The following is a 288,358-nucleotide window of genomic DNA, read 5'->3' on the forward strand; positions in this document are numbered from 1 at the left end:
GAAATTTTTGAAGGATTTTATCTTTTCTTCAGAATTATATTCAAAAAATGCCTTTCTCGCTCATCGAAGTAGCAGAAAAGGCTTATGATTTTTCTATTCTCATATGAGAATAATGAAAATTAATAAATAATAAAGTAAAATATTTGGTTTTCTTTTCTGTAGAAATTTTTGTTCTATTTTTCATGCAGTTATTACTACTGATTTCCACATAGCTTTCAAAATCTGATTTTTTTTATACGATATAATTTAATGCCACAACTGAATCACAAGATGAAAACACTTGTTTAGTAACCTCTTTTGAGGAGTCCAATTTGTATAATTTGTATTTGTCAATCTCTTCTTTTTTCGGTAGTTACTGCTACAGATTTCACAATTTCTTTCTCTTTTTTTAATGTGATGATGAATTACAAAATGCGAAAAACGAAATAATTGGTGTGTTATCTTCCTAAAAAATGTGAGAATATCGTCCATAATATTAGAATTAAAAAAATATTACATTGGCAATTTTTAAAATAAAAAAAAACTCCAATTTATTTATTTATCTTTGAACTTAACGCTTCTGTTACTTTAAATTAGTAATTTGTATATTTGTTATTTTTAAGTATCTTGCAGAAAGATGTTAGCATAATTACAATTTATAAACACTTACTTGCTTTATAAGCACTTTAATAGCTGCAAGGTTTTCTTTGATCTGTTTATTTTTTCTGTAAAACAGTTATCTTCATATTTAATTTTTAATAAATGATTATTCAAACTGCAAGTAGGTTGTCTTATTGATTCTTTATCACTATACTTAAATAACTCTGCATCTAGTCCAAGAGAATTTTCCATATTTTACAATCAACTGGTGATTTCTGGATTCATCTCTCTCCCTCCAGAATCGAGCTGAAGGTATCTCGAATTCCGCTAAATGGGTGTACAGACTTAAAATTGCCCTCAAAAAAATAATTTTGTTATCCTTTTTTGCTTTTTTCTGTGCTGATGATGCCAATCCATTACTGTTGTGCCTCTTGAAAACCGATGGTATTAGTGAACCGCTTCATTTGTAGATCAATTCAGTGATGCTTGAACTTGGGGATTATTTGCTAATCAAATATTTCATCTGGTTAAGGGCAATCAACAACAAAGCCACAATACACATAATAAATTTCCCAGTTTTGTAATTTTTAAAAGATCTTTCTGATTGTATTGAATTATCATTTAATTAATGAAACTTTAATTGGGTGCCATTCTATTATTTACATATGTAATGCGATTTTATATATGTGTTCCTTTTCTGCTAAATTTGCCTTATCATAAATAAGTGTAAAGGTAAAATGAAAAACCGATTTTTGGAATAAGACGAACATTCATAGGTTATTTTTTTTCCTGATATTTTGCTGAGTTTTTTCTGTGTTTAGATGCTGAGTGCTTTGATTTTAAATCCTGTAAGTATAAAACCTTAATTTGTAACTAACAGATTTAATTTTATTCTAGCTGTTTCCTTCTCACTATGGAGGGTGATAGCATTGAAGGTATCTATGACACTTTGAAAAAGTGTGCTTTAATATCTAAATCTGCTGGAGGCATTGGAGTAAATGTACACTGTATTAGAGCTACTGGAAGCTACATTGCTGGTGTAAGTTTTTGCTATCTTTTATGTTATAATATAATATTATCTTTTATGTGTCAGCATTGAATCTTAAACTTATTTGCTTCTTTTTTATTAAAAATTCAATTAATTAGAAATATTGTCCTATTTTGAATAACCATGAGGAAAGCTTTGTAAAATAAATGTTGTGTTAAGTGTACTTATTAGTTTGCTGAAATAGTTTTTAGCTAAAAGGGCTAAAAAATTAGAACTGTAACATGCATTAAACTTACATGAACTTGTATAATTGTAAGATTTAAACAAAAACTTCCAGGCTTAAATCTTTAGTTAAATCTTTTTTTCAATTGTAAGATACTGACATCGGACATGATTCTCAGTATTTTCTTGATTTGATTTAATAATAAGTTGTCAACCAATTCTGGAATTTCAAAAATCTAACATCTCGAATTGTATAAAACCAATTTTTACCAATAATAATAACCAATTTTAAATTTACAAAATTAATCATGCATAATAAAGTTTTTAATGAAATCTAGATTTGCTTCGAAATAATGTTCCTGAGTAATTTTAGAGAGGAAAAAAAAATTTTAAAAGATTATTAAATGACAAATAGGCATTGAAGGACACTTTACAAATAGACATAGTTATTGAAGGACATTTCAATTTATTCTATGGAAAATGAATGTTATTTGTTCAATGTATGGTTTGAAATATTATCTAAAATAATTATTTTTAATAACTCTTTAAACCTATGAAATCTTATCTGAAGAATTGGCATGTACTTGAATATATTCATTAAAATTATCATTTTACGCATGTTTATCATTAAAATTTATTCTCTTGTTATTATTCCCTCACTTTAATAGACTCATAATTTTTTTTTAAATATTATGTATGGCTGCTGTGTTATGTTGTCTCCCATATCTTATAACAAAAAAAATCAAATTTCTGACCCATTTTTTTACAACTCATAACTCCAAAGCTTTTTAAACTGTAATTAAGGGATGTTTGGTTCACGCATTGTGGTTTAGACACTCCAGATGGTGGAAATATTTTTTCTTAATTAAGGACTGATGTGCATGAACAGCCGCTAATCATAAGAATAAGTTATTTTGTGATTATTTAAGTAAAGTGTATCTTAATTTATTTTTTAAAATGAATCTATTGCTTTTTGAATACAATGTTTTATAATTTGTGTGTTTATTTCCTTTATAGACTAATGGAACTTCAAATGGTCTTGTACCTATGTTAAGAGTTTTTAACAATACAGCTCGCTATGTAGATCAAGGAGGAAATAAGGTAATTATTTACTTATTTTTTTCATGTAAACATATCTCTTTTAATCCTACTTGGCCTTTAGTTTAAATATTCATATGTATTAACTTTCCTCTTTCAAAAATCTGAACAAATACATTAAGGGATTCAATAATTTTATAGTCTAATTTATTTGCTTTTTTTTCCTCCGTGCTTATAAAATATGCATATTGTATTTTTATAAATTGCTGTCAAAAAAAGTAAGATTTTTAATTTGCCACCTATTTTATGGAAATGCTCAAAATGTGCCCATTTTTAGAGGCCTGGAGCTTTTGCTATTTACTTAGAGCCTTGGCATGCGGATATTTTTGACTTCCTTGATTTGAAAAAGAACACTGGCAAAGAGGAACAACGTGCAAGAGATTTGTTTTATGCATTGTGGATACCTGATTTATTTATGCAGAGGGTTGAAAAGGATGAAATGTGGAGTCTTATGTGCCCTGATGAATCACCTGGACTCCATGATTGCTGGGGTGAAGAATTTGAACAGCTTTATTTAAAGTAATCTTACATTTTTTGCACTATTTCTAATTTCTATCATTTCTTTAGCAACAATTGATTTTTGAAAGAATTGTTTAGCTTGATTGATTTAGCCTATTTAATTGAAATTAAATTACATTGACTTTTTATTTTTTTGTTGATATTAGATATAAGGTACTAAGTTGTTTCAAGTTATTTAATTATGTTCTCAATTGAAAGAAATCTTATATGGAGCAGATTTCTTTAGCAACGATTAACTTCTGTATGAATTATTTAGCTTGATTGATTTAGCCTTATAGAAAAAGTCCTTCTTAAGGTAATCAAAAAAAAAAAACTCTTTGTTTGTTTTTCTTTTATCTTTGCTTGCCATTTCTTTGTTTTTTACTCTCTTCTAATGCTTTCTTCTTCCCTGTGGGCTTAAGTTTTCTACCATTTTTCTCTCATTGCCTATTTTAACTACCTGATAAAGGAAAATTTATTCTTCCTGCCGAAACACATTGTTACATGTTTCTACACATATATAGTCTCTTAAAAAGTCTTATTAAAAATTAATGAATGTCTAAAATATTAATAGAATTTTATTATTTCTATGTCGGCATTCAGTATGTTAATGAAAAATGTTGACATTGAAGTGTAATTTAACGATATTTAGCTAAGTAATTATGTAAATTTTTATATGCATTCTCCAGATTTGGAACTTTTGTGGAATCTGTAACATTTATTATGGAAAAATTTTATTAAAGTTATTTTTCCACTTTATGTTTGTTACTAGGTATGAAAAGGAAGGAAAATTCAGAAAACAAGTTCGGGCTCATGAGGTCTGGTATGCAATTATTGAATCACAAACGGAGACAGGAACTCCTTACATGTTGTACAAAGACGCTTGCAACAGAAAATCTAACCAACAAAACCTAGGTACAATTAAATGCAGCAACTTGTGCACTGAAGTTGTTGAATATAGCTCTCCAGATGAGGTAAATTTCTTTCAGAACATTTTTATATAATAATGCCAAGTAAAAATTGTGCAAGTTTTGTAGAAAACATTCAGTCATTAAAAGTTTAGTGCAAATAAGACTCAATTTACTTTGGCTTCTCTTAATATAATTGCTGAAAATGTTAAATTTATTACAAATTTTATGTTTATTAAGATATGCTTCAAAGTGTGTAAAGATAGATGAAGGGAGAGAAAAAAAATTTCATGCATGTGATCAAGACTCATATAATTTTAGTTTATAAATTTGAGTCTGGGCTTTATTCTTAAAAGGGGTCTGTTAACGGACCCTTCACAAGAGACACTCGATAGACATGTGTATTGTAGATGGGCAGAAAACATTTACTGATGCTGAGTGTTCAACTATTATAGTTATTTTCAAATCTACTGGTAATCGACGTATATTGCTCTAATATTTTGTTAATCATGTTTTTCTGCTTTAATTCTATCTCATTTCATTTATATTATGTACCTTAACCTCTTTGAAGTCAAAAAGCATTTATAAATTCCAAATGTAGTATTCTAAGAAAGTATTTCTATTTCTACAAACATTGTGTGTACATTCTTATTGATATTTAATGATATTTTTTTGTAAATAAATAATTGAGCAATATGTTACTCATAAAATTAATTGATAAAATATTGTATAAATGAAAATTAACTTATGTCAATTTTTTAGAAAAAATATTATAAATTTAAGAATTGTTTAAGTTTACTTAATGCATAACACATTAGAAGTGATACATAACTAAGTTGTGTTATTTAAAATATGTCAAATGAAATTATTAAAAATGTGTGAGATTTTGCTTCCACATTATTTGTCGAAATGAATACTCTGTGTAGTGCAGTATAGGCTAAATATCAAATATTTGTATGTTGCATCTCTGATTTAGTAGCAACAATAGCTGTTTATTTTTGAAAATTTTATTTATTTATCTTTTTTTTTTCATTATAATTATACAATTGAGCATAATCTAGTATCCATTTACAATTTAAAAACTCCTTGACAGGACTTTTTCCAATGACAGGGCCCTATTTGAGCCAATTCACAGAACAGCACCCTGGTTGAAAGAATGTGACTTAACGCTTATTTTATATTCGCAAATTACGAGATTTTTTCACAATTTTACAAAAACCGGATCTTTCACAAAATGCCTGGGCAGACCCCTGCTTAATCTGTAAAATGCATAATGTACCCAATATTCACATTCTTTTTGAAGCGGTACATTTGATAACGTTATTTTAAATCTTTAAGCCAGTTTTAATATAAAACACTGAAATAAACTGTTTTTTTCCCTAGCTGGATATAATACTTTAAAATAACCCTTATTTTATTTATTTTAGGTTGCAGTATGCAATTTAGCCTCCATTGCTCTTAATAGATATGTGAAAGATGGAGAATTTGATTTTAGCAAGCTGAAAGAAGTGACCAAAGTTATCACTGTTAACCTAAACAAAATCATAGATGTAAATTATTATCCTGTTCCGCAGGTAACCTAATTTGTTATTATTTAATTCATTTTTTATACAGGATGCCATTTTTTTATACTGTTGTATTAGACATGAAACAGGAATGATACAACTGCTACAAAGTGTGCCAAAATGTACTCGCATTATTTAGCATCAAACACCCGTATTTTGTGTTTTTCTGCGACATTTTGCAACAAAAACGTGTAACAAAATTTTAACTAATTTCAAAATTCTGAAGAATACACATGATGATTCTATTACGTGATTTGATCCCTTTTATTATATAAATCTTAAGAAAAATGGTAGGGATGGTTGTACGAAAATTCTGTAATTTCTGCGAGAAGGAGTTTTTTCTGCCTTTTACATTTATAAGAACAAATAAAATTTCAGCTTTTTTTCATACTTTTCCAATCCATTTGGAAGATTATTGCTTGTTAACTTTATTTCATTAATATGCACCTATAGGTCAATCATGCCCATAAAAACAGATACTACTCAAAAGAGAAACAGAGAAAATAAAAATATGTCTTAATTTTTTAAGAAACGAAAAACATTTTAAATCTGAACATCTCTGTTTTCAAGTAACCATATTTTCGAAAAGAAGTGAAGAAATAGAAACCTTCTTAATTACCATGTCACAGTAAAAAAGTTGATAAAAACTTTTTTTTAAAGCTAGATAGAAACCAAAACAATAATCCACGTCTTCATTTTTGAGTTAAACTAAAAATCTCAATTTAACTTTATCACATTGCTGCATTTTTAGAAAAACTTGACCATAAAAGAATAACTTTTAATGGAAACACTGTTTTAAAGAATGTTGTGTCATTATAAAAACGCTGTTTAAAAGAAAAGTTAGCAAAGAAAAACAAGAAAAAATTTTTTCTTAGTTCTTCATTTAAATGATGTGTTGTAATAAAAATAGAAACAGGTAGGGGGGAAAAACATTCTCAATTCTCTAAACAAAGTGCTATAAATATGGCAATATTCATTTGCCTAAATATAATTTTTAAAAATTCAGCTGTACAAAACGCTAAGTTTTGCATAAAGTAATCTAATTTCAATTCTTTAAATTTTGCTTCATTTATCTTTCAGAACATAAATTTGCAGATTTTAGACCTTAAAAAATATGTGTAAATACTATTTCTAATAATGTATAGTAAAAAGTATGATTTTGGAGCAATCTTTATTTATTTATTTTTTTTAAATAAAAAAAAAATTGCTGAACATCCGGCAAATGTTCGTTTCATCCCTAGCTTATTTATGTGTATAAATTATACCTATGGCTGGCTAAAACTCCTTGCTGATTAAAGCTACATTTTTACTTAGGTTAAGTGAAACATATCCACTCTTTTATCTGAGACAAAATACCATTTCTGCTGAGATAATTTCTTATTTAGCTGTATAGTGCGGCTTTGAGGAGAACTCCTCCAGACTGAAAATCTGGTGCTGTCTGCTGCTATGGTAACAAGCGAGAGCACATTTCTAATGGGGGTGAAATGAGGGAAAGAGTTGTCCATTGGCTTACTCGCGACCTACGCTATGATTAAGACGAAACTATTCATTCCACACCCCTATTTGAAGTGACCTTTCCTCGTAACCATAGTACCCACCACAACGCAAGACGAGTGTCTGGAGAAGTTCTTCTGAAAGCCGCACTATACCATATCTGCATAAAATTAGATTTAATATTCATTTCATTTCCTTAATTCTAACTAAATTTCTGTAAAAATAAATTGCCTTTTTTTTCCAAAAAATTTTATTACTTATAGAATTTGTTTTTTAAAATCTATCCATGGGATAAGAGTTTAAGTGTTTTCCTTTTTAGTTAAATTTTTAAAAAAATTTCTCTGAAACTTAGCTTGTAATTTTTTGTTTGCTATTATATGTTTAATCTAAAAAATTGGATTTAAGAGCTATCTAATTTATATTTTTTTCTCTCGTTTACTCAGGCGGAAAAATCAAATAAACGTCATAGGCCCATTGGAATAGGAGTTCAAGGCTTAGCGGACGCTTTTATTCTGATGAGATATCCATTTGATAGTGAAGAAGCTCAAAAGCTAAATGCAGACATTTTTGAAACCATTTATTTTGCCGCTTTAGAGGCAAGCTGTGAACTAGCCGAAAAGTACGGAACATACGAGACATATGAAGGTTGTCCAGTTTCTAAAGGAGTAAGCTAATCCCCTTTCCCTATATACACTCATGTATTATTCCCTTTCAACATTTTAAATATATTTTTCATTTTCATACCATTTCAGATTCTCCAACATGATATGTGGGGTGTGACACCATCAGATAGATGGAATTGGGCTGAGCTTAGAGAAAAAATTGCAAAGTAATTTTGTGCTAGCTTATACCATTTTTCTGTCATCACTTAAAACTAATTCTTAGTCTAAGATATGATAATCTTGATTTGTAATACAAAATAAATAAAAGATAACAAGCATAATATGCTATTAAAGAGCTTGGTGTAAAAAATTCTAAGTAACCGTTTATTTAATTTAGAAAACATAGCAACAGCGGAAAGCTACTTATCAAACAAGTTCTTCCATTAAAACTGCCTTTTTAATGACCTGTCAGGAAGAAAAAAATGGAATTTCATGAATACAGTTTAGGATATGTTTCTAAATTCAAAATTCTGTGCTTGTTCAGAATTTAAATTTGAGCTTTCTACTAAGCTGCTAGGGAGAAAACTACAGAACTAAGAAGTTCCCTTCCAAATTCGTTTGGATTGAAATTATAAAAGTTGATAAAAATAAAAAAAAATTTCTTTAAATATGGTAAATTATAAGATAATTATTTTAAAAAAAAAAGCATTGAGCGTCTTTTAATAAAACTTTTTGTCTGTTGCAATGTAATATTTTATGTAAATCTGAAAGCATGTAGAAATTCTGCGGAATATTACCACTTTAAGAAAGCAAATTATACTGATTTGTTTTTCTTTCTTTTTTTTCCATCAAAGGGGTAAAAAAAATTTGCAGCGAAACAATATTGAATATTATGACTTCTAAACTGTTTAGAGTAATTATGCTGCATAAAACTATCTAAAAATTAGAAGAATTGTAACAAAATTAAACATTAAAATATATGTATTAATTTACAATGTTGGCAAATTGCCTTTTTACTTTCAGCAAACATTAAAATACTATTTATTTATTTTAATATATCTATAAAACAATAACATTTATAATTTGTACAATTTTAATTGTGTACTTTCAAATAATTCAATGCAAAGTTTAAGCATTTATTTTCTTGTCCACGATAGGTACTATGAATTAATTGTTCCAAACTAAAATATTAGATGTATACAATTGTAAAAAAAAGTGCTTTGGTATAAGATTATTAATAAAATATTCAATAAGACTAAGAAAAAACTTTTTTGATCTGGACCATTTAGGAAAATTCGGTAACAAATTTAAAAGATTTGAAAATCATTTTAGCTGGTTTATAAATGATTTTCTAATTTTCTCCCCCCAGAAATTTATGTCTAAATGTTTATGCTTGTTTTATTTTTAGGCATGGTGTTAGAAATAGTTTGTTATTAGCGCCTATGCCAACTGCATCAACAGCTCAGATTCTTGGAAATAATGAATCAATTGAACCTTACACAAGTAATATCTACACTAGAAGAGTCTTATCTGGTGAATTCCAGGTTAGAATGATGATCTTTGTATGTATTGACATTTAACATGTTAAAATAATTTGATGTGATAAATAATTTTTATTTCCTTTTAGGTAGTTAATCATCATCTGTTAAAAGATTTAACGGATCTTAATCTTTGGGATGAAAACATGAAAAATAGACTTATTGCAAGCAATGGTTCAATTCAAGTAAGCTATATGGAACATAATTTGTTAGTCTAATATGTCTGAGTGTATATTTTTAACTTATTTAAATTTGGTTTCCATCATTAAATTATTAACCAGAAATTTTTTTATATTAATAATCATTGTTTGAGATATAATTTTGTTACATGTGATAAAAAAATATAAAGCTTCATTTTATATTTTAGGTGTTACTACAAAAAGTTTTATTTTTCTCTTCAAATAATTCAATTAGCTAATTTATCTTAAATTTTATTATTACTTTGTTTTTAATTATGGTGCCAGTGGTTAAGGCACTAAGCTGTCATTGTGGTGAACCAGTGTTCCTTGAAAAAGGGGCAGCTTGAAGCTCACTTACCTTTAGATTGATGGAGACCGGCTATTTTGGGAAATAAAGGTGGCAGAGGCACAATGTTGACCAAATTTCCACTGATAATCATGAAATTGTGTAGCCTTAACCTTTAAAAGACCCCCTTGGACAACAACTAGCTGTTGCAAGAATGCTTTACTTTTTATTTTTAATGCCTTGTCAAATATTTTATTTAAATTACGTAGTTTGTAAAATTTGTAATAATATAACAGGGAAAAACATTGAATGATTTTCTTGAAATATGTAATAATTTTTGTCATATTTATAATAAATTTTACATTTCCATGGTAGAAAATTGATGGCATTCCGGAAGATTTGAAAAAGCTGTACCGTACTGTCTGGGAAATTCCTCAGAAAAATATATTGAAAATGGCTGCTGATAGAGGAGCTTACATTGATCAAAGCCAGTCCTTGAATGTGCATATTGCTGAACCTAATTATGGAAAGATCACAAGCATGCATTTCTACGGCTGGCATCTGGTAACTAATAGTTTCATAAAGCTTATAAAACAATAATTATCAGCTTGTAAAAAATGCTGTGTAATTAATAGCGTCATTGCAGAACTGCTGGGACAAATCTGTCCTCTTAAAATGCGTTTTTCAACAACCCTGAGATGCACAGGTTAATTTTCTTGATTCTAGTTTAATGGTTCATATCTGTCGCTTCTGAAATTAAACTCAACGTTCAACTGGGCAAATTTGTATATGTTCGTGAGTAATGTTACTTCATTAACTAAATTTATAAAATAAAAAAAAATTAGAAAAAAAAACTGGTTTAGTGGATGAAAAAGAAGTTTGCACCATTCTTAAATTAAGTTTAGGGTGATGCTTAGCAGATTTTTTAAAAAATTATTTCACTGTGATTCAACAACAATAAAATCTACCACATATGGTAAAGAATAATAAAAAAAAGCTACACGAAACTTAGTTGTTGGAAAATGTTGACTTTATTTTCTGGTAATTGTTTGTATCATTTTGAGAGATTAAATTTTTTTTAAACAGTAATAATCTTTGAAACTTATTATATTTGTATCAAAACAATTTACCATAATTCCTTTGATAGTTAAGTTATTTTTATGAAATTATGTAAGTAAAATGCCAGTAAAAAGGAGGTGGCAAAATGTATTAAAAAAATTGCATCAGTATTTCTCGTCAAACTTTTTAAAATAAGTCTTGTTTCAGATACGAAGAATTCTCATAATTCTTTTGGCGTGCATGTCATGCTAGGCCAAAATGGATTAATAAAATGATCATTGAAAATCACCTTATTAATTATTATCAAAATAATTCAATGTATTTTTTATTATATATAAATGTCCACTGCTGCTAATAAATTTTATTAATATATTTGGAGTTACACCAATAGATGGTTGCTCATTTAGGATTCTGTAGTCATAAAAAATTGAGAACCGTTGGTCTAAAGCAGGGGTTTCCAACTGGCGGCCCGCAAAGCCTTTTTTTGTGGCCCGCGAACTAAAATATATTACTTGATATTTTTTTTAGGACAATTTTCGTAAAAAGTCTATATGGATTTTAAATACTTTTCTCATTAATAAAAATCTAATTTCTTCGTTTCTGTGAAACTTAACATATTAATGGTGCAAATAAATTTATTTTTCAGGTTTTGCATCCAAGAAAATATTTATTTAATTACAAAAATAATCTTCTATGTTGCTCTTTTTTATTTCAGTTTTTTGTATTTTGTGAATATAATTTAGCATGTGCGTATCAGAAATTTTCTCGAAGAAATTCTCCAATTTAACTTTTTGAAACCACTCATTTTGGACGAAAATATTTACTCGCACATTTGTAAATTTTACATTTAAATAAATATCTATTCTCTGGTGATTGCAGCAGACAAACCACAATTTTCTCATTGAATATTTTGTGTGCTACTATGTAAGTTTTAATACTAACCTTTTTAAAGCTTTATATATTAACAATTAGATATCTGTTGCACATTAATTGTTTAATACATAGGTGCACATGAAAATTATTGTAGCCCGAATTTTTTAATATGCATTTAAATCTTTTTAAAAATCTACTTCTAATCTTTAATTTGTAATTCAATACTTTTGTTTTGTACAACTTGGTAAAAATCTGACAGTAATATTTAATGTTCCTTCAAACATAAAAGAGTCCTACATAAAATTTTGATAAAGTTGCGACCCGCCATTTGTTTTGTGATTTTAATTGTGGCCCCTGGCCTCGTGTAAGTTGGAAACCCCTGGTCTAAAGGGTAATGTTTGTCTTTCTATTATTTTATAGGTTAACTCTAAAAGATTTTTTTTTTTTAACTTGAATTTCACTTTTAACTGTGTGCAATATTATCAAATGAAAACTAAACAAAAAAAATTTTACTTGTTTTTTAAAAAGTTTCATGTTAAGTATTTTATTTTCAGGGCTTGAAAACTGGAATGTATTATTTGCGTACTAAGCCTGCTGTTAATGCCATTCAGTTCACTGTTGATAAGAAAGCCCTTAAAGCAAATGGAGTATCGTCTCCTACCTCCAATATGAAGAAAAAACAGATAGCTGACATGGTCTGTTCATTACAAAACAAAGAAGCCTGTCTCAGTTGTAGCGGCTGATCTTCTTGCATTTCTAAGGATTTTTTAATCATCCCAAATTCTTTTCTACCTGTATCTGAAACAACAACAAAAAATTATCGCCGATTCCAAAGATATTGATTGTGAGTTTTATAATTAAGCATCAATAATGTTAATAATAATGTTAATTTAATTGCTTTGTAAATATATTTAATGATTCAGTCTGGAAGGAACGAAGCCTGTGATTGATGTTAGGTGTCAAGATCTGATTAGGAATTTTATTGTGTAAGTTAAGGCTTTTACGAAAAGCATTGATTGTGTTATTATGAATTTACTAATTTTAAAATTCTTAAAAAATGCTGTCCTTTTTTAGATGCTAAAAGCTTTTACCAATCAGTATTTATTATAATTATGTTCTAAGGATTTTTGTGTGAAATTTTTACTGTTCTAGCAAATATGTGAAAAAAATTGTTTTGCCAGAAAAATTAATTTATTATGCTTGATGCATTTTTAATTTTCTGATTTTGTAAAATTTGCATAGTATCTTTTAAGATTGTCTGTGCCTTATGTGTTTTGTATCACTTTTAAGTATGACAAATAAAATAATTAGACATGTTCATAATTTTGTTTCAGTGTTTTTATGATAGTTTTAATTACAAGGCTAACAAAGATAAAAATTACGATATTTGAAACAATAAGAATACTTTTATTTTATATTATTTTAAGATTGCTCATTCATTTAATACAAATTTTTTAATTTATAAATAAAAATCATTGAGCTCATTTACTTCAAATTTATTGAATTGACATTTTATTAAATTACCCAATGACCTCTGTAACTTTGGCATCAGAAAATGCAAAAAAAAATTACTAATAATAGAACTATAATGTGAAATAAATGTACAATTATATTTTATTCTTTTAAATTTTACAGGTAAATTAAGTGGTGGTTAAGTCTACGAATTACATGATTAACTTACAAATACATACACTACCCTACTATAATGAAAGAGACACTTTAAAAAATTTTTGAATTTCTCAAAAAATACTTCGAAGAATATTTCATAATTTTAAAACTATTTAGTTCATATGATTTTTCATACTTTACAATAAAGTTTACAGCTTTCAGAAGTTACTGGTTACCGAGAAAGATTACGGAAGAAAACAAATATTTTTGAACACCTTATGCCAGAAAATCAAGTAGTAAGCTTATAACTTGCATCTATTACTTTGGTTGTTATTTGCAATAACTGAATAAAATTTTGTAAAATCTTAAATATTTATGAAGATGTAAACATTTTTATCTAAAACTTATTTTTGTCTTGAGTTTTTTTTTCCTATAACTTTAAAAATATTCAATAAAATTTATAAAAAAAACTATTGGAACAATTTGAAATAAGTACAAAATTATTGTTAAGAAATGTGCAAGATATGAGTATTTAAGTTAGTTGTTTCTTTGTATTGCGCGGAAAAAGTTTTAAATTATTTTTTCATAGTGAATCATATTTGGCAACTAATAGAAGAAATTTGATTTAAATTATCTTAAGAAAGTCAAAAATTTCAAGCAACTTTCTTAGTAGTATTTGTACTTGTTAAAACGAAAGCTCAAAATAATAAAGGTTTTCCATGTATTTAGTTTTGTTCTTGCTGTCCTGTTAATTGTAAATTAGTGTAATTTGCAATGCTACATAATAAAATTTCAGGAAAACCCCTGATTATTTTGAGCTTTCTTTTGAAAAATGCAAGAACTACTTAGAAAATTGCAAGATATTTAAATCAAGTTTTAAAACATTAATTTTGTAGTCAATTTTAAATTTATCCAAAAGTTTTGTTTCATTTTACTGATTATTTTTAAAGTTATAGCGAAACACCATTAGACAAAGAAATGAGTTTTTTATAAAATTTTTATATTTCCATAAATATTTAAGCTAGATTTACAAAATTTAAACTGTTATTGGAAATAATAATCAAAGTAATCTATACAAGTTGTTAGCTTATTGCTTGATTTTCTGGCATAGGGTGTTCAAAAATACTTGTTTTCTTTCCTAATTTGTTGTCTTCCTCAAACCACTGAAAGCTTTAAAATTTATTGCATAGTATGAAAAATCGCATGAACTAAACAATTATAAAATTTCATAATAGTCCTCTTAAGTATTTCTTGAGAAATTTAGAAAAAATTTAAAAACTGAAAGTGTTCCATTACTGTAGGCAGGGATGAGATTCTTCCGCGGATTTCCGCTTTTTTTCAGATTTTTCCCGCTAATTTCCGCTGAAATTTTTTTTTTGCCCAAGTTAAAATGTTTTATGAGGAATTTAATTTTCCGCGGAGGGAAATTGTTGAAGTCCCTTTTCCTCCCTCTGAAGTTTCTCTAAAAATCATTTCCTTGGGATAAAACTGGTTGACCTTTATACAGGGATGAGATTTTTTTTGTCTCTCGAATTTCAGCCTTTTTATCAAAAACTCCGATTCTCTAAAAGTTTCGTTTTTTTTTAAATAAATATCCCGTTTTTTTAAATTCAGTCATTGAAGTAAAATAATTATATTTACGATTTTCAAAGATAAACAGAAAATTCAATCTACGCCCTAGCTGCTAACCCTTCCGCATTTTTACTTATTTTAGCTATTTTCTCCGATTTCACTCACAGAAAATAAGATTTTCCGTATTTTTTATCCGTCGGCTGGATAGCTCGTATTTTCGTAATTCAGATCTCGATTTTTATTCACGCGATTTTAATATTAATCATCGATTTTCGTATTTACCTGATTTAAAAGTTGCACATTGCGATTCTTATTTACGCTATTTAAATATCGTATATTATGATTCTTATTTACGACATTTAAAAATCCAATATCGTGTTTTGTATTTATGCATTTTTAAAATCTCGATTTTATTATCAAATCTCGATTTTCGTATTTACCTGATTTAAAAGTTGAACGTTGCGATTCTTATTCAGGCGATTTAAATATTGTACAGTGCGATTCTTACTTACGAGATTTAAAAAATCAATATCGCGATTTGTATTTACGAGCTTTTAAAGCCCTATGTAGCAATTCGTATTCACTTGAGCTTAAAATCCAATATCATGATTCGTTTTTGTGGTTGTAATATCGCGCGATTTAAAAATTATGCATCGTGATCAAAAAATTAAAAAATCATGATTTGTATTTTCGCATTTTTTAAATTCGATGTAGAGTTTCATATTTACGTGATTTAAAAGTCTCATATCGGGATTTATATTCACATGGTTTACAAGTTTAAAAATCGCACTTTTTTGTCAAATTTTTGTTTATATATATATATATATATATATATATATATATATAGTATTTCCTTTTTTTTTCATTCTTTTTTTTTTTTTTTGGATTTCATCTTTTTTACTTTCTGACTACTCTCATCCCTGTGTAGGGTAGTTCATTATTAGGGATATGGTTCGCTACATCTACCCGACCAAAGTTTAAACTTGGTGCTTAACGTTTTTAAAAAGTCCTTAAAGGTGCTTTTTACATTGCGTGTTTTTAAAAAGTGTTTAATTTTCCCTTTTCAAAAATGAAATTTTTTCGTTACCATGTACATTTTCGCCACGTATTATCCAAAAGCGTGCTTTTCACATTGTTCTATTCAACGTTCTCATTCATTTCGGTGTACCATCGGTCCATAGCGTTTGAAAGCGCCAATCATATTACACGTTTGATGAAATACTTGCGAGTCTGTATGTGCATCTACTGAGTTGGGTTCGGTGAGATTGTTGCTATCTCATGTGCAACTCGACTGCAGTTAGCAAGATATTCTGTATTTCGGACTCCATTTTGCACCCTCTGATATCGAACCGAAAAATCTCTTGATTTTTTTTTATGATGGGTAATAGAATCAAGGAAAGAGTTCTTTGCCAGAAACTAGTTATTTTCTCATGATCATCTAAAGTCTTTGAAAATTATTTTGCATTTTGTTGATGTCTATAGTGATTAAAAATATTTTTTGAGTGCTTAAAAGGTGCTTATTTTTTGTTGAAAGATTTGGCTACGCACCCTGTATCAGTTTGACAATTTTTCAGTCTTTTTTTTTTTTTTTTACTATGTTTATAATGTGGTATTACGACGGACGAATTTGGATTATCAGTTCACTTCTTGACTATTCCATCGTAATTTAACGTCCATGGATGATAGTTTTTTTTTCTTCTTTTAACTTATCCTTTTCCCATGGTTTTTCATCCCGCAGTGAACTGATCGCAAAGACGCAGTTCCCAGGAGAGCGCAGAAATCTGCCTGCGGTCAGAAAGTGGGTGGTGACCACTTTGATCAGCCTACGTAGGGACCGAGAGTGTGTGCGGGATCGGCCCTCGTTAAACAATTCTACCGTAAACTGCTGGACTTCTCGCATGCTGTATGGCTACCAAAGCGGAGGAGTCCTCCCCACTGCAGAGGATCAAAATTCTGATGGCATGTCTTCGGACCATTCTCGGGTATTCCCATAGTGTCGGCAATAGCCCATTGTGCAGCTCTATCGCGACATAAATAAAATACCTACCTTCCACTCGTGACGATTCCGTCGTTTTATCGTCCGTTTCTACTTATTATTTCCTTATTCTCTTTTGAAAATAAAAATAAACTATTAAAAAGGAAACTTTCTACTATTTTAGAATGTATTCAAATGAATACGTTGCCGATCCTAATGTGTCGCCAGGGTTTTAAATATTTTCAGATTACTACAAGTATTATTACTAATACTTTGAAATCGAAAATTTGCACAAAATATTGTTTTCTTTTTAGATGTTGATTATCTTTACGCTCGAGCCACAAGTTAGCAACAATTGCTCAAATAATTGTTTTATGATACGTCCGTGAAGTGCTACAGCCCGAAGTCGTTCCTTTCCTTCAAGGCATCCCTGGAGCTATCTTTCAGCAGGATAATGCACGCCCACATGTTGCGCGGACTGTTAGAGACTTCTGTTCAGCACAACGCATGCAACTTCTTCCTTGGCCTGCTTATTCGCCGGATATGTCGCCTATTGAGCACGTGTGGGATATGGTTGGTCGGCGTCTCACTCGTGATCCGCGTCCTGCAGTTTCCAAAGACGAACTTTGGTTGCGCATACAAGCGATATGGAATTCTCTTCCTCAAGCAGATATTCAACATCTGTTTGACTCCATGCCACGTCGTATAGCAGCACTTATTGCAGCGCGTGGTGGCTGCACCAAATACTGATTTCGGACGCTTAATTTGTTTCTTTTTTTTTGAAAATTTCATCATTTATTTGTATCAGTACAAGTCGTTTCTGCATTAAATTTCATTTGATTCTGATGATTCTTTCATGGTGTTGCATTTTCTACAAACAGCAGTTTATGTACTGAAATAATACATAACAACACATGGTGGCAGCGGTGGGATTCAGTACATATTAAATAAATGAGCAGGATCTAGCATCTCGCAAACACATTTAATAACAACTTAACGAGATACACAAACACAAACTGAAAACTAAACATAAATACAAACTGAAACTAAAACTAAACAGTTAACACACAGTTACAGTTAATCTGGCTGATGCCACATCTCCCCCCTTTAAAGATTTAGTCTATTCGGAGCTTTCACAATTCTTCCAGAGCGAGTCACAACAGTTTTTGAAGATACATCCTTCTTCTGAGTTAACATTGTAGGATCTGGATCCGTTATTTCTGGTAAGCTCCTTCTGTTATCTCTTTCTGAAAGAGCTTCCTCTAAATCATCGTTTAGCGGTGGAATCTGTAGTTTAGATCCTGGAATCAAATGTTTCCTATTCCGTCGAAGCACTTGTTTGCCTTCTTTAACAAAGTATGACCTTGGTGATTCAGCTGTTCTCTGTACAGTTCCAACAGCCTTCCTATCAGTTATCCATATCTTGTCACCCGGATGTATTGGTTTCAGTTCATGAGCATTGTGCCTCCGATCATAATCCTTTTTCTGTCTTTCTATTCTTTTCTCTTCTTTTTCTTCCAATATCTCCTTCTCTATTAGCTTAGGTTGAAGTAGTGAAATTGCTAAAGGTAAGGTTGATTGTAGTCGACGCCCCATCAACAATTCAGCAGGACTGTAGCCGTTCTTTAAAGGTGTTGTCCGATAACTCAATAAAGCCAAGTAAGGATCTTTAGACTTTTTTATCTTAATTTAATTATCTTCACTGCTGCTTCAACAAAACCGTTGCTTTGAGGATATCTTGGACTTGAAGTAATGTGCTTAAAACCGTATACTTTTGCAAAGTTTTGAAACTCTGCTGTTCTAGTAACTTCAAACTGTGGTTCATTATCTGATCTTACAGCATTTGGAATTCCATGTCTGGCAAAAATCGATTTGCAGCGTAAAATTACTTCTTTTGATGTTAAACTATCCAGTTTTGCCACTTCTGGATAACGTGAGTAAAAATCTGTAACTAATAAATACCATTCTGCATGGAGTTTAAATAAGTCCATAGCTACAATTTCCCATGGTCTCTGAGGAAAACTAGTCGGTTTCAAAGGTTCAGAACAGTTTTTAGCTTCCTGTATACATGAAGGACAGTCCCGAACTAATTCCTCTATTTGTTTACTAATGCCAGGCCAGTATACTGCTGAATTCGCTAAAGCTCGACATTTATTAATTCCCATGTGTCCTTCATGGATTTTGCCCAATATTTCTTGTCGTAGCCTATTTGGCACGATTATTCGGTTTCCTCTCATTAACAAGCCATTCTGTATGGAGATTTCATATCTTAGAGGCCAAAAGGGTAAACAGGATGGTACTATCTGGTTTTTCTCCGGCCAACCTTGAGAAGCGTAATTGATCAACATATTACATGTTGAGTCAGTCTCTTGTTCTAGTTTTATCTGGGAAAGTCTCTCTGAAGACATCGGAACAGATTCTAAAACTTGATTGATAAAAGCTTCAACTTCCTCTTCCAATTCCAGATTTGGAGTTTCTTGTTGATGTGGTGCTCTAGATAGTGCATCTGCTACGCAAAGATTTTTCCCAGGAATGTGGAAAACATCAAAAGAATATCTCATGAGCCTCATTTTGAGACGTTGTAGGCGAGGTGTTAAATCATCCAAAGATTTTCTAGTAAGTATTGGGACAAGAGGTTTATGATCTGTCTCCAAAAGAAACTTGGTACCCATTAGATAATTGGAAAATTTTTCGCATGCCCATGTAAGTGCAAGGGCTTCTTTTTCTATCTGAGCGTAACGTTGTTCAGTAGGAGTTAGAGTTCTGGATGCATAAGCTACCACCTTGATTGCAGAATCATGCTTCTGACACAGTGTGGCTCCTAATCCATAAGAAGAAGCATCGGCTGTAACAATTGATTGTTTGTTTGGGTCATAGATGGTAAGTATAGGTTCAGATAACAACATGTCTTTTAACTTTCTTAGTGCGGTTTCCTGAGGAGAGTTCCAAACAAATTTATTCTTTGTGGATAACATAGAAATCAAAGGTGCCATAATATCTGAAAATCGTGGAATAAATCTTGCTAAATAATTTGCCATTCCAAGTAGCTGTTTCAGTTCAGTTTTGTTTGTTGGGCTTCTGAAATTTTGTATAGCTTTTACTTTGTCCTGATCTGGGTGTATTCCTGAGTCATCAATGACATGACCAAGATATTTTATAGATTTAACAGAGAAACAGCATTTTTGTTTATTAAGAGTGATTCCCGTTTCTTTCAGACGGATTAAAGTAGATGTTAGACGTTCATAATGCTCTTTTTGATTTGAACCCCAGACGAGTATATCATCCATGTGACATATAATACCAGGAAGACCTTCTAAAGCTTGTGACATTCTACGTTGAAAATGTTCTGGAGCAGATGATATTCCGAATGGTAGACGTAAGAAACGAAATCTGCCAAAGGGTGTGATGAATGTTGTGAGATATGAAGATTCTTCATCAAGAGGAATTTGCCAAAACCCAGAGTTTGCATCTAATTTCGAAAAGATTTTCGCCCCAGCCAAAAGTGATAAATTGTATTCTGTTGTTGGCAATGGGTGCCATTCTCTTTTGATGCTTCTGTTGAGTGTCGTTAAGTCAACACATATTCGCACACTTCCATCTTTTTTTCGTACTACCACTGCAGGAGAACACCAATCAGTAGGTTTTTCTACCTTCTGAATAACATTTAATTCTTGCATTCTCTGTATTTCTAGTTTAGTTTTCTCCAGAAGTGGTATTGGAATTCGGCGTGGAGAAGTTAGGGCATATGGTTTAACATCACTATTTAGTTCAACATGGTAACTTCCTTTCAGTAAGCCAAGTCCTTGAAATAACGAAGGAAATTCATGAAAAGGATTAAAACTTGTAACGTTGAGCACAGATTGAGATTGGATATTGGGACCAAGACCAAAAAATTTTATGGCAGGTTTTCCTAATAAACATGTTTGGAGTCCTTCTATAACATAAATTTCTTCTAAGCACTTTTTTCCATTATATTCAACATTTTCAAGTAGTTTTCCCATTAACTTCAAGGGTGTTTTATCGGGGCCAAAAATCACTTTATCTGTACTTTTTAGTTCTGTATGTTTGAGTACTGTAGAGGCAATACTGCTTGGAATAACAGAGTAGTCTGCACCACTATCAATTTTAAATTGGATGCATTTTCCTAGTATTTTAACAGGAACAACCCACTCATCTGTGTTTTGTGTACTTCCCACTAGTCCTACAAAACCAGCATCACAAAGTTCATTGACTCTTTTAATAGTAGATAAACAAACATTATCCCAATGTCCTCTTTTCTTGCATTTTCTGCAATTTGAGTCCTTTGCTGGGCAGTTTCTTTTTTCATGTGGCTGTTTACCGCACCATTTGCAATTTTTTCGCTGATAATTAGTTTTCGAATCTTGATATTTACTTTTCGAATCTTGAAAATTACTTTTGTCTGCATTAGTTGTTTTATTATATTTCTTCTTTTGATTAATAGCATTAACTGTAGAATTTTCAACTAGTAGTGATTGTTGTTTCTTAACTGATTCCGAAAGACGTACTTTGTCCATTGCAGTTTGCAGGGTAAGTTCAGAATCAAGTTGTAATTTTTCGCTTAAAGTTTGATCTTTAATACCAACAACTATACGGTCACGAAGCAATTCGTCATGTAAATTACCATATTCACACTTGTCAGCAAGAGCATATAAAGCAGTAATAAAATCGTTGACAGACTCACCTTCTTTTTGAATTCGCCGATTGAACTGAGCTCGTTCGAATATTATGTTTCGTTTAACAACAAAGTGAGTGTCGAAACTATTCAAAACCTCCTGGAATTTCTTTTTATCCTCTTCCGATATACTGAGCGAAAGAAATATGTCCTCGGCTTTATCACCCATGACGTATATGAGAGCATCCACTTGTTCCTCATCTGTTTTTGTTATTAGACCAGAAGCAGTTCGGAAACGTAAAAATCTTTGTTTCCATTTAGGCCATTCCGAGGGAATCGAAAAAGGAAATGATTCTGGCGGCGTTATGTGATATGCAGGAGCTGATGTCATGATGCAATTTTGGAATATCGAAGGAGAGTCAAAACTTACTGCGTTAATTTGTTTTCTTTTACCGCTGCCACCATGTGTTGTTATGTATTATTTCAGTACATATTAAATAAATGAGCAGGATCTAGCATGGAGGATTTTTACCCTGGAAAGGATTTTTACCCTGATATAGCATTATTCCGAAGCCTAATTTACTTATTCAGCCAACGAAATTTGATCATTCCGCTGCAAGTAATTCAAAACTTAAAGGCGTTTTAAGGGCTTATAATATTGTTTTGTTTATTCGTTGTTTATTTTTATTGTTCTGTTTATTAGGTGTTATTTCAGCACCTGACGCTGATTCCCCTAAAATTCATGTTGAAAAGGTCCCAAAACGACTTCATGATTAGGGATTGACCATCAATACCAGAAAATGCATGTACAGTTGCAAAAAAAACCTATTATAAATGGTTAGCTTTATATATATATATATATACAGGGTGGTCCCGAATTCATGGTACAAACTTTAATGGTAGGTACAGGACATTGTAACAATGATTTATTGTATAGGAATGTATAGTCGCAAGTGACGCGGTGAGGCGTAAACAGGGGAAATAAAGGGAAAGAGAAATGGAGTGATCGGTTGGTATCATTGCCGGTAGAGGGCAGTAGATGTCTAGTCGCCGTTGAAAATGATGCATCGCAGCAGGGAAAAGCGCCATTCACAATTGTGCTGCCGTAGACGATGGGTGACTTTACGTATGCAGGAAAAGCAGACATGCATTACATGTACGGCCGTGCAAATGGTAACGGCAGAGCTGCGTTACGAATGTATCGCGCGGAGTATCCTGATCGACAAATGCCGGATCATAGAATTTTTCAACGGTTACATCGTCAACTTTGTGAAACAGGTGCGTTCGACGTCAACAGACATGACGCTGGTCGATTAAGAGCTGTACGCACTCCAAGGCTGGAAGAACATTGTGGCTGATAGACCCAAGTCAAGCACAAGAACTTTTGCGCGTGACGTAGGTGTGAGTCATCAGACTGTATGCAGAGTGTTAAACGAAAATCGCTTACACCCCTTCCATTTTCAGAAAGTACAAGCGTTGAATCCGGCAGATTATCCTCTCCGCGTGAACTTCTGACTGTGGGTGATGCAGCAATGTGCGTTGCAGCCGGATTTCGTAGGTGATGTGCTGTTTACAGATGAAGCGACATTTTCACGCGAGGGTGTCTTTAATGCGCACAATTCTCATGTGTGGGCAACCGATAATCCGCATACAACGCGTCCACATGCGTTTCAACAACGTTTCTGTATTAATGTGTGGGCTGGTATTGTGAACGACTTTTTGATTGGCCCATACTTACTACCCACGCGACTCAGTGGCGGAAGCTATCTTATTTTTCTGAAAGAAGTGTTACCACAACTGCTGCATGATGTTCCGATCGCCATTCGTAACCGCATGTGGTTTCAGCACGATGGGGCGCCAGCACACTTCAGCATTGATGTGCGGAATTACTTGAATGCCACGTTTGGTGCTCGATGGATTGGGCGTGGTGGACCAATCCCTTGGCCACCCCGATCTCTCGATTTATCGAGCCTCGATTACTTTTTATGGGGACATCTAAAGCATCTTGTTTATGAGACTCCAGTTGACTCAGATGAGGATCTCGTCGCTCGCATATCTGTAGCTGCTGCAGGTGTGCGTGAAATACCAGGCATCTTTGAACGTGTACGCCAATCGCTCCACCGACGCTGTCAAGCATGTATCGCTTCTGGTGGACGCAATTTTGAACACTTACTGTAAACATGACACTTGTCAACAACGCTTTCAATAAAATCTTTGTTTTTCCTTTCGGCCGTTATTTCGCCTGTTTACGCCTCACCGCGTCACTTGCGACTATACATTCCTATACAATAAATCATTGTTACAATGTCCTGTACCTACTATTAAAGTTTGTACCATGAATTCGGGACCACCCTGTATATATATATATATATATATATATATATATATATATATATATATATATATATATATATATATATATATATATATATATATATATATATATATATATATATATATATATATATATATAAACCACTGATGAACGACCGACCCGATTTTTTTTATACAATTACCTGTATTCAACTCCGTAGCCTTGTAGTTTTGAACCCAATCCAGAAGACAAGAGAACTCTTAGATGATCAAAAAGAATGAGAAATTTGCCTTTGTGGAAGATTTTTTAGTGAAACTATCCCGCATTTGCGTTACGTGGAGAGGAAAATTTCCCATGGTTAGCCAGACGGTAAGGGGATTCTGATCCATGATCCTTTTGCCACTGAGGATATTTTACGTTAACACTGTGGTCAGTGCGAGGCCACTACGGAATTGGTATCGACCAACCATTACTGGGATTCAAACCCGGGTTGTCTTATTGGGAGGCCCAAGCTCTATTTACTGAGTCACCACGGCTCCTTAGGCGGTTTGCTTGTAAATAAAGATGGTATTTTAATTCCTTCTGTCTTGAAATTCTATCGGAAGCTCCTTCCTCAAGTCAAGTAGATCTTGCCTTAATGTTGGAAGAAAGTAATTTTGTATTAGGTGCATATAAGTAACCCAAATCGGCTTCACGCCATTAAGATTTTTCTCCAAAAGTAAACTTCAGCCAAAATTAAGTTGAGTGCACAGTTAAGTATTTAGGAATATGTTTGAAGGACTAACACTTGTACTGTGCACTGGCCATAAACCTTTATTGTATACTTTTAAACAAAAGTAAGATAATGCTAGTCCACGACAGCTCAGTTACGTCATTTAAATTTAATTTCTAAATTCACTACAGACATTAGATATCTTCTAAGTGTAGAGAATGCTCCCGCTGATGCATTTTATTGCAAAGTTACCATAGTTTAATTATGAGGAATATAGACAGGAGCAAGAGGTAGATGATGAATTGACAGTTCTAGTTTCATTAGATCATGCTATTCAGCTAAAAAAGTTGCGAATGCCTGAAAATTTCCTTTCATGTTTCTGCAGGTACAATACGTCAAGACATACTAGTGAAGCGACGTGACATCACTCATCATATTCTGCCTTAATTGTTTTTATAATTATTCATGAATTTTAAGTTTGTTTTAACAACAACTTTAATTCTTACATTTTAGAATTGGGTATACTACAGCCTACGTCATAGGTCGTGTTATTCCTACTAAATTTAACCCATGAACGGCATCTTCTGCAAGCCTAACTTCAAGCCACAAATAAACAAACGAAGTGTTCGATCGTTTAAATAGCTGCTCGCCAGATTTTATTGCATTATAAAGAAAAGTTATTGAAATTAAATACAACTAAATATACAACAACAACTAAAAAAAATAACAACAACTACTAATAACAACAACTAAATAAACAACAACTAAATTCCATTCGTTTAGCATTGCGTCATATGCTACTAAGTGGAAGTAGTTTGTTTTTCTTATATTATACCCAATTGTTTTTTAATGTTGCACTATTATTTGATTTTCGCATCTTAAATATTTGATGCCGCATTTAACCTAAACTAGTCATGTATAAATTTTAAATAAATGTAAATAGTAATTATTTAAAGTGTTTATTCTTCAAACCATTCATTACGCTTCACTAGTGATTTTCGGACGTGATTTTGATAACTCTGGAGATACAGAGCTCGATAATCCAAGTACTTCTAAACATATTGAAGGCATCTCAGTAAAGCCTCCTCCGTTTTGGAATGAAACTCCGAAATTATGGTTTGCGCATATTGTAGAATTCAAAAATTCTACATGTTTTATTTACCTTTAACTTTTTAAATTTTTTTTATTTTTGGTAAACTTTATTATTTTTACTTATAAGAGTTCAGTTTTTTTTAGGTATTTAATTTAATTTAAATTTTAGACTAATAACTTTTTCTTTTTAAAGATTTATTTAACTGTTTCTTTGAATAATAGTGAACAGGTTTGTTTTTTTTAAAACATTTGTTCAGTTAGTTTCTTTTTTAGCAGACAGGTGGCAGCATCAATCATGACTTAACTTCAGTTTATTCAGTTGAAGTTTTTTTTTTTTTCTTCTGCTGATTTGATATGTTTGTATAATTAAATTTTTAAATTTGGTTAAATAGTTAAATGATTAAGTTATTTCACAACATATGCAAGGTATTTTTATTTTGTAATTATCTTTCAATTTTTGTTAAAATAATTTTATTTTTGAAAAATTATTTCTGTTTGTGAGTTTTGAGGTGTTGGCAATGGTGGCGTTTTTGGAAAGTATATAAAAGGAAGTGTGCGCGGTGTGCAAAAAAAAGCTTGCTCTCTCTCGCTCTCCTACCTGATAGACGTCGTGCTCCACGAGGTTTTGGCTGAAGAAAGAAAGCCATGTGGAATTGGAAAGAAACGCGTGCCATGCGGCACAGAAGCGTACATGCAGATTAGTATGAAAGGAAGATGAAATGGTGATCAAGATCTTGTTCATTTAACTCCATGAGGAAGTGCCAGCAAGTCCGTGCCAGGGGGCACGTGGTATGATTTCGTTTCCTTTTTAATTGCAATAGTAATAGTGTGAATGCAGTTATTTTCCATCTAATGAACTTTTAGTTTAACAAATTGTAAACCTTGCCAACTACCCTTCTTTTTAAAACCTTAAAACCTAAAATTATATTTTATAATCCTGATAATATATCCTGATAACCATGCTATTATAATAAATAATTTTTTTTTTATCTTAATGATTGGAGTCATTTCTCAACAAAATATTGGTTTTCCTTTTTTCCCAATTTATTTAAACATGTTTTAGGTAATAAAGAAAAGGGGGGGGGGGTATTTTTTGTTTCAGCATGTGTATTTTAAAGCTTTAGGTAAGTGATTTTTTTTATAAATAAATCTTTTTTTTGATTCGAACCTTTCGGCAAATTTAGGTTAATTTGTTATTTTTTTGGTGTACTAATGTTAATTTTGTTAAAACTATACAATCTTTATGTTTTTTTTTTTGTTGTTTCGGCCTAAACTCTAACTAATTGTACCAAAATTTTTACTCACGGTACAAAATTGGTGCCGTGACTTTTCTTTTTTTAAAATTTACTTTCAGACTTTGATATACACATGTATTTTTATTGAGAAGTGACTCAATTTGTGAGGGGTGACCAGGTTATGCCAGGTTAATTTTATTGTATTTATATTGTTTTTATTGTATTATATTATTGTTTTGAATCATGGATTCTGATGAGAATACTGACTCGCCTGGTCTTCCAAACGTAATTGCCAATATCATCCCAGCGGCTTTAACTGCTTCATCGCTTATGTCATTGCCAATTTTTAGGGGTGGGAACAGTGGTATGAAAATTAAGGAATTTTTGGCACGTTTGGAGGATTATGCAGTTCAGTTCAACTGGTCAGAAAGTGACAAATTGTTTGCATTAAGAGATCGATTATTCGATGAAGCCAGAGAGCTCAGTGAGGAAATTAGAGAATCAGTTAAATCATATAAAGATTTAAAAACAGCTCTTTTGAAAGCTTTTGGGGAGAAAATCTCTCCCTCTCAAGCATTGTTTGACTTTATGGCATTTAAACATGATATTAATACTCCTGTTGACAGATTTATTGCCCAGGCATTTGAGAAAGTTAAAAAATTAGATTTAGGATGTGACCCTGCTATGGCAAAAATCCAACAGGAAAAGATGCTGATTAATATGTTAAAAACAAATCTTCATCCCCAAATTTTAAGAGGGGTCCTTTCAAAAAATCCCCTAACTTTAGAGGAGGTTAAGTCAGCTGCCAGGATTGAGGAACAAGCCTTTTTGGCTATAAAAAATGTGCACAACCCATTTGCAGCCCCTTTAACTGAGGTATACAGGGCTGAGGCCACTCCGGCTCCTGCGACTCCTACAAATGAGCTAGTTGCAACTGCTAAAGTCAGCAAATTAGAATCTGATGCAAATAGAAGCTCTACCTCTAGGAGAAACATAAAATGTTTCCGCTGCGGAAGAATGGGCCACATTAGAAAATTCTGTCGGGTTAGAATTGATGATCCTCAACCAGCTGCTTTAAACTAGTAGGGGGGGGCCTGTCCTGTTGTGCAGACTCAGGTGAAAACACCCCAAAAGGCACAAATTTTCTTGTCTGAATTTAGTATTTTACCTAAAATTAAAATTGAGGTCCTCGGACAACATGCTTTGGCTTTATGTGATTCAGGTGCTTCTGTAAATATAATAGAGGAATCTCTTTTACCGAAAGAGGTTAAGACTTTTCCATGCTGTACTGAACTTAAAACTTTAAGTAATACTATTAAAATTTCGAAACAAGTTAAACTTAAAATCATTATAGGGAAAATTAAATGTAATTTACAATTTTTGATTTCACCTACTACTATTTCTAAAAATTTTAATGTCATTTTGGGTCATCAATTTTTTATTGACAATAAAGCAAATCTTGATTATGGGGAGAGGGTTTTATGTATTAAGGGTGAAAAAATAGATTGGGTTAATGTAAATAACGAATGTAAACAAAAAGCATCAGATATGGCTGAAGTTAAAGGATATTTGAATAAAAAGACTCAGTTACCACCTCTGTCACAAAAACTTGTTTTTGTAAATATTAGAGGAAATTTCCAACCCGGTTTGTTCTTAGCCGAACCTGTTACAAGAGAATTTAATTTTTTTATTGCTCGTTCAGTTGTAAATTTAAAAGATAGAAATAAGATTCCTGTTTTGTTAATGAATACAAATAATTTTGATGTAAATGTAAATAAAAATTGTAATTTAGTTAATTTTACCAGTGCTATTTCTTCAAATGATTGCAATAAGGAACTTTTTAATGTTAATGAAGAGGAAATAGGTGATTTAGAGGAGGTAGAGTTAGAATTTAAACAGAATTTCAAAATTGATCATTTAGAGGAACCAACTAAAGATAAACTTTTAAAATTTTTAGAAGAGAATAAGGCTGTTTTTGCAAAATCTGTTAAAGATTTGCCCGGCTGTACTACTTTAATGCATAAAATTCCTCTTAGGGATGATATCCCTGTTCGTAAGAGACCCTATAAGGTACCTTACCATTTAAGGCAAGAAATGAATGACCAATTAAATATTTTGTTAGAAGCTGGAATTTTAGAGCCCTCAACTTCTCCATATAGCTCTCCAGTTATGTTAGTTAAGAAAAGTAATGGTGAATATAGATTTGTGACAGATTTTCGAGCATTAAATACTAAGGTTATACCTGATGCCTATCCTATCCCAAACATAACTGAAGCCGTTGATAACTTGTCGAGTGGAAAAATCTTCTCGTCTATTGATTTAACTAGTGGTTTTCATCAAATGTGTGTGGATCCGGCAGATCGCCATAAGCTAGCAATTACTACTCACCAGGGGTTATATCAATATACCAGAACACCTTTTGGGCTTCGCACTAGTGCCAATTCTTTTCAACGACTCATGAACATTGTTTTGTCAGGGTTAGAACCACTTAATGTAGGTATTTATATTGATGACATAATTGTTTCAAGTCAAACAATAGATGACCATTTTCCTAAGTTAAAGGCTGTGTTCCAAAGGTTGTTACAGCATAATTTAAAAATTAAACCTTCAAAATGTAAATTTCTTACTGAGACTATTAATTATTTAGGATTTGTCATTAATAAAGGTAAAGTTTTTCCTGATCAACGTAACATTGATATAATTAATAATTTTCCTATACCAAAAAATAGAGTTGATGTTCAAAAATTTTTAGGCTCAATTAATTATTATCGTAAATTTATTTCTAATATTAGTAACCGTTCTTTACACTTAACAAATTTAACTAAGAAGAAATCTGTCTTCAAGTGGTCAGTTGAAGCTCAGAATGAATTTGATGATTTAAAAAAGTCTTTGAAAAGTGACCCTTTTTTACTTCTCCCTGACATGGAAAAGGAATTTGTACTGTATACTGATGCTAGCTCAGTTGCCATAGGTGCGGTTTTATGCCAAATGCAAGATAATTTCCCTCGACCTGTTGCATTCGGCAGTAGAAAACTGACGTCTCCCGAAACCAGATATTCAGTGACAGAAAGAGAAGCTCTTTCCATAGTGTATTTCACTAATTATTTTCGACAATATTTATTGGGTAAAAAATTCAAAATTTTTACTGACCATGCTCCTCTCACTGGATCTTTAAAATTAAAGGACTCATTTTGTAGGATTGCTAGATGGGCTTTATCCTTATCTCAATTTAACTATGAAATTTTTTATCTCCCAGGAAAAGCCAATGGAATCGCTGATTTTTTATCTAGAAATATTTCTGAGGCTCAAACAGTTAAAACTAATTTATTTATGACAGAAACAGTTACCATTTTACCAGATATTTCTTTCGAAGAGCTTTTAGAAAAGCAGAATGAGGATAGTTTTTGCAAACAAATTAAAGAAGATTTAAAAGCCAGTAATTCTAATTCAAAAAGATATAAATTTTATTTAAATCAAGGTATACTAATGTGTAAATTTAAAGATAGTAATGAACAAGATGAAAGTAAATTTGTTATTCCAAAATCCTTAATTAATAATGTTTTAGAAATTCACCATGATAGTGCAGCAGTTTGCCACCAGGGCATTCATAAATCAATTAAGAGAATTAAAAAATCCTTTTTCTGGCCAAAAATGGTTAAACATATAACTAATTGGGTTAAATCTTGTGAGAGTTGCTTGGGTCGAAGAGCACACCAACCTAAACACCCTGTTCCATTTCAAAGTGTGCAAATGCCTAATGGTCCTTTTGAACATATATATTTTGATGTTGTTGGTCCCTTGCCAATTACAGAGTCAGGCAATAGATATATACTAGTAACTTTTACTGACAATTTTACAAAATGGTTGGAGGCTTTCCCTGTGCCTTCTGTCGAGAGTGAGACCATAGCTCGGGTTCTAATGGAATTTATTTGTAGATATGGTACACCCACTAAATTGTTTTCAGATAGGGGATCTAACTTAATTAGTCAAGGGATGGCAAAAATTTATTCGGCTTTAGGGGTTAAGAAAATTAATATTACTGCCTTCAGACCACAAAGTAACGTAGTTGAGAGAACACATAAAACAATAGCTAACTTTCTTACACACTTAGTTAATTCTTCACACACCGATTGGGATAGTAAGTTACCTTATGCTCTACTTGCTTATCGTACTTCTACTCATGATACTACTAATTTTTCACCAGCACTTTTAACTTTTGGTAGGGAATTTAATTTACCACGACAATTACTCAATACACCAGTTAAATTTTCTTATTCTGACACTATTAATTACACTGACGACTTATTGAATAAATTTAAGGTAATTTATAAGGAGGCAAAAATTAAATTTGAGCAGGCTTCTCTCGACAGACGGAACAGGAGATTGAAAGTTGCTAGGGATCCAAATCTTAAGGTTAATGACAGGGTTTTCTGGTTCAATCTTTCCATTAAAAGGAATCAATGCAAAAAATTTGCAAAACTTAATGAAGGTCCTTTTGTTATTACTAAATTTTTTTCACCTGTGTCTGTACAAATTAAACATGAGACAAGGCAAGATTGTACTAGAATAGTACATATTGAAGATTTAAATAAAATTAGTGACAGAATTCAACACGATACAAGTGACAGTAGGGAACTAATTGCTGATCAGGTAGATTCAGGTAATGATAAGGTTGAGGATAGTCCAGTTAATGAAAATATTGAAGGCATTCCTGACGAGGATATCCTTTTAAGGCAGGTTCTGGATTCTTTGGAAGTCCAGGGGACTGTAACTTTCCCTCCACCTTACAATTTAAGACCCAGACATAATGGGCGAGTGCAGCGATAATTTTTTTCCCTCTAATTTAAAAATTAAAGAATAAATTTTTTTTGTTGCTTATAGGAATTACCATTTAGTTCAAAATTTTGTTCCCGATTTCCCGGATATGTCTAATGAGTTACATTTTCTTGTAAATTAAGTGAACCAATATGTAATTCATAATTATTTGAAATTTTTATTTCACTCAAAATTTTTTGTTAATGATAGCTATCAGAAAAATGTGCACTTTTGTTTATATTATGTTGTTTGTATTGTTCAATATGTATTCCAGGAATTGATATATAATTGTTACATGAGAATCCAGCCATTATGGATCTTTTTTTTTGCCAAATTTGAATGTATTTGCTTTAGAGGTTACGTTCAATTTTCCTTTCTTGTTGAGGAATATGAAAGTTGTATTTCTTTTTATTTTTAGTATCACAATACTGTGTTAAGGTATAACTTTTGATCAAAATTTGTGTTTAACTTCTGAGTAAATGGTTTTATATTATGTCAATTTTGGGGGGAGGATATATACTTATTTTACTTTTTTTTGTTTTATATGAATAACTTTATTAAAAAGGAAAGGAAGAAAGAGAAAAAGAAAAATATTTTTTTTTTCTTTGTTTTTTCCCTTTTGTGGCATACCTGGCACCCCTTTTCCAAATTTGTCCAATTTCAATTTTGTAAGCTGCCATTATGTTTCATGCTTCACTAGATTACCTTAAGTTAATCGTTGGCTATAAACGTTTCTATTTTTTTTTACTTTGCTTTCATTCAGGAACTTTCGTTTGATAGGTTTGCGCGCACCTAACAAACTTGGTTTTTTTTTTTTTTTTAAGAGTAGTTAGTTAAATGATTTGAGTTTAAGAGAGGTTTTAATTTTTCTTGTGTGGTGCTTAGATTATTGATTAACTTAATTTTTTTTTACAAAAAAAAAATTTTTGTCAAATTTTTTTTTAAATTTTAAGGGAGGGGTATTGTAGAATTCAAAAATTCTACATGTTTTATTTACCTTTTAACTTTTTAAATTTTTTTTATTTTTGGTAAACTTTATTATTTTTACTTATAAGAGTTCAGTTTTTTTTAGGTATTTAATTTAATTTAAATTTTAGACTAATAACTTTTTCTTTTTAAAGATTTATTTAACTGTTTCTTTGAATAATAGTGAACAGGTTTGTTTTTTTTAAAACATTTGTTCAGTTAGTTTCTTTTTTAGCAGACAGGTGGCAGCATCAATCATGACTTAACTTCAGTTTATTCAGTTGAAGTTTTTTTTTTTTTTCTTCTGCTGATTTGATATGTTTGTATAATTAAATTTTTAAATTTGGTTAAATAGTTAAATGATTAAGTTATTTCACAACATATGCAAGGTATTTTTATTTTGTAATTATCTTTCAATTTTTGTTAAAATAATTTTATTTTTGAAAAATTATTTCTGTTTGTGAGTTTTGAGGTGTTGGCAATGGTGGCGTTTTTGGAAAGTATATAAAAGGAAGTGTGCGCGGTGTGCAAAAAAAAGCTTGCTCTCTCTCGCTCTCCTACCTGATAGAACACATAAGATGTCGTGCTCCACGAGGTTTTGGCTGAAGAAAGAAAGCCATGTGGAATTGGAAAGAAACGCGTGCCATGCGGCACAGAAGCGTACATGCAGATTAGTATGAAAGGAAGATGAAATGGTGATCAAGATCTTGTTCATTTAACTCCATGAGGAAGTGCCAGCAAGTCCGTGCCAGGGGGCACGTGGTATGATTTCGTTTCCTTTTTAATTGCAATAGTAATAGTGTGAATGCAGCTACCGGACAGTTATTTTCCATCTAATGAACTTTTAGTTTAACAAATTGTAAACTTTGCCAACTACCCTTCATTTTAAAACCTTAAAACCTAAAATTATATTTTATAATCCTGATAACCATGCTATTATAATAAATAATTTTTTTTTATCTTAATGATTGGAGTCATTTCTCAACAAAATATTGGTTTTCCTTTTTTCCCATTGTATTTAAACATGTTTTAGGTAATGAAGAAAAGGGGGGGGGGGTATTTTTTGTTTCAGCATGTGTATTTTAAAGCTTTAGGTAAGTGATTTTTTTTTATAAATAAATCTTTTTTTTGATTCGAACCTTTCGGCAAATTTAGGTTAATTTGTTATTTTTTTGGTGTACTAATGTTAATTTTGTTAAAACTATACGATCTTTATGTTTTTTTTTTGTTGTTTCGGCCTAAACTCTAACTAATTGTACCAAAATTTTTACTCACGGTACAATATTGAAGCTCAATTTAAGAACTGTCAAGTTTCGGCTGAAATCACTAAGTAAAACATTACCGTTGCTGTCTTAGAACAGAAAATTTTGAATACGGAAGGGGATGTAGTTTTGTCACCTCCCGAAGAAAATCAATATACCGCATTAAAGGAAGCACTTATTGCTCGTTTGAGTAATTCCGAAAGTGTTCAACTAAAAAAACTCTTCTCCGAACTAGATCTTGGCAATAAGCACCCTGGTCAATTGCTACGCGAAATGCGGAATTTGGCGATGGGTAAAGTAAATGACAATGTCTTAAAACCACATATGGTTACATTAATTGCCGCAGCAAGTTCAAGCCATTTTAGCTGTCAGCACTGAAGCTCTTAATAAACTTGCTGAAATGGGTGATAAAATTTTGGAAACTTGCGGCAGGTACCAGTGCGTTGGCGAATTTTCTGCCAATGGAAATTCAGAAGCGACTACATCAGAAAGTCTAAATTTATCAACAATATTAGACAAAATTAATGAACTTTCTAAAGAAGTTAGTGAGTTGCGAAGATCACGCAGTACCTCTAGAAATTGGAATAATTTTAATCGCCAAAGTTCCAATTATAGAAACCGATCAAAATCTAGAGAAGGTATTTGTTGGTACCAAGGTCGTTTTGGTAAAAAGTCAGCCAAATGCACCAAACCCTGCTCATTTGTTGCTGATTTCGAAAAATCGGAAAACTAATTAGGCCATCGTTGGCGGCGCAAGACGATGGTAGCTAGAATTCAAGTCGCCTTTTTATTTATGATCACTCAAGTAAACGAAATTTTCTTATCGATACTGGAGCAGATGTATCTGTTTTACCCGTTTCTTCAAAACAGAAAAGTCCCGCAGTGGACTGATCGTTAAGACACGGTTCCCAGCAGATCACCGAAGTCAAGCACCACTGGCTGCGGTCAGTGTGCGGGAGGGTGACCACTTGGATCAGTCTGCATAGGGAGCGAGAGTGCGCGGTATTGGTCTTCGATAAACTGTTCTACCGAAAAGTGTTCGACTTCGCGTGCAGGTCGTCGGGCTACCGAAGCGGGGGTGCCATCCCCTCTGCAGAGGATCAAAATTGTAAATGAACTACAACAACAACAACTATATTATTATTATTATTATTGTTATTATTAATTTACGTCGCACTAGAGCTGCACAATGGGCTATTGGCGACGGTCTGGGAAACATCCCGGAGGATGATCCGAAGACATGCCAACACAATTTTGATCCTCTGCGGAGGGGATGGCACTCCCGCTTCGGTAGCTCGACGACCTGCGTGCAAAGTCGAGCACTTTACGGTAGCACAGTTTAACGAGGACCAATACCGCGCACCCTCGGTCCCTACGCAGACTGATCCAAGTGGTCACCCACCCGCACACTGACCGCAGCCAGTGATGCTCGACTTCGGTGATCTGCTGGGAACCGTGTCTTAACGATCAGTCCACTGCGGGACACAACAACTCTAAGACCTGTGATCTGTACGGTTCCGCAGTGGACTCATCTAATGAAGCGGTTACTAGTAAAACACCGAAGTCTAACATCATTGGCTGCGATCAGTAAGTGGATGGGTGACCAATTTGACCAGTCTGCGTAGGGACCGAGGGTGAGCGGTATTGGTCCGGTCCTCGTTGAACTGTTCTACCATAAAATGTTTGACGTCGTTAGTAGATCAAAGGACTACCAAAACGGGGTAGCCATTTCCTCTGCCGAGGATCAAAATTGTGATGGTATTCTCATCATCCTCAAGGATGTTTCTTAGACTGTCACCAACTGTCCATTATTTAATTAAAGTACCTGCCTTCCTAAAAGCTGATCATTATTATGAATGAAATCCAGATCGTCACAGGTACTGTATGCAAAAATTTCGCAGATGCAAATTAGAGTCTGATTGCTTAAATATATTTACCTTCAATAAATCCGCTAATCGCTTAAATATATTTACCTTCAATAAATCCGCTAATCAGATTCACGCTTGCTTGTCTGAAATTGCATCCGCGATTTCTTTGACAGGCAGTGATAATAGCCTTGTAGTAAGAATTTATGAAAATTTTCCATGAACATATTGTGGAACATTTTGATTACAAATGCAGGCCGTCGGAAGCGCTTGTGATCAAAAACTCCACTCATCACATAATAAATTAAACAAAGAATAAAATTCATTTGAATTTTCTTTATAAATTAAAATAACTATAATCATGCCCTTTATGGGAATTTTATTTAAACTCGTTTGAGATTTAATATTTATTATAACCTTTTTGGGTATGTATATTAATATAAAATAATAATTTTTCATTTAAAATTGTTTATCAGTAAAATAAAATATTTTGGAAGTGAAACTGATTTTAGAATTTTGTGAAGAAAGATAAATATATAAATACTTTGGTTTTCAGCATTTAAATGTCTTAATTTCATAAAATTTGGTATATTTTGCCGACGAGATAGGACAACTCTGTTCATTGAACTCCATGTTTTAATGATGTTTATAATACATGATAATATGTGTTCTGATAAATCGATTTCCAAATTGTTTTTTAATTAATGACCCAAAATATTTGAGTTTGGAACGAGTAAATTAAATGAAATTAAAAATGCTTAAGTTTTATAAATGAGTGTTTTTATTAATATTATTAATTTATTCCTTTTAAAGTTAGTGCTAAAGGAAACATGATTTCGTAGAACTTGTTAAACAAAATACAAAGTTAATCTGAATAACATCAGTTATATTTTAATAGAATGTTATTGGATGAACTTTAAACTTAAAATATACTAACAATGTTATTAACTTCAGAATAAAAATTGTTTTGGCGCCAAAGCTAATGATCGCTCAAGCGTTTCGAAGTTATTAAAATTATTTTTGCATCTTGTGCTAAGCGCTTAATGCATTTTATTTATTTATTTTTGTCTAATGTCTAAACAACATAGTTTTTAAATGCATTTTAAAATTTTTAATTTCGTTTTCTGTGAATAGATTATTTTTATAATAAGCACATTTCTGGAATATTTATTTTAAATCTTAAATCACAGTTTATTTTATTAGTTTATTTTTATTTAGATGCTTCATATATTTCGTTATTAAATATGTTCATTGCATAACTATGTAAAACCTTTTAATGATCACTTTTTTATATTTATCTCATAACTAAGATCTTGATGCTAATAATTAAGGGGATAATTCTGTATCGTGATCTGCTGCTCCAACTACAATAGCTAAGTTGCTAAACAGAAAAGAAAAACATGTTTCCTCGGGGGTGGTTTCCAATGACGTTTCGAGCTGTTCCCTTTATGTGATGTTTTTTTTAAATTTCTCAAGGGCTGCTTCCCGGAAGCTGCCAAGACTTTGCAATTATTATGCCACAGATCACGATATGGAAATCTCCCCATAATTAAGTACAGAATTTTATATTATTAACCATGTTATGTATAAAGCACATTTTTAGAATTTTTTTATGCATTTTTTTTAATCTAACAGCAGCTAACTTTTTTAGTTTGTGTTATTAACTTATTTTTATCTGCATGCTTCATTTCTTTAGTTACAAAATTTAGTTCTTTACTGCATAATGAAATACATCTATTTACATGAAACCTGTTTAGTTGACCACCTTTTCTTATTGATCACCTTTCTCAGATATTCTTAACTAAGTGAATAATTGACAAAGAATATTTAAATTGCTCTGTTATTTGTCGATCAAGTGTCTAGATGAAGACTATCATCTATGAATTGTTGTCCCACAAATGGTTAACTTACACATAGGTTTCATTGTATTTGTTAACAAGCATTTTTCTTACAAGTGAGAGTTTTTCTTTATGTATTAAAAGTGAGTAAAATCTGAAAACCGTGCTGGTCTACTCATTGGTAAAACCTGACCATTCGCATAGGATTGTCCCAAAACAAAAACAGTCAGAATTTTATAAATCTGGGAAAAAGAGAGAATTTAATTAAAGTATAAAAAAAAATATTGAAAAAGACATCTAAGCAGATAAAATTACCCAAATTAAAATTAGTTTAAAGCACATAAAATGACATAAAGCACATAACTTTTTGTCAAATTTCTATTTCTTTCTTTTTTTTTTTTGTAATAAGACACAAGAGAAGGTACTATACAACACATGAAAACCGAGTACGCACTTTAGGAGCTTATGCATTACAAACTTAAAATTAACGAATCTTCTATAGTGCCCATTAGTTTGCATAATCATCGATTAAATCAACTTCTTAGTATCATCTAGTTCCATAAGAACAGAACCATCTGATATTGATAAATTTTTTTTTTTGCTTATCAAATTTAGGATCGTTGGATATCAGAATCAAAACTACTCAGTCACTCTACAAAATTTTTAACTCAACAATTTTACTATAAGTAAGATGAAGACTTAAGAGTTGGGTGGTCATAAATGCCCAGCAAAATATTTTACATCAGTTTTCCAAGAAAATATCTGTTCTCTGATGTTGAATAGCTAGTTCTTTTTCATATTCACTTTAATGACTAATTATTTTTCAATATCCTTGTGGAGTGATAAGGTTTTGAATTTGTTTGAATGTGGAAATGTCAGGTACAGAGGGAAGGGAAAAGTGCTTAATTTGTTTAAATCCCTGGCAAACGGCTAAAGTATTCTTTCATTATTGCAGCCATTAAGAGAATCAGCTTTAATTTATGTATCTCTAACCTTATTAACATTACATTTAAATAGTTACACTATCATTAATTAAGATTTTTAATTTATTATTAAACTTAATAAATGTACGATAAGAAATCCTATTGTGTTTTTATACTTGCAATACTGAGAAAAACTGAAAAAATATTATTTTATTTCTAATGTAAAGCAGATATTCAGTTAATAAAGTTAGCCATTTATTGAAATCAAAACCTTGAATTACAGATGCGATCACATTTAACAGTGGGCCCTATATTGTGAAATTCCATAACGTTCTACTAAAAGTTTGTTTTTTCCCATTAAAAGTGGTTTTGATTATTGCTTGATTTTGTTTATTGTATTTTAAATATTTGATTTAAATAAGTAAATTTGATTTGTTGTACTTTAAATAACTGATACTTATTATAATTGATTTATTCATTTTTATTTAGAGGAACAGTTAAAATTGTAGAAAAAGAAGAAAAAAACATGAAAATATTTTCCTGGCCAAAAGGGCTTCATACAGTTTTGCAGTGACTATTTTTTGATCCATTTTTAATTTTTCTGTACATTATGACGTTCAATATAATTTCACTGTATAAAAAGACATGGCCCGGAAACAAATTTGGAGTGTCCTTTTTACATGATTCAATTCACTGTGAACATTGTTTGAAGGGTAAAATTCACATTTCACGGCAACTCAAGAATCAGACCCAAATCCAAGGTTATAATCCTCCTAGTGTTGAAGATCTCACAAAAAGTTGTTTTTATCAAAGTCATTTGAAATCATTTGCCGAGATCAAGCACAATAGCATTCCAGAAAGTTCTTTTTCGACTCTTGGTCTGAAAGTAACTAAATCGGTAGCAGCTAAATTAAATCAACGTTCTGTTGAAAAAGACATTAAAAGTCCTTTAGTAAATCACTGTCATAAACGAAGTGTTCTTAAATCTATAAAATGTCCACGCAAATCTAACGATTGTGAAAACAAAAATGTAAAAAAATCTTCAAAAGCTGAAAACCAAGAACCTGTTCATGAAGGCTTACATAACAATTATTTCCCTCCATCAAAAGTTCCTTTAGTAAAAGAAAATAAAGGTGTGAAAAAACAGAAGATTCTTAACAGCAAGCCAATATCGTCTTCAAAATTGATAGAAAGTAAGTTATTAAATTTTTTATCTGTCGTATTGAATAAAATTTGAATATTTAATGTAATTTTATGCTTTTTAATTTTATGTTATAAAAATAATTTTTTCAGGTGTAAAATGTACATAATTTGCATCATTTTAAAAATAAAAATTTGTAAAATACATCAAAAATTTAAAATTTATATTTTGTAAAAAATTCATCCTTAATATTTAAAAAGTATTTTTTCAATTAATTTTGTTTATAGGTATGAGATACTACATGTTCTCTTCATTGTCTAAATAAGAGACCATTCTTACTGCATCCAGATTGGTTGATGCAACTTTTTTACATCAACTACACCAATCTTACTGCACGCTCATCAGTAGATGCAACTACTTTTCACTAATTACACCATTTTGACTACACCCAGATCGGTTAATATAAAGTTGCAAAAACAGCATTGTATATAATGCTAAAAATTAACTGGCAAAGTATGAAATGAATAAATATTTTACCCATTGCCTTAAGATTGTATACGATTCCAAATGACAAACTAGTAAAGTATGAAACATGATTAATTTATACATTTACTGCAGAGCTGAAATATAACGATGGTTTATTGGTCCAAGATCACTGTAATTTGACTTGTACTGCCATAAAATAATTATCAGGGATTTCTCGTACCAGCAATCAGTGTAAAAGAATAATATGCTGTTTGGGTATTTTAATTTTCTGTTTTTGCGTTTTGGTCTATGTCATAGTCACAACAGGGGTCTGTCTAGGTTTTTCTTAAAAGTACCTATTTTGTGAAAATTTTGACATAATTTGTGAAAAATTAAAAATTATATTAAAAAGTCAACACTAAAACATGGTAAAAATATAGATTTATCGTTTATTAAGGGAGACAAAAAAAAAATTTTAAGAAAAGTATTTTGTGAAAAGTACCATTTTTCCTAAAGTTGAATTTGTGAAACTACCGTTTTACCTAAAATTGAATTTGTGAAGGTACCGCTAAACGGTAGTAAATTCAGCCTGGACAGACCCCTGCACAAACTAGCAATTTTCATCAAAATTTAGAACATTACTCATTTTTTTATATTGTAATTTTTCATCTAATAGAAACCAGTGAAAATGTGTAGGAAATAATAATACCTTTTAGTCCTTGGTCCACGGACAAGTAATTTCTTGTTGCAACAAACAGTCAATATTTTGTTTTATTTTAATTTTAGTTAGAAGGACATAAATTTGAAGTAACCACTGTATTATTAATAATAGCCAGATTAACTGGTATAATCATAACTTGATAGGAAAGTGTTGGCCATGATCTGCTTCCATTCGTAGTCTTTCTTAAATAATTTTTTTTTAAAAATGTGTTCAATTTTTTGTTACAGGAGATAGTCTAGACATGTGCATTTTCTAACTGTGGGTAAATTATTTATTAGTATTTTATTTGTTTATTATTATCTTTAGCTGTTAAAGAGCCTACCAAAGGGACCTTGAAGAGGAAAAGGTGGACTCTACAAAAATTGAAGCAAAGTAATCTAAATTATGAAGATGATCTTTTTGAAAATCAGAAGTTTTGTAGTTTCGAAAGCATAGTTGAGGTACTTTGCTATTGAAATGTTTTAGATTTTTGTATTTATTTTTAGTGTCTTAATTTAGTTTGATATAACCTCTCTGTAAAATTATTAATAGTTCTAAAAACATGAAATATCTGACTTTTAGCTCACTTAATTTGTTAGGCTTATTGGAATTACCCTTTTAGGAACTTTGTAAAGTATTGTTTGTAAAGAGCCGGATTCCTGTATTGTTTGCTCTATCTCCTATTCAATTATAATTCAAACCAGAACTAAAAACAGGATTGGTCAGTTTAAACCCATGTGATTTAAACCAAAAGTTTTTATTATTTTTTAAAAATGTAACTCTTGGCTTTTTTTTTTTAAGAAAAAATCTTTTTATAAATTTCCTTTTATATTACTTATATAAATACTTAAAGTTTAAATGCAACCAAATGTGAAAATAAATTTTTCCTTAAAACTCTTTTCAATGTGAGGTCTAGATTGCACTTGTGCATGCAAATAAGAGTGATGTAATTATCAGGAGAGTGGGGGTGGAGTTAAAAGTGATGCTCATATGCAAAATTATAATCTGCTTATTTTAAGCTTGATTGCCAGATATAAATTTGCTTGGAAATTCACTACACCGATATTTTAAAAGTTAAAGAACTGCTTAATTTTTTTTTTATTCAGCTATACAGTGCAGATAAATTAAGAATGCTCAAATTAATTTTGAAGTGATGCACAATACATTTGGCATTTTTTGTGTAAAACTAATATTAATTAGAGGCATTTTGTTTTGAATGGAAATTAAATAATTTTTTTGTAAAAAGATTTAATGTCACTGTAGAATTAATTTTTTTTGTTGTGCATTTGTTAAAATGAGGATTAAAAATGATATAAATTCAAGATATTTTGAAAAAAAGAAATGAGATACACATTTATACATAAATTGATACTATTTCATAGTAAAATAATAAAAACTGATTTTTTTGCTATAAAATTATAATATTTGTAAAAGGTTATTCAAAATGTAAAAAAAAAGAGTAATTTCTATTTTGCATACTAACATGATGGCTGAAAATTTACAAATTTTGTTTTTTAAAAATGATTTTGAAAAGATGGACTTTAAATTATCTATCCATTTATTTAAAAAAAGAAATATACATTTTCAAATTTAAAAAAAAAAGTTGATAAAGCTTTATAATCTATCTATTATGAATTGAAAGTTATGAAAAACTAATGGATGGATGATTTAAGGTGCATCTTTGAGTACAAATTGAAATAGTAGACTTTACTTATAACTTTAACTAAATAATAAAAAAAAAGTGGCATCTGAATAACAATATTTTACGCAACCTAAAAATTAAAAAGTTGATTGGCAAAATGCAGCTACACTTGGAGAAATCATAATATTGCATACAGTTCTTGCAGTACTATTCTTTCACGACGGGTTGTGGTAGATCTTTATTCACTAACTGCAACGGTTTTAATGTTTAGAAGCAATTTTCATTTCTAAGCTGCAAAAATTGTTATTGTTATTTTCTTATTAAGTCTGATTGTTTTTCAGGATAATAGTGATACTGAAAAATATGAAGGTATGAGAACACCGCAGATCAATTTATCTCCTGTTAGAGATGGTAGCAATACTCCAACATGCAATGATTGCTACAGTCCTGGTGAACTGTTTAGTCATAGGTATTTATATTTATAAATAGCTTGCCAAGCATTTTAATTAAAATGTGATTGTTTCTGAAACTTCTCATATTTAAGATCTGTGTGGTGAATGTTAATTTTATTTTCCCAGTCATTAAATTTCACACGATAGCCACAGAAGAGGGAAAGACCGGGGAATTTAAAACTAAACTTAAATTTAACTAAAGAAAACAAAAATTCAGGAGAACTTTATTAGTTGGAATTTCTATTAATTCAATATATATTTTTTTTAAATAATTAATACCTGCTCTATTAGCAAAGATAAAAGTTTTTCCCAAATGTCTTTATGTTTAAGAATAAGGCATCACTGAAAAATAAATTAAAAAATTTGATAAAATCAGATACATTTATCTATGAGTCAGTGGCCACTTGTTTTCAAAATTTTTTAATCATTGTACACAGTATATATAAAAAAAAGAAACACTCTGAATAATTTTTCATTTAATGATGAGATTTTCAAGAACCAGGACTTGAAGAGTGACTCAAATATGATAATTTGTGCAAGTGATATATTAAGTTGCAAAATCTGACATAAAAACATACTTTCTCTGAAAAAACCTATCTTTTTTGTTTGTTTGTCAGATTCAACAAAATATAAGGGGTTGTCGCAATCTGGCAAATAAGGTCCGAAGATAGTGGTCAGGAGAAAATTAACATTAAGGGTTCCAAACACTTTGGGCAGCTGTCCTGACCAATCTATTGGGACCATATCTTCTAGATTACAATTATCCCATTCATTTTAGGGGTTAGAGATCCATATCTTTTGAAAAAGGTATGTTTATTCAGAGTAAAATTTTTGTGTTTGATTTCATAACTTAAATATCATCTGCACTAATTAATTAGCATATTTGAGGTCATTCTTTCAAACCATTAAGGTTAAGTACATGAAAGTCTGAGCATTAGTTCAAAAGTTATTCAGTCCCCCCCCCCCCCCGCTCTGTATAGTAAAACCTGTCTTAGTTGACCACTTGAGGTTTATTGCTTTAATACTCAACTTATAGGGGGAAAATTTGTCAAAATGCCGAATTTACTAATGAAGAATAAACTAAAAAGCAGGTTAACAACCACCTATACCTGGAATGTTTTATTATCATTATAAATTGATGCTATTAAAAATATTTTTGCTCATAGATGGCAGTACTACAATTTATTAGGTTTTGATATCAAGTGCTACAGTCATTAATTTATTAATATAAATAAATTTTACACTTATCAGGATTTTGTTATGTAACTTTCGTTTGTAGCTTTTCTTTTCTAAGTTAGTTTTATAACAAATGATTTTTTCACTTTCCAGTCTTCAGTATTATCTGGTATAGGAGTTATGTCCAAAATACTCTTTGAAACAAAAGAGCAATGTTTTTTTTTTTCGTTTTGTAGATTCGCCATTTTGTTTTGTTTTCCATTTGTTTTTTTTTTTTTGTGCATTGGTTATTTATATACTATTAAATACATATTACACACAGGATATATTTTGTCAATTATTTCATGGATTATGCACTGAAATCACTTATTCTTTTTTGTCATTTTTTTTTTGTTCGAAAATTTCACTGATAAATTCGGGGGTGTCATACCATTATAAGCATTACATATTTCTAATTTTTTTTTTAAAATTTAATTCAATTCCTAAAATTTATAAGGATATTTAATTATTGCTAATTTCTTTCTCAATGAATAAAATCTATTGAAATCTCTAAATATGAATACAAACACCAAACTAAAATTCTATATACTATTTTTTAAATCTTCCTATCTATAACAGCTAATCATTTATATCAATGCAAGTGAATAACCTATTATTTTTCAATGACACAACAACACGATATATTAAAAATATTAAGAATATACATGGAGAAATATTGTTTTTTTGTAAATATTAATTATGGTAGTTCAGATAGATCTTTTTTTAAATATATGATTTTATCAGAAAATAATCTAAGTGAGCCTCAGGGATTTTAAAAATCTAGATTAGCAGTTATCCTTGGTTTATTATTAGAAATATAAATGTGATGTATGTTATAAATTGAATGAAATTTATAAATCTCTATTTCTAGTTATCTTTCTTCTTTTAACTAGATATTTTATCTATTTTTTATGTAGTAAAACACTTTTAATTAATTTCAGGAAAGAAGCAGAAGAGTACATTTTCAGAAGAGAAAAACGAAGAAAAATGAAACTTCAAGATGAAGTATGTTCTACATTTTCAGATTTAAAAATTTTCCAGATAGGAGTTAGAGTTTAATTATTTTTATTTAAATTTCTCTGTTATTGTTTTAAGTGTTTTTTTCCTTCCCAAAATTTTTTTTCTCCTAAGATATTTGCAGGGACAAAATAATGCGTAATGTTTTACCAAGAAAAGCAAACTGTTGTATATAATTTTTTTTTAAAATTTAATTCCTAATAAAGAAAAATAATTTAATATATTATTAGTGAAAATATTGATTGTTCATTAAAATAAATTATAACTAATTAAATGTTATTTTATAAATTTGGATGGGGTTTTGCCACAAAAATGCCCCCAAGTTCTTCAATCCAAATTTGTTTTTTACGAAGTTTTTTTTTTTTTTTTTGATTGTAAGATAATTTTGTAAATCATAATAATTTTGACTAAATATTATATAAGATTTTTTTATTGATATTTTCTGAAAATTTAGCATATTTTTCTTTGTTTTACATAGTTTTTTTTTTCAGTTGTTTTAGAATCTTTTTACTATTATTCACTTTTTACTTCCAGAGAAGTAGTAGCGAACCTTCACCAGAAAAACCTATCAACACAGATGCTTATACTATAGATATATTGGAAAACGCAAGCAAAATTCTTAATAAAATATTTAAGGCAAAGGAATGTGAGAAAGAATCAGATGAAGATGAATATTTTACAGATGTTTCAGATAACTCTGATTAATATTGTAAAATAGATAAGTTTATTTATGTACATACGGCATTGTATTATGTTAGTTCATAATGTTTATTCATGAAATTTTCATAGTGTTTATTCACTGACTGTTCCATTTTATTTATTGATTTTAATTAAACATAAATATTTTACTCGGAATTTGTAAATAATACTTGATGATTCTTAAATGATGTATTTTACGACATCGATAAACCTATTTTTGAAATAAAAGAATTAAGAAGAATATAACCTTAATCTTGGCATTAACAATATAATATTCAGTTTTATTTATTGATTTTAATCGACATTAATATATTTTACAATTAAAGAAACTTACAAGTTTTTATCATAGTAATTTAATAAATACAGTTTTTGTAAATAAACATTTTATAATATTTTTACCTTCAATAGCATGTATTTATTTTTGGAATAAAATTTTAAAGTTATTCAGTAGTCTTATTTAAGTAGAATACATTCATTTTTTACAGTATTACATTTAAAGGAAAACAATTGGGACTGACTCTCAATATAACGACTCCTGTCATCTAGGCAAAAGCTGAATAACCGGAGCGCACAAAAATACTTTGGTATTTTTTAGCTATGAGTAAAATATCTTCACTTGAAGGACTGGTTCAATGTTGGTGACCTAGCATCACTATTTTTAAATTACTTAGACAGATTGCTGTGGTTCACGAAGTGCACCTCCAATGGATTCCTTCGCATGTGGGGATTCACGGAAATGAGGTCGTTGACGACTTTGGCAAAGCAGGGCTCGGTTGAGCCATTGTATTCAGTTGCCTCATTGACTTTTGACGAGCTTTACTCCATCAGGAAAAACAATGACTCCATGGTCCCTCCATCCCATAATTGGTATTGGCGGAGATGACCTGGGGGCTGCATTGGCCTTTCCTGCGATAGAGCCGACCAGACGACGCTATCGAGATTTGCCAGAGGCCACCTGAGGAGTGGCTTCTTTTGCAATGGCAACAGGGTTTTCCCGGTTTGTGCGGAGTGGACAGTGCATCCCCGGAGCACATTCTGGCTTGTCTTCACATTTCTAAGGAGACTTTCGCTACGGACCCTTTGCTTGCCCTGGATTTTTTGAGAGTGTATTAGTCACACACATATCTTCACTAATTTTTGCAAAGCTTTGTTTTATTTTAATAAAAATTGGTTAACTAACAAAATGAAAACTATTAATAATATAACTATCAAGTAATATTATCAAAATAATATTAATGAAGTTTGTTTTGTGTTGACATATAAAGCAACTTTAAATGGGAAAAATAATATGCTGGTTTAGGGCAGCCAATTAAAAAAAATAATGTGTGCGAAGATAACTACAAAGACTGTATATTTTTATTCACAAATAAACCACTCTAGAGGACAAATTTCACTGAAACAAGAAAAGTATGATTGATAATGAAAAGAAATTCAAAGATAGTGAATGGCATTGCATACAGGACTTATTTCTATAAGGTGATGCAATACAACTTTTTGATTACTGTGATCTGTAATTCACTAATTATTTGATCGTAGATCACAACCACTAAAATACAACTAAGGGGTTTTGTTTCTTTCCCTTCATTTCAAAATTATACAAAAGGAATAATGTTTCAATTCAGTGGTTCTTGAGTTGTTAGTTTCCAAGTTATAGCATCCTTATAAGTTTTGTTTCATTGCATCCTTGTTATAAAAGTATTTGACTGCGGTTTAATATTTATTGTATACATGAAACGCATTACTTAAGTAAAACTTCATTAGCTTCAAAAATATGCACCCATTCTCAAGACTTGCCAGTTGTAAATCCGACTTTGATCAGATTTGATACTGCTTAAATAAATAAATCAGTTTTTCAATTTTATACATAGTGAATGCAAATATTTCTGTACCCAATAAATATATAATAATATATATAATGGCTAACTTTTTTTATTCAATTGAATCGTGTAATAATTTATCACTCAAAGTAATAATTTATTATAAAATGTGCATAAAATTTTTTTTAATCTTTCTTTAAGCTGATACATTTTAAGAAGGATTAAAAATAATTAATTTAAATAACAGACATTTAAAAGCTAGGAAATATGTAATAACTATAATGGCATGATAGATGTATGAGGTAACAAAAGAGATTAGAACACTCGTAGCCAGGGGCGGATCTACTTAAGGGCTTTTTGGGCTGCAGCCCAGGGCCCCGTGGATACAAAGGGCCCCAGTCCCCACTGAAAACAATCGGTGATATATTGAATTAAAAAAAAATATCTAATATTTAAAAAAAAAGCTGTTTTAAGTTTGGCAACCCTGAGATCAATCAACCCATGCATGTGCGCGTCTATCGAACGGAACGGGGAATCACCAGTCGCTTGTTTTTGGTCAGTGTATTTTTTCGCGTTCAATACGGGCGACTTCCCGCAGCGCCGCTTAACGCCCGACGTAATTTTTTCCCCCGCACTTCTGTTTTCGTCGTCAAAATGACAAACTTGTTTAGTTTACTAATAACTGTCTTGACTACCAGCAACCCTCTCATCCCACTGAAAACTATATTGGCGTTCAGCAATAGGACGGTAATACCGAGGCGAAGAAATTTAGAGAATATTAAGTTTGAGTTTGAGAAATATGTTGAAGTGGGCTTGTGGCCAGAATTGCTAAATAATGATTTTATTAATGACATACTCTCCCATGAAATGACTGACTTTCAAAATAAATATCCAAAAAATATATATTCAGCTTCAATAAAGAAATACAAAGAACAAAACAGAACATTTTCAAATAGGTATTTCATTAAGAAAATGAAAAATGGTCAGTCACTGGAAAGATCTTGGTTATGTTATTCAACCAGGGTTGGTACTATTTTTTGTTTGACTTGCAAACTTTTTTCTAAAATCCCTTCTCAATACAAAACCGGATTTTCTGACTGGAAACACAGGAATTTGTTTAGAAAATCATGAAAATTCTAATGAACATAAGAAATCAATGTTAGTGTGGTTGACACGTGAAGGCAACAAGTTAATTGTGTCATTAAAAGACTTCGTGAACAACATAAGGCACCAATCAGATCAGAAGCTAAAGGAATATGAAGAGAAAGCTTAAAAATTAAGTACTAGTGTGGGAATAGACTACAATGACATCAACAAGAGACGCATTACTCCAAAATTTTCAGATAAGTCTACAGATAAATTCCCAGTATACGGCGCAGAAAAATTTAAAAGAGGCACGCTAAACGTTGCGTTGGATAAGTTGATTATGGATTTAAATAAAAGGAGCCAAGTCTATGAGATGTATAGCACGAAAATCAAATTTTTAATCGAATTGCAAGACAAAAATATGGAAAACATAGATCTGGAAAGTGTACGTAATATTGTTGATTATTATCCAGATGACGTAGACGAGCATTTAGTGAATGAGTGCATTAAGTTCAGTCTAAGCCAGAATTCTTACACCTCTTGCAGTGAAATTTTTATGCTAATTTATGAAGAGAAATTTGCTGATGTTTTCTAATACTCTATCATTCTATGATGTTTCTATGCTACACTATATTAAGGATTTTTTTAACTTTGCCAATCACTAGCTGTGAAGCTGAGCGCTCTTTCTTCAGGATGTCATATATAGAAAATAAATATAGGACAACAATATCGAACCATCAATTAAATCATTTATCAGTTCTTTCCATAAATTGTGATTTAACGAAGGACTTATAATGTGATGAACAAATAAAAGAATTTGCAGCACAAAAATGCAGAAAGGTTGCTTTATAATTTATGTAACATAACTACACTTAACCTGTCAATTTCTTTTGCAATAATGTTGATCAGTTGCTGCTTGTATAGACAAATAAAAATAAATAAATAAAAAAAATTAATGAAATTATTTTATTGTCCTATTTTTTTCTATATACTTATCTACATCACTATAGAAAACAGTTTTTTTGACAAAATGGCTATTAGGGCCCCAAAGTAGTTTCAGCCCAGGGCCCCACAAATTCTCGATCCGCCCATGCTCGTAGCTCATGTTTTACATCAATCATAAACTCCATATTAACTTGAAATAATGACAGTACAGCACCCTCCATTCACTGTGTGGCACTCTTTATTATTTTTTTTCACCCTTAATAAAAGTTTTAAACCTTTTACTACCACTTATATATGTAGGCAAAATAATTCAATCTAAATTTATATATGATTACAAATAAAAAAATTTTCTTAGATGAAAAAAATATTATAATTGTATAGGATATATGTGTTTCAGCAAACAAAAATAATTTTTCAGACAATTTTAAATTTACACAAAAAATACCTATTTTTTTATATTTCACTAACTAAATGTAAATCACAAGAAAACATTAACGCAATTCATGTGTAGAAGATAGTACTTCCTTTTATAATGGAACATAAATTGGAACTTTGAATAAAGACCTGTCTGGCAATGCACATCCTCGTGTTTTTAAAAACACATTAAAAGCATGAATTCCAGTTTTAATGCAAACTTCTATGGTATTACCCAAAGCATATTGAACTAAAAATCCTAAAATAAATAATTAGAATTAAATTCTATAATGTATAAAAATGTATAGTATTTTGATTCCTTTGCTAAAGTTTATTTCAAATTCTATATGCTTTTGTTACTATTTCACAGAACATAGCAGAGGGGGGGATTTGCTGCTGATGGCCATGCTGTAAAATGTCAATTAAAAAATAGAAAAAAAAAGTACATACATATCGATTAATACATTCGACAAGATTTTATTAAATTGTGTTGTGCGAGCCGCGATGGCTCAGGGGATAGAGCGTTCGAACCAGATTCGAATTCCGCATCCGGCTTGCATCGACCACAGTGCTGACGTGAAATATCCTCAGTGGTAGACGGATCATGGGTTAGAGTCCCCTTGCTGTCAGGCTAACCGTGGAAGGTTCTCGTGGTCTTCCTCTCCATGTAACGCAAATGCGGGTTAGCTCCATCAAAAAGTCCTCCACGAAGGCACATTGCCTTCGTGGAGGACTTTTTGATGGATAACTTGTTACCCAATACTCGATCCAGGAGTTCCCTTGTCTTCTGAATTGGGTTCAAAATTACAAGACTACGGAGTTGAACATTAGTAGTCGTAAACCCATAAAATTGGGACGGCTGTTCAAGGACGGTTATAAAAAAAAAATTAAATTGTGTTGTGCATTCAAAGTTTTGATTTGTACTTGTATTATTGTCCAAAAGCAAGATCTAAATATTTGAACATACATTTTATCCAGAGATGGCAAATTTCTTTCAGAGTTGAAACTCCGACCCCAGAAGAAATAGATTTCCTTCAATCCAAGAGAAAAAAAACTTTTTTTTTTCAAAAGAAATGTCAATTATAAAAACCTTTGTAACAAGTTATAATTGCAATCTATCTAGTTTAAATAATATTTAATTCAAATTGACTTAATACATAATTTTCAAATTAGTGAAAACTAAAAAACCATAATGTGGAATAAAAATAATTTTAATGATTTTCTTAAAAAAATTACAACTGTAGTTTTAGTATTTTATGTAGTGAAGTAAATAAAACTTCATTTATTATGAACGGTTTATATAAGAGTCAAACTTTTTTAATAGAAATAAATTAACAAATCACATAAAAAACGTATGCACTAGTGCCAATTTGTAAAATTTATTTAAATTTGAACTATTTTGATGATACATATTTCTAAGCAATTCTAGGGGTCACTTTTAGTTATTTTGGGTTTTTCGCAGTTTCTAGACGAATTTCCAACCCTGCTTTTAGCCATGCAAATGACAACACAGCATGGATACTGATGGCTAGCTGACACTTAGAAATCAGTTATTTCATTTCTACCTACATGTCTTTTCGTTATTACACACTTTTATGTAGATACACATTATAAAACTAGTCATTAATAGCCAAAAATTGAATGGGAGAGGTTTCTGTTGCTTGTTGGGAGAATGAGTATTTCAAATTAGTTGAAATAAATTAGTCGGTCCGATTTTCTTTGAAAAAGCAATCTTCAATTCATTAAACAATAACAGGGTGTGTAGCCAAATTATTCAACAAAAAATAAGCACCTTTCAAGCATTCAAAAAATATTTTTAAACACTTTAAAAAAATATCATAAATAGGCAAGGGTGGAAAGTTTTTGAAAATTGACGGTTTTATCTTGTTCGAACCGTCATGACGGGAAAAAAAACTTTTGGCATAGTATTTGACAATTGTCGAAAATCATTAAATTTTGATTCACGTAACACGAATGGCGTTTCCATACGCTACGGACAGACAGTACATTGAAGTAGATTGATTGGGTTTGAATTAATTGTGAAAACGTTGAATGGAACAATGTGAACAGTGTCTGTTTTGCATAATTAGTAACGAAATTCAACATGGTAAAGAAAAAAATCTCATTTTGAAAAAAAAAAATTAAAATTAAGAACTTTTTAAAAACACCCAATGAAAAAAGCACCTTTAAGGACTTTTAAAAAACGGAAATCGAAAATAAGCACCTTTAAGCTCTTTTTAAAAACGCTACGCAACCTGAATAATATACCTTACCTGAGAATTTTATTCTTTTCTGTTGAAAGTTTAACAAATAATTTTTTAACACAAGTAAAGAACAAAGGAATTGCATAAGAGAAGACAAGGTTTGCTTAATAAACTGCTTTAATAAGAAAGGAAATAAGAGTCAGAGAAAAGAATCTTTCTATTTTGATCCATTAAAAAAAAAGAAAAAGGTTCAGAGCTGTTACATAACATGTAGGTAAAATGAATGAAGAAAAAAAAATTTTTTTTTCACTCTAAAATATTTTAAACTTATTATTTTTTTCAAGAAATGTTTTTAACAAATTCTTCAAACTGTACTAATTTCAGTAGAAAAAATATTGTTAGATGCAATCGGTTTTGATTCGATTAACAAATAACGTAACATACCTAATAATGTTCACGGGGTTTTTTGAGGTAAATTATTTTTCCTAACGAAAATCAGAATTTTATCCCCCCCCCCAATTCTTACAAAATGACGCTTTAAATAAGTAATTCTAAGTGAGAGTTACCAATTCAAAGATGTCATTCAATTTTCCTTTTTAAAACTTCGTATCCTTTTAAGACTGCTTATTTTTGGTTTGAAAAGTATAGTAAGAGCCCTATCATAGTTTATCTGATTTAAAATTTTTATCAAATTATAGAAATAACGTTTATAACTCTTAGTAACGTATTTTTTTCCTGAAAAAGGACACACAACACTTTATTATGTTATTTAATGAGAAAGCAATGTATGAGGAAATTTCATTACTTCTTCTTCTAGGGACTCAACATTTGCAGGGTTATTGCCCAAGAATTGCAAGCTAGTCAGCTTTGTGATTAGATGTAAGTAGTTATTATACGACAGCTTCACATTAAACCTACTTTGAAATGTTTATCTTTTCAAAAACATTTAAAGTTTTTTTTCTTAAGTACCTGCATTTTTTTAAAAATTTTTGTAACACCTTATTATATAGGATGACTTGCATGTTTTTTCTCTATGATGATGATAACCAAAAAAATTCTATTATATTATTTCTACACAACGTAAAAACAATGGTCTAAAACCACTTCTCATTGTTGTCACATTCTTATTGGCAGCAATCACACAGTATGTTTCCTTAATTCACAAAAAACATTTAAATTTCACCAGTTGTCATCGGCATAAAATTAAAAAAAATTACAAGGTTATTTTTTACCTGTAAATTATTTATTTAATCCTTCAATTTTTTTCGTCTTTCATTATTGGTATTATTGTCTGCTATTATTAAATTTTTAATTATTATAGCAAATTTAAGGCTTATAGTGGGGTACTAATATTGGTGCTTAATAATGTAGTATTTACATTTAATTTAATATTAACTTATAATGCAACATTTTATGATTAACATATAAGCTATACATAACTTATTTATCGAAGAATCATGAAAATTGATAAGTTATATTTATTTTTATAATAAGCATTCTGTAAAGCTGTGTCCAGTCTATATATGCTAAGAAAAGAATGAATCCAAAATTGTTAAACATTTGGAATTAATTTTCCACAGTTAATAAATAATTTATTTAATTATTATAGCAAATTAAAGGCTAATAGTGGGGTTAAGAATGTCGGTGCTTAATAGCGTTGTACCTACTAAAGAAATTTCTTCATGTTAACTTATTTACTGAAAAATCATAACAATCAATAAGTTATATTTATTTTCATAATAAGCATTCTGTAAAGCTGTGTCCAGTCAATGTATGCTAAGAAAATAATTAATCCAAATTTGTAAGACATTAGGAATTAATTTTCCGCACAGTTAATAAATAATCTATTTTATGAAAAACAACTAAAATTTTTTTATAGTACTCAAAAATTTAACAAAGGAATTTAAGAAAAAAAATAAAGGCAAGGGTAAGCAAAAAAAATAAATAAATAAAAATAAAATAAATAATTATATTAAAATTTTATCCCAATAGAATTGGGAATTAACTGTGTTAATGCAATAAAAAATGCTGCGATATTTTAATTGATTATTTTTTAAATTTGATGCATCAAGCTCTTTACAATTGAGAAACAAAATTGATTGTGTATCACAGGGTTTGGTGCGCACCCTTAATAAAACTTAAAAGGAATGTAGGATTTTTTTGTGTTGCAACATAAGAATGTTTGACAAATTTAATAAAAAGTCTTCAAAAGTCTATATTTTATTAAAATAATCTAGATTGTACAAAACTGGTAGAGGGTTCCATACATATATATTTAATCTCTAATGGAATTAATCTCAGTTTAGCATGGAATATGATTTAACCCAATTAAATAATCACAATTTAAAATTTGGCTTATCAGGCATTGTACATCCAGATAGTTTTATACATTCAGTAGCAGCATATATTCCACATTTTATGCAAACATCTAAGGCATTACCCAGAACATATTGTGCTAAAAAGCCTATAATAAATAAAATAATAAAGATGTATTTACATAAATCAATTATTTCATTAATTTTTATCAATTATTTTCATTAATTAGAATCTAAAACAGGAAACATGTGTCAATTAAATCATAATATGCATTTGAGGAAAAAAAAAAACTTTTTTTTAAAAAACAATTATTATTATTATTATTATTTTTTTTTACAATAGGCCAGTTCCCTAACATGGAGCTTTTGAAGTTTGCTCTAAATTGTTCTCATGATACTGTTCGAAAACAAAGTAAAAAATTTAAATGGTTTTCATCTTAAGAGAAAACTGGAGTTATTTTGTTACAAATAAAAATTCCTATAAAAAATATATCAAATATTTGATTGGTGCAATTCAAATAGAACGATCAAACCATGTTCAGTTCATGAATTGTATTTTATTATTCTTTAAGAGTTTACATTTTTACTGTGATTTAATTTTCTGATAAAAACATTATAAAATACTGATAAAAGAATTATAATTAAATAAAGAATAACATCACCTTATTATGAATTGAATCAATCAAAAGATATAACAGTCAAAAGATTAACAACCAAGATTAAAAATTAACGATCAACTTCTCAAAATTGAAATGGGCTCCAAAAGTTCCATGTCGAGGAAGAGACCCGATAAAAAGGTATCAAATTTACTGTTACCATCACCAATAATAGTTAACATAACAGAATTTGCAAAAAATTAACATTATTTTGTAATAAATGAATGTCAGCAACAAAGTTTTAATGAAATAGCGATAGAGAAAAAAATTAATTTATAAATAAAGAAAAGGCTAACACAGTTGCAGGAAAAGTCAGCTCCTTCTGAGTGGCAACAATAATGAAATGATCACATTAAACATCTAAAGAAGTATGTTACACTGTAATAGACAAACAAATGAAGTTCAAAAATCAGATAGTAAAGTGACAGTATAAGTTACTTTTGTTAAATTTTATGATTTTGTAGAATGAGGGTGATGTAGTTTTTGATTTAATTGTGCTGCATGGTCTCCTGGACTTGGTTTAGTTTTTCTAAGCCAGGGGGCAATAAGCAACAACATAACTTACTTTCATTCCTTTAAAAAAAAAAAAAAAAAGATAACAGATAATAAAATGAAATGCTTTGGCAATTTTTTTTAAATTTATTAAAATATATCTAGATTTGCAAACTTTTGTTTTCATTTAAACAACCAATCAAAATAAAGATGATTGAAATAGGGGCTTACCACTTGAAATAATCATTTTATAACTTATAAATTTGATGTTTGAATTTAGAAAACACAATTAGTAAATGCCAGTTATCAGAGTCAAATAATTAATTTTCATTTATTTATAGACAAACATGCAGGCTTTAGAAACATACTGTGCTAATTTTTGATACATACTATGAGTCAGTTTTAAGAATGTAACAGTAAGTTAACAGTTAAATTTTTTGTGTAACTCTTTTTACATGAAGGTTAAATATCGAATTTTGTTTTAACCATTCTGTGCATTACTTCTTTCAGTAAGTTAAATCCTATAAGTATGAAATTTGAGCACGCTAAAAATGCCAGACAGTCTTGGAGCATGTACAAGCATTTGCTTAAACAAGAAAGATATTTCAGCATCTGGAAAGTGAGAAAGTGATCTAAAAAGAAGAGTTAGAACAGAGACAGCAAGCAAGGGGTGAGAGATTCCTTACATTAATATAAAAAACTGCAATAAAAAAAACTGAAAGTAGGATTCTCAGCTTATTTGACAAAACATGTATTTTAACAAAAATTAATCAATAAAACAAATCTCTGATAAATCACATTAAAAAATCAAACATGCTAGCACTTGCACTTAAACTGTAATAATTGATGAATTTAGAGATAATTTCAATTCGTTTTAATACAATTTGAAAAGTGCACAATAGAAATTTTTCGACATTCTTAGGAATATAACAAAAAAATCAGAAAATGATTAAAAAATGAGAAAAAACAATAAAAAAACACAAAAAATTGTGAATTCCAGAAGTGTTCACTATTCGAGATAATCAGGGTACAAGAATATAGAAATGTATTACATTAAAAGTAAGATGGATGAGGTTATTTTTTTGTTTTAAAATTATTAACAGTTTTTTGTCTTGCTATACTGACAGGAAATGTAATTCCTATGCAACAGGAAAGTAATTCCTATTATCAGCTTTAATTCTCTTAACTTTAACATTTCATAAATAAAAAAATAAATAAAAAAAAATATATTGCTGAGTATCTTACTGAATTGAATATCAAAGTGAAAACTAGGTTTGCTATATAAAAAAGTACCCAGATTACAAATCAAATTTAATTTTGAAATAACAAATAAGAGTTAAAATTTTTAAACAGTTATAAAAGTTATCTGCGTGTCACTTACCACCAACAAAAGCATCCCCAGCTCCATTAGTGTCAACAATTTCTTCTGGTATAATGTTAATCACTGGGTATTCTGTAGTAACTTTATCTGAAATCATACACAGAAACATTTTATATTAATTTAACAATAAATTTTTGAATTAGGATACATTCTCATCAGAAAACTAATTTTGTTATTTCCCATAGATAATAGTTTTTATTTTTATACAGGGTATATCTACAGGGTTTTTTCTTACTTACAGGAAAAAAAAAATTCCTGACTTTTCCAGGTATATCAGGAAAATTTCACTGAAAATCCAAACCATATTTTATCTATACCATGCTGTTTTTCACCAGACAACTTTGATTTTTTACTTGTTATGTCAATTATTACATTTTGTGAGCAAAGGAATATAATTGAATAACGATAGAAGAATGGAAGTTTCACTAAAATTTGATAAGTTCACAACAAATAATTGTAATGATGTTAGAACTATTTAACTTGAATCTCAATAACTGACTACTGTTACTGACAATGTTAACTGGTTATGAATGTTTACTGGCAATAAGACTGGTTACTTTCCAGATATGATGTAGGAGTTATCCAGGTTTTTTCTTTAAAAAATTGCCATTTCCCCCTGACTATTCCCTGTTTGTTAGAGGCAAAATAAAATTCCCAGACAGTTCCAAGTTTTATCAGTTTTCCATGGCCCGTGTGAGTATATATACATATGAAATTGAATGAGGATGGAAACATTGGAATATTTCATTAAAATGTGGCATTTTCCCAACAAATAACTGTAATAGACTTTAGAATTATTTAACTCATATCTCAATAACTGATTACTGTTACTGACAATTCTAAGATTGATTATTTTCCAGGTATGATGCAAGAATTTTACAGGTTTTTGTTAAAAAGAAAAGAATCTTTCTCTGCTGTTAAGAGTCAAAATAAATGGATAATTACACCCTGATAATTACACGTTTTCTGAGTTTTTCCTGACCTGGGAGAGCAAAAGGTACTTTCAAAAATGCAGCAAATGTTTGATACCAAGTATTTAAGAAGATTTAAAATTTCCAAAGACAAAAATAAAAAAAACTTATTCTTCAGCTGAAATTGATCTATGTTCAAAACGTTACCAAAAGTAAAAAAAAAAATTTTCTTCTAAAAAAAATTTAACAGTGTTTACAAAACAGTTGTAATTTCAAAAACTGCATAAACATATTTAATGATAATTCAGTTCTCAACTATAAATAGCAAAAAGAAAGTAAATTGATAGATCAAACATAATTACACTCAATTCGTTTAGTAAAGATTCAATAAACGTTTAGTAAAGATTAAAATATATGTATCATACCTTTTGCACAAATTACAGGTTCATGCCCTTGAGTGATTATAACTATTCTTTGTCTTGCAGTGTTTTTCTTTGGCAATTCACTTATTTTCAGAGCTATTTCCGCAATGTTCTCAGTCTAAATAAAAATACAATTAACAAAATTCTATGTTCAAAATTTCATCCAAATTACTTGTTTTAAACCAACTATAATTTGAACAACTTTCAATTGTTTTTGAGTTTTTAAAAATTCTGAAAATTTTTTCTAAAAGAATTTTCCATTTTTTTTTTTTTTATGGAAAAGATATTTTATGATATGTAATGAAAACTAAATATTCTTTTCAATTCTGTACCCAATTTGAGAGAAAAAAAATTTGGGTGCAACATGTTGTCAAAAAAGAAAATACTTTACTTTGCAATTAAAAAAACATAAATAAAATTTAAAAAAATCTCATAAAAATTAAAGTAAATTTAACAAAAAAAAAAAAAAAAAAAAAAATGATTAAAAATACTTACGCCCAAATTTTGCTCCCTAGAAAATGTTACAGCTTCCTATAAATAAAAATAAAATTATAAGAGAGGAAAAAATGATTAAAATTAGAAAATACTGCATAATCACATGATTAAAATTTTGATAGTCGAAAAGTTTTTGCTTTGGATGTTAAAAAAGATAATTAAAATATGCAGCTGCAGACAATTTTTTTTATAGTTAAATTGGTTTTTCTCAACCCAGCTTTTGCATATTTAATACTTAAATAGCATACTAACATAACAGAGTATACCACAAAGCAAAACAACCAATTTAGATCCAATGCTTCATCTCATACTTTTATATCCTTTAAACAGTCAGGATTGCCCAAATTTCTTTTATTAGATTCGTTACATTTTCACAAAATTTAATTGTTGTTAAAAAATGAACATACGGATATTTAAAGTGGTTTAGAGAAAATCGGGTTGTTAAAAGCTTTAGAGAAAATAAGGGAGTCAAACTAGATGTCATTAACTACTTGATACTTAAATATAAAGAAAAAAAAAACTCTTTCCCAATGGCCTGTTTTTGGCTAAGAAGGCTAAGGTTTCACCTATTAAAAAAAAAGATACTAAATTTTACAAAAGCAGTAAGATATGATTTTAGGAAAATGAAACAAATATGTTTTCGACCTACTAAGTAATAAATATACAATAATTAAACAAAGTTGCAAGTTCATAACTGATAATTTGCTCTGAATGAAATACTTTTACGTAATATAAATGAAATTAAAATATCTGAGTTATTTACAAACGTAAAAAAAGTTAATAAATAAATTAGTTATTTTAAAGTCAGTATTTTCATTGAAATTGAGTTGCAAAGAAATTTAACATGAAAATAAAAGTTAAAGAAGTAAATGAAGCCCTACATTTAATATTTTAAATTTAAACTCTAACATTAGATTGATTGAATGTAGGGCTTAGTGGCACAAAGAACTCGAAGATTAGATTTTGATTTAAAGAAGCATACATAATGATTGAAAGAAAAAATTTAATTTGGAGCAATTGATAAGTTTTTTTTAATATTTATTTTCAGTTAAGCTATATTAAGAAAAATAGACAAAAAAAAAATATAAATAAATAAATAAAAGTCCTTGAAAAAAAGTGTTCCAAAATAAACATATTTTATAAAATGTCAAAACATTTATCTTGACATTTTTAATTTATATTAAAAACTTATTACTGAAACTTAAGCTATTTTTTGTGTGTGTGAAAAATCCAATAATTCAAATTCCAAAACAATAATTCATAGGTCTGTCTGGATTTAATGTTTTTGGGACGAAATAAACCTTTAATTATAAAAAAAAGAGAATTATGCAGATCTGAATACCACAATATATACACCCTCTTTAAAATTCACTGGATATTTATATAACAAAAATCATTATTTGGCTAAATATAAAATATATCAAAAGAGAGGAAAATGGCTATACTGCTCTAAACGCAACTGTTATTACATACTCAATGAAACGCAATCAAAAGGAGCTAAAAACTAATTCCAGTGTTAGAATTAAGAGAAAAATCAAACAAAAAATCAAAAAATAATTTAAGTTACTCAGGTTTGTGGGACACGTGCATCAGAAAAAGAAAAAAACAAACAAAACCCTACGACATACAAAAATACTTCAATAAATGAAGTATGAAATAACAAAAACATGAAATTACAATATTTTACATTTAACGCTTCCTCTTTTCCCAAAACAATAATTTAGTTTTAAACACTTGTTTTTATATCTCACACAATTATAATTTAGTAAATATGTCCAACAAAATTAAACAGTATTTTTCATACACATTTTCATTAAAAGTGTTAGGTATTAGACAAAATTTTTATTCAATTTCATACTTATTTTAGAAAACACTCTTTCGTTATTATTCATATAGTTTTAAAATCAATATAATATCTTACCTTATTGCGAAGTCACCCATTGAGTTAAGAAGATAAATAGAAGAATCATTTTTAACTCAAATTCTATTCCTGCGTCAGTTTCTTGGCACATAAGAAAAATTATCAATCATATTTTACTGATCTTTAAAAAAACCCCACTAGTCATCTCACCTAGGATTTTGTTTGAACACTTTTATAAAATCGAAAGTATTTATTAAAATTGTGAGTAGCTCATGAACTAATGATCGAAAGTCTTCCATGATTCAACAGAAAATGCTCAGTAAATTTCAGGAATAGATTGATTCCAATAATATGTGAGGAGTGCGAGGTTAAATTATTGATGAATTGGCATAAGATAAGCGTAAATTCATTTTTTTGGGGAGGGTGTGTGAATAATGCATAAAATGAAGCTCATGCTTAATTTGTGTCAAAAGACTTAGAAAGATAAAATTTTTGATAGTGAAATTTATCAAGACATCCCAAGGTTGATTAGAACACACACTGACTTCCAATTTTATAATATAAAACTAATAAAAGTCTATTTACTTTATTAAAACTCAAATTACATTAAAATGTGAGTTTTTTTATTACTGATTGAATAGAAAATTGACAAATTAAATTATAAGGGGTTTATGAACAATGAGTATAAATTTGTATGTGTACTTAACCTAATTATGCATCTGATATTGCTATCTAAATAAATTACACATTGTTTCCTATGTATTATTTTATGCTGAATCGAATGAGACTACACACAAGTCAATGGGACAAATAGTTTGATAGTTGCATTTGGGTAAAAAGTGTTATTTTTGTCACGGTTTATACTTTTTACTTTGCTTTCTAGGGACTGTCTAAGCAAGTGAAGTTATTCTTTGATGAAATTTCTTTACAGAATTGAATAGAGTAAAATTCGAATTGATATAAATAGTTTTTAAGTTGCACGATTTTCTTCATAGTAAGTGCCCATCAGAAATAATATATTTTATAAATAAAAAAAAAAAATCATTTCAACTTTAGAAATATTAGTCCTTATGATTTGCATTTTTGGTCTCATTTGATTAAAATGAAAAGAAAATACATAGAAAACAATACCTCGCTTGCCTGTACAATGTAAGATGTACAAATAAGTGAAAGTACAAAATAGCACTTTTTGCACATAAAGTGCTTATAACCTCTAAACTATTAGTCCGATCGTCCTGAGATTGATCTCATACAATTTAGCGTGAAAAATAACACGAGAAAACTTAAATTACGCGTTCAGATAGTTCCTGGATGTAAATTGCTTACATAACTACGAGTCAAAAGAAGTAATGTTTATACATAAAAACTCTAGCTACTTTTGAATTATTTGTTCTATTAACTCAAGTACAGTCAAGAACACATAGGTCTCACTTGTTTAAATAGCGATATCAGATAAATTTTAGACATGAAATCTTTTTAACTTCTAAACTATTAAGCCTGAGTGTCTCAGAATTGGAAACATAAGAAAATGTTCCTAATTTTCCTGTCAAGAAGAAATTCATTTCGCCCCTACAAAACACCACCATTTCTTTCAAAAACAGGAGGAAGCGTACAGAAGAAAATAAGGGAGTTTTTAAGCATCATTTATAATATAATAATAAAACTTTCCATAAAAAAAAATTTTAGGTACTAATTTTTCCGATGAAAAAATTTAACTTTACAGGACTATGAAAAGATATGGTACAAAGAAAATTGAATTCTCAGTATTTTCTATAACAGGTTGAAAATATAATTTAGTTTGAAATTTATAAATACATTACATTTATTAATACATAAGTTTGAAATATTTAAATGCAACCAATGTATATTTAAAATACCTATAAAGTGTAAGTATTAGACCCCAATTTTAAATTTAACCTCACATCAATTGGTCAATTTTAAATTTTTGAACACCCCCATTTAAAAGTTACGTAAGTGCTTGACTCGTGTATTAGCATATATAGTAAATAGATATTAGTTAATGAATGGTTAAAAACACTGACTGTTTACAAATTATTTTCTGTTTAAAATGAAACATTGTCAGAAAAATTTAATAACAATTGTGATAAGTAGACAAATATGACAACGTATGAAGCAAATGAAATAAAATTATATAAAATTAGCATAATCAAATTAGGTATTAAAAATAATGAACTATAAAGAAATTAAGCTTTAGAAACATACCTGTTCATTACCAAATAGTATATCTACATAAGGCATTGCTTCCATCATAGGTTCTTTGAAAAATTGACTCAGAAAAGGTGCACTTAAATTCATAATTAATGGTTTGTCAAATTGGGAAGCATGCTCTGCAACGTGCATTATTGAAGGAGGACTTACAGTCAAGAAGAAACTCTAAAATAAGAATAACATTTTTATTAAAAGTTCAAAAAGTATATAAAAACACAAAAATTGAAAAAAAGTATTAAAGCAAAAAATTAAATTGTAAAAGATAAATATTGTAATTTCAGAAAAGGAATGAGTAGCTGAGAAATTTTAACACAATTATACCCAGCAGCTTAACATTTAGAGAGTTAAAATAGAAATCAAAATGAGAATTAAATCTAAACAAATTTTTTTTTATCTAAGATAAAAAGTAAATGTTTTATCTCTATATTAAAAAGTAGTAAGGACCTCCACCGCTGTTTTGGGTGTTCAATTTAAGATTTGACAATTAGTTCAAGAACTTTTGTTTATCAAGTTCTTGAACTAATTGACAAATCTTAAATAATTTTTCAATAATAATAATTGTCAAATCTAATTGTATAGTTGGGAAAAAAATACCACATTTGGTCTTCCGCTGATATGCAACTGCAGAGTTAAAAGTTTATGTGCTGGAAGAGGCATCTTTATTCGTGAACTTAAGGAAAAAGTTGCTTCAAATTCCCAATTTTTTAAATTATTGCAAATTTAAGTGCTTTTTTGCAATTTTTAGCTTTTAATATTGACTATTAATGCATTGTTGTAGAAAATTCTTTTTTCTTTCACAAGATCTTTATTTCCTTGTTTTATAAGCACACAGTGGAGTAGGTGTTAATCAAAAATAGAAAAAGAGAGATATTACATGCTGCCAGACATAAATATTAAAAAAGAAAGATAAAAACTATGTGTAGCTTGAATTGTTAAAAGTTGCGTCAAAGAGCAAAATTACTTTTAATTTATTTCTTCTTATTGAGTTAATTTTTTTTTCCAAATACAAATGATTGCTTTCAAATCTAAGCAATAGTTTAATTTGTTACAATTAACATAGCAACAAAATATTTTTACATAAAGCTAAATAATTGAAATTTTTTGTGTTTTTTTTTGTTGTAAAATATTGATCTTTGTATTGATTTTGGAAAATATTGATCTTTTTAAAAATTGTGATTAAATATTGATTATTTCATTAGGAGATAGGGCCTTCTAGATTAAAAAAAAAAGAATAACAAAGAATAAACTCTTTAGTACAATTTATAACAATGGTAAAAAAGGAAGCAAAAATATAATGTGATAATGTGAAATCAGACTAACCAATTATATTTTGAACACTATTATTTAAACTTAAAATAAGTGACAGATGTTAGTAACTATTAAAGAATTGTGTCATAGAATAAACATTGTACTAACAAGGCCCATTATGAATATTATTAACTAGCCGCCTAAGGCGGCCAGCTGTCCGCCACGCTGAAGGTTTTCACAAATAAAGTTTTTTAAAACATAGCAGGAAATCTGAAGATTAGTGGACAATTAAAGTGTTCCTGTCCTGCAATTTTGTCTTCATATCCAGTTCTGCTGCAGATGTGTTATAGCTCTTGAGGATGTTTGAAATTATATAGCTACAACGCTTAAGAAAAAAAAAACTAAAATGCCAAATACATGAAAAGAACACGAAAACGAATAAATTTTTTATGGTATCAATTTTTATTTCTATATAATTTTTTATGGTATCAAATTCTATTTCTATATCTGTTACGTCAAGCACTCAGGTATTATAATTTGATCTAGTTGTGCTTGTATAATTTTGATCTAGTTGCGCTTTCTACGTCATTTTGTTAACATCGTTTGGTTTGTTATTTAACATAGTTTGGTTTGTTATTTCTAAGTTAACTTTCAAAAAATTGGCTGGCATCAGCATTTTTATTCTTTAAGTTGTTTATTTTTTCTTTTGGAATTCGTTCCTTTTTAGCGAAATGTTTTTCAACCTAATCGAATTCTTTGCCGACTGTTCTCTGTATATATAAAGAAAATAAAGTAAATATTTTTAAAGTGTTGTGAAAAGAATTTTTAGTTGTACAAAGTACTACAATATCGCTACAAAAATTATCGTCTTCGCTTAAGAAAAAAAATAGAGCGTGGAAAGAAGAAAAACTTATTATAACAATTACGAACAGCGACAAATATATCAAAGCGAAGCGTTCTATTTACGTATCGAATATGTTGCCACATTTTTAATACAAAAGTTAAACTTTTCTCCACTTTAATAAATGTAAACTAATGCGAACTTTACAATTAAATTATTAATTCCTTCATATATTATTGGTTTAAGTTGTCGAAAATTAATATTTCAATTGTAAGGTTCGCATTAGCATACATTTATAAGAGTGGGGAAAAGTATATGCATTTTTTAATAGTTTTTTGAATATGGCTCTTTGAAGACGAAAAAGCAGACGAAAAGCATAGACTTACAAAATGACTGATAACTAAATAACTAATCCAAATTTTTGAAAAAGAAAAAAAATACTTCTTCATTATGTCAAAACACAATTATGTGCCGAGTTTCGTGCCTGGGCGAGGCTTCTGGGGCGATATATTGTGATTACAGACACACACACACAGCCGCGTTTATTATTATGTATAGATGTATTGCTTACAGTTATATAAAAGAACTTGGCTTTTTCAATCAATGCTTGGTTTCCCGGCTTCTCAAGATGTTCCTTGCTAAAACAATTAGCTGCTGATAGATTTGCACATAAAGACCTAAAAAACACATTTACAAAATAGTTAGCATCACATGCCGTCAGAGACAAAAACTGGTAAAAAAAAAAGACAAAAGATTTGAAACTGGGAGAACCTCGAGAATAGAATCCTCCAGGGTTCTATTCTCGAGTATTAGCTTATTCCGGAATAGTGTTCATAACATGAATAGTTTAGCCATGTATACCTGTTATGCCCTTGATCAGTTATGACAACTGCGCAGGTTCCTGTAGGTAATGTATCATGGTATTGGTAGGATACTAACACCCCAGCTTCCTTTGCTTTAGATTCTAGAATTTTTCCAAATTCATCTTTTCCAATACATCCCATGAATGCAAACACATTAGGTTGTTGCAAAATCCACTAAAAATATTATTGGATGATTTTTCAAATACAATATGGAATTTTACAAATATTTTTGAGTTTTACAAATGAAGTTTACAGATGCAAATGAACATTGATAATGCAGTAAAACAACACAATCACAAATGAAAATATTTGGAACAGTTGTTTAGAAGCATATTAATTAATATTAATATTTTATATTAGTTATTCTATAATCTTTAACTTTCTGCATGATCTGAGGGTAGAACCCTGAGCCTGTGGCATGGAAGCACTAAAACTCAGTCACTATGCTTCATATGATTCTCTACTACATAAAAATAATTGGAAAGGCTTAGCAAAATGGACTGCACATAACAAAAAGTGAAAATTTATTTTGCACTTTAAAAATACATTCAAAATTTTAAAAAGTAAAGCATGTAAGTAAATAAGAAAAGAAAAGAAAAAGAAAGACTAATACCTGAGCAACTCTCATAGTATTTTGGCAAGCTCCGCCAGCCGTGTAATCAATATTGTAGTTTTCAACCATTTCTTTGTACCTGAAAAAATATTATATAAAAATCTATTTTAGTACTTCATAAGAAAGTAAGTTAGCAGGAATTTATGCATATTAATGATTTTCAAACAGAGTATTGAATTACAAATTTTTTATTTTTTGAAAATCAATTAAGACTTAGAAAATACAAAGACAAGTTTCACAGTTACTTAAAAATTTAATAATATAAATTGAACTTACATTGGAACATGTTTTTCTTCAGCCAAAATAGCATCATTTGGTTTTAGACCATACCTAATAAGGAAAAATAAATTAACAAATATTATGTTTGCATTATAAGAGCTAGAGGCAAAATAAAACTTGAAACTGTAATAGCTTTACTAAAAGCAGATATGTCTGATTGCACAAAGAAGGTTTTAGTGAAATTCAGCAAGCCTTGGGGAAATTTTAGGTCTAATTAAAAAAATAATAAACCTTATAAGTTAATTTGTTTATTTATTGGTTTGAATTCCTTAAGTCTCTGACCTTAAATTTAGTTTTATAAATTATTACTATTTCAATATATCGATAAAATATATAATTCTTTGAAGTCAATGAAAAAACTTGTTGCATGCAAGTGAAGGGGAGATGGACTGTTAAATGTTTGATAAAATGCAAGTACAAACAAAATTATTGAATTGGCTTGATTTGTGAATGTGTGTAAATGTGATGTCAATATTAAAAATGCATGTAAATGTTAGTTCTCTGTACTTGTTTTTTGTCTTACCACGAAAATAGCAATTACAACTCTTGTTTGATCCCTGGTGGAAAAAAACTAAACAATTTTTCCCCCATCAAAAATCAAATTCCTATAAATCTAAATAGCAATTCCAATAAATTGTGCAGAGTTTCAGTTTAGCAGTTATCATGTGACACCCCTACATCAATATATAATGCGGAGCACTGAGTAATTTTTGATTGAATGATAGAGCAACTAGCAATCAGTCTTGATTATTTGAAGGCCTAACTATAAATATGGTTATTGATTAGCGCAGCAAAATCTTCAAATTATGAAATTAATCACAAAAATGTACTTGTTATAAATAAACATATTTTTTTTCAATAGGTTCATATTTTTGACCATCAAAATGGAAAGTGAAGCTGAAATCTAAAAATATGGGCTTAACAGTTAAGGGAGACGACTCAATCAAAATTTTATTCAATAGTTATCAAAATCAAATAGTTATTCAATGGTCAAAAACATTTTCAATTGTGAGATATAAAATTTTTTACACTATTTTAATTCACAGATTTTTTTTATGAAAAAAAAATCCTAAATGTGAAGAGGATCAATCAAATAGTTATTCAAAAATAAAATTTAAAAAATATGACTTCTTTGAGATGGGGAGGCAGGAAATTAATATTAAATAAGCACCTAAACTTTTGATTCCTTTCCTGCCAAAACTATTAGGCTAGGCCCATATTTCTCAGACTACAACTGGTATAGTTTTGGATTTTAAATTCAAATCTACCAATAATAATAATAATAAAAAAATGCTTTTTTTCAGAAAATACATTTTTACATCTGATTTTATAACATCAAGTAATCTACATTACTTAGTTAGCACATTTAAATTTAAGCCCCTGAACGGTTAAGATTTAATCTTAAAATGTGACAATCTGATCAATAGTTATTTAGACTACAATTTTTTTGTGTGCATTGTATACCATCACAACCATTATCAACTACTCCAGGTTGATTCTTTCATGTTTCATTGATTGAAAAAAAAATCTCAATAAATCAAAACTTTGAGTTATCTAAGATTATTTAAAAAATTATCTTTCCAGACTTACACCAGATTTAAAGCTGTAAAATTGCTACAAAAGGTTATGTTCATTATATTTAGCCAAAGCAAATCTTGCAACATTTAATAATTTTTTGTGATATTTGCAAGCAAAATACTAGCTACTAACTTTAACATATACTATTAGTAAATAACTTACAGTACATAATTATATGGTATGTTTTAATCATTCTAAAAACCAAAATGTAGTTAAAAATTATCAACTTACTTTTCTAAGAAGCTGTGATCAGTATTGGCTGAAATGTCCAATAATGGATTACCAAGTCCCAACAGCATACCATTGCTATAAAAAAAATATCATTCAAGAACAATCATAATGTAAGAAACAAAAATTCACATAAAGAAAAAAATATTCACATACAACTATTAGTATATAACTATTATCAATACATTAAATTAAAGGTCAAAGCTGCAAGAGTACAGGATTTTGTGGTTTTCTTTAACTCCCAATTAAGTCTTTTCAGTTATATACTAGAAAATTAAAGAAAAGCCCATATAAGTGATTTTAATGTCACACTAGAAAAATGTTACTAAGGGACCATAGGAAATTTAGATATACAGTAGAAACATTGAAACAATATGTAAAATCTTGAACTTTTTGAATATATTGTCTATATAATCTTTAACTTTCTGCAAGGGAAATTTATTACAAATTTTGGCCTCACCAACAGAGGGTGCTGTAATTTTAATAATAATAAAAATGTAGTACTTATGTGGCAAGCAATGGATTAGAACAGAAGGCTTATTGGGAAGCCTAATAATTATTCTTATATCAAATTTGTTTTAATGTTTACATTTTTATTTTATATACCGTATTGTTAGCTGAAATAATTCAGAGTTTACAGCTTTCGAAGTTCAATTCTGTAGCCTTGTAATCTTGAACCCAGCCCAAAAGACAGGGGAACTCTTGAATTAAACATTGGTACAAACTAGACTTTGTGGAATACTTGTTGATGGAAATAATCCACATTTGCATTACCTGAAGAGGAAAGCCAAAAAAAAAAAAAAAAAAAAAAAAAAAAAAATCCTACACAGTTAGTACGATGGCAAGGAGACTAATTAACTAGCCACCTACAACTGAGAATATTTTACGTCATTACTGTCACTGCCTGCCAGGAGCAGAATTTGTATTATCCAGCAGCTGTCGTGATTCGAAACTGGATAGCTTCATTGGGAGGCAAGTGCTCTATTCTTGAAACCATTGCATTTTACTGTTTCCATTTATTAAATTTGATTGTTATTAAAATTTAGCCTTTTTACTCACTGCACCATTCTACACTGAATAATTTCGCAACATGTCGCATAATGGCCTGCAATAGTAAATTAATTAGTAATAAGTACATAATAAATATAAAAAAAGGAATAATAAACTGGAACTGAAAAACAAAAGGCTAGTTTGTGATAAACTAGAAAACCAGAATTAAAACATAAGTACTTACCTTGCAAAACTTGGATATAAAACATTGGATTATCATATTAGAAACATTAGATTTGCAAGGTAGGACAATTTGACACTTTTATTATTAATATAATGAAAATTAAATTAAAAACAAAGTAGCATGTATTAAAAGCATTGTAATTAAAAAATCACTCATCAGATAAAGTCAAAACCATTAATAACACCTTCAAAACTGCTGGAACAATTCAAAGCCAAAGAGGAATGTTTAAAAAAAAATCGGGGACCTCATTCCTCGGGGTCCTCGATTCTGAAATCGAGGACCTCATTATTGATGACAAAATATTCAAAACAGAAATCAAGTATCAGAAGAATATGAGGTAAATATTTGAGTAGCTAAAATTTGGTTAAAAAATAAAATTAAAGATAAATTTTAGTTTTAATATTTCTACTAATATTGGTTGTGTAAAATGTTTCATTACAATTTTTACTTTTTTGTATGGACGTTATTTGAATACCTACTGTTTTATCAGAATGTTTGGTAAGTGAACTGAAGAGTTCAGATGGGGATTGTTAGGAATTTCTAGCATAGAGGGCGCTATAATCAACCTTAATTGTAAATATGTATCACATGTGTGGCAGACAAGGAATTGGTATGGAAGGCTTTTTAGGAAGCCAAAACAATCATCACATTCATTCAAATTTATTAAATTTGCTTGTTATTAAGATTTGGTCTTTTCACTGATTGCAACATTCTACACTGAATTCATAAAACATAATAAAAGTAATATGAGTTGTTGTAGTCAGATGTTCTGTAACAGCTTTTTATTTTTAGTTCCTAATTTTAATTAACTTTTTCTCAGCAATTACAGAATAGATTTCCTAAAGATTTCACCATGTTCTTTTTGTTTTGTTGCACATCTCAACAGTTGTTTTTTTCTTTCAAAGTTCGACTACTAAAATTTTTTGTTGAACCACTGACTAGCAGCTATTTAATACTTTTTTATATTCAATTTACTTTAAAAAGAATTGAAAGGAATTTCTTTCCCTCTTGTTGATTTTTATTCCATTGTTATTTTTAGCATGGTCTTGTTGTTGTTTCTAATGCTACTTGCCAATATCAGCAAGCCTACTTTGTGAAGCAAGGCAAATTTAAGGCAGTCTGTGCGTTTGTTTTTCAGTGGTGCCATCTTTCTATGGCCAAGAATACAACTTTAGCCACACATATGACGTTTATAGGGCGGACCCATTATATATATATATATGCTTAATAAATATAGTAAATAGAAGTGTGGGAAATCAAAAAGATTAATAAACTTGTTCCTTTTATATTACTGTTGCATTTATATTTTATAGTGCTTCAGTTAAAAATTGTGAAACGTTATTTATTTAACAATAAAGATTCAAACATGTATTAATGATAGTGCAGAATTTAAACTTATTTTAATTTTATTACGTAGATATTTTATATAAACTTTTTGGATTTATTTCTATTTTTAAGCTTATACAACACTATTTAATAAATAAAAATATTTTCACAGTAAAATGTTAAAGTTTATGAGCACTAAATGAAAAAACCCAATTTCCCCCGGTTTTTTCAAACCCTGTACTACAGATCATAATATTGACCTGAACCAAAGAAAGATCAATCTACTATTCAGTACCCCCAGAGCTACATTTTGTCATTGGAAGACGGAGGACTTTGTGACAGAATAAATGTGCAACCAATTACCATTACTAAACAGGGAGACACTATTAATAAATTATTAAGATAAATTAAATAATTATTGTAATAGAAATTAAATGCAAAAAAATAAAAGTTAAGAAAACCACTATTATAAATGAAATGGTGGAGTAGCTATTCAAAGCAAAGAGAAAAATCAAGAGAATTTAAAAATAAATATGAAATCTACAGATAAATAGTAAGGCATATAATGTGTAAGTTAGAGAGCTTTTTCTCTGATTTTATCAAATTTCTATGAATGGTGACAAATGTTATTAATTTTTCAGTTGTGCCTTACTCTTACGGAAAAATTGTATTGCAAAACACTTATAGTTTGCTTCCAGAATAAGTTTTTTTTTCTTCTAAACATTATGAAGACATAATTTTTTTTTGTTGAAAATATTGAAGCGGTATTTCGAACTCAAATTAATTCATTTCACCGTTTTCGATGATTTAAATAATTCCATAATTTTTCCTTGTTGTGTGGCCACTCCTAAAAGGATGCTTTTTCAAAATTTTGATAAAAAAAAAATAAATAAAACAAGAGAAACAGTTACTGAATGTGAATTGATAACATTGGAAAAAAAAAAACTGTTTTAATATTAGTAACAAGACGTAAGCGCATAACGTTTTAATTCAGAAATTTTATGATACGGATTAACGAAGATGAAGCAATGATGAAGATGATGACTTAAATTAAAAATCATTAGGAGTTAAAAAGCAATAAAGAAGGTGTGAGTTATAGAAATTTTAAAATAGAGCCGTCAAAATAACACAGAACTAACCTCAATTTTGGTTCACCCATTTCAAAGAATATATTAGAAAATAAATTGGAAATATAATGATACACTAGATAAGCACTCAGACAAGCAATTATAACTCTTTTCTAATCAGTGCACTTCAATCTAGTTGATCTGCGCGGACAAAGTGAAAGAGCTGCTTCCAAAAGATTTCGATGGTTTGTTTATATTTTTTACTACTGCCAGATTCAATCAATGTTCCAAACTCTTTTTCCAAATATTTAGAATCGAAAGATAGAAACGAAATTATGCATTAAATACTTCAAAATAAAAAGATATATTTATGAAAACCTATAAAATACCAGAATTTACATTGTAGCTTAATTTCAAAGAATGCATTTTTGAAAATTGTTTGATGAAAATCTTATGGGAAAATCGATTAATCGTTATTGAAAATAAGTATTTCTATGAAAAATTAATCTGGCAATCGCATATATTCCGATAGAGTTATTTTCCGCTTTCTGATTGGCTACAAAAATCACCTGATAGTCAAACTGTATGGTGTGCTTTATTCATCGTGGTCTGTTGATGGTACGATCCGAAACCTGTCTGCTAGGTCTATAAAATATAAATTCAATGCGATGTTGAACTCTTTTGTTCTGTTGTCGCATGTCCTTTTCTTCACATTTATTTCGCATTGTTTACTTCAACCAATTTAGGAACAGATATTAATACAATAGTTTTATTTTCATATAAATTATTTTAGGTAATTTTTGAGTGTGTTTAATTTGTATTAAAACTAGCTTGTAAAATATCATTTTAGATTAATTTGTATTTAATTTATGTAAAGAATTCCAAAAGATATTTAATTTTTGGTTTTTCCATTTTTGAAAATTGTTAAATTTCATATTCTTTTATAACAATGCATTTTCATTTTAAACTTGTAATATGTGGCTAGGTATCTTTTTTGCTTTTGTTCACATAAAAAATTATGTATGGCTCTTCAAATTTAGGAAATATATTTGAATTGAAGTTAAAATTTTTAGTTGAATTGGTTGTTGTTACATTAGACACTAAATTTTTTTTAAAAGAAAAATTATGTTTGCTTTTAGCTTAAAAATGAAGTCTGCAAATCAGTTGATATGGCGAGGAGGCCTCTTATTTCTTATTGGCACCACTTTTTCCTTTGTTCTAAATGTGTTGCATGCTCATCAACATTCTTCGCTACAACATCCAAAGAATTGGAACCGTATTTGCTTACACTGGTGGCTACTTTTTGTGTGTGGATCTGCTTCAGGTAAAAATATTTAGAAGTATTATATTTTGAGCTGAGTAAATTAGATTTAACTATCAAGAATTTTACTGTCAATCAACACAGTTTTGGCTATTGTCTTTTCATCAGTTATTGTTATAAATTTCTCTGTAGTTTTTAAAATGATTTTGTTATACGCTATTGAAATACAAATTTCGCATATTGCTGGAAGTTTAACTATATTTTTCTTAGTACTGAATGAAGATTAGTTACACTTAATTTTAGAAGTCTGGATTCTTAAGGTCATATATTAAAAGCTATATATTATTAAAGCTATATAGCTTTTTATTCTATATATCTTAAAGCATTTTGTTCTGCAGTGATATAGAATCCAGAAGATTTATATTATTTGTTCTTATTCATTTATGTTACAAATTAATATATAGTCTTTTTTTTTTTATAGTTCTTATAGGTTTCATTCTTCCAATCTTAAAGTTTAGAGGGTGTGATACTGTAAAATCTCAGGATTGGTCACATGTTCTTCGCTGCACTATTATTTTTGTTGGCCTGAATGAGGCTTGTACTGTATCCTTTTACTATATCATAGTTTTTTTTCTTCATAGATTACTAGTAGTAGATAGTACTGTATCATATATATATATTTTTTTTTTAGTTAAGTTTTCTGTTTTATGTATTTTTTAAGTTATTTTCAATGTAGTACTTATTTAAACAAATATCTACATATTTAATTTTTAGTTACACATGAAGTCCATATTGTTAGAACTTAGCTGAAACTTATAGTAAAAGAAAGTATCTTTTGCAAAGTTGTAAAAAGAAAGTATATTTTGGAAATTATTTAAAATTTAAATTAATTTATAAAAATTGTTTGCATGCAAAAATAAGGAAATAAAAGGAAAAGAAACAAATTTTGTATATAATTAATATTCAAACACATTTTTCTTTACTGTTAAAATGTCTCAACTTGGTTTATTTTTAACTGAATGAGAATTTAAATTACATTTAGCTTTCATGCAGTCTCAATTCTATTAATCATATTATTGGAGACATTTACATATCATGATTGTCATGCCAATTACAATTGCCAAGGTGCCAAATAGATTTTGAACTTGAATTTTTTTTTTGTAAAGATGTAGATATTTGCCTGGAGTGGTTACGAGTTATATCTTTCAAGTTGGTCCCTTTCTGTGCTGTTTAATTTTTAGTTTCTTGTGGGCCGCTGCCTTAAAGTTCCTAAGACTTAGCGATTATTTTGCCCCAGATCAGGATATGGAAATCTCCACACATTATTTAATATTCCGTGTAATTATCTTAGAATATGGATGTTTTTTCTAGTATGCAGGGCTGATTGTGCTCCGGAAAAAATCCGGATTTTTCGCTAGCAGTGATCCGGAAGTTTCTGGAGATCGAAGGTCCAGGCGTTTCAAAAAATCATTCACCGCAGAAGTTTCTGAAAATCAAATTTTCAAAGGTGGAACTTAAAAACACAGTTTATTTGTTTGTAAGGGAGAGCCAGATACTTAATAAGCTTATATTCATGATTAATATTCATTTTTTATCAGTAAATAGTTATAATAATCATAAACTCAAGAAAGAAAGACATATTTGTAAATTTTAATTACTTCTCCAGGTCATCATAGGTATATGTAAATGGTATAGGCATGTGCAAAATTTTAAATATATTTTATGTAAGCCAAGAAGTATTAAGAAAAGGAGAAAAAAGAACTTGCTTAAATTTTTTTCAATTTAAACTGTTTTTTTTTTTTTTTTTTTTTTTAAATCAAGAAATTTTTCGGAATTTTGACTTGGGCTCACAATCACCCCTGAGTATGTGACTTTTAACTGCATACTTTTATGTAAACATAAATGTTTATTTGTCTATATTCCACTACAGAACCCGTTATCCGGAAATCAGAAAACCAAAAAACCGGAACAAAATTCGATAAATTTTTCCGCCATTTTAAAAAAAAAAAATTTTTTTTCCTCATAAGATTTTTCTTTCTTTTTTGAAAGATGTTCACCTTACCATCATTTTGGAAATAATCATTAGTGTATTACTTCATCGTTTTATCTTCTTTTTAAGATTATTTCCAAATATTTTTTTTTTCAGTTGGGTTTAACAATAAAAAACGGCTTTTTGTAGCGATTCAGAAAACCGGAAAAAATCAGTTATCCGGAATAGCGATGGTTCCGATCGTTCCGGATAATCGGTTCCCTACTGTATTAGTTTTTTAAAGATAAAAAGAATTTGTCAGGGGTAAATATCTAATTAAATTTTAAAAGTCTGAAATTTGAAATTTTTTTTAGCTTTATTTATAAATGATTCTTTTTACAATATAGCAGAAAGTTTGGCAAAAATCATATTTTATTAAGTACAATATTATTACCAATAACTAGTGTTGTAATATTTTTTTAAGAATTCTCTAAATAAAAAGGAACTAAATTATAAATCTTTCAAGAGAAGATTTATATTGTAAAAAAAATGCTATTACATACATGAAATTTTACTTACAATATATAATTAGGTAAAAAAAAGTTGATTTTTGCCCACCCAGAATTTTTTAGTTACAGTAGATAGATGCTGTTTACAACATTTTTAGTGTTTCTCAATTTTAATTTTTAGTTATTTTGAATACACAAGCAAGATAAATTTTTAACTATTGTTTTTCATGCATATTCTTTTTTTGAATTTTAAATTTCTTTTAGACTTGAATTTAAGTTAAACCAAAAAGTTAATTTCCTTAGCAATTTCAAATAGAAAATTGAATTTCCAAGCAATCTACAACTTTCTATTTCTCTTGCAATTTTATCACTGGGATTATGGTGGTATTTCGATGGAACTCCAATTGGATTTGGAATAGGGATTATAACAGCCTCTATAGCTACAGTGATAGCATACATTCTTGTTTATAACCAACTTTGCATGTGAGTATTATTGCTTTCATTTGTTTTAGTCCCGCAGTGGACTGATCGTTAAGACACGGTTCCCAGCAGATCACCGAAGTCAAGCATCACTGGCTACGGTCAGTGTGCGGGTGGGTGACCACTTGGATCAGTCTGCGTAGGGACTGAGGGTGTGCGGTATTGGTCCTCGTTAAACTGTGCTACCGTAAAGTGCTCGACTTCGCACGCAGGTCATCAGGCTACCGAAGCTGGGGTGCCATCCCCTCCGCAGAGGGTCAAAATTGTGATGGCATGTCTTCGGATCATCCTCCGGGATGTTTCCCAGACAGTCGCCAATAGCCCATTGTGCAGCTCTAGTGCGACGTAAATTAACAACAACAACATTTCTGTTTTAACATTAAGTTGCTAGTGATTTATTCTAATTCTTTTTACTCGATTTATTCAAAAATGTTCCTTTATTTGGCTTATAATTTTAGTCATGTATTTTGATAGTTTATTGTCTAGCCATTTGATGCAGATGGGACACCAGCGTTTCTATTATGTATTTTTTCTGGTGTTCTAATTATTAGTGAAATTATATTTCGGTATTTTCTAATTATAAAAAACATTCTAATAGTTACTAAAAAATCTGTTAGATTATTGGAATTATATTTGTACTAAATTATAAAAATCCAAAAAAAAAAGTTTAGATTTTTTTTTCATTTCTTTCATATTCAGTAATTTATCAATATAATTCATTTTGTAAATTAAATAAATTTCAATGATGAATAACTGTTTCTCTTAAACTGCAAATTTAAAAAAATTATTATTTGGTAGTGAGCTGTTTTGGAAGATTTTACCTTTAATGCAGAAAAAGATATCAATATTTCGTAACTGTAAATTATTAAAATGTTAAATATAACATATTTCACTTATTTTGATCTAAACTAATGCAAAATAGTGTTCAATAAAAATTCTGCATTAAGAGGATAAGGTATAATACAATTTTTTACATCAGAATTAATTTTTTTTCCCTTAAATTTGAATTTTATGAGCTTAACAAATTTTTAATGATTCTAAGTAAAATAGTTCTTTTTTTTTTCTTTGAATGATTCTTTCTAAATATTTAGTTAGTCAAATTGAAAAAAATGTATATTTATTTTAAAATAAACTAATATATTTATTATTAAAATTATTTTCAGATTCAGTGAGAGAGAGTTTTCTTATTTAAGAGCATGGTTACCTTGTGTAGTATTTTCAGGAGGTATAACTATTGGAAACATTGGAGAGAAATTAGCCGCAGTAAGTTTAATTTTTGTTTGTTTAACAATAAAAATGTCTTTGAGAAGTAAAAGAATGTTTCCTTTTGTTTAATGTGGATAATTCTCCTTGATGTTTTGTACTTTAATTCATTCCCATACATTTTGTTATTTAATACAAACTATGAAAAAGATAATGTACATTTAATACCTTTATAAATAAGTGTGAAATAATATATATATATATATAAATATGTTCAGAGCCCGCTCTAAGGATTAATTATTAGCCAGTAAGTTTAAATTAGCCAAATATCAAAAGTATTCGCCAAATACCCATTTTAGATTTTTTATATATCTTTTTCTTTCCAATGAAAAAATCATGCTCCAAAACACAATTTTATTCGCCAAATTAACAATTCTATCGCATTTGGCGAGGTGGCGAATCCTTAGCGCGGGCCCTTTTTGTAAATATTGCTACAATTACCAGAATAATTCAATTTTTTTTTAAAAATGTGTTATTAGCTTGATAACAATAAATTGTTAGTGACCTGTATAACAAATCAATTTTTCCTTTATATTTCTCAATAGACAAACACTTGCAAAATTTGAGCATTAATTTTCTGAGAAAGAATTAAATCTAAACTAATTAACTATATTATTACATAGAAGCAGGGTTGGGATTTCTCATGGAATAAGCTAGGCAAAATGAAATGTTAACTAAATGTGACCAATACAATTGTTTAGTGATAAATAACTATTAAAAGAATAGTTCAAAATTAAAGCAAATAAAACTTGATACTGTACAAAAAAGTTCTTAACCTTAACTTTTTTCTTCCATAAATAATTATTTTAATCTAATTTTAAAATCAAAGCAACCTATAACTGTAATTTATCTTATCTTCAATTCTTATTTGTTATCCTAAAATGTGTATTTAGATAAGTTATGTATGTTTACATTATTTTTAGTTCAAGGAATATTTTGTTTAAAGACAAAATTATTTAAAAGATTAGTAATAAGAATTAAATTAAAATTTTTCATTGATTGTTTAGTTTTTTAATAGCAAGGCATTTCTTTGTAATTTTATATATTAATTTTGTTTTTAATTGATTTTCTTTTTAAAAACCTTATTTAACAATAAAATAAGATGAACTAATTATTTTCTTAAGGTGCAATATTGGTGAATTCTAAACAGTATAGTATAGTGTAAGGAGCTATTAAAATGTGAAGAGAAATTAAACTTCATCTTATTGCTAGGGTTAGCAGGATTTAAATCACTTTATTTATAATTTAAATTTAATTGATATTGAAGGTTTTATCCAGAGAAGTAATGTATGTAAATTATATTGAATATTCAAAATAGACTAAAAAATAAAATAAAAGACTAAATGTGGATTAAAATAATGTGAAACTTTTAAATAACTTTCCATTAATTGTATTCAAAATAATTTGTTAATTAATATACACATTTCTGTTATACTAGTTAAGTTTTTAATTTTTTTAAATATAAATTTTAAAATTTATTAAGCATGTACATAGAATAATTGATAGTTAAATAAATTGCAATGTTTAGAATAAAAACTGCAAGGCACTTAGTGAATTAAGGATATTGAACATAATCATGTTTGATAATGATCAAGAAGCTCAAATGGTCAACATCATTCTGAGAGGTGCTACTCTAAATTAACGATAGATCACAGCATAAAATATGACACCTAGTTTTTTGAAAATGCAACTGCAATAATATGTGTGCTAATTTGTACTTTGAAAGGCATGGCAAATTGTGCTGATTTGATTATTTAATTTTTCTGTTTGGTCAACTCTTGTAAATATTTTTTATAATTTAAATAAATGGTTTCAATTTAAGAGTTTTATATTCTGAGAGTTATAAGATTATTAAAAGTTTAGATTAGTCATTAAGAGTTATATTTTAGCACATTGAAAAAAAAAAAAAAAGCAAATACCTATTTATTTCAGTAATACTGACAGCATGCAATTGTTGAAAATTTTGTTCTAATGTTAAGTAATTTTTCTTTTTCTTTTCAGAATGATTACTTGGATGGGGAAAACAAATCTCATGCCGAGTAACATAATTTACTGTCAGTATTTCCACCACTAAATTGATAGTGATACCTCAAACTAAACAAATTCATCACATAGAAGATTCTAATTTTCTGATGATTGAATTTATTACAAGAATATTCAGTTGTAAGGTGCTCTCTGGAAGAAGTAAGAGAGGTGAAAATATTCTAGAGCAGTTTGAAGAATCAACTTTTTGGAGAGAGAGAGAGTTGAAACTCGTTAAGCTTCAAATAAGTATTATTGAAAACTAAGTTATTTATAGTCAAGAAGACTGTATTTGACTGTGATATTAATTTGCTATGCAAGTTGTTTGAGCTTATGTAAATAGTAATAGAGTAGTTACAGAACTAGGTCTTACACAAATTATGTTGTGTAGATGTTAAGAATAATTTGACGATTACAGCACAAGGTTGTCAGACAAATGTGAGAACATATGTTTGAAATAATGCAGGTTACTTTCAATATTTATATTCATGACATTTTAGTCGTAAATGCATTTGAAAGAAATATTGTATATTATTATTTGTAAAGAAATATTGTTATGTAATATAGTTATGTTGAAATATATTTAATATAGAGAAGTGTTCATAAAATCTCTACAACAAATTTGTGCCTAAAGCAAAATTTTTAATGTGAAAGTTAAATATTCAACATATAACAATATCCAGCCATTTATCTTCTTACTTTTTAAAGAAAATTGTTAAAAAAATTTTGTGCAGCTGATTTTCTCTTACATTGCCATTTTAATTGGATTTCATGCAAAGAATGCAATGTTAGCAAGAAAATGCAGAATGATTTACAATTAAAATCTCAATTTTTGAGGAACTGAACTTTCTTGAGACATAAAAGTTATGAACAATTATTTGAAAGATCAAATTCTATTTATCAAAAATTGAAAAAAACAAACATACGGGTATATGAATTAATTTATTAAATTGGAATAATAAAATATGTTCTGCAACAATTTGTTCATTTGTAAATCGATGTGTTTTTAATTTTTTTTTCTGTGTTGTATTTTATTGCAATATGACAATCTTATTATTTGTAATTCTATTAAGTTATATTAACAATTATGTTGAATAGTATTATGTTGTAGCATTTTGATATAAATTAAGTTGAATTTGTTGATTACGTTTGCTTCAGAGATACAAATAAAGATATAAAAAAAAAATGGAAAAATATATTGTCAAGTTTTTCTTCTTTTGATTGGATAAATTAGAAATACAGCCACAATAGACTGATTTATATTATTTGACCTCATTCCCTTCAAAAATATACAAATTGGAAATTACAATTGACATTTTTCAAGCACTCAGAAACAGGTACTCAATTTCAAGACTTGCCAGATATGAATGAGAAGAAACAAAAGTGATTTGAAATTTAAAACAAAATTGCCAAAAAAATAATAAGGGGTAAAATGCATTTCCACACACAATGGAGAGGTCGTGAGAAACTTCTTCTCATTTACATCTGGCAAGTTTTGAAAGTGAGAGCTTGAAACATGTTGACCATTACTTCCAATTGGTATACTTTTGAAGTAAATGAAGTTAAAGTAATATCTTACTGCTTCAATATCTGGAGATTATTTATTTAATACTGATTCTAAGTTTAAAGCAATTTTTTTAGCATTTGATATTAATTATCTATGCAGTATCAAATAACTATGCACGTTTATTTTGTTTCATAAGAACCTAAGTAATCAAATTATTATAGGGTAGGATTGTTTTAAAAAAATTTGATTTTTCACAAGTTTCAAAAATTTGTTTACAGAAAAAAGTTCTTTAAAAAAAAGTAAAAAATCAATTTAAATATAACAAAATAGGATTTTAAATATTCTTTTAAGCTGTCAAAATTTGTTTCATTCAAATTAAAAAAGAAAAAGACCACAAGCAACAATTCAGTAATTATAGCTTTATAACAGTTTTCTAAAATTATTTGAAAATTTAACGCATTGTTTTTAACTTTTGTGAAGAGAAAGATAATTATTTTTCAATATTGTAAAAAATTCATTGCACCGATTTTTCCTTTTTAACTGGATAAATACAGCAAAAAGAAATAGCTGAATCAGAAAAAGATGCTGGGGACTTTTTCGTCACATGTAATTATGGTAAAAGAAAAATTGCAAAAATTCTCTAAAAAAATTTAACAATCACTAGTTGAAAAATGATTTAGAACGTCCATGTTTCAAAACATTTTAGAATTAGTGATAGTTTTATAAAATTGGCAAACATTCATTTGTGTGTATTGGTAGTAAACAGCTAGTCATAATATTAAATTCAGAACCAGTTGAATTCTATAAATATTGCACTCTTACCTTTCCGCAAATCTATAAATAGTTAACTATTTATAAGAATTTATTATCAGTTTTAATTTTTTTTTAAATATAAGATTTTTGAGTTGTAGAAATTAATATTCTATTGCGTTAAAGTTCTTTTTATCTATATTAAATTTAAAAAAATTCTTGAAAAATGTTTTTTTTTTATTATATGAAATTATTTTAGGGCAAAGAGATAATTTCATTTTTCAAAAATTACTTAATTTGCACAATTTCTGTTTGAGATATAGGATATTATTTTCCTAATAACATCAATCCTGACTAAATCAGTCTAGGCTCTTTAGCAGGACCGACCACTCATTGTGATTTTCCCCCTACAACGATGAATACATGAAGTCCCATTTGCTATTTCTTAGACGCAATTTTATTTTAAAGGCCATTAGAACGTACAACTGGACCGTTCATTCCAATGCAGAGAAAAGAATTTTATTTTAAATTTCAAATTCAACAAATATTTTTTCGATGACATGAATGGAAAAAGAGCATCAGAGCACGGTTAATATCCTGGGTGGTCCTTTGCATTATCTATAGTTAAAAAGATAGTGAAATATCAATTTCTTTCATTATTGAGAATTAGAAGTGTATGATATTGAATACTCGCTAGGTAATTGGAGTATCTTTTTTGTCTTCATAATCATTGTTATTTTTTTTTAAAGGTTTCAATAGATCCGTTAATCAAAAACTATTATTATTTTTTTTCCGTGTCAAAACTATAAAATATGTGGTATCTTGTTTTAATTCTAGTTTAAACTTTTCAGTTTTCTGGGGGTATATTATTCAGCAAAAATAGCTGCTTGCAACCAGCATAATGCCATATGCTTAGAACAGCCCTTAAAAATTTTGAGGAAGTGGATTGATTAGATTAGTAGAGGATTTTGTCAAAAGTCTAGTGTTTATAAGTAAATATTCACTACTATTTTGAGTACTCATGTTATATCGACCTTGCGTCCATATTTATTTGGACACAGGGGTCGATATATCAAACATCACTGTGTTAAGAACACATAAGCATTTTTGAGGATTAATAATGAAAATTGCATATAAAAAGGTTATTCATTTAGCAAAATTACAAAATAATAGAGCTAATTAGCATATTTGTGGCCTGCTTTGGAATTCTAGATGTGAAAAAATCAAAGATGAGTCAAAATTATCAAGTGTGTATGGTTATTAGGCAGATTGTACATTAATTGTACAAGCATTAGACACAACATTCGTTAATAGTCATTTCCTGAGTGTCATAAAAAAATTCTAAAGTTGTAGCAAAAGCAAAAATAAGTTTCAACTTTTAAGACCTCCCGTATCAATAAAAATGTTATTAATTTTACAGATGTTTATTCTTAAAATAAATTTAAAAAAAAAGAGAAAAACTAGAATTTTAATTTCTTTATTCCAAAACGGAATATTTCTGAATTTCATACACAATATCCACTAATAACTAATTACATAATACATAATATACAAAATGCAACCTCATGTCAGCTTGAGATCCACTACACACTTTAATAAAGCGAATATGAACATAAAAGACGGATGAAAATACAAAATAATCATGTATGGCAAACAAAAACATCTTGGCACAATTTAAACATAAGTTACATATCACTCTATATAGGAAAACATAATTAACAAAGAAAAATTTATAATTTCACAAATTATTCTGTGATTACAACTTTAACATTTTTTAAAATGAGTGAAATACATTTTATTAAGATGAATAATTGAATACATTGTGAATTAATTAAATTTAAATAATTATGGTTAAATAATAGCACTCAATAAATTTAGCAATAAGAATAAAATATCAACTGAAAATTCATTTTAATATTAATTAACAATTAAATATTAAACGGAATGTCTATTGTTTTGCAATTAAAATCTCATTGAGCAATAGATGTAGAGAAAGTTAAGACTGCAATTTGACTTTAGGTTATAGTTTATATAATTTTTTTTCACAAGTATTAAAGCACGATTTATTTAAAAAAAATATAACTGCATAATATAATAAAGAATTCATCTATAAATAATGCATTATATCATTTAGATTAAAATCTTTGTAAGAAGTTTAAAACTATTTAATATATTATCACTTTTGCAATATACTTAAAAAGTTAAAATTTTAAATTCATAAAGTTGTATAAATAGTTTAAAATCAACAATGGACGGAATGAGAGAGAGTTACATCTCTGTAATAAGGAACTATTGAATAGTAGCTAATATTTTCGAAATAAAAAAAAAAAAAATCACTAAATAAGAAGGCACAGGATCTTAAAAATACAAAATTTGTAAAAGTATCAATCATATTTATAGCTTTTTATGAATTATTTAATAAAAAAAATTTTGCTTCTTTTTATATCTAAACACGAAAAAATTTCCTGACTTTTGTAATGGCGGCAAAAAATTTTTTATCATTAATTTTTCCATTGCACCTCGTTTTTATAGATAAACATATAACAAAACACTTAAACCTGATATCAAAATTGTATTAATTTATAACTTCAACTGATTCTTTTATCCCAATTTTTTTGGTAATATTAATTACATTTTCTGACATTTCCCTGATTGATGAAATTCCTTGACTTTTCCCTAATTTCCCTATTCTGCTAAATAATATTTCACATGTTATAAAAAATAAACATTAAAATGCTTGAAATGTTAGTAAACAGTACTGAAAACATTTAACATGATATATAAACTAAAAGATACAGTTTAAAACATTTTTATACTTAATACATGCATCATAAAAGTTTTATAAAGCTTTTACATTTTAAAGTTTACTTGAAAATTCATCAATTACTTAATTTTTAAAGACCCTGTGTTTCAATAACGCGATATCAAAAATATTTAACATACAACAGCAGCAGAAAACACTTCAAAATTCCTTTTTCACAGTTATAAATATTTATAAGTCAAACAAAGAATTGATTACTTTTTATGTTCACGACAAAACCGTTTTCATGAGACTCACTATAAAAATTATAATACAAGTTTAATAAATGCACATCAAAGTTCAGTAGTCATTACGGTGCGCCGAATGGTCGTTGGGTTTTCAGGTGATGCCACTCCATTACTACTGTCAACATGCCATGGCGACAGTTGTGATGTTTTGGAAACTTTCATAATGGCTTGAACTGATATATCACGATTACTAGCTGAAGATACAGAGCGGGTAACAGGATTTGCGCCAGCAAATGATGTCTCCTAAAAAAAGTTAAATATTAGGAATATTCCATTCCTCTCATTGAAAACTAGGGTTGCAATTCAGGACAGCTGGATTACCAACTGGAACTTTTGTTTAGGTCATAACCCCATTATCTTTGATACTTTATTAATTTTCTTCTAAAACTATATTTCGTTAATACATGACAAGCTTTTGTAAAAGTAAAAATGTATGCTTATTAAATGACTCAGATTTATTGATATTTTTTATTCAAGACTAAGGCTCCTACTTTTTCATAAAGTAAAAGTCTTAATTTTTTAGATTTGTAAATTAAGTAGATAAGCCTTAAAGTTTACCACACAAATGAGATTAATGAAATGTGTTTCAACATAGCATGAAATGAATTTTTTTTCAATTTTACTGTCTTCTTCTATATTGTGATTTTAAATGATCTAGATGTTAAATAAAAAAATTAATCATTTACAGGGTGAGTTGCCAAATCTTTCAACAAAAAATAAGCACCTATAAGTACTTTTTAAGCACTAAAAAAATATTTTTAAGCACTATATACATTAATAAAACGCAAAATAATTTTCAAAGACTTTAGATGATCATGATAAAATAACTAGTTTCTAACAAAGAACTCTTTTTTGATTATATTAGCGGTTATAAAATGATCAAGAGATTTTTCGGTTCGATATCAGAGAGTGGAAAATGAAGTCTGAAATTGAGAATATCTTGCAAAATGCAGTAGATTTGCACATGAGAAGGCAATAATATCACCGAACCCAGCTCAGTAGACGCGCTTACAGACTCGCAAGTATTTCAAACATGTAAAATGATTGGTCTTTTTATACGCTAGGAACCGATGGTACGCCGAAATGAATTGTGTAAACGTTGAACAGAACAATGCGAAAAGCACACTTTTCCAAAATACGTGGCGAAAATCGACATGGTAATGAAAAAAATGTCATTTTCAATGCCAGTGAAAAAAAAGCACCTTTAAGGGCTTTTAAATAACGAAATCGAAAATAAGCACCTTTAAGCACTTTTCAAAAACGCTACGTACCATGATTTAACTTACAACTGAATTTAGCATTGAACCCTTTTCTCAGAAATTAATTAATTGTGGATTGATTTAATTTGGAATGCTTTTGGTTTAATTTACTGGTAGAGATCTTTTGCACTAGATTATTTGATCAAAAATACTCTGTCCGTAACACAATATCAGTTGCATAAACTATGTGAATATGCATATTCTCCTCCTAAAATGATTGCTAGAAACATCTTGTTGCATATCATTTCATGTGCAGAAAAAAAAAGTCATTGCAAATTTGATGCATTTTCTGATAAATTAAAGTATAAACACTAAAAGAGGTTTTGGTACACAGTATTTTAATTCTTAATTATTGAGAATTTTTATTCTCACATCACTACTTTCTTATAAAATTATAAACTCGTTTCTTATATGGGAGAGAAAAGCTGTTTTGAAGAAGTTTTTATGTGCATAGAACCAACAAAGGATTAAATATATAATTTAAATTCTACATAAAAGGAAAAAATATTAGAAAGTGAAAAACCTTAATATTCCAAGCAAGAATACATTTGCTGACACTTGCTGTTTGTATTCTAAAATAAGAATAGAATTAAGACTCAAAAGAAATACTATTGATGTAAGATCTCAATCCAAATTTGTTTAAAGCTCTGGATAATCATTTCAGCAAAGTGAATAAGTATGAAAGAAGAAGTTGGATAAATGATGAAATCGAGAGCACAAAAATAAATTAAAACAATGAAAGCTGTACTTAATATGGAAATATTATAAAACCCCTTTACATCTAAAATGTATTTTAAACTATGTGGGCCAAGGACATATCAATGGCTAACTAAACAAAAGTACTAACAAAAAGCATTTACTTTTAACACTAGTTAGCCACCAATAAGATAAATATATATACAAGCACTTTCAAAAACTTACTTGAATATGCCTACGACTTTCCTCTTTCAGTGTAATAATCATCCCATTAATGCTTTCCTCCTAAATTTAAAATTGTAACTATAATATATATGCAATAGGTATTTGCCTAACAAATTATTGGCAGATTTCAGAATGAAAAAATTTGCTTACAAATAAGTCCAAACATTTATTTATTTGACTTAATTGGTATTTTGATTTCGTTTTTAAAGTACTTAAACATGAATTTGTGATTGAATGACAAACACTGCCTCATAGAATTGTTTAAAACAGAGATGCACAACCTTTTTTAGATAGTGGGTCACAAAAGCTAAAAATTATCTGATGCAAGCTACAGAAAGAGCCAACACAAGTAATGAACAATGCAGGGTACAGTAAACATTAATTTAAAAGCAATGTGTATAATGTAAAGAACACAATGTAAAGATAACAAGGTCTAAAGGAAGACCAAAATCATTAGGTGAAGTTTTCTAAATTTATTTTAAGTATCAATATTATATAAAATGTTTCATCAGTTTTTATTGTCGTGAATTTCAACTAATTCAATTTTATTTACACTTACTGTGTTGTATATATTATATTTACACATAAATTACACCTGCCAACATTGGAGAAATAAAACAATGGGTATTTTACTAGAGACATTTTTTAGGCTACGAGTAGTTAGTTTTGATACAACATGCATAATCATACAAGTCAAAAAGAGAAATTTAAAATTTGAAATAATATAAGTATTTACATTTTGCAAAGTAAAAAATATGTAAATAAATCTTAACCTAAAGATTTTTTTAAACTCATTATTTTACTTAAACTATTTTATTTTATAACCGTCGTTGAACAGCCGTACCAATTTTGGGTTTACGACTACTAATGTTCAACTCTGTAGCCTTGTAATTTTGAGCCCAATCCAGAAGACAAGGAAACTCCTGGGTCAAGTATTAGGAGAAATTGGCCTTCCCGGAGGACTTTTTAATGGAACTAACCCGCATTTGAGTTACGCGGCGAGGAACCCACCCGTGGTTTTTCAATCAGTGGATATTCTATTACCAACTTTTTTAAATTTATAAAAAAAATTTCTTCAACAAATACGTAGAAATTTGAGAATATACAGGTAAACAGGAGACAAACGTAAAATACAGGAGTCCTCCTGAAAAAACAGGAGACTTCGCAAATATGTCATTCGTACCTTGAATATAAATAATGTGCAAAACTTATGCATTACTAACTGTGTAACTTAGAGACAGATAAGGAATATAAGATATTCGAAAATAAATCTAAACAAATTTTGGTACAAGATTAAACCTATTTATTGCAAGACATTTTATGGATACTTCGGTATCATGCACAGAAATTAGAAATTTATACCAAAACTTAACTTTTCTTTTAATTTTGTTAATATCCTCTTCCCGTTTTTTATTGAAATTCATAAGAAATTACATTTCAAGTAAACACAGATTCCATTACTCTAAACAAAACTAAAAAAAAAACATGGAAATAAAATCAATAATTTGTTGTTAAAAAGCCCAGTTACACTTAAATTCAAGCATGTACCAAGAAGAAAAATAAAACCGCAAGTTTCCTAAAGAAAAATAAATAAAATTTGAAAATTCAGCTAATTTTTTATCTTGAGTATTAAAAACTGGTTTTTGTGACATTTTTATACTTTTTTAAAATTTTAAATTAAAGGAGGTTCATGATAATACAAAAAGTTTCGTGAGTCATAAGGTTGTGCACTCTTGGTCTAGAATCAATAAAAATATAAAAAATATCCTTGATTTAAAAAAAAACATTTTTTCCCCACTATTTTTATACTACTTTTCCTTGTAAGAAGTTTTGCTTCTACCTCAAAATCAATAGTTTCCCGCCTTTAATACATTTACTTTGAAAAAATGCAGTACAATTAAGAATTCTTTACTGCATTCTTCCTTCAGTTTTTACTTACTTATTGAGTAAAATTATTTTTAAAAAGTTATACACAAATTATTTTTAAAAGTTATACGCCTCATTTTAAGTTCTAATTCCCAAAGGACCATATGTAATGTAACATTAAAACAGACAATATTTCTAAATTCAAAGTTTATGGCAGTTTCTAGTTCTGATTGCCTTGCATATATATTTTAGTAAACAATAGTTTAATGACTGGTGATCAAATAAATGTATTGAATAGTAAATGAGAAGTAGGAATACATGAGAGCAATGAAGCTAATATTGTATTATAAGGCCCACCTGCACATTGAAGGTAAGAATGATATGGAAAGATGAAGGGTATGAATAAACACATAGAAAATAGAAAACTATGTAAAGCACATGGAACTAAAATATAAAAAAGGGACCACACGAATGAAATTAAGGAAGGAACAAGTGTTTTTGGATTAAAAAAAAAAACAAAACAATACAGCAAACATATATTTACACAAATAGGCTATGGAACAAAAATGGAGGTATAATAAAGTTAAAGAATAAAAACACAATGCTAAAAATATATAGCAAAGTTTAAATCCCAAAAATTCAATAAAATATAGAAAAAATAATGTATAAATATAGAAACTTATGAAAAATAATATAAAACATAAGATATTTTAGTACTGAAATCTTTTCAAGCATAATTTAATACAACAAACTTAAAAGCTAATATTGTTTATAAAATGCAGGATTTTAATTTTTAAATATAGAAACGGTATAAAATAGTGAGGAAGCACATGCAGTTATTTTTTTATTTTTAAAAACTACAAATCACCAGTTAACTTTTAAGTGAACTTTTCTAAATATAAAATTTTTTTTAAATTGATATATTAAAATTTTTTTTTTCAGGATAGCTAAGCTTATACCATGGAAATTTTATAAGCTAACACATAACTATATCACAAATAAAATCAGTTACAACAAGAGTTCATGAGACATAAAAAACATGAAATTCTTGAGCCAAATTAGATTGCCACATACAAGTTGTCTAAGGCTCGCATGGAGTTTGATACGCTTGAAATGATGATTAGAAAATAATGAAACATTACAACTCTATAAATTAATGTTCTTACTTTGTTGCGAAGTAAACACAGCATCTAAGCAAACTTATCTCACACATAATACTTAAATATGTTTGAACCATAATAAGCAAAATTCAACTTCTTGTAGAGACGTTTTGTTGGAATTTTTAATAGGAGAAACACTATTGTCATATTATTATTAATATTAAAAAAAAAACCAAAACATAAATTGAAATTTAGAATTCATACTTAAGTATTTATACATTTCCCGACATTTTTTTCAAAGCCAAGTATAAATACTTTCTTTCCATAGCATGGCACTTAATTACTTACTGTTAGAACACGTGGTTTCTCCATTTCATCTTTCAACGATCCTTCTTCTATAGCTGATTCTTTCGGAGAAGCGATATCAGAAAAAGGTATCACGTTAAAAGTAGAATTTTCTAAGGGAGACTTTTTACCATTGTTAGTATCAGAAACAGTAGAGAGATGCATAGATTTCATTTGTTGAACAGCATCCTCAAGGAGTTTAGTAAGTTCGGTAGATTTATGAACGGTTAATTTGGCTGGTTGAGGTACATTGATAACAGAAGAGCCATTAATTTGAACATGTTCAATGGTTAGAGGAGAAAGTGAAGGAGGTGAAGGGAGAGTGGGTGAAGGAGTTGAAATAGGAATTTTTAAAGGTAAAAGAGGTGCAGTAGTATCGCTTAGAGAGTCTAACTTTAGAGCTTCGGTAGTAAGAGATATTTGTCGAGGGGGTGGTATGGGTTTTGAAGATAGCTTGCTACCGTTTGGAACCTAATGGGAGGAGGGAAGAGGCATACATTTACATAGGGAAAACATGGATGAAAATTATAAGGCACTGAGAAATGATAGGAAAAAGCAATTTTTTAACAAAACAAGCAGAAATTTTAGAATTCTACATACTTTACATATAAACATAAATCTACAGGCAGATCATTAAGACACAGTAAGCATTAAATCAAGTTGTGTGATTCAAATTTAAATTCTGGCTTGAAAATAATCGAAATATATGTTTAGATTATATCTTTTATGCATTGAGTCAAGTATCTCAATGATCAAATAAGGTTATTTAGCACTATAAAATGGGACTTTTTTAAAAAAAATTAATCATTATTTTTTTTATTACATTATATTTCTGAGCTGCAAAGATTTGAATTCTATCCGAAGAGTACATTTACGATTCAATAACAAGAAAAAATTCCAAAATCAAGGGTCATATGTTGGCTCGATTAAGAACAATAAAGATAATAAAGGCACAGGAAAGCAAAGCCAAAATGCCCTTCACAACAGGCAAAATAAAGACTTTTGGACGCAAGTAATATATATATTAAAAATACTGTAAAGTAGATTATACAACTTATCCTTCAATATTGTTTTACATTTTCTATAATCACAGAATTTAATACCTTATTTAAATACACTTTTAAAAGTTTATATAGTGCATAACAAATTATGAAGAACCAATGTAAAAAAACATTGAAAATGACCTCATCAAAATATATTTAAGTTTAAATCAAATTGAACATATGTTAAAAAAGTCAATATTGCCAAATCTGTTTATTTAGACCTTTAATTCATTAAGATTTTATAAGAAACTTCTTAATACCTACTTTAAACTCTTAAATTATCTCAATTAGTGTTTCTTAAAAATAAAACAACTGGTTTAAACATGTGACAGGTTGGTTATTAAGATCAACTTACGTTTGTATATGTAAGTTAATTCTTGATGATGTAAGTAATTGAGGCGTAAAGGAAAAATGTGTCAAAATCAACAATATCTTTTATCCCTAGCAAACAGTAAGATGTATATTGGAAACAAAATCCTGAATGTCGAAATAAATATTAAGGTATCTGCAATCTCTGTTAAATAAAATATAAAACTTGACAAAGAGTCAGAAACATTAAATAAGCGCTTGATTTATGAAATAGAGAATACCATGTGAGAAGTCAAATTTACTTACGGTAGACGTAACAGGGACTTCTGCCTCATCATTAAGAGATTTCTTTAAGGGAATGTTTCTGAAATGTATGAATAAAATGTTAAGCTAATAATGAATTTATTTTATTCAGTGAACAACAAATAAGAAAAGAACTTACATAGTGGATGCATCTTTACCATTGGCAGCTGAGTGCTGTCTGGTTACTTCTGGACTCTTATCACTAAATTTTAAGGGAAAAAAAAATCATGAATAAAAAAAATTGCAGAGATGTGATTTGAATGTGGGATACTTTATAACCAACCTTTTCTGAAGTTGTTCGAGAAATTTAGTTTACTTATTTATGAAAGTAAATAGAAGAAGCATATTTAATTTTTTTAATGTGCGATTTTAATGTATACATGATTCAATTTTAGTTTTTTTTCTCTTTTTTTTTTACAAATTGAAAAAAATACTCTAAAAACAATGGTAAAGATAAAAATAAAAGGAAAAATTAAAGAAAAAGAAAAATGACTTTGGAGCTAAAATCTATAGTAATTGACATCTTTGTAATCTATTCATTAATTCCTTTAAGTTAAAATTTTCAAGCATAAAACAAGAACTGCAAGCAAAAAGTGCAAAATTGATATAAACAATTTTAAAATATAAGTTATTAAAATGGTTTATGTTATGCATATTCTTTTTAAAATTAAATACTTACCCGTTAATTTGAATAAGTGGTTGATCCTGTTCAATATCAACCAGAAGTTTTTTCTCTTTCAAAAAATCGACAACTACAGGAGCCTTTTCACAAGAAACTAAAAATTAAAGAAAATATACTAGTGTTAAAAGAAATAAAATCAAAATATGAGAATCCAAGAAAATTAATAGACACTTTAAATCAAAGCTTTTAATAAAACTCTTAAAATCTTAACTAACATATTTCAGGGAGAGATTTTTGTGTGCTAAGTTAAGCATTGTATTGAACTGTAAGTAGAGTTAATGATACTAGGGATGTAGCGGGTCCAAGAACTGTTTTCAATGAAAACCAACTTTTTTACCCAGTTGGTTCCGGCATTTGACAGTAACTGGGCAATGAAAATTTGGCAAGGTATTCGGTATATTTTTAAATGACACAAAATCTTGATGCCATTATAAAACATTAAAATCATGAAAAGAAATTTATTAAATTAATATAATAATTTTATACTCATAGTAAAAAATAAAGTTCTGCTTAAAGTTGAACAAAAAAGAAACAAAACTGGGAAACATAACAAAATCCAACGCGCTTGTTAATTTTGCTTAATTTTTTGGTCCTCCGACAAAATTAAACAATGTCATTAACATAATTTTAAACTTTTTATTTCCACATTTTTTGCCCTTTTCTCGTTTCTTTCAAAACCACTTTTGCAAACTATTACCATTTCCTTTTCATCTGCCATTTCACCTTGTTTGTCGTGTCTGTGATAGATCGTAACAATAAACATTTGATTTTGAAGCAGGCAATGCTGTATGCCTCTCTGGGCAAAACAAATCTATTCACTAACTATTGCACCCTCATGTGCTAAAAGTTTGGTATTACATTACTTGCCATTATAAACATTAGCTTATATTGTGAAGTGAGTTAACATGATCACATATTATTACAGACAAGTTGCTTCGAATAAGATTTTTTTGACCAAAGTTATGTGGGAGAAAACACTGCATATTTGGAAAAATCCTGCATATTTCTTTTATGACATTAAAAATATTAATTTTTACAAAAATACATAAATTGTTTAATAAACAATGTAAATAAAAAAAATGTACTCTTTTTGTTTTCTTCCTCCATTTTAGCTTTTAAGATATTGCATTTCATCTGGTCAGCAGGAATTGGCTTGGCTCCACCCAATACTTTCATTTGGTTATTTTTTAAAGTATTGGTATCTTTGCTAGTAGTAGGTACAGTTACAGGATGGGATTCTTTTCCCTTTTTTAAGAGAATGACATCATCCACATCTGAAAGAATAAATCAACACCTTTAAAAAGAATGTTTGGGTTCAATAAAATTACGTAATTGCTAAAATTATTCGTTGTTATTCATTATCTAACAATATTTTTAAATGTTGCTTTATGGAAAAAAGATCAATTTTATGCAATGCATGCAAATTTAACTCATTCTTAATTGTTTTTCTATATTTTTTATTTGATAAGGAGTTCCAACAAGTAAATTTAGCAAGAAGCTTAAATCATGCATGTTATAATGTTAGCACCTTATCCTATATTTCGAAACTTCCAGTGATTTCCTAGTTAATCATTTTGAAAAATTTATATTCCCCACACTTTATTTCAATCATTATCATTCGATTTCTTTTAATAGTTTTTATACATCCTGAAAAATTATAGAATCATTGGATTTGGTTAATAGGTTATTTTTTAATTATCACAACTCCATTTATCTAAACATAGTGCTGTTTACTAAAAAGTCCTTAACTACACAAGTTGAATTCTTGAAAAAACTTAAAAAGCAATTTATCCTTCTTTAATTTCAAGAAACTGAATATAAGAATTTGAACTTAAATGGCAAAACTTAGAATTTTGCCAAAAAAAAAGGAATGACACTCTTTTAAATAAAATGACAACAATCACATTAAATCGTAATCAAAGATTTTAAATTTATATTTGACCAGTTTCTGCACATTGATAAGTGTATGATCTGAAATTTTTTACAGAGTGGATATTTTACAGCATCCCAAATGCAATAAAAAAAATTAAAAAATGCAAAATATTTGAAAATGACCCCAAAAAATTAGAAAAGAAAAACTGAAAATCTCAGAAGTATATTATGCTTGAGAAAACTAACATCATTTATAGCTAAACCATTATTAAAATAAGTTGCAATTTAAGAACACTAGTCGAAAATATTCTAATTAGAACAGTTTAGAAGCAACAAGTTGCTCAGCCGAGCTCACAGATTTATAACTACAGTAGGGAACCGATTACCCGGAACGATCGGGACCATTGCTATTCCGGATAACTGATTTTTCCGGTTTCCTGAATCGCTACAAAAAGACGTTTTTTTATTGATAAACCAAACTAAAAAAAAAAAATATTTGGAAATAATCTTAAAAAGAAGAAAAATAAACATCTTTCAAAAAAGAAAGAAAAATCCTAAAATCTTATGAGGAAAAAAAATTATTTTTAAAAAAATGGCGGGAAAATTTACCGAATTTCGTTCCGGTTTTTTGGTTTTCAATTTCCGGATAACGGGTTTTGTACTGTATTATATCAGTTTAAATAATAAATTTATGCATGCCCTTTAATATGCATCAAAATTTGATACTACCACATGCTATCACAATACCCTCAGTTTTCAACTTTTTGGCATTCGCTTAAATTTATAATATCACTTTGGTGACTGTGTCTTGTACCTAGTTTTTTTTTAACTGTGATCATGAGCCTTCCTATGCCTGTTGTCCAGATGGATGCTCACATTTGATTTGTGTTGCTGTATGAATGAGGTGAGTTCAATCTTCAAGATATTTATGTGTTACTAAGTCTTGCATTTAGTCTTGGACTAATCGAAGCTGAAGATTTGATTTAAGTTTCAGTGCCTCTTTATGGATTATTATTAGTAATTTGAATATATTAGTATCTTTTCATACATTGTTTTATAGATAACATCAGAGCATGCAGAGAAGGAGACATGTTTCCTTCGAAGCTGAATATTTGATTTAACTTCCAGTGCCTCTTCATGGATTATCATAGTGCCTCTTGTGACGTGATGAGATGTTAAAATGGATCCAGAACATGGCCTACTCCTTTTATTCATCACACGTTTCTGATCAGTGACTCTGGGGTTGTACTCCACTGATACTGGCCTGAAGCAGCCATACCTCAACTACTATGTTTAATAATTTTTTGATAATCAAGAGTAAGGAAATTCAAGAAAAGTTTAAAATTACCTGTAACATCACATGGGCTTGGAATTTCTTTTTTATGAGCTGACAAAGAAGAAAGCTCATTATTTATTTCAGTGTTCTCAGCACTAGGTTTGCCTTTAGTGAGTGATTTAATTAAATTATCCAATCGATCTTCAGCACTTTCCTTGACAATGCCATTAGAAAGCGGGACGGGATTCTTTATATCAGATGATGTTGATGGCTCCAACACAGTTTCTTTTACAGTAGAAGCTGGTTGAGCATCTACCGACTTGGCTGGACTGTCTGTGGCACTCTGACTTGGCTCGACTGAGGTGAGGTTGGCAGGTAGAGCACTAAAATTTTAAACATAACAAATAAAAATATAGAATAATTTGCCCTTTTATAAAATAATAAAAGAAATTTTGATATTTTTACCTTCAACAAATTCCTGGATTTTCATTTTTTTTTTATAGTGTATAATAGTTTTAGTATAGTTTTTTTTATTAGTGTATAATAAAAAAAAAAAAAAAAAAAAAAAACGAAAATCCAGGAATTTGCTGAAGGAAAAAAAATTCAAAATTTCTTTTATTATTTACCAAGATTAATGCGATAACATTATGTTATTGCGGACCACTATAATCTTAAATTCAGTGTTGCCACTAAAATCTGGAAAAAAACCCTGTGTTTTCCTTGTACATAGTATACACATTTATATTAAGAAGAAACACAATTACTGCGCTCTTGTGTGAGCTATATTGAACTAACTATACTAGTTTTAATTGCTGGATGGAGAAAAAAAAAGGATCAGCTGAACATAACTTAACTATTGCTATAGAAAATAAAATAGTTTAGCATAGTTGGAATATCATCCTTAAATATTCCATAGATTACACATTGAGTGGTCACCATTTTTTAAAAGACAAAAGCAAGGAACAAAATTCCTTGTATTTTCTCAGTTTGTAAAAAAGAGAAAAATCAAACTTCCCTGTTATTTTAGGTGATTTTGAAATTCCCTGTATTTTCCAGGTTTTCCCTATTCTCTCTGTGGAGTGGCAACCTCGACATTTAAAATGTTAAGGACAATAAAACATTTTAAATATATGGAATTAAGATTACCTTAGACCTCTGTCTTCATTTCTTAGAGCATTTGCAAGTTCATCAGTAATTTCTCTATCTCTTTCACGATCTCGCCTTCTATCATGAGTTGGTCTACGAGAATATCGCTGACTTGGACGGCGATCAAACTGAACAGTTCTTCTTGCTCTATTTTGGGTTGTCTGATATTCGGTTTTCCCACTGAGTAAAAACACATGATTAAATAAATTGAAAAGCACTTCTTTTGAACAAGAACAAGCAAATTAGTTAAATTTTGTTTACATAATCAATTTTAATTAAACCATCTTTAAAATTAAGGGTAAAAAATTCCAGCAGATTTGATTTTCTTTTATCACATGGTTATGCAATATTTAGAAACAAATTTATAGTAATTATCTTGTTGCAACAGTTAAAGAAAATATTTATTTCTTCAAAGTGTACTTTTTCAGAAAAATACTTAGTTTTATAAAATGCGATTACATTTTATGCATTTAACTTTATTACTATAGTTATCCAGCAGCAACATAGATGAATTTTTTTTTAAGTCTATGAATTAATATCAAGTTTTGTCTGAAAATATACTTAATGTCCAATCGCTTATTAAGAGTTTAAATTAATTACATAATCAAAATAGTTAAGTGGAAGAAGAGAGCAATAAAAATATCAATATACTTTTGAAAGGAAAAAAAAATTAAATAAAACTGCACAATCTTGGAAATATACCAAGATTTTATGTGGCAGTAGTTAACAATGAAAAGTAGTGTTAATACCAAAAATAAACAATAACTTAATACTAATTTAAAGAATAAATCTAAAAATTTTGATCAAAACTAACAATTTTGATCAAAATTGATAATTATTATATTCTTGCTTCTTTTTCTGAAAAAACAATGATCAAGACTTTGTATTATCTTAAGAGGAAAAAATGCCACTTCAAAAGATTTTTTTTTGTGAATTTAAGGAAGAAATATTAAACTTCAATAATAAATAAACCTGTATTTGTTGTAATCTTTAGCTCAAACTTTACACCAATCAATAGATATTTTCATATCTACAATATTTAATTCATTTTTAAGCTTGCCACAAGCATACATAAGATAAAACATGTCTAATGCAATTGAAGGTTAAATTTTTCTAAAAAATCCCCACTATTCTTCAATAGTAATTCAAACCCAAGCTCCTTAATGCTTCAAAAATTTGCACTACTAATAAACATCATAGTTTAATACACAAATAGTTAGTAGTAAACATTACTTGTTATAAATATAAGTTTTTAAAAATAAATATCTCAGAATTTCACAACAGCCTACACTCTTCAGTTTGACCCCTCATTACAGCCACATTTCCCTTATAATGACCAATGCATAAAGTACTGTTTGCCATTCTATAGATGCAATGCTATTTTAACATCAATTCTAAAATCCGCACTGAACTATTCATTCCAATATAGACCAAAGTTTGATAATTTGATTTATAAAAAGTTTCAAAGAAATTATTTAAACCATTAACTTTTGATGTTACCACACAATAAGTATTAAACACCCCGAGTCCCTTTTGTATGAAGGAAGAGTTTGGCGTGATAGTTCTTATCCTAAATTTTAGGTGGTCGTAGTTTATGGTCCTACATATTCTGCAAGACTTTCTTTTTAAAGGATGCAATAAATTTAACAATAATTATTTTCAAAGGATACAATAAATTTAACAATCATTCTTTTCAAAGGATACAATAAATTTAACAATTATACTTTTTTCTAGTTTGAAAATAGTATTCACTCTTTTTGTGATATGTCAGTTCTCTTGTTTGGTTTATTTTTGAGTTATCTTAACATATGTTGTTTATATAAAACCAGCATATTTTTTTAACCTAGGAAGTATTGTTTTAAAGAGTACTTTTAAGTAAAAAAAATATGTTGTGTTATTACCAATTTTTCTTTTAGTTGCCAAATTTTTAGAGAAAAGTGCCATCTTGAACTAAAGCGTTGCTTTGTGGAATTTAGTCAAGCATATACACATATATATTTCTTAAAACTACGAGTTAATATCTATGCTATTTTTGTGCACTCACAATGTAGCACCTATTTTCGTTCGGGCCACCAGCTTCATCTCATTGCGCATTGACTGTATTACAATTAATAAATTAAACTAAAAATAAACATATAAAGATAATAAAATTAAAATCTTAGCTAAATATACCTATATCTAAATCTTGATCCCATTCGCAAGAAATTTTGACGAGCATTTATAGGTTTCTGACCACCTTTCAAGCGAAAGAAAGCATGATGTTCAACTGCACACTTCCACAGGTGTTTGCAAGCTTTCTGATTGTGCAGTCGGAATACAAAAGTATGTTCTTGTTCCCGGCCCTTAAAAGAAAAAATTTAGTATTAGTATATGGAACTCATACTCAATTAATATGCATAGTTAGAATCCAATATAAAAAGCATGATTATATAGCTACAGATTTGATATATAACATTTCAGAAATATTACAATTGAATTTGTACACTGAGAATAAAAAAAAAAAAGATATTGACAACATTCTGGTACTACTACCGTTTAGCAGTACCTTCACAAATAAAATTTTAGGAAAAACGGTAGGAAAATTTACTTTTCTTTTTTGTATCCTGTAAGAAATGATAAATCTATATTTTTACCATATTTTGTGTTGATCTTTTAACATAATTTTTAATTTTCACAAAATAGGTACCTCTCAGAAAAACCTAGACAAACCCTTGATTATTAATGAAACTTAAATAGAAAAAGCTACAAAAGGAATTGAACCTGTTTTAAAAATTTTATTTATAAGTGGGTAACTACAAAAACTAGGGACCAAGGCCATCATAATTTAGGAACCATCATTTTAAAACAACTTAAATAAATGTTTCTGTTTATTAATTGTAAATTATACCGAATATTTACACACACTTTCTATCAGTTATAGAACTTACTTGGTACCCCTTTAACTCAGAGGGCCCATGTGTAATTGACTATTCCAGTAAACAATCCCTCTATATAAGACTAACTTCATAGAATTATTTTTTTAATTACTGATATTGTACAATTTTGTATCTTATGATGTAACCCTTTGATAGTTTTAGATTCAAAACTTGGCACATCAATTTTCAAGTTTCACCAAACCAAATTGGTTTCTCTTATCTTAAGCCATAGAAAAAACCATGATTGGAATGATTTCATTTCAATTTCTTTCAGCTCAAACTATTCATTAATGTCAGCAATAATATTTCATTTAAAATGAAATAAAAATGATTTTTTCCTGTATAAAATATTTTAACTATTAATAAATTTTTTATTATAATTATCTAGCGGCATCCTTGTCAGAAAAGAATTATGATCTTTTTCATGACTTTGGCATGCATAGGAAAAGCCACATTATCTGAACTTTGCACGTCGGCAAAAAATTAAACCAGTATATTCTGTCATGTAACGCAATCTAGATAGAGCTATCATTGATACAGTTTGCAATATTAAACTTAAATTAATACATTTGAAGTTAACAAAAAAAACTATTTATTTCTCCTTCACTCTATGCGATTCCTATTTAATGCAATTAAATGTAAAATCAGATAAATAGATCTTTGACTCCTTTCAGTAAACAACTTCTCTTGTTTGTTTAAATAGATCACCATTGTGCTTCTAGTTAGGCTATAATATAATGTGAGCTAGAAGCAAAAGAATTAAAAAACTCTTTAATAACTCTTTCTGGACACAAATTTAGTAGTAAGTTTTAAACATTGCAAAAAATTGAATCAATCAATAAAAACACATATATGATATTAAAAAATTTATATTAGGCATGCAATCATAGTGTATTTTAAAAGCTGTTTTAGATTATATTTGATGGCAGATTATAAACATGATGCATTATTAATTTTTTTTTTTAATAAATATTTTCAGTAGAAAACAGAATACTTTTCTACTCAAATTTTAATGCATTTCTTTTTAAATTGATCCAGGAATGATTATCTTTTTGTCCTTTTAGCTTATATTTAAGGAGTAATTATGCAAATAATACAAATTGCTAAATAAGAAGTTCAAAAAATTACGCAAAATTAATATTGATAAATTTAACATTATTTCCGTGAATTGTGCATAGCTCACAATAAAATTTTAAACTATGCTAAAAAAGAAGAAAATAAAACATAAACTGTAGAGAACAGGTGCGATATGAGGACCACACCCGGGAGTTTTTTTTAAATTCACAATTCAATTGCTTCAATTATCTCATGTGGAAAACTTAATTGAAGTTATAGGCTGTATTCTTTATTTAGCATTATCTAAAGAAACATTTTCATTATCAAAGGAAACAAAGTGTTTAAGAACATTTTATGTCAAACAAGTCTGAAAGAATAAAATGTATTTTTACAGTGGATCATTTGACAAAATTTCCATTACACACTGCAAGTTATTCCCTAGAGCTAGATTGCAAAAAAATAAAAATAAATAAATAATAAACATTTTATTTTCTCATTCTAGAAACAAAATCTTTTCTTATTTTCTCTTATTCCTTATATAGCATTATCAAAAGAAACATTTTGAGTGTTTAAGAACATTTTATCTCAAAAAAGTATAAAAGAATCATAAATATACTTTTGCAGTGGATTATTTGACAAAATTTCCTTTACACACTGCAGAGTATTCTCTTGTTAGTCTGAAGAATTAGCTTACAAAAATAAACTAAATATTTTTGTTTCTAATTCTAGAAATAAATTTTTCTTTCTTACCAAATGTTTCAATAAAAGGACACTTATAAATTACAATCTGATAAAGGAAACTTTTTTTCAGAAAGACCCTGGGGGAAACTTATTAGCAACAGTGAAAAAAAAATGTTTTTCATTTTTGGAAAATTCTCCTCAGTTGCTCAGTAATGGAGAGAACTTTGATAAAATTTCCTCACAACAGTAAATTATTTGACATAATATACCTTAAACACCTGAGTGTTCCTTTGTTAGTAGGGGTTTAAACTCGAAAACAAATTACAAATATTTCCTTTTTTAATTCTGAAAACAAATCTTTCAGGCGCCAAAATTTTCAATTGGACGATATTTACAAATTCAAAATATTTTTGAAAGATAAAACATATTTAAAACAATCTACCTCATCATCATCTTCTACGACCACCAAAGTCAACTTCTTTGATTTAAAGTCTAGACGGGTTATTTTGGGCCAGAAGAACAATCCAATTTTAGTTTTATTTTCAAAGACTAGAATTCCCGTTGGGGTGAGTCCTAAAGAATACTCATTACCATCTTTACCCTAGAGGAGATTAGAAATTTTTTTAGACATTAATGAGGAACTACAGAATAATTTATTATCTAATAAAAATAATTATAAACAAAATTAATTGCTTTACCAAGACTGTGTGCATATCAACTCCATACATTTCAAGCCATTTAGCCTTGTTTAAATAATTAAGCTCAGCTTGTGCAGGAGTTTGGCCTCTGGAAAAAAAAGAAGCAAAATACAGTTAAAATTTGCATCATGTTTGATGGATACAAGAAAAAAAAATCAATTTGCCAAATTTTTTAATAAATTTTAACTAGTGCTGAATGGTTTAAGGCACTGCAAGGAGTCTAGATAAAAATTACTTCAATTGAGAAGATTAAAAAAAAAAAAATTGCAATCAGAAATTATAAATTATTTTAGGTATAAGAGTGGAAAATGAACAAACAGTCAAATAAAAATTTCAATTATTTACATACTTATTTAATTTTCTTAATGCTATATATGTGAGGATTTAAAAAAAAAAAAGAGCTACCCTGAATAGCATTTGATCTAAAGATCGGATCTTCTCAATTTGTGACTCAATCTTAATGGTTCAAGTGGGTGATCTCAAATATGCCAATTAATTTATGCAGACGATATTTTAAGTTACAAAATCAGCATATCTTCTAATAAATATACCTTTTTTTGGACAAATTTAGATTACTGATTCCCAAAATATAAGTCGCAATCTGGGAAAGATGGTCCTAATAGTTTTTACTCCTTAATGTTAATTTTTCGTTTTGCATATTTTAAAATCTCTGGAATTTTTTAAGTGAATCAAATCATTTTTGCACAAAATTATAAAATTCATTTCAAGATAATTCCAAGCGAAAAATAATTTTTAATAATTATTTAATTATTTTATTTAATAGTCATTGAAAAATTTAATTGGAGGGTATACAGATTTTTGCATTATTTTAAAAAATGCAATTTCATATGGCAAAATTCAAAATTTGAGAAAAAAGGAGTTGAATAGTTTTTGAGAAATTGGATTTTAACTAAAGGATTATGTTATTATGATAGAGGAGAATTTGTATTTGATGCTCATTGAGAAAAAGGAACAGTAAAGTTTTTAACATATTTGCTTTGCACAGAAAAAAGAAATACTTCACAATAGCCAACCCAAAGGTACTCCAAGAACTCAAAATTTTTCAGCTGGAAACCATTAATTTACCTAATGCTTTAGTATTTAACAATTTGTTTTATTAAATTACAATTTACAGTTCAGATCGTTAAAAATTTTGCTAAATTTGATATTTAACTTTTTCACTTCAAAAAGACACAGAGATATGAACCATATCACTAAAAAATGGTGGAGATATGTATGAGATAATTTTTTATTTAGCAGTAAATGCGATAAAATCACAATAATTCTAGAAGAAGGCTCCTAAAATTTAAGATTTTAAGTTAGTCTGTTTATAAGTATAAAAAAGTAATTACATGACAAATTATCTTGAACAGAAATACATAAACTGAAAAATAATTAAGTGATGGTATAATAAATTTACACACAGGCTAACTGCAAAATAAAAAAGACTTGTTAAGTGCGAAAACATAGAGATAATAAATGTCCCCCACCCCAATGCCCACCTGGGGAATGACATTTCATCAATACAGGCATCTGACTTGTTGGCCACTTTTTCAGGGGCACCATATTAGGTGGGTCAATGCTGCTCCCACAATAAAGACAGATAGTACAGAGAATGAAAGAACATCCCTGCCTTGCCCGGGATTCGAACCCAGAACCTTTCTAACGCACGGCCAGTTCCCTGACCCCTACACAGATCGGTCAACGAGATAAGAAATGTAGTTGTCTGCAAAATACTAATTTTGTTCACAACAATTAAAAAGAAAAAACAAACTTACTTGCATGATTTATGAGCATTCAAAATGTCAATCTCCATTTGTTCAGTTTGGTCAGGCGCAAAACGGAATTCTGATACAAATCCCGGAGTATGCTGGACAGGATCATAATCACCAAGCTCAGCTAAAATATAATTTGATTCAATTTTGTAAAAATATGGTTACATAATAACAAAATATACATTTAGGTATGTAAATTTATTAAATGTGTTAAACTTTTTTTTGTACTAAGCCAGTGATGAAAGTATGATGGAACACACTTCACAGTAAAAGATTGGCATTCTAATTTAAAATGTTAAGTTAAAAGTGATTAATTTGAAACTTCATAATCATCAGACAGACTTAAATAATAATTGTTTTGGTTATTTCAGAAAGGGTAAATCACATTTACAAAGTAAGCAGTGATTTTGCCACATTGTACACAGAGAAATCATTCCCCCCCCAATGCCCACCTGTGTTAACATACGTCAATTCAGGTATATACAGGGCGATTTTGTTGGCCTCTCTTTCAGGGCACCATATTAGGTGGGCCATCATCGCTCCCACAGTGAGGACAGATAGTACAGAGAAGGAAAGAACATCCATGCCTTGCCTGGGATTCAAACCCAGAACCTTTCTGATGCAAGGACAGCTCCCTGCCCCCTACACAGGCCGGTCGGCACACAGAGAAATCATGAGGCGCAGAAAAGTAACTCAATCACAACCAAGCACTGATATTTTGTGGTCAGCTTCAATGAGACCAAATGCCAATTTTAAATTAGAGCTGAAAGATGACAAGTCAAGAGCTCGTGCCATTTACTGATTTTTAATTATTTGCATAAATTTTTAAGTAAACTGAAAAATTAAAATAAATCTATCAATGGCATTTATTTATTTATTTTTTTAGCTTCTGTAATTGGTAGAAAATATTTAAATTACAGAATAAAGCAGGATTCAATGTGTTTCCACTTAGGATTAGAATAGAACAAAAAATGCTTGCACACTTAAATAAAAACTTATCACTAATACTGAAATATTTCAGAAGTGGGATTCATGTCTTTTTTAAAACCTATTCAATTTTCTAGCATAATAAGATTATACAACTTGAACATTTCATATAATTAAAGCTTTGATCCCTTCTTCTAAAAATAATAACTGTATCTTCAGTGTTACAAACTTAAGAGGTTTTAGAACACTACAAAACATATAGTATTAATAAAAAAGCAGTTAAGTAAGCAAATTTCACTATATTATTCCCAACATGATCATCAAACCTCTTAATCTTTGCATCATGTTTATTAAAACCAAAATAAAATGCTAAACCTTAAATTTTCTTACCATTTTTCAGAAATATATGAGAAATTATTTGAGAAAAATCTTTGGCTTAAAGTCAGAGAAGTAAGCATTTCTGTGTCTTTATAATGATTGACTAGAAGTTTATACAATGTAAAATATAACTACAAAAAAAAAAAAGAAAAAAAAAAAAAGAAAAAAAAAAAAAAGAGCAAACTATACATTTTATTATTTTGTCCACAGATGAGACATTCTAAGTCCAATCCTTTAATTTGGGGGCAGAATACATATCTAAGAGATGAAAAAAAAAATCAGAAAAGTATCAGAAATGCTTTAATTAAAGAAAGCACTTCTCAACAAAGAAATTTTAAATTCTTCTCTTTTAATAACATTTAGGAAGTTCTAGTCGAAAAAAAAGGAAAAAAATACATTCTTTATTCAATCTTTGATTAGCAGGATTTTCAATAACTTGATGTATTTTTAGCTTGTTACTGATTCACATAAAAGAAATTTTAACACAATTAGAATAATCTAAATTTCTCTTATTTCTTCTAAGTTATTATAGCCATTTCATTTTGGGCTGAATACCATGCTTAAGAATTATAAATTATAGGGACATAAAATACAGTTTAAATTTTTCAGAGTCACTAGAATTTATTTAATATGCTCTAAAAGCTAAAGAAGGGTATATACTGAAGCATAGTTACCCACAAAACAAATTTCAAATTTTCTTTTTTCTTCCTCCTTTTAGTTTCAAAATTTATGTTCAAATGTATAAATCTTGGTTTTTAAAAATTTATAAAAGGCAATTGCATGTATGTTATGTAAAATTTATTAGCAAGGCAGTTATGCTTTTAAGTGTTTGCAAAGTAGATAAATTTTTAATATATTTTCTTCCTATTTTAAATTATTTTTTTAAATATATTTTCCAACAAATGTATAAATAGAAAAAGCTAGAAATTTTTAAAGTAAACACCTAGTTTCACATTTGTTTCAATATCTGTCAGAAACTTTGAATCTTAATGCAGAACACTGAAATTTAAATTTTATTAAATCTCCTAATTACAATAGCATTAGTTAAAAGGGAAAAAGTATTAAAACGAGTTCACTCATTAAGTATTAAAAAAAAGAAAGGATAGAACGAGAAATGTTTACTTACATTGTAAGGCGAATGCAGATAGTTCTACTGTTGCATCATAATCCACTGGTAATCGCCCAGAAAGAATATCTTGTTTTAGTTGTAAGAAAAATAAATACCTAAAACAAGAATATATTTAGAAAAAAGGAAGAAAAATACAATAGCTCACAAGATTTTTACCAACATAATTACAATTGTATGATGACATGTAACTTCAAAGTTGTACTTAACCCTTTTCCAAATTTCTGTCCCCCCCCAAAAAAAAAGCATTTTTTTTTAAATTGCTGAATATTAATACATGTTCTATCCTAAATTTGAAAATGCGAAATATTTTTGTCAGCAATCAGTTCCTTGCTAAACCTATTGGTGGTGAAATATGTGATGTCCCGTCTCCATTTTCTCACAATTGATCTGTGGTAACACATTTATTAACTCTATTGCTATAAGGTGTTTAAGATAGATATCTGCACAAAATAATTGTTATAAATAATAATTAAAATCACATCATAACTATTTAGAGATGCAACGGTAACACTAATGAAAGCGAATTTACAGAAAGTACAAAATGATTTTAATTCAGGTGGGAAATCTCACTGCCGAAATTGAGAAGAGAGTGGGACTAATTGTGTCCTCTCTTATCAATATTAAAAAATAATCGGGGGATTAAAGTGACATGCAAGTAGCAAGGAATTCAATTTTAATGATGCAATTTTTCTCTTCCTCCCATGATATGCGACATTGACCACACAGGCACAAAAACGCTGAACGTATGAGATGCAACACTAACAGAGGAGTTAAAAATAATAGGTACGGGATAATGCTTCTTCCAGTACTCTGTAGCTTGTTACAATGCATAAAATCTGAACTATATTGCACTAAATGTATACCTAAAAAAGTTAAAACCATATTTTAACTTCATCAAATCTTTTTTTTAAATATTCCAAACAAAAGAGCCACCCTGAATAGCTCTTGATCTAATGATTGGATCTTCTCAATCTTAATGGTCGAGGAGGTACTCTAAAAATATGACAATTTATGCAGACAATATTTTAACCCACAGACGGTTCTGCATGTTAAAAAAAACATGGTATTTTAAACAGAAGTCTTCGCTGCATAGCCAAAACCGGTTTTTCCATGCTATTAGATAGAGAAATGGTGTATTGAGGAGAAACATTCTCCCAATATTGCCCATTTGCTAAACCGCCAATGTGTTAAGTTACCAAATCAGCATAACTTCTAATAAATATACCTTTTTTTGATGAAAATCTGAGCTGTATTGCCTAAATGTATGCCTAAAACCATATTTTAACTTCATCAAATCTTTATTATTATTTTTTTTTAAATATTCCAAAAAAAAAAATTCTTTTGTCAATTTCTAGTTTACTTTGAATGTGAACAGATAAATGAAATTTGATAGCCAAGGGTATATATATTAAATATGTAGATAAAACTAGGATTTTAGTCAAACAGAATTTATAAGAAAAATGTATTAATCTAGTAAATAAAATTTATTATTAAAGACATAGAAAATTTTTTCAAATTTAAAATTTAATCCTTTAAATTTTTTTTATAATTAAACTGCTTTGAAAAACAACCCAAACAAATTATAAAGTAGAAGAAATTATGACGCCCGGTGGCTGAGCGGTAGCGCTTTGCGCTGTCGTGCCACAGGTCCCTGGTTCGATCCTCGGGCCGGGCAAGGTTCACTCAGCCTTTCATCCCTTCAGTGGGTCGATAAATGAGTACCAAGCACGCTTGGGAACTAAACACTGGGGGTTCCGTGTTCGGCTGACCACCTGACCGGAACATCTGCTCCTGCACCCCAGAGCCCAAGGTCAAGAAAACTGAGATGGGCACAGTAGGCCTTGGCCCTCTATGGGCTGTCGCGCCACTGAGTTTAGTTTTTAGAAGAAATTATGTGACTGATATGTAATTAAAATTTCAACAATAGTTCATTACCACATAAAAAGATAATTTATAGAAATCTCAAATGTTAGAGGATACGTATACATATTAATAATACTTAAAAAGATTAAAAAATATGAATTTAGGGATCACATTGCCCTTTCAAAACTCAAATATTTCACATAAAAATAAACCAAAAATGGTTATTTACCTTGTAAGCTCTTCTCTTAAGGAATTGGGTTCAGAAGAATAAAATTTAACTCTAAGACGCAGTGTGTAAGGTGGTCCAACTGAAAAATTAATTTTAAAATAAATAATTAAAAGTTTTAAGAAACTGAATTCAATTTGTAATGAAACTTAATTACATTTTATAAATAAGTAGATTTTACTAGTAGCACAAATTATGTTTTCTACATTTAAACTCATAGTAATTTTTACATGATATTTGTTCTAAATATCATGACAAAAAATTACAAAATACAGTTGAGCATCGATTATCCGGACCAAAGTCGATCTGGATAACGGAAAATACAGATAATTGAATGGCTATGAGAACATTTTTAAGCGACGTCTCTTCACACTTTTTTCAGGTTAAGGATTCGAAATTGTAGTTTCGTCTATTATAGCATATTACGAATGGTGTCAAAAGTTTAATTTTTTAACAAATGACATTAAAAGTTTCATTTTTTAAAATTTTATTCGAAAATATTATGTTTTCTTATTAGCAACTAATTACCAACCACATTGAAACTGGGCAGAAAGAACAGGATGTTGTTTTAACTAAAGAGAGAGGATGTTATTTTAACAAAAGAAACCATTTTTTGACCCCTTTCAGATTTTCTGAAAATAAAGAAAACACATGGTTCTTGAACGATTTGGATAATTGGATAATCAATTAAATTGGCGTTTGGATAATTCGGCACTCAACTGTATTAGTCAAGCTTTACATGCTGAGGGAAAAAAAATAATAATTTTAATAATTTTTAAAACAATAAATTTCTCTTTGGTTATTCATTGATTCCTAATGCGAAATATTTGTACTCTTTTTCAACTTTATGATAAGAGAGGAAATTTTTTTTTTGAAATGAGTAGTTGATAAAGTATACTTACTTTTCACTTGTTTTTTGATAAGCTTCGTAGGATCCAACCAATGCTAAAAAATAGAGGGTAGAAAAAGTTATTACATTGAAACTAAAGTAGCAATTATTTTAAAATTATTTGATTTAGAATGGGAGAAAAGCATACCTGCACATGGTTTGCATCTGTGAATTGTAAACCAAAATAATCTTTTTCTGTTAGGTCAATATGGTAGAAGACTTGTTCATACAAAGCACTCCCCATATCTCGTTTCTAAAGAAAATACATGAAAAGAAATTTTAAGCTATTATTTCGTGTTGTGTAACCAATTATTTTATAAAAAAATATGGTTAAAAAAAAGTTGCCTTCCAAAAAAAAAAAAAAAAAAAAAAAACCCATCAGATTATGGAAAAGAGACTACTAATTGTATTATTAAAATAAATGTGATATTAATGAAAGAGATTTATTTTATTTCTTTTCACCAATTTTCTGTTTATTCAACAGAAAATTCAAGCAATTATTTCATACAAAACCAATTATTTTATAATAAAAACGCTGAACATTTTTTAAATGTAAAATTGGTTCGGGTGAAATAATTAGAAAAAAAAAAAAATTGCAACACATTGCAGCACTAAATTAATGTGATATTTGCTTACAATATTCAGTACTTACGGAACTATTTCCTAAAATGAACTGCATAACATATTATCTTTTATAATTTTGAAAAAAATAATATAAATATTCTGAGAAACAAGTTAGTAAAGAATTTATTTATTTTAAATGAAAATAAATGCCTTATTTTAAAACCTGAATTACTGATCATTACAATTCTAGCCTACTTAAAGAGATATTTAAATAATAACAAAAAAAGATTTATTTTTATTTCACAAAATTTCAAGAAGTTATAACCACCAAATTATCTTCAAACTTCATTTTTTTGCAATGTCACACATACTTTCAATGTTTTTACAATTTATAGAAAGAATCAATTTATTTTAACTAATATACTTTCAAAGTAATGACGTCCTCCAAAACTAAGCAATTATACGCATGACGAAAAATGAATAAATGATGAAGGTATAACTGAGGTTAATGAAATAGCTACCCTGCAGCGAACTTGACGACGTTTTACGCATACTTCCGGAAATACCGACACTTTTTTAAAGGACGTTATTATGCGGGAAAAACACTTCATGGTAAATTCTGTTTCACCCACATCGGTAATTTAAAAATTAAACTATAGAAAAAAGTGAGTTAAGATATACCAAAAGTAATCTATGAAGCTTCAAATGCAAACGATTTATGAATATTTGTTTACTTGGTTATCTATTTATTTGCCATTGAGGACTATTCTTATGACGTAATTATCAAAAAATTTGCTATAAGCGAAGTAAGCACATTTTTTTTAAAATTATTGGAAATAAAGTTAAAAGCTGATTACGAGAAACAGTATATTCGATCATTTTTATCTTTCGAGGCAGAATTTTTCTTAAACATATTTTTCATGATTTTGTATTAATTTAGGTCAAAATAAATGAAAAAATATTATATTTAGGATTCTAATAATTTAAGATTATGAGACATAACATTGAGACACCGATGCCTTTTTCTGGGTCAAATGTAAAATCTTCCAAACGCGGCTCACTTCACTTACAGTTTTCCAAGTTTGCCGTTATTCAGATCTAATATAAAGAGTTATTCATCATTGAAATTTCTTTAATTTACAAAATCATTTATTGATAAATCTTTGAATATGAATGAAAAAAAATTAAAACTACTCTTTTTGGATTTTATATCTTAGTACAAATATAATTCCGATAATCTAACAAATCTCTTTTAGTAACTATTAAACTTTTATTCATAATTAAAAAATTACAATATATATTTTTGCTTGTAATTAGAGCGCCATAAAAAATTTATAAGACATTGGTGTTCTATTTATGTCAAAGCGTTAATAAATCTAAAAATTTTACAATGGTATATTTTTGCTTGTAATTAGAGCGTCATTAAAATTTTTAAAAAAGAAGACATTGGTGTTCCATTTATGCCACAGCGTTAATAAATCTAAAAATGCCTAAACGTCCGCATAACGAAAATACCATCATTTCACAGTTAATCACCAGAAGTCAAATTTGTCACATGCATATTGCAGTAAATAATTATCAAAAAATTCTGGCATTTCGTCAAGTGCAAATAATGCCGGACGGATTTGTAAATAAAATTACAGGAATTTGTTCTGTGTTAACAACTCAAGTAATACTTAATAAATTTACACCATATTAATCTATAGATAAGTTTAAAAATTGGAAATTTTAAATTAATAACAATTTCAAAACTACGTTTTGTTTGCTAATATACAAGCTTAAGTTCTTTCAAAATTCTTTTCCGGTTTGTGCAAAACTTTCCTTTCATTTTAACATAGCAAAGGGCAACGCAGCTTTTTCTCTATATTTTTATTATTAGAACTCAACCCCTCTTCCTTAATGCAATATGTCACACAATAGCACTCCCTCCCTACTCTGTTTGAAATATTTAATTTCATAAAAATGGTTCCTTTCCACTGAAGGAAAAATTATTTTGAGGTAACCAATTAAAAAGAAAATGCTATTTTTTACCCATATAAAATAATAATAACTCCTTGACTTTTCTATGATTCTAATTTTATCGAATTTCTCTGATTTATTAAATTTTCAGTTATATTTTGTTTTTACGTATAATATACATTGCCAAACACTTGCACCTGCTATTAAAATTGTATTAATTGTAAAAAAAATTATAAGATCAATTTTTTAGGAACAAACCATGAACTTAAATGTACCTCAAACTTAATTTAATTTTCTCCGACTTTTTGGTCATTTTAATTAAATTCCCTGATTATTCCAGATAATAGTGTAAAAACAGTTCCTTCTCAGAAATTCTTAACACACATTTGACAGGCAGAGAGTAATTTAATTTTCTATACTTGTATAACAGCTAAACAAATTAAGTTAAAAAAAACAAACTTTTTTTTAAAAGTTTCATTTCTAATTAGTCGAATTTATAATCAACTTATAAAATTGTTGTAACAGACATTTACTTAATTGATAAAAAAAAAAAAAAAAAAAAAAAATAAAAAAAAAAAAAAAAAAAATAAATAATTTTAAGATTTGTTGATAACATTAATTCAAATTTCAAAATAACCCTCATAAACTTTCAAAACAGCGCTTTTCCTTTCTTTTCATGATTCAATGTCAAGCTGAAAGTGAAAGTTTTTATCTTGCTTCCAGGTGAAAGAAAGTCACGTTTCTTAGTCTAGATGAAAATCTAGCGAAAGTTATCCTATTATATATAGTAAACTTCAAAAAGAAATGATAACAAAAGAAAAAAATATTAAAGGAAGAAAAAGTAAGGAAGACCTGTTTATCGTTTTTAAAATGAGGATTTAAAACATTACCCTTTCGCGTACCGTAACAAAGAAAGCGGGTAAGAAGATTTCTGGACGCGCTTCGCTAGCGAAGTATGTCCGGCTAAACAGATTTTACAGTGGTCATTCTTATCGTTTCTCACATAAAGAATAATGAAAATATAAGTCTACGTAATTAGGAGGATAGTAGCTTAAGTCTTACTGAGGACTTCTGGTATCTTAACCCGAAAATAGAAAGTGCTTTTCATCAATAAGCCTTTAACGATAGTGAAATTGAATTTTTTACTTAATCGTTAAACAGTTTCGAAAAAAATTCTGCTATTTTTTTTTTTTTTTAATATCTTAATTACGCGTATAAAATGATAACTTTATTAACGTTTTTTAATTCAATAGATATTGGATTGTTCGAAAATTATTTCGCCTTTTTCTTTATGAAAATAAAAGACGCTCTTATAGTGAATCGATATATATTGCCTTATATATTATTATGGCTCAATTTTTGCTGTTTTTCTGGCGATAGCATGATTTCTAGCTCATAAAGTTTTGTTATTTATTGGAAAAAAATTAATCCAGGGGATTTTTGATGAACTGAAATAAAGCTAATACCATCTAAAAATTTTCATAGAGACCAGAATAAATATTGTTGACGATCAATTTCACGTCTTCAGTGACGTTGCGATTCAAAAATGAATAATTTTCTTGACGTTTAAGAAGCAAATCGCAGAGGTCTAATACGACGGCACAAATTTCTTTCCGTAAGAACACGAACTTTATCGAGCTTTGAGAATAAACCTTGCCGCTTCAAATAATTATGAACGGTCCAATTCGACAAATTTCAGCGATTTCACGAGTTTGGTATGCACCAGTTAGTATCGATAAATACCTTTATTGTATCTTCATCTGCCTAAACTGTAGTGAATTTTCGTTACCGGATCGAAATTTTGCAAACCAGTTTTGGCACTGACGTACCGTTATTACATCTTCTTTATACGCATTAGGTAAATTTTTTCTTGCTCGAACAGCAGTTTTTACCTTTCCAATACTAAAGAAGTGAAATCCTGCTTTTAACTTCAACATTTGAAAAAGACCCCAACCCAAAACTACAGCGTAGAATCAATCGGTACACAAGTAAGCTTTCACAAGTACAATCAATTCATAAGTAAGCTTTCAAAATGATACCAGTTATCAAAATTTATAATGATTATGATAAGCCTAAAGTTGGCTGAGAAAATATACAATAGAAGTCCTCTATTGGGGTAAAAAAGAAATTACTTTCCGAACAGCCTAATAACAATAATTCGTGATTTGGGTAAACTAATAACATTTAAAAATGTCACTTTGAAAGATACTATATTTCAATATGAACAGAAGTAGACGGAGGATTTATAATCTCTGAGATGGGATATTTCCACCATTCATTTGCTAAATTTAAATTGTTACTTTTAAGATGATAGTAATCAGTTATACACATTGAAATTTTAAGTAAGTTCAATAAATTTACTAGCCGTAAACTAATACGTATGCGTAATTACATTTTTAAATCATAACTGTTAAATCAATGCTATTTATATTTAATAAATTTGTCAAACATAGGCATTCACATAGCATATAAAGTGTTTTTCTTAAAACTAATTCCAACTTAAGACATATCACAATATATTACGTACAGCAAGTACCGCTTGTTTAAGACTATAAAAGAGAAGTACAGCAAGAAATATGTAAATTTCCAAATAAAAATTAATTATAAGCCATACGGGAATTTATCAAGAAAACATTAAAAAACACTGAATACTCGGAACGAACTATTTTTATTTTCATTCAAAATAATTACCACTAAGATAGTTTTAAGATACATCTGGTTTCAACTTATAGATAGGATAGATGGTAAACTGGACAACTGTCAAAAAGAAGTTTTCTTTCCTTGACAGCAGGACATTCATTTATATATTCTTGAGAAGTATTTAGTAATTTGTGTTACTTAATTTTGCTTAGATTAAAGCTTAAATAATCAGATTTCAAAAGATAACTCAGTTTTTTAATTCTTAAAAAAGAAAATAACTAGACGTTTACACTTACTCCAAATTTTAGTAACTTTTATTAGTTTAAAAAATTAAAAACTAGATGTTACGGACGTAACACATGTTGCGTCTGTAACAGCAAGTTTTTAAAAATGTGAATTTTCAAAAATGCAATACAAATTGGAATAAATATGTAAATGACACCATGAACTAATTTCACTAAAATTATTAGAACTGCGTTAAAAAAAAAAAAAAAACCCTGATTTTTATGAATTTTTAAGTTTGTCGAAATGACGTTCGTAAACGGTAGAATTGCTTAGAAGCATAATTTGCTGAAAAATTATTTTTCATAATTAAAATTCAGTCCCAAAATAATGAACAATGTAATATAATAAATGATATTCATTTCCTTAACAAAAGAGCTTAATCAGATATGTGATCTAATCATAAAGAAAAATTGTGAAAACAAGATGCCAATTTGTCAGCATATTTTAAGATATTAATGCACAATTACAGAAAAAGATATAGTAAACACTGCTCAAAAACACGAAGTTCAGTAAAAATACTGAAAAATCACATGCGTTAACGTGTTGCGAAGTTATATAACAAACTCAATATCATTACAATAAAAGGAGAATGCCTCTGTGTACAAAACATACACAATCATATATCATGCCATTGTGTACAGCATGCCATAGTGTTCTTTGTACAGTGTACTCGCCAAATTTTTTTTTTGTGTTAAATTTTACATTCCAAGCACCGATATCTGACTTGACCAACATAACATATTTTCCAAAATTAACATCACCAAATAATAGTTTATCTAGACATTGAATAATATTGTTTTTCAAAAGCACTTATTTATTCTGATTATTAATTAGTTATTCACACTACTATGCCTTATGGAGTAAAAATATTTGATAGGTAAGGCGTTCATATTTCGGTTCATTGAAAAATTCAGCTTTAAAAAAAAAATTCGTTATTGAATGAAACTTATGCATATTCTTCAGAATATATACCTAAAAAGTATAAAATAAGTCATGAAACAGAGACCAGAGATGTAGAAGTGATTGCTGATCATTCATTATTTTTTTCACGCCTTTTTAAACCATGTCTGTGAACTAGCTGAGCAGCGGAAGGCCTTTTCCCACACACAACTCATGCCAATTTCAACCTCTTTAATGAGAAATTGCATAAATCGAATGTCCGACCTCGAACTCAATGACAGGCAGATCTGCTACAGTTTTGAAGTCATCGCTCGATAAAGCAGTCCCCAACAAAACGAGGTATCATCATCACCCACGTCCACGTGTAAAATTAAGGTGGAGTAATTGGTTTGCAACAATCGCATGCATAAAAAAATAACTACAGCTCGACTTAGACCGGTTTCCTTCGAAATGGCCATAGATGTCATTGGCCAAGTCTTTTGTTTCGCTTTTCGATCGTGTAATTACAAGCAAGAGAATGGAAGTCAAGGTTCGCGTGCCTTGCTGTTTACCTCGATGCGTTTGTTCTTTGTCGAATAGTTGTACTTTGAAGGAATAGATCACACGTCTTTCATCGATGACGTATATCAGGTGAAAATTGAGGGGGAGTTTGAATCAACCAAGCTCAGCATTTTTTTTAAAAGCTTTTTTTTCAGCATTTTGAATAAGATAAATACTCTCAACAGATTTTTTCCTTATAACGAAATTAAGCTTTTGAAAAGAAGCGCAACTTAAGCAAGCTTGTTTTCAAATTTTAACCATATCTTTTCAATATTTTTCTTGCCGGTAGAACAAAACATTGGGATAAATAAAAAGATTTTTATTTCAAGAAAGGTGAAATTTGTTGCCATAAAAACCATCAAAATTTGTACCTTAATCCACTGTTTCCCAACATTTAATGGACCATGGTACCCTAAATGTACTCAGGGGTCTGTCCAGGCCGACTTTACTACCGTTTAGCGGTACCTTCACAAATTCAACTTTAGGAAAAACGGTAGTTTCACAAATTCAATTTTAGGAAAAACGGTAGTTTCACAAAATACTTTCTCTTAAATTTTTATTTTTGTATCCCTTAAGAAACGATAAATCCATATTTTTGTGTTGATTGACAAAATACCCACTGAAGATAAAATATCCCCCTAAATTTAGGGGGGAAACCCCTAATGTGGCAACACTGGCTACAGCCTCCGGCAGAAACAATTTTTTTTTTTTTTTTTTTTTTTGAGGATGGAGAAAATTTCGGAAAGTAGGGACTTTTATTAATTTTTTCCCCCTTTAAAGAAAGTAACTTAGCTTTTATTATTATTATAAATAATAAAAAAAGAAGACTAATCCCTCTTTTACCCTCAAGAAAGATAGATATGGGTACTTCAGAAGCACTCCTCTTCTCTATCCCCCCTATTATTTATAACAAGACGTCAAAAGGAAACATCTGTTTCAAATCTTTTCGATTTATTTATTATTTTTTTTAATGTGCCGAACGTTGCGACAAATGCCAATTTAAGTTCGATGCAGAAATCAATTTATTTAGCAAAAATTTTAGAAAATGTCAAAAACGGTAAAAACTCGATGAATAGAAAATTCTAGGTATTACTGGTAAAATCAAGCTTTTATCAAAGTGGCTCGGTATAAGTTCGAAGTTCAATTTTAGCTTTTTACCAAGCCTTTGAGGTAAAACCTGAGTCACCAAGCCACTTTGGTATATCCTAGGTTTTGCCAGTAAAACTAGAGAATTTACCAGACTTTGGCTTTGGACAGCAACATCAAGTTGTCATATTTTCTTTAGCATTTGATGTGCATCCATATTTTACCTCATATGATTGAAATATAATTTTACGAGGTAAAAAAAAAAAAAAGAAAAAAAAGCCGCCATCCCTGCATCAAAAATGTACATATTTTAGTACGACGCCAGAAATTCATCACTCCTACTACTTATACATAGGGTAGTGCGTCAGATAAAAAGATATTTATTCATCTGTCACAAACATGCCAAAAAGAACAAAGGAATCTGAAGAATAAAGAATGCATGTAACGTTAGGGACGGGTGGACATATTGCAAAAATCGAATACATTTCCTCCTTTGATACCCTTTCTAACCCCAACAGATCTGGTACACTGACGACAGAAATTACATCACTCAATCTGTTCTACATTTTTTTAAGACGCAAAATACAAGACATGCTAATGTAAAAAAAATAAACAAATAAAAGAAAAAAAACCCGACTTCCTATAAAGAAAATATAAATAAATATGCATATCATTGGAAATATCAATAAATGTTTATTTCAGTGGAAATTACTTTTTACGTCGATATGTTAGAATTTTTTTGTCTTTTTATTACCAAGCAATACATTTATTTCTAATTTAAATATTCATTCAAAATACATTAACGATATAAGAGAACTCTAGTAATGTAGGTTTAATAAAATGTAGTTAATAGTTGATAACCTTAAAACATTTTTGTATAATTTGACAGAAACAAAGCCATTTAAACGTCTTAAATAAGAAAACAAGCTAACAGTTAATTTTTTTTTATACGTTTCAGTAATTAGATTAGTTTTGTATCAGACACAAAAAGATTTTGATTCATATAATAAACAGTAGTAAATTTGCATAAATGAATTATTCAGTGTCCTTTGAGTAATAATCCTTTATTACTCAAGGACACTATTTTATTATTTTTTAAATAACAAAGTACAGTGCGAAAAAAATTATGCATTGATAGCTAAATATATTTAAAAAAAAAATTTTTCTTTTAAAAACTAATATTAAATTCAATAAAAAATGAAATATCAGAACAAGAGAAATATTTTAATAGTTTTTTTCCAGGGGTCTGTTTAGAAGAAATTTGGGTCCGTTAACGGACTCTTCACAAAATATCTTTTCATAAAAACGGACCCTTCACAAAATATTTTGACTTAAAAACGGACCCTTCACAAATTTGTTTATCTTCATTATTATTTTGTTAATCGAATAAACCCTTTCCAGGGCAGAAAACAAGAAAGATGGATGTAAACGAATTAAGTTTTGTCTTCGGCAGACGATTCTTCCATTATTCGTCCGAAATTAATATTCTGCGTTCAGCAGTATAGGCTAAAAACCAAATATTTGTATGTTGCCTCCATATTTTAGAAACCGCAATTGTTGTTTATTTTTTAAAATTTAATTTTTTAAATTATAATTTTACAGTGTTGAGCATAATCTTGTATGTCTATACAATTTAAAAACTCCTTGAAAAATTTTTTTTTTGCAATAACGGACCCTATTTGCACAAATTCATAAAAGCGGACCCTGGTTGAAAGAATGTGAGTAATTTTTTCACAATTTCACGAAAAACGGACCTTACACAAAATGTCTGGACAGACCCCTGTTTTCCCCAACTGTTTAATGATACTTTCTGTGGTTTGTTTCTTGTTACATTTGTTTGATATACAATAAGAGAGGAAATCTAATTTTACAGAGATAAGCTGACACTAAAAGGGGGGGGGGGAGAATATGTGCATATCATCAATTTTTTATTAAAGGAATTTTAAGTTTAAATAGTGCCGAGTCTATGGATTTACAAACTCATTTTAAATACACGAATCTGGTGTTATTTCACTTCAATTGCTTTTCAGTCAACTGCTGATTATGTCGTAGGTTATCTATTTTCCTGAAAATAATAAGGATTCAATTTTTATTTGCCATGAGACTTTTTTTAATTAAAAAATTAGAATTAAAAAGCATAGATAGCCGTTACATATCGCCCATGAGCCTTTCATTATTTCTGGTAGCTCAAAAGGCCCTAAAACAATTTTCTGGAGGGTCTTAGCTACCTCGATAATTCCATTTCAAGTTTTAAATGCTTAAAATGCTTCAAATTACACCGACAACATGGGTCTAGATTGATCGTATAACTATTTCCATGTAATAACGCAGGAAATGAATTGTCAATTTGTTGCTTTATTATACGTAGAGTTTTACTTATTTATGAATTTTTTTTCATTAATTGTTTCGCTCCACAGGGTGTTATGTCTTAATTAACGCCTTAACGTCACGTAAAAAATATTAGAAAATTATTATTATATATTTATTATGCCCCATAACCAGGGGTCTGTTTAGAAGAAATTTGGGTCCGTTAACGGATCCTTCACAAAATATCTTTTCATAAAAACGGACCCTTCACAAAATATTTTAACTTAAAAACGGACCCTTCACAAAATATTTTAACTTAAAAACGGACCCTTCACAAAATGATTTTTCTTTTAATCGGACCCTTCACAAATTTGTTTATCTTCATTATTATTTTGTTAATCGAATAAACCCTTTCCAGGGCAGAAAACAAGAAAAATGGATGTAAACGAATTAAGTTTTGTCTTCGGCAGACGATTCTTCCATTATTCGTCCGAAATGAATATTCTGCGTTCAGCAGTATAGGCTAAATATCAAATATTTGTATGTTGCATCTCTAATTTAGAAACAGCAATTGTTGTTCATTTTTTAAAATTTATTTTTTTTTAATTACAATTTTACAGTGTTGAGCATAATCTTGTATGTCTATACAATTTAAAAACTCCTTGAAAAAAATCTTTTTTTTTTTTTGCAATAACGGACCCTATTTGCACAAATTCATAAAAGCGGACCCTGGTTGAAAGAATGTGAGTAATTTTTTCACAATTTCACGAAAAACGGACCTTTCACAAAATGTCTGGACAGACCCCTGATAACATAAAGATGTGAAACAGGCATGTTTTAAGCATAGTTTTTCAAAATATTTATTACCACGAGTGAAATATTGTGTTTATTACTTTTTAATGTTGAGTCATTAAATCATTTTTTAAAGTTTGCGTCAATGCACAGTGGGCCAGAAGACCTTGAATTTTGGCCAAAAGTCAAAAATTAAATTTCAACTAAAACATGTTTAGTCAGCTTTAATATCGCCTAAATTAAGTATTCATAATCATTCCAAACATTTTAGTTTACTTTTTGGACCGACGAGAGTGCAATGTAGTGAAAAATATGTTTCAAAATTTTTTTTTTAATATAACTTTTAAATTTATATTTCAGAAATATAGATATAAATTTCACCTTTCTGTTACATTTTTATCAGAGTAATTAGTCTGAAAATATAGTATAATTTTTAAATTTGTTGAAATCGTTAATATTCTTGACAAACTTATAGTTTATATTTTATCATTTGACATTTTACAATGTTTGACTCACTTTCGAAACTTATCTCCAAAAAGTTCCACTAGGTAATTAGCTAAACTTTTTTTTGTTGTCTTCTTTGATGTTTCTTCTTTCGAAAAAACCTGCCCCATTTTGCCCATATTGCGAAAGTGGACTAAATATACCGAAAAACAAAAATGTTCTTTTTTTCATTTTTTCGCGTTATTTTGTATAGATATTCATATAAAATATTATTATTGTTCTAAATGAAGTTTATTTATTGTGAAAATTGCATCCTACTGTCTGAAATATTTGTTTTACACAATGGTTTCAAATTTTTTTTTTTTATATAGATGGAGCTGTTTTTCAATTCCTTAATATCTTATGATAATGCAATGGAGGATATCGATTCTTCTAAACGAACTATGTTATGTTTATAGTGAAAATAAGTCATTAAATTTCGGATTTAAATATTAATTTTCGGATTTAGCATCATTTATAATTTATCGTATATAAATGTATTGAATAAATACGTTTCACAGGTGAGTTACAGGTGAAATGCATAGAAATGATGCAATATTTCCATTGGCAGATCTAAACAAACATGAACTCGGACTTGGAGGTTATAATTTTAAAACAAGAATTGGTTGATTTAGTCCACGGAAGATTCAGTTATGTGTCACAATGCACAGATTTAGTATTGAACTATATTACGGAAAAAAGAAATGTAGATATAAAGATGGTAGAGTCTGATGACTTAAGTAGATTAATGAAGCCTGTGAATACATTGTTATGCAAATTCAAACAAAAATGAGATGCATCAAAGACAGATTTCTGCTATATTTAATGATTTAAAGGTTCAATATTATTTTTTTATTTTTGCTCGCCATATTTCAGCCTCTCTTTTGCTTGTTTTTCGGGTATTTTTAGTGTATTTCAAAATTTCAACTATGAATTCAATTAACCTGCACATAAAAACCCCTAAATACAAATTTTGAAACAAATTTTATCGAAATACTAACTTTGGCCACGAAACCTTGGATGCTGGCCCACTGTGCAATGGCGGTATGAATTATACTAGGAAATTTCGGCAATAGCCAGTGGCTAGTTGTAGCACTTTCAGCTTACAATAAAGTAATTTTCAGATTATAAAATATTCATAATAATTCCATATTTATTAAAAAAATAATAAAATGAACATGGGTTGAATTTTCGAAGCAAAAGGTGGAGATAGGTTGTGACAGACAATTATTTAATCGTCATTTGTTAAATTTCGTCTCCCCGAGGCCAATGCTGACTGTTCATTTAGCCCTATACGTATTACCGACTGCAATTGTTGCTGTAATAATAAGTTAGTAAAAATATAATACGCGAGCAGATGGTTTATAAAAAGATTGAAGTTAGCTGAGCAGAACCAAGCCCATTCTGACTCTAAACTGGCATAAAAAGTATATTCAAGAAAGAAAGAAAAAAAAAATAGCATGATAGGGTTAAGATCTTTTTTCTTTTCGAAAGGGTATGACGTCATCCAAAGTAGCTGTGTGAGAGAATCGCATATTCGTGAGACCTGTGTCGTGTCACGGGGGTCATAGATCACAATGAATCGGGACGTATCGTGTTTCGTTCAGGTTCAGTTTTGTTTCAACTATTAACCGATTTCGTCAACCTAGCGTTTTCGTCATGGTTTAAAAGACGTAGAAAAGATTTCAGTTTGGCCAAACGAATTGAAACTAAATAAATATTTTCAAACGTCGCAAATACTTATAAACTTTAATTTTATTAATTATTATTTCTTTTTACAACCGTCGTTGAACAGCCGATCCAATTTTGGGTTTACTTCTAATGTTCAACTCCGTAGCCTTGTACTTTTGAACCCAATCCAGAAGATAAGGGAACTCCTGGATCAAGTATTGGGAGAAATTTGCCTTCGTGGTGGACTTTTCGATGGAACTAACCCGCATTTTCGTTACACGGGGAGATAAACAACGAAAACCTTCCACGGTTAGCCTGAAGGCAAGAGGACTCTAACCCATGATCCGTCTACCACTGAGGATAGTTTACATCAGCACTGTGATCGGTGCGTGCTGGGTGCGGAATTCGAATCGAACAGTCCTAGTTGGGATTCGAACTCGGTTTACCTCATTGGAAGGCGAAAGCTCTATCCCCTGAGCCACCACGGCTCAACTTTAATTTATTAAAAATGTAGATAGACTGAAACAGGTAGAACATAAAAAAAAAAAAAAAAAAAAGATCTCTCCGTTAAAAAGTTGGTATTAATTAATATTGAATAAATATGGGAAGATATCCGCGGTTCAATCTTAATCTTACAGCCGATCACCAAGGCTAGTGGTTCTCAACCCTTTGCCGGAGGTACCATGACACCTGCGATAAAAATATCTAAGTTTTCAAGAAAATGATACGTAAATTATTAATCCAACCCTAAATTCACATTGGAAAAAAAAAAAAAAAAAATGGTGTCCGTTGTTCAAACGGTATCCTAGAACAGCGGTTCCAAATTTTTTTAGACTATGGTAAGTCTTATTGATCGACCTTCTTTACGCCGAACACCGTTTTATCGATAAAATTTATTAGTAAGTGAATGAATATATTAAGAAAAATAAAATATTTTAAAATAATAAATAATGCGAAGAATAAAATTTCTGTTTTCGTTGAAATGAAAACGAGTTACAGCAATAAATACTTGTAGAACAGTGTAAATGTTGAGAATTATCAGGGAAACACATTTCCCTATTATTTTGGTAACTTTGTTTTGAATTGGGTAATTGCAACTCGAGCAGAAGTGAAGTGATAATTTCTACCCATGTGATTTAAATCAGATTTAATTGGTTATTTGTAAGCGACGTCACGCATGGTGTGTCGAAGCTGATTGGCCTCTGAATCAACAAATGCCACGATTCATTCACCTACGATGACATCACTTGCAGGCATCCAATTGAAAAATGCGTTGGGACAAATAGTAACTTTTTTTTTTAATAAGAATATCTTCTTTTCCTAAATTTATTGTCATTAGAAAAAAAAAAGTTTTTCTTAAACTTTTGCAATTTTTTTCCACCGGCATTTAATTATATAATTTCATATAAGTAACTAAAATATTAAATAATGGATTAACTGCGTGGAATAAGTCACAATTCTAGGAGCCTTTGGATACTTCCACGTAACATCTTTTGTGAACCGCTGTACTAGAATATGCTCTTATATATGTATATATATAAAAGATTAAGATCCGTGATATAGGTTTTTTTCATGGAGGGTCAATGGTTTCGACTACATGATTGTAATTTGCATTATTGTCCTGTTATTGACAATAATTTTTTATGACGTACTTTCTTCGCGGTTTGATGCTTACTGCGTAAGTCGACATAAATTTAAAAAAACAAAAAGATTACAGGAAACGGTACTTAATTGGAATTAATAGTTATTTCTATAATAAAAAAAAGAAAAACATCAATAGTGAAGAGGAATATTATTAATCATACCAAACATATAGTAACTGCATTTAAAAACGATTTACAATATGGCTGAAGGCCACAAGCATTGGATTGGAACAGTAATAGGTGTAAATCGTGAAACGCGAGGGAGACTATTATTCAATTCTTTAATCGAGCGTCCCTGCAAGAGCTACAACTAAAAATTTAACCGCGTTTATAACGCTCCGGCAACCAAGCCTTTACTAATGTAGCCCTATCGCGTGCACTTAAACGATTGAAAATTTTTTCTAAGGTTATTATTTTTTTTCTTCTTCAGTTTACATCCATATTGTTACAAGAATGTTGGGAAGACGGGTAACAACTTTGTAAATGTGGCGTGAAAAATTGAACATGCACGTTTTACATGTAAAGCACGCTAAATATTACTTGCCTTGTTGCTGATAAACAATTACATGAACCTTTTTTGCTGATAAGCAAACATTAACACCGACATCCTTCAAAAAATGTCTAAAATAAAGGAGCGTATACAATTCGTTTGGAAAGCGGATTTTAAAAGATCTGCAGATTCAGGAAGAACTAGAATAATAATATTTTGGGTAACGAATGTGCTTAATCAAAAATAATGAAGGGGGGGGGTTGTAATTGTGGAAATCTGAACGAATCCAGCAAAGTAAAGTTAATATGTAACTAGAATAATAATAAGGCAGTTACTAAGGTGGGAGAAATAAGTAACCTTACCATCAACGAAGATAAAACTAAATTTATGGAATCTCCAGCCACAACTGTAAATCATAAATGGTAACACCTTTGAAAAGGTTAATGAATTCAAATACATTGGAACAATGATCTATGACCAAAACAGCATAAAAACAGAAGTAGACAACCGAATTAAAATGGCAAACTAGTGTTTCTTTGGACTAAGAAAGCAATTAAGATCAAGCCTAATCAGTCGAAAAACCAAAATTAAAATTTATAAGACTCCTATTCTACCTGTATTGCTCTTTGCCAGTGAAAAATGGACACTAAACGCAGACACTCAGCGTACTCTTGGTGTTTTTGAAAGGAAAATCCTTAGAAATATTTTTGGCCCAGTACAGGAAAGAGGCTGTTGGCGAATCAGATACAACTTCGAATTATATAGACTCTATGGACAGCCACAGATAGTGCAGGTCATCCGAAGCAATAGATTAAGATGGCTTGGCGAAATCTGGAGAGGTCCAGAAAACAACGCAGTACGAATCGCCACCTTTAAAAATCCTTCTGGATCTCGGGCCAGAGGAAGACCTCCAACTAGATGGCTCGATGACACTACTAAAGATCTCATAGTAATAAAGATTAACAACTGGAAAAAAGTCGCCATGGATAGGAGGCTACGCGTGGTAGAGGCAGCCAAGGCTGTAAGGGGCTGTCGTGCTAAAGAAAAAGAAGTTTTAATTTCCTATTTTCTGCTGACTTGTGGATAGTCAAATGTTAGATTTAAAAAAAAAGTTCAGATTTGAGTTTTAGATTGAGATAAAATAAATAAAAATCAAATAACAGATCCCGCCTAACAAGCAAAGTAAAATTATTATGTAGAATAGAATAGGGGTACAGTTATTTCATTAAGATAAGCACACTTTTCCCACTGGCGATATTTTTATAGAATTTCCAGATAGATACAAGTTTCCGGAATTTACAATAACTGCAAGATACACAAACATTTTATTGCCTACATGGAAACTGTTTTTTCCTCTCAAAACTCTCTTGAAATGTGGCCTATCATTGCGTTGCCTTTCAATTGAATCCCAAGAACTGGAATCCCCTTTTAAATAACATTCATCTCATTATTTTGAGCGATGTTTAAAATGACCAGAAACCGATTTATTTCAAATAACATTCCCAAGGTAATGTTGAGATCGAAGTGAAACAAGACGTTCTTGCAACGATAAGGCAGTGAAAGAATCGATTAAAGAGTCTCCTAGGGGTCAATATTTCCATTGTTCTGAATAGAAAAAGGGTGGAAGGCCACATGCTTATATTACTGTCACAGACGATCTCCTCAGAAAGTTCATTACGATCCGAAATTTGTGTTAAAATCGCTCATGCACGGAGATGATGGAGCGAAGCATTTTTCAACAGAAAAAAAAGGAACGCAATTGTATACCGGGCTTTTTGTTAACGGAATAGATTTAGAGCGATGGTGGACTCGTAGGATGTTAGCAAATAATGTAGGAAGTGGATCTCATGTTCGTTATTGTAGACTACAATCCTTTCGATAAACATTTTAAATATCTATAGATATTTTTTTTATTTTATTTTACAAAGTGAACAATAAATGTCAGGTAAAAGACTTTTATCGGTTGGTATTATTGTCTGGAATTACAGTTAAAATGAACAGACTGTTAAAAACGATTGCACCACCAATTTGAAAAAAATAACAATCGTAATATTAAAACAGCCATAAAGCAGCTTTGAAATCTTAGTGGAAGCATTTTTCAGGACACAGGATTATCAGGCAATTTTTTTTTTATTTAAAAAGGAAAAAAAAAATTTAATTACTTAATACAAAACAATAAATCTCCATTTAGTTTAAAAAAACACCATCATGGAAGAAAACTAAGTTCCGAGAAAGAAAGTTGTACACTTTTTTAATGATCCGACAGACTTTTGTTTGTTAGAACAGTTCTTTTAAAACAATAAGATAGTTTTTATATTTATATTTTAACTACTTCTCATACGACAATTCAAAATAAAAAGTTAACAGCTCTGAATCTGTCTTTAAACTTACAAGCAAAATTAATTTTAAGAGCATATGGTAAAAAATGTGTATTATTTCTCAAAAATTTTTACTGAGACAATTTTAATTACTTATAGGATCCCATTTCCCATAGATTTTTTGTATATGGATACTTGGAAATAACCTTCGATTTAAGAGTAACCAGGGGTCTGTCTAGGTTTTTCTGACAGGTACCTATTTTGTGAAAATTTAGACGTAATTTGTGAAAAATTAAAAATTATATTAAAAAATCAACACAAAATATGGATTTACCGTTTCTTAAGGGATACAAAAATGAAATTTTAAGAAAAAGTATTTTGTGAAACTACCGTTTTTCCTAAAATTGAATTTGTGAAACTACCGTTTTTCCTAAAGTTGAATTTGTGAAGGTACCGCTAAACGGTAGTAAATTCGGCCTGGACAGACCCCTGGTAACGTACCAAGCTATTTAAATAACAGTTCTGCTTTTCTCTCTATTCTAAAAAAAAGTTTTTGCAGTTAATTTTGTCCTCTGAAAAACTTTTTAACTACGTGATGAAAATCTAAGATTAAGGAATCAATTCATTCAGAATCTTTCAGGGAAGACATTTAGGGCATTCAAATCTTTTACATAATTTTAAATTTTTATTTATTTTAGTTTTAAAGCACGATTTTGCAGTTAATAATGAAGAATAACCGCCGTTCACAACAGCCAATCACATGTCTGAAAACGGCAAGCTTAAAAAAGCGATTTACAAGTCTGAATTTTCTTTTTCAGAGATGCAACCAATCACAAAATAGTTAGAATTTCATTCTTCAGTTTTACAACATCTCAACTTATTTCGTATTGATATATTGATTAATCTGATTATTTGTTTTCTAAAACGTTAATTCGTAAGTTTAATCTGGTTTTAAATCTTAATTCGATTTGTTTATTTACAAGTAATGCCTAAAAAGAAAAGACCTAACATTACTAAAAAGTCGCAACTCAATGCGAAAGCTAATCGAAAGCGGGAAAAACGTAAACTTCATAGTATAGAAGAAAATAATGCTCTTTTGCTTATACAACCTAATGATGATTCAACTAACAAAAAAAAAGTTAAACTAACAAAAGTTGAGCTAAAAGAGAATGTGTGTAATTGCTACACAGTCGCAACAACATCGACTTTCATTTGCCCACATCAAACCAGACCTGTAAATACAGAAAATGTGGTTGGAATGCACACTGTACCAATTCGCTTTCGCAATGTTGACAATGATATGGACCAAAATCCTAATCCACCTATTTTAAAATCAAAACAACATGAGTTTGCTGGTGATTTATCGAAATTGTTACCTATCAAAGTGGCAAAACATAGTCTTGGCAAGCAATTAAGGCACTTTTTCGTGTACTATTTAATATGTGACGAGCCATCAGATGCAGTAAAATTATACAATATTTTTCATGAACAAATGATTGATAAAGATGCCGATGCCAACGATGCTTTAATACACATTGAACAGTTGTTGAATTCTGAAAATAGAAGTTGTAAGGACTTTGGATTACCCGAGCCCCCATTATATGAAGAACTAGTTTATGCTATGGATATAAACGAATCAGTTGAAAAGTTTACTCTGATAAATGCTAAGTTTAACGAAGATCAACTGTTCATTTTTCAAAGAATAATAAAGTCTGTCTCCGATGAATCATCAAATCAGCAAACTTTGTTTTTTATCGATGGTCCAGGAGGAACTGGCAAAACCTTCCTATATAAAGGATTATATCATTATTTTGTGTCAAAGAGCATGAAAGTTGCTTGTGTAGCTTGGACTGGCATTGCGTCAATGTTACTTCCATCTGGAACTACTTCACACAGATTTTTTAATCTGCCTATTGATCTAAGTGACGATGGGATTTGTATTTTAAAAAAATGTGATAAGATTCGCTTAAAAAATGTTGACGTTATTATATGGGACGAAGCAAGTATGATTCCCAGAAAAGCAATAGAAATGATCGATAGAACTTTTCGTGATCTTCTAGCTAATGAGATACCATTTGGTGGTAAGATAATCATTTTAGGTGGAGATTTTCGACAAGTGTTACCTGTCGTTAAAAAAGCTACACATATGCAGGTTATTAATGAAACTATAAAATACTCTTTTCTTTGGCCATTTTTTGAAATCCTCCATTTGACAATTAATATGAGAGTTAAAGCTGGTAACCAAGAATTTGCCAATTGGTTGTTGACAATTGGCAATGGAGAACTTTTACATCTTGATGCAAGCACTCCTGATCTTTATTGTAAAGATATCATTTCTTGGTTTTTTGAAAAAATCGATTGTCTTAATACTAACTTCATTAATCACATCATATTATCACCGCAAAATGATGAAGTTAACAAAGTTAATGAAAATATTTTATCACGCGTACCAGGTGAAGAGGTTATAAGTTATAGTATTGATAAGGCCACACTATATGGAGTAGATAAATCAGACGGGAGAGAAGAAGAAGCTACTTTAAGGTATTCTATTGAATATTTAAACTCCATAAATCTCCCGGGACTGCCACCTTATCAGCTCAAATTAAAAGTTGGATGCATTGTAATGCTGATCAGGAACATATCTATTGTTGATGGCCTTTGCAATGGAACTCGATTGACTGTTCTTAAAATAGGGAAAAGAGTATTGACTTGCCAAATTGCTACTGGTAATAAAAATGGTAGTACTGTCAATCTTCCAAGAATAGAATTAAATACATTATCAAGTAATTCTTCCTTACCATTTGTGCTTTATCGACGACAATTTCCTGTTAGATTAGCTTATGCCTTAACAATTAATAAGGGCCAAACCTTCGATAAAGTTGGGCTATATATTGAACGGCCTATTTTTTCTCATGGTCAATTATATGTGGCATTGTCAAGATGCACAACGAAGGAGAACATTAAAATATTTATTAAAGATGATCCTGTCATTAACAATATTGTATATAGAGAAATATTATAACATATATATATAATGTCAAATATATTCATTTCTTTGGGACAAAGTCTGTATTATTGTGATTATCATTTTTTTTAAACAAGTTTCATATTAAGATTATATCTGCACATTGATGTTAATTTCTGACAATTTTGGCTCATTTAGAGAACAAATAGGACATAGAAGGAACTGTAGTCAACGAAAAAAAGTGACATTGATATTGACACACTGCTTATTCTGCATTTAAGAAAATTAATTCTTTTCGATGATAACAGTTAATATTGAAATATATGAAATCAAAGCATTCTTGGTTTTGCGAAGCAAACCAAGCAAGAATTGCGAAGCAATTCTCCGAGCCCTCTAGTAATAAAAAAAAAAACTTTTATTCACAAACAGTAACAAATATGAAGTACCCGTAACGGGATAGTTATAATCTTGAAAAAATTCGTAACGGGTTATAAGAAAACTCAAATACCAAAACAAAACTAATCTCTACAAAAACCAACAATTGGGTATACTATAGCCTACGTCACAGGTTGTGTTATTCCTACTAAATTTAACCCATGAACGGCATTTTCTGCGAGCCTAATTTCAAGCCACAAATAAACAAACGAAGTGTTTGATCGTTTAAATAGCTGGTCGCCAGATTTTATTGCATTATAAAGAAAAGTAATTGATATTCGATTTTTGATTAATAATTGATTTATGTGGATAGTGGCATAGAATTTAGCATTGCGTCATGGTAAATGTTATTCCTACTTAGTGGAAGTAGTGGTGTTTTTTTTATATTATACCCAATTCTGTTGTTCTAAAAATAGTTATTCTAATTTTATCGCTTTATTCTTTTATTTTTTATTTATCTCTTAATGTGTTTATTTTATTTTATTCATGCTTTTGCTAGCCAATTATATTTTAATATTTTTGACTTTATATTAGCTTTCTAAATTCTGTAGTCATGGTTCCCAACACCGCCATATTATCAGGGTTGGCAAGGTTTTCGACATAAAAGAAAAAAAAAAAAAAATGGTTACTATAGCTTTATTTTTGGTACTTTAACACAATTTTTGGATCATAAGAAACTTTATTGAAGATGTATGACAGCAATGTCACTTAATCTATTATCCTTTTCAAATCAGAAACAATGGAAAGATTGACCCTTAATACAAGACTGTGCAATCGACCTTTCAACTCCTTTGTTATAAGTCATGCGTAAAATATACAATTTGTTAAGTTAATATTGAAAATCAATAAATCGGTCGTTCTGATTTGCTATGCAGGTTCCTATAAAAGTTAATTCTAGTTTATACTACAGATTACAGGCCAACTTGAAACTCGTTTCCATACTTACTAAAATTTATAAAAATAAAAAAAACCCATTCAGTCATCAAAGAATTAGGTTTAAGAAAAATTGTTTTAAATGGAAAAATACAATTTGATAGGAAAAAAAAAATAGACAAAATGTCAAAACAATTTAATGCAACTTGAGCATATACTTAATTTCACGGGCCACCGATAAAAAAAAAAATTAATCCAAATAAATAAAATCACTCTAATGGAAAATTTTCAATAACGTAAGCGTCAATCATTAAATAAAAATTTCCAATACGAGAAGTAGTAGCAATAAAAACAAGCATTAGTAATGAAAACAAGCATTTTCGAATATATTATTAATACGTTTATTAAGCATTTAAATTTATCTTTATTCATGTGACGTCATTATAAAATTTAAAAATAAAAGGTTTAAAACAAAACATTTGCCGGCTTTTAAAATTTACTAACGTTTTTTTGTATAGTTTAAACTGACGAAAACCGATTTGGATGAAGATTAAAAAAATCTTAGCTAATAACATTAAATTTCGCAGAAACAAATGCTTTATAAAAATCTATAACGCAAGCTAAAATACACTGGAAATCAAATGTTTATTTGCATTGAAGATTTTTTATTCACGAATACGTGCATTGAATACTAAATTACCTTTCTGAGAAGGCTGATAGCAGAATTGTATTGGTATAATTCTGCCAAAAATAGACGATAAAAATATTATCGGATAAAAATATTATTAATTTAAGGTCATATTAGTCGACGAAGAAGTAGAATATTGCATACCAATAAAAAAATACTTATACTGAATTCACAATTTTATAGCATTTTAAAGATGATCATAAAAATTAGAATGATGCAAATGATCTAAGTTTCTGAGAATTTTTTTTTACGTATATAAAAGAAATGAAATTCCCAACATTATTTACTCTCACTTGTGTTTAATCGGAACACGAATGAATAACAAACAGGTAGGTACTTTATTTACGTCACTAGAGCCATAGAAAATAGGCATAGTTCTAAAGAAAATGGTTAAAAAAAAATGCAGTCACATTCTTTGCTTGAGCTGCAGAATGGGTTATTGGCGACGGCTGGGAAATATCTCAGATGATGATCCGGAGACATTTTAGACATAGATCTGAAGGGGAAGGAAATTTTCTCCAGATCTCTTTATCCACGGTAGGGGAGAGTGGGGTCAATTGTAACAGGGTACGATTGTAACAGAGCAAAAATTTCGAGTGTGGGGTTTCAGATTTGGTTCTTAGGTGGCGCACAAGGTGTATTTAATAAATCTACATGTACACCCCTGCTGGCAACCATTTCTAGGTACTTTTGAAAGAGTTACATCACAAAAGATATTTTCACGCTACGTAAGTAATTTTTTTGGTATTAGAATATTATATTGTAACAAAGTAATTTTGTTTAAATAAATAAAAATTATTAACCGAATATGTAAGTGGACACCTTAATTAACATTTCAGAAAAAAAAGATTAGTTTAGTTAATTAACTAGCATTGTTTTTAACAAATGAAGCTGAAATGGCGTCTTGGGGACAATTGTAACAATAAGTAAAGGGACAATTGTAACAGCTGAAAATAAATAATCTTATGCTTACAAACAATTACTTAACTCTTTAAGAACCACCAATAGTTTCCTATATCATTTATATTATGTTGCATGTGCATTATTTTATTTGTCACCTTTCACAGCATAAATTAAAATTTTTAACCCCTTAAAGTTAAAAGTTTAACCCTTTAGGTCTCTGCTCATTATTATTTTTACTCCTAAAATATCACTACTATTTTGATCAATAAAAAAATATATCACAACTATTTTGATCAATAAAAAAATATATCACAACTATGATAATATGTATAATTAAGTATGTTTTAGTTGAATTTATGAACTGTTACAATTGACCCTGTAAGTGGGGACAATTGTAACAAGTGCACGACTGTCGAAAATTGTTAATTACTAATATAATAACATTTAAAATAAGGTATTTATTTTTTTTTCTAGTAGAGAATAGTCTACTTTACTCGTCTGTCAATTAATACTGATAATATATTGGATTTTTTTGTTAGTTAAAAATAGTTAAGTAAAAAATGTTACAATTGACCCCACTCTCCCCTACTGTTCAGCGACCGACCACAGACTTTCAATTCCACAGATACTACGAGTATGTATATCGCATGTACACCGTGGATCTTAGCGGAGCCGAGTATCGAGCCCCGGTCCGTCTGGACCGGAGTCCGACTCTCTAACCACTGGGTTACGGTTCGAATAATGAACAAAGGAAATATAGATTAAGCATGCAACCATATTCTAATGCTTGTTCTGGAAATTAATGACTCTGGAGTAGGGTTGGGCCAAACTGGATCAAACGTAAACGATAGAAGGATAACCGTAAGCTAAGAAAAATCGTACTATAAACTAAGCTTGTCTAAAAAATGAAAAAAAAAGAAGAAAAAAAAAGAGCTCTGAGTGTTTTTACAGTTAATTTAAGAAATATAGTATGTTTCGATTCTAGAAAATGATAATTTTTATTTATGACATCCAAAAATAAAAAAAAATTGCAAAATATTAAATTAAATACATTAATACAAGAACACAAAGCAAATAAAAACAAGAAAAAATCAAGCTTTGTACTGACAAGGAGTACCCTCATGCAGGCAGCTAGAAAAAATGTATACTTAAAAATAAAGTGAAAAGATAATTATGAAGAGAGATGTAGCAGAGATAAACCGATGAGCTTCACTAAATATTATGAGATAAAAAGTATAACTAATGAAATTTTCTACGTGATCAAATGAGAAAATAAACGCTTTTATTAATTTCTTATACAATTCAGGTCCCAAATATAAAAAAAGATTTTATGCCATATTTCCTTATGAGCAAAATGAATAGATACACTATTGGTTGTTCTATGATTGTAATATAATACAGGCGTTTTAGGAATAATAGACAATTTTTTAAATTAATATTTTTTCATTAAGATGCCTTAATGAAAAAATATTTAGACTGCGATAATTCTGAACTGAGATTGCAAAATTATTGTAATAAAATAGCAATAAAGAAGGTAACAACAAACTTAAGTCGGAGTTTGCTAAAGTACACAGACAAATTTAAAAAAATATCTGTTCCGATAAAAAAAGTGAAATGTATGTTCATTAGGACTATAAACGAAACTTTAAATAAAAAACTTAAGAAGTCATGCAACCATAGAACAATATCTAAGCATTATAAACACAAAACTGATATTTAAACTTTTAAATGAGGGAGGTTTAATGAATATAAGAAACACGAACTGTATAATAATAATAAAACATTTCAAATGTAATACAATATGTTTAACTATTGCAGAAAAAAGCAACATCAATATAATTTTCATGTTTTGGTAGTCTCAGAAAAACACCCTTTCTTCTGCTGTGTATGACACACAGAACAATGACCAGAAGAAAAAAAAAGAAAATTGCTTCTACGAAAACAGTAAATCGAGGTGCAAGACAGCAATTTTCATTCCTGTAGTAAGCATTGTTCTTTGTCTCGGAGATCAAAAGATTTTGGGGGCAGTGGAAGAAAATAGTAAATACCACAGAACGTTTCTTCAGAAAATTGCAGTAAAATCCATAATTAAGTATGTGACCTAGCGCACAATAAAATATTGATACAAGATGAATACATTTTTGAATTGAAAAAGAAGGAAATAGAAATAATAGGGAATGTAGAACACGATGTAGGTTCCTATTCAAAATATAAACAGGCAATAATCCTTTACTGTACAAAATACGTGTACAGTAAGGAAAACAAAAGCATCCTGTATTACTTCAGTTCTAATAATTAGATTTTCACGAATTACGAGCCTATCTTAATGCTTCAAAAGAGTGACCTCAAATATACTAATTTTTTAGTGTTAATTACTAATTAAGTCACGGAATCACTTACAAAAACACAATCCACATCGAAAATTTTTTTGAATTGTAAGGTACACAAATTATCAAAGTATTTCAAACAATGTAACTGACAGGAGGATTTCTGTATCGTGATCTACGGTAGAATAATCGCCGATTCTGAAGCAACTACCGGACAACGTTTCGCAAAGAACTTTTTTAAAAGTAAAGAAGATAAAAAAAAAAACATTACAGAAGGGGGACCAACTTGAAGGGCACTGCCATGCAATACAAAACTTCAAGATTGATTTCGAGAAAAATGGCTTGACAATTGTTTTCCTTCTATTGCTATGAACGCCAAAATAGAATTTCAAGAAACAGATAAAAAAAAATTTATATTTGAATTTTTTGTCGCTGACGTTGATTTTTCAATTGCACGATAGTATAACTTGTAGCCATCCTTGGGCAAAACTCTAGATGTATTTTTTTAGAAAAAAATTACAGGTTTAAAATTTATTTGGCGTCTAGGTGATTGTAGTTGGCGGTACAAGACACGATGCGGAAATATCCCTCGCCGACAAATAAATTAAAAAATTTGAGCGAAATTACAGGAAATTATTAGATGAATGGAGCACAGTGAGAAAATTTTAGATCTCTTAGAGCTGCGGCAACTTAAAAAAGTTCGAGAGTCCCAGGGGTACAAGACAATTTCAATTAAAAAATCGTACAAGAACAAATTTCCAATTTCAATCATTCACCTTCAAAACAGGGAGGGAGAAAGGCGGTAAGCTGAAATCATGGTCCTAACAAAAATAATAAACGTTGGTAGCAGTCCACAAAAACTACAAAATACCACGTTGGGTCACGTAAAGCTGTTATCATAAAAATGTAAGGTGCATTTAAATTTAGAATGTCTCAAGCGCTCGAAATTAATTTTAAATCTAAAGAAATAAATGTTCGAGAACACAAAGCAATTTATTTCGGCACGTTTATAAAATTGAAAAAAAAAAAAAATAAAAAAAAAAAAAAAAAAAAAAGACAGAAAATAATACCTAACAATAAAAAAAAATTCGATTACCTCGAAATTTAACTTATACTATTATTCGGAAAACAAATTTTGTTTTTAAGGTTAATAATACAGCATCGAATTACATACATGGAGATCGAAATTTAAGTTTTAAAATTAAATTTTTCAATCATGAATTTTTATAATTCCTTTTTCTTTCTTATCCCTTTTTATTTTAGTGAATGAATGTATAAGAAATTACATTTCAATGCAAACGCAGAATTCAAGGCCGGCCACAAACAAAACTTGCTAAATAGAAATAAATAAATAAAAAAAAAAACTTTTTAACACCAAGATAATACTTTAAGAACCTTACAAAAATGCTACTTGAAATTTTATTTTATATATATATATATATATATATATATATATATATATATATATATATATATATATATATATATATATATATATATATATATATATATATATATATATATATATATATATATATATATATATATATATATATATATATATATCAGGGTTGGGTTTTTGACGTCAAAAAGTGGTTTTTGACACGACAAGGGTATAATACTGGTTTAAACCGTCAAAAACCCGTCAAAAATGTCAAAAACTGAAGTTTGCCAAGAAAATATATAAACTTCAAAACTACCAACAGTTGCCATGCATTATATTGAAATTTAATTATACTATAGGTAATCAGCAGGTTTTAAAATATTTTTTAATTAAAATTAAGGTAAAATAACAGATTTAAAATCTCAGAAATTTATATTCAAATGCATGTGCACAAAATATTGCACAAAAATTGTTGAAATATTTATATTTAAAAAAAAAAAACATTTTTTTTTTTTTGATACTTAAGAAAATTAAAAGTTTATTACTATGCATTTTTGACATATAAGGAACATATAACTAATATTTATAAGGAACTTACAAGTTATGTTGTATAAATACAAACTTGATACAAGTGTATAAAATTTTTTTTTTAATGTTTTACCGAATATCTTTATTATCCAGTATGTTAATTTGAATTTAAAAGTAGTTATATTTATGAATAATGATAAATATAATTCATATTGTTTATTATATTTATTTATAATTATTACACTTATCATTTTAAAACAATTTTTATCTCTCCACTTGTATTAAGAATACAAATAATGCATATCTTGAAAGCAAGAAGTAATTATTCAACAGCTGAATATTTAGATATTCAACAAAACTATATCGTATTCAGCAAAATGAAATTCACAAGTATTTGGATAAACTAAATTTTCAGCATAGTAAATGAATAGGCTGAATATACTGTAAATCGACACTAACTACTCTGTGTATTTAACAGAAAGCACTTAAATTTGTATTGTCTTATGTTAAAAAGATTATTAAGAAGATTTAAAAGAATATTAAAAAGATTTTTCTTTAAAAGAAGATGTCTAATGTACAAAACTGCTAATGTTTATCTTTAAAAATGTCTAATTTTTAGTATAATCTATACTAAACACTAAATTTGGTTATAAATAAATTTCTTAATAATATCACTGCAAATTTTCAATAACACATGAAAATGAATACATAATATTACAAAAGATGTAAGTTTTCAAAAGTACAAGATTTTGGTTACTATTCAAAATATAAGTGTTTCTTCAAAATTTTAAATTTATTTTTTCTAGAACATTTAGAAACACTATCCTTTATAAAAAATATATAAATTTTATATATTAATTAAATTTCACATATGAATATAGGTTTTTGACATTTTCGACAGTGAGGTTTTTGACGTGACGGTTTAAACTATGGTTTAAACTGTCAAAAACTGTCACATGTCAAAAACCTGCCAACCCTGATATATATATATATATATATATATATATATATATATATATATATATATATATATTAAATTAAGAATTCTACAAAAAAAAAAATCACAAAACATAAAAACGCTAAAAAAAAGTAACAAATAATAATAATAATAAAAATTTTACTAAAATAACCGATGCATTTCAAAGAAACACCGAAACTTTAAAACAATATGATTTTCATTTTAATTTAGTTTATAACAGTTATTATTAATCTGGCTCACAATGAAGGTCGTGAAACCTAAAGAATTGTAAATAACCATACCGACATATTGCACTTCTATACAATACACATGAAGCGAAGTGTATAAATTACGGTCGAAACCATAAAAGAAAATTAAACGAATATGATTTACAATAAAACGTGTTTAAAATTATTATTAGCATTTTTTTTTTTTATAAAGAGAAGAGTTATTTTAGTAGTTTCAGACTAAACAGTTTAAAACTAACAGCTTTAACTATGTAGGGGGATTTATCTCCAATTTGATTCGCAATCATTTTTCTTCTCTCATCCATGTATGCATGATTTTTGGCGATAAACAGGTTTATAAATTAAAATTAAATTCCCTAAATTTTTCTTGCATTAACATGGATTTGGTACCACAGACAAATTTAAACCACATCGTTTTGCTCACAATCATTTTAACATACGAATACTCTACAAATTTGCTTTCGTTAAGTTCTTTTCTTTAATTTTAGTATACTAAGAACGGTTCGTTATTTGTTTTTCTAGAAAGAGATTATTTAGCAATAATGCAGAAAGTAAATTCCTAGGGTTTCTTTGTAACATAAAATACTTATACTGATCTGCACTATTCGTGTATTCACGATTGTTAGAAAAATATACCGAAAATAACTGTTAATATATTTAATTATTTTAAGCAGACGATGATAACAGATTTTGTATTTCCTTTGTCCCCTTATATAATTTTCCTCCTTAATAAGCTATTGCAGATCTTTTTATGTTATATTACAGAGATGCCAACTGCTCCGGACACGCCAAAATAATTAAAAAAACGGTAAATAACTACAAACTAAATTTTACAAATATTTGACTATTTTTGCTTGCTTTTTAAAAGGTATAGCATGACATAACTACTATAAAGTGGTGAATTATATAAGCCTACGAATTATTTAGAAATAGTGGGGGATAAAAATCTACTATATTGAATTTATTAAACCAAGAATCACAATTGATAAACTACCACTTTAAAATATCAATTTGCTGTCCGAAGCAAGTTGGCATCCCTGTATAGGACAGTGGTTCCCTATTCTTTACGGCGATGGAACCCAAATGATCAAGCCTCTTTTGGCGGAATGCCAGGCAATATAAAAAAAAAAAGGTTCATTACAGCTGTAAATATACTAACCAAAAAAAATAAAAAATAATGACTCCTAATTATTTGGAAATTATTCAATGTGTAGAATGAAAAAATGTGTAGAATGAAAAAATGTGTAGAATGAAAAACTAAATATAATGAATTTTTCCTTGCTGTAGTATACTAATGCTGAAAATGAATAAAAATAAGTTGAATAATAGTTTTTAAAAAAGAATTATTATAAACGATGAGAATAGTTATCGGAAAAACGCAATTCTTTGTTTTTAAAATTAGTTATTTCATTTTGAATTGAAATTATTATCTTTTGCCGGAATGTTAGGCATTATAAATTCATTACAGTTGTAAATATACTAACAAATAAAAAAAAAAAAGACTCCTAATTATTTAACTATTGAACTATTAAAAGTGTAGAATGAAAAACTAAATATGAACTTTTCTTGCTGTATGCTTATGCTGAAAATGAATAAAATAAGCTGAATTATAGTTTTTAAAAAAGAACTACTAATTCTAAACGATGAGAATAGTTATCAGAAAAACGCAATTCTTAATTTTTGAATTTAGTCAATTTATTTTGAATGATAAATACTTATGAAATTTTTATAAATGCATATTCTTTTCATAATTTATTCAATATGACATTATTGAAAAGAAATACACATTTTAAATTTTGCTACTTTTTTTCATTTTGATTTCACAAAAATAAATTCATATAAAAGAGAGAAATATTAAAGAAATTATGGATCGGATTTAAATATTATTACTGGTTGAAAATATCTTAACTCTCAGAACCCCTGTCATCCTTTCACGAAACCTTAGGGTTTCGCGGAACAAATTTTCTGAACAGTTGATACCGAGAATTATTACGATTCAATAAAATTGAAATTCTACTTGATAAATTAAGAATTTTGCTCCCTCCCAAAAATATAAGCTCTGTTCGTTACGTAAACTTCGCAAAATTGGACATGCACTGCTGCATCACAGATTGAAATCTATCTAGATTCTAGTATTTATTCTATATTCTGGAATGTTTTTACATCACCCTTTCTATATCCAGTAATTCTACAAAAGAGAAATCGAAGAGCGTCACACGTGTGAAAGTCATTTGACCGAATTCGGAAGAGAAAAATGGTTAAATGATGGTCGATTTTTTTTTAGGGTTTTTTAAAAAAACAGGAAAGCGGCTCAGTGAAGTGTGGTTAAAGATGCGCTCAGCCTTGAAATTCGGCAGTGAAAAAACATTCACGTTTCCGATATGTGATCGGTTAAAAAAAAAAAAAAAAAAAAAAAAATAGCTTTTTTTTAGTGGAGTAAAACACAATATAACCTTAGGGGAAAAAAAAAAACTTATAAATGTTTAAGTGATCAAAGGAGGTAAGAAGTGGAAGAGTAAGACAACTATTCAAGTGATAAAAGCAATCGTAATTATCTGCATTAGGTAAAAATGAACTTACTTGTAGAAGTGGATGGGCAAGACAACTATTTAAGTAATAAACGCAATCGGTAGAGCGGTCAGTGTGGTATTTTTTCCAACAAGTCTAACAGTTAATAATTATCAAATATAATTTTTTTTTCATTCGATCGTAGTCCCTGCACATTTTTCTTAGTAATTTCAAGCTTCTAAGCCTCATAGTTATTGTGCAGAAGAAACAGAATGTAATGTTAAGTTTACAGGACGAAACAAAAATTGCGCCGTTATTTCTGAGACCATCTGGAAAGTGCGAATCCATTAAAGGTTCGTGTCGGCAAAGGTTAGTCAATTTGGGTGAGATTTCTAAGACTATTTGAAGAAACATTAAAATGCAACAATGATTAGTAAAACCATAAAAATAAATGATACAAATAAACTACTTTTTAACCTCCAAATGGATTTTTTATTCTACTCTCAAACCCTTCAACTCAATTCAATAATATTTTTCATCATTCATAGACGCATTTCCAGAATTTCACTAAAATCAAAGAGCCACCTGTTTTTCAAAAGCACCCTCTTTTTTTTATAAATCAAACAAGAGGGAAAAGGGATAAGCACTTATGGGAATCAAGGATGTTCTGTTCCCTCGTTTGTAACCCCGTGAATAATAAAGCTACTGCCGAGGCTTTCGAGCGATTCGTTTACAATTTACGCTCGTTATAACGACCCTTGAGAAAAATTAACATTGTAACGCGAGGTCCATGAAGTACAGTAATTTATAGCAAATATTTATTTTTATTTCATAAATACTAGGACTTTTTACTAAAACATAATTCCTTTAAAATTTTCAAATTGGATTCTAAGCTCACGACATTACGTTGGTTACAATGTCATTTTTTTATGCTAATCATTGATTCATTTTCAACAGAAAATAGCTTGATTTGATTGCGCAAAAATGCAAAAATGAGCAAAAATAACTTGTGTAAAAATAACTCTATAAAATGTTTAACAACATTTTACAGAGTTATTTTCTAAGAACATGTGAAAGTGTTCATGTGAAACTTTTCATGTGAAAGTGTATAAAGCATACCTGACAACATTGGAGAAATAAAATAAAGGAGATTTCGCTAACTGATCCAATTTTGGGTTTACGATTACTGACTGATGTTCAACTCTGTAGCCTTGTAATTTTGAACCCAATCTAGAAGAAAAGGGAACTCCTAGATAAAGTATTGCGAGTAATTTGCCTTCGTGGAGAACTTTTTGATGAAACTAACCCGCATTTGAGTTAGTTGGTGAGGTAAACCTCCCAATGTGACGACAAGGGAACTTTAACCCGTGATCCGTCAACCACTGAGGATATTTCACGTCAGCACTGTGGTCCGTGCAAGCCGGATGCGGAATTTGTATCGACCTGTCATCGCTGGGATTTGAACCTTGGTTCACCTCATCGGAAGGCAAACACTATCACCTGACTCATCACAGCTCGACTTAAACTATTAACACTCAACATCAGTACTGGCAATAGCACTATCTGTTAAGGAATAAGAAGTATTTTTGTCATCAGTAGATATTTTATCACCAATTTTTAAAAAAAAATTTCTTCCACAAATACGGAGAAATTTGAGAATATACAGGAAAACAGGATATAAACTTGGTAGGTATATGATAAAGCATGTTTTTGAAATTCATATATCTACTTGAGATCAGTTTCTAATAGGTCATATACATAAGATATATAATTAATACGCATATTTAAACTAAGCACTAAAGGTTAATTAAAATAACATTTTCGCTGTCAATTCGACAACACAAACAGAAACTATCATCATTCTCTAATTACTCACAAAAAGTGAATTTCTAAGCAATACCGAAATAAAAAGAGGGGACGAGAGAATCAACGACGTCAAGAAACGCGCCAACACGTAAACACTTCTCTCGTTAATTGAGCGTTGGTTGCAAACCGTGACTCATCCAAAGAAAAAACTCATTAAATATAAAAAAAGTCCTTTTTATAGAGATAATTCTCAGTATAGGCAATTCAAAGCCACTTGTTTTTCGACAAATAACATTGAAGTGTTTAACAAGAATTAGCTAAGCAGACATGTTTCTAAGAGTTAAATTGGCATAATTTAAATACGCATCATTACAAATTTATCCAACCAAGAATAGATTTGTAATATTGAAGGAAAAAAAGTACTTTAAAAGTTTCATAAAAAATTAAACTAGTATGTATAAAACATTCCAAACATGAACCCTTAAACATTATTTAACATAAATATTAATTTTTCAATAGTGGAAATAAAAGTACACACAGATGTGTTTCGAATAACTTTTTATAAAGATTCTGTTTTAGAACGCCGAACAAAACACGCACACCGAATAAGATATTATCCTAATGATCAGGACATGATTTCATTTTTTAAAATCATTAGCAAAGTTTGTTAGTGCCAAAAAATACTAGTTGCAAAACCAGGGGTTTTACAAGAATTTTTAAAGTAACAATACAATTTCCTTTTATGAAGCAGAAAAATGCAACAAAACCATTTCTCTGCGACAAATTGCTATATAAAATGTTTATTGAACGGGTAATTTAAAAGTTTATTCACTATGGAAGTATAAATAACAGTGTTTAATATTATCGTATTACATTTATTATATTAAAAATTACGTACTAAATTCGGTACATTTGTCAAAATACAAGGTTTTTTCAACAAAAAGTGGTTGCTCCGAGGTGATAAACAACTGCCGAAAAAGCAATCGGATTAAAGTATAACTATGTGAATGTATGACAGAATTGTTGCAAATTGTTCATATGTCAGCAAGAGTCATAATAACGAGTAAGTCGTTTGGAAAATCACATGGAAGTGACATACGAAAAAAAAAATATATCGAAAATAAAAATGATTTGCGACAGGATCATTACAAACTAACCACGTCAAAATTTGACTACTTAAATATGAAATTCTCGTAACGTAATAGCGTCATATTGAAATACCGAAATTTGAAAAGCCATGTAAAAATGGTCGGGAAAAGGACACAAGTAACTGCTAAAAAACGATCGGCGCAAACAGACCATTTAGTCTAGTCTGAGACCATAAAAGATGTAGCAGTTTTTGCCAGTGCATTTTTCTGTAACTAGCATTCCATTTTTTTAAACAAGAAATTCGTTACTTGCCAGTCGAAGCTGTACTAGTGATTAAATTAATTTATTAAGATAATTAAATTACAAATTCGATATTTATAATAACCCACAGAACGGTGAAATTTTACCTTTTCCCCCGAATTCTTAACACTTGGGCCCAACGCATCTAAGTCGAATGATAAGCACTTAAGTGCAACTTTTGTTTCCTGCACTCTGATAGTAATGAAAATTTTTTGAAAAATTTCTTCGTTTAAAATTACAAAGATTATTCAATTTACTGATTAAATAGCAATTTTTTAACGACCAATCTCTCCAAAAAAAAAAATTCAACTTAGTAAATATCAACTAAAATATAACTACTTCGGTAAACAAGGAAAAAAAAGAATAGAACTAAAACTAACCAAGTGTTTGTGGCTTCACGGCACTTTTAACCATTTTCATCATAAGCTGCAGAATGATTAAACGAACTAATAAAGAAAGTTACGAATACGTTTTTAATTTATTTTGTTTAACGATAGAATCATTGGACAACATTAACAAGATAGTTTTACTGGTCAGGCACAAAATTATAGGCTTAGTATGAAATACGACTATCTCAGAATATTATTATTGTTTTTTTTTTTTTTTTTTTTTTTTTTTTTTTTTGTGGATATGTATTCTTACATCTTTATTTGAGTGAGTTGCATAAGAATCCACAAGCACGCTCCATAATAAAATATATTTAAAAATAACAATAATAAAAAAAATTGTTTACTTGACAATGACAGTTTGTGATTAATGACAATTACAAGTTAATGACAATTTGATCATGTAATCAACACAACACTGACTAAGTAGGGCGCCATCTATGAGAAATATTATACACACTAAGTGGTGATAATACAACTTAAATAGGGCTAGATCAAATGCAGCCAGCAAGAACGTACAGTCAATAACAGGAATTCAACTATTAGCAAATCACTAATGTATACATACAGTACAATATGTCGAAGAAAAAAAAGCAATTGAAATGCCGGGCCTTTTCAAACGGCCTCTCCTATTTTGTAATGCATCAAGCTAATTGATAAAGTAACCAGGATTTTCTATTTTAGCCTGACACTTTTTAGACACAATGAGGTGAACCCACATAGTTTCAGGCTAATTAGAAAATATATCATTTAACGCTCAATTAACCCGATTTTTTCAGACAGTTTACTATAAGTGAGAAGTAGGAAGGAGTTATTGTAAATAACCTTTAAAATAGTAAAATTGAAATATGCCGAATCAAATTCAGAATGAGAAACTCAGCACATTTTCTGATTAGCCGCCCAGAGGTAGATAGTATAACAAGCCTAAAAAGCATAAAAAAGATTAGAAAAAATTGAAGACTTTTCAAATGACCCGGCTCATGCTAAAATGCTGGCAACATTGGCAAAGCGCCAGATTTTTCAATTGCGCTATGACTTTTATACAGCGATCTAATCCAAATGTATCATTCGTGGCTACAATCAGAAAAAAAAAAATCTGATTCATTTTTCAATTCTACCTTCATCTTAAACATAAATATATTACAAATTACCTTAACTTACTATAAAAGTTACAAAACGCTCCTTTTTTTATTATTACAAGACCAATAATATTGGAAAAAATGGACTCTTTTAAGTACCTCAAACAATTTTAAGATTTTCCTCTCTGATTTTTTTTGCTTTGTAGCCATTTTGACTCATAACCTGTATCCGCAGACTTATAACCTCAACATACGTTTACGGATCTGCTTTAACTTGCCAGAGTCCCTTTTGTAATTATATTAGCCATTTTTAAATAAGGAAGAAAAAAATACAAAATGACATTTTTAGAAAAGGCAAATTTTCAAGCTCCGCAGACTTGAAGATTTTTTTCCCTTCAAATTTTAAACTGTAATTAAGCACGACAAAAAAAGCACGTACTGCGATTAAATATCGTCGAAACAACATGTCACCAAACTCCGATTAAAAACAATGAGACACCAACAGACTAGCAGACGCACGTGATTTTAGTATCTGATGACAGTGTATAGTTTTAAAGCAGCTGAACACACAGAGCGCCGAGGCATTATCTAAAAAAGAATAAAAATAAGAGGAATGCAGGTACAAGGGCTCTTTAGTTATTGGTTTGACCACCTTTCACGTTTGGCGAATGAAAGTAGGCCGGGACGCCCTTCTGGAAGGGATATTTTGCAATCTTGAATACGAAATAAGCATTCGATGGTGATTATGGCAAACAGAAATAGCACGATTTTCATAACATATCTTTAAATGAAATGCGACGCCATTAAAAGAAGTCAGTTTCTCTTCTTTCTTTGCTCTAGAATTATTAATATTTTTAAAACAAATAACTTTCACGCACAAACTTTTTACTTTTTCTAAGGATCTTTTTTTTGGAGGGTGACCTCAGAAAAAAATAATTAACTTTTAAGTCCCGCAATGAATTCAGATTTTATGTCAATTAACAATAACTACATTATTCCGTCATTTTAATAAGAACAATATCAGCTTGTTTTGAAGACAGTCGGAGCAATTACTGGAAATAATAAAATATGCAGCTACAAAATGTGAATATTATTTTCCTAATAATTAAATTTAAAAAAAGTAACTTCGAACAACACTACTAAGCTGCTTGCCTCGACATCTAATAAAGTATTCATCTGTAATAAAATTAAATTCTAAAAAGTAACTACAACACTTTTATTCTATAAAATATTTACATAATTTTTTATGCAGATTTTTCATATTTTTATAGATAGGAAGCGAGAGCATACGTATTAAATTATTCGAAAGCAGAATGTTGTGCTGCACGCCTCTCATTTAAAAAAAAAAAAAAAAAAAGAAAAAAAAAAAGTTATAATTGGTTTCAGAATGTAGAAGGTTGGAGTGCTCGGGAAAAAAAAAATACTGCTATTTAATCTGCCACAGAGAGTTGTTTTGTTTATTATGAAGAATCGCTCAGTTCAAATGACAAAAATACTCTCTCTTTCGTAACATGGAATACATAATACTTAAGCACTAATAAACGCAATTAAGTGTTTGATAAGCTAAATCAGAAGATAACTTAAGTTATTGGTCATTATGAGTTAAAAAAATTAAAAAATAGATTTTGCGCAGTTACCTAAATAAGCTTAATTTGTAATTTGACTGTGAAACAGTCATTCAGAAAACGGTCAAGAATGAAATTACAAAAGCACGTGATATAGGGAAATCTTAATCCTAGACATGCATTGAGGGCGTAAAAGATAAAGATGAAGCACATTAATGAAAGTGAATGATGGGCCTAAAGGCGAGCGATCCATTTCTCCCTTAAGGGCATTTGAGAGAAAAAAACAAGAAGATTAACACTCGGGAAATGGAATTAATCAGCAGAAAATCTTTAGATAGTTGATGTAAGAAGTTATAATACCCGTACAGGATTTATATACGAAGAATTTGATGGAGAGGGGATAACACAGCGATGGTAAGCCATTTTCTGAAAATAACGCTCTTCGAAAAGAATTTACTGCCCATTCAATAACAGTGATTGATCCAATTTAATATATTCAATATATTGATATCGACAGACCACTAGGGATATAAACCATTTGCTGTCAACTAATACAATTCTAATTTAACACATACTGTCTGTCACACGAATTTCCGGAAATATTGGTAATTGAAAGTTAATTTTTGGAATACGTTTTAAGAATAAAATGCAGTTGAATATTATTCCTCTGTATGAAATCAAAATTATTTTAATTTAAGGATCGAGCCATCAGAAGGGCAAGGGAAAAGCCTGAATTCCATTTTTTTTTCTATTTCTATCAGTTGGCAACATTATCTTTTGCTTTATCAGGTTAGTGTCAGCTTATTGTCATGTCTGTCATTGTGATAAGCACTTAGGTGTGCGCTCCGTATGTGTCACACACGCTATTAAAAACCTAGGAAGTGATAAGAGTTTTATTAATTTAATTGCGGTCTTTTGGAAGTGTTTGCTTATTAATGGTTATCTCACCCCACACTAAATTTAAAAATCAAATTATGAAACCAACAGTTTCATTTCAAAAATGTGAATGTTTTCTAAAAGAGCTTTTACATGGTGATTAAATTACCATAACCTGCAAAAAGCAAGCCTTCATTAAAAAATCCAGGCATGCTGGTTTTCATTTACTGACTTTTATTGCTTAATGTTATTTTTTTAATCTTCTCATACACAATATATGTGTATTTAAATTCAATTTATTGATTACTATTTAGTAAAAAATATAACTAAAATTTGTTATATCGCGGTGCATTAGATGTCTAATACTGCTGCAAACAGCAAAAATATATTTTAACAGCTAATGTAAAGTTAACAGCTCGGTTTATACATACTATATATATATATATATATATATATATATATATATATATATATATATATATATATATATATATATATATATATATATATATATATATAAAGTTCCAAATGAAGAATAAAACAAAGAAAAATTATAGACATATGAAAAAAAGGGGGGTGGGATATAATAAGTAAAAAAATAACAAACAACATTTTATTAAAAAAAAAATGAAATGTTAATTAAAAAACCGGAAAATGAAACTTATTGTTTTTCTTAACTTTCTTAGTGTTTTCTTTTATTTATTATATATATATATATATATATATATATATATAACGTCGTTGCCGAGTGGAAGGATTAAAACAAAAATCATAATCATTTAAGAAATTGATTTATGAGAAATGTAAAAAACTTTAGCTCAAAGGATACCTGAAAAAGTTCGAATTAGTCCGAGATATTTTGAAAACCACAACAGAGATGGGAATGCGTTGAAATTCCGTAAACACCAAAACCAAAGACGTGAGCTGCTAGGGAAAAAATTTGTTTCTTCGTTAAGATGAATCGTAAATTAACACCAATAGTGACGGAGAAATTGAAGCTTATTTTTCTTTTGAAAGTCGAATATTTAAGTAGACCATCGTGGGTGTGAGAACAATTATTCATCGACGATAAGATCCAGCTCAGCACTTAAGAGTGGCAAAATCAACGCTTTCTCAAAGGGATAGTTTCAATAAAACATTTTAATTAACAGGAATTCGATGCAGTTATTCTTTTTAGTCCAAGGAAGGAAATTGAAGCTCAGGTTTCTAGTAGTCTCAGGAACGTAGACAAAATATGCAGCTTAGACATGGAAAACGGATGATCGTTTAGTTCCACTGTGCGTAGGTATAATTTATAATAAACTAAACGTTTGATGATTGAAGAGATTATTTTTTTTTTTGATGAAGATACAGGATGAATTAATTATTGCCATAAGTTGAAGAAGAATTTGACTGCTTATTTACCAAATATCCATTTGAATAAATGATTTGAAGTTATTCCATATTTTTGATGTACCCTCTTCCGAAGTTGATTTATTTATTTTCAAATGAGATATTTAATATCTTTAATGTACCGTACGAACTGTACCCCTTCCCGACCGTACAATCCTGTCGACTTATAACGTCGTTGCCGAGTGGAAGGATTAAAACAGGTCATAGGTCGGGAAGGAGGGTACAAAATTTATTTATTAATTATTAGACAAGAGCAGTCATGAGAAAGAGTAAAAGTGCACATGAAAAGTTGCGCTCCTTGGTTATATGTTAGGGAAAATCTTGCAAAGTAAAATCCGTAAAATGTCTTAATTTAGGGAAAGAGGGAAATCTTAGTAGTTGCTATTGGTTTATGAAATAGATCGAACGTTTCCCACACAAGACCAAAGGGAAAAATGTCCTGCTCTTAATTAAATGCATACTTGAGCCAAAAATAGATTTAAGAACAGGATGTGGCTTTTAAAAGTGTGAGAAAGTATTTCGTTTAGAATAATTAATTAGGATGAAGTTTTGTAACAAAGAAACTAACATAAAAAGATCAATTGAAGCTTTTTATGTTACATATATATATATATATATATATATATATATATATATATATATATATATATATATATATATATATATATATATATATATATATATATATATATATATGTGTCCATTTTTGTAAAATTGTGAAAAATTACTCGTAATTTGTGAATATAAAATAAACGTTAAGTCACATTCTTTCAACCAGGGTCCTGCTTTTGTGAATTTGTGCAAATAGGGTTCTGCTATTTCAAAAAACTTTCTCTATCAGTTTTTAAATTGTAAAGACATACAAGATCATGCTCAATACTGTAAAATTATAATTAAAAAAATTAAATTTTAAAAAATAAACAGTGTATGCTGCTACTAAATTAGAGATGCAACGTACAAATATTTGGTATTTAGCCTATACTGCTGAACGCAGAATATTCATTTCGGACGAATAAAGGAAGAAGCGTCTGCCGAAGACAAAACTTACTTCGTTTACATCTGTCTTTCTTTCCACTCCTTCCTGGTAAGGGTTTATTCGATTAACAAAACAATAATGAAGATAAACAAATTTGTAAAGGGTCCGATTAAAAGATAAATTATTTTGTGAAGGATCCGGTCCGTTAATGGACCCAAATTTCTTCTAAACAGACCCCTGATATATATATATATGGTAAATTCATGAAAACAGAAACATATAAAAGTTAAGATTTTTATTATTACAGTCGAACCCCGCTATAGTGAACCTGGGATATAGTGAACACTCGGATGTAATGAACTTTTTTAGCGGTCCCGTCCGTATTCCTATTTAAATAATGTTATTTTTAACTCTTATAGTGAACAGCTTAGAACTTGGAAACTCGGTTATAGTGGACTCAAATTTCATTTCTTTAAATATCTTTTCCCCATCTTTAAACTTGTAGGTGTTGGGACTGAAAATGAATGCATTCCTATAAAATGCGTCATATTACTCTCCTTTATGCTTATCACTTTTAACTATACTGTAATAAATGTCAAACAGAATCTTATACTCCCCCCTCCCTGACAAGCCTCGCTTGTTCATCTCTTTTCCACAAGCTTGCTCTACAACTAGTTAACTTGGCCACCTGCTGAATTTTTGGAATTTTCTTATCTGTTCAAACCATATTCTTTACAAATCACCCCTTGACAATCAAGAAGGGGAACAATTTAACTCATTCTACAGCTGCTCTCTTCATATTCTTACATTATCTATTTGAGACAAGATTTTTATTTCAAAAGCAGTGAAAATGGCAAATTCTCTAAAGAGAAAAGCATTTTCGATAGAGGACAAAGTTAAAATTGTAAAGCGTATTGATGATGGAACCAATCAATCGACACTGTGTAAGGAATTTTCCATGTCCAAATCTACAGTTTCAAACATTTGGAAAAATCGAAGAGCAATTCTTGCGGCATACGACAAAAACATGGTTTCATCGAAAAAACTGCGTGGAGCTGAAAGAGAAAACATGGAAGATGCTTTGTTAAGATGGTCCAAAAACTTGTTCAAAATGTAAAAATCTTGCATTCTTTGCACATTGTAGATAAGGAAATTGATGAACTCAATTTAAAATCAAATTGTGCTCAATCAAAAATCACAAATTTTTTTCATAAAAAGTGAAAATAAAACAAATATTTAGCGACGTAATTACTTTTTCCATCACTTTTTGCTTTATTATCTGTTAATTAGTTAATAATTTTTTAAATAACTTATGCAAAATTGCAAAGCCAATTTTCAATCATTCAACTGTCTTATGCAAAAAATATTCTTCAAAAAATTTGGATATAGTGAACCATCGGTTATAGTGGACACATTACTGAGTCCGCAGACGGTTCACTATATTAGTTTCGACTGTATTAGTTTCAAAAGTCCGACCATCAATTTGTATATTCCTATTGATACTCTTCTATGATTATTTAATTTCAGTCTGCAATAAAATTAAAAACAGTTGAAAAATTTACAACATTAAAAGAAAATTTATTTAAAATTGTTTATACTACTTAAAAGTTTTACATTTTAAGGATACTTCTCTAATTTTTTGAAAAAATTTCTTTAAAAAATAATCTGTATTTAATCTCAGTTTTTTAAAAAAAGAAGCAAATGTTGTCTTTTTTTTGTTTCGTTTCGGAAGTAGTAGATTGCTGAAGCGAAACAAAACTTAGACATACTCCTTAAATAAGACACATATTATAATACTTAGTAAGACAAAATGGTATTGTTCTTATAAAATTCGAAAGAAAAAAAAAATCTGATTTCCACGTTACGACTGAAAGTGAAGGACATGCATATAAAATCAAAAAAAAAAAAAAAAAAAAAAAATTTATATGCGGATCAACAGTTTATTTTTAAAAAAGATCCACTAGCACGTGAATACGAAACAATGAGTTATTTATCTTATGAAAAGTTAAGCAACAAATACTTTTTAGTTCATTAACGTATATTTTCATTAAAAACTAACTTGAAGAAATTCTTAATGGTTGATCTGCTACAGGTTTTAGAAAGAAAAAAAAAATCTGACAAATAATTGATAAAATAACAAAAATATCCTCGGGCCCTCGAGAAAAAAAAAAAAAAAAACTAAATACCCAGAACTAAATATTATTTTTCCTTCATAATTTGATTAATAAATTCCACATTAGATCTTTTTCAAAACTAAGAGATTCACTAGAAAATTCCAAATATCAACAAAGCATTTGATAATTTTCATTGATTATTGTATTGTATTCTGAACTCAATTCAAGAAATAACCTTAATTTAAAAAAACATATAATTTATTAAATGCATCTCTTTAATGTCACTCCATTAAAGAAAAATGTTGCGTTATCAATTATTAATATTATAAATTAACTAAACGATAAACAATATTAGTATTACAAATCCTTAACCCTTCGTACCCCATGGTCTGGATCGAGTTTGTATACGAGACCGGTAAATCAAAATAATTAAAAGGTTTTTTCTTCTTGCATTACTTGATATACTAGTACACGCGGGACCTGCAAGGCTACAATTAATGCTAAATGATCTAGCTCCTGTACCATCTAATCTAACCTGGTACTTATGCTGGAAATGGTACCTGTAAATCTAATTTTTCAGTACGATGGTATTGATCGCTGATAAAACTTATATTTTTGTTATCGCCATTCTCTAATCTATACATAATAATAAACGCGGCTGTGTGTGTCTGTTTGTAAGTCTGTAATCACAATATATCGCCCCAGAAGCCTCGCCTAGGCACGAAACTCGGCACATAATTGTGTTTTGACATAATGAAGAAGAATTTTTCTTCTTTTTCAAAAATTTGGATTAGTTTTTTAGTTATCAGTCATTTTGTAAGAAAATCTATGCTTTTTCGTCTTCAAAGATCCTTATTCAAAAAACTATTAAAAAATGCATATACTTTTCTCCAGGGATGCATATACTTTCTTTATTGAAATACTAGCCGCCTTCAATAAAGAAAAGAAGTAATTACCATTATTTTGAAAAAAAAAAAAAAAAAAAAAAAAAAAAAAAAAAAAAAAAAAAAGCTATAAAAGATATCTATATCAGATGCTGGGCGGAGAAAGAACGCAGAAGTATATCTCATTAAAATTTGATATTTGTCAAAGGCTTGTAGGAAGATAAACCATCTGAATCCGTTAACCTTTCTCCGGATTTCTATGTTTTACTCACTAACTTTATGGCTGAAAGTCGGAAGACAAGGTAGAGAAAACGACAAAGTGTCCGTCACGCAATGTCACCATGACAACTGTGACGCCATGAGAAGAAAGCATCTCTTGGTGCATTTGCCTATTGCAGATGTGTCAAACACGCGGCCCTCAGGGCCGCACATTGCCTGTCGACTAGTCAACTGTGGCCGCCCACGAGAACCTCCTCATAAATAGATCACTAATAAAAATTATTTAGCTTATTGCTGTGAAGTTTTAAAACCAAATAAACAAATTAATTAAACACATATTAAACAAAAAAAAAAAAAAAAAAAAAAAAAAAAAGACGACTTGAATGGGAACAGAATTTAATTCTAGAGCCGCTTTTCATTTTCTTACTTACAAATGAAGTGAATATTATTTGAAATGTTAATCCTACCCTTCGCAAACTTGAATTTCTCAAAAATAACACTTCTCTATGTAAGAAAACATGTCACTGAATGAGGGAAAGTTAGCCATATTTATCTGGTGTGACGCAAAATATTTTTTTTTCCACCTGCGCCTCTTTAATGTCTAATAATCAAAATTAATAATGAAGATTTTTTTTTTAATTCAACAAGTAATTAAAAAAAAAAGAAATTGCAAAATGAAAAAGATTCTTATGAAAACTCTTCAATCTCAATTTATTTCAAACTTAAACATTAAAATAAAGAAATACCGTAAAATGAATATGATATATAAAAATATTAGTGGTCCTGTGACTTATAAATGGAGATTTATAACTCTGTATACTTAAACTCTTTGATGCAGAATTTTTATTAAACATATTTCTAATGTTTTTTCATCTTCTTTATCTTGCCTTATTTAAGGCCAAAATAAATGAAAAATATTTATTTAGCAATTTATTAATTTACGGTTAAGACATGCAGTATGGAACACCACTGTCTTTTTCCGCGTTAATGATAAAATACAATGGATTTGCAAATTTGCACTAATTTAGATCTAAGAGATAGTTATTCATCATTGAAATTTCTTTGAAAAAATTAAAAACTACTTTTTTTGGATTTTATATATTAGCACAAATATAATTCCAATAATCTAAGATTTTTTTAGTAACAATTAGATTTTTTTGTTTAATTGAAATATACCAAAATATATTTTTACTTGTAATTTGAGCATCAGGAAAAAAAATGACACTCGCGTCTCATCTGTGTCAAAACTCAACTTTGCTTTTAAACTTATGTAAATATATGTTTTTACAAACTACATATCCTTGAAATTAGTGAATTGTCAGTTACATTTCCTTGACTCAAACTTATTTAATGATAGATATTAACCCAACTACCCTCATAAATTAAAATTCAATAGATGTAGTCATAAAATTTGTGAAAGGAAAAAAAGCTCCCAATAGAAATATATCGGGCATCTTTTTTATAATAGAGAGAGCTACAATCTGATTGGCGATTGACATAATGCTGTTGTTTAATCAAAGAATTCCTCTGGAAATTGGTTCTGAGAAATAAGAAAAAGCGCATTTCAAAGAGGGAAAATCTCCAATACTTTTTCACTAAACAGAGTCAAATCATTCCCCAAATATTGACCCTACACTCATACTTAAAATAGTTTAACCTTGTAACCACAGCTGTTGACAGTGCTCTAGGAGCAGTGATGGCCAAACTTAGGAGCTATTGAACCGATTTTTAAATTTTGGTGGGTAGGATATCTTCAGATCATCCTCAGGGATGATCCGAAGACATGCCACCACCATTTTGATCCTCTGTAGAGGGGATGGCTCCCTCGCTTTGGTAGCCCTTTGAGCGGCGCATTAAGCTCAGCACTTTACAGTAGAACAGATTAAGTAGGATCGTTACCGTGAAAGTTTGGTCTAAATGCGGGCTGGGTTATCCACTTGCTTAATGATCCGAGCCAGCATTTTTAATAATATTGTGAGTATTCTGCCCAATTAATGGTGATAGTAAAGGATGAAGCATACCTACTAAATTAATAGTGTACAAGTAAGGGGGATATTTTTGTACTGTAATCAGTTGCACCAACTACAATCGTCAAAGCGAAAATTTTAAACTTGATAATTGTTCTTTCTTTTTAAAAAAAAAAGAGGTTTGTCCAAGGGTTTGCTACAAGTTATACCCTTCGATTTGGTACTTTCCTATGATGTTTTTGTTTAATTTTCCGTGGGCCACTGCTTGGAAGCCGCCAAGCACTTTAAGATTATTCTGACATAGATTACAATACAGAAATCTACCCAATGTAAGTTTCAAAACCTGGTAATCAACTTAGCAGAAAAGTATTTGAAATAAAAAATAAATTGCAAGATAAATATATTTGGAAAGAATTAAAATATTAGGACAATATAAAAATATCATTGGGTTTAATTTGTAAAGTATCTGATTCATTTGTAGGCACATTTAAAAGTTTCAATATCTTTAATCATTAAAGGATGCATGAATCAGCTAATAATGAAGTTTTTAATGTCACACAGTTATGAATCAGAATAGCTGCTCTGATCAGACAGTCAAATTCACATGAATTTTATTGATGTAGATACAATATCAATTTCTAATATTGTTTTGTTTTATAACTTATCTTTTCGTAATCTTTTGAAATAGCGAAATGATCCTTATACATGATTAAGAAAAGGAGGAAATTAATTTTCAGATAATTTATATTCTAAAACCATTTGAGAACAAACATAAATATTTAAAAAACACAACCATTAGCACAGAGCTTTATTGACGTTGCAGAACAATTTGAATTTTCTCAAAAAATAAATACACCTATAGGAGAACAATTTATGTCTAAATTATGATGCAAATGTTACATATCGTTAATAATCTTTGTTTCACTATGTAGGTATTTATAAAATGATAACTAAAGAATGTACTTTATTCTCAAAAAAAATTTTTTTTTTCAATTGCAAATCATCACATATTCTAATTCTGCTCCTAGAAGACACATTTCACGAATTAATATTTGAAGTTCAATAAAATTTCAAAAAGACTGTTTTAAAATTTAAAACAAATATCTAGACACAAAATTTTAATTTTGGTACGGAACAGTTTAAATAACAGCAATTCTATTATTTAAATTTAGGCAACTAGAAATTCTTGAATCTGAAATGGTATTTAATTCTAAAAATTTTACATTATTAACCCTGGGTAAGTTTAAAAACTGCCAAACATTAAACCTAAGAAATAAGACTTATATTTACCTAAATAAAATACAAGACCTATAAAACTAGTTTATCAATTGAATATTTATTCAGAAAAAAGTATAAGTTTCGTGAATATTTAAGTTTGAAAGCTAATATGAAAAAAACAAATTGAATTAATATAAAGTCTTCATACATTTTTGCAAAAAAAAGTATTTAATTTAATGATGAATTATTGAAAAATGCTAATTCATTCAAAATTGGTGCTCTCAATTCATTTATTATTGGTGTATAGTCATACTCAATAGAAAAGAAATATCAAATTTTTTTTATTGTTTCTGTTGAGTATACATTTTTGAGCAGAAAAATAAAACCAGATAACTATCATAAACCAACGTGAACTAATACAAGCTTTAATGATCAACGGAAAATCGTAAATTCCAAATTAGAATGCACTGAAATTCAAAAAGATAACGCGCAGCATAATGACCAAGATTAAAATCTTAAACAAGTATATAAAATTGCACAGTTATTTTACAACTGGGTTGACTTGGCAAAACAATAAAATTTCTTAAAGGTTTGTGTCAAAATTACGTAAGACCAACTCAATCATTAAAGATTATTTTGTTATTTAATTGGAGCTTTGTCCTTATTTCATGGACACTTAAGATGATCATAAACTACAATCCTTTATTCAATTCTTAAAGGACACCCATTTACTGTTAAATACATCCAACCATTCCCTTCACCCTAACATAATTGGCGAGCTATAAGCAATTAACAGAAACTAGCTCCAGTCATGTTATTTTATACAATATCATCTAATTTATTGAGACTATTAAGAATAATTCTTAAATTTATGTATAAATAAAAGTTATATCATATATCAGTCTAAAATTTCCTAAAAATATCTACACGCGAATAAGTACTGTGATCATTTAACATTAAAAAACAAGTAATTTAAAAGCTTTTGAAGCACTCAGGTTTATATTTTATAATCACATCAACCTGTATTACAAAAACTGTAAATCATGAAGTTAGTTATAAAATGGACGTTAAATTATTGAATGTTAAGACAGAAATACGTATGTTCGTGAAAATTTGGGTGACAACTTTAAATGTCCTCAACTAGGATTATTTCTAAGCATATTTTGACACATTACGCTGATAATCATAGTATTTAAATCTCAAAAATTGATTTGTTAAACACTTCTCTGGTATAAACTAATTATAAAGTTTTCTAATAAAAGATACGCATTCAGGACGCATTGCGAATAAACGTTGGCAAAATAAATTTACTTAGATTTCATTGAGGATATTAAATATTATGATAAGTTTATAGCGTTTAAGGAACATGACTAAAAAATTAACATCCTCAAACGATAATTTATTCCATTGTTGTAAGAACGTATCTTCTTTACTATCATTTGATGACATCACTGGACATAGATAAAATAACCAGATGTAAAGCATAACGCTATTTAACATTCCTTAAATTTATCAAAAGTTTGTAAGTAAACAAAATAATTAATGATAAAACAATGACTGCATTATAAACAAATAATGCTGCACATCATATTCTAAATAACATTAGAAATTACATGAAACATTCATTATTTAATGTAATAAAATTTAACTGTATAACAAGAAGTATTATTAACTAATAAAACTTACATGTACATCAACAGACAAGTCTGAGCCATCCAATAATATAATTTTGCAAGGCAAAACATTTTTTCCAGGCTTTGTAGGTGTTTTACCTTCAGTTGCTCGATGTTTACCTCCTCGAGTTGAACGGCTAAATCGTTTGCTAAGGAAACGCAGCATGCTTGAACACAATGAATTTGAACAACACACAAATTACAATTATAACATAATTAAAAGTCTATATAGGAAAACGATAGATATCCTCATGTTAACATTCCATGTAATTTATTTCATAAAGCCACCATTTCTATCATGCTAAACACATGCACCATAACAACACCCTTCTTTTCTTTCGCCGTTCGCTTTTACTTCACCTGTTTGACTACTTGAGAATAATAATATATAAAAAATTTTTATCTTGACAATGATGCGCACGCATATTCAATTTGTCTGAAGAGGTTTGAAGTAGAAATATTTGTATTTGTTGAAAAGGCACTAGTGCTGCCATCTGTTATATAATGTTTTTAATATATCTGTAAAAATACATCTGAAATATATTACTACGTTTTACATTGCTGTTTTTTCGAGAGAAAAATTTCAAAAATTAAAATTGATCATGTATTATATCTAAGAAAATTCAAATTTTGTTCTTATTTTTTAGGAGTAAACTTATAACCAGAACACAAAATGTATGTCTGAATAATATCAAACATATATTGTTTCTGAGAATTAAAGACTTATTCGGATTGGTGCCGAATTGTCTTTTATTCCATTTTTTTTTTTTTTTTTTTTTTTTTTTGAGGAAGATAAATTAAACAATTTCTTTTAAATATTTCGATTGTTATCATATAAAACAAAAATATTTGAAGAATATATGAATGTTAAAAATTTAAGATTAATACTCGAGAATTATGCCCAATATATAATCAGAAAAGTCAATATTTATATAGAAAATTTTAAAGTGTATAAAGAAAAAAAAATTAAAATTATTTAATTTTTTTATTTTGCTTAGATGTTTTAGAAAATAAATAAAAAAACAAAAATAGAGACAATATTTTAAAAATTATTTGATTGTTAAATATTCAAGAAAAGAATTATTAGTTATTTTTATTCTAGACTATTTTTGCTCAGTATAATCATATTTTTTAAAATTATTAAATGGTGATTTTTAAAAATATTTAAGTATGTAAACATTTTTTAAATATTATTATTATTACTATTATTTCATTGCATTTATTTTTTTTCTTCTTTCGTACCTGTGTGATTATCTGTTTTTAAAAGTTCAAGCATTTAAATATTTAAAAAATTACTGATGCTGTATTTTTATTCCTTTATTAGCTTAGACTTTTTGAAAAGTTATCTTTCGAAAAAATTCCAAATTATTGTTACACAAATTTATAAACTAGAAAAATAATGCTTTGCATTTTATAGTCCAAATTATCTATGTTTAACGATAAAAATCGTTAAATGATTTATTATTATTTTAAGTTTAAGCAATCTTACAACTTAAATAAACTTTTTTTCTAGACATATACAAATAATTTTCTAAGAATTATCGTCCTATATATCTTTAAAATTTAGTAAAAATAAAGAGTAGGTGTAAACATTATTTCCGAAATTTAGGAACTGATATATCTTTATCTGATTAGAAAAAAATCTGCAGAATACTATTATGATTGCAATTTTTTTTAAATCACTTTATTTATGCAGTGCATTTTCTCGGGTTTAATAAAATAATTCATTTGCTCTAAAAAAAAAAAAAAAAAAAGGTTTTTGAGTTTATGGTTTTTCAAATTGAAAGCACTGACACGTTTGTCATCGTTGGCTTGCACTTTACCTTTTAAGATCAGAGCTAAAGAGTGTATAGTTGCAATGCTCGACTCCAACTCGATGAAACTAAACTCTAAATAACTTAATAAACTACTATAACTAAATAAATATCAATTATTAAATAAATATAATATTTTTTGCGGACAGGTAGAGTTCATGGTGTTTTATTTAATATTGCATTAGCATGATAGTTAAATAAATAATTAAAAAAATATTTCTTCAAAATTTTGCAATAATAATATAATTTAAATGAATGTCGCAATGTACATTTGAGTAATATTTTATGGACATACTAACTACAAATATTTGTTTAAATGACAATACAGGGGAGCAATTTCTTATTTTAGTTTGTTTCCTGTTGCACTACATTGTTTTAAATGAATCTTAGATATTTTTACGTCACTGATTTCAAGTTAGCAACCGGTTTCACTCCAAGCTACATTTATTTAAAAAGGACTTTTTTAGTCTGTTGGCGAAATGTACAGGTTTGAAAATGCTATATATTGAAATAGAAGGTTAAATAAATGTTTCTACGAACTTCTAGGGGAATAAGGGTACTTCATCAGGATTAAAATTACTTAAGAACCCATACCCAGAAATGTCATACGCCGCTATGGGTGCTTCCTTATTAAGAACCGTTTCTTCGTGTGCTTTTAAACAGATCATAATAGGGAAGCGCCTCTACTTGCGTATGACGACATTTTCAGGGATGGATTCTCATGCAATTTTATGCTATTTCATGTTTTTAAGCAGCCATTGCTGATGATGTGCCCTACTGCTCTTAGAATATTTTCGCAACATTTATGCAACACCCTGCAATATAGAACGTTTTTAATCTTGTACATTTCGAAAAAGAAAATAGACTAAAAATGTCATTTTAAGAAACAATCTGTAGCTTTAGGTGCAAGACTAATTTCAGATTTGCAATCCCCAAATCTGAATTATCAAGATCAAACATTTGCATAGATGCAACAAAAAATTAGTGTTATTACCACATCAACAAATTTGTTTCTTCTTCTAATATGTACCTCGGACAAAAATTTTCGACTCCCACTCCACAGCCTTGTTTTAGATTATTTATGAAGTTAAATGCAACATCCTCTTATTACACTTACTAACTTTGTAATTCTGACTAATATTTTTAAATTTTTGGTAAAAATAGAAATTTTTTTTTGGCACTGTTGTGTTTTATCAAATGACTAAAGTTTTTATTATTTTATTTTTATATATAACCGTCGTTGAACAGCCGACCCAACTTAGAGTTTACGACTGACAATCCGTATCATTATAGTTTTGAACCCAATCCAGAAGACAAGGGAACTCCAGGATCAAGTACTCAGAGAAATTTTGGACTTTTTGATGGAACTCACCCGAATATGTATTATAACGAGAGGATTACCACAGAAACCTTCCATGGTTAGCTTGACTGCAAGGGGATTCTAAAACATGATCTATCTACCGCTGAGGATATTTTATGCCAGCACTGTGGTCAGTGCGAGCAGGGCGCGGAATTTGAATCGACAAGCCATTGCTGGTAATCGATCACTTCATTAGGAGGCGATCGCTCTATCCCTTAAGTGACTGTTTGTGAATTGCTTGTGTAACGCAATCGGCTTTTTTTTTTTAGAATTTTTTTTTTTACCTTTATGGTGTACAACATTACGAATTGCGTATATTACCCACGCCTCTCAATTTTTCCGTTTTTTGTAGATTTAGTGCCTTTTTCAAAACTCACTCGAATGAAATGCTGGCTTCTTTTTTATATTGCGTGAGTTTGAGTTTAATAAATAATCAGCTGCAACGAGACTAATTCTTGAGAGAGAACTGAGCACTCAGAACAACGCTGCCTTTGGCAACTGTATGAATAAAGCAGTCTCGCGAAGTGGAGAACCAACCAACCGTTCGAAAAAGACGAATAGTACTAAGGGGCCGTTCAAAAAGTACGTACATCTCGAAGGGGGGGATTTGCTATTTTGTACGGTTTCGTACGATGGGGAAGGTATTATACAAAGTACGTGCATTATAAGCATACACCAAATTTAAATTTGACTTTTTCCTACACATGTATTATACACATGTTTGTTCTTGTATGATGGACTTGATATTAATCAACCACGAGGAACTTTTCCATCATTATTTTTATCTCAAACGTTGGAACCAACTGTGAAAGCTGCTGTTAATCAAAAAATAGGTTTGAACTCCATCACATAAATACCATACTATGCAACATGCCCATCGGTAGAAGGTGATATTAAACGCAAAATTTGTCCTACTTGTGGTACATATTTTGCAACTTTAACTTGTTTGAAAGATCACAAGTAAGTATGCAAATCTTCCTCGCAAAGCAACAAAGTAAGACAGGTTCGTGTAGCAGCTCGTCGACAGAAAGAACTTTTGATTATCCTCAGAAACCAGGAAAACGAAGATGATGCAGAGAGGATCGAAGATGATCTCGGTCATGAAGATAATCAAAATTTTTCATCAGTCGCAGACAAGAGTAACGCTGAAGTGATGTCTCTCGAGAAGCATTTGGAATGTCCTTGGGAAAATACTGTAGATTAATTGTTTTGATTGTAGGAAATTATTATGTTGATCAGATTAGATTGTTTCATTTATTGATTCAAAGATAAAGTTGGGTGTTATTGTTTAAATAATTTAAATGAATAAATTATTTTAAATAAATATTTAATTTTATTTAAAACACAATTATTTTAATTTTTATGAAAAAGGGGGGTAGACTAATAAAATGTACGTACTCTAAAGGGGGGGGGGGAGTAAGACCTTATGTACGGTAATGTACGAAGGGAGGGGGTTAAAATTTCTCTATTTTTGTGTACGTACTTTCTGAACGGCCCCAAAGCATAAATGCATGATTTAAAATTTTTTTTTTAGAAAAAATTATGATTTAAATTGTTTTTATGAAAGCAATAATAAAGAAATTATTTATGAGTCATCCAAACTTTTTATAACATTTTTGTTGAATAAACAATTTAAGAGAAAGAAATTTAATAAATAATCTTTTTACTTTTTTCAGCAAAGTCTTAATTTTTTTTAAACATGAAATTATTGGTTGGCCGCCTTGTACAAGTTCCCTAGCCCCCTCCAACGTTGCTCCTATGATTTTAATACAAATTAAATTATTCGATCTTGGGACAACACTCCCATTTCTTCCCTGTACAAATTTTTTATGTTTTTCTTTTTTCCCCATTCCCACAACAAAGGCGAGCTTTTTTCTTATTCCTCCTTTTATTTATGTTTTATAGGGAACGCGTATAATCCTATGACGTGTTTAATCCTATCGCGTTTTGTCGTACGCGTGTAATCCTGTGAATTGCGGTCACAAGTTTAAAGTAAAATTGTAGTGAGAAATGTGGGGAGTCACTTGAAGCCTAGAGAACAATGAATTTTCATTTTTTGAAAAATTCTAAATCGATAGCTAAATAGGTAGGTTTAGTTATTCATAAATTTGGAAATTATATTTTAGAGAAAAACATTGAATATGGGATAAAGAGTTAGATTGTTCAAAGCTTTGACGCTATATTTTATGTATTACTTGAGTCCCAATTTCTATAGTTTTGGGACCAAGAAGTTTAGATTTACTAAAAAACATATTTAGACATTTTCAAATGTTTCATTATTCAATATTAACTAAACTAGAAGTAAGCAAACGTAATGATACTTCTTATGTTATTTAATTCCCGCCACATTAAGCTTTAAAAGTACAGTAACATCTTACAATTTGTTTGACAAAAAATTAAAAATCGATATTACGTTTTAGAGTAATTAGCCATTAAACCTGAAGTAAAAATACTGTACGAGTCGCTCTGCAGCCGTTAGGAATACAAATGAAAAATTGGAAATGAAAGGATCATTTTTATTTATAATCTTAACACAGTTTTTATAGGGCTAAGGTTAGATTGTTCAAAGATTTGATGCGATATTTTCTGTATTACTTGAGAGTCAATTTCTCTAGCCTTCAGATTACACAATTTAGATTTACTGAAAATACATTTAGACTTTCTCAGATGTTTCATTATTGCCTATTCTATATTACCTAATCTAGAATTAGGCAAGCGTAATGATGCTTCTTTCGTTATTTAATTCCAACCATATTAAGCTTTAAAAGCACAGTTGCATCTTATTATGTCCGGAGGACTCCAATTTAATCCCTTTAATGAGAATATATTGTCTTATGTTGGTGAGTTTTGGCATCAGTTACGTCATTCAGTGTTTATTATTTATGCCTCAGTTCATTATATTAATGGAACTTCCATTTCTCCGACGAAGTAAACGTGAAACCACAGTATCAAGTTCCAGTTCATTGTCAACCAGCTCAAGAAGACAAGAGTCGGGATAATGGCTAGTTAAAGTTCATTAGCAAGAATTTTAGTTATTTGGAGACATTACGGCAATTGCTTCTTGGCCGAATCATTAAATTTCTATTTCTTAGAAACACAGCTCATTTTACAAGATTTATCAAGTTATATGTACACAGTATTAAAATGGACAAGTGTTTTGGAAGGTTCTAAAACTATTGAAAACAACAACAACCTGTTTATTCAAAACAGGGGGAAATGCATTCAGGACAGATGGAAGGTATAGTCGTACAAAAAATTAAAATTAGGTATTTAGTATTAGAATTATTAACTGTTAAACATGAAATTAAAAAAAAAAGAAGAACCTGCGGGTCGCTCTGCTGTCATTAAGACTGAAATTGAAGAGTTGGAATTCGACGTGCTATAAAGGCCATTTTTATTTATGATCTTAACTAGAGGTATTTTTTTCTTTTTGGAAAAATTCTAATTTGTTATTGCAATTTTAAGTGCTTTTTCGCAATTTTATTGCAATTTTAAATGCTTTTTTGGCTAATTTTTTTCACTTTTTTTTCTTGAAATAATAATAATTTAGTTCACTGCTGAGAGAAATATTAGATGTTGCCAGGTATAAAACTTATTATTGAAGCAATGTTGAGGCTTGGTGAGCTGAGCGAACAAGAGGCAAAGCAAGTATTTAAAAATAAATTATTAGTGTTTAAAAGCATTATTAGAATTTAAAAGTATAATTAGTAGCACTTAAAATTTTCTTTTGACTTACTTCAGTTTTTGCATGCATTGATTAATTTTAAGTAAAACATACGACTTTATCGCAAAACAGATTAAAAAAATTCGAGGAAAGAAAAAGACAAAAAACTGTTAATATTTCGAAATACTTAAAAGACGTTTGTTTAGAAAAATGTGTAGATTTTAAAAATATCTAAGGTAAAATCCAAATCTGTTGAATTTTCTTTTAAATCAATTTTTAAGATTTGTGAAAAATTGAAAAAGAAATGAAAAATATTATTATTATTTCTTTTTTGTGAGGAATGAAAAGTTTAAGCAAATATTTTTATTTTGTTCTTGGAAGCTATTTAAATTATTTGAAATATCTGTTTTGAAATGAGAGATAAAGAATGCAATAAGAAAAAAAAATAATCTTAGCATTTTTTATATTTACTTTTTCTTCCGTCTTTTTTTCTAATTAGATAGCCTGTAATCAGCATTTGTGTTTGCTTTGTTTATTTGAGATTTTCCTGATGAGCTCAAAAAATTATTATGCAGGAAATATTTCTTAAATTTCTTCTATTTTTTTGAAAGATAATTAATATTTTACTTTTTATTTTAGAATTACCTCTTTGAAAGTATCGTTTTTCCCTTAAATGCCTTTTTAAAAGTTTGTTTAATTTATTTTTATTAGCTTATTCATATTTTAATTTATGTTTGACTTTTAATACGGCCGTATTTGATATAATCAACGAAAAACATGTGTTATACATTTTTGTTTTTATGAAAAGTGTCGAGTGTAAATGTGTACTCGATAAATAAAACTAAACATACATTACTTTTAACGAAATATGTGAAAATAAGGCAAAATGTAAAATAATTAGATCCCATAATCTTTAAAACAAAATGACACAAAATAACTGAAATTTGCGTACCTTTCGTAACATTTTAATAAATCTGAAATCTCTCTTGACCCTAGTTTAATCTCTTATTTATCACGCTAAAAGAGTTCTTGGCAACAATTTGATAAACAAACTTAAAAAAAGGATCATTCCCTACCGCGAAAAGAATTTTCTTTTCTTTTGAGATTTTTACTCCACCTACCGCTATTAAATTCATGTAAATTCTTTGGCTTTCATTTGGAGCGAAAATCTCGTAGTAGATTCAGAGCATAACTTACGTTCGTTTTGATATAAGCTTTCGCGCTTAGAACATGTTTGTGTTTCATTATATATCTGGATTAGCAACTTAGAATTCTTCACTAAATAGTAGAGTGAAGAATTATATCTGTAGTGTATTTAATTGAAATTAACTTCGAATCTTTTTAAATAAAAAATTTCCTTACTGATGGAGAATATAAGACTGAAGTAATTCTATATCATTTGCAAAAATGAGATATTTACTTGAAGTTTTGAAATAAATTATTTAAAAAAAAAATCGTTTTATTTTATCGATTAAAAAAAATCGTTTTATTTTTACAAAAACAATCGTATTTATAGGATCAATATTTTTTATGTGGCATCAAGATTTTATCTTTGGAATTTTCTAAAAGCTTCAGTTTGCAAGTTTCTAAAAGCTTTTTGTTCTCTCCAATTTCTTTTAATATGATCACTATGCGTTAAAAATATCTATTTGTTATTAATCTGAAGTTTGAATTTAAAATATGTGCTTACTTTATATCCATGGATGAGAGGTATGACTGTAATATTACCAATTGGTGACAAAGTTATTAAAATAGAAGAACGAGCGCAAACACCATTAAATGGTTCAAGGGAGAAAAGAAAGAAACAGTTTTGCTTCAAAAGTAAGTTAACTATTTAATTGGATTATATATTTTAATTTCTTTTATATATATATTTCTTTGTAATAAAACTCTGACTTAAATTTTGCCTTACGCTTTAATGCGGCTTTAATACGTACATTTTGAATAAAATAAACGTAATAGTGAATGTGAAATATATCCCAAGATTTTGCTCTACATTTTGTGGGATTTTTTTCTTTAATATGCTTGATTTTTTGTTTCAGTTTTTTTTTTTTTTTGATTTGATGTATCTAAAAATATAATTTATTGCTCCTTTAACCACATCCTTCCTCGTTCTTTTAAAAAATGTATCAGTACTTTTTTTCGAATAAAAATTAGATGAATATTTAGTAAAAATTAAAATGAAATATTGTGTAATATCTACGATAATTGATACTATAATTATAAAAAGTACCATTGTTGGTACTATAATGATAATAAGTTCAACTTGTTCGTTGCAGGGGGCCGCTTAATATTACTAAAATATCATTGACGTCGATGGTGTTTAATTAACTGTGGTACTCCTGGTATTGTGGTAATAGGTACAGTGAAAATCGGTACCCAGTATACTAATATACAGGCATCTTATATAGGTATTTGCGGTAATAGGTTTTTACGCTCAATTTTGAAATATCTAAGGTATTGTGATAATAGGTACTGTGAAAATGGGTATCTAATATGCAAATATATAAGCATTGTGGTAATAGGTTTTCACGCTCTATTTTAAAGCGTGTTAACTTATTACTATAATATAAATCTAACAACAAAATATTAAATATTTTTGTTTCACAATCATTATTATTTCTACTACACAAAGTAATAAGCTGGTTGTTTTGCTATTTTTGGTTATTTGTTTGCATTTTTTTCTATTGGGTTAAACGTTAGATTTATTCAGTGGCGTAATTATAATATATGCTTGAGGGTTCATCTTCTTCTTTTATATATATATATATATATATATAAAAGAAGAAGATGAACCCTCAAGCATATATCACTATGCTATATATATATATATGCATGCTCCGTTGCTGGGGTTGTTCTGTCCTCCTCCCACAATAGCTACGTCACTGGACTTATGTAATTACAAGTTTGGTATCATTTTGTTCTGAATTCAATTTAATTTTTTGCTGATTCATATACAAACGAATTAGCATAGTGAAGTTCATTTTGTATTAGGTACTGCATATTCAAACGAACTGGTAGTTTATTTGTTTAAACTTGTGATTATTTTATCGAGTAACAGTATGGTAGCATTGCATTTTATGCCGGGGTAAAAGTTGAGAAAATTATTAGGTGTAATGTTCTTTGTTTAAGCTTTTTATTTTTTTTCTCAAAAAGGTTTATTCAAGTAATTACATTCATGTGTTTAATATTCTAAATATTTACAAATATCTTAAATTTAAATAGAATAATTTAAAATGACTTTCAAATATTGAATCTCAAATGTAGCATATTTCATGATGAATAAATAAAAAAGTAGTAATATCAAACTTGGAATTTTTTTTTGACAAAGTGGCATTCGAATGTGTATTTGATTTTTATTTGAACACAGTATTTATGATTAAATAATATTTTTTCATTCTTAATTATTAAAATTTGCATCAATTTATGTTTAATTGAGTAAACTACCAGATTTTACTTTATTAAAATAATTCTATGATTTAAATATCGTCTAGCTTTTTTTTTTTTTATTGTTGTTTTGTTGTTTTTTCTGAAAATAATTTGCGAAAACATGTGTTTACGATATAAGTAAATAATTTTCTTTTTTATTAAATCTATTAAAAAGAAAATTATTTACTTATATCGTGAATACATGTTTTCGTGAACACATAGTATGTATGATGTTTACTTCTATTAACTATTGAAGGCAGTTTTGATGTTCTTAAATTTCGATTTTGTCATTCTTGTCTATGATAATTAAGCGGAACGTTGTATTTTTTTAATACCAAGTCTTTCAATGGTAATCTTTTTTGGTTCGAATTCCTGCGACAACTAGACAATACGAATTCCGCACCCGACTCTAACTGACCACAGTGCTGAGGTAAAATATTCTCAGTTGTAGACCTCAGTCAATAGTTAGAACATCTTGCTAACCTTGGGGGATTTTCGTGGATTTCTTCTTCGTGTAACGCAAATGCGGGTAAGTTCCATCAAAACGCCCTCCTTGAAGGCTACTTCTTCCCAATGCTTGATCCAGGAGTTCCCCTATCTTCTGGATCGGGTTCGAAATTACAAGGCTATCGAATTGAACATAGGTAGTCGCTAACTCAAAATTGGTTCGACTATTCAACGCTGGTTATAAAATAAAACAAAATGGTAAGTCCTTTTGCCGTGTTTAAGCATAATTTTTGTTCACTCTTTATTTTATACCTGATCGTCAGGTTGCTGACATTTTCATTCCATTGAAGCACTCCTCTACATTAATAACTTCATTATTATTTCGAACAAACTTTTTTTCGTGATGAAAGAAAAAAATATCAAATAATATAATTTCAATCGCATGTCTTTTATTGAGCGAAGTTAAATTTTTTTTAATAAATATCTACTATAACTTATGGTCTTTCTCCTTTTCAATTCATAAAATGCTTAATTTTTTTTTACTGGGATGTAATCAGTAACTTTTAGAGTTCACTAATAGATTAAATATGGAAAAATTATTTTTATAATACTGGTGTCTAGGGTATTGATTTTATTCTCAATGGTAAGGACAGTATTTGCAGCGGTTGTTTCAACTTCCGGTAGAAGATTCGTTTGCATTGATTTCTATTTTTTTTATTTTTAAAGTTTACATCAGCTTTCGACTATTTTTTTAGTGTAATTTACTGTTTTCCATGGCAAAAAATTCGTTTGCAAGTTTCGGTAGTTGTTCTGCCTTTAGATGCACTATGAGTTGAAGCACCAATTTGTTATCTGAAATTAAGATGTTTAAATTACAAATTTCTCCGAATTCAATGGAATAATATATAAAAGAGTAATGATTTAGAAAAAAAATTGTCACGTTCTGCTATGACGTCAGAGGAGGACATCAAGACTTCCTATAGGCTTTGTTTGTTTTCATAATACATAAAATTCAATTCATGAAAATAGTTCAAACAAATTAAACATGGTAGAAACTTTTTAAACAAAAAATTGTAATTTTTTTTAAATGCAACTGATACACTGTAAAAAATTCCGGATTAAATTACGGAATATAGCACCTGCACTTTGCCTGCATCATCTGTACAATCCATTTCAACCGTAAAATATTATACCGTCACTTTTACAGTTATATTTATTTAATTAGAGAGATGTAATGATTTTACGCTAATTACTACTGTAAAATTTACGGTATAACAGATTTTTTTATTCCGTAACATGTTTTGGTAAAATAGATTTTATGCTAAAAAGTTTCAGCACCCTGAGTGGTATTTTTTGCTCTAATTTGATCCGAAATTTTTTATAGTGCAGTTTTCGTCAGTGTAATGAAACTTGAATTATTTATTAATCATGATTCACTTAGTAATTTTTACATAAATGTAATACTTTAATAATAATTAATTAAATTAATAATTATCTAATTTAATAAACGAAATATTTTAATAATAATTATAATTTAAAAACCAAAATACTTTATAAACAGTATTGTAGGATCTTTATCGTGTTGTCGAGGGCAAGATGAAAAAAATTAAAAAAAGATTTATTGAGTGGATACTGCATCCAATGTTTTTAATTATTTAATCAGATAAAAATGTTTTATAGCCAAAGTATTAGTTTAACGATTCAAAACATTAGCATCGTAATAATTTTAATAATTGTAATAATTATAATACTATAATAACGCTATTTCAAATTTTATATCCTTGCAAATAAACATAATTTTTTTATGCATGTACCTCGTATTTTACTACAAAAAATATTTTTATGAAAAATTAAGATTTAAACTATAATTTAACTGAAATTATAAATTGGTGTGTAATCAATGTTGATATTTATCACTATATAACGAATGGTAAAATGGAAAAAAAAAACCTTAAAGAAAATATTAACTTAACTCGGAGTCCTTATAGATTATAATAAGATCCAGAACTAAAGCAGTTTTACACGTTACTATTATAGTTATAATGTTATATGGATGTTATTTTAAACCAATTCTGAATTCAGTTTTTTCAAAGGGTAAAATAAATTCTTTTAAATAAGTAAAAAAGTATTTCGAATTATTCTTTGTTTCTATAAATTCTGAAAATAGCACTTATCTCGACCTAGGATTTAAGAAGAACTTATTATGTAAAGACTTTTATCATATTTTAGAGAAACATAGCTACATTATAAATATTTGTATCCAGTTAAAATTACCTGAAACAATTAAATAATTAGAGATTATTATATATTTGAAAATATGCAACTTGTATAATAGGCATTGCACAGTTCTCAAAAATTTCAAAATGATTCTGTATAAAAATAATCTTTTAAACTATAATTTGAAAATGAATAGCGTAGTATTAATGGGAGAGCACAATTTAAGAAGTTTAAAAGACAGACTGTCTATTCCCTACTTTAAAAAAGTATCATTGCTGGCAGTAATAAATCGAAATATTATATTAATTCCATCGAATTTTTTATTTGTGGTTTTTACGATGTATTTAAGGTATTTTACTACCAGCCCAAATAAAACCCTTAGGAATACTTTTTTGGATAAAAGCGCTGATTTCTATTTAATATTTTTAATCGTAATGGATTTGTTATGGACACACTTGGGAAAATTTCTGAAAGTTTTATCTCAATTGGAGAATATTGTTGCAAGCGTAATCTCAATCAGTTCTACATGGAGGAAACGTTTCTGGTAAAATTACTGGTAATGGCATTTCTGATAAATAAAATCATAATTTAAGGGGAAAAAACCAAAATGTACGGAATTTAAAATATTCGTTTCATATTTTTTTCTGTTCATATTATAGCAGTTTATAGGAGATTCTAGTAGTTTTCAAAATTACAATTCTTATTACTACACATTTATTTAACCAAATAAAGGGTTCTGTGCCATGCTCTAAGGTATCATGATGAAATTACTAAATTTTACCACATTTACCACATTTTATCACAGATTATAGAGCAATATTTAAATTTTATTGTTAATGTTTTATCGTTAATTTTACCAAAATCACTACCGAAGCGTTTCTGTAAAAATTACCAACCTTTTTAATGTTTCCATACCCCCAAAAACATGGTAAATTGTATCATGTTCTGTAAGTTTTGCCATACTTTTTTTCTCAGTGCAGTTTCATGCTTTAGTAAATCCGTAAGGAGTGTTTGTTTATATGACTTTTTGTTACAAGATGGTATATATAACGTAAAATATGAAGTAAAAAAATAATAGTAAAAAAATGGATATATTTCCTTTTTTCAGAGTGTTCTGTAATTTCAAATGAGGAAGTGAAACTTAATATTGAAATAAATCCTCATTATTTTAATAATTGATATTAACTTAATAATACTCCTTAAAATAAAGCTTGTTTTATACACGAAAAAGTGTTTTATTGTTATGTTATTTAAAAACTAATGAGGATGTTATATTTCGGCTAGAAATATTTAGGTTTGTTTTTATATCCCTATTCTACACTGTAAAAAATTCCGGATCGAATTCTGGTTTAAAATACCGACAATTTGGATGCATCTTCAGTATTTTGTCCATTTAAGTTTTAATTATTATCCATTTTTACCGTAAAATATTATACCGTACTTTTCACAGAAATATTTATTTAATTAGATTGATTCGGTGGTTTCACGGTAATTATTACTGAAAAATAACAGTATATCAGATTTTTGCTCCGTAACATGTTCCAGTAAAAATGCATTTTATGGCTAATTCACAGTTTATATTTTTTTGTGTACATCATTTTACAGTGTACATTATTTTTGATAACCTTTGGCAGGATCATCTCACACTCTTTATGTTGCAAATAGAAAAAAAATGTTATTTTAAATGTTAGATTTGTTGTTAAAATAGGATTTTATTTAGAAATTACTGTTCTTTTTTTTAAAATAACATTTTCCAAGATTTGGAGGTAGAAATATTTGTAACAACCTTCTTTTGAAACTTTCAAATATTATTGAATTAAAACCCGAAATCCCACTTGCGTGTCACAGTAATAGAATTTTACTCTTTTATATTAGAATAATAACGAGTTTTCCCTCGGAAAGACTTTAAATAGTTCCTTAACTGATCAAAAGTATACACACATAAAAGTTTAGAGTGAACATTCTTTTATTTTCTCTTTAATGACATAGATGGCGCTTTTAAACGCAAGGGATAAGGTTTTATTTGTTTTAGCTCTTGCGCTTCCTGTGATGTTATAAGGAAAAGACTTCTCTTAACTTACACAGCAAATGAAGGAATGGATTAAATCAGAACGAGGGGGAAACTGAAACTGAAAAAGAAGTCGGGAAATTTATTCGCTTTTAAAGAGAGGTGTTGAAATTATTTTCTTTTTCTTAAAATGACGACGCGAACCGAATATTTAAAATAAATGAAGTATCGTCTGATTTTCTCAAGTTTGAAAGTACTTGGAAAAATAATTTAAGAAAAATGATTTTCGGAAAGATCGTTTGCCACACACCTCATTGAATCGATTGATGCGCAGCATATACGCGCACAAATGATTTCACCGAACATCTTGTGTGTTTATATTCGGTGACAAATACTTTTTAGTTTCTGAGAAGAACAGACGCTTCTACTCAGAGCGGCATCTTTGCTCACGTTGTCGGTGAAAACGAGGCGTTTTTGACAAATGCTGCCATGATGCAGATAAGTATTTTCTTCAGAAAGAATGCTTGTTTCATCAGGAGAGTTTTGCTTTTTAAAATAATGCTTTTGATAAATTTGATTTTAAATTGATGAAGCACAAAATATTGTTAGCATGCTTTTACCTACCTGGTGCACATTTGAGTCTCCGGGATCCTGATATAGTTTACATTAAATGCCATTTAAATGAATCGCTTGAACTGTAGCTTGCTTTTAAGCACACGTAAATCTGGAAGTATATCTTCCGGATTTAAATCGTTTGCTTAAAGAAATCGTCATTATCGTTTACTTAATGAAAAGTAAATATAAACTCTCCAATATATTATTTTTATTTTTAATATTTTGTTAGGAAATATTCATTTTCAAAATTAAGAAAGTAATGGTTTCTTAATTGGTTAGTAGAAAAATGACAAATATTTTTTATTCTGAGAGAGAGGATGATGCATTTTTTTTTTAAAATAATTAATTCTAAATGAACTGCTTGAAGGAAAGAATTCGTAAGTTTTGTCAAACAAACGTAGTGACCGAAAATTTTAACATTTTGAAATAAATTAAAGCTAAATAATTCATGAGCAATTTAACCAGAGCTTTGACATGCGTGTCTGAGACTTATAGTTAGTTAGACTGATAGAGTTTCATTAAGAGCTTAGTTAATGCTGAGCACTTTGCTATACATAGCTGGAGATATATATATATTTTATTGCACAAAATTATATTTGTAACGCACATAAAAAATCAGATTCATAAATAATGTATTTTCAAACTAAATCGCATAATTAGTGCACAAAATGGGATCACTTTAAACGTAGATTCTGAAATAAACTCATGATGTTTAGAAACTTCCGGAAACCTTTAATGCACCATTTTGCCTTGAATTATACATTCCATTAACTTTGATGCAAACATTTACAACTATGACGAAATGAATTTTCAAATGGTGACTTTTGGATACATTCTTTCTTGCCACTGAGAAAAGAACTTCACAACCTATTTTAAAATGCCAGTGAAAAGAGGACATGTTGCTCCTCAAAATATATTTATTGACAGTATAATTCGAAAGTTCGATGGCTTGAGTAAGTAATTAAATTTTATTTATTTTTTTTATTCAGTATGATTATTCGTAAAATTCATTTTTGCTTTTTTCTGTATTAAAATTTAGAAGTTCTCTGTGGAAATTCTGTATGAAATTAAATGTTAAGTAAGGAAATTTTATGTAAATTTACTATTTTGAAGAAGTGATAAAGGTGATGATATGAAATCAAACGCATATGTAGAAAAATTGAATTTCCATAAGTCTAATTGATTTATTGTTTTACATATTTCCTGATATAATGTTGAACGCTTATTTAGTTATAAGCATTAACGTATTTTATGTTAAACACTGTTTAGGTGTAATTACTATAATTTCAAAAGTGCACATTGACAATTCACGCATTCATTACTTATTCTCGTTAAAAAAATAACATTATAAATTTGTTATTGTGTTACTTCGAATCTATATTTGAATTTTGATACAGATGTTATATGCGGAGCAGGTAAAAATACAACAAAGAAATTTATTTTATTAATATCTTCTTTTTTCATATTCGAACTTCAGTTTTCATGATTTTTTAAATGAAGCTTCTTATAAGTGAAATAAGCAGTTTGGAAATTTTATGCTGTACCGAAATTGCTTACACCTATTTACATTCTGCTATTATTGTGTTTAACTACTTAAATAAATAAATTATGTGAATAAATTTTATTTGAAAGTTAAAATTAAATCTTTTTTACTTTTTTTAAGATTCGTTGACTTCAACTGACATTTAAATTTCTTCGCCATTATTAATGTTTTAATTTGATTTTACTCTTTATTTTGATAAATGTGATACATAAATTTTACTTAGAACTAAATAAGTGCATTAAGGATATTGAGAAGCATAATAAAGTAAATTCAACTTCTTTAGAAGAAAAAGTGGCTTTGTATGAATTATTACTTTTGCCCTTCTCAATACATATAATTACAAAAATTAGCATCCTACATTATTTTTTCGTATAAAATTGTTGTGAGTGGGAAATTAATAGTCAAACACTACAAACATATTATTTATTTACCATAACCTAAATAGAGTTATTACGGTGAAATTTATTATGAGTTTTTAAATAGCTCAAATCATTAAAGATTTTGGCGATAACAAAAACTATATCAAATTTATATTGTATTTTGTAAGAGTACAGAAGTTGCGTTGAAAAAAGAACGCACAAGTGAAGAATAACAAATTCTATATTGTAAAAAAAGTAAAAAGTAAATATATTTTTTAAAATTTAAAGTTCTAATTTATGGAATATATTGTGTTATTCCACCGATATCATTAGTTTGAAATAGGTAAAAATTCACATATAAATGGAATCAGTAACATTGATCTGTAGATAAAAAATATAGTTCTCCATAAATATAATTTATTATACTTTTGAAACAGGGGAGTCATTTAAATCATAAATAAGCTATCGTTTTATATTAATATTTCAAAGATTTATATTTGCTTGTACATTTTGAATATGTAATATTTCTATTAATACTAATAAGAAAAACGGTAAAATTTATAAAGAGTCAAATATGAAGAAAAGTTAACAATGGTCTTTTTTCTTCCTTCCTATCGTTAGTGTTTCTTCACAAGCGAGTTTATTGTAATTATTTTTATGATTTAGTGAAAGACATTTTATTTATATTTATGAGATGAAGTAGAAGTTTTTTGAAACTATTTATTGATTATTATTGAAAAAATTTATTTGAAATTAAATATCGAATTAATTTATTGCACAATCCAATGTAATTTTAATGTCCAAGCTCTTTTTTAATATTCACTTCTTAATTAACTAAATAGTAGTTGTTACATGATTTATTTATTCAGACAGTCCGAAAATCATTTTCAACTTTTGTTTGGTCTTACAATGAAATGTGTTTCATAGTAAGTGAAACATACTATGAAATAAAATTACTTGAACCACTAACGAATTGAAAATTTAAATGCATGCACCAGTTCAAATACACCTCTTGTCTGCGTGCTAAGCGATTGTTCGGTTTTCGCGGTTTATCAAGCTGTCACGAATTTTTCGATTCTCATTAATCACGAGTATTTTGTATTAATTTCCTTAATAGTCTTCAATTCAATTCAAATTTTTGACGAGCAAAAATGACTTTTTGAGGATTAACTTAAATGGCTTTTTTATTCACTCACAAGTTTTGTAATTTTACGCAAGTGTTTAAAAATTTATTATTAAACTTATGAAAATTTGAACTATTTTACTTATAATTAAAAAGAAAAAACATGAACTGAAAATTCTAAAAAAAGGGTATTTTTATCAAACCATAGCTCTAAAGAGTGCAGTCTTTGCGTACTCTAAGTTAAAAAATTCAATTAGTTTGGTTTGTTTTACTCAAGATTAGATTTCCCATCAGATTAAATATGAATTCTGTAATACATGTAAATGTCCTTAAAATAGTGAGGTGTTTTATTATATTTACTTAGTAAGGGCTAGTTTTTAATCTGTGTCTTTGACAATCAAAATTATTAACAAAACAAAATTAGCATATTTAAATATCTTTTATTCATTAATTGTCACAGTTGAACCGTGATGTCTCAGGGTATAGAGCACTCGTATAGAGCCCGGGTTCGAATCCCACCGATGACTGGTCGATACCAATCACACACCCCGCTCGCACCAACCACAGTGCTGACGTAAAATATTCTCAGTGGTAGACGGATAATGGTTTAAAGTCCCTTTCCGTCAGACTAACCATGGGAGGTTTTTTTGTGGTTTTTCTCTCCATGTAGTGTAAATGTGCGTTAGTTCCATCAAAAAATCTTCCAGGAAGGCTAATTTCTCCCGATACTTGATCCAAGAGCTCACTGTCTTCTGGAATTGGTTACTAGGTTACGGAGTTGAACTTTGGTAGCTGTGAAACTCAAAGTCTCAAAATTGGTTTGGCTTGTTCAACGATGGTTATAAAATGAAATTATTGCAGTTTGTTATAAAATTACTAAAAACCCTATAATTCTTTTGTAAAAAATATTAAATTGTAAATGCGGATTAATGAGAGAACAACCAGTATCAATGTCTGGAGAATATATGTAATCAAATAATATGTAATAAAATTGGATATGTAATCAAATAATACGTAATCAATCAACCATAATATGTAATCAAATTGGATCAGAGATGTAATATTGTTTATGTAATAATATGACTGCATGTAATATAAAGAATCGTCAGTAGCTTATCTAAATAAGTAACTCACTCGAATTTCTATGATGGAACTAAAAGAAAATATCTTTCAATGAACCAACATTTACGCTGAGAAAGGAATGTGGTCAAAATTACCAGGATATGGTAAAATTTACCGTGTTTTTGGCTCGAGGGGAAGGCTCGAGGCATTTTTACCGAAGTGCTTTGGTAATGATTTTGATAAAATCAACAATAAAATACATATGATTTTGTGATATATGATAATGTGATAAAATTTGGTGATTTTATCATGATATCTTAAAGCATGGCAAATAAACCATATATTCGGTTAAGTTTACTTTTTAGTTTTTTTTTTTTAACTGTGTGGTGCTAAACACTGTAATTATAGAAACCAGGTTTTCCGGTAAGCAGTTACCATACAAACTGAAAAATTATTAAATGAATGGTTTAAATACCGTATATATATAGAATTTTTTTTACCAGAAACGTCATTAACATATTGTGCGGTAGTTTTACTCGAATATTTTTATCCGCGAATACTGTAAATATGGCTAATTCTTCTTCACTCTAACTTTTTTTTAAAAAATTTTTTTTAGCCAGCAACAGATTTTGAGATAATGGATATAATTTTTCTTGGTAACAATATCATACTTCTTTCAAATAATACTTCGGTGAACATTTTAATTTGGGAATAGATAAAGTTGCCTGTTTGAGAAAATGGACTTAACTTGAAATGCCCGTTGAAAAGCACAGCTAAAAATGCGTATTGAAGAAGATAGAAAAAGCTTGAAATGCGTGTTTGGAAAAACTGACAGTTTGTAATGCATATTTAAAAAAATAGACACAATTTAAGATACGCAGGGCTTACTGGACATTGCTTTTTATAACTTTGTATGGATGTTAAAATTTTAGTCTAAGAAATTTAAAAAAAAATTTGCTTCATCAAAATTCACACTATCAAAAATGCATTATCATGTTCATGTTTTCTAAACGAATTATCAAAAATATAAATTGCTCAGCTGTTAACGGTGTTATAAAATCAATATAAATAATCTAATGTATTAAGCATCAAACATAACAGGGGATATTAAGTATTATTAAGGATGTATTAAGCATCTAGCATTCCATACATTACAGGGTTTGCGACGATATCATTAGTTTAGGTCGATAAAAATTCATTCACATATAATCTGTAACATTGTTTTGTAGATAAAAGTAGGTAAAATAACTTATGTTATAGTTTATAATTTATGTTATGTAATAGTTTTGTCGATAAAATAATTTATTATATTTTTAATATAGGAGATTCATTTAAATAATAAGTAATCGATATTTTCCTCTTAATATTTCAGAGATTTAAAATTACTAGTACATTTTGGATGCTTAATATTTGTATGAATATTTTAATAAGAAATACAATAAAAATTATAAAGAATAAAATGTAAAAAAAGAGTTAACAATGCATTTCTCTTTCCTTCTGTTATTAGTTTTTCCCCACAAATGAGTCGCTTAATGCAATTATTTTCATTTTTAATGAAAGTTATTTTATTTGTAAATGTCGGATAAACATTATCAAAGATTTTTATTTTTTTTAAAACACGCATTTCTAGCTTCGTCTATTTTCTTTGAAACGCATTTTGAGTCATGATCTAGTTTCTTACACGCGCATCCAAGCATTCTTCATTGTTTTAAACTCTCTTTTCAAGCTATATCCATTTTCATAAATGCGCATTTTGATATATGCCTAAAATATAATGCATGGATGAAGAGTTTTTTTTTCAAATAAGTTTTCTGAAACATATATAACATACAAACATATATATTTTTAAAAAGTAAACAAATCAGTTCCGTGTTCAGTTTTTAAAATATGCGATATTGAAAACAAGATTCTTTGTTTAACATTTTGTTATTATTATTCAACGACAACATGGAGAACAAAAATTCGGGTAAAATTATCGTACTATATGGTAATGACATTTCTGGTAAAAAATCATAATTCTGGTAATGAAACCTGACGCCCGGTGGCTGAGCGGTAGCGCTTCGCGTTGTCGTGCCACAGGTCACTGGTTCGATCCTCGGGTCGGGCAAGGTTGACTCAGCCTTTCATCCCTTCAGTGGGTCGATAAATGAGTACCAAGCATGCTTGGGAACTAAACACTGGGGGTTCCGCGTTTGGCTGACCACCTGACCGGAACATCTGCTCCTGCACCCCAGAGCCCAAGTTCAAGAAAACTGAGATGGGCACAGTAGGCCTTGGCCCTCTATGGGCTGTCGCGCCACTGAGAGAGAGAGGTAATGAAACCAAAATATATGGTATTTATAAACAGTTCATCAGGTAATTTTTCCGTTCATACAGTAATGGTTTACCAGAATTTCTGTTTTTCAAAATTATAGTTCTTATTACCACTTATTTACTAAAAAATACAAAACTGAAAAATAAATTTTAACGAATAAATTATTTTTACACCATGTTCAAAGAAATCATGATAGTTTTACAAAAATTTTGCCACATTTACCAAATTTTATCACATATCATAAAATCATATTTAATTGATATTTTTACCAAAATCATTGCCAAACCGCTTCGGAAAAAATTACCGCGTTTTAACGTGTTCCCATAAAACCAGAAAGACGGTAAATTTTTACCATATTCCGGAAGTTTTGAAATTAATTTCTTCTCAGTGTATATAAATCTAAACCTGAAATGAAAGCTTTGTATTATAAATAAATACAGTATTGATAAAATGAAAAAAAATTTTTTTTCCCTTCTTAGCCGACCTTTCATTTACTTTCATTACTCCGTGTATTAAATTAAATAAATATCGATTAGTTGTATTATTTTATTAGTTTAGTGCTAAGCAGAAAAATAATTAGTTTCGAGCAATTTTCAAAGGTTTCAAAAGGCTTATTTTCTTGCTCACCGATAAATTGGCATAACATATTTGAAGCCTCAAAAATGAAGAGAAAAACTAGAAAAACATATAGTTAAAAGAAATATTAAATAGTAAAAGACGATATAAATGCTTTTACGATTAAGGTTTTATGAACATATTTCTGAAACTTTGTTTTTTTAAAAATTATATTTTGTGCTATTCCACAAGTTTATTAACGTGCATAACAATTCCTCAATAGACATTTTAAAAGTTTTAAAATGTAAAAACTTTAAAAAATTGTTTGGAAATTTCTGTGGTATTTCTCAAATGCATTAAATTCCGCACACATTTTTACTACACGTTGAGAAAGTTTTTAATTGCATAAAATTTAAAAATTTATGTTTTCTTTTTTGACATCACATCACATTATGGCATATATTCCAATCGTTTAAAAGCTTTGAGATATAGCGAAATAAGCAAGAAGTGACAATAAAATTACTGATCTCCTGACTAAGATATTGGGATAATATTTTCCAAATTAGAACTCTTTATACCATTGAAATTGGAAATTAGTGTCAGCGAGACCACGTATTTTGCTGAAAAACTAGCGCATGCTTTTTAAATTTTGAAAAAAGGTTTTCTAATTCAACTGTATTTGTTTTGACACTGTTTTGACACTTTTTTGCTCAATTTTAAGAAACTCTTTTGTACAGTGAAAATAGTAAGACAGGAAAAGCTTCGGTTTTGGAGTTTACTTTAGAAAGCTCAATTTTTTAAAAAAAATTTAAAACATAGTTTTCTTCTTTTTTTTTTTTTAAATTGAATAACGTTTATTTTGGGTAGTATGTATATATCAGTTTATAGTCATTAATTGTAAATAAACTGAATTTGTCGAAATTTTACTTGGCAGTTTTTGTTTATTAAAAATATAAATTTTGCAAATAAAATATATTTTTCACTTGCAACTGTTAATCATTACACAATTTTTTTTTATCAACGCGTATCTTTACATAAGCATCTAGTGTTTCGAATCATGCCTGCATAGAAAAAAAAGAATGACTTTTGTTCTTTTTGATAAATTTTTTCATAAAAAAAATTATATTGAACATTTTATAAAAGCTGATAAGAATTGATTTTCTGTTAAACTTTTTTAAGTCTATTATTTCCTCATTCTTTAGTAAACAGAGCTAAATAAGGAGACGTACACCTTCAAAATATTAGTGTTGTTGTTATACTTTCATGCAGCTTTTGTTTCTTCTCGAAGAAGAATACTTATGTTACAACTTCCTTAGACATCAGTTCTTTTATTAAAATGAGAAGCATACATTATAGAAGTTAAAGTATAAAAATACTTTTTTGCTAAAAGTGCTATTAATAATGTTGATGATTGTATTTAAGCCGAGAGATAAGACTTAATTACTTTGAAACCATCGAAAAAATTCAAAAAAACTATAAAAAATTAACGAGTTGAAAAAAAATCACTGAAGATGATTTTTTACTTTTTATTATTAAATATGCTGTTTTCTAATGTTAGCCCTAGGATAAGTGCATTCATATTTAATGTAACAAAAATATTTAAACTAGCATTTAAATGTTTTATATAATTTATTGCTGATGAATAATTTGTTACACAATAAGTCTTATTGTGTCGTATTAGTTTAGTGTAAAAAGTTTCGAACTAAAAATATGAAAATAAGTCTCTGCGTTATAGTCATCATAATCAGGACATCTCTTTTTTAAAACTAAAAATTGGTACCAAAGAGGGGGAATGATTTTGTATGCGTCTGAGAGAAATAATCACTACATCTACACTAATAATCACTACACTGTCGACATATATTTGGTTTAGGAGTGTTTACTCGAGAAAAAAAAACTAATTACAGCTCTAGTGCAACTTAAATAAAGTACTAGTATTACTACTTGAATGATACAATATAATTTTCAATTAAGTGCATACTATGGAAATTTAACGCAATTTTAAAATCTTTTTTAGAATATTATCATGTTTTTGAGCTGTGTTAGCCGTGACAAAGTTAGATTTTAGACATACATAATGAATAATGCAAAAATATTTTAAGCAAAATATATAATGGTTCTTAAATGAAAATATAAAATTAAATGTCTTGTGCAAATTGAAGTTGAATGTTATTAAAAAAAAGTCTTTAAAGAGCATATTTTGTTTTGATTTTATAATTTCTTAAATTGTTATTGTTGTGTTTTAAGCTGAAGAGCATTCTAAATCGAAAGTATTAGTCTCTTAAATTTGAAATGTCAGGGGTGTCATTTCGACTTTTAAAAGCTAGTTACGCTTATTCGGGTTTCAAGTTAAATCAATTTATACTTGACTCAAGATCTTTTAATTTTCACTTAAAGAGTTAAAATAAGGACTCCGCATTTTATTTTCACCAACACAAACCTTCACTTGAATTGTATCTTATGATAAAATTCAGTCAAATTAGAAAAACAAGCAAATATTCTTCATACGTTTAATGTAAGTTGGAAATTAACGCATTTATAATAAAATAATATACATACATGCTTTGTAAAAAAAAAACCTTTGCTTTTCAGATTTTAAAGGGATTTAGTAATTTGAGTATAAATAAAGTGAAATTCGTTACAATTGATTCTAAATTAGTTTAGTATTTAATGGGATGTAAACTATTCAAGAAATAAAAAGACGCAGATTATAAGTAGAGCAGCTTATTTTGATTGCTTTTGTAATTAAAGTTGAAAATAAAACTCTGTATTAACTTTTTTAAGACCAGTTTTTTCTTTTCCAATAAAGAGACTAATTACGACTTTAATGGATCAAATAAGGTAAAAATAACAATATCTTGTCAAAAAAAAAAAAAAAAAATAAGAAAAGAAAAAATAAACTATTGTATTGGGCAATCGGAGCGACTAGGACAAATGTGTCCTTCCGGTTTTTTAGATGAGACGCATTTATATCAGTGGTGTCTGCGGGGCATATTTGTACCGGTGGGGTTTTTTAGAGACAAATTTTAATTTTTCCTACGAATTTGAAATTTATCTATTAAATAAACAAATTAGTTGTTGTCTCTTTTGAAACTTAATATACAACTTACAAGAAACTCCAAAATATATGCTTTTTATGCATTCTCAATGCAATGAAAGCCTTCTCATTTTAAATATTTGTCGTTAAAAACACTCATATAAAGTAATTGTTATTTATTTAAATAATACGTTCTGTCTTAGAAACATTATCCAGGCTCGTTTGTTTGATTGAATGAATAATTAGCAAAATTTTTCGCTGCATTTTCTCTGTTTCTAAACGTAAGAAATGTCATATAATTTATGGTACACAATCATGAAAATGCTTTTTTTTCCAGCTAATGTTAATTTTAGTTGCTTCCAGTTAGTAAATAAAGGTATCCTTTTTCGCAAGTATGTTTGTAATATAGAAAACACGTTATATACATTTTATGTATTACATAAATTCACAAGATTGCATTATTTTCTATGAAATGACATTTATCAGAACGGGAAAAGCAAACAAACTCAAAGCATATCGATGGGAAAATAAAATAGTATTTAATTATGAGAAAAAGTATTTTTACTACACATCAAGTTAATCATGTAACAATTTATTTATAATACGGTTCGAAACAAAATGGCTTTTAATTCGGATGGACTACAAATATTAAGCTAACTTAAATAAATAATTCAACGATCTTTTTTTTATCCCATAGTAAGTTAAGAAATAATGCCCTCAGGGAAACTTCTTTAAAAGAAATATAGAAATATGGTATTCCTTAGATTTACGAGCATATACAAGATCCTTTTAATAAAAAAGAACACTCCAAAAAACTTTGACAATAAAGTTAATTACAAAAAAGAACTTTTTCAGTTTAAGAGTTAAAAAGTAAGTTTCAGATTTTTTTAGAAGTATAAAGACTTTTTAAGTGCAGTTAAGCTTGATAAGTAGATTAAAACTTTTATTTTAATTTTCTGTTTTTATTTGTACATAATAAGCTTTTCATCGTCATTCAATAGCACCATGTCTTTAATGAAGATAGGATTTAAAGGCATTTCCGCAAAGAGAAACAATTTTTGAGAGAAACAATTATTTGATTAATTTTGGAACTCCTCTAGATTTATTCTCATGCATGTACCCATTCTGAACTGATTTGATAACCAGTTTAGAATGGGTTCTTTAATATTGTACAGTACGAAAATTGTACAGGTGGACAACTCTAAGTAACTTTTGATCTAATGATTGGATCTTCGCGTTCTAGAACTCAATCTTAATCTCAAATATCTCATACATGCTAATTAATTAGTGATATTAGTGACTATATATCCACCCATTTTTGAAAGATAATGCCGAATAGAATAAATATCCAACATTAATTTATTTCTGAAAAATTGAAAAATTATTTTCTGAATAACGTTCTCCTATACTGAATAACATCCCTCTCTTTGATTGTTGAACTCTGTCGGGCTGAAGAGCTCTGTTACGACACACCTGTCACAAAAGAAGTATGCATCGTAATATTTTTCGACTACAAAATTCGCTAATTTTGAGAAAAGGAGGGTAAAAAGACACCTCTATGAATAGTACGGAAGACGGAAGAAGTTTTCTGACCTAGCCCGTGAAGGCAGGAGGTGTTTCTGTTGGCTCACCTGCAAACAAACAATCCCCCCTTCTTCATCGAACCTAAATAAACTTTGTGAGTCACATCGGAGGGAATGCGCATCCTTTCACTCCATTTTTCCCGCCACGAGAACAAACAAGCGTTCAATCATTCATGAAAAGTTTGGTGTAGGATGATCAGATGAACCTATCATTTGGCGACATGTCAGAACTTTCGAAATTGATGAAACTCTGTAATGGTTTTTAAAGTTGTTTTATCGGCACTTGAAATTATATTCGTTAGATAATTTAATTATGTCTAGATACCCTTTAAAATATTTCAAATTTAAAAAAAAAGTACTTTTTTGAATAGGATTCTTATGGTGTCTGTAAAATGACGTTGAAAACAAGTTTTGCTACTCGAAGAAGATTAAACGGAGAAATTCCATACTTTTTGATGACAACATTATCAAACATTTAATTAACTTCGTTTCGAGACAATATTTTTTTTAAAATGACAGCAATTTTCAGGAACGGCTAGATTGATTGTTTTAATAAACTTTATAGCGTGTCTGGAGAGTAAAGGTGGCAGAGGCGTAATACTGTTAGTACACTGATATAAAAAGTATGATCAAAACCACCAGAATATGGTAATACTTGTTCTTTGGGAACACCACAAAGCTTGGTAATTTTTACGAGACGCTTTGGTAATGATTTTGGTAAAATTAACAATATGGTTTCGATAATATGTAACAAAACTTGGTAAATGTGGTAAAATATGGTAAAATGTGGTAAATTACGGTATATCATATTTTTTGTTCTATAAAACCGGTATAAATTGACCTTTATTTTTAAAATGGATTCTTATTCCTGTAAAAAGGGATTTTAGTGTAACAAGTACAGTCACTTTCGACGTCATTTTACCATAATTTGATCGGGAAATTTTTTTCACAGTTTACTATTTTGCTTTGAAAGCTTTTGATTGCGTTTCTTTTTTCAAAGCAGTAATGTCAAGGAAAGAAAAAAAGTAACTTTTATTATGAAAATATTTCTGCTGAAATACAAGTTTCAAAACTTATCTCAACTTTTTCAGATTTCCGTGCTTTAAGATTAAATCTACATGATTAAGCTCTAATGATATTTGTCACGACATTAGCTCGAGTATCATTGCGAAAGCCAACAGGGAGATTTAGCTCACTGCAGAAATTCATTGTAATGAAACAGTCATTTCGTACTGTTTATTCTTTTAAACGTTAATGACATGTTAGAATGAGAATTTTTAATAGAAGTAATATCACTCTGAAAACGAGTGCCTTAACTGTATTTTTACTTTAGCAAAGTTTAGAGTTGAGTTTGCTTGCAAAGTGGAGCAGTTTCTATGGGGATTTGTTAAAATATTTATAGCTTCTTTATGGTTAAAAATGTATTTGCTTTAAATATAAATTCAGGTATTAGTTTTTTGGGTCTTAGGACAAGATAATTGTTTGAATTTTTCCATATTAAATTTTTTTAATGCTTCCTGGTTTTTATTCGTAAAACGATTACGACCATTTAGTTGGTAACTTTTCTTAAAAATATTTTTTTCATAAATAATTTGACATTTTTGCTTAGTTTGCGCTGTATATCCATCTTACAATCAACTTATTATCTTACGTTAACAAAAAATGTTTCAATTTACGAGATTTCTCAAAATCAGAGTAATGAAACTATGTGAGAAAAATACATCCATTTTTCGTATTTTAAGGCTACTTAATTTCGAGGATTTTTGGGATGATTATTGTGACTAAGTTTAAATTATTATAAAATAAATTGTTAATCTTATTTACACAGAAATTATTAATAATCTTATTTCTAAATACGTTATAGAAGAGCTATTATACCCTAGCGGTGATATTTAGTTTCTAAAACAATTTTGTGTGGCACATGTGCAACGACAGTTTCATGATTATATGTACTTTTGATATAATTTGCGAGTTAAAATTTGCAACTTAGTGTGTTTTACTTCGTAAATGATTTCAATTTTAAATTTCGAAAAAACGTCCCATTTTTCTTACAATTTTTCGGATTACAACGATTGTTTAACAATGTTGCTATCAGATTTCAAATAAAATAATTTCTTGGCTCTATGCATCAAATAAAGGTTAATTACAATATCTTAAAACTCGTTTTGCTGTGTGTATTATGAACAATAAAATTATAGTACATATAATTATAATACTAATTTTCTTTATTTAAAATTGTACTTTTCAAATTAAAAATAATAATAATTGCGAAATAAAATGAAATAGCAACAATAAATTATCTTTGAAATGTAGAGAATGACTGAGTCTTATTATACGAGTCCTAATTGACGCAAATAAAGTTAAAATGTCACCCATTAGAGGATTTGCTGTATAAGAATATAATGTAACTAAAAAGAATAAAATAGATAAACGGATATCGAATTTAATGGAATTCTGTGATCTTTTGTAATTTATGAATTAGAGCTTTTATATTTCTGTATTAAATTTCGATAAAACCATTTTAGACCCGAATTGAAAAAAAAATGAAATAAGTATAATTACATCAAATACGCTAAATTTTTTTTAAAATCTAATTAATATTTAAAGGAGTGATTTAATTAATTTATTTTAGTATTCTTATAATTTATGCCTGCTTAGCCAAACGTTTTAAAACCTCTGTCTGTCTGAGGGACGAATATATCCATTAGACATTCATATGGAAATGTCTAATGCTTCAATTGCTTCATTTTAGATTATAAATGATACGTACTGTAGCGATTGATTGATGATGTCTAGCACTTAAGTATTTAGAGAACACGTCAGTCTAGGGATTGTTCAAAATGCAACGTTAACCACATAAATGACATGATAAAGACACAATTTTTTATTTTTTTTATGAATAGTTTAGATGATAAATTTTGGATGGGTAATAAGAGGTTTTTAACTGTCTCTTCAATAAATTTTTTTTCTCCCGCAGACTTAACGTTATTAAGGTCCAGATGCGTGATCTTGCGTCATTTATCTCATATAAATGTATCGTAAACTTCTTTAAGCCAAGAAATTTAAGCCCTGAAATATACCAAATTAATTTGCATTAATGTTTTGCGCGGTATTACCTGATCTTAAACAGCTTACATATAAACTTATTCAGGTATAATTTTATTTAAAGGTACTAATGCTTTTGTAATGTTAATCATAAATAAATGAACTTTTTTTCATTCAGTTGATTCAATCTGTTGAATTAAGATAAATTTATGAAATGGATGAAAAATAGACAAAATTGCTGAGTTGAATTGAATGATAAGTTCTGTCGGGTGAAGGATTAACAATTAGGATTACTCATAAGGAACCGTTAGGATTATAATTACTCAGAAAGTAATAAATCTAGGATTTAAAATTCTGTAAAAAGAGTCCAAAAAATAAGTCAATTGTAATTATATTGAATAATAGAAACATTATACTATTTAAATGACATAATATTTTTGCAAAGCATGCGTATCTAAGGCATATAAATAAAGTTTTTTGTAAATTAAATTAAGATAAATTTATGAAATGAATGAAAAAATAACAAACCTGCTTGATCTGAGTTGAATTAAATGACAAATTCATTAGGATTCTATCGGAAGAAGGATTAGTTGATAGGATTTTATTAGTTTGAAATGTAGTCAGTCTACTATTTGAAATTCTGCAAGCAAAACTCTGAAAAGTTAAATATGAAATCAAGTAATGTAAATAATATTAAATTTAAATAAATTAGAAATATTTTAAGTTTTTAATTACATTTTTGTAAGTCATAAATATTATATCATAAATATCCTTTCGATTTTCTTTAATAGACTTTTCAAACTATTAGTTAATTTTTGGGACACCTGGTTTCTGATTGCATATTTATTTTGTAGTTTATTGTAATTCTGAACTAAACTCGCAATAAATAACGCTTCTGTTAATGAGAGAAACAAATTTGTTATGTTCAAATTATTGACTTTTAATCTAATTTCATTTCATCTTTTGCTAATAATACATAGAAAGATAATTGAATATGTATCCATTGTGTCTCTTTTAGAAGTTGACATAAACATTTTTAAAAATTTACTTTGATTTGTTCAGATTAGCTGACGGCGGCATTTCTTAATTAAATAAACAGTTTTCGAGTAAGTTTCTTCACAGGCATAGAGCATGACTAATTTAATTATTTTAAGAGCTAATGTGTTTTTTGCTGAATGCTATAAATACTAAACGAATGACTTATTTAATTATTGAAAAGCAGATATTTCATCAAGATGTACCATAAATGAAATTTTTTGAAATAGTCTCTACCAAGTAAAACTGCGTTTGCGTAAAAAGCTATAACTGAGACGAAATTGAAATCAAAATTATTATTCAATAATAGTTAGTACCGAAATAGTTAGAGACATATTTCTTTGATAGTATTTCTCTCAGTTACTGTTAATGAAGATTTACTTGTTTTCATCATATAATCTTCTTTAACTTATTTTCTCCATAAGATCTTCCTATAAAGATTTGAATGTTATTAATAGTAATTTACTTAATTTCTAAAGTGTTTTAAAGGTTATAAAATTGTATGGTTTTGATTACAGAACAATATTTTAAAGTATTTTTCAGTCAAGAGAATAAAAATTAGTGAAAATTAGGTCTTTATTGATAGCTTAAGTAAAGGAAGCGAAAGATTTACATATTATTAATTAAGAAAACATGTTTTTATTAGAATTGTCAAAAGAAAGATAAAATAATAGAGAAAAGTAGAGAAGTATAAAAGCGTATCTTAAGCGATTTTAAACATCTACACTTTCAGAAAAGTTGGTACGTTGAACTATAATATCAGAAAAAATTTATTTAAACCTTAATAAACTGAACCATATTATAGTTGGACCTTAATATATTGTAATCCAAGCTCAAAAAGGATAATTTGCTCGACTATAAGGATTAATTTGGGACCGTGATAACATTACAACAAATTTGAATGATATTATGGTTTAATACAATATTCAAATGTTTACTAAGTTCTTTCTTTTTTTCTAATTTTTAGAACAAAAATAAAACAAGTATGTTTTGATTTTGTTTAATTTTCTAATGGTTTGCAGAAAGTAGTTTTGATAATTTATTTAAAACAATGCTTAAAGTGAAAACAACAGTAAATTATTAAGATCTTTATTATGGACAAAAACAACTAAGCAATACTCGCTATTTTTGTTCTTTGATACAAGCAGTTATTCTTTTCAGCTCGTAAACTTGTAGTTAATGAATAAAAGGCAATAAAAAGTTGATTATTGAATAAATGCTTATGAATATTGTGCATCATTTATTATTGTCGAATAAACTAAACTAGCAGTTATTCTTTTTAGCTCGTAAATTTGACGTTAGTGAATGGATGTCAATAAAAACGCTGATTGTTAAATAAATACTGATAAATATAGAGCATTACTCATTATGGTTGATGTACGAAACAAGCAATATTATTTAAGCTCGAAAATTTGACGTAGATTTAATGCCAATAAAAGCACTGAAACGTACTTTCTTTGAGAGATTTATAGTGTATTTTATTTGATTGGGGAACATATACCTGTTTTATTTACTGAAATAATCTCTTGAATCTTATTAACGTCTAATTAAATAAAAAATCGTAGTTTTCGGTTTAAATTGTTCGAAAAATTTTAGCAAAGAAATTATGAATGATTTGGTTTTAAGTGCTGAAATAGCAATTGTATTTAGTAAGGAATCCTAAGTAAAACAATTTCTACAGATAAACATCTTGAAAAAACTTATAAATTTTTCTCAATTTCAAATTATTTAAATTTTTAAGCATCTCGAATCTAAAATAATATTAAAATAATTATTTTACTGAATAAAATCATTAACATTATTGTAGTAATGCAAGCTAAGATTATTAAAACGATGCGAAGTTTTATAATTCAGAACGATGTTTTTCAATTCTTTTTACCAGAAATTGTCATGAAAACAATAGGAAAATTTTTGTCGAATAAAAGTAAAACATGTTTTGTATTTAAATGTGTGTCGTATGCATACTCTCTCTCTTTTTCTTTCCCTTCCTTTTTGAAAGATCTTTTGTTAACAGAATTTATGCTATAAGTTTCATGAAAATTTAATTAGATAATGAAATAGACTCTTCACATTTTATGAAGGCTTCAGTTTTGCCTACATTAGGTAAATGAATATTCGCATAATTTATACGACTTATGTAAGCTAGTATCATGTAGATTTTAATGAATAATTAACTTTTTCAATCGAGGGAGCATCACACGTATTGTTCAGAAACTTGTGCACTTTTATTTTTGGATTGGAGTTATACGAGCGTGACAAAATAAATTCTGAATTTGAAATTAATTAAGTATAAAAGGTCAATCTGGATAATAAGAAACACTCAAAATAATGAGTCTTAAGTTTAAAGAGATCTAGACTAAAAAACTGCAAATTTTCGCAGTAATAAAATGTTGCCTCTATATTTCTTTATTAACAATGCACATACACACATAAAACATTGTTTCAAATGTATTTATGCCACACTGTAAAAAATTCCGGATCAAAGTACAGTATAAATTATCGGCACTCTGAATGCATCATTCGTAAAATACATTTTATCGTAATATCCATTTTCCAAAATATAATACAATAATTTTCACAGTAATATTTATTTAATTAGGGTAATTATCAAATTTGAATGCATATCAGAAGTTACTATATTAATTAGAGTGACTGTATATTTAATTAGATTACGGTGTATGAAATTTTTTTGTTCCCTATTATCTTCGTTTAAAATAGGACTTTTCCGCAATTTGATCCTTAACTACTTTTTATAGTTTACTCAAAATAATCAGTCTCACGTTGAAAAAACTGCAAATATTTGTGTCAATAAAATGTGACTTTTTCAATTTTTATACCATATCTCTGTCGCATAAAAATGAAATTTCAAAATACTTCATGTTTTTACCTAAGTTGGCATTAAGCTCAAAGATGTAGCAGTTGCAATTAAAAATAATTGTAGTGTTTGTTGTAACAGCTTCTATATTGTAAAAAATTCCTGATCAAATTACGGTAAAAAGTACCATCACTCAGAGTGGCGATACTTTTTAACACAAAATCACTTTTTACCGGAACATGCTACTGTTAAAAAATCTGATATACCGTAATTTTTACAGCAATAATTGCCGTAAAATCACTGAATCACTTTTAAAATAAATATTATTGTAAAAATTATGGTATAATGTTTTAGGGTGAAAATGGCAAAAGGGTGATATAGCAATTTTGGCGAGGGTTTTAGGGTGATATTGCAATTGCATTTAAAGATAATTGCAATTTTTGTTTAAATAATTTCTTTCATGTTTATATTGTTTATGCCATTTTCATTTATAGAATTTTATAAATTATCAAGTATTAAGAATTTGAAAACTTGAATTCTTTTTTAAACTATGAATTATGTTGCGTCATAAATTTTTATGATAAAATAATTCCAAGAAATATGGGAGAATTTCATATAACGAAACTTTTGTTATTAACGTTTCAAAGAGTTTTTTTGAGTGTTTTGTTTTGCTTTGTGTTGCCACGATACATTGCTTAATGACATTCTTTCACATTCTCCGTCAAGCATTCATTTTTTGTTCTATTACCCCTAAGGAAAGATGAAACCCTTTTGTTTTCGTTGTTAAGATGTACTCTTCAATCTAAGGCTATTATTGTGTTACACAGTGTATTATCTGTGTCATCTTTGTGTTTTAAAATTGCTATACATGAAGAGTTTACATATAATATAGTTATTAGTTTAATTTTTTTTATGTATAGCGTACTACTCATAAAAATGAAACACATCAATTAGTATTGATTCTTTAGAAACTATTTAAAATATAGCAACATTTTTATTCTTTTTATTTATTTATTTAATTTTTTGGCACATCTTTGTAATTTCAAGTTTCAATATTTAAAGTTTTTCACAGTAAAACGAAATGTTAAGTTAAGTGGGAAGCCTAAAACAGCGGTCCAAACTTTGGAACGCTCTCTTGACTAAACTCTTGGGACCATATTTCCCAGATTGTGGCTACCTCCTATATTTAGGGAGTCAGAAATCCGAATTCGTTGAAAAAAAAAGGAATGTTTATTCAGAGAAAGTACGTTCTTGTGTCTGATTTCGTAACTTAAAATATCGTTTGCAGTTATTAATTAGCATATTTGTGGTTACCTCCTCGAGTCATTAAGACTGAATCGTAGAACGCGAGATCCGATCATTAGATCAAAAGTTATTCAGGGTGATTTTTTTTTGCTGACTGTACATTTGCTACCAATAAAATTCTTCTGATAACACGCGGTGTGGAGTTTAAGGGAAGCAGAGTTTAAGACCAATATTATATCCGGACACATTAACAAGTACGCGTTAATTAAATGAAATTCTTACTTCTGTAGATAAATTTAAATAAATACAAGAACATATGGTTCCAGTTAGATAGTGCTCCTTTCACGAAGCCTTCTTACAGGTGATGGAGTTTCTAAATGAAATTATCGGTGATAGATGGATTGGTGCTTTGTGATCACGGAGATCTCCAGATCTCAATCCTTTAGATTTGTATTTATTTAATGATGTATGATATTTTTAATCAGTTATCTATATAACAACACTTAACGATGTGAGACGACTCCTCCAACAGAATTATAGATGCATGCAACAGCATATCTTCTGAGGAAATAACGCGGGTCCGACAACATCTAAAAAAACGTTACTTATGTATTGGTATTGGCACATTGAACGAATTTTGTGAGAGGAGAGTGCTATTTTCTTATTAAAACTGAAAGTAACTAAAGAACAATGAACAATTAATGTAACAAGGAAATTACTTGTGTTAAGTTAAAAAATTTCTAATCATTCTAATATATATATATATATATATATATATATATATATATATATATATATATATATATATATATATATATATATATATATATATATATATATATATATATATATATATATATATATATATATATATATATATATATATATATATATATATATATATATATATATATATATATATATTAATATGTCATAAATTACAAATAAAGGTTAATTATAAAAAAAGAAGAAATATTATGCACTTTTATTTATTATAAAAACTCCTTTCATTTAAAATTTAGAATATTAAATTAAATATGGTGCAGAGTGTTGTACATTTTTTAACTTAAATTTTTAGTCGAAGCAAATTCAATATTTTTCTCAACATTAAGGTGAATTCTGACTATTGTCAAGTAAATTGTAAATGCATAATTATCAATTATCTGTAAAATAAACTTTGTAAAAATATTGAAATATTATTTTTACTTCATTGAGTTTTTTTATTTGCTCTTAATTTCTTTTTATGAGATCACCAACGCATTTAATGTATAACATAAAGTTTAGTTTTAGTCGAGCAACTTTCATAACTTTGATTCATATTGTTAAGAGAAAATTTTATTTATATATTCCATTGAAAAAGAATAAAATGTGAAGCAAAATTTTGGTTATTTCTTTCAAATTTATGAGAAATAGCAAACCTTTTACCAATAACTTCCAAATAAACTTCGTAAAAATAATTAAATATTAATTTCAACTACTTTATTTCACTTATTCATATTTGAATGTAAATTGCATTAGATAATTTCAACCAAATAAGAATAATTATACAATACACTTCATTTAATAGTAGCTTGCATTCAAAAATCTCTCATTCTTAGATAATTCAGTTTCATTTTTACATTTTTCGTATATTTTGTTCAAATAATTTATTTATCTGATGATAAGATTAAAATATTCTGCCTAACAAGTAAGAGTATTCTCAAATAAGAGTATTAAGTTCTACAAATTCATTCAAACTAAGTTTGCAATCACCGGCAAGTTAGCAACAAAAGTTTTTATCGCGGTTTTTGTCTAAGACGTAACGTCATATTGATACGGTTCCTTAAACAGATGATTTCTTTCCCCTATTTCTTTGTGTGAAAGTAACTAAGTCATTAATTTCTTTGTGTGAAAGCAACTAAGTCATAATTCTTAAGTTCTTTTTTGGGTACACTTTACAAGTTTTGAATTTTTTTTTTTACAGACTCGCTTAAGAGTACAGAAAGAGCATTTGTTTTAGTTTAAGGTTTACGCATCAAAGCAAAGTACACTTTTCGAAGTAACTTTTCGAAAAACTTACCAAAAAAAAGTCACGTGATCAAAACTATTATACGATGGACTTAATTTGAAAAATAATTTAAATTAGAACCATGTTTCTATATTTCTTTGATCAAAAAACATTTATGTGCGTAGTATTTATGAGACACGAACAAAGAGAAATAAGACATACTAAAGCGGCAATTTATATTATAGACATTACGTGGTAAGAAGCAGTGTGATTTTATGAAAAATTCAAATCAAATTGTTCAAATCAATTCAGTTGATCAAATTAATGAATATTTATGCAAAATAATAATAAAATATTTATGGTTATTCAAAGAACAACCATACATTAATTTAATATTCGACCACAAAAACGATACTAAATTGTCTCTCATTAAAAATTAACTACTTATATTTTTTTAAAAGACCAAGATATATAATCATTATATTATGCATATTACAATACATAATTATTATAATTTTATTTAAGAATGTTGTGTTAATATATTAATTTCAAAGAAATAAAATATTGCCTGTATTTAAAAAAAATCAACAGTGCTTGAAAAAAAATTAAACTTAGGTATGCAAAATGTTTGACACAATAAGAAAAAAAATGAGAAGTAATTTTACTGGATGAGGATATTAAGTCTCTCTTGTATTTTTTAAGAATTTCCACATAAATGCTAAGATTCATATCTGATAACATCTAATCTCACTCTTTTTATTTTTTTTCGACATCAAATCAAGCGCAAGCTTATAAAATGAATATCACGAGAAAAATAAATAAATTTTTCAACAATAATGAATGGATAGTCATTATTTGAAACAAAACTGACTGAGGAAAAATTTGCAAGAAATCCTTTAAATTGAGATTAACTTTAGAACGAATCCAAATTTCAAAAAAAAAGGTAAACTCGTATAAAATTAGCAAATTAAAATGACACTTTCAACACTTCAAATTTAAACTCCGCGATTCAATTTCTGCGGACAGCGAATTATTTTTTTACGATAAGTTTAACAGTTAATGATACTCAAGCTAATTATCAAATATTGAATTTTTCCATTGTAATCCTTGTTAATTTTTCTATACCCCTTTTAAAATTTCAAGATTTCTAAGTGTCAGGTTTTGCGAATCAAAATCGGTAATCAAAAGGAAAGTAAAATTATGTTTCGAAAAAATTGGAAAAAAAAAGATGTTACGTTTATAAATAAAAATGAACCTTTCAGCACTTCAGATTTCAACTATTTAATAGCTTAAGTTGTTTTTCAAAAGAATTTGATGTAACATTACTGGAACTAATGCGTGACGTTGCTAAATTTTCTTGCAGTGAAACAACATAAAAAAACAGTTTGTTTTAAGATGTCTAAAACTTAATGTTTTACGGAATTAAAGCGAAATGTTTAAGCTTTCTCTCTTTTTTTCACTTTTGTGTACGCTGTTAGAATTTTCATTCTAAAATTATGGTATAATAACCGGAAACAGTCTGACCCCATCCAAATAACCATAACTCTTACTGAGAGAAGTATTTTATACCTTTACGATTTTGAAACCGTTTACAGCTAGTATGGTTGAAAAATCATGAATACAAATTTATACGTTTTTTTTAACCATTTACAACTAGCAACGTCTCAAAACTGTGAAAACGGAATTTAACTGTACATTGGAACTAGGCTTTTTGCTAGGTAATGGGCATTGGAGTTAGGTTATGGTTTTTCATTAGGAAATATTGTGGTGCCAACGCTGGGACTTGAGCTCTCGTATGTCGGTCACGAGATTGGCAGATTAGCCCTATATGTAGTACCCAACTGCAAGGAACTAAGTGGCTTTATTAGGTAGGGACTAGTTGCTGCTGTAAATTTTGGTTGTTTAACCGTATTAAGTGAAAGCTGTTAATCACCGGTTTTTCTCACAGTTAACAGCTTGAATACCATCTTATCCATGGTTATTTATCGGTTTTGTTTGAATATAGAAAAGTAAAATAATAAGCAAATTGTTATTTAACCATTTTTTTCAAAAAAATTCTAATAGTGTAAGATACTAAGAAAATGACACTAGAAATGCTTTTTTTTAAATTTGATTTTCAGGTACGTTTTATTAAATATAATTTTACAGTGCTTAATATTGAAAGCAGTTTTATTTTTCTTCATATCAAACCACCACCAAAAATTGATTTGTCGCAAAATAAACTTCAAAAGTCTTGTTATAGAAAGAACTAAATGTATTTATTATCATGAAAAAACTGAGGAATAACCCTTTTACTATCCTAGATCAAGGCAATAAACTATATTTCTTGTCTGATAAGAAGCTAAGATAATTTCTTAAAAAGGAAATTGGATTAAGTTCCGTTTTTGTTAACCTTCCAATGATTTATGGATGTTTTGCAAATGCTATTAGTTTGCTGCTGAAAACTATTACTAGTTTACTACGGAATAAAATATTTTTTTTTTAAAAACGTAGTATTTTAAAAACTTAGACTAGAAAAACGGATTTAGTTCATAATAAATAAGTTATACATTGTAAACTTCTATTTGCTACTGCTCTGTAAAAAGTTTTGGTGCATAGTTGCATTTTATAGTTTTTGGCATTGAAGCAAACTAAATATATTTTTAAGTACGGAACTGTGGTTATCGTGCTAAAGATTGCATGAAACTGACGAAACAACAATTTTTTCAAAGAATTTGTGCCAATATATTACTAAAATGAGCTTTTAAAGGAAATATCCTTTTGCAATAAAGCCATTAAATTAATTTTAATGGGCATGAAAATATGTGCTGTCAGAAAACAAACAAACACAAAATAAATAAATAAATAGAACTAAAGCAGTTAAAAGTTAATAAAAAATGTTAATTTATTACTACACCGAATAATGATGACAACTGTACGACAAAATATCGTACCACGGGATCCTTTGCTCTCTTTTTACTTCGCTCACTAGCTCACAGGATTGTCGTACAATCAAATTGTTCCTTGATAATAACAGAGACTATTTCATCGAATTAAAAAATTTTCAATTAAAATATTCAATTTTGCTTTAGGTTCGTGTAGTGATGAAAAAGCCATGATCACCACAATATAACTGAGAAATAATAGCTAATTTTATTGCAGTAAAAATTTATAAAAATGCACAAATTGGCCATTTTTTTCGAACGGAGATAAAAGCAGTGAGATGTAAATGAAAATGCAACATAACAGAGAATAATAAATTCGAACCTTGAAGAAAAAATGTTTGGGGGTTTCTTATAATGAACCTAGAAAATTGGTATGCTTTAATGCTGTCAAAAGGTGATGCATTTGCTATCCGCAGTTCGAATCGGCTATTAGTAATGAATTTTAAATAGAATTTTTAGTCAAAAATGGAAAACTAAAAATTTAAGAGTTAGAAATGATCGTTAATGGTACTGGATTAAATAAGTTATGAAATAAAATGTAAAAGAAAATTAGCAAAGTTGTATTCAAATTCAATGTAGGCATGTCAAAAATAGAAATCTTTCAGGAGAAAGTGAATTAAATGTCGGAATATTATTTCAATGCGACACCAAAATTGTTAATTTATTAGCACTTGGCTTCTTTTAATTATGAGTCTCAATTCTACATCGTAAAAATACATTCCATTTAAAATTCTGGAAAGTTTGCATTCTTTCAGAAACTTATAAAACTACAATAAGTGCGAAACTTCTTTTAATATTGTTGCAAATTAGTATTTCTTTATTACATTGAGAAATTCTCTGCTATTAATTACTTATTAGGTGAAATTTTCTGTGCTGCTATTTCAACTATTTCCCTTAACTGATTAAAAGTGAAGTGATTTAATATAATTTATCAAGATAAAGCATGGAATATGTGTCATTCCTGCGAATTGATGGTAAACTGAAAAGTCTCTTGAAAGTGGAATGCTGGGGAAGAAAGGGATGAAGGGAAGCTTAATTAATTACTTAACAGGGTAGCCGAAGCTTGTGAATAACCCCTACCCATCGAATTTTCTGAAATGCTTCTATTTCCTTATACTCTGTCTTGTTGTTCATTTTTTAATAAATTTTTTAGAGACAAAAAAGACGAAGGAATGCTAAGAATTTTGCTTCCGCTCTTTTCGTGTTTATTTTTTTTTTATGGAATTATTTATACTCTTTAAAAAGAAAGGTTTGTCTGAAGTGTACAGTTGAAAGCTAATTTTACAAGATTAATTCGTTTTTAATAGTGTTTTACTTTAATTTCACGTTATTTTCCGCATGTTAAAAATATTATGAATGTTTTTTTCCCTTTTGTATATCTCATATGATTACTAGATGCTTTTGGTAACCAGCTTGATCACATTTAAAAATCATCTTGTACGACACAAAATCTTTAATGGTAAGCAACTCAAATGCACAGATCGAATGTATATAAATATTCTAATTCTTCAACCTCTCCTCTAATCCTTACACCTTAATTAGTTTCAAGCAATATTTCAACCAATTTTTTTTTCACCATCATGGTAGTTGATTTCAATAGTTTGATTTCAATTTTAACTATCCCTTTAGCAAATTCTTTGATTTCAATTTCAACTGTTTATATTTGTCCGTGTTATTGTTCTCTATGTATTGAATTTGAGTAATAAATAAAAATCTGTCCGGCAGCTATTAAATCACACAAACAAACAAAAGTGGGAGTTCGGAATATTTCAGCATTCTTCTTTATCGTGAGATAAGACAGAAAACACATTCCAATGCTCCATAGCATATACTGTACCACCTCTCCAAGCATCTTTCGATATATATATATATATATATATATATATATATATATATATATATATATATATATATATATATATATATATATATATATATATATATATATATATATATATATATATATATATATATATATTTATAACAAATTTGCCTGATTACAAAATAAGAAAAAAAAGCGTAAATAGGGGATAGTGGAATGCATTTTGTGATGCGTTCTTACGAAAGTATAGAAGCGTATTTGATTTGTTAGTTAGCTTGGATTGGCCCGAAGCTGGATGTGTGCAAGGTAAGAATACTAAACTGGATAATTAAATTTTAATTACTAATTTTAATTAAATTGATTGTTATCTATTCATTAAAGCATCAATTTTTTAATTAAATAATAGGTTTCATGTTAACTTGAAAATTTATTTTCCTTTCCACATGACATTAATATAATAAAAAAATGATAAAAAAGAACGAATTTTTCAAAGCGATAGTGAAATTCGAATACAGTAATTGGACGATAGTGATTATGAAATTAGATTAGTTAGGGAAAAAATTGGTCAGATTTCGTAACATAAAACTAATTGTATTTTAATATGTAAATTTTGAAAAAAATATGATATATAATGTTGTGGTAAAAGCAATTTTGTATCAATTGAGCTTTAATTGTGCAAAATTTGAAAACTATTGTATATATTATACAAAACACTAATGCTTTTATTTCCCCAAAGCCAATGATTTTTTTTGTATTGGCAGCAAAAAGTTGAAACCTCAAAGTTGCTTCCTAACAGCAAAAGGCTCCTTTTTAATCCTAGTATACTTTCGTAATTTTTATTATGATTTTTTTTGTTCATTTTCTACCTTCTTTTTTAGTTTTTCATTTTAACCTACTTTCTCCTGTACTTTTTTCTTCAATTTTTTAACCTTTTAGTTGTGTTTTATATTTTTACTTATTTTGTTGCGATACTTTTTTTTCTCTTTTCTCAAACGTTTCTTTGGTTTTCCATTTTTACTTACTTTGTTACTATGCTTTCTTTATATATTTTATGATGTTAGTATAAGGGACCTAAAACTGTTTATTATTCAATCACTGAAATTAAAAGTTGTCTATTTAGGATAATTCTATCAACTATTTAGCAACTATCAACTTTATAACAAATGAAAATTTCACGTAGTATTGAAAGGTATACAAATCCAATCGTAAATTATCTAAGTCAAATAAAATGTTTATAAATGAAAGGTTTCACATGATGTATGTGATTCATATTTTCATAACTTCATTTAGAAAGCAGAAATATATAAATTTAACTAATATATATAAGTATCGAATGAGTTGCAAAGGAATAGGAACGGAATAGGAAAGGCGAAAGCGTTTCCGTGAGTTCACACTCTCAGAAATAAAATTCTAATTTTTATGATTCTGCAGTCTTTGAGCTGTTATTTCGTTAATTTTAAGAGTCATTTTGTCACGAAATAACGTGATTTGTGACGAAATACGAACTCTCAAGTATATAACGAAACTGTTTCCTCAACTTGAAACCTCATCGCAGTGCATTTTGGGAGATTTTTAACTAGAGTGATGGAACTAGAATAAAGACAAAGCGACGAAACTAAAATGACGAAATATTTCTTTACTTTTGACGAAATTTGTTTCCTAAAAGAAGTGACGATAGTTATTTCGCCAGTTGAATTAAATGTTCGCTTGGAGAATATACCATTAAATGGTTCCGTTAAAAACCGCGGAAGTTTCGCGCAATTTGAGTATCTATTTTTTACAGTGAAATAAGAAACAGATCTATTCATAGTGCTTAAATTAAATTAATATTGTTAAAATAACGAAAGTAGATTATATTTGACGTTATTTCTCTTATTTGCTATTTTTACATCATTCGAAAATTGTTTTCCCCCTTCTAATTCTATTTGCATAATTTTTTTCTTATTTCTTAACTTCCGTCTCTAAGTCAATCAATCACACCCTGAGTTCTTGTTTCTGATTTGAGAAAACAGGATTTCTAAGGATTTGCTTTTCCTCCCTCTAGAGACAGATTTAACGCGATACGTGATTTCGAGAGAGAGGGAGAAGGGTGAGGGGCGGTGGTCCATCTGATCCCAATCATCATGTCTATGACCGAGATTTTTTTCACCCTTGCCTGTTATCCAGAGTTATGTTACTTCTTGGTGCATTTTCATATTTAAGTTTTCAGTTCTTTTTGGATATAAGCACGGTGATTTTTCACTGTCACAGAAAGTTTGAAAAAAAATATTTTGGAAATTGAATTGAATGAAGAACTTTTTATGCGTAAAATAACGAAATTGCTATTGGAATAACATTTTACGTCTTTCTTACTTGCGTGAGACAAAACGGAGTTTTGTGAAGTTTTTTATTTTTGTTATTCGTAAATTTTTTTGTTACGATGAAAGAGGAAAGAAAGAATGAATTAATTGATTTGAGCTTTATTAGCAAACTTTATTAGTGGGAGTGTTTAACTTAGATCTATAAAATTTAAAGTTAGCTTCATTTTAAAGGCGTGTTACTGTGTGGTTTTACAAACATAGTTATTTAACACATAAATTTTCATTTCATCAAATTACACTGGGGAACAAATTTTTTGTTGAATTTATATATTTTCTCCTAAGGCTACAAATTTTTTATAAACATTTTTAGTCTATTTTTGTAGAAATGTAATAGTTTAAAACCGTAATATATAATAGGGGGTAGATTGAAAGTTGAGATAAACTTCCAGGGGTGTTAGGGCACATCATTAGGATTAAAATTTCATAAGGCACCTATGCCAGAAAATGTCTTCCTACGCTTCACTATTATGATCTGTTCAGAAGCATTGAAATAAACAGTTTAAGATTGGGAAGCACCTCCAGCGGCGTATGACTACACATCTGTGCATGGGATCGAATGCAGTTTTAATCCTGATGATCCTACCTATTCTGGAAGTATGCAACCCTCTTTTACGTATAACGTTTTTAACTTTCTTAAAAAAATACACTAAAAATACGCAATTTAAAAAACGTTGTCAAGAGAGAGAAACTGATAGTAAATTTGAAATGAGCAAAACGAAATTATCTAAGATTCGTTAAAAACTCTCATACAACAGAAGAAAATGTTACCCGGTGTTATCATCGTCTTGAAAATAATTTTTTAAGCACTGAAAACTAAAACTTATTTTACTAAACAAATTATTTTAGTCCACATTAGATATTCAATTCAAATAGCTTTTTGCATAATTTTATGAAATATCTCCAAACATTTAAAAATAGTTTTTGCATAATTTTATGGAATGTTTCAAATATAAATCTTGCGAATTTATATTTGAAATATATTAAAGTCTTGTGAATTGCTCTTTTATGCAATTAAAAATAATTATAGAATATTATATTTAATTAATTGAATTTTTTTTTAATTTTTTTAAATCGTTTTTTCTAATTTACTTTCCTCTAAGTTACGAATTTTTAAATAAAAATAGCATTTTTCTGCCATTATTTAAGGCTTGGATGGGTATTAGAAAACAGTTTGAAAAATGTGATAGCTGTTTATATATTCCGACAAGTAGTTGCCTAAAAAAATCATTTTAAAAACTTTAAATGAATAATGAATGATATAAGTCATTATTTTAGTATTCAAAGTATTTTTCAAAGCAATAAAGATGAAATATTTTGAATATATAGTTATGCATATAGTTAAATACGTTGATTGTTTTCGAGATGTTTAAAAATATTTAGGAAACGCATGCAAGTTTTAAACTCCTAAGATATAAAATATTTTTTATTTTTAAAGATTTTTTCTTTTTTTGGAAAAATGTGCAGATTAAATTTTTTACTCTTCTCCGTTTAAAAAATCTAAATAATTGCAACATAAAATATTACTGAAAAAAAAAACTAGAATTCTTAACGTAATACATAAACAGACATATTTCTAAAGAAAAAATAATGAAAATTAAAATTAAATTGACTGTTTTAATAAAATAATGCTTTTGTCAAAAGTATTTTTATTTTTATAGCTTTTTAATAATTTTAATAAATCTGAATTTTATTATAATACTTATGAAGTTCTATTTTCGAACGAACATATTTACTATGTATAATATTCCTAAGAATTACTTTTCACACAGTCTCAACTAGTATTCTTGAAAATATATTTTTGATCTACTAATAAGGAAATCTAGAGGCATAATTATTTCACAAAACAAATAAAATATTCTCAAATGTAATGAAATTGTCGTATAATTATTATAAATTTTCCTAAAATTGTCTGAAAACAAATGTCACACTATTAATTTATCGTTGCAACATAAAGTAAAAATATTACTCCTTCGTGTCTATTTAAATATTTGTGTTATCAGACGTTTTATTGGTGTTTGAATTGCTTCAATTTTTTTGAATTATACAATCGAGGTCCTTGATATTGAACAAACGTTTTTCTGGAGATATGAATAATTTTGTTTATTGAAAGAATTAGCTTTTTTGACTTAAATAAGATGTGCATACTGAACTGTCCTATTTTATCAAAGTATCCTATTTATCGAATAGCAGAAATCTGATTTCTGTTTCATTTAGTGTTAATCGACTGCTATTAAATAACAAAATAAGCAAAACAATTAATTTTGTTAAGAAATTGTGTTTTACAATTGGAGTTACACAGTGAATTTTTATGATTTCATCGCTTTCTTACTTTTTCATTGCATCAGTTTGAGGAACAAGAAATATTACTTTTGTTAAATTACAGTAACACTTTTGTAATAGTGAGTTGATTTTGTGAGGAAAATTAATTCTTATTCATTCAACTTACGTAGTAAAAATCATGTCAGTTAATTTTATATTCCAAATTTTATAAGTAGCTTATTTAGTACTCTGAGAAAAAAAGTATGGTCTAAACTGCTGGAATATGGTAAAAGTTATCGTGTTTCTTCTGGTTCTATTGGAATACCAAAAAGCATGGTAATTTTTAAAAAAGCATTTTGGTAATTATTTTGGTAAAATTAACATTAAAATAACATTTTATAATATGTTTTGAAATTTAGAAATTGTGGTAATCTTTGGTAATTTTATCATGATACCTTTGAGCATAGCATAAAAAAAACATTTGTTTGGTTAAATTTACTTTTCAATTTTGTATCTTTTTACTAACTTTGTGATAATAAGGGATTTAATTTTTGCGAACCAGAATTTACGGTAAATCATTACCATATGAACAGAAGAATTACCAAGGGTTTAATTAGTTTATTTTTTGGTTTTGTTAACCAAAATTATGTTTTTTTTTTAAAGCCAGAAATGCCATTACCACACAGTATAATAATTTTATCAGAATTTTTTTCTGCATGAAGCAACGAATGTCATGTTCTTATAGATAAAAATTAAAAGCAGTAATTTTATTTTATTTGAAGTATATTTTTTTTCAATCTTGATTTTATTTAATTTTAATTAATTTTCATTAGAATTTATTTTTGGTCTTTTTTATCTACTTTCAATATATGTTCTTTTCTTTTACTTTTTTTTAAATTTATATACTTATTTTTCGATTGTTTTAAAACTATTATTTTTATTTTATGCAATGAGTTCCGTTCCGGATCATACATAATTTTTCAAGAAATTCGAATTAATAAACGTAACAATCTGTTTACATCCAAAAATTTTAAACTACTTTCCAATCTTGAGAGGCAGTTTTAGTTTATTTATAAATAGCTCCTGGGGAACTTAAAGAGTATTTTCTCGACAAATTAAAGAATTTCCGCTTCAACCAGTTACTTAATTTCTAACTTCTTTACCTAAAATATTTAAAATCTCGAAAATTAAGCTACTGTCAAGGTTTACACTAGACAGGGGATTAAGACATTTCCTCGCTAGTCTTCCCAACTTGACATCGAACGTTCTTTACCAAGTTACCCATCGCTATTAAATCAACTCAACGCTTCAACACCTCCAACTTCTGTTATTCATGATTTGGGATGTCAGAGGAAGGATAAAAAGTAAGTTGAACAACCAAGGTTTTTTTCTTTTTCTGTCTCATTTATAATAAACAGAGTGAATTATGCCGTAAAGGAAATTTCATCGGCACTTGCTGTCACCTAGGTCAACACCGTGGAACGTTTTCTGGCAAGATTCAGGGATATTAACCTGTTCTTTGAAAATAGCTTCCTAGCTGTGTTTCTTTTCAATTATCAAGAAATGGGAGAAAAGCCTCCCTTCAATTTAGTTCAGTGATTATTTTATTAACTTTTGCCACACTGTTTCCCAGGAAATGATCATTTAATTGTTTATATATTTGTTATACAAAACTTCGTATAGATAAATTAAATAATTAATAAAGATCGGTCAATAAATTAGTTTATACAAGGAGAAAAATGTTCTGGTAAAACTATCGCACTTTATGGTAATGATATTTCTGGTAAAAAAAACAACAACAACATAATTTTGGTTAATTAAAACAAAATTACGGTATTTAAACCTTTCATTTGGTAATTTTCCGTTCAGATGGTAACGGTTTACTGGAAATTCTGGTTTTCAAAATTATGGTTCGTATTGGCATTCATTTAGTAAGAAATACAAAACTGAAAAGTAAATTTAAGCGAATAAATGGTTTTTATGCTATGTTCTAAGGTATAATTTACCAAATTTTTCCACTTTTATCAAATTTTATCTTTTATTATTATATCATACATTAATGATAATGTTACCAAAATCATTACAGTGTTTTGGTAAGACTTACCGAGTTTTTGGTGCTCCCATAGATTCAGAAACATGGCAAATTTTACATTAGTTCTAGTAGTTTTGATTGAACTCTTCTTTTCAGTGTATAAGTCTAATCTACACGGTATATAAAGTTTAATTCGTGTGCGCATATTGTGTACAGTTAAAAATTTTTTGCATTCATCGAAAGTTTGAAATTCCTATCTTAATTCGAACTTTACTTATGAAATTTTTAACTAAAAGTTTGGGATTAAGTTGGAGCAACCCCCACAATCACTACTCTGTAAATAACTGGTACAAAGATACAGAAAAAAAAAAGTTTTTTTAAAATTTTTTTTTTATTTGTATTTTTTATTATTTTTTTAATCAAAAAATGAAAAATTGTTTTTTAAGAACCACTGTCCTCTTACGTTTTTGACTATTTTTAAACAACTTTTTAAGGAATTAATTTTTTTTTGGCTGTGGTGCGCTAAACTTATGGTAAAATAATTAATGGTAATTTTATGGTAAAATAATTAACAGTATAATTTAATTCTTTAAGCAGAAATTTTTGGATAATTAGGATTTATTAGTAAAGGACAGAATTTATTTATTGAAGAATTAAATTTTTTATCTTTGTTACTGGAAATTGTAATTAGAAAGATGACATAAACATGTTGTAATTTACTTCCTGCTACCGTGTTAATAAATATAAAAATTTTCCGATCGAAGTATTTCATTTAACTGGCACACACACAGAATTTTTTAAAATTTTCATTTTATTTATTTTTTTAATTGAAATCTCTATCGTTGGCACAGTAGTGTAGAAATCAATAAATAGATTTTTTTTTCTTATCATGCAATCAATAAACTTCTTAGAAATTTTAGAATTTTCAGTGAAAGTATCAGTGATGTTTCCGTCATTAAAAATACGTTAGATTTGTAAGAAAAAAGCCATGTTCTGCAATATCAAGCAAAAGTATACTTTTCTGCATTTATCAGAAAAAATTGAATACTTACATCGTAATAAGATTGATTGTAATAAGATCGTAAGTCCTTAATAAGATCGTAAATAAGATTGAATACTTATATCGGCATTTTCCGTATTATTTAAGAAAAAATGTTATCTGCATATTTCTGTATGAAAAAAAGAAAAATTATTGAGTTCTATCTTCCACCTTCCGCTTTACAACTAATAAACCTGTAAACTTATATCCAAGCTGTGAGGAATTTCGAATTCCGATATTTTAAATGTAGGAAGCCATTGGAGATGAGATAATTATTCCATTTATTGCAATCATAAATCTCGTTGTTGCCGATCCAGGAAGTGGTGACGTCATGTATTCAGGAGCATTTGGAATAAGAAATTGTATTGTAACATCGATTTTATATTAGGAGGCGGAGTTCAATATGAGCCTTGTTTTCAACTCACCTAGTCTGCAACACCTAGCCTTTCATCTCTAATTTATATTATATCCCTGTTTAATTCACAGGGAAGAGCTTTGCAGGGATCATCCTGCTCACTAAAATAACCGAGTGATTTTCATATTTAAGTTACTAAAAATTAACGATAAGTATTAAAATGTAAGCGCTAAATTAATTTTGAGTACACTGTGAAAATTCCTGATCAAATTACAGTAAAAATTACTGGCACTCAGGGTGCCGGTATTTTTTTACAATAAAATATATTTTTACTGGAACATGTTACTGAACAAAAAATCTGATATACCGTAATTTTTACACTAATAATTAATGTATATTTATTGTAAAAATTACGGTATAATATTTTAGGGCAAAAATGGATCTAAGGTAAAATGTGGATTTTACGGATGATGCACCTAAAGTGCCGGTATTTTATGTCGTAATTTGAACCGAAATTTTTACAGTGCATGATTGTAAAACTTTAATATAATATACTTTAATTACTGCACACTGTTAGAAAATAAGTAATTGAAAGTTCATTTATCATATAATTTTACGGATGAAGCCCACTTTTCAAATTAAATGGTGAGATCGCCAACTCGGCGTTATTAGTGTATAACTGTTGAGTCGTAGAGTATTTTTATGGGTAGTGTACTTATACATTCTGGATGTTCAAAACTGCAACCAAACTGTTTTTCACTATTGAATACCTTTAAAGAAAAGACAGTCAGTGAGATAACGCTTTATTTTTCCATGTGAAATCTTGATTTACTATGTGAAATCTTGATTTTGACTTCTTGACAATCTCTAATAATTGCTACGTGATATTATACTTTGCGAACTAAGCTCACTTTGCTCGCTGATAAGATGGACCTTTTCATATGTAACGTAGTATGAATTATTAATTAATCAGATCATAGATAAAATTATAAATGTTTTGCTCCATTTCAGTACTGAAATTGAATACAACCAAAAGAATAGAATAACTATTTCAATAACTCCTTAAAAAATTCAAATTAATAGCACTCCACAGAAATAATTGCAGACATTTAGCAATTGAAATAATTGCAGAAGGTGCATTACAAGAGAAATGTTTATAAAAAATATTGCGTAAGTGAAAATGTCGTTAAACAAAACTCTCTTACTAAACATTAATTTTGAAAACATAATACCGGGATTTGGAGCTATTACTGTTAGGCTCTCAAATGACCTAACTTTTAACTTGACCGCTATCGTCTTTCATATTGGTTTTCAATGCTTTATTCTGATCTTCCAAGGCATTTTCTTATTCACTATTTGCATTCATATTCATTTTTTATTTGTGATTCAGTATTATGTCTTAGTTATAACTGAAGAGCCATTAAAAATAACGTCAAAAAAGGTATCGTAGTGAATTTTAGAAAATCAGTATAGAAACATCAGGAGGCTGCTTGCATTGGTTATAGTCATACTATGGTAACACGTTGAAACAATCGCCAAGCATGTTTCGGAACAAATTGAAACCAAAATGACGAATGTTAATTAGGACACACCATAACTATTTAAAATCAGCATTAAGTGCTCTAACTATAACTTTGATAAAATAACCTCAATAAATATATAAAGATCAGTAACGTCACGATAACAACACCATTACGGAGATTACAACTATCATACTCTAATTATATGAGACAATTTTTCATTGTGTCTCTTGAGATCTTCGTTAATTAAGATTTCAAATATAATCAATCAACATTTAACAACTTTAAATTTTGAATCACTATACTTGCAGGTAAAAAATGGTGTAATTCGTTATTAGCACACTGTAAAAAACCGATTCTTAAATTTCACGAAACTTTCTCTGTTTTAGACGAAAACGCATCCTAGTATTGCTCCGAGAAAAAATTTCACCTAAGTGACGAAATAACTATCGTCACTTCTTTGTGGAAACGAATTTCGTCTAAGTCAAACATAGATTTCTTAATTATACTTTTTCCAAAAATATAAACATCATAGAACCTAATATATCTAACTTTTCAAATAATCATTTTTTTGTGGTCACCATATAGCTAGAACAATGTCGTTCAAACAACGCAAGAAAGACAAATAGAACAAATTACACAAATGCCCGAAGCAGGATTCGAAACAAGGATTTTCCGGTACGAAGCCAACTCCTTGACCACCATACACACTAGTAGATTAAGTTCGTCTTTTTATTTTCGGTAGTCTAGTCTTCATTCTAGTTAACAATCTCCCACAATGCACTGCGATGAGGTTCCGAGTTCAAAAAGCATTTTCGTCATATATTTGAGAGTTCGCATTTTGTCCCGAATCACTTGATTTCGAGACGAAATAAATTTCACAATTAATGAAATACAGCTCAAGGATTTCTGGATACTAAAAAATTGAGAGTTTTATTTCTGAGCGTACAGACATGTTAAAAATTAACCATTAGTTAAATGTTATTATTTTATAACTATCATTATTTTTAAGCATTATTTCTAAGTTATTTAGCTGTAATAGGCCTTAATTTTAGTTGTAGATTAATAAACTTAACTACTGATATATGAAAATTGAAGCTTTCTACGTGCTAAAAGTGTCTCTTGAAAACTTAACTGATCATTGATAGATCAAAGATTTATACTAATTTCAAAAATTTGATATTTGCAAATGAAATTTTTCATACTCATAGTCATATGACAAAGCAGAATGTAATATTTGTAAAATTTTATACAGAGATAACTCCAGCGTGCATTAAATTTAGAATTTAACTTTATAAATAAATTTATACAAAAATTATGAATTAAATTGCAACTCTAAAGAAAGACATCACTTCAGCAGATCCTTTATAGCTCCAAGGTACCAGACCTAGGCTGCTGCAGCTAATCACTCCTTTAATGACATCTAGTGTACGATCTTCATCCATGGTCACGACAACAACAACAAGGAAAGACATTAAAAAATTAAAATAAATGAATTAAAATCATTAATTAAAATCATTAACGAAAAAAAAAAAAAACTCTACTTAGATGTCACGGAATAGGCGGACCGAACTTCAAACTTTCTTAGTGTTTGTTTTCCTCATTTGTAATTGAGAAATTTTCTTTTCAAAACCTTTTGCTTTCTAAATTTGTTCAAATGATATTACTATAAAGTTAAAATTTTTTAAAACTACACGTTATCACACGAATGTTTAAACAAAAAAATGTGAAGAAGTTTCAGAAAGTTTTAAGCGGTTGAATTAATTTCTTTACAGCTTAACGAAGATAAGTAAGAAAGACTAAAGGAATTTTTCTCCAAAATATAGTTTTGAATAGTCTGGGAATTTCTTTTCAGATAAGTTTTAAAAGAAAGAAAATTTGCTTTTTCCTTAGTCTTAAAGAGGGCTGTTTTTCCAAAAAGTCAAAATGGGTTCACATTAAGGGAAACGTTTTCAGGATGAAGTTACAAGAGATGTTTACATAGCCAACTTATTTGATGATTATGCCATTCTTAGCTTAAAAATTAAATAATAAATACAATTATATAATTTTTTAAAAAAAGAATTATTTGCTATAAAGGAATAATAAGGTAAAGATACTAGAATTATTTTTAAAATTCTCGTTTATTTTTAAAAAAAAATGTTTATACAAAACTAATTGAATGACGTATAAAAATAACAACTTGATTCCTTTCTTCAAACTATTAGACACATAATTTTAAGTGTAAAATATTTCCTACAAAAAGTTTTAATAATAACTGATAATTCATAGTTACAAAATAGAGTGCGCTTGCAAATGAAGTTCATAGTAAGCATTTTGTCCTTATAATCATAAGGATCTAATATAGATAAAGTTAAAAAAATTCGTATATCCATTAATGTAAATTTTTGTGCATTAATTTTTGCTTTGAATAATCCGGAAATAAAGATACGAAAAGACAAATTTTTCCTGACATTTGAACGTTTATGCGTAAATGAGAAATTTTCCTGCGTAATGAGAACTCTACCTGCACTGCATGCGTAAATGAGAACTCTACCTGCACTGAAAAGAAAAGTATTGTCAAAACTTATAGAATATGATAACATTTACGGCGTTTTTGGCTCTATGAGAACACCAAAAATCCAGATCATTTTTACCGAAGCACTTAGGTAATGAGTTTAGTAAAATTAACAATAAAATGGACTTTATAAAATTAGTTTGGCAACAAGTTTGAAAAAATATGGTAAATTTAGTAATTTTTCTCACCGGTAGCTTAAAGAATAGCATAAAAGCAAATTCAAATCCTCAATTACGTATCAAACTCATATGTTACTTTATATTTCTAAAATTATAAAAATTAGGTTTGCATTGCTCACAAAAACGCATTGATCCCAAATATTACGTTTTATGCGAAACGCATTAAAATGAAAATTTACTATATATAAAATATTAGCATTTATATCATTCGTCTTAAAAAAATAGTTCAACGACAAATCTAATTGAGTTAATATTTGCTTAAACTAAAAATCACATTTGACCATTTTCATTTCGATTAAAAGATTTTTCTCTCTCTTTATTTTTAACCCTAACGAAACTCTACACTTGGCTGATGTCAGTTGATCAAAGAAGACATCATTCAAAGCGTAATGCAATTGTAAAAATATTTAGATCTCTTCATGAAAAGTGTTTTTAGACTCTTAGATGAAATGTTATTGGACTTTGTCCAACATTTGACATTTAGGAACAAATGGAGTACATCAAAGTTCTATTCGTTTCGTACTCAAGTGAGTTATTAAAGACACAAAGCAATCTAGAGTAATGAATGTAATAATTCATTCATAATAAGAATAGCATTTTATTTCGAAATTAGAATCTCGATTATTCTTAGGGAATTTTCATATATTACAATAATCTTGTTAATTTATTTTTATAAAATATTTTGTGTAACTTTTTTTTTTATAATTTAAATACTTTTTTAATGTTTTACAATTTTACGGATTTCGAATTTCAGAATGGGGCGAGGTAAACTCAAATTTTGTAAATTCCTCTTTAAAAATTAAAATATTTATGATAAAACTTTTTTGCAATAAATATTTTTAAGGTATTTTATTTTGTTTGGTTGGATGGATAATTCTTTTCAAAAATTTCTAATAAAAGTAAAAACTTATTTTCATTACGTTCTGCACAGAAAAAAATATTCCGTTGTTTCTTGTAAACTGTATCCGATGTATATTTGAATGTTCGTTCTCTAACTATATGTGGGTATGATTTAGAGGATATTTTATAATTATTTTTGAAAATGGAATGCATTTAATTGATAATAAAGAAAAGACTCCGGTTTAAGCCATGAATATATTCTTACAAAAAGTGATTTAAATTTAGAAATAAAATATATTTTATTTTTATATTTTACAAATGTTTTGAAATATAATAATATTAATTAAAAATTAATTTAATTTAATTAATGATTTAATTTAATTAAGTATTAAATATTTTAAATGTTTTTTTTATTCATGTATTTTACAAATATGGAGAGCTTCAAAACAACTTGTTGATAAGTCATAATTGAGGCAGCAAAAAAACATTATCAATAATTCTTAGTATTTATTTATTAGTATTTATTTATTAGTATTTAATACAATTAGCTAATAATGTATGTTTTATTTTCGAAACTAGTTTTTCCTTCTATTATACGGCAGTTCAATTTCATTAAACATAGCAATTTAAAAAGTTTATATATAAAAAAAGTTCTATCTGAAAACACTTTCCTCAAAGAATTTCCGGGAAAAATAAGCCGGGAATAACAATCTTTTACTTTACCAAACCACTCCCTATTGCTCCTGTGAGCAGCAATCAGGCTGAGGAGAATTTTATGATCACTCTAAGCTCGGTGTCTCCTTTACCCTTATCATGCTCTAAGCCAATCAACAAAGGTTTCTGTTATGGATATCTATGTAAGCAAAATAAGACATAAAACTAAAATAAAACATACCTCTTATACAAAAATAAATCTGGAAGAGGCTTTATTTTGATTCGGGGATTCTTCTTTTGAAGCACGCACCTGAAATGCCTTGTAATTGGAATTAGGTTTAAAGTTAAGAACTTAGAAAGTGTTTCCGTAAATTTCGAAAGATTCATATATATATATATATATATATATATATATATATATATATATATATATATATATATATATATATATATATATATATATATATATATATATATATATATATATATATATATATATATATATATATATATATATATATAACATGGCAGCATTCGTGAATTACGTCACCAACACCAAATAAATATTTTGAAAGTTATCTGATACAACATGCCTATTTTGTTGATAGTAATTCATTTAAATTATTTAAAATCAGCAAATTATTTTAATTTAAAACCTGCGATAATTGAAATGAAAAAAAAATCAGTTATGCATTCAAAAGCAAAATTAATGGAAAAGTGGTGCTAATTCGCTTGTAAGAAGCATGAAAAAATTGTCATACTATTATTTACGATAAGGCTGTTTCATTAAGGTTGATGATGTATATTAATTGAAATAAAAAAAACCCTATCAAATAAAAAAATCAAAGCTTATGGAGAAAAGATGCTTATTCGCTTTGGGGATATTATTATCCGCCATATTATCATGGATGCCAATGCTTAGTTAATATTGGTAATGTGTATTTATTAAAATAAAAAGATAAAGCTGTGTGTTACGAAACTAAGTTAATGGAAAAAAGTTTAATGGGAAATTCGTTTAAGCGCGCCTTAGAAAATCACCATACACAGATGACGGTTATTTAATTTTGGTAATATGTATTACTGTTATTATGGTAATTGGCGCAGTTCTAACAACAATTCTACAATGGGTTTTCCGTAGTTTCAGAAATTATTTTTTCTTGTATTAGCCAAGATAGTGCATTTGAATTAAAATTAAGAAAACTTTCTTTCCATATTTAATATATTAAAAGTTAGGGAGAGAAATGGTCTTGCTCCAAAGTCTTTAGCAAGTTCTTATATGAATTCGATTTGCTTTTAAAATTTCGGCTTTAATTATATGACACAGATAAATTTATTTCGGACAAGGTTCTTTATGTCAGGTGAGCCCAAGTAAAATTAACGGTGAATAGTTTTCCTGATTAATGGGGGTATCACTGATTTAGTATTTTGAAAACTATTTGATACAAAGCAGGGTAGAAATAAATGTCATTCAAAATGCAGGTTTTCAATAATTATTTATATTTAGTCTGCAATATTAGGTTAGCACAATTAAACCAATGTGCATAGTTTTCGAAGATTTCGTTGATGACAGTTGCTATTTAAAAACTATTGGATTTACAACCTTCTGCTATCTATCAAGCCTCAACCCTAAGCTACATTAATGGAAATACAGAGCTATAAGCTAACGCAAAGAGCCCGTCGCACTCCTCTACAATCTACAGATCTATTGGATTTTTTATTGCTTGTAAAGTTTTCGATTTTATTTAACTTATTTTTTTTTTCATTTAAAAACAGATTTTAGTTTTAAATTTTATTGCTTTCATGTTTCTTTTTTAATATTTATTTCATTTTTATTGCTTTTATACTTTTGTTATTGTTTATTTGAAATAAATATGCGAATTTTTGGTTCATAGCAATTTGTGACCTTTGTCATCCTAGTAATTTCTTTTTGCTTGTGAGAAGGAATATTTGCAAAATTATGCTGCAAAAACGAATTGCTATTAGTTGATCGACACCACAAGTGTTCAAAGAGAGAGCTACCCGTGTTTCAGAAACAGTAGATCAACAGTGAAAAGGACTTGAAACTATTAAGGAACACACTGCTCCAACCCATTTTTTAGAAACATCCGGGCAACAGGAAAGAGGGCTGTTAAACCAAACGAATACATACTGCTTAAGTCCATTTGTCTGAACCATCGGAGAAGAGGGCAAGATGAACTGTTAACCAAACGGCTACGCACTGCTCAAGCTCTTCACAAAAAGACAGACAATCCACAATCCACAAACAGACGAGGAAACGAATAAAAAATTTCTGAAATGAATTTTTATGCATATAGATTAATGATTCACCAAAGTGCGGAAAATCATATTTTAAAATGTCGACAATTATTTTATCAATACACTGTCAATATGTATACGGAAATTGACACCGAACGCTTGCTTACTCTATATAAGATTAAATCGAACCAAATTACGTTCAGAAGAATACATTCATTTACGAAATGCAATAATTAATGATGGTAACGTTAATCTTATTGATTTGGGGAAAAGGATTATATTGACGGCTACATTTACAGGAAATCCAAGGCACATGTAATGAATACTCGCAGGATGCAGGAACATATGTTCGAATATGGGCTTCCGTATTTATTTCGCATGCAATCCTGCGAGATTTGAAATTAAAGAGCTTTTGTTACCTGCACAATCCATCGGATCGTCATGATATTACCGCATGTGTGTTTAAACAAAAACTTAAAATCTTTACTTGATATCATTGTAAAGCGTTCATGCTTTTGGAGAAACAGACTTCTGGATGTATTGAAAGGCAAAAGAGAGGAGTGTCACATACAAGCGTTTTGATTTGCTTTTTGAAAAAAAAATCTAATGTCATGTCAAATTGATCAGAATCGAAAATCATGTCATATTGATCTGCATAAATACCTTATCTCTTAAAATAAAACAAAACAGATATTTCTGGTCCTTTTGAATTTAATTTTTGATGAAAGCTACGAAAAATAAAATTCATCTAAAATTACGATGATTTAAGTTAACAGGAGTGCTTTTTTAAATGCGCACGAACAGCTAATTTATAACTGGAAAGCACTCTTAGCGGTGTGCGAGGACAACATCCGGACATGGGTTGTTTTGAAATTCTCACACCTTAAAATGTGTCTAATCTCCCCATCCAAATTTGTAAGCACTGTAATGAATCTCCATGTAAAGGTAAAGCATTGCAATATCAGTCCGTTGTGGATCTAAAGGGAAAAAGGTGATTACGGCTCAACAATTTCATGACCAAAAGCATGAAAGTAGCAATGTGGTCAGCATTTCGCACAATGCCACCTTTACTTCCAAATCAGGTCGGTACCAGTCGACCTGAAGCTAGGTGTGCTTCAAACCGTCACTGAGGATCGAACCCCATTCGTTCACAATAACAGATCAAATCCTTTAACCATAGTGCCATTGCGGATTCTGATATACTAATATAAGATCCTTATTTATGCACTTGTTTACTGGTTCGATTCCCTCTCCCCCCCGAGAACCGAATAGTACCAAATTATCTTACATGCAATTAATGCAGGTATAAATGATCGGATCAAAATAAGTTACTTTTCAATTGAAAAGTTTTTGTTACTATCTCCGTAATTTAAAAATTAAGGACTCTTTAAAATATGATTATTTATTTTTTAAGTTTAAAATTAAATGTTAAAAGAAAACTATTTTAGGAAATAGGTGTGAAATTTTTCCAAAAATGAAGATCCCTAACATCAGATAAATTTTCGTTCCGAAATAAATTTTCTTTCCTCAAATAAGCTTATTCGTTGATGTTTTATTGATAATACACCATTTTGCCAAAGTAAAAATAAATTTTTTACAGCAGGTCTAGATCGCTGTAGGCTTGTAAAAAAGTGTCATTTAACAATGAATTACACGAAAAAATATTTAATATTTTTCCTTTCAACAAAAAATGTTTAAAAAAGAAAAAAAGTGCTTTTCAGCTGGTCGCTTAGTTCGAAAAATAAAAGAGAAAAATTATGAAATCCATTAGTTTTTTTTGAAATTTTTTTTCCCGCTTGAAAGTCTTTTGTTCTCATATTACAACTTGCTTCAGATCTTTCACAAAAATGACGGAAAAAAAGATCGATAGCTTTGATGATCTCAAAAAAATAACATCTTCACATTTTTGTCGATATATTACATCACCAAATCTGCCAAGAGAATTTCAGAAACAATTTCGAAGCCATTCTTCACTTTTACCCCTCCGATTTCTCGACTTCATCGACACCTGACGAAACAAAGCAATCCATCCGAGTGCTCTGTGGTGATTTTGATAATTTGTTCGAAGGCAAGCATTGGCACATAATAGAGGGCAACACTATTGAAACATTAATGTATTATTACAAAACCGTGTTTTCTCTAAGTTATTGTTTCTCTTTTGATGTTATATCATGTAAGAAACAGTACAGATTTTTAACTAGAATTTTTTTTAACATGTTTTTTACTACTCTTATATTATCGCAATTGTTGTGGAGGGACAAAATAAAGATTATAATGAATGATTTGATGAAGAACTGAAATATTAATGATATATATATATATATATATATATATATATATATATATATATATATATATATATATATATATATATATATATATATATATATATATATATATATATATATATATATATATATATATATATATATATATATATATATATATATATATATATATAACGTCGTTGAACAGCCGACCCAATTTTGGGTTCACAACTACTAATGTTTGACTTCGTAGTCTTAGAATTTTGAACCCAATCCAGAAAATAAGGGAAATCCTGGAACAAGTGTTGAGAGAAATTTTAGACTTTTTGATGGAACTAACCAGCATTGGTGTTACATGGAGAGGAAAACCACGAAAATCTCCTACGGCAAGGGGAGTCTAACCCATGATCCTTCCACCACTGAGGATATTTTTACGTTTGCACTGTGGTCGGTACAAGCCAGATGCGGTATTCGTGTCGACCAGCCATCACTGGGATTCGAACACGGTTCACCTCATTGAAAGGTAAACGCTCAATCCCGAGTCATCACGGCCAGACGGTTGACATTGTCTCTAACATAGCCCCACTTGGGTGACTCGCTGACGAGTTTTGAACACTCCTACCTCGACCAACAAGCTTACCTCGACTGAAACGCTCACTTCGTTTTGAACACACCTAGTTCAATGAATGGTAAGCAGTTGACTAGCTATTTGAGGATATTGTCCTGCTCGTGCTATTGATCATTCTCGATCACACACAACGGGGACCTGTACGCACTCGACTGCTAATTGCAACACGGGAGCGATCTCGTTCACAACCGTGCTCTTAATACAGCTCCGCGAACCGCACTCAAAGCATTGTGATCTTAATATAGCTCTCACGACCAGCACTTAGACATTGTGATTTTAAGACACCTTTCCCGACCTCTCTCAAAACAGTAAATAATCAACTAGTGGTATCCATTTATCGAATTCTATCAGAGATAAAATTCTGGTGGGGAGTAGTGCAGTGTAGCGTAACTACCATTACAACTATTAAATTCCAATTAACTAGTATATAAGTCATGTTAACTCGATTCTATCGTGAGGTACCTTTTGTAAGAATACGGTTGACATTGTTGGTAATCTAGCCCTACAAAAGGTTTCCGAAATAATAAGAAACGTTTGGTTTTTTTTTACAGTGTACGAAGTTAAAATTAAATGGGAGGAAAAAGCTATTCTGCATGTGAACTTAGCGCAAATTTTGTTTTGAAATTCCAATTTGTTCGGAAGTTATTGCAAATTTATGTGCTTTTTGTTATTTTTTTTTCAGATTTTTACTTTAAATATTGACTATTTAAACATGGTTGTTGAAAAGTTATTTTATAATTTTATAAGCTTGCGCTAGAGTAAATGTCACTCAAAAGTGGCAAGAGTGAGAGGAGGAGAGAGATTATATGCAACCATATATAAATATTATTATTTATAGTGGCAATTTTAAAAAATAAAAGAAAAACAATTCACTATTTGAATTGTAAGAAGTCTAATCAATGAGTTTTATGAATCCTCATTTTGAGTCGCTTTATGAGTCCCATTACCTGTATTCCTTAAGTAATTTTTTTTCACTTCAAGTTCAGATGATTATTTTCTAAAAATCCAAACAATCATCAATTTCATCACGATTAGCGCATTAACAAAATGTTTTTTCAAATAAAGTTACAATTATTTTATATTTTGGAAACAGAACATTTTTTGATTTTATGGAAAGTATTGAAGTAGAGAAAAAAAAAGACAATGATGAGAATCAATTACAGGGATTACCAAGTGTGGAGTCTCTTAGTCAAAGACAAATTCTTAATTTAAAGATTTCTTTAAATATAAATATAGCTTATTAAAATGTTGGTTAATTTAAAAGCAAAACAAAACAGAATAAACTTTAAAATTAAATAACAGAAAACTATCGCTATAACTTGAAACTTTATATTTGATATAAATGGTGTAATTTACATCTAAACACTTAAAACTGAATAATGTTACACCACCGAACTGTTAATCTTTCCCACGAAACAAGAATTACACGATGATGGAGCACTGATCTCAATTACCCTGTGGTCATAATTACTCCACTTAACCTTATGATGAGGATAATAATATTTTTATTTTTAAATCTCCGAGAACTGTATTAAATAATATTATTATGTATAATTTTCATCCGCTTCTTTTTCGATAAGCCTAGTTCGAATTCGTCTTAATATTCTTCTGGGTGCTACGTGTATAATTTTCAAACTAATTTTATTTTAAGAATTAGAGTAGGTACGCATTCTAAACTCATGATTCTTACTCTATATTGTATTGTAAAAATAACTTTATTGATTCTTATGTGTATTTTACTTTACTGCAATTATAATTTTTAGCGTTACTGAACATAGGCGTAGCGTTAGAGGGGGCCACATTTTTTTTTTAATTTTAGAAAACTGTTCGTTAAGTTTAAGTTTTATGTATCGATGCATATTTATTTTCCATGGGTATGTATATTTATTTTTAAATGTATGTATAGCTTGAAATCAAAGAACAGTTTACAAAAGACAAAAAGTATGCCTCCCACACACTACCCTCATGTTACTGCAATTCAGTGAATATAAAAAGCGGTGGCGGCTACTTTACACCAAGTATTGTTAAAAGAACATTCAATACACCGCTTTGGAGAAAGGTAGTTGCAACCATTTTTTTCTTAAGATATACTAAAAAATCTTTTTTACAGTGTACTTAAACTAACGATGTTGAAGTAGACAGTAGAGTTTTGAATTTGTAAGGAATAAAAAGTTCTGATAAATTTATAAAAGTAACTCATCATCATCATCATCAGCATTGGCACGACAGCCCTTTGTGAGCCTGGGCCTTCCTCAGAAGCTTTTCCCATTCTGCCCTTCTCCCAGCGATTGTTTTCCAGTTCTTTACTTTTAGGATGGCAAAATCCTCATCCACACAGTCCTTCCATCTCTATTGTTTTTATAAAGCATAAAAGTAACTATGCTTTATAAAAATGTCGGAATATATATAATATCTTTTTATAATCTATATATATATATATATATATATATATATATATATATACACATAAGAAAACTTTAACACTCTGAACCCTACATCTTTTTGAAATCAAATGAAAAGTAGCTTTTTTAGGAATAATAATAATATATATAGAGTGCCTAGACAACTCAAAATGGAACTACTATCTATAGAATAGCAACTGATAAGTATAGGTAAATTATTTATAAAGAAAACAAATGATTTTATAAAATATTAGGAGCAATAATTTATTTTAGATTTATTTTATTGAGGGGAAAAATAATTTATTTTAGATGACCTGAATGACAGTTGCGACTATCATTCCTAAGTCTTTGCTCTGTTTCTGGCATATGACCATTAATCAGGCTTTTCTCGAAATTTTGTCCCTGTTTCCTTACCTTTACATTTATTTATGAGTAGAAATTTTGATAAAATGGACTAAATCTTCATTATAGTGAAAAAAAGAGTCTAATATTAAAATGAAAATGTATTGGAAAGTGTATACTAGAGACTACATTAAAAACTATTAACAGAATAGACTTTAATATTTTTTTATAGTGAAAGTAGAAAAAAAACTCATACAAGTTAAACTACAACCTGTCTGTTAAAAAAAGAGTCAAAGTATGTCATGTGCAGCTATCGTGAGTTTTCTAGTTTATCTGTTTAAGAAATAAGAATAGTTTAATTGTTGCATTAAAAGTTGGTGAATAAATACTAATGCAATATTAACAACATGAGAACTTTTTTTGTTTTTATTTCTTAACAAATGAATTATTCAGTCAACCACCTTAGTGTCTCAAAAAATGAGGCATTAACATTTTTGAAATGTAAACCAATTTTTTAATTCGTTACTTGCATGATTTTGGATATTCTTTTAGCATATTTTCAACGCTGAAGGATTAGTTAAAGAAAATATAGTCTAACTGTACTGAAGAGACTATTTGCATCGTTATGAGATAGTGTTATCTTACAGCAACGTGTACTACAACGTGTATAATCCTACAGCGCCACCTAGTGGGAAATTGAAAAATTCGCATTTCTATGTTAAAAAGGGTACAAAATAGGGAATATACATTTCAAAATTATAGACCATCATTGTTTTAAATATGAATAGACGCCAGACCTTCTTGTCAATAACATTAAGAAAATGACAATGAATTCACATTGTTGACGTTATAAGTAAAGTCTTCTCTTCAGAAAAACGATCATAATAAAGAGAGTATGTGCGAGAAAAAAAAGCATTATTTTACTTTTTAAAGATCTAGTTCAGAACTATATGTTATAGCGGAGTATATTTACAAATCATTTCACAGGTCTTCAAGTATGAATGTAAATGTTTAAGATCAATTTTCGGCTGCACAATTTTTGGAGAAAAAGGAACCGATAAAGACCACATGATTATTTCTGCGCGTATTCTTTTAATTATTAATGATAAATTTTTTTCCGATTGCTTGTTGACTTCATTAATCTCTTAGTTTTCTAGTCACGAATTTTCAACTACATTGACAAAAAGTTTTCAACGCATGCAACTGCTCCACATTAAATAACTAGCCCAAAATAACATTTTAGCATGCTTTTTATTTTCAAATTCGGCAGTGTTAAATAAAATAGATTTAAAATTATTAGTCCCTTCTAATAAATCAGTTCATTTAATAGTTTGTAGGCCACTTTTTTTCTTCTTACCCTGATTACTGCCTCTCTGAAAATATCACTTACATGGTTTTTCCTCTAAACTCTACAATTAATAAAGTCAAAATAATTTTAATTTTTTAAATTTATTATTATTTGTTGCCCTTTACGGTAGCTTTATATTATTATATTAAGCAAAACGCGTTTTTTGTGTTTCCTCCTATCAGAATAGAGATTAAAACTATTAAGCATCACTTGGCGTGAACTCGTGCTCGCGGTTAACTCATGATAGTTAGAATTTACCACTATCAAGTAAATTTATCTGGTACATGTCCCTTTCAAGGGACCATAAGACACATATGTCTACAATATTTATATTAAAACTGCTCAGTAACGGTGCAGTTTCAACAATCATCAAATATATAAATATAATACTTTATACCTATATTACTATATTTGGAACTTGTCTGTATTACGTATAATACAATACATCTTACCAGAAATGAATTAAACGTCAACTGCGTGGGGCGATTTTCACTAGTTCCGCTAAACGTATTTTTTTAATTTCAATTAATGGATATTATAATTATTAATTAAGCATCGGTACCTATAATAATATGGCAAATAATATTAATCATGGCAAATAATAGTATCTTTTCTCCATTAACTTTGCTTTTTAGTATTTCGCTTGTTTTTTTATTTCAATATGTATATGTTACCAAAATTAAGCATCATTGGTGTCAATAATGATGTTATTTTTTATAAAACTAATTTTTTTTCCATTTCAGTATTCAGTAACCGTTAACTTTAAATTATTTACTTTGATGGAAAAACATTTTAAAAGAATTACAATAAATAACATGTGCTATCAGATAACTTTATAAATATTCATTTCGTGATTTAGTCTACAAAAGCTGCCAGGCTAGAGTCCCTGAATTGAATCACTAAAGCAGAGCCTTACACCAGGTTTTTGTTGTTCATTGAATTTATCTGGCATGGCGAACAAAAAAAATTAAATATTAAAATACGTGTAATAAGTTTTTTTTTGTTGATCAAATAGAGCTAATAAGCGTGCAAATATCATCAATGCTATTGTTGAAATATTTGAGAAATTGAATCGTGTTCAGTTCAATTGAAAACACTGGATAACGCTTAACCAATCAGAAAATTCCATTTAATTTTTCGTTCATTTTGCTCGAATGGTTCGCCGTAGAATGTTCTAATGTCGACAGTGACCTTCCTTGTGCTTCGAACCATCTCTATGCCAAATTTCATTACTTTTGGTCGGATGGCTTAGGAGTCTATAAAGGACAGACAGGTTGACATTCATTTTTATACATAAAACTTCATTACATTATTATTTCATTACTGTAGAGTTCAGCGTTGAACGCCATTACCCTGCTGCCGTCTACGGGACTTCTGTTAACCTAATATTATTTCATATTTTCATGCGTCTTGTTCTTTGGATAACTACAAGCCTATATGAATAACAATATCTTTAATGTGGCGTGGTGGTTCAAGGGATAGAGCGTTCCAATTCCAATGAGGGGAACCGGGTTCGTATCTCAACGATGGCTAATTAATACGAATTCGATCAGCACCCGGCTGTTACATATCACAGTGCTAACGTAAAATATCCTCTTTGGTAAACGGATCATGGATGAGAGTCCTCTTGCCGTCGGGATAATTGTGGGAGGTTTTCGTGGTTATCCTCTCCATGTAACGCAAATGCTAGTTAGTTTTAATCAAAAAGACTTCCCTGAAGGCAAAATTCTCCCATTACTTGATCCAAGAGTTCCCTTGTCTTCTGGATTGGGTTCAAAATCACAAAGCTTCGGAATTAAACATTAGTAGTCTTAAGCCCAAATTTGGGTCGGCTGTTCAACGGCGGTTATAAAATAAAATATCTTTTATGTGAGCAAGGTGGATCAGAGAATAGGGAGTTCGCCTCTCAATGAGGATACACAGGTTTGAATCCCATCAGTGGTTGGTTGGTACGAACTCTGCACCCGTCTCGCATTGACCACAGTGGTGATATAAGACATCGTCAATAGTAGATGGATCATGGATTAGAATCCCGTAGTTATCGGGCTAACCAAGGGAAATTTTCGTGTTTTTTTCCAAGTAAGGCAAATGCGGGTTAGTTTCGTCAAAAAGTTTTATACGAAGTCTAGTTTGTCTCGTTGCTTAATCCATTTACGGATGTTGAATTACGGATTTCAACATAGATAGTTATAAACTCAAAATTGGATTGGCTTCTCAACGGAGGTTATCAAATAAAAATTAAATATCATTAAGATCATGATTTTTCCCGCTTTTAGGAAAGAGTCATAAAATCCAAACGAGTCTCATTTTATTCACATAACAGTGTCAGTGCATTTCATAGTTTGTGAATCCTTAAGTAATTAGTTAAAAAAAAACTTATTTTAATCTGATATGGGGATATAGTTTAAACTATTTTAATGATGCGTTCACTTGGCGGTTTAAAAACGATATTACAACACCTGTATCTATTCTTAATTGTTACTCTTTTTTCACCTACTCAAAATCATCTTCAGACCCTTTTACGAACTTAGATTTCTTCACACCCGAGTGTCCTCTGCTATTGTTGGAGATCTCCAGTGCACGTAAGTATAATGGGAGATGAAAAAAAAAGTGGCACTCAAAGTTATGATAACTAAAAAAAGAACAATCCATCGAGTCCTCTTGGCAGACTTCGGGGCTGGAGATCTTAAAAATGTAGTTCGAAGTCATCTCTTTTCTGTCCCACCTACAGCCAAACAATGGAATCAAGAGCATGCCAAGGCGATGTTTTCCTCTTTGAATGTTGTGGCTTTGTTGGCTTCTTTCTGCTAATGGACTGTTTTTTTTCTTCCAGTTCTTTAATAGCGGAAGTGAATTTGTGTAACTAGAGTTGTAGGAAGTGTAATGTTTACAGGCTTCGAACTATTCAAAATCCATTTGTAATTCTTTCTGTTTTCTTTATTAAATTGTAAAAATCATTACATGCATATCTGAAACTATTCGACATTTTTAATAAATAGAAAATTTGTAAAATTAAATTAATCATACTTGATAAAAATTATATTAAATTACACCAGGTAACAAATTTTTTGCTGCGCTTATACGAATGCTTCATCTAGCCTATTTTGGGTGTGGGGATTTGAAATCTGAAATTAGTTTTGCTACTATAAAGCTAAAAATATATTTTTTAAAATAATATTTTTAAAAAATATATTTTGTAGAAAAGTACTATTTTATAAATGCTATTATAACAGGCGGTCTCATAAATATCGCGACAAACTTCCAGGGGAATTAGAGCACATCATCAGGATTAAAATTGTATTGGTACCTATGCCCAGAAAATGTTAAAGGACGTGACAAGGGACACTTCCCTATTATGGCCTGTTTAGAATCACACGAAGAAACAGTTCATAATAGGGGAAGTGGTCTAGTGGCGAATGACGGTGATTCCAGGGATGGGTTTCTATGCCATTTTAATCCTGATGATGTGCCTCCTACAAGTTTGTAGCAGAATTTATGTGATTCTCTGCTATATACATTTTTAAACTTAAACATTTTGATAAAAAAAGCAGAATAAAAGCGTCATTAAAAAAAACTGTTGTTTGGAGAGAGAAGTCGAATGCAGATTTAAAATCAGGGTTACGAAAGTATGCAAGACCTTCAGTTAATTAATTTGTTCCCTAGTGTAATTAATTTGTTAATTTTGGTTCTAGTCACCTTGCGATTGCATATATAGCATGTTCTGTAATAACCTCACTTAACGTGCACTTTAGAATATTTTCAAAGGATGAAGTAAAAAATGCATGTCGGAGTCTCAGATTGATTTCTTCTTCTTCTTCTTCAGCACGACAGCCCCTTACAGGCCTTGGCTGCCTCAACCACGCGTAGCCTCCAACGCCTCCTATTCATGGCGACTTTTTTCCAGTTGTTATTCTTTATTACTTTGAGATCTTTATTAGTGTCATCCAGCCATCTAGTTGGAGGTCTTCCTCTGGCCCGAGATCCAGAAGGATTTTTGAAGGTGGTGATTCGTACTGCATTGTTTTCTGAACCTCTCCAGATATGGCCAAGCCATCTTAATCTATTGCTTCGGATGACCTGCACTATTTGTGGCTGTCCATAGAGTCTATATAATTCAAAGTTGTATCTGATTCGCCAACAGTCTCTTTCCCGTACTGGGCCAAAAATATTTCTAAGGATTTTCCTTTCAAAAACACCAAGAGTACGCTGAGTGTCTGCGTTTAGTGTCCATGCTTCACTTGCATAGAACAATACAGGTAGAATAAGTGTATTCTTAGTGAGGAAAAAACAAAAACGGTTTTGAACTCTGACTAATAACAATTTGTCTACGCATCATCATACTGTTTGTCTTACAGTTTGTAATCCCACTGACAAATAGTTTGATTCTAGGTTGAAACTTGAATGTGCTTCTAATTTTCATCTTTCAGCTTCTTTCTGATTTCTCGTGTAATTAAACAGGTTTTGATATTTTAACCCAGGCACTTCCAAAAGTAATATGTCAAATTTCTGCAGTCTTTTTGTTTTTCTCCCGGCTGAAATATTAAAATACGACTATCAATGCGACTTAAAATACATATTAAGCACTGTTTTTACAGAACTTTTTGTATCTTCAGTTAATCCTTTAACGATCGGGTAATTTTCAGGAAAACGTTCATAAAAGGGCCTATTTTTTATCACATATCACATATACAAGTATTTGATTAGTGCCAATATCTAGTTTAAAATAAACTAACTATCTACAATTACCTTAAAAATTTTCTGGTACTACCATCTGGTGTGCAAAATGCAAAACGAAATGTTTTCCGGGCAAAAGAAATGAATTAGTTTTATTTTTATTGTCGCGTTACTACTAAACACTCCAGGCGGAAATATCACGGGAGCGAGTAATAGGGGGCGAAACCTCACCCCGTCATTTTCACGGGAGTGAGAATGAAGGGGTTAATACGAAATTATATGTTTGATTAATAATTAAAAAAGTTTTCCAGCGTTAAACTACAATAATAAACTTAAATATATAATGCAATGATTTAGTAGATTTAGGCAAACAATTGACACAGTTTTATGCCAACAATTGTAAAGTTTTTGAAGTTTAATCGACAGTATTATTATCGATGAAAATTGCTTTAGTAAAATGTTTTTGTATAAAATAATTTTATTATATGTGCCTAAATGTTATTAGTTGGTATAATTAAGGGTAAAGAAATAGCCAGAAGTCTAAATTTAGAAACAGAACTAAATCTTCAGAAATTCTCCGAATTTAATTGTTGACTTATTAGATTTCCTCTATTTCCGGGAATTTTGACTTCAAGCTCCTTTTAATTAAATTCAATTCAAATGAATTCATTAAAGTGTAGCTATTTAAGGAAAATATGCATTTAAGTAGTTGTTTGCGCTAATTTGCAGCCTTAGTTTTCGCAACGAATTAATCCCCCCTAAAGCCTAACTATTGTTTAAAACAATCACCACCTCTTATTCTTTCCTACATACATTTCAGTGAATTATTATTAATACTAAATGAAACTGTCGCATGTTTGACCAATAAAATTATGTTAGTTCAACCATCAAAAACGTATTATTTACGTTTGGTTACTGTTAAACAAAAAAATCAGCAACTCGTTTTCATCATATCTTTAAAAAAAAAGTCAAACAGTAAAAATAAATTTTATGCTAAGATAACTAATGGTCTAAAAAAGTTGCTAATTTACCATTTAAGAAACTAATCACTTTTATTTTAATCAACACTACGTTATAGGATGCTTAAACTATTTTCCAACTAAACGACTTAGATATTTAATCAAAAAAAGTATATTCCACGCGATGAAATTAATGAGCTATATCATGTTTTTTTTTCTCTTCTTATTTCTCTTTTTTTTTCTCTCTCGTCTCTAACTTCTTCTGCTCTGTTGAGATCCTACCGAATAGAAAAGATAGCAATAAATGTCGAGTAAAAGGAAAGATTATCCTTTAGCAAAAGATTTGGCTAGTATGTCTCGAGGGAGATTTGACTGAAAAAGCAGACACATGAATTGTTTGTTAAGGTTACAGAATACGACTAGGATATCTTGTCAAAAACTAATTGTTACTGTAGAAAGGAACGAAAAAAAAGCCGACTTTTTAAGATAATGGTGAAATAATCATTATTTATGTAAGCGACAGTTCAAAGAAAAGCTTACTTATTGTGCATGGGGAATATGAGTTTCCTTTTCTTTGATATTTTTCTTTGATTTATACTTAAGACAACTAATAATTTCCCTGCTATGGTAAAAGTTAGAATTCATTTATGCATAATATCGTTTTGGATGAAAAAATGGCTTAAAGTATTTAATGTGTCCGTAAAAATTTAAATCGTAATACTCTTTTACACGAAAGAAATGGTTCAACATGTTTAGTTTACCGGTAGAAAGTTAAATCATAATATCGCTATGGATAAAAAAAATGGTTTAAAGTATTTAATTTTCTAGTAAAAAGTTAAACCATAACGTCTTTTTGGAGGAAAAAAATAGTTTGCAATATTTAATTTGACTATAAAGAGTTGAATTGTAACATTATGGATTACATAAATAATTCAAATTATTTTAGCTGCCGGTAAAAAATTTAAACCATAGTAAATCTTTGCATGAAAGAAATGGCTTAAAGTATTTAATTTTTTGGTAAAAAGTTAATTAATAATGTCTTTTTGGAGAAAGAAACTGGTTGAAAATATTCAGTTTGCCAATAAAACGTTAAATGATATTTTTATGGCTAATATAAATGGCTTAAATTATTTAATTTGTCGGTAAAAAGTTTTATCATAAAACCTTTTTCGATAAAAAAAAGTATTTAATTTGCCGGAAAAAAGTTAAAGCGTAATATTTTTTAGGATGAAAGAAATAATTTAAAGTATTTAAATTGCAGGTAAAAATTCCATTATATCTTTATAGCTAACAGAAATTATTGAAATTATTTAATTTGTAGATAAAATTGTTAGTTTTGCTACGAAACCTTTTTGGATAAAAGAAAAAAGCATTTAAATTGCCGACAAGAAAGTTAAATCATAAAGCATTTTTTTTATGGAAGAAAGAGTTTAAAGTATTTAATTTGTTAATAAAAAGTCAAATGACAATTTGATTATTTGCATTTTCAATTCTGTGCCTTGAGATAGTTTTTACTAAAGAGTGTACTGATAATTGTCCGTTAAGACTGAAGAATATGTCTAGAAACTTCTCAAAAAAGTTAATTGATAGTTAGTGTAATGGAAGAAAAAGAGTTATCTTATATCGGACAAAATGACTATTAGTTGTATAAGCAAGTGATCAAGTTAAAGCTTATTTGTTTTGCACAGAAAACTTTTACAGAGAACATTCTTATGCAAGGAATTATATCTATAATTGAGAACTGATGAAATAAAATATCATTTTACCATCTGATAAGAATTACAGAATTTTTTTTGTTGCTCTTATTAAACGTTAATTCAAAATGTCAGAAATCAAGAGTATTTTAAGTTGATTTGCCGAAACAAAGAGTATTAAACTAATGTTTTATTAATAATCACGCCAATTAGTATAAGTATAGTTAGCATTTCTTAATTTTTGTAATCTTTTACAATTTTTACCGTGTATTTCATACATAAATGTTTTCAAAGGCCTAAAAAATTTTTACTTTCAAATTGTTTTTTTTTCTTGTTTTTTCTTTTTTTTGCTTGAGAAAAGTGCTTTTACATTTAATATATATATATATATATATATATATATATATATATATATATATATATATATATATATATAAATAAATAAATACAAGAAAACATGAAGAAAGTTAAGAAAAACAATAAGTTTCATTTATTGCGCTTAAGCTGCAAGTAAACAGAACTCATTAGATAAGTTCAAAATGAAGAATAAAACAAAGAAAAATTATAGACATATGAAAAAAAGGGGGGGGGGAATAATAAGTAAAAAAATAACAAACAACAGTTTATTAAAAAAAAAAAAAAGAAAGGTTAATTTAAAAAACCGGAAAAAAGATATAATCTTTTCTTCAGCCCACACGATTATATCCGCAAAACAGAACTTATAGAACTATATAGAACTTATAGAACTTATATATATATATATATATATATATATATATATATATATATATATATATATATATATATTACTTATTGTAAGTTTCTATCGCATTATGTTTCCTTCTGTTTCCATTTTAAATAAGTGAATAAATTTTATTCGATATAGATTATTATTTTTATATTTCATTTTTACATAAATAAACGTAAAATTAGTAACCAATTAGTAGAAAAAAACTTACCTACTGCATAAGAGATAACGTTCTAAACAAGATTTTATCAGTATAAAATAGGCTTGGAAACTTGAATAAGAAGAAAGGTAGTTAACAGAAAAGCATGCTTTATAGCAATGCTGCAAAGTTTGTCGGTAAAAAGCATATTTTTTTAAAGCCAAAAAGTAAATATTGGATTAATTGTATTGCTCTGAAGCAACACTTCATGCAAAAAAGCAGAACGCCATAGATAAGAAAATACAGTGCTTTAATCAAGCAATTATTGGGTAGTAACAACGAATGTTCTTAAAACACTTCACGCAATACAAAATACAATACTTTGCACAATACAGTACTACAATACAATAATTCAATACAATAATTTAAAATCAGTTTAAAAAAAAAGAAATTTGTTTGGTAGGTGCTCTATTTATTTCCAGGACGGATCTCAGAAACTGTAAAAATAGTGTCTGACTTGCATACTTATCAAACATGTCTGAAGAATAGCTGGGTAAGACGTTGGGCTCGCGTTCGTGAGAACTGGAGTTCGAATGCAGCCAACTCCCGAAGAAATGGTGGCTGGTGTGTGTTAAAACTGTTGGAGTTAAGAAGTCCTTCAAGTTCTCATAACAAATCAATGCCTCTGGGTGTACTGAATTGGTCGTTGTGACTGATCGTTCTATGGTTCAGGTCAAAATTACGATCAGTGGATGAATGAATGGAGTGTGATTGGCTTCTTCCCGTAAAATGAGTGGTGACGTACATGTGGCTGTAGTCATATTTTTGGCTATAGGTGGCGCCACTGAAAAAACAAAAAGCACACCCTTTGCATTAAAAATTCAAGACTCTTGATTTCAAGATGGCTTGCTAGTATTAGCAAATAACATAAGCAACAACAACATGTTTGAAGTAGAATCTAACTCTCGCTCTATTTTGTTTTTGTTTTTGGTTATTAAAATGTTTTTGAAACTTTCAAAGTCCTCTTTCAGAATGCTCCTCAACTCAGATGTGGAAGTTTACTTTATGTCTTTGACATACTTAAATCTTATTTCCATGTCAAAAATTTGATTTCATAAGTTCCCAACTTATGAAATCAAATTTTTTTAATGAATAACACCGGGGAAATTTTTCGGCCTAATTCGGGTATGGGAATTTTGAACCTGAAATTAGTTTTGCTTTTAAAGCTTCAGATTTTTTTTTTCAAAATGACATATTTATCATATGGGAGTTAAACCATATCATCAGGATTAAAATGGCCTAGGAACATACGTCGAAAATGTCATCGTATGAGGCTAGTTGCGCTTTCCTATTATAATCTATTTAGAAGTCCACAAAGAAGGAGTTCATAATGAAGGAGCACCCCGAGAGGCTTATGACGGCATTTTCGGCATTGTTTACTATGCAGTTTGATAAAATTTCCTTTCACAAACATTTCCCTTTTCAAACATTTTTAAACCAAAATTACCAAAAGTGATTGAATTACCAAAATACTATTGAGTATTCTAAATCTTATAGGATTATTTAAATACTTATTTACTTCTTAAAAACATAGATTTAAATAAAAAAAAAATCATCTGGACTAGTAAGAAGATTAACCAGATTAGTAATATTGAAAACGCTTGACTTTTCTAGAATTACGGGCACAATTTTAAATTGCAATGATCAATCTTGCAACATTTCAAATCCTCACTTGCTTCAAACTCCTTTTAAAAATGCATTTTAACTCATAAGATTTCTTTCAATGCAAGCATTTAAAATTTAATGTTCTGTTTATAAATATGATGCAGGTTCAAAAGAATTTTAACTGCATCTTTAATTTAGATGTAAAAGCCAAGCGCTCAAAATTAATTTAAATAGAAATTCCTTTGATAGATAGTGTTTTTAAAATTTATAAGAATTTTGTTATAAGAGTTTGAATACTGAGAAGATCAGTTTTAGAGTACGAATTTTAAGAAATATCATTCAAGTACTCGTATTAATTGAGAATTTATTGATGTAAACTCTCATAAAAATTGTTTCATCGTTGAACAATATTCGTTAAACCTTACGTTGAACCTTAAAACTTACATTAAACCTTAAAGCATAATGTGTTTAAATACTGCATGGAGAAAACAATTCTCGTAAAAATTATCGTACTGAATGGTAACGACAATTCTGGTATAAAAAAACAACATAATTTTGGTTAAGAAAAATAAAATATATGGTATTTAAATCATTCAGCGGTATAGGTTTAGCGAGAAGTCTGGTAAAAAATTATAGCTCTTATTACCACACTTTTAGTAGAAATAACAAAACTGAAAAGTAAATTGAACCGAATAAATGGTTTTTATGCCATGCTCAAAGGTATTATGATAAAATTACCAAATTTTACTACATTTACCAAATTTTATTATTTAGTTTAAAACCATACTTTTCTAAATTCACTATCAAGAGTCATGGTGGCTCAGGGGATACAACGATTGCTTTCCAATGAGATGAACCGGGTTCGAATCCCAATGATGGCTGGTCGATGCGAATTCCTCACCCAGCTCGCACCGATCGCAGTGATGTGAAATATTTAGTAGTAGATGGTCATCGGTTAGAATCCCTTTGTCGTCAGGGTTTTCATGGTTTTCTTCTCCATGCAACGTAAATGTAAGTTAGTTCCATCAAAAAGACTTCCACGAAAGCAAATTTCGCTAATACTTGATTCAGGAGTTTCCACGTCTTCTGGATTGGGTTCGAAATTACACGGAATTAAACATTAGTAGTCGTAAACGCGAAATTGGCTCGGTTGTTTAATGATGATTATAAAAATATTACCAAAGCGCTTTTGTAAAAATTACCGAATTTATGGTGTGTTCATAGAGCCAGAAGCACTGTATTGTTACCTTATTTTGTTAGTTTTGACCATACTTTTCAGAATGTGGTTAGGGGTTAAACTGAAACATGTTTTTGTTCAAATTGAAGAGCACTATCGTGTAATTAGGTTTAAGAGGTGTGATAATATGGTTCCATGGAGCACCATGTTAAGGTTTCAGTAAGTTTGATCAATATATAGATCAACAGTCTCAAAAGCATGTAGCAGTGTTGATAATAATTACAAAATGTTGTTTTTGGTTAAAAAAGTTCACAAGTGTTTGATAACTTAGCTTTTTTTTTAAATTAAAAATCGACGATAAAAATGAATTTAGAAATTCAAAATTTTAAAGCAATATAATTGCTTATTTCGCAATTTTTTCCCCAAGTAAAACTCAATGTTTTGCGAAAAAAGTTGCAAAATAGTCATTTTTACACTTTTATGATAAAAGTGAAAGTTATTATTTATTATACGCTCTCCTTTTTTATTTATTTTCATCGAAGTAATTGAATTTTCGAAAATGTAACAAATTTTATATGAGCCTTTCACGTTTTTGATTCTCTAATTCTGCTCACAAGAAAGAGAAATAAAACAGAAATTGAATGCCTGAAAAAGTAGTAAAAACATTCTTCTATCTATAGCGAAGATAATTGTTTTCCCAGTCTGAAAGGGAAAGGCAAAAGGAAATCCGAAATATAATATTATGGTTCAATCTCGTTTAATCTAATATATTCCCAGTTGTAGCTTTTCTTTCGTCTCTGAATTGCTTTTTCATCTGTTTTCTAATTAATGCTTAATTTTTCCTCCAAAAACGGTAAATACAGAAAATCCCTTTCATAATTTGTTCTGTGGTCATAATCTATTCAAACCAACTTACTGCAATGTCTTTATACTGTTCCTAATACTAATTAGTTTTGAATTTTTTTTTCTACACTGAATTATGACTTATAGGTCTAAAATTTAAATATTTTTTTTAGAATGCCATATTTTATTGATTTAGTTTTTGAAATTCAAATGATATAGAAGTTGGTATTTAAGAGAAATATACTGCGTTAAAAAATGGATTCTCGAATTTCATGAAACTTTCTCCAGTTTTTGACGACACCGTTTCCTGGTATATGCTTCGAGCAAATATTTCGTTAAAGTGACGAAATAACTATCTAATAAGAACTATCAAGCACAGTGCATTTTTCGAAGTAACTATCTTTATTTCTCCGAAGAAACAAATTTCGTCAAAATTAAAGAAATATCTCGTCTTTCTAATTTTTTTTTTCAAAAGAAAAAAATTATGGCTGCTACACAACACAAGAAGTACAAATAGAGCAGAGAGATAATTTACCTACAATTTAGTTTCGAGTGGAGGAAACATTTTCATCATACATTTGAGGGTTCTCTTTTTGTCAGAAATTACGTTATTTCGTGACGAAATGATTCTCAAAGTAAAACGAAATACAGCTCAGGGATTTCTGAATGGTCAAAAATGAGAGTTTTATTTCTGAAGTTTCAAAAGTTTATAGTGTTTGTCATTTATCGTACATTATGTGTCCGGGATTAATTTTTTTAAGTAATAATACAGCCAAAACATTCATTCTACGCCAACAACTAGTTTTCTTTAAAAGAAAACTTTTTCGATCAAAATAATTTAGTGCACTTTTTCTTTCATAATAAATTCTTATTTATTCACATTAAAGTTGTTAAAAAAATTTAACTATAAGACTTTAAGCACACTTTATAATAACGACTTATACTTTCGAATTAAAAAATTATCACGACCATGATAAATATTCCTTACATAAGGCGAAAATACAAGTAGAATCGTCTCCATGTTTTCCAAATTTTTAAAAAAAATATTACTTTTCAGACTAGACAATTTTTCCCCCATTTAACACTAGAATATAGTTACTAAGGAAAATTTACGAACGTAAACTATATTCTCGAATCTGGAAATTGAATTTGAAATTTATTTCTTGTTTAAAATGTCACTCTGTCAAATAAAAAAGTGTTTTGAAAAGTTCCTATATGTTATAACGTTTTTCAAAAATATAGTGACATTTTCAAGTATGTTAGTGAAAGAAAATATAGATAATAGTCAAGAGAAGAAAACATAATATTGACACAATTTAGTTGAGGAGAAAATAATTTATTCATAGTAACAAGAGTAAACTACTTACTTTATATTTTCTTACTGTTCTAACGTAAAAGTTTAAAAAATAGGAATTTTTAAAATCATACACAGTGCATTTTTTGACAAATCAAAGACAAAATTTTATTTATTATTTTTTTCTAATAAGGAAATATAATTTACTGAGAATGTCAATTTGAATAGAAAAGAACGATATCAAAATCTATTAAAATCATGAACAAGTATATCTATTAAAATTAAGTCCACATGAAAATATTAATTGGAAGGCAAAAATCTTACATGAAATCTTATGTACTGTTTTTTACTATGTTAAAATCTAATTATGAAAAAATAAGCGAATAATGAATGCTAAAAAAAATTGGAAATTAATTTTCAAGTCAAAATGTGAAATTATTTTTAACAGTTGAAGAGAATTTTTTATTATTAGTTTTATTGAAGTTGTTTCATTCTAGGAAAAGAAAAAAATATATAAATTATATTTCAGATAATTTTCTCTATGATCTCAAGCATAAAAATAATTTAATTAAAAGTTGAATTTGCTTGAATTGCTGAGTAATTTATAAGTTGATTGAAAAATTTCATGTTTAAAAAAGGCAATTAAAAATAGGTATATTTTTTTTGTAACACTATAGAACTACACTTCTTATATTCTACCTACATTTTATAAAACATTTTTTTTTGGTGCAAAAATTACGTTTTTGTATAAAAATCTTTTTATTTTACCAGAGAACTGAATTCTATGACTGATTTGTATTTAAAAATCTAAATGTTAAAAATTCAAAATCTAAGAGCTACTTTAAAATTTTTTGAAACTGCAACTTCACATTTCATGATTATTTAATTTTGTTTCTTTTTAAAACTAATACTTTAATTGTGATTGCGTTTTGAAAATATAATTTCGAAGTAGCTTATCACGAACTTATTGAAAATTATCAAAGTTTGGTATTTTATGAGTTATTTTACTAACTTTTTATGCTGATAATTTTAAATTTAATTCAAAACTCCTACATAATTACACTATAATGAAATATATGTTTAAGAAGTACACAATACATCAATATCATATTTTCCGTTAAACTAATAGAAAAATATGTTCATTATCTAAATTCATGAAAAGTTTTCAACTCAATGTATTTCCTCAGTAAAACGATCGATTCTTTATTGCCTTTTTTAGATCATTTAAAGTTTACGATCTTGCAATTTAGATAACGATTGCAAATGTGAACCTATATTTTGGAGTCAAAGTAGATTTCAGTTTACTAAAACACAGAGGGAAATCAGTACTTTTCTTAAATAATAATAAAGTAAAATATTTTTTTATAAGTTATATTACCTAAAATTATTTTACAGCTTTTTTCTAAGGCATGCTTTAAAAAAGTAAAGTAAATTTTTAATGCAACTACATTGTTAGAAATTTCTTGGAAAAAATGGTCAAATAATAATTTATTTAAATGTTATTTCACCATATTCAAACAAAACAGTCAAATTACCTTAAATAAGATGGTATTAAAACTGTTAACTGCTAAAAAATCGAAAATTAACTGCTTTCATCTAGTATGGTTAAACGACCAGACCTTTATTGCACTAACTGGGTCCACCTTTTGAAACCATTTAGTTCCTTGCAGCTGAATACATGTTATAGCCAAGAGAGCTAATCTGTTAATCTCGTGACCGACAGATCGGAGGTTCGAGTCCCTGCGTTGACATCACAATATTTCCTCCATTCTCTTTAGCACAGGAAAAGTTTCCATTGCCTGCACTCTCTAATTTGTGACCCTGATCGATTAGAATACAATATTCTGATTCACGCATACATACCAGCACCATAAAACTGATTAATACAAAAGAGTACAGTATTCCCTATCTCTTACAACCAGATAAGCTAATTAAATCACTTTTCCTGGTTCATTTGATAAAACACAACTCAGCCACAGCCTAACTCCAATGACCATTCCTGACGAAAAGCCTAGCTCGTACGACCAGTTAAATTTCTTTTGGGATCTTTTGAAACCATGCTAGTTGCAAATGGTTGAAAAACCGCTTAGTTTTGTATTAGTGGTTAATGGTAGTAGTTAATGGTTTCTAATGGTAGTAGTTAATGGTTTATAGTAGTTAATGGTTTCAAAACCGTAGGTAAAAATGTGTTTCATCGTAAACTTAACGATTAATTGAATGGGCAGCCTGCTGCCGGTCAGTTTACCATAATTTTAGAATGGAAATTCTAACAGTGTAGGTGTTCAATATTCTAATACAACAGTCATTAGATTTGCCATCTTAAACAATGAAACACCGGCTTTAAAAAAGTTTTTACTGTTTTTTAAGTAATATTAAATGCGTGACGTAATTAAAAAACTGCAATATTATTGAAAATACGCATTCATATGCATTAATATTTAAAATAAAATCTATAAAAATTTGTAGTACCTTGCAGTATATGACAGATTATAATACATAAAAATATCAAACTATTACTGTGCTATTATATGCATTCAGTCTTGACCACTAGAAATCAGTAAAAAGAAAAACAAACAAACTAATATTGCTATTTGTTAAAGAAAACTCATGCGAACCGTTTTTGATGGAATAAATATGGTAATTTCTATAGATGATCAAATATCACTTACAGAAATTATAAGGAAATTGATGCAATAAAGTTTACCAAGTTTAAAGTAATGAGATTTGTAAGGCATAATCCTCGTTTAGATGCAACTAGCATAACCCTTTAGATTATCAAGAATAAGCCCATGGGCAGTAGGCACTTTAGATTATCAAGCATAAACCCATGGGCAGTTAGGACTAGTGGAAGATCAAAACTTTGATGGCTGGAATTCGCAAAAACTGGTGGCAAAAAGACCTGCATGGTTAAATGTCATTCATTAGGCCAAGACCCATCCTGGGTTATTATTCCAATAATGATACATTTACTGATATTTTAATAAAGCGAATAATGATATTATTGAAATATGAAACTATAATAGTAATAATTATGACATGTTATGAAATAATTACAAGAAAATAAAATTATGATCTTTTTTAAAAAAAGAGTAGTAGTAACAAAGATGATAATAATGATATTTTATTTTATTATATAACCAAATTTGTACTGTAGACCCAATTGTGAGTTTACAAATTTTAATGTTTAACTCCATAGCCTTGAAATTTTGAACCCAACCCAAAAGACAAAGAAATTCCTGGATCAAGCATTGGACCAAAATAGCTTTCGTGGAGGACTTTTTCAATGGAACTAACACACTACATGGAGGGGAAAACCACGAAAACCTTCCACGACTAGTCCGATGGCTAGGAGACTCTAATCCATGATCCGTCTACCACTGAGGATATTTTATGTTAGCACTGTGGTCGGTGCGAGCAGGGAGCAGAATTCGTAACAATTAGCCACCACTGAGATTCGAACCCCTCATTTGGATAAAATTATGCTATTTTAAAAGCATAATTTTGTATAAAATAAGACCTTGTTAATCCATTTTAAGCCAAGCATAGAAATTTTATAAAATATGGAATTATTTTCATTGACTACGATCATTATTACGTAAACTACGATCATTAAGACACGATCATTAAGACTCATTTAATTGAACGCTAGTTTTTTGTCATTTGTTTTACTTTTATTTTATTTGAACCACTTGCAACTTTAATTCCCCAAAAAACATGTGATTGACCTCAAATGGAATAATTATGCATTTTTTAAAAATTAATTTTGTAAATAACCGTTACAAGTTGAAAAACTAGCGTAGTTTCAAAATTTCTCTACAGAAAAAGTTCACTCCAATTGAATTGCTAATATTTTATAGATGTCTTCACAACTTTTGCAAATAGCAGAAAGTAAAATTAAACTATTCGTCACAGGGTTAATAATAATAATAAAAAATTCCTTGAAACGGTGCGTTTACGCAACTCTGCAGAGGTTAAGAAAAAGGCATTATTGCAGTTAATATATCCACTTAAATAATTTACCAGTTTAGCATAATAAAATTAAATCAATATTTTTCACAGTATATAAAGAATTTTAAATCCATCACTTTTATTTTAATGTTATCGGTAGTCAATAAATACGTAAAAAACTTTTCCTTTAAAGTACTTTATCTGTTTATAATTATCTTTCAACGCTTATCAATATTCTTCAATTTTTCTCCGACCCTAAAAAAACTTTTTTTCCCCTAACGTTTCGAATTTATAAATGATGAGGTTCCGTGCGACAGAGACAAGGACTTAATCATTTCAGCATTTTTTTCTTAACTTGTAAAACACGACATTTCTTCGAACTTTTCCGTCCACCCTAATAAATACTTAAGTGTCTCTATACTATAATTCTTCACTGGTTCATCCGATCAAATATTGGATTCTAAGAACACTATGATATTAGATTAGGGACTTTTCTTCCTTTCCCCCCCCTTCTAACTAGTCAAAATTGTGAAAAACGACAAAGTTGAATCATTGGTAATAAAGATGACTAACGATGGGAATTTAATTTTACGATGGGTTTTTCTGAAACTATGAGATGATCCGGATGAATTGAGAGCGTCTGAATATTTATGATTCCTTTCTCATTATGATAAGTTTTTTAAAAAAAAAATGAAATATTCAAGTCGGGTAAGATTTTCTACTACATTTTGGAAAGATGTTGCTATATATATCCTGAGATTTATGAAAGAATTTTTTTTCTTTCGTTTTTCTTCAGCATAATTTGAATATGAGTCGTCTATCTTAAACCACGCAGTTTATGGAATGGTTAAAGATTCAAAAAAATTATTGGTGAAGAAAAGAAAGGGAGAAAGAAATTGATATTTTAAGCTAGATTGATCTCTAAAAATAAAGGCGTTTGAAAGCAATCATTCTTTTTAGAGATTCGTGTTTCAGTGGTAATTTTAGAGGATGAGTTAAAAGACTTTGACTACAGATTATGTTTAAAAAGTAATTACTTCCTTCAACAAATCTTACAACTTGATTAAAAATGATCGCTTCAATAATATACAAATCGGAAAAAACTATCGACATGTTTCAAGCTCTTAAAAACAGGTGCCCTTTTTCAAGACTTGCAGGACGTGAATGGGATGAAACAAAAATTAAATATTAAAGTCGGGTAAAATTTTCTACTACATTTTGAAAGATATTGCTATACATATCCTGAGATTTATGAAGGAATTATGAAAGAATTTTGTTTTCGCTTTTCCTCAGCATAATTTGAATATTAGTCGTCTATCTTGTAACACACAGTTTATGGAATGATTAAAGATTTAAAAAAATATTATTGGTGAAGAAAAGAAGGAGATAAAGAAATTGAGATTTCAAGCTAGATTGATTTTTAAATTGATTTCTAAAAATAAAAGCGTTTGGACGCAGGAATTCTTTTTAGAGACTCATGTTTCAGAGGTAATTTTAGAGGATGAGTTAAAAGACTTTAACTACAGAATATTTTAAAAAAGTAATTACTTCCTTCAGCAAATCTTACAACTTGATTAAAAACTTCATTCGTTTCAAAAATATACAAATTAGAAAAAAAAAGTCGACATGCTTCAAGCGCTCGAAAACAGGTGCTCTTTTTCAGGACTTGCAAGACGTGAATAAGACAAAAAAGTAATTTGAAATATAAAATGTAAAGTTGAAAACGAAAAAATTGAACAATAAAGATGATAAATGAGACTAGAAAAATCACAGTAGCCGAGAGAGAAAAAAAAAGAAGAAGGAAAACAGAACAAGAAAACCCACAGTTGCCGAGAGAGGCAAATTAGGGAACATACATTTTCACTTTCTGTAGAGAGGTGGTGAGTAACTAATATCGTTAACAAGGTAATCAGTATTCATATGAATAAAGCAAGATTCCAGGACATCAAGATGAGCTGATGTGACTGGGGTGGAGATAATTTTGTCATTGTCGAAATTTCTTTAAAATGGGCGCCTGTTTTTCAGCGCTTGTAACATGTCGACTATTCTTTCCAATTTTTATATTTTTGAAGGGAATGAAGTTTTTATTCAAGTAATATCTTACTGATTCAGTTTCTTGGGATCATTTGTTGGGATCAATATTTTTCAACTATTTAAGATAGTATATATATGACATTAGAACATTAAAAATTATCGCTACTTGTGATGTTTTTACGATGTGCTTTTTCAGTGCATATTACTTTTAGAAAATTTAAATTCAAGTTAAAATAATCAAAATTAATATTTTATGACCTGATACTTCAGAATAATTTATTGTTTCTTATAGACAGTTTGAGGGATGGGTTTTGGAAAATAAACTAAAATGTTGTTTTGATTATTTACTTTAATAGTAATAGTAATTTTGAAGGAGTAGGTATTTTTACAATAATCCCTTCCCACAATGGATTTACATTTTGATCGCATTTTTCCTTCTGAGAAAAAGTATCGTCAAAACTATATAGAATATGATAAAATTTGTAGAATTTATTAAAATTTATGGAATATGATAAAATTTACCTTATTTCTGGTGTTTCGGGAACACCAAAAAATTCGACCCTTTTTCGCAGAAGCGTTTTTGCAAGGATTTGGGTAAAATTAGCCATAAAATATGGATTATATAATATGTGATAAAATTTGGTAAAAGCGGTAAAATTTGTAAACTTTATCATGATACTCCAGATCAGGGGTGGCGAACCTTTATACACCAACGTGCCATTTTTCCTAAAAAAAATGTTTTATTAGGTCATAGACGTGCCGTCAAATAATTTTGACTTCCTGATTATTGGAAAAATAATAATACTAAATACTATCAACTCAAAACTCTTTATTTACATTGAAAAAAAAACAAAACATTTTACTGTGTCTCAGTTATACGCGTAATTCAGCTTAAAGTAACATCAGTGTGACTTCTGTTGTTGCAGATTATATGACAAATAACTTATATTTAGGTTGTAAGATGTTAGTTTAAGCAGGACTGTTAATTTTTTTTTTGCTAGTTATTCATTGTAAGCTTGTTTTTTATGGTTATTAATTGCTTTTTTTAGCATTAATTGTTAATTTTTTTTATTAATAATTGTTTATTATTTTTTGTGTTTCTTATGAATTTTAATTTAATTGTTACATATGTTTTATAGTGTAATAACATTTGTGTAATAACAAATGTGATCGGTGGCGTGCCCAAAATATTGTGTCGGGTGCCATAAATGGCACGCGTGCCATTGGTTCGCCATCCCTGCTCTAGATCATGGTATTAGAATTATTTATTAGGTTAAATTTATTTTTACGTTTTGTGTTTTTTACTAATTGTATGGTAACAAGAACTATAACTTTAAAAACCAGATCTTCCGGTAAATCGTTATCATATGAATGGAATGACCAAATGAATGACTTAAATACCGTATATTATTTTTACTTTTTTTTTTTTTTACCGAAAATGTCGGTAGCATACATTTCGATAATTATGCCTGAAATATTTTCTCCTTCTTTGATGTCCTTGAATGATCTTTTCTTCTTTTTTCTGTCGTTTTTTCCCTTTAAGTCAGACGTAGTTTCTAGCTTCGTTCCTAGATATCATCTTGCGTATGCAATACATGATAATTAAATTTTGTTTCACGCTGTTCTTTAATCGGTATCTGTGAAGTCAATAGAATACTTTGCATTACGTCAATTTACACAATTTCTCATTATATAATTAATAATAATTGTTATTCAAGTTTAGTTTGGCAATATTTAGATAAATTTAAATGATTTTAAATTACCAATGAATCTTCACGTAATAGAAGAACACTTTGTACTAATTTATTTAAATTTTGAATTGCATTTTTTCACTATGAAGAATATTTTAACTTTGCTCATTATTTCTCAATTAAATTAACAATTGCAAACTTTGTAATAACATAGAATTAAAAACTAGAGGACACACACTAAATATTCCTCAAAAAACATTATCTGGGATTTAACCAATTTCAAAATTCAGTTGGGAGTAATTCTAACTTAACATTAAGCTAAATTCAAAATGAGCTTTCGGTCGTAGAGATGCATTTTACTCACAAGAGAAAAATAAAAATTTTACATTTCCTTAGGAAACGAATATCTTAAAAATAAATGTACATTGAAAACTAAAAATAAAAGATGGTATTACTTAATTTTGGGAATGTCGACATGATAAAAGAAATTGGTTGTGAATAATTTAGTAAGTAGGCCAGTTTAATAATGAGATTTTATCGAAGGAGTCTTATGACTAAAATGCAAACGTCATGGTTCATGTTTCAATACTTGATAAATCTAGATTTAATTACTAGAGTGTTTATACGGGCAAAGCATGGATATTTAGACAAACAATAGATTGACAAAGGACGTAACTTAGAGTTTTAAACAAGCAATTGACTATAGATATTTTACACAAAATTTTTGAATATACTATTGATATATTTTGCATATCTATTGTGTAAAAATGAGTACAAATAAAAGAAACAAAAGTATTCAATGGCACCTTTTCACTAGCAATGAGCTGACCATAGAAATCCAACATTTTGTCAAAAATATTCATACAAACAAGGTACTCTTATAAAATTAGAAGAGCATTACGTGTAAATATGAAATAGAGATAAAAAAAGTTTTGGAAAAGTTTGAAGATGATAAGTTTAATGCTCTTAATTATTTAATGTATCTATATATAGTAAGATACTTCACAGATACGAGCACAATATCGATGTGCTCGTTCTCGAGCATGCTCTAATAATTTCAATTGACTTATAAATTTAGGTATCGTGAAAGCTAAGGTTATTTTTTAAAGAAATATAAATTACCTATTTTTTAATTATTAATTTTTTTATATACAACCGTCGCTGAACAGCCAACCCAATTTTATGGGTTTACGACTAATAATGTTCAACTCCGTAGCCTTGTAATTTTGAACAAAATCCAGAATACAAGGAAACTCTTGAATCGTGTATTGGGAGAAATTTGTCTTCGTGGAGCTAACTTTTTGATGGAGCTAACCCGCATTTGCGTTACATGGAGAGGAAGACCACGAGAACCTCCCACGGTTAGCCTGACGGCAGGGGGACTCTAACCCATGATCCGTCTACCACTGAGGATATTTCATGTCAGCACTGTGGTCGGTGCAAGCTGGATGCGGAATTCGTATCGACTGGGATTCGAACTCGGTTCGCCTCATTGGGAGGCGAACGCTCCATCTCCTGAGCCATCGATGCTATAAATTGCCTTGTTTGGAATAGTTTACATTTCACTGAATCACAGCTTTCCACACGGCTTGGAGGACAAACTTCATTACTCTTCATCGCGCTTGCTAGTACGCACCACTAAAATAATTAACCCACTTTCCACAGTTCAAACGTGACGTGATAAAACACAACTCAACCATAACTTGATTAACGTCAAGGAATTTAACTACGTTTGGACATCATATAAGAAATAATAAAAAAATCACTTTTCTTATACGCTATCACTTACAACCAGAATACTTCTTTGAAATTATGTATAGTTTTCAATTAAGCACTTTGGACAACTAACCATATTGAACTGCAGCCATCTACTTTAAACGTTTAGTAATTGAACAATTAATCTTGTTTATTAGAGTTTTAAATTTAATGAAAGTTTTCTAAAGAAGTTTTATTGGATTTTTCTGACTCGTAAAGGCCTTTGGCCTAGTTCATTTTCCACGTCTTTCAGCATCTAAGAAATAACAAAAAAAGTTTACTTCATCTGTTCCGGAAACACTTTTCTCATAAGCAATCACTTACAATCAATAAAGACGTGCGTTGAAAGTAATCGAAATCGATCTTACAGCAAAGTCTTACAAGACTTCAGAGTAAATATTCTTTATTGGTTCAACCATGAATGAAGAGAATAAATAAACAATTAGGATAAAAGAAACCCTCAAATAAAATTGAAAAAAAAAATAAAGCTTTTAGACGCGGAAACGTTTCAGCCCATTCATATTTTACCTTTTAAAAGACCTTTTGATCTAGAAAATATTAAAAAATGAAAAAGAAGAAATGTTTTATGATGAAATTCTATATCTCGAGTTTACAAAAAATTATATCCGGAATTAGGTTTTGAAAAAGATAATTATTTCTCTGTTTATTTTTGAAGATTTTTTAATTTTTTTAAAAACATTGTTTGATGTTTTAATTTTTTTATCATCATATGAAAGTTTGAAACAAGAGTAGGGGAAAAATGAGCGCCTCACCCCACATCCGATCGATGACCTCTTTTCTATAAGATGAGTGCTGCATTCCACTTCCTCAGTATGGATGAGAGTTCAACCCCACTGATAAGTTCGTTGTAAGGATGGCGTAATATGGCTCTTTACTTAACATGGTTCGGACTGAACAAAGGCTTCTTAAAAATTTTTGGCTGTAATTTCATCACAGCTATGGGTATTTTTGAAACATTGCATGCTAACTCTTTAATCTGAAACAAGTTTCCGCTTAATTCGTTATTGAAAATATTTATAAGAAATTCACAAATTGTCCTCCATTATGTTGACTACATATATGGTCTTAACGTCGCTTGATTTTGACTAAACAAATGCTTCCTAAAGAATTTTTAGTACATATTTCCTTACATCTATAAGTATTTTTGAAAAATTTGACGCTTACTTTGTAATCTGAAATAAGTTTGATTCTCTCATTACAAACAATTTTAAAAAATTCGCAAAATAAACTTCATCATGTTAACTATATATATGTTTTTTACATAGCATTGCCTGAACTTAACAAATGCTTCTTAAATATTTTGAGTATCGTCTTCACAACTATGGTTGTTTTTGAAAAATTTGACACTTACTTTTTATCTGAAACAACTTTAAATGAATTTCTCAAAACAAAAAATAAAAAAGAAATCCTCAAAGTGTCTTCCATTTTGTCATCGATAAATATGCTTATACAGTGAGTAAACAAATCCTTCTTAAATATTTTGAGTACTTATTTCTTGAAACATTTGGGTATTTTTGAAAAAAAAGTGAACCTCTCTTTGAAATCTGAAACAAGTTTAAAATAAATTACTCATGCAAAAAAAAAAAAAAAAAAAAAAAAAAAAAAAAATTAAAAAATTCACAAAGTGTCTTCCATTATGTTAACCATGCATATGCTCTTAACGTGGCATGGTTTAGATGGACGCATGGTCAAGAAAGCGTATACGGTTTAAAAAATTCCTAGAGATGTGAAGAAATAAATACCGAACATTTTAAAGAAGCATTCGATTAGTCCAAACCATATGCTGTTTACAGTGTATATATAGTTAAAAAAATGACATTTTGCGAACTTTTTTTTATTTTTGTTATAATTTTTTGTTTTGTTTATTTGTTATTATTTAATCCCAATAGTTTGAACAGGAGAGCGGTCCATATTTTTTAACCCTCAATGTTAATTTTACGTTTTGCATATTTCGCCATATCTCAAGAACTTTATAAGTGAATTGAAAATTTTTGCACACAATTATAATGTTCGTTCAGCCAAAGATAATTGCATGCATTAAAGATTATTCATAATTTTTTTTTTATCATTTTATTTAATATAAGTAAAAAAAACACTTTGAATTGTAAGGTATACAATTTTTGCATAATTTCAAAGAAAATGATTTTGCATGGCAAATTTCAAAATTAGAGTGAAATCGGTCGAATAGTTCCTGAGAAATTGAAATTTCAAAATACGACTTTTTTTACACGTCGGTCAATTGGGATCATTGTTATGATTGTTTAACAGATAGAACGAATTAAGTTTTATTTAATGTTGTGTGTGTTAGTGAGTGCGGCAATTTTTTGTTTAGCATGGTGCATAAAGAAACTGCTTCAAACTTCCATAACTGGTAAGCAGAAAGTGATAGTTAAATTTACGTAATATTTTGAAAATGTTTGTAAAGTTCCTATAGATTACTAAATAGTATAGTTCAAGGTGTCATTTAGAGGCAAAATTTAGAATTATTGCTTTTATTTTGTAAATAGTCAGTGATATCAGAAAAACCTCTCATTTAGTACGCTGAAAATTTTTTTTGGATCAAATTACGGTATAAAGTATCGACACTTTGGGTGCATCATCCGAAAAATCTGTTTTACAGTAAAATCCATCTGTACCGTAAAATATTATACCGTAATTTTTACAGTAATATTAATTTAATTAGAGTGATTCAGTGACTTTGCGGTAATTATTACTGTATAAATTACGGGATTTCATATGTTTTGTAAAAATGGATTTGAAAAAATGGATGGGACAGTAAAAAGTGTCGATATCCTGAGCGCCGGTAATTATCACCGTAATTGGATCCGAAATTTTTTACATGCTTTCTAGAATGTATAATGCAAATGAGTTTAAAAACGTTATTTCCAAAAAATGTTAGTTTTTTTTGCAGTTTTTTTGTTATTGCAATTTCAGAAATACACTACATTTCTGTTATTTTTTAACAGTTTTCTAAATATGTTATTGATTAGTTAAGAGTTCATAATATTTCAAAATTCAGTTTCCTAATTGCTGTGTATAATTCTATATCCAATTAATAAATCCAATTACTCCAATTTTTTTAAAACATCCTAATAGAGAAAATAACCCGGACATTTTTAATTATTTATTTGTGTAACAAATGATGGTGACACGGCTTTCTGTTTTTACCCAGCTGAGAGGAAAAATTCAATTAGGATAAAAGGTTGGTAAAATCTTTCAATAAAACTGTCACATCTGGAAATCATGTTCTTAAAAGTATTGTTGAGGTGAAGGACGTATGTTGTCGACAAGCTTCACAATTCTGAACTAAATTCTGAAAAGGTTTCAAACTTAATTAAAGAAAAAACATTTTTACAAAACTTTTATGTAAATGATAAAAACGTATTAGGCTTAGGCTTTTTTAATAAATTGTTATGCATTATTTAATACCTTATTCGGTTTAACTTTACAAATTTATTAAATTTGTAACTTAACGTGTGTTTTTCCTCATATAGGTATTTAAATATAAATTGCTTAGTTTATGAAAATAAGTACCTGTTTCTGTTTAAACATTATGATTCTTTAGTAAATATAGATATTGCAATGAGATTTAGACAGTTTAAATTTAAAATTAACATGCTATTAACATTCTGTATTACTGATACCTTACTTACTTATTCAATAGCAAAAATATAATCAAACTAACTACATAATAATAAAAGAAAATTGTAACTAAGGATTACTCGATTAGAATATGTTTATATATTCTAGTTTTGAGAAATCACGTCACAACGGTATAGTTAAATAAATAAATGAAGGAAACTGAAACAGAAAAAGTTCGAAATATTGCATATCAATCTTAACAGACTCACATTCCGAGTGCTAAACGCTTTTAAATTTATAGAAAACTTAATTATGCACAGAATGTTTTATAGAATAAATAGATTTCTTGTTCATGCTCATTTGCAAAATGTTCGTAAACTCTTTGCTGCTTTCTAAATTCTAATAAAAGAATATCTAATTGAATTCGGCAAAGTTTAAGGAAAAGTAACAAACAAAATAAATTTAAAAACATTTGAAAATAAATTTAAATATATTTGAAAATATATTTGAAAATAATTTTTAAACACTTATAAAATTAATTTAAATAGATGTTTCAAGCCAATTTGAAAAAGAAAAAAAATTGCATTAACTTTATAACAATATTGTCGAAAACTAATAAGATATATAGAAAGAACCGAGATTTAAGCAAAATTAATGTTAGCATTTCAAAATAATTTATTATAAAATTTACGCTTGTTAGTAATAAAGGAAATTTACTTATTTATCTTTGCATGCAATTTCAATTTATATTCCGCTTTAAAAAATAAAGATTATCGAATGATTAAACATTATTTATGAAATAATGATAAACATTGAACAAATGAATAACATTATTTGCAAACAATTACTTCAATTTATTTGCAAACAATTGTTTATAATTAGAAAACGTTTGGGAATGCAGAGATTGTAAAAACTAATTATTGTAATACTAGAATATTTGTTTATTTTTGTTCTTAAGTAATTAATATCGTAATTTAAACTTCTGTGAAATTCAGAATATAGACTGTATTTAAGGAAATATAATGATTCTAAAGGAAATAAAACTGTTTACGTTTGGATATCTCAAGTCGTTTACGTTTACGTTTGGATTAGTCTCAACTTTTATGTATGGGAATGACTTATTCAGATTTTAGTGTATGGAATCAAATCCAAATAAATATTGTTATTCAAATGAAGTGTATGAATAAAAAATATTTAATAGCAATTTGAAAATTATTTTACTAGCACACGTTTGTTTTGACGCAATTAAATTTTTATATATTAAAATAATGCATAAAAGCAAAATTGATATTATTACTATTATTAATTAATACTTATGTTTTGTATTTCATTCTTTGTTAAGACAAATATATTTGCTAGTTAAGGCTTCTAATTAGCTCATTTTTAATTTGGGGTAATGTGAACCCTAATAAAACAAAATCGATTTCTAAAAAAATATTTAATTAAATTTAATTGAATGATTTATTTCCGTAACTGCTTTTACTTACATTATTATTAGAATTGGAAATCTATTTATAATTTGTTTGGCAAAATGTTCGTACTCTAAGGCTAAGCAACATTGCTAAATCAAAGACTAAAAGTAAAAGTATTTAATTATTATATGCACACCGCTTTTATGCTCTTTTTTAATGTAAATTTTAAACTTTAATGGGTATTGTCCCTATATGCAAACTACCTGTGTAGTTACTTTACGGATCAATAAATGACTCTTTTATAGTATAGTATGCTAGAGTATATCGAGTTGTGGCACATAATCTTAAAAATCATCAGTTGTTGAACTATAACATCGTGTAAATTTCCTGGTGTCAGATTAAACTATATTATCGCGATTGTTAATATGTCGTTTAAATAATAGTACGATATTTCAGCTTGAATTTAAACAGAAGTATGGCTAAACTTTTCACTTTATTAAAGTTGCAGCATATTTACGCTATATTATGGGCTAAGATAACCGCTTTCAAGATACACGTTTTTCTATGAGTGCAGCTAACATGTTAGCAAATTAGGATGATAAGATTTACGAAACAAATGTTTTTTTGCTGAGTATGCAAAAAACTTAATTTACACATTTTTGAATTTTTGAATGTTTAAAACACATATAAAAGCAAGAATAAGGTTTTTGTTTAAGAAAAAATCGATATGGTGTATTACTTAAAGGGTGCTATTTAAGCCTATACCTGAATGACGTGGCATTCTTATTGGCTTTCTTGAGAGTTAGAAAGCTTTTATATAATAACTGTTTCATAGAAAGGATTTTACCTAGTCATTTTTTTGCGCTTCACAATATACGCATTAACTTCTTTCCTGTCTTTCCGATTTACTTAGAAGCTTCATTGTTGTTCCCAGTCAGTGTCTTTGAATTCTTTTTTAGGGAGCATTATGCGTAGAAAACTACCTAACGCAAGATTTAAACGTAGTAGGTACGAAATATTATTTAGAATTTTAAAACTAATAATTCGCTTAAAATTTAAAACGTTTTTATGAAATAAATAATTTTTTGATTTGGTTACATAATTTATATCAATTAAAGCAGTTTTGTTACTTCAAGTTTGATATTCATACTTCGTCCATTTGCAGTTAAATGTGTTATAAGCAAACAATAAATCTACTTTAATGATGAAAATAAACTTGCAAGCTAAGAAAAATACATCATATCTTGCGTCTTAATTTTTTGGGGACTTTTTTGTTAATTGTATGTCGAGTTTGAACTGCTTTCTGTAGGTATTATGAAGATTTATATATGAGAAATGATATCACGAACCATTCTTGAAATTCCATTTCTAAAAAATTAAACATTTTTGGTGTTTGCAATAAAAACTTGCTTTACAATTTATATAGGAAAAATGATACCATGAACCAAAAAATGAGCATTTTGAAATTCGCATGAAAAAATTGCTGCAAGACGAATTTATCATGATATTTCAAGCCAGCAAAAGATAATTGCTCTCGTTGTTACAGAAAAATCAATATATTTGAGGTATAGTGGAAAATAAACTATATGGTTAAATGTATACCGTATGTTTGTGCTCAAGATTTTTCTATCGATCTTTTGTATTGAATTTGTTGTGAGTTGCTCATTATAAAGACTTATTCATGAGGAATTTAAACAGAGTTTTCAGCAAGTATAAATAATCTTGATTATTTGAGCCTTAACAGAATATTCTGTCCTACAAGCAGAGAGACGATTGTTTATCAAATATTTATTGATTTTAGTGTATTTCATAAGAAACGTTTCTGAGTTTGAATGTTCCTTACATTAATTGTATTTAAAATTAGACAATTGAGACTTAGCTTTACGATACTACATTTATGCACTGCTTTCTACATACTGTAATGTTATGGATAGCAGAAATTAAACAAATTTAGCATTCAAACAAAAAATGGACATTTTAAGTTGTTATGACAAATTACCAATAATGAGTCTACGCAATACTATCGTACAGTTTGAATGTATCTCCTATCTTCTACTTTGCAAAATTTTTAAAAATCATCAATATCTTTTAGTATTGAAGGGTATGAAAAAAAATGGTAATGAAACTGTAGAATCTGATGAAAATTGTCTTGATGTTGAGCAACCCCCTACAACTACTGAAACGAGAAATGTAATAAATGTGTTGAAACGTGCTATACGAGGTAATACCGCTTTGATTACTTTGAAAAGTGTTCTGATTATGAACAATTTATAAATGAGTTTCTAAGGGAAAGTTGTTGACAATTAGTAATGCACTTAATCATGTATAATTGTTATATTTTAAAAGAAATATGCAATGCATAAATATAGGGCAATTTTGTTTTTCATTTTATTTTAAATCAATCTAATTGGCAAATTTATCTAATTTCATGATTCGTTTACTGTTATGAATCTGCTAATGTTATTAAAATAGTTGTATCCCAACAGTAAGGTGTCACTACCTGTATTTTAAAGATTATTAAAAAATTCATGATGACTTTTGGCTTTCTTATGTCCAATTATAAATTTTGTGGAAGTGGAAACTTCTTTCACATAAATTCATCTAATGATGGCCAATCCTTCATCCGAAGGTAAAAAACTGAATAAATATTTATTTTAAACAGAAATTTTATTTCATTGCTAAAATAATAATAATACTAATTATCTCCTGTGATTAAACTACCAACTTGATAATTTTTTTGGCTTTTAAAATAGGATATTTCGTCTTATGAAACGAAAATAACTGTTCCTGAATTACAATGAGACAAAACGTTTTTCAAAAGGCAATTATTCCCAGTGTAAGTTTAAATAACTCTACTGATTGGAAAAAAATTCTATAAATTTAATCAAATCTTGGAGAAGTCACTTTACTTATCTTTTTTCTTATTAGTTAATGGATTGCTGGACACATGGTCAAGTAAATAAAATAATAGTATTCCCTCCTAAAACATAGTGTTTTCTTCTTGTATTTTTATACACGGTGGTAAAATATTTCTTCTCCATTTTATTTCTTGTAACTTCTTGTTTTGGCAATTTCCCAAGTCACCGCCAACCAAAATGCCATTTCGAGTAGTTATTTTCTACTTTAAGGTTCCTATCCATGTATGTTCCTATCCATGTATCCATGTTTTCTGCTGTAATACACTGAAGCATTTTTTTTTGTTGCGAGTCACAATCCTGTGCACCCTTCGACGCTCTTTATTGACATCTCAGCGAGGGGCAACTTTCTTTGGAAGTTGATTTTCTTGCAGAAATTGCATAAATAAATGTTGATTTTGGGCATGTCTTGACAAAATGAATGGGGTGTAAGTTGAAGCTATAAAAGCCGATTTGAAGTCAGAGCTCAAATGAAAAAGTTTAGGGTGCGCTTTTATTGAGATATCTCTTTTATGTATCCTGCGTAGGTAGTTTATTATGCAAAAGAATGTTAAACAAAGTGCTAGATTTCTCTTTTGCATAAAAAGGGGGAGAAAAATATTGCATATTTATTCTCTATTTTAGTACGAAATTTTCTAAATTAAACTGACGTTTTTCAAAAATTATGGATAAGGTTAAACAAAATCGAGCAGCAAAATCACGTGACAGTGCATAATTTTTTTCTCCCAGAATTTTCCGTTTAAGTTAAAAAAAAAATCAACAGATGGCGTTGGAAGTTCTTTCTATCATTTTTTTCTTCTTTTTCGTTTCAATCTATTAAAGTTTCATATTCTGATTACAATATGTGATTATTTGTGGATGACGATAGACATTTTGAAGTTATCGTACATGATTTTTAACTCCATTCGAATATTTTGAATATATTTTGACCTGATTCTCAATTGCTGTTCTTTACTCTCTAGGTTTACTTCTTGAAGCGCCATTTGCTGAAGCATTTTTGGACTAAAACAGAAAAACTGCTTATCTAATTATGCTTGCTCATATATGTGATTGCATGTTAACTGAATTTTTTAATTTCGTAAATACCCTAGTTTTTTCTTATTTATTTATTTGCTAATAAAGATAATTTTTAATTAAAGATATAATTAATTAAAGATAAAAAAATTCACTCTGGAGAGTAATTTTAAGTAAGGAATCGAAATAGGTTATGCTTGCTCATGTATGTGAGTACATATTATCGCATTTTTTTTCCAATTTTCCAAATTATGTGCAAGAAACACCTTTGGTACGCGTCGTTGTTTTTATTTATTTATTTCCTTACAAAGATAGTTTTTATAATTATTTTTTAATCGTAGAGAATATTTTTTAAACTACTCCTTACAGTTCTGAGTTCGTATTTTCTATTTTTTTGGAAAGTTTACTAGAATGATTTTCATCTAAAAAAAGCTTATATAAATGATTAAGTTGTCTGAGGCTTTTTTTATGTTATCAAAGTTATACTGAATCATGGTTCGTTTGTATAGGAGACCTTCTGCAGCAAAAGTACTTTCTCAACAACTCTGTGAAAATTGTGGTGTAATATCTGTCCGAATTTGATGCTGAACAATCCTGAAAGTTATATCAAGTAACAATGTTTTTCAAATTAACACCGAATTAAGCTTCTTATATCAGTTTTAGGGCGTATGAAAGCTCTAAACGCCGAAAATAGATAAAAAAATCTACACCAAAATCATTTGACTTTACACATTACGTCAAATATTTTAGCTTCTGAGCACTTCAATGTTAGCGCTTTTTGATTTTATAATGGTTTACAATCGATAACGAGTTGACGAGTGTTTGTTGTTGTTTTCATTGTCGCTTCTTCAGAAACTAAAGTCTGCAGTGAAAAATACGTACGTTAATTTTTAAGTCTCCATGAACTGTATTAAATAATTTTTTATAATGATTTTAATAATTTTAAATAATTTCACATTTACTACCACGTATATATATATATATATATATATATATATATATATATATATATATATGAGCAATTCTACAAATAAACGCCAATAAGGCGGCCAAAAAAAATTTAAAATTTTTTTGGGGGGCACACTATTTCTACATGAATTTTTTTCTTTTTTACACCCTAAAAAGGCAAGAAAAAATCGTGAACATGGAAATTTTTCTTTGTGACATACTTTAAATGTGACATACTCTTTCTGACATACTCAGATAAATCTGAGCCATTTATTCAGATAAAACGATTTTTACATAAATATAATATTATTATAATGTCTCTCTAACATGTATTTATAGAGATTTCGTACTATAAGATTATATTTTAGTATAAAAAACAAAAATAAAAAAATTTAATCAAAGTTCCTAAATTGAAAAAATCGGGAAAAATTTAAAATTGGTATTTTGTCATTTAAAGTATGTCACAAAGAAAAAATTTCATGTTTAATATTTTTCCTGCTTTTTTAGGGTGTAAAAAAAGAAAATTCATGCAGAAATAGCATCCCCCCCCCAAAAAAAGAAAACATTTAATTTTTGCTTGGCCGCCTAATTTGCTTTTATTTGCAGAATTGCTCATATCGTCGCTTTGAAACTAACCGTAGTAAATCGAAAAATGAGATATTTGGGTCATTTTGTGTTTAAAAAAAATCACCCTTTTAGAGAAACAAAGTGTTATCTTCATAGTTCCATAAAATTAATTTAGAGAGCAGATAAATCGTTATCGCATTGGTGCGATTAGCATTAGCGCGGAAAGTTAGAAATTGCTCTCCTGAAAAACTTGCTTTTTTGAGTTACAACGGTTTAGTTTCAAAGTGACGATATGAGCAATTCTACAAATAAACGCCAATTTTTACGCTAAAATATAATATTATAGTATGAAATCTCTATAAATACATTTTAGAGAGTATAATAATATTATATTTATGTAAAAATCGTTTTATCTGAATTTCTCAGATTTATCTGAGGCTCAGATTTATCTGAGTATGTCAGAAAGAGTATGTCACATTTAAAGTATGTCACAAAGAAAAAATATCATGTTCGCGATTTTTTCTTGCCTTTTTAGGGTGTAAAAAAGAAGAAAATTCATGTAGAAATAGTGTGCCCCCCAAAATTTTTAAATTTTTTTTTGGCCGCCTAATTGGCGTTTACTTGTAGAATTGCTCATATATATATATATATATATATATATATATATATGCCTTATATTTATATATTTATGCGTTAGAGTTTTCGTGGATCGATTAACTTTGAGGAATAAAATGAAAACAGAAAAAAAAATGATTTCGAGGAAAAGAGTTGAGAAAATGCACGAAAAATATTTTGAATTTAAATGCATATTCAATACAAATATTTATCAGTATTTTGAAGAATATTTCTCTTTCAAAACTTTTTTTATTTGAAAATTTTTTTAAAGAAAAGTAAAACTTTTTTGTAAAAGTATTTTGTTGAGCAAAAAATTAATTTGTTCTATTTTGTATTTATAAATCTGTTCTCTGGAGTTAAAAATATCCATGCAAATACACTGAAAAAAATTTCAAATCAAAAATCTCAAAATTAAATAAAAATGCGCCTTTGTCTCAAGAAGGAAATGGATAGAGAAATGTGTAAGAGAGACATTCGTTGGCTGCGAGCAGGATTCAAACCAAGGACTTCTAAGCTCGTAGTAGGATGCTCTAACCACCGTAGTTTTTAATCCCATAGTTTTTAACATAGTCCTGGGAGGATTATGAAGCTTTATATAGTGACCGCCGTAATGACACATCATGACATACGTTATATTCACTTGAACGTTTTTCAGATATGGTGAATAAGCAAAAAGAGAAATTAAAATTACCGATAATCTGAATAATTTATTGGGACCATATTTGCACCACTGAAAGTGGAAATTAATGTGTCATGATTTATCATTGTCGCGGCCACTATGTAAAGTTTCATAACTCTTCCTGTACTGGACTGAAGAGCATCTTACTTTGAGCTCGTAGGTTATTGGTTCGAACCCTGTCGACGAATATCTCTCTCGTTTATTTCACCTTCCACTTCATACTTAAGACTATGCCTTTTGCTCATAAATGAGTATATGCAGTTACTATTTAACATGCCGCTGTACTCAATAATGAATATATGGGGTTTTCAAATTCGACTAATAGAAGGGAATTTTTTTTCTTGTAGAATGAAATTTTTCAATTGACCTTAGAAATTTTCTTATCGCTGATTTCGAATATACAACCAATTTTTCGTCCAGGATTCTTTTTCTTTGTAATGTGCTGCTATTTCTTTCTGCTATTTCTTTGTTTGTTTTCTGCTATTTCTTTGTAATGTGCAATTTAAAAGACATTATTTATATCAAGGAGGAGCATGAATGTTGCTGCAATTTTTAGGGGACTTGGGGCACACCACCAGGACTGTAATTGCATTGGAACCCCTGCTCGGAGATATCATTATAAGCTGCTAGGGGCGCTTTCATATTCTGAACTTTTCCTTCTTGTGCTTCTGAACAGTTCATAATTTGGAAACATACCTAGCCGCTTACGATGGCATTTTAGGGCATGGGTTTCTATGCAACTTTTATCCTGATGATGTGCCCTTATCCCCTCTAAAAATTTGTTGTTGCATCCTTTATATAGCTTCCAATTATATGTAACGCTTATAATTTGACTAATAATGTCGTTTAAAAAACATCTTTTGCTTCAGGATTAAAACTAATTTTTGATTTGAAATCCCCACACTCGAATTAATCAAGATCAAGCATTTGTATAAATGCAACAAAAACATTGTTCCCAGTATAATTGTTTCGGAGCTATTTTGACACACATTTTTGTATAATTTAAAGAAATCCTTTCTCACAGTGTTACTTCAGTGAACAAATGTTGATAGACAGCTGAAAAATAAACATCAATTGAATATGCATAAGAACGTTTGAATATGCATAAGAACAATTGAATATGCATAAAAATGATATTGAACTTTTGTAAAGTAATATTGTGATTAGCATAATGAAGTGACAAATGCATTAAATCATTTTTAATATTTATACACACTGTTATATTTGATCTAATTATCATTTCAATGCAAATAATTCAACTTGAAAATTAATATTTATGAAAATGCCGTTAGAAAAGATTTTCATATAGAAGAGAATGAAAAGCATCTTAAAAATGATGAAAGATATTAAAATCCATATTTATTTATTAATATAAGAGGCGCAAAAATTCAATGAAATCGTGAATTTAATTTATACAACAAAAACTTTATGATATGCTTCAAATGCATAACTCCTAAACAAACAAAAAAATAATACTAATAACAAATACACAAATAAGTAAAATAAAATAAATTAACATAAAAAGAATATGAAGGCTTAAGAAATTTTTTATTTTTAGCTAGTTATTGATTTTTTTCAGTTTAATTTTAAAGAGATGTTGATCAATTTCAATTTGACTATAAGTTCTTATGGTGAATCAAATCTCATTTGAGCTAAAGTTTTATAACCATGAGTCTTATAACCATGAGTTTTAAAACCATGAATAACTTTCTAATATGTATCTGTAATTTTTTATACATAAATATTTAGAGCTATTTTATATATTTAGGAAATGCAGGGTGTTCTTTAATAAATATATTTAGAATAACAAATATATTTAGAATGTTTGTAAAAAATGAAGTAAAAATGTGCACAAATTAAGAGTTAAAAATTAACATTAAGTGAGGAAGATGCAATTTGATATTTAAATCCAGCTGATCGTTACTGAAGTTAAATTTACATAACTAATCGTTAAATTTTAACAAAAGTTTGTAATTTTTGATTTATATAAATACTTAGAGCTATTTTACTTACTTATAAAATGCAAGGTGTTCTTTAATAGCTATTCTTAATGTATATATTTAGAAACTTTGTAAAAAAATGAAGCAAAAATGTACACAAATTAAGGATTAAAAATCAACATTAGGCGAGGAAGACACAAAATGATACTAAAATTTCACGTATCGTTACTGAAGACGAAACTGAAATTATCAAAACCTGTTTGATTGCCCAAGGAAAGAAATGGGAGTTAACAATTACTAGAAACACCAGCAGGCAATTAAATTGTTGTTAATGTTTTCTTTCATTCCACTTTCCTCTATAGTAATTAGTCAGATTTCGATAACATATTTGTTTCTTTCTCACTTAAATATTAATTTACTTATTTTTTGATAAATAATCTTAAAATATATACAAGGGGTGGGAATTGCAAAACATCTCGCATATAATTTTTGAAAAAAAAACTGTTTGTATTTTACAGAACTTTTCTCGTTAAAAGTCATAACAGGAGTAAAAATTCTGTAACTTTAAACTAAAAGTTAAATAAACATGTAAGAAAAAAAAACATTTCTGCTTAACATTTTCTAGAAAACAAACGAAGTGCATAACATGGAATTAATTAAAAGTAAAAGTAGAAATTTCTTTCCGCATTAATGTTTTGATTTAAAACCTGAAAATTTGTTGTTCGTTTAAAGAAAGCTATCTGCCGCTTGAGAAAATGCAAAAAGTTCCATAATTTCAATTTGAAGAAAGAAAAACCTTTAAAATATTTGTATAAAATTTAAATTTGAATGGAGAATTTTGAGAATAAAGAAATATATTTCTAGCTTAGGCAATTCTGAAACTCAAAATAAATTCACTGAGAGTATTTTTTGACAAAAGCACTTTATATAATTAGATTTTAACAGGAATTTAAATGTATAAGACTAAGTCGACTTTTTTCTTATCGATATCGGAAATTTGAACTTAGTGTTTGTACAAAGGAAAAATACACAGAATTTAATGTTAAAGTACTTTTACCCGATTCCATCCTAGCTATTTAAAATAGGAATTTAAGTGGATTTACTTCACTTTTTACATGGATTTGTTTTTGATTATTTGTGAAAATATAATCACAATTGAGTAGAGTAAACATAATTTAAATTTCTTAGAATTTTTATTTCAAAATATTAAACAGTTCCGTTGTCTAGAATTATATCTAATTCAATGATTTGTTTTTTTTAAGCGGCCTTCAATTGCTAAAAATGATTTAGTAAAATGTATGTGTTTAACTGTTAAATTTTTTTAAACCTAAATTATGAAATATTTACTTTTAGTAGACTAAATGTGTTCTATGTGATTATGATGATTATGATTTGACCTGATAAAAATGGCGGTATATTTGAAATTCTTTTTACGCATTTTTTAAAAGCAGAAAATGTTATCTATGGTGTAAATTTTTACTCTTAATTATGATATTAGTATTCAAGTTAAGATACACCATATATCCACAACATCTAAAACTACGATATATTTCTGTAATATTGAACTCAAAAGCAAAAGCTTGTCACAATGTTTTTTAACCATCAGTGAACTGCCAACCCAATTTTGAATTAATGACTATCATTGTTCAACTCCATAAGCTCGTAACTTTGAACCCAATTTAGAAGCCAAAGGAACTTCTAAATCAAGTATTGAGAAGTATTTGCCTTCGTGGAGGACTTTATGATTTAGCATTGGGCCCTCATTCATGTTACACGAAGAGGAAAACCACGAAAATATCCCACATTTAACCTGACAGCAAGGAAAATCTAACTCTGATACGTTTATCACTGAGGATATTTTCCGTCAACACTGTAGTCGGTGTGTACCGGTTTCGGGATTCATATGGACCAGTAATCGCTGGGATACGAACCTGGTTCATCTCATTGGGACACTATCACGTGAGACAACGCGGCTCGTTACTTTTTATTCCATAACATACTGTCCAGCTGTAATTTTTTCCAGTATTAATTTTTGTAGATCCCCGCTATTATTAATTGCAGAATTTATAAACTTGCAAATTAGTTTTGATTTACGCCGTTACTTTTGCAATTACAGAAGCGACACGTAAATCAACTTCCGTACTATTTTATGCTATAATTTGAGGACATTATGTTAAAAAGGAATAATTGTTCACCAAACACAGAGTTTTCATATTAAAATATATTCCACAAGTCGAATATATTGTCTTAATTATAGTCTATTTTGTTATAATGTTCTTAAAAATGCAGATTGTCTTATCTTTGATGTAAATGAATAAATTTTAAGACGTAAATTTGTTTGAAATATATGTTGATATTATTATATTTAAAACTAATTTGACAATTTCTTTAGATCCTGAATAACTATAACTATCTCGGAAGTTTGTTGCCTAGTAACAAACCTTGTTGCTTTGTAACGTATTTATAAAGTTAAAACTAGTTATATAGTTGCAAATATGTACATCGTTTGCTTTAACTATATTTTTTATTACTTTATTTTTCATTACAAAATTTTTATTGCTGTATTTTTATATTATTTTTTTTTACTATACTATGTTATTTTTTGCTATAGTAAGATTGTCAAAAATTACAGATCAATTTACAGAAAAAATGCCAATTAAATGCCAATCAGAGTTCCGGCTACAGCACTTTGCGTTCATCAACCCTAAAATGAATTTTTACCGTAAAAGTAATTATCGTAATTTTTACAGTAATATTTACTTAGTTACAGTAATTCAGTTATTTTATAGTAAATACTACTATTAAGGCTGCAGCACACCAGATTCTTTGTTCCGTAACATGTGTCGGTAAAAATGAAGTTTACAACAAAAAGTACCGGCACCTTGAGTGAATCAGAAATTATCTAAAAATGCGTCTGAATTTTTTAAAACATGATACACTAGAAATTGAAATAAAAATTAAATTACATGTTCTAATTTAGCTTACCATTAAAATGACATCACATTGAGAGGCTTAAACATTATCAAAAAAAGTAATTTTACTTCCTTTATATTTCACATTAATGGAAAATAAAAGTAAAAAATCTTTAGAAGTATACTAGGTATTTATTATAATATATTAACTTGCATATTTGAATATTTTTAATATTAATAACTTGTTAAAGAATAAATAAAAATTATATTTAAAATTTTTCTTCCATAAAAAAAATCGTTAAAGGAAGGATTTACTTGTTTCGACAAGAATGCGACGTTACATTATTCTAATATTCAATTTAGAATATCAATTAGAATTATGTTCTTACATTCTCATTCGGAATAAAATCACGTATGCTGGAATTCTCGATTTCACATTTAGGCAGCGGCATGACAAAACCCAATCAGGCAAGTGATCGTCGGACGCCATTATCTTGATTTAAACTTATTTCGAAAGATGGAGGAAGGATATTTAATGAGGATGGAAGAGATATTTCTATGTACTGTTCAATCGAGTGAAATAGTTTCGAGAACTTTCTAGAAACATCGGTAAAGATGCTAATACTCTTAAGACGCACTAAGGCTTTGAGGTTGTTTAGATAACGGAACATAAATCAATGCCTTGTATGCAGTATTTCTGAATGTTTTTTTTAATATTAATTTCGTTTTGTGCTTATATTATATTTATCATAATATTTTTATTTTGTTTTATACTGTACTATATAGGCTATATAGGATGATACGTAATGACCCCATTCAATGCTCTGATAAAAAAAAGTATAGTCAAAACTACTAGAAAGTTGCAAAATTTACCGTGGTTTTGGCTCTATGGGAAAACTCAAAGTTAATGGTTTCTGTAATAATTCTGTTTAAAATTTGTTGACCTCTAATTCTTTTAACGTTAACATCTGTAAATATCTGCATTCTGAAAAAACCTATAGTCGGAACTACTAGAATATAGTGAAATTTATTGTGTTTCTGGTTTTGTGGGAATGCCAAAGAAACTCGGTATTTTTAACGAAGCACTTAATCTAGGTAAAGAACTTGGTAAAATTTACTATATGGTTTTATAATATCCGATAAAATTTGGTAAATGTGGTAAAACTTGGTAATTTGTTACTTTTTAGTGTTGTATTTGGTAATAAGAATTATAATACCAGAATTTCCGGTAAACCCTTACTATACGAATGTAAAAATTACCAAATGAATGGTTTAAATATCGTAAATTTTTTTTCAGTAACTAGAATTATGTTTTTAGCAGAAATTTCGTTACTATACAGTGCGTTAATTTACCAGAATTTTATTTCTTCGTGTATATATTTAGAAAATCTTAGTGAAGTATGAAGTAAAAAAACTATGCATAAGAAGATTGATATTTAATTAAGAAGGAAAAAAAAAACGATACGGAAATAAAATGTATCCCTATTGAGGAAGGGAGAACTGAAAATAGCAAAACCTGTTTGATTCTCGTTGCGATTCTACGACCAATCTACTACGATATTTCACTAAAATAGATCACTAAAATAGAAAAAGGTCAATAGCTAAGTCAAGCCTAAGATTTTACTCAGTGAATCTTATAATTTTAAGCTCAACTCAGTAGACAAGAGAATTTCTGTCGCAACTGCTGGGTTATCAATATTTTTTAGAAAATTACTGATGTGAGTTTCTCAGATAGTCTATTAACGGAAAAATATTCTTGTTTCTTGGTTTTTTCATATTTTAAAATTTATTTCCGATAATTGTTGCGTTTATAATATCACAAATTTGGAATTTGAAAAAGAAATCTTCCCTAGATACCTAATAATATAATTTAATTTCATTATATGCATGAAATATTTTACAATTTTAGTGCAATTATTGATTTTTTGATTCTTTGCAATTATTGATTAATGCCCAAAGTAATGAATTTAGGCAAGCACAAAGAGTATTATTCTACACAACTATATCCACAACTAATTTGCTACGATATTTTGTCACTAAAATAAAAAAATTTCGATCTCCTAAATACTAAGATTTTACTTTGTGCATCCTAAGATTTTACTCAGTGAATCTTATAATTTTGAGCTCAACTCAGTAGACAGGAGAATTTCTGCCGTAAATGCTGGAATCTCACCATTTTTTTAGAAAATTATTGATGTGAGTTTCTGTGTCTATTGTAGATAGTTTATTGACGGAAAAATGCTATTGTTTCATAATTTTCTCTTATTTCATAATTTATTTCCGATAATTGTTGCGTTTATCTTGTCATTAAAAAATCATTTATATGCAAATACTTAATAATGTAATACCATTTTTTAATTCCATTTTATGCATGAAATATTTTACATTTTTTGTGCAATTATTGATTTTCTGCGATTTTTTTACTCACGAAGTAATGGATTTAGGCAGGCACAAAGAGTATTATTCTACACAACCAAACTCACGACTAATTTACTACGATATTTTATCACGAAAATAAAAGAAAAGTAGATTTCCAGAAGTGAATTTGTGAATCCTAAGTTTTTACTCGATTAATCTTATAAATTTCTCATAATCTTATAAATTTGAGAGATTCTTCTGTAAATGCTGGAGTATCACTATCTTCTAAAAAATATTGATGTGAATTTCTCAGATCTCTTCAGGAAAAAATGTCCTTGTTTCATAATTTTTTCTTATTTCGTAACTTTTTTCTGATAATTATTGTATTTGCAATGTCGCAAAATACAAGTTAAAGAAATAATCCCTCATAGATACCTAATAATATCAGTTATATGCATTAAATACTTTATATTTTTTGCGCAGTTTTAGCCTAAAATAATTTAAATAGTACTTGATGCATAAAAGCATCCTCGAAGAGTTAAGGAAAGAAAATTTATTTAAACCTGAAAAGTAAAAAAAATGTTTACATATGCGACGAAACTATACGACATGAAATTTTATTTTTAAAATGCTACCTAAAACTTGTACGGATATTTAATCCGTAAATTCTTGTAACATTCTGCAAATATAACTATTTTTATTCACTTAATCTAATAGGATTTACCCCCGGTAAAATTATAAACTGTTCTTGGAATGTGTACAATAAAAAACGAAAATAAACAATTCATGAAAAGGAAAGACTACATTTCTCCTTTGTTGCTAAAAATAGCAAAAGCTGTCTAGAAATAAGAAGAAGAAATATGTAAGGTAATATATCCAGAAGTGTGCACTAGTTTAAAATAACATAACTGTTAATTATTTCTCCCCTTTTCCTCACCGACCCTTTAATGCATATATTTTGCATTCCTTTATTGACTCTAACGATGTTTTGAGGCAATTTATAAGAAAGAAAAAGAAGAAAAAATGAGTTATTGTTACTAAAGAACATGCGAATAATGTTACTTTTAATTAAGACAAATATTTCTTTAAAATTATTATACAAGCTGCTGAAGTTATTGCTTCTGTTTAGTTGGCTATTAAATTTTGTTGCTTGTTAAGAAGAAGGAAATAGTTTAATTTAGAACTGTTTTTTGTGACATTATTTTGGGGATTAGTGAATGTTAATTTTTGAATGAAAACTTAATGTTTAGTTTTATCGAAATTAATTAGATTGATGTATAAAATTTAAAAGCTCTTGAGTCTATTTTACAAGCTATTTTCTTAAGAAACTTTAAAAGCAACAACAACAAAAAAAAGGTGTGCAAGAGGATGCTACGGTTACATATTATAAACTTTGAAAAAGTGTTTTCCGTTATAATTGTAGCTAAATCTAATAGTTCTTTGAGTTTTTTTTCTTCTTTCTGGTGCATAAATGTTTACAAAAATAATTCTTAGCACTCATATTTATATTAATGTGCTCCGATAAAGCTTTCTTTCAAATACAAAGTTATGTAAAGAACATATTTGTCCACACGTTAGGACATACGAAAATGTTATAGTTTAGGTAACTTAGATTTTTAACCATTGCTTTATTTTAGTATTGCTGTTGTGTACCATTTTGCTGAAATCTTGCTCTGAAATCTTGTTTCTTAATAGTTTTGTTTCGAATTATAGCAATACAAACTATCATATCGTCTATCGTCTTCGTAGTCGTATCGTCGTCTTTATATCATACAGTCTATCGTCTGCCGTTTATCGATTTTGCAACAATCAAAAATTTAATACTCAAATTTCACGAGTCATTTTCCTTGTTACTGACGACACCAATTCCACCATTCACGAAACCACGAAACCATTGCTTATATTCTCAGCCATATCTAGAGAATTTTTTAAGCGAATTGAACAGTGCTTGCACACAATTATAAAATTAGTTTATCTGAAATAATTGCCTGCGAAAATAATATACATTTTTAAATTGTTATTTTTTTTATCTAATGCAATTCAAAAACGTTTTACTATAAAATTTAATATATATTGTGCACCATTTTAAAGTTTGTAAATTTATAAGGAAAAATATAAAAAGTAAGCAAAATCGGTCTGAGAAATCGAATTTTAAAAAGTCATTTATTTAAAAAATTCGATTTCTCACTAACTATCCGACCGAATTTGTTAAAATTTTGTATTTTGCCATAAAAAATTAACTTTTTAAAATGGCTAAAAATTTGCAAACCTGGCATTTCAAAATATTTTCGAATATTATTATATAACATAATGCATATTTTACTTAGTTTGTTTGCTTGTTAAAAATATAAAAAAAAATTAAAAAATATTTTTGTGTGAAATTACTTATGAATAAACGAATTATTTCGACAATTTTGCGCAAAAGTTTTTAAATTTACTTAAACAATTAACGATGCAATAACAAATCAGATGCAACAACCACAAAGAGCATTGAGAGATCCAAAATTTTGACCACTCTCTTGATGAAATTATTGGGACTATATTTTCCAGATTCAAAATTCCAAATCCGTTGAAAAAAAGGAATGTTAATTCAAAAGAAAAAAAAAGAAAAAAAAAAAGAAAACGTTTTTGTGTGTGATTTCGTAATGTAAATGCTTTAATTAATAGCATGTTTGAGGTCACGCTCTTGAACCAATAAGGTTGTGTACTAGTACGTGAAAATCCGATAATTATATCAAAAGTTATTCAGGGAGTTCTGTTTTTTTCCCCTCTGTGCAACAATATTTCGTCTAAATGTTGTTAAACTATTACTTTTTTTCATTCACCACACACTAAATTGTTCGATTTAGTTTTTTAATAACTTAAATTTAAGGGAATGATTTTTTCAATTAATAAAACCATCATTATTTTGATGATAAAATTTTGAATTTCTCGATAAAATATTTAGCACGCTTACAGTAACAATAAATGTGTGTCAAAATGCATTGCATTACTATAAATATGTATATTGTATGAAGAAATATTTCTCTGATTTATAAACACAACGGAATTTTGATCAAAATGTACATAACACGAGTTAAAACTTAAGTATTATAAAAAGGCATTTTATTATAATTTAAGCTTAATTTCATGAATTTAAAATATTTAAGAGTAAAAATATAAATATATAAAGAAGTTCTCTTGATGGTAGGCAGCTAGTAATAAAGTATTTTCCAAACCAAAAATGCAATTTAAATTGTCATGACATTCTTCGAAACTTTTTACTTAATCCTCAGATCAATAGAGATTAAATGTGATTTCAAAACATTTCCTGTTTATTATTAAAAGAGATATCTGATTTATCTATTTTCAAAACTTTCTGTTCAATTAAAAGTTTAGCTGAAAGAGTTTGGAATTTGTTGATCATTCTTCATTTTAAAAATGTATAGATTTAGTTTTCCACTGGAACATAAAAAATTTCACAATTTTTACATGCCTTGTTATTTTTACATGCCATGCATTACGTCTTTCTACAAAGTTGTTGCCCGAATGAAATTTTTGCATGCCAGAATATCTTTTCTCTATTGTATATTAATTGAAACCATATAAATGTGGTTATTATTAATCTGACAAAAAAATTATATAAACAGCATTTTGTTTGTATCTACACTTTTATTTTAAGTATAAATCAGAAGTCATAATTTTTTTAACAGAATAACAATTAATATTAATGTGCCCCGGAAAAATCTCGATATAATGAAATAATTACAGATAACGTCTACCAAGAATATATTTTAATTACAATACATGTATTAGAAACAATTAATCAAATATTTGCTTGTGACATAACATTCCTAGAACAGAACGATAGTGGGGATATCTATGTATAATGAAAAGGTTTTGATGTATATTCTAGTTAGAAAACATAGAAAAGGTTGGCTCTGAGCAATGAATTGTCTAAATAAAAAATTACTATTGAAGTTCAAATAAGACATTGTTTCCAATAGAAAAGAAAGAATCATCTTTTATCCTGTCGTAGGAAACAGAGGAAAAGGGATTCTTAATTTTAAATTATATATATATATATATATGGGTCATTCTCACGAAAACTGTAATTTTTCAGTTCATAAAATCCCAAAAAAGTAAAGTGAATAAAAAGCTCTGAAACTTTTTATATTAATAGAAATATGTAATGACATTATAAAGAAAGTATATATCCTATAAATTATACTTAATATTTAAATTAATTAATTTTTTAAATAATTAATTTATAATTAATTATTAATAATAATTAATAATTAATAATAATTAATAATTAATTAATTAATTAATTAATTTAATAAATAAGTAAATTAATTTAATTAATGAATTTATTGATTTTTTAATTTATTTTTAAAATTAATTAATAAGTAAATTAATTATTTTCACTATTTAAAAAGTGAGGGAATGACATTAATAGTGAGGGAATGATATTTTATTTTAATACATGTTTTTATCTAAGTTACATCTACCTAAAGTTTGAAAATGATAACATACTAAGTATATCTAATATTTATTATAATTTAGTCTTATATATTTAATAGTTTTTACAGGTTTGGGAAATAAAATTGGCTGGCACGATTGAACAAAAAAAAATTTAATAATATACTCATCTTGAATCATTCCCTCACTTTATACACTAGTGAGGGAATGACGAATTCAATAAAATTTAAAAATAACAGTTAGGCCTAATTAATTTCTGAAGTCAATCACATACAATTATATTAATACAAGAAAGCAACATATAATTATCCACTTTCTCGATGAAGTTGTATTTTATTTTACTCTAAAAAATGACATGAAGGAATGACAAATGTAAAAAATTTTACCTGGTTTGATTCATTCAAATTTATTCCACAGCAAAGCTTCTTTAAGATGAAGATGGAAACATACTGCAATTTTGTTCTATGATGCCAGTTGTTAACTTCTGAAGTTTTTATTAAAATATTTTTATTCTAAGAAGATTGCAGGTGATAAGAACATTGTAGTGAGGGAATGACGCGAAACACTGGGGACAAAGTTTAAGATAGTGCTGTGTTAATATTTTTATCAGAAATTAAATTTAAAATTGATTTTCTGAATTCTATATTTCAGTACTCTGAAATAAAAAACACGAATTTGTAAAAAAAAAAAAAATTATTTCAGAAACAATTTTTTTCTTTTTTTAAATCAGCAGTGGGGACAAGTGAGGGAATGACATATTGGTATATTTTAATTACCTAAAATAAATAAAAAATAAAAATTGATAATTTTATTTTTATTCTTTTGTTAGCTTGCATTCTGAAGGACACTCTCCCTGAATTTTTTTTTTTCGTAAGCTGTAAAACAAACATAAAATATACTGGGGACATGAAAATGACTGTTTTTGTGAGAATGACCCATATATATATATATATATATATATATATATATATATATATATATATATATATATATATTATTTGATGTGTTGATGTGTAGACATGTAAAATAGGACTTGCGTTTTCTGTTAAAATTGCTTCTCGGATTATAAAGAATGATATAAAATGTTAAATTAAACCGAACACACCGAAAATTTAACCAAACACACCGAATTAAAGCTGAATGAGCCGTTTGTTGATATGATTACAAGGAGCTATATAAGACATTAAATATCAATGTGACGGTCTAGAATACCAGTTGACCTCCTACCATATAGATCTTTGAGTTATGATTATCGTTTAGAGATTTTTAAATTGATTATAATGAGAAACAAAAGAGAACGAACAAATATGCGTCAACTCATTTTAACGAGATATTTTCTATTTTATTTTCAGATCGTAAGTTCCTAGTTGCCAATGCTCAAGTGGAGAATTATCCGATAATTTTCTGTAATGATGGTTTTTGCGAGATGGTGGGATGGAGTCGGGCTGAAATCATGCAGCGGTCGTGCATCTGCGAGTTCCTACATGGTCCCCTTACCAGTTCAGTGGCTGTCTCACAAATCAAAGAGTGCCTCTCTTCTTGTCACGAAAAACAACTCGAAATCTTATATTACAGGAAAGATGGTATGTTTATAATATTTTATGAAAACATTTTATTTCAACCAACAAAGAATAGGGTATACTTTGTGCTATGTGGACTAAAGTTAAAAAAAAACAACGTGAATAATACATAAATGAAAGTACTTTAATGGACATACTATAGTTTCAGTTCTATAAACAAGTGCCCAAATGTCAAATTAAGGTAGAGAAAGTAAACACGTGCGACGAAATTTAGCCAATAGGGGATGAGGAACAAGTTTGATTAAGAAAATAAATAAGGATGATTAGAAACAAGTGTGAGGGGATTTGGTGGTGACCCCAAGATATTTCCAATATTTGGAAGTGAGGGCGGTATTTGGCGGTATTTTCATACGTGTTTCTTATCTCCGTTTTTATTTTTTTCCAAATTGCTCTTCTTATTGGTTTATTTAACACGTGTTTGATACTTTACTTTCGCGAAAATAATTTGGTGTTTAAACACTATGAATGTTCTTGTTTATAGAACTGAAACTATAGTTTGTCCATTTATATACTTTAATTTCAGTCTTACTTGCGTTTTTTTTCTTTAGACATTTCCATTTATTTTGATCTTATTTTCTTTTTTTACCACGTTTTGCTAAATATCAACATTAAACGGTGATAGAAAAAGTGATTATAGCTAATCCAACGTATGAGACCTCTGATAGAATACAGTTCTAGTAAAAAGAACAAAATTTGTTTAAAATTATTATAAGGTATGTTTCAACTTATGCAGTATCGATAATGGACCTGATCCAGGCTCATAATCTAGTGAAAAAGCAGCACGACAGGACATGTATCTATCCGTAAAACTGACCGAGATAGATGAGAGGACGCTAAACCGAGGGAGGAATCCTTCAAGACAATTTCTCTTTCTTTTACAAAAGTAATTAAAATTTGAAGTGTAGGTAAAGTGAGTTCGTGTGAATTAAGAGTAAACCATTGTAGAGGTTTTAGTTCAGTTTTATAGAAGAATTGGCGGTAGAGGTAGTGATTTTCTGTTATACATTACGGTAGTAGTGAAAAAGGATAAGTTCAGAGATTTCGAAACAAAAACTAGATTTATTACCAGGTATTTTTTAAGTTGAACAAATATAGTCATATAGTAAGTACCTCCCATAGGGACGAAGAGATGAATCTTAACATGATGCGTTTTTTTTACTATTAACAGTCGGACTGTGGGGCTATGGGGCATCCAAGACTTCCCAGTCCTGATACAAAGAATTTTAAATTACCAGTGAATGAATAGTTACCAATGGACACTTAGGAGAATGGGAAGATATCGAAAGTTGTCGAGTTATCGATGGACAATATAGCAAAAACAAAGCCAACCTGGCGTTATTAATTTTCAATTATAAATATTCTGGCTACAGCTTAGTCACAGAAAGGATCGCGAGAATTTAATATAACCCAGAAACTGAAACATTTTTGAGGTTGGAGAAGTAAAACAGCTTATGACGGCGCCATACCACGAGAGAAACTTTTCGTCCCAAATTCTCTTTCATTTCCATTATTAATTTAAAGTTTAAAGTATGGGAAAAAAGAGAGTTCAGGCAAGCGTTGATTAAGTCATGAAGTTTCAATTGCTGAAAAAAAATTTCAAAATATCATAATGCAAATAAATTATTGCAAGATAAGTTCTCCATTAAGTAATTAAAAGTTATCTTCACATAATTAATTTTCATTCGGACATTTTAAAAATTTCTTTTCAGTATTTAAACCTCACGGCTTGCTCTAGGTTTGTCCGAACTGACTTTTTTTTCTATACTTTAAATTTTAAAATAGTTACTGATGGGAAAGACAATTGGTAAAAACAGAATTATTTTCTTACTTTAAGATCAATTTTAAAACTTAGCTTTATACGTTTTTCTTGACCTTGCTTTAGCATTGTAAATTGAGTAGTAAAAATGTATTTCGTCAATTTGTTTATTTTTTTATAATAGAATAAATTTTCAGAAAAAGTATAGATTTTCTCATTTATCAAACGCAATTTAAGAGAAATTTAAAGAAATAATCTACCGATAAAGTTAAAGCAAAATTACGTACTCACCTCACGTTAAGTAGCCTTGAATAAGTATTTTGTGAATTATTTTCTCGCAGTTTAGTATTTTTTTCCCCATAATTAAACACTGAAACACCAAATGGCTCTGCTGCATTAAATTACACGAAAAATAGCTTCACATTTTGAGAACACGCACTAGAAATTATGCACTTGGGAATTTATGCATAGCACCTTGAGTATCAACGTTCAGATAATTATAAATTAGCATTAGTGTAGATTATATTAGCATTGTTGTTTTTTTATTGATTTTTCTTTGCATAACCTTGGACAATTTGTTGTTAAGTTCATCGAATATTAAACAAAATATTATAGTGATCTGTTTTCTTCTCTCCGTAATTTAAAACTGGATTTTATGGAAAAAATGGATTTTACGGTGAAAATGGATTTTACGGATGATACACACAAAGTGCCGATGTTTTATATCGTAATCTGATCCGGAATTTTTTTACAGTGTATTCAAGTTGAAATATTTTAAAAACGTTTTTATTTTCTTGGAGAAAACAAAAACAGTATATAATATTTTGATGTACCTTAACTATCATTTTGAGTTAGATGCAAATATCACTTCAGAGTTATATCACGTTTCAACGAGGCTTCTGGGACGCGGGTAATTGCTTCCAGAACATTTGGATTGATTTGTATCTTGGCTGAGGGGTCTCTGCCATTTCAATACAAATGAATTACTTAGAAGGGCAATTTCAGTGAAAGATTATGTCAAAACTGTCGCCGCAGACGTCAACTGTTTGAATCGGCAGTTTGGTCTTGTTATAAATGCAGTTTACATGGAGGAACACGTAAAATTAACTATGCAGAAATGATTTCAAAGCAGAACAGGATGTTGATCATCATGAAGTGGGGAGAATCTTGGATAGTATATGGACTGAGGAAAAATCTGTCAGATAACGAAAAAAAAGGAAGAAAATTTTAATAACGTAAATATTGAGGGAAATGTAATATTATTCTGCTCTGGAATTTTCAAGGATGACCTTATATTTTGATTGGCAATAAAAAATACCATTGGAAATTGCATTTTTTAGTGTTCATCCAAATTTCAATCAATATATCAGGAATCTCTATTACATTTTTACTCATTTGTACTGAAATTAATGTGTACGTCATTTTCGCCCGCTTTAGGAAAAAAAAAGTTTTATTAATAGATGCATTTTAGAGGCTGTCAAAGAAAAATCTGATCGGAGAAAAAAGTCTGATAAAAAATACCAGATTATAGTACAATTCTTGACTCTGTGGGAACCCCAAGAGTTCTTACCGAATAGCTTTGGAAGTGATTTTGGTGAAATTAACTATAAAATATGGTTTCATAATATGGTGAATTTGACATAATTTGTTAATTTTTTTCATGATACCTTAGAACAGGGTATAAAAATCATTTATTTGTTTAAAATTTTTTCTCAGTTTTGCTTTTTTTACTAAATGTGTGGTAATATGAACTATAATTTTGATAACCAGAATTTCCGGTAAACCGTTATTACATGAACTGAAAAAACTACCAAATAAATGGTTTAAATACCATAACTTTTAGTTTTATCAATCAGAATTGTGCTTTTTATTTATTGTTAGAAATGTCATTACTACACAGTACGATGCTGTTACCAGAATTCTTTTCGTCGTGTATGTTCCAATGCGTGAAACAGCAAATAAGTCATCTACTGAAATATTTTCAAGTCACAAATAATTGTATCTCTGAAAATGCACTGTAGGGGATAGCATCAATAGCAAATTTAAAAGTTCAATAAAATGCTGAAACCGCCAGAAAACTTTTTAGCAGAGATTCTATAGATTCTAGCGCATCACAACTTCAAGCATAATAGCTTTTTGAGATGAAAGAGTTGTTTGAAGCCACAAAGAATAAAACTCATCCTACTTAGCCGCTTGTTCAGGTATATTTGATCCTACATTTAATTATTTATGTTCGCTCCTACGGAAACGAGAAAGAAACCAGGAGGAACTGTAAATAATGAATTACTTTAGGGATTTAAAAAAGATTGTGAGAATGAAAGAAAATTACGGAAATAGAGCTTTTTATGGGAAAGAATGGGAAGCATTTAAAATGTTGGAAAAATAAAACCTTGTACGGTTTATCTTGAATTCTTTCAGATTTTGCAGGTTAAAAGGCTATTTTTTTGTTAAGAGAAGGTCATATAGTTATTTATTTCTCCAGATTTTGATAATTGTTTAAAAAATATTTTGATCTTAACATCTTTAGGTATTTATAGAAATTAGAATTTTTGTCTTTAAATCTTTAAAAATATATACCTTATATACCCACTATAAAAAATAGGTACTCAAATATCACAAAACTTCTTTGACGAAACTGTTTACTAGTACATCGTACGATGAAAAAATTTAGGCAAGGTGACGAAATAACTATCGTCACTTCTTCGAAGAAGAAGGAGAGTTTCTTCAAAATTAAAGAAATAATTCTTTATTCTGATTTTTTTCCAAATAAATAAATAAATAAACAAAAATAAAAATAAATAAAAACAAAAACCTATTAGTGCCTAAGGGGCCGTTCAAAAAGTGCGTACACAAAAATGGAGAAATTTTAACCCCTCCCCCCTTTCGTACATTACCGTACATAAGGTCTTACTCCCCCCCCCCTCAGAGTAGAGTTTATTCACTTAAATTATTTAAACAAAATAACACCCAACTTTCACCTTGAACCAATAAATAAAACAATCTTATTTGATCAACATAATAATTTCCTACAATCAATACAATTAATCTACAGTATTTTCCCAAGGACATTCCAAATACTTCTCGAGAGACACCAATTCAGCGTTACTCTTGCCTGCGACTGATGAAAAATTTAGATTATCTTCATCAACGAGATCATCTTCGAGATCATCTGCATCATCTTCGTTTTCCTGCTTTCGGATTATACCAGAAAAAGTTTCGGGGAAAGTTTGGTGTTTGTAATTTTTTATTTTGCGAAACAACTTTTTTTGAGAGCTGATTTACTCATTCTAACAAGTGGTCGCCGTGTGAAAAAAAATACAAGAACAAACATATGTATAATACATGTGTAGGAAAAAGTCAAATTTAAATTTGGTGTATGCTTATAATGTACGTACTTTGTATAATACCTCCCCTCCTCCCCATCGTACAAAATAGCAAATCCCCTCCCCCCTTCTACTTTTTGAACGTCCCCTAATGTATCTAATTTTTCAAATAATCATTTTATCATAGGCTTCATAAAGGTTTGAATCAATGTCGCCTCAACAATACAAGAAAAACAAATGTAACAAAGAGATAAATTACATCCGTGCCCAATGCGGGATTCGGATCTTCCTGGTACGTGAGCAGTGTATTGACCACCATACAGTCCGTTCGGCTTATTTCGTTACTTAATTTTCAATCGTTTAGCCTTCATTCTTTCGTCATTCTATTTAACAATCTCTCACAATTCACTTTGAGGTTCGGAGATGAGGAAACATTTTCTTTATATACTCGAGGGCTCGCGTTTCGTCACGTGATTTCGTGACGAAATGATTCTCAAAATTAACGGATATCGGGTGAAGGATTGCTGAATCGTCAAAAGTGAGTGTTTTATTTCTGATAGCGTCAGTGCATGAATCGACCAGTTGTATAAGTCGACCCCCTATTTTTGATTACCGGATATCAATTTTTCGATATGTCGAGTGTTAAAAGACGACCACCGAATAAATCAAATATGACAAGTTTTAAAACTAAAAACTGTTAAAAAAAATATTAAGTCTACCAAGTTTCCTCAAGTTAAAAATAAATTTTATTCTTTCTGGATATAATACATTTGTCCACAAATAATGTTATCGTGAAATGTTTCAAAAAGTGTGGAATTTCGAATAGATGGGGGTGAAAATGATTTTCTGTGATTCACAATATTTGAAATTTGTAGCTTTATGGTATGTTTTAAAAGTGCTCTTTGTCTTTATTTTTTGAAACATTCTTGAACAAACTATATTTTATTCTCAATTTTTTATCTACTCGGAATAAAAGTATTGTTTCAAAAAGCAACTTTGTATGTAAAGAAAATCCGATGGTTTTACTTGTTAACAATCTATCACGATAGCCTGATATTGTATAAAAGTTCGAATCGGAAACGTTTTATTCTTTTCTTTTAAGCCTCTTATGTTTTTTTAAATATCTCCATATTACTGTTATGATTTATAGCAGGTAATTTTTAATCTATTTTTCTTATTATTATATTTTATTTATTCATTTTTTGTTACTTATGAAATTGAGCTAAGGGCAAACTTATTATATGTTCATTTCTAGAGATACAAAAGCTTTATTCAACAATGGAAGAGTAATTATCATTTAAAGAAAAAAAATGTTAAAAAAATTCTAAGGAAAAAAATACTTAAAGTTGGCATAACTTTAGAATAAATCAGCATTTTGAAGGATAAAAAAAGTCGCATTCAACTCTTGATTGAAAATGGACCTTTCAGAGTGTCAACTCCGTAGTTGCATTTCAGTGGACAGTAGATCAGTTAACTTGTTTTTTTTTGCCACAAGTTTAACAGTTGATAATTCTGGAACTAAAATTTGAATCCTAATTTTTTTAAGCCATCCAACGATTTGTACATTTTTCTATACACTTTCGTAATTTTAGGTTACTAAGTCTTACAGTTTTTTCGCAGCAAGACAAAATATAACGCAAAAAAAAGAAGAAAAAAAAGAAAAAACTCGAAAACGCTTAAAATTGCTATGACTTTCCAACCAATTGGTATATCAAAAAAGATTCATTACTAAGTTCATTAAAAAATATTTAATTGGTTAAATTTACTTTTCAGTTTTCACATTACAGTTATTAAATTTTTTACAGAATGTTTGGTAAAAGAAATACAATTTTGGAAAAGAGAATTTCCGGTTAAATGGAATATAAATACCGTATACTTTGGTTTCATTACACGAATTATGATTATTTTTTTTTTTTTTTTTATTTATTATTTTTTTTTAGCAGAAACGTTATTACTATACAATACGCTAATTTTACCAGAATTTTTTTCTCTGTGCAATTAGCACAGTTTTAACCTATGCTTTTATTCTTGTGCTGGTAAATTAATGTTCAATGATGTCTAGATTAATAATGGCATAGAATAAATTCTGAGTTATTTATAGGAAATTTTTTCTATTAGTTTGTTACAGTCCTGTCTATTATACTTCTATAAAATGTTAATTCAAACTCAAGTAATTAAAACACATGGTTACATGCACTGTTATAATTTTCATTCTAAAATTACGGTAAAATAACCGGTAGCAGTCCGTCCATCCCATATCTAATTAACCGTAAAACTTAGGGTAACGAACATCTTTTGATTTTATGGTTTTGAAATCGCTTACAACTAATATATTTAAAAAACTATAAAATGAAAATCTATACAGTTTTTTAACCATTTACAAGTAGCATGGTTTCAAAATCGTAAAAAAAAGAAATATAACTGGTCATTGGAGCTATTCTTTTCGTTAAGTAACGGACTTACTATTCCTATTCTGGGATTAATAAATTTATGTCGAAAATATTTTTTGAATGGCATCTTTATTAAAACTAGTACAATCCAAATGCTTTTTGCTTGAGAAAAATTAATAAATGAACACAAAATTGTGTACTAAAAAACTTACTTGGAAACCAAACTCTTTAGTTTCCTATTTCCCCCTTTTTTTAAATTAATTTTTAGTTTTGTCATCGCAAGTATGCGTAGATTGTTGAAAAACTCACATGGAATTCAGCCAAATTAAACCCAGAAGCAATATGACATTTTTCAATTTCAATTTATTTTCGTTTTATTTTTGTTCATACTTTTTTTTTAATTTTGCTAGAATACCTCTGACGGTATTTACATTAAATGTTCTTTTTCTGTTAGAAGAATTTTGACACGATCAAATATTTATCAAACTGCTATCTGAAACTTTTCATGAGGTTTATAATAATGATTATTAAATAAATTTTTTTAAAGTAAATGTAATAAGAAAATAATTTCTATTGAAAGTTTGATCAATACTATTTAAAATTACTTCAATCAAAATTATTTAACTCAGAACTCGAAATTGTAATTCCTTATTATTTCATATACATAGTTCAAGCAAGTAAGAAAATTCCATCTGTAATGATTGAAGAAGAAAACAACTTAATGATAACTTAATAATAATAAAAGCTTATTTTAGAAAACAACTTAATTAAAAAGCGATAATTAAACATTTACTTGATAAACAACGCAGTCATAAAAAATAATTTAAATTGAACAAACCATAGTAATAGGAATCCTTTTTTAATGATGACGATAATTTGGCATGGTGTTTGTCTAAGTTTTAAAACACAATATTAAAATATTTTACAACAAAACTATTTTTGATTTAAACTCGACTTCAAAGAAAAAAAACAGCAAAAATAAGGGATTTCTACAATAGTTCTTTTTGAAATTTGATGACCTCTCATTTTTTTAATGTTAATATTTATAGACCTCTAAAGATCTGCACACTGAGAAAAAAGTATGGTTAAAACTGCCATAATATAGTAAAATTTACTTTGTCTCTGACTCTGTGAGAACACCAAAAAGTTCGGTAATTTTTTACCGAATTGTTTTGGTAAAGTTTTCGTAAAATTAACAATAAAATATGATTTTATAGTATGTGATAAAATTTGGTAATTTACATTAGAGAATGGCATAAAAAAAATTTATCAGGGTTAAATTTACTTTTCCGTTTTGCATTTTTTTACTGAATGTATGGTAACAGGAACCATTAGTAGAAAACAAGAACTAAATTGTTACCATTTGAGCTTAAAAATACCAAATTAAGGGACTAAATACCGAATATTTTATTTTTTTTTTAAATATTTTACTGTGCTGTATGGGAAAAAAATTATCATAATTTTTTTCCGTGTAGATATATCATACAAAATATGAATATGTAATAAAAAAGATAACTATACACATCAGAAAAAAGATAATAGGCTACAATCTTTATCTTACCTTTTCTGAATGTAATCAAAGCGATTATACATGAATTCTAGTCATTATACGGTTATTAAAAAATTGAGAATAGTCATTAGAGATCTATTAATGAACAAAGAATCACTTTGAACGTCCTGAGCATGAAATAAGGAAAGTCATAAGATTTTCGGTACTTTTTAATAACTTACATTTACCTTTTACAAACTGTGATGACTCATTCTGTGACTAAAACAGTTATAATGAAATACAAAGTAGCTTAAAAGTTCTAGGAACAAACTTTTCTAATATTGCTAAATAATCCACCTGGTTTAAAGTTAATTAACGAGTTTTTATAGGAACCAGGATTTCAATAACAATTTAAGAAACAAGTTTGTCAATGAACTTACACAGTAAAAAATTCGAGCTCAAATCACGAGAAAAAATACTGGGACTCAAGGTACCGGTATTTTTTACCGTATAATCCATTTTGACCGGAGCGTGTTAAAGAACAAAACATTTGATATATCGTAATTTTTACAGTAGTAATTACTGTCAAATCAATGAATTACTCTGATTAAATAAATATTACTGTAAATATTACGGTATAATATTTTACGGTAAAAATAGGTTTTGCGGTAAAATGGATTTTACAGATGATACATCCAAAGTGTACTTCCAAATTTTATAGAATTTTTTACATTAAACTATGAGTTAAATTTTTAGCACAATCAAATCGAAGCCTAAATTTTTGGAATCAAATCTGCGTAAATCATTATAAAATTCTGGGATCTTTTGATGAAAGTATTTTTAATTTTTATGCAACAATTTGCTTATTGTCAAGAAATAAAAATGATGCGAATTATTTTTATTTCTTGGAGCAAAATACATTTAAATGTTTTTCTTTAATTTTCTAATTTGTAAAATATAATCCAATCTCCGTTCTTTTATGGCCTTATTTTCTTCTCATAAAATGAGATTGAACTTTTTTATGAGTTTAAAGCAGAAAAATCATTAAAATAAAATATTTTTTCTTCCACTCTGTAATATAAAGCGAAAAAAGAATCTAATTCCACGAAGTTTAAAAGAAAATAAGCATAGTTATTTGCTTTTAACTTCATTATTCGCTTTATAAGCAAATAAGTTTTTATTTTTTATTTTAGAGCTTCAGCACACATATATATTTTATTTAATATTTGCTTCATATTATAAACGTTAAAAATAATCTGCTTTTAGTTAGTCGGAGTTTCGTATTTATAATAAAAATTATTATTCGACTCTTTCTGAAGTATTTTAATAATGCAATTATTAATAAAAATATTTACAAAACCACTTTATAGTAAATGTAAGCCTTATAATGATCATTATTTTTACAATTAATATTAGTTTTATTATTACGAAACTACGATGAGGGAATGTTATGATATTACATTTCTCAAGTTTAATTTTATTCTATGAGCACTGCTTAGTGAAAAAAAATATTTGATGCCTATTTAAACAAATAAATTTAATATAATTTTATTAGGAATGACTTTTATTTTATTAAAACATGCTGTGGCTTTAACTCAATAAAATAAAAATCTAAAAATCTAAATCGACAACAAACTTTATAATCTATTTTAAATATTCAAGAAACCCCTTTTATATTTTCTTACCTTTCCTTTTCTGCATTTTTCTTTCAAACTATATTCTTGAAAAGAAAATATAAAAGGAAATTGAAAGACAGGTGTTACAAGAGCCTAATAACCAATCATTTCAGTAAAAAAAAGTTCTTTACGATCTAGTGATAGGGAAAAAAACACTATCATTTTTGGAACATTATCTGCAGCGATCAACTTTTAGAAGAGAGTAATTTTTTCGGAACGGTATGAGTAAAAAGTTTCACAGCTATCTGTTATTTTTTTTAAAACTCTATCTAGGTGGATTAAAAAGGAACTCGTCATTTTTATTTTCAATAAAATGTTACATGTTTTGATTTTTCTGACAAACTTCTCTCTCCTATTTTTAGAAGAATATGCTTTATAATATTTTGATTTAAATAAAAATATGGTTTATAATACTTTCATTTATAGAACAATATGCTTTATATAGAAGAATAATCTTTATAGTAATTTCATCATTATAAAGCATATATACTTTATGATTTATACTACTGCGCATATTGCTGAAAATGTAGCTACGTAGAATAAAGTATATGCTGCGTATATATTTTATTGTACGCAGCTTCCATTTTATAGAAGAATATTCTTCATAATACATTTATTTATAGAAAAAATACGCTTAATGTAGAAGAATTAGCTTTATAATAATATCATTATTATCAAGCATAGATACTTTATTATTTATACTACTACGTATATAGGTGAAAATATTGCACCGTATAATAAAGTACATGTTGCGTAAATATCTTACTATACGCAGCTCCTATTTAATAGAAGAATATGCTTTATAATACTTTCATTTACAGAAAAATAGGCATATATGGAAGAATACGCTTTATAATATTTTCATTATTATAAATCTTATGATTTATACTATTACGTATATAGCTGAAAACATAGCTGCATAGAATAAAGTATATGCTGCGTATTACACCGGCGGTACATTTACACCGGCGCTATTGGGTTTCATTGCCTTTAACACATGTTTTTAATTGTCAAACTTTATTGTTAATCCACTTTTAACTGATCACCACCACTGTCATTTGGCGAAATTTTACTGTAACTTTAGTTTTTAGAGAAATTTTATTGTAATAATTTTACTTTTATCTCCGTATACCCCCCTGGGGTGGGTCGGAGTTCAACCTTCTTAATATGCTGCGTATATACTTTATTTCACTCAGCTCCTTTTTTATAGAAGAATAAGCTTTATAATGCTTTCAGAGATATATTTTGAAGAAATTGGTGTTTTTTAAGTTCTCTCTAAAATTCTGCTTGTAAACGAATACAGTTTTGCACAAAAAATTATTATTTGTAAAAAGTATTATTTCAATATTTTTTACATTTTAATTTGATTTTCTCCTGAATTTTACTTAGAAACAATTATCGTCTTGCAAAAGAATATTTGGTTTGAAATTTTTACTTCTGAGTTTCGAAATTCTGCTTTTAAACAAGTATTAGGTGAACTGGAAAGTAATATCGTTTCGGTGCATTTGATATTTTCTATCAAAATTAAATTTTTAATCAATGTTTTCACCTTCGTTAGCAAAAACTTTTCAATGTTAGATCGAAAATGAATCGAAATGGATCGAAAAAATTGAATTGGTTTTTAAGACTAACGGATATCTAATGTGCCGAAACGACAATACTTTCCGGTTCACCTAATGCAATTCTGAAAAAGAAAGTACATTTTATAATTCAGAGCTCAAAAAATCGCCCGTCCTCGGCGGTCAAAAATTCCCCGCGGACAACAAATTTCTCGAATCCGACATCCGCGTGGACTGCCATTTTCCCGTTAATGTTCGTGACTCATTTTAAATTTTTGTTATCTTACAAGAGTCCAACGCCTCACTTCTAAAATGACCCTCTAATCTAGAAATACAGCAACATACTGTGCATGATGAAATTGATGTTTTCTCAACATGGGAGTACTGCAGCTGTTGAAAGGGGCTTTTCAGCAATAAGCTTACAAAAAAACACATTACTTACTGGTCTTAAACAAGAAGCGTTAAACGCAATTATGAATATCTACCTAAATGGAAAACCCCTTTCAGATATCTGTGCAGAAATCTCTGCAAATCTTTGGCTTGATTGTGGAACTGACAAACGTCATATTTGATTCATTTAAAAAACACAGTACCCTTGGATAAATTGACATTCCAGATAACTTGACCTTTGTCATTTAAATTATTTCATAAAAGAAATATTAGGTTTTACTATTAGAAACCTAGTATTTCTTTTAGTACTGTATTATGTAATCCCAGTAACTACTTATTCATTGTGCAATTTATATAAATTTTAGTAATAAATAAGAGAAAATTATATTTTTATTTATATAGAAGCTACGGGTTACTTTCAAAGGAGGACGGGTATATTAATGGACAAGCCGTCCTTGGGGACAGGTAAAATTTTTGAGTTTTTTCGAACCCTGTTTTATATAATAAAATAGTAATTTTTTATTATATATACAGCGGCCTAGGCCAATAGGCCCATACGCCAAATACAATGGATCATTTAAAAGATAATCTTGATAATTTCTCTACAGACCTTGTCTGCAAAAATTTGTTGGTCTGTTTTTTGGAAGAAATAATTTTTTCGGTAGTACACATAAACACATAAAGTAACACATAAAATAGTAATAAAATAATCTTGAAAATTCTTAAGTAACACATAAATTCCGGATCAAATTACGATATAAAGTACCGGACTTTAGACGCATCGTTCGTAAAATTCATTTTGCTGCAAAATCCATTTATATTGTAAAATATAATGTCGTAAAATATTAAACCGTAAATTTTACAGTAATAATTATTTAATTAGAGGGATTCTGGGATTCTTCTGTAATTATTACTGTCAAAATTACGGTTTATTAGATTATTGTTCCGTAAGATGTTCCAGTAAAAATACTTGTTACCTAAGTACCTGTACTTTTTACTATAATTTAATACTGAATTTTTTGCAGTATTGGAAATGCAGCAAATCGGTTGAACACTTATTTCGAACACGATACATTTTTGTTTTGCATCAAATTCTAATTAACTTATCCATTATAGGCCAAATGTTTCGTACAATCAAGAGGGTTTGATTTTCAATTTTATATTACGTTTTGAGTTTTTAAAATTTTAGTGTTATTAAAAAGGTGCTTAAGTGTTAAGAGGTTAACTATACGACTTTTTAAAAATTCGATTTCCTCAGAACTATTCAATTTATTTTTCTCAAATTTTGTATTTTGGTATGTAAAATTGCATTAAAATGATTTCATTACATTAAATGATTACGCTAAAATGATTACTTTAAAATGATGTAAGTAATTTAATACTTTACAATTCAAAACGTTTTCAACTGTTGATGAATAAAATAATAAAAAAACAATATGGGTGATTCTCACGAAATACGACAATTGACAGTCTTTTGCTGCAAGATCTAATGCTATACTGCCAAAAGAACTTTTTAAAAAAAATTCATAATTAGCATTGCCGTTAGCATTTTAATATGACTTTCATTACCATTGACTGCTTTGTATAGTTAAAAAATTTAATTGAGTTTCAAAATGTCATTTTCCTGGTATGTCACAAACTATATTTCCAACTGTAGCTAGCTTCAAAACTTCCATAAATTTTTCTATGTCTAATTTTTTTTTATCTCAACCTTTGTAAGCTTTTCTAGAATATATGCAGAGAGTATTATTTCCAAAAACTTCGTTGAAAATTTTTTTTTCTGTCAATAATTTGATTTTTTTTAGCAGTATAAAGAGGGAAAACAAATATTAAGCTAATACCCAGTTTATGTAAGATTGTAATATGCATACATATAATCAAAGTTATTTATTTATTTAGAGATTGATTATTATACACAATTTTATTCTGTACATATCTACAACATAAACATTTTTGATTCCTTTAACAGTGAATGAAATAATTAATTTGAACAATTCATAGTCCATATAACACAAAGGCTTTAGGTTATAATTTTTTCAAAACACAGATAGTTAAAATATAAAAGTAAGCTAAGAACATCACTGTGCAATTGAATTCTGCCATTGTCTTTAAACTTAACTTGGGTGTATAAATTAAAGAATGTAATAAAGTTGTAAAGCAAAATGATTTGAAATATTTTAAATGTAAATAACATAATAAAAAAATTACGATGTAAATTATTATAAAATTTATTTTATTAAATTATTTTGAAACATGGAGCCTAAAAACAATCAAGGAAAAATAAATTGAGGGAAAAAAAACTGGAAGCCGAGAAGAAAATGCATGTTCAAATTGCTCACAATAATTATTATGGGAATTTATTTACATAAAAAGTTAAAATTAACTTTTTCAACTTTGTTTTTTTGAGGTTCTTAAGTTGAGCTACTTACTATTAGCTTAAAATGACTGTTTGTTTAACTTCTAAGCTAATATGTCATTTTCCTGGCATTCAAAATTTGGTGAATTCCTATTTAATTTTTTTTCTTGAGCAAATGTCAATAAACTACACTACTGTCTGTAAGATATTAATGAATGCAACTAAATAAATATACAAAAAAAATTTAGATTATTTTGAAGATTTTAAATTTGAAGAAATTTTTTTCCCGAATTGTCATGTTTCCAAAGAATCACTCACATACTTAGTAAAATTTATTTTTCGCATGGAATTATCTTTGGATAAATGAATTTTGTAATTGTATGCAACAACAATTTGCCGGCGGTAGTTTAGCTACTGGCAGGGTCACCCATGCCGGACAGGTCGGAGGGGAGACACCAGACAAAGAGGAACACCCTGGTCCTCGAGTTTGGGGATTTGGCGAGGGGCCAACTACCCCACACTGTAAAAAACTTCCAGTTCAGAAACCTCAACAACACGTGGAAACCGGCAGGACTCTACCCAAATGACTGGGAACGGAAAAGGACTTGAAAATTGGCACTTGGAATATTCGCGTGGTTGAGCCAGCCAAGGCCTGTAAGGGGCTGTCGTGCTGAAGAAGAAGAAGAATTGTATGCAAAAAGTTTTCAATTCATTTAAAAAGCTCTCGAGTATGACGAAAAGTAAAAATAAGATTAACATTATGAGGTTCAAACTTTGAAAAGCTCTTCTGATCAAACTATGGGGACTATATTTCCCCGATTGAGGCTAACTCATATATTTTGGTGGTCAAAGATTGGAATCCGTCGAAAAAAAGGTATGTTCATTCCGAGAAAGTGTGTTTTTGTATCTGATTTCGTAACACTAATTCTGCACTAATTAATTATTTAGAATATTCAAGGTCACCCCCATGAAACATTAAGATTGAATCTTAGAACGTAAAGATCTGATAATTAGATCTAAAGGTGTTCAGAATTTTCCGTTTTTTTTAAAACATCCAACTCTTTATAAATGTCATCTTATTTTACATCGCATTAGACTCATTTCATCATTCATCATCAGATTCATTTGAAGATTTTTTTAATAATATATACAAGTTCAATTCATTCACTAACACTATTCATCAATTCATTCCCTTCAAATCCTAACAATTTGAATTATACATTAAATACCGGCAGAGGTTTTACTTCCATACTTCATAAAAACAGTATAATTTTACGAGTCAAACTATGATATGTAAAGCTACTATTTGTCATACTGCAAGTTTCTGTTAGAATATTGATGTGATATTTTTCTTCATTGTTAATACCGTCAATTCTGAATATTACGGTAAGCAACATTAGCTTTTCGTGGACAATTATCCGAATTGCAGTTTTTCTAAGCTTCTAATAGTCTAGGACGGAAAATAAATAAGCAGCATATGATATTTGGGGAAAAACACTCAAATCATCACTTCCGTATGGTTTTAGCTATTCTCTAGTGTTCCCAAAGGACAATGAGAAATTGACTAAAACATTCAGAAAGATGAAACATGTCTGTTTCTATCTGTCGAAGGCATACTATACCGTAAACAATGAAAGTCAAAAGGCAGGTTCATTCTTAAAATATGTTTGTGTCATAGAATCATAGCAATAAATAAGCGTGAAAGCATCGC

At 28.7% G+C, this 288,358-nt stretch overlaps 6 protein-coding genes across 11 annotated transcripts in view; 4 read left to right on the top strand and 2 right to left on the bottom strand.

Annotated features, from left to right (window-relative positions):
• The window catches only part of RnrL (Ribonucleoside diphosphate reductase large subunit), a 25,441-nt gene extending 12,229 nt beyond the window's left edge, over positions 1-13,212 (top strand). Inside the window, exons 8-18 of the mRNA XM_087168265.1 lie at positions 1,477-1,618; positions 2,807-2,890; positions 3,165-3,406; positions 4,158-4,359; positions 5,721-5,867; positions 7,796-8,017; positions 8,105-8,181; positions 9,363-9,498; positions 9,582-9,677; positions 10,333-10,521; positions 12,444-13,212. Of these exons, the coding sequence (XP_087024391.1) occupies positions 1,477-1,618; positions 2,807-2,890; positions 3,165-3,406; positions 4,158-4,359; positions 5,721-5,867; positions 7,796-8,017; positions 8,105-8,181; positions 9,363-9,498; positions 9,582-9,677; positions 10,333-10,521; positions 12,444-12,632 (1,726 nt within the window). The 3' untranslated portion in view covers positions 12,633-13,212. The remainder of the gene's footprint in view (positions 1-1,476; positions 1,619-2,806; positions 2,891-3,164; positions 3,407-4,157; positions 4,360-5,720; positions 5,868-7,795; positions 8,018-8,104; positions 8,182-9,362; positions 9,499-9,581; positions 9,678-10,332; positions 10,522-12,443) is intronic.
• A 22,978-nt stretch (positions 13,213-36,190) lies between these two features.
• Positions 36,191-46,473, top strand: LOC107443877 (uncharacterized). Its single transcript, XM_043044056.3, has 6 exons — positions 36,191-36,363; positions 39,189-39,892; positions 41,333-41,466; positions 42,989-43,116; positions 45,256-45,319; positions 45,866-46,473. The coding sequence occupies exons 2-6, from the start codon at positions 39,310-39,312 to the stop codon at positions 46,034-46,036; spliced, it is 1,080 nt and encodes a 359-aa protein (XP_042899990.2). The 5' UTR covers positions 36,191-36,363; positions 39,189-39,309; the 3' UTR covers positions 46,037-46,473.
• A 3,621-nt stretch (positions 46,474-50,094) lies between these two features.
• On the bottom strand, positions 50,095-72,958 carry Adk2 (Adenosine kinase 2). 2 transcript variants are annotated; one of them, XM_043044057.3, is made up of 11 exons: positions 72,608-72,773; positions 68,912-68,986; positions 67,100-67,153; positions 66,824-66,902; positions 66,209-66,384; positions 65,919-66,024; positions 63,253-63,423; positions 59,169-59,204; positions 58,677-58,791; positions 57,341-57,427; positions 50,095-50,551 (listed from the first exon to the last, which is right to left on the bottom strand). In XM_043044057.3, the coding sequence occupies exons 1-11, from the start codon at positions 72,625-72,627 to the stop codon at positions 50,406-50,408; spliced, it is 1,065 nt and encodes a 354-aa protein (XP_042899991.2). In that variant the 5' UTR covers positions 72,628-72,773; the 3' UTR covers positions 50,095-50,405. The 2 variants fall into 2 exon arrangements, with proteins under 2 accessions (XP_042899991.2, XP_042899992.2); XM_043044058.3 differs by lacking the exon at positions 50,095-50,551 and adding an exon at positions 54,696-54,960 and having other exon boundaries at positions 72,608-72,958.
• Positions 72,959-73,105: 147 nt separating this feature from the next.
• On the top strand, positions 73,106-80,939 carry LOC107443881 (insulin-induced gene 1 protein). The gene is made up of 6 exons (XM_016057885.5): positions 73,106-73,328; positions 73,675-73,859; positions 74,278-74,399; positions 76,591-76,757; positions 77,918-78,017; positions 80,019-80,939. Exons 2-6 carry the CDS (start codon positions 73,682-73,684, stop codon positions 80,058-80,060), a joined length of 609 nt encoding a protein of 202 aa, XP_015913371.3. The 5' UTR covers positions 73,106-73,328; positions 73,675-73,681; the 3' UTR covers positions 80,061-80,939.
• Positions 80,940-83,757: 2,818 nt separating this feature from the next.
• On the bottom strand, positions 83,758-159,490 carry LOC107443879 (uncharacterized). Of its 4 annotated transcripts, XM_043044060.3 has the most exons (18): positions 159,056-159,490; positions 110,152-110,256; positions 110,017-110,059; positions 109,118-109,196; positions 107,023-107,120; positions 104,595-104,715; positions 102,817-102,904; positions 102,561-102,719; positions 99,639-99,808; positions 97,467-97,646; positions 96,393-96,703; positions 94,258-94,446; positions 93,170-93,266; positions 92,630-92,692; positions 92,494-92,551; positions 90,839-91,306; positions 87,525-87,584; positions 83,758-85,587 (listed from the first exon to the last, which is right to left on the bottom strand). In XM_043044060.3, exons 1-18 carry the CDS (start codon positions 159,206-159,208, stop codon positions 85,390-85,392), a joined length of 2,640 nt encoding a protein of 879 aa, XP_042899994.2. In that variant the 5' UTR covers positions 159,209-159,490; the 3' UTR covers positions 83,758-85,389. The 4 variants fall into 4 exon arrangements, with proteins under 4 accessions (XP_042899994.2, XP_042899996.2, XP_042899995.1 ...); XM_043044062.3 differs by lacking the exon at positions 90,839-91,306; XM_043044061.3 differs by lacking the exon at positions 87,525-87,584.
• Positions 159,491-174,081: 14,591 nt separating this feature from the next.
• LOC107443883 (voltage-gated inwardly rectifying potassium channel KCNH6) overlaps positions 174,082-288,358 on the top strand; it is a 398,302-nt gene continuing 284,025 nt past the window's right edge. The window contains exons 1-2 of one of the 2 annotated variants that reach the window (XM_087168266.1): positions 174,082-175,549; positions 271,481-271,711. In XM_087168266.1, the coding sequence (XP_087024392.1) occupies positions 175,474-175,549; positions 271,481-271,711 (307 nt within the window). In that variant the 5' untranslated portion in view covers positions 174,082-175,473. The remainder of the gene's footprint in view (positions 175,550-271,480; positions 271,712-288,358) is intronic. The other variant, XM_071183149.2, reaches the window with a different exon arrangement.

The sequence above is a fragment of the Parasteatoda tepidariorum genome, chromosome 7 (assembly GCF_982258835.1).
Source record: "Parasteatoda tepidariorum strain Cologne lab strain chromosome 7, Ptep-v5.0, whole genome shotgun sequence".
NCBI classification, from domain to species: domain Eukaryota; kingdom Metazoa; phylum Arthropoda; class Arachnida; order Araneae; family Theridiidae; genus Parasteatoda; species Parasteatoda tepidariorum.

What these genes read in the sequence shown, in the direction of transcription:
- LOC107443877 (XM_043044056.3), top strand. Translation starts at nt 39,310, where the DNA reads ATGACGTTCAATATAATTTCACTGTATAAAAAGACATGGCCCGGAAAC. An exon ending in GTCTTCAAAATTGATAGAAA is followed by an intron (nt 39,893 to 41,332) that starts GTAAGTTATTAA and finishes TATTATCTTTAG; the next exon opens with CTGTTAAAGAGCCTACCAAA. An exon ending in GGTGAACTGTTTAGTCATAG is followed by an intron (nt 43,117 to 45,255) that starts GTATTTATATTT and finishes AATTAATTTCAG; the next exon opens with GAAAGAAGCAGAAGAGTACA.
- Adk2 (XM_043044057.3), bottom strand. Translation starts at nt 72,627, where the DNA reads ATGGGTGAACCAAAATTGAG. An exon ending in ACTGATCAAGGGCATAACAG is followed by an intron (nt 66,025 to 66,208) that starts GTATACATGGCT and finishes TGTGTTTTTTAG; the next exon opens with GTCTTTATGTGCAAATCTAT. An exon ending in TACTATTTGGTAATGAACAG is followed by an intron (nt 59,205 to 63,252) that starts GTATGTTTCTAA and finishes TTTTATTTATAG; the next exon opens with GAAGCTGTAACATTTTCTAG.
- LOC107443881 (XM_016057885.5), top strand. Translation starts at nt 73,682, where the DNA reads ATGAAGTCTGCAAATCAGTTGATATGGCGAGGAGGCCTCTTATTTCTT. An exon ending in GCCTGAATGAGGCTTGTACT is followed by an intron (nt 74,400 to 76,590) that starts GTATCCTTTTAC and finishes AATTTCAAATAG; the next exon opens with AAAATTGAATTTCCAAGCAA. An exon ending in TTGGAGAGAAATTAGCCGCA is followed by an intron (nt 78,018 to 80,018) that starts GTAAGTTTAATT and finishes TTTTCTTTTCAG; the next exon opens with AATGATTACTTGGATGGGGA.
- LOC107443879 (XM_043044060.3), bottom strand. Translation starts at nt 159,208, where the DNA reads ATGCTGCGTTTCCTTAGCAAACGATTTAGCCGTTCAACTCGAGGAGGT. An exon ending in AATGCTCATAAATCATGCAA is followed by an intron (nt 102,905 to 104,594) that starts GTAAGTTTGTTT and finishes TTTTTTTTCCAG; the next exon opens with AGGCCAAACTCCTGCACAAG. An exon ending in GGAGGAAGAAAACAAAAAGA is followed by an intron (nt 93,267 to 94,257) that starts GTACATTTTTTT and finishes TTTAATTTTTAG; the next exon opens with TTTCTTGTGAAAAGGCTCCT.